At 46.0% G+C, this 288,358-nt stretch overlaps 1 protein-coding gene across 31 annotated transcripts; it reads right to left on the reverse strand.

Moving 5' to 3' along the window:
* Window positions 1-305: 305 nt before the first annotated feature.
* On the reverse strand, window positions 306-237,676 carry TCF4 (transcription factor 4). 31 transcript variants are annotated; one of them, XM_063320772.1, is made up of 21 exons: window positions 237,644-237,676; window positions 235,446-235,537; window positions 233,642-233,714; window positions 160,256-160,317; window positions 157,584-157,680; window positions 118,109-118,173; window positions 94,856-94,915; window positions 92,552-92,681; window positions 92,031-92,080; window positions 40,900-41,005; window positions 38,514-38,647; window positions 34,809-34,941; window positions 26,115-26,182; window positions 24,739-24,817; window positions 22,063-22,139; window positions 19,605-19,808; window positions 5,508-5,643; window positions 3,900-4,062; window positions 1,832-2,061; window positions 812-961; window positions 306-599 (listed from the first exon to the last, which is right to left on the reverse strand). In XM_063320772.1, exons 2-20 carry the CDS (start codon window positions 235,515-235,517, stop codon window positions 825-827), a joined length of 2,076 nt encoding a protein of 691 aa, XP_063176842.1. In that variant the 5' UTR covers window positions 235,518-235,537; window positions 237,644-237,676; the 3' UTR covers window positions 306-599; window positions 812-824. The 31 variants fall into 31 exon arrangements, with proteins under 31 accessions (XP_063176842.1, XP_063176839.1, XP_063176841.1 ...); XM_063320769.1 differs by lacking the exon at window positions 237,644-237,676 and adding an exon at window positions 237,069-237,320; XM_063320771.1 differs by lacking the exon at window positions 237,644-237,676 and adding an exon at window positions 236,299-236,380.
* Between the last annotated feature and the right edge of the window lie 50,682 nt (window positions 237,677-288,358).

The following is a 288,358-nucleotide window of genomic DNA, read 5'->3' on the forward strand; positions in this document are numbered from 1 at the left end:
CACCAACAAAAACGCTCGGGTTTTTTTTTTTTCCTTTTTTTTTTCTTCAGAAGTACACTTTTTCATTATTGCAAGTTTACAATTTTAAATTAAATATTTTTTTTTTTTAACTCTCAGACTTACAAATTAATTATATTTTTTCTTTTTTCCTTTTTTTTTTTTTTTTTTTTTGTTTTGTTTTTTTTTTTCCAAAAGAAAGTTTAGGCACAAATGCATTGTCCCACAGTGTGGAGAAGATTGCCATTCAGTCTCTGGGCTGTGCACTTACAGCTCGTAACATACTGCGTTAGACATTCTGCATGATATGTTAAAGAGAGTCGTCCCTCAAGTTGCACTTTTTTTCGTTTGTGGTTTTTTTTTCGTGTTTTTTTTTGTTGTTGTTGTTGTGGTGGTTTGTTTTTTTGTTTTTTTTTTTTTCCTTTTCTCAGTTTTAATAATCGGGAATGCTGAAATCTCTTGCGTCTGTGATTCTTAACTACTCAGACTTGTCTTATATTACAAAAAAAGGGGTTAAGGAGAAGTGTTTATGTGGGTTTAAGATAATACAGCTGTTAAGGAAGTGGTCTCTTGCTTAAATGAAGAAATGTGGCAACTTGGACCTGCGGAAGAAGTAAAAAATCTCATCAGTCCCGGGGAGGCGAGCGGGGGTCCCCACACCCTCCTCCAGCACCCCGCCGCCTCCCAAACCACCCGCGCTGGCCGGGCCACCCAAAAATCACTTTCCAAGGGATGGGCTGGCACGTCCCCCCCCTGTTTGCGGCCCCCCGGTGTGGGGCAGGGGGTCCCGAGGCACGGCTGCGAATGAACTTGCCTTTAATTTTTTTTTACATCTGTCCCATGTGATTGGAGGCGTCTCCCATCCCAGGGTGGGGTCCTGCCAGGGAAAGCGGAGGAGGATCTGAAGATACTTTCTCTTCTTCCCTTCTTTTCAGACACGCTGCTTTCGGGTTCAGGTTTCTTTCTGTTGAATTGAAGCAAAAAGGCCACGTCAAACATTCCCATTTTAATACCAGATTGGTCATAGAATCACAGAATTGCCTGGGTGGGAAGGGACCTTTCAGATCAGTGAATCCAACCATCAACCCAACACTGACAAAAACCATCGCTAAATCATAGAATCATAGAACTATTTAGGTTGGAAGGGACCTTTCCAATCATTGAGTCCAACCATCAACCCAACCCTGACAAAACCCACCCCTAACCCATGTCCCTCAGCACCACGTCTGCCCGGCTTTTAAATCCCTCCAGGAGTGGAGACTCCACCACTGCCCTGGGCAGCCTGGGCCAAGGCTTGACAACCCTTTCGGTGAAGAAATTTTTCCTAATATCCATCCTAAACCTCCCCTGGCGCAACTTGAGGCCATTTCCTCTTGTCCTATCGCCTGTTCCTTGGGAGAAGAGACCGACAATTCAAATAACGAATTGACAGTTATTGGCTCCAGGGAATTTAACGGGCTGAAGAGGAGGATGCAGCTTGGTCAGGCCAAGCGCTGAAATGCAGCGTGACTCCATACACAAGCCCTGCAAACACCTCCGCGTTTGAGCGTTGCGACGGAGCAGCCAAGCTTAATATTGCACTTGGATCTTGCTAAAGAAGGTAAAATGTGCCGAGGCTGCCAGGAGCTACACCAGCATCCCCAGTGCTAGAGCTGGAGGGGAACACAGGCACCCCGGGTGCTCGGAGATGCTTGTCTGCCTCTGGGTGCCAAGGTCTTGCCCCTCTTCTTGGTTCCTGGTGCCCTTTCCAGGATTTCCCCAAGCCAGGAAGGTGTGTTTGGCATGGCTGAAGCCCAGGAGGGCCGTCAGGAGACACAAGAGGTGGCACACTGACCTCTGACTTGCTGCTCTAAGCTGAGGATGACAGCCACGGCCTGGTGTAAGATCAGGAGCTTGGTCTGGGGCTTGTCGCTCTTCAGATGGAGCTGCACCATCCGGCCCAACTCCTTGAAAGCCTCATTGATGTCGCGGACGCGCAGGCGCTCCCGAGCGTTGTTGGCCATTCTCCTTTCCTTTTCCCTCTCGGCCTTCTGCTCCGGTGTCAGGTCTTCGTCATCGTTATTGCTGGGAGACAAAAGGAATACATCATTTTCTAATGGTGCAGAGAATAAACAGCGCAAAGATTTTCAACAGACTTTGTCCAAAGTCACGAGCAAGTCACGCCCAGACACCTTCTGAGCCACTCTGATTTGCCGCTCCTCTTCCACCAAACCTACGCAAAATCCGGCCTCCTAACATTTTACACTGGGCAAAGCCTTGGTTTGTAACGAAGCTTTACAATCTGCAAGGCAGGACTTCTGATATTTAAAAGACACAAATATAAAGCTTTTTTTTTTTCAGTAACATATTTTATCGCAGGCAATACTGCAACGCTTTTAAGCGGTGGCGCACCCCCACTCAGCAGTAGCTTCCAAGCCAGAAAGATGACCCTGCATTTACACATTTCCCTTTCAGCAGACCGTTATTCCGGTTTGGGAAGGACCTTTCCCTGCTACCGAAGGTGGGGAATAATCGTCCTGTCCTTTGGTGGCAGCGGGGGGCCACGGGAGTGGGCAGCACCCCAGCCCCCGCACGGGGCACCGGAACGCCCCTGGGCAAAGAGCCACCCAAGTAATGGATGGCCACGAAGGGCCCTACGGTCAACTTCTGCATGCTTTCTGCAACAAAACTGCTTTCTATCTGGATAAAATGATGATTTTAAATCGAAAACACATCCACTGGTGAGTCACTGGCACTATATAATTTGAATTGGTTATGCAAATGGAGTAATAAATTTTCAGCAGCCCTAACAACATGGATTTAGACACATAACTAAATACCAGGAGTAACCTTTTAAAGCTGCAAGCATGTTAAAAGCAAAAATGTTAGCCTACAAAAGCTTCAAAGCACATATAAATATGCATAAGCGACAGCATATTTGTTGAATTAACAAGAACTCCGATCACCTCACATCAGCATAAAGGTGCTTTCTTCTTACCATATCATAAACGCGCATGAAAGCCTCACTTCTACATATGGTGACTTCAACACATTTATTCAGAGAAAATCTCGAGTGTCACGTATTTTCTCCAGTCGTAAGAGACGTGAATGCAATTAACGTTTTAAACACGGGCGGGCGCCGGCCGGAGCGGTGGAAGGAGAAAAGGCAGAAGGACACTGCCATTCATCTCTAAAAAAAGAAAATCCCCCGCACAAAGCAGGCTCGTGCCCGGATTTCAGCCTGATTGGGATTTTTTGCTACGCTGACGAGTATCTGTCCTGGCGCGGCAGGGGAAAACCAAGGGACAGAAGGAAAGGCTGTCCCTCGCCCAGGTTCACCTTTGCAGCGCCCATAGATTCCCGTTCACCACGGGCAGGCGTTCCCAAATGATAAAATCCAGCCACGGCTTCACTAATACCTTCTGAAAATTTACAAAGAATACGCCAAACAAGTAAAGACCTCTAAACCTAAGGAGCCCTAGAGATTTACAGAAATGGAGGACTGGGAATGATAAATTTATTTCAGAGATAAAAGCAAAGCACGCGGTTTGTTAGCTCAGACGCAGGCGCGATCAGCTCTTCGGCACGTTTTTAAAGAGATGGAAATCCACACTGTATTCCAATTTGCAAGCGCCGGCAGAGAGGAATAACAGCCCAATTCATAGATTTTGAGCGTAACGCAATCTCTTTGCAGCTTGCGGAGAACTTGCTCAGTGTCCAAATTTGGGAATTGTTCGAATTTGAGGATGTCCTGGAGTACAGGTACCAGAAAGGCGCTCGGTACTGCCAGAACAGCCATGCCGTAACTCTTAGGCTGTGGTTTTACCTGCCAGGAAGAAACCTCATAGTTTCCTCCTGTTCTGTTCACTTCATCGAAATCCAGTAAAGGAATTAAATGAAGCGACACTATTATATACTGTTACCTAGATCTTGACCTAGTAATTGATTTGATATCCTTCTTGTCATCCTCTAGTTTCTTGTCCTCAGAAGACTTGGTGTCCTGGAGGTTTTCGTCTCCCTCGTCGTCAGATTTGATTTCGGAGCTACCCGAAGAGACGCTCTGCCCTTGCAGTCCGGTTGGCATGCCTGCGAGAGAACACAGGGACGAGCCGTCAAAGCAGCGCTAAAACCAACGCCTCAATGGTGCGGGTCTGTCCCCTCTGTCCCCGACGAAGGGGACAGCCCCAGCTGGCTGCTGCGGAGCCAGGCCTGGGGGTGGCACCTCCGGAAAAGGGGGTTTCAGCTGGGACTTTGAGGTCCAGCTCTGCTCCTCTGCCTTCAGGAACAGATGGGGGTCGGTGTCTGCAAAACATCAGCTACGTCTGAAGGAGTTCTGCGCGCTCACTACCTATTCGTAGACGACATGATCCGCATTTTACAAAGCGGCCAGGGAGCTTGTGACCTTGCCCAGACCGGCATTTCCAACTGCTAGGTAGCCGTGGGAGGGGACACAGGACACCTGGCTGCTACTCCTGTTCTTCAATCACAACATAACTTTTCCTTCACCTTGAAAAAAATATCATCTTTAATATGCCATTCTCAAAATAATCAAAATACCTCGGCTGCGATGAACGAGCAGGACCTCGTAAGGCACCCTGATAGTTTAGAGTTTAGGCTCTTTCTTCCACGCTTTAACGGGAAGATCCGCTGCCTCTAGGAATAACGACAACCCTTGGGGTCCTCTGGGTTTGGCTACCTCCAGCCCCGCTTTGCAACGACCCTGCAGAGGCATCTGCCAGGCTTTGGCCAGTGCAGCACGTCCCACGAGCCAAGGAGGGGCATGCTCTGCCCGCAGCCGGAACTGGAAAGGTGGTGGAAAATCCACCGGTCTGAGTCTCGCCTTAAGCTCACTGCTTTTTCATCTGTGTCCTGCAGTGTTTCCTTCAACTTCTCTTCTTAAACTTCTTATAGAATCATAGAATTGCCCAGGTTGGGAGGGACCTTTCACGTCATCGAGTCCAACCATCAACCTAACCCTGCCAAGGCCACCACTACCCCGTGTCCCTCAGCACCACGTCTGCCCAGCTTTTAAATCCCTCCAGGGATGGCGACTCCACCACTGCCCCGGGCAGCCTCTTCCAATGCTTGATAACCCTGTTGGTGTGAAATTTTTTCCTAATATCCACCCTAAACCTCCCCCGGTGCAACTCGAGGCTGCTTCCTAGGAGAGAGACCGACCCCCCCTTGCTACACCCTCCTTTCAGGCAGTCGTCGGGAGCGAGGAGATCTCCCCTCAGCCTCCTTTAAACTTCTTAAACTTCTTTTCCTTAAACGCTTAAACAGCTTTTTGACGTGTGTCCTGCAGTGTTTTCTACACTCTTTAATTTTGCTGCTTAAAGCAAAAATTAAAAAAAAAAAAGGGAGTGTTTCGGGGAGCAGAGCTGAATTAGCAAACGGGCTCTGCCCTGCTGTCCCCGCCATGCCCTGCGCTGCGTCACAGTCCCCAGCATCCCTGGGACCAGAAGCGCGGACACCTCCTCCCTCATCCCAGCTGCGTGTCCGGGGATGCTCCGTCCTGGGATGGTACTCACCCCTGTACGGGTCCTGGGGCGGGTTCAAATCCGGGGAGGTGGCGGACTGGACGGGCAGCTGGGGGACCGGGACCTGGTTTGGCACGAGCGAGTGGCTGCCGCGGAGGCTGACCCCGTCCTCGCGATGTGCTCCCACCTGCCGGGGAGAGGAGAGAGGCAGCGGTGAGACCACGGGGTGCCGGACAGACGGGGTGCCGGACAGACGGGGTGCCGGACAGACAGCTGAGCCCCGTGTCCCGGGGACCCCGGGAGAGGGACGGGGAGATATGGCACTGGGCTGCGTTTCACTAGAGGGCGCAGACAGCCCGTCCAGCCGCACCGCACGCACCGCACACACCGTACACGTTGCACGCGCCGTACACACCACGCACACCGCACACGCCGCCCGGGAGGACGCCGCGCCGCGCGCCCCGTGACAAACACGGCAGAGCAGCTCAGGCAGGTAAAACGTCAAATTGTCTCCCAGGGTGCCGCAGCCGAGCGCGCCGATTCCTCCCCATCTGTCTTCTATCATGTCCGCCAACAGATCTGACAATTATCTTAATGCCCATATGCTTAATTGTGGGCTTCGCAATTCCCCCATTGCTATCGGAAATCCTGCAGGAATTTCAATTTGGCATTCGACTTCCATCGCGGGGGATCAGATTCGCAGGCCTGCCATTTTTTCCCCCCGTAATGCCAGCTAAGCCTCTGACAGCGGGAGCTGCGGCAGCGAGCGGCGCGGCCCCCGCCACCCCCCCACCCCACCCCCAAACATAATAACGTGTCACCTGCCTTTCCAAAACGAGAAGCCCCCTCCAAATTAGCGCTCGCTGTATTTCATTAACTACCGAGTCCCAAACCCGAAGGGGCACCATCCCTGCCAGCGCCGTGACTCCGGGTAATACACCAATGAAGGTTTTATTAAACACTCCAGCAATGCCATCATCGGAGCTGACAGCGCGGGCGCGATGGAAAGGCAGCCATCCCTTCTGCGCGGCTCACCGCCACCGCGGAGCAGGGCTGCTCCTTCGTTAAATTAAGAAGACCGCCAAGAAGAGTTAAGCGTCTGAAGAGCAAAACTGTCAGGAGCTGCAGGAGATTTTGATATAAAAGCCCCCGGAGCGGTAACACCGGCGCTGCTCCTTCACGGCAGCTCCAAGCCGGAGAGGGATGGATGGACGGACAACTACAGGGATGGAAAAGCCACCGCTCCACCTCCTCAGGTGCCTGCATCCCCTCCCGCTCCGGCGCAAAGGGGTGATAAGCCCGGCGGAGAACTGTAAATCGCTCTTTATTCTCAAAAAAGTAAGTACTTGGATAAAAAAAGATGGAGGGATGTTTCTAATCAGACTTACAAGATAATATAGGATAATTGTTACCAGCAAGTCGAGACCGCAGTGAGAAAGATAAAAGGGAATCCTGCCAAGGGGAACTTGAGAAAATCTTTCACTACTAGACGAAATGCAAATAACCGAAAGCTAGTGTAAAATAGCAGAGACAAAAACTCTCTCCTTGTTGAGACATTCTAATTTTTAAAACACGAGGTACTAAGAAAAGACCGAAACGGGCGTTATTTGGCTTTAAGGGAGACTGAGTTGTTACAGCGCGCCTGGAGCTCGCAGTCCTTCCTGAAACCTCAACGGAGAAAAAGCAGTAAAATCCCTATGACATCCTTCTGAGGGGAAAAAGTGTTTTTTCCCCACACCTATGAAAGAAAACACCAAGTGAAGCAGGCTGTCCTTCTCCATCCCCAGAGACACCCTGGCTCAGCTGGACACGACCTTGGGCAACCCAGCCTAGCTTGGGCGCTGGACCTGACGCCAACGCTGGCCCCATCGTGAGCAGGGCTTTCATCCCTTCCTCCTTTATCCACTTCCACAAATCCCCTCCAACATACATTTTTCTACGAAAGACAAAAACCATTTCGTTTCGAGGTCGATAAAGACAAAGAAACATGTGACACCACTTCTGGTGGGTGAGTCACCACCACCCTTGGAGCAGAGCTCCGGAGAGCGGCTGGAAGCCATAAAGGGGCTGTGACAGAGGCCACGGCTCGCTCTGCGTCCCTTCCCTTTCCTGCCAGCTTCCCTGGGCTCCATCCCCGACCTGTGCAGACAGACAGACCCCGAGACAGCACGCACCTCGTCCCGCTCCTGCCCCGGAGCAGCCACCTCCTCCCCCGGACCACCTCTGTAATGGGGCTACGGGAGGTGCCTCCAGTTGGGTGGTCCACCTTGAAGAGGGACAACCCGGCTATCTTGATTATTTGGCCTAAATTCTTGACGATACCTCTTGTTTTATCGTGTCAAGAAGCAGACCTGCTAATAATTGAAAGCTCACGATTTGGAGGGTTTTGAAACTGAAGTGTTGAATTCAGATGCAAAAAAAAAAAAAAGATGCCACAAAGACACCACCACTTCACTGCTGACATACTGATGTAAAGTTTTATATACATTTTAAAAATTGGTTCCAATGAAAAAAAAGATTCCCTCACATTTCCTCTCCTTTAGGTTCTCAAGAGATCTGGAGAGTCACCACTTATGTTATGTCTCACAACTGAACAATCAATTCAATGCCCCATCCCTGGAGGGGTTCAAGGCCAGGTTGGATGGGGCTTGGAGCAACCTGGGCTGGTGGGAGGTGTCCCTGCCCATGGAAGAGTGTTGGGACCGGATGATCTTTAAGGTCCCTCCCAACCCAAATCATTCTGTGATTCTATAAAAACTCTCTCTTCTCTTTTACAACCCACTGGGTGATCAATCTCACTTGTTGAGATTTGCAGCATCTTCTCCTGCCAACTGGCAAATTCCAACCTATGGCCACCCCTACACGAAACAACCCCCATTTCTTATCCACTCTGCTTGACTCCAGGCCCATTTTCCCCTCTCTCCAGGGGGAGGCCGGCATCCTGAGATGGGATGGAGCTCAGGCTCCCAGCCCCGATCCTCCCCGGGCCACAGCGAGGGGGCTGCTCCGAAACACCGACGCTTTCCACCTCTACGGCCACACAAACCAGCACCTTGCAACGGCCTTGCCAGAGCGTGTTTTCCTGGATAATTTATTTCTCCAGTTTCAATCGCCTGCAAGAAGATTCGGGCGGCCCCATCGCTTCGTTACCCACACAGAGTGTGTTTTCTGAGACACAGGAAGACTCCAACCCTACCAGGCCACAAACACACACCTTTGTGTGTGTGCGTGTAGGTGCGCACACGTGTATCTATAGTGAAAGATCAACACCAGCCCACACCAAGCGGTCCCACAAGTAGAGGACTCCAGGGGCTGGCTGTCACCACGCCACCGCGTCTCCCCCACTGTGGGATGCCCTGTCCCACCTGGGCACCCAAACGCCCGCTTTTACAGCAAACCCCAGGCCTCAAGACTTCTAAATTACACCGACCATTTACTTTTCTCCTTTAACCACCATCAGCTGCTTTCAGCAGGAACCCCGGACCTTCAAGAGCACCAAACGCGGCTGACACCCGCCGTCTGCCAGGGGATGCAGGGATGCGACACTCTGGAATAAAGCCCACGCGTACAAGGCGGGAGGGACCGAAAGCAGCCACGCCGGCGAGCTCGGGGACCAGGGACACGGGGGACGCTGCGTTTTCTGTCCCCCCGCCCCTTCCCCTCCGCAGCCAGCAGTGCCACCGGTTTGTCTGTTATACAAACAACAGCTCTGCCCCGAGGTGGAGCGCAGATAGGAATCATTGCCCCCAGCCCGGGAGCGTAGATTATAAATAATACTTATCTTTAGAGAATCAAACTCGCTTTGAAGTTCTATTAATATTTTATTTATTTCCATCTCTTTAAACAGCCCCCTACCGCAGCGCTCGGCAGACTGGAGCGGGGAAAAAAAAACCCAACCAAAAAACCAACAAAGAACCAATCCTAAAATGTGGATGGGAGGTACAGGCAGGTTCTGCTGCTGATGTGCAAACCTCTGCCTTCACTGCCCCTTCGCAACCGCCACGGCGGGCACAGGCGGGCACCCAGGCAGACCTGGGCACCCTCACGTGGGAACTCCACTCCGCTTGAGACAGTGCAGCACAGGGAAAAACCACGAGAAGCCCCAGGCCTCCGGGCTTTTTTTTTTTTTTTTTGCTATTAAGGTTAAAAAGGTTTTTGAAAGAGAAATAAATACCGGAGCAGAAAAGGCTGATCAAGACCGTTCTGTGCAGGTCTCTTTGGAGGCACGCACCTCCCTGAGGGACGCAGCACAAAAACCTGGACAGACGATGCCTGAATTCACACTTGCATTAGCCTTTTGTAGCATTTTGAAAACTTCAACAGCTGGAAGAAGGCTAGACCTCATCTCCTCCTACCTTTGCGTTTTCATTTTTATATCCGATAACAGGTACTCAGCACAAACGTCAGGTTTTTCTGGTTACGCTCGTCTATCTGTCCCAGGTTCTCTGCACTATCTATACATCCATCATGAAGAGGAAGGTGCTTAAAAACAAATACGTGGAAATTAATTCTTGAATACTCAGCATTTCACGACGGAGATGTAAACCTGTAGTTAACCCAGATAAAGAAGGCGATGCTGGGATGCTGGAAAAGAACTCCCAGTTTCACCTTTGTCCCACAAAGTGAGTTTTTCTTCCTTTTTTAAAAAGTAACTACTCTGCTAAGATGCTTGTTTCATCGCCGTCAAGATGCACTGCACTGAATTTGGCAGTTTTTCAATCCTTATGAAGATTAGCCCCCCCGAAGGGGTGTCCCCAGAGCGGGCTGGTGGCCCCAGCCATCCCTTGCTGCTCCAGGCCGGGGGCACAGTGCAGCTGGGACATGGGGCAGCGGGAGGCTGGGGACAGGCTCGCGCCTGCCCTTCACACAGAGCAATCTAGGATGTTCCTCTGGGAGGAGAGGTTCCCCAGCTCCCTCTTGAAGACATGTAAATCACCCCCCCAGAAATGAAACCCTGATCTCCAAATGTGCCTTCCCAGCCACTGCCACGGGGCCACGAGGAATGGGGGCCAGGAGGAATGAGGGTCCAGGAGGAATGGGGGTCCAGGAGGAACTGGGGGGGCAGGAGGAACAGGGTCCAGGAGGAACAGGGCAGCAGGAGGAACAGAGGTCCAGGAGTCCAGGAGGAGCTGGGAGCAGGAGGAACAGGGTCCAGGAGAAACAGAGGTCCAGGAGGAATGGGGAGGTCAGGAGGAGCCGGGTCCAGGAGGAATGGGGTCCAGGAGGAAGAGGGGGACAGGAAGAATGGGCAGCCAGGAGGAATGGGGTTCCGGGAGGAACGGAACTCCAGGAAGAACAGGGGGGCAGGAGGAATGGGGGTCCAGGAAGAACAGAGGTCCAAGAGAAATGGGATCCAGGAGGAATGGGGGTCCAGGAGGAAGGGAGTCCAGGAGAAATGGGGGTCCAGGAGGAACGAGGGGCCAGGAGGAACGGGGGCCAGGGCCCCAGCTACGCCCCCCGCATCCCCCAGCTGTGTGTGCCCCAGCACACGTGGGGCCACCTGCCACTATGGAGAGAGCAGGAAGATGCTCAGTTCTCAGCAAACACAAAGAGAAAACGTGTCTGCGCCGTGATCAGCCCCCCGCTGACGCGGAAACCTCTTCTGCTGCCTCTGACCTGTCCCCTCCCCGTGAAATCCCAACGGCACCCGGCAGCCCCGAAGCACCGCGTTTTGTTTGGAATGACCTGGGATTCTCCCTCTCTCTCCATGGCACGTGTATGAGGACGGAAAGCTCAGGAGTGAATCCTGAGCCGGGGTAAGAAACGCTCCTACCAACATTCCTTTGATTGCTCACAGCTGGGCATTTGAAGCCGGGGCAAGGTACGGAGCAGACATAAGCTGTAAAACACGGGGAATAAGGTTTCCCATGAAGTTCTGAGCGTTGCACCCCTTTCCTTATGGTTAACCCCTCCCGTGCCAAGAAGCGACCTTCGCACGCACGGTTAATTTTCTAAATACAAAGGCAAAACTATCACCTAGAGCCTGGGTCACGGTTGGGAGGAGATTATTCCCGACTTGCCAATATCACGAACAAACGCAACAAGCAACATGCTTTGTCCTTTTAAAAATGATGACCTTGTGTTATCCAATTAGATAAATAAAAACACGCGGCAGGGAAGTTGTAAGGTGATGCATGTTAACATGTGTTCAATATTGTCAGAATTTATAAGTCTGACAGAAAGCAGATTTGTGCAAAGCCCTTATAAACCTCCAGCGCTATATTAAAAAGGGAACAGCGCAGGGCACTCCGGCACAAATGGTCTCTCACTGTATGTGTGTATTATTGGTCCAAATTATTCACTCTTATTTAACTGCACCGAAGCCTTTCATCTCCATGCTATACAATAATAGTTTCCATATGACCGGTGGCTCAGCTATAAATAAGATCAAAAGCAAAAGAAAGGATTTAATAAAAAAAAAAAAAGAAAAAAAAAAAGAAAAAAAAAAAGAAAAAAAAGAAGACATTAAGAGTGGCATTAAATCAGGAAAAAAAGCAAAGTTCACATATTTTTTCTGCAGAAAAGAAGTAGTGCTGAGTACTAAGCAGCTCGCCAAATATCTTATGAAAGGGCCGTTTGCAAGCCAGTTGTATGCAAAAGCCATTTGAACGGAGCTGGAAGTGGCAAAGCCGGACTTTGCCGTTCGAAGGAAGGGGAAAGAGGAAAACAAGCGGCAGTGCCACGTCTCCCTGCGAGGCCGGGCGAGCGGCTCCGCGCGGCATCCCCAGTGCCCGCCGGGTGGGAAGAGCCCGGTGCCGGCCCCGTCCCTCCCGCTCCGCTCCCCGCCGCCCTCCTTCAGCATCCCACCCTCCCCCAGGGAGCAGGGACCACCATGGCCCCCCGCCGGCCATAATTCCGCCCGAGCTCTCCCTACTTTGCTTTCCCAAGGACTTTAAGGGAAACCAAGCGGTTGCCGCCTATTCTGGAGAGAAGTGGGTTGCCACGGCCGTCGGAGGGAAGTCACCGAAATAATCCCCGCGTTTTCCTTCCAACAGAGATGATTATTCATTTAAGCATTGGCTAAATCTGGAGATATAAAGGCTCCTAAAGTACAGGATTAAGAATATTAACTCTTCTTCACCGAAAGGCTGGGGAGGGGGGGAACCACGCTGCAAGCACGCCGGGGTGCTTTATTTTGGTCCCCAAACTGGGTGACGGGGGTCCCGTCCTGAGCATCGGGAGGCTGAGCATCCTCGCCGCCGCCTTCCTCCCCGCACCGCCCTCGCCTCCGAAGCTCCCACCCTGCACCAAGTGGCTCCTGGGACATGATCCATCGCCGCCCGGGAGCGCAGCCGCGCCGCAATCAAAGCCGGGAACCCAAATGCGCCGGGGGTTTTAACCACGCGCCTAATTAGCCGGTTAGAAATGAATGGAGCCATTGTGCGAGGACAACGCTTTCCAGAAAAAGGTGTCGTTTAAAGATCGGTCAGCGGTTTCTCTCCCGGTCAAAATGAAGTTTATAGCTCCAAAATAATTTAAAAATATGATAAAGGCTGTAATTGCGCGGCATTAGGAATGTCAACCAATTAGGCAGAAAATGGTGCTATAGAAAAACCCGACGCTGGTGCCCGTTATGTCAGATTTCATTCCGGTAAGGTCATTCTGTCCAGTTTTTTTAAATTTATATTATACCTGCTAACTCAAAAACACAGTCAGGCAAAACAAACCACAGACCCAGCGGCTACAACTGCGCTAAAAATGAAGAAGAGAAAAAAGACGGTACGACAAAACGGCAAAAGCCAAGTTTTGCCTTTTAAACAACGCCAAGTCGCTCGACTCCTTTTGTTTATGTTCGAATGACATAACTGAATTACTTCATGAGCTGCTACTTTTAATTCCTAGGGGTGGAAAATTCCATAAGTTAATTTAATGTGGATGTGAAAAAAAAATACACGCGAACACGCTCTCTTCCTGTGGGCCCTGGTGCGAAGCATGCAGGCTGGCTGCTGGGCTTCGAAGCACAACCTTCAAAATAACGTATAATGTTTCTGGTTTATAATGATTTTCAGCCATACCTTGGCGCAACGCTACAGAAGGAACGTGCGTCTTCCGAGATTATGGTGCAAAAGTTAGCATTTTGCTGTTTTCTGCCCTTCCGTTTGAAACGTTAGGAGAAAAGCCCCGCGATCCGCGTAACCTCTGAAATAACAGGAACTGCGGAAAGCCAGGAAATTCACAGCTCGAGCTGAAAATATACACTTAGCTCATGCCCTTGAGAGACGGAGACGGGCAGATTAAATCAACTCAAACTCCCAGTTTTGACCCTGCCATGCAACTTCTAAAACTTCGGCCTTGAAGACCCTTACAGAGATAGAAACGTTACTAGCAGCCCACGATTTAAGAAATATCCCGACTTCGAGACTTCCCTCCTGCCCTTCTCCCAGCTGCAGGAGCCGCAACATCGCGGGCACAGGGGGACGGGCGCCTCCCCCGGCCTTTCCCCGCTAACCCAGTTCGCTGCTAAACTGGTATCAAACGCGCTGCGCTGGGAAACGGCGTGAATTAACGCGGGCCGGTTTGCTCACGCGCGGGGGAAATGAAAAACAGGGCCATCAGCGAATTCCAGGGGGCTGCTGAAAATCAGTAAATGCTTAAACGCTTTCCTTACTGGGCCACTAATAAAAAAAAAAAAAAAAAAAGCAAAAAGCGAGGGAAAGTAAAAATAAGAAATCCCTTTTAAGACAGCCTGCTCCAGCAGAGCGTTCGCGCAGGGAGCAGAGCCCAGCTGTAAAGCTGGCCTGGTTCCACGCAACCCCAGCGCTCCCTTCCCAGCCCAGCAGCAGCCGACCCATCTCCGCCGTATCTGTCTGGGGAGAAGAGGCGCACAGCTGCTGCGAGGGAGAGCAGGCAGGGAGCAGGCAGGGAGCAGGCAGGGAGAGCAGGCAATGGTCAGAGAGCAGGCAGGGAGAGCACGCAGGGAGAAGGCAGGGAGAGCAGGCAGGAAGAGCGGGCAGGGAGAGCAGGCAGAGAGCGGGCAGGGAGAGCAGGCAATGGCCAGAGAGCAGGCAGGGAGTGCAGGCAAGGATTGTGGGCAGCGGGCAGGGAGAGGGCAGGGAGCTGGCAAGGAGTGGGCAGGGAGAATGAGCAGGGAGGGAGAGCAGGCAGGGAGTGGGCAGGGAGCGGGCAGGGGGCGGGCAGCAGGGAGGGAGCACAGGCAAGGAGAGCAGGCAAGGAGCAGGCAGGGAGTGCAGGCAGCAGGCAGGAGGTGGGCAGGGAGCAGGCAAGGAGTGCAGGCAGCAGGCAGGGAGAGAGGGCAGGGAGAGCAGGCAGGAAGCATGGGCAGCAAGCAACGAGCAGGAGGGAGCAGGCAGAGAGAGCAGGCAATGGGCAGGGAGCAGGCAGGGAGAGCAGGCAGGGATCGCAGGCAGGGGTTGCGGGCAGGGAGAGCAGGCAGGACAGCAGGCAAGGAGTGCAGGCAGGGGTCGCAGGCAGGGAGAGCAGGCAGGGAGTGCAGGCAGGGGTCGCAGGCAGGGAGAGCAGGCAGGGAGTGCGGGCAGGGAGCGGGCAGGGAGAGCAGGCAGGGATCACGGGCAGCGCGCGGAGGTGCGCGGTGGGCACAGCCGCTTCCACCAGCGCTCCCTACAAGCTTCCGGTCCATACCTCCCACTGCTACTTTATTTACTGCAGCTGGCCAGCCTTTTATAGCCTGTTTCATGTATTAAAATTCAAATGTGGAAAACATTACCAGTATCCTCCTTGAGTTTTTTTTTTTTTCTAGTTTTTTTTTTTTTTTAAATTTTTTCCCCCTTCAACTTCCTTTTCAGCGTGGAATGTATCAAATGGTCAAAGGCTAACTTCAGACTGACTCCACTCAAAAGCTATTTCCTTTGTTCTTATGTTTTTCCTTCAAAATTCATACCAGTTTTCCAAAAAGAAATTATCGGGCCCGGCTCTTTCACCCCAGTTACGGTTTCAGACAGTGAGTAATGCTGCCGGGGAAGGCGGCAGGCGCTGGCTTTGCAGAGGAACGTCCCCGTCTCCCAAAGCATCCCAACTCTCCGGCTCCCTCACCTTGTTCTCACCGGACATTTAATTTAGCCCAGGTCCCAACAAAACCCCTCCGACCCCATCGCTCGGCGCTTCTCCTGAAAAAAACAAGTGCCTCCATATTCCTAAAAATACAAAGGCGTTTTTTTAAGACGCGCGACACCAGCGCTTCCATTTCTCATTGTTGCTGCTTTTTTTTTTTTTCTTTTTTTTTTCTGTTTCAAGCTAACTTCACCTACATCTGGTATTTAAGCGAGGAGCGCATATTTCTGGAACAAACCGTCTCTGAAGTGATGCCCTGGGTGCATGTTGCATCAGTTTCACATATGCAAAGCGAACAAAGCTACAAAAATTAAACTCTTTTCTCTTGATTGAGAGCAGATATGCAGAAACAGTTGTAAGTCACAGATCTGGCTTTTAATAAAGCCAGATTTCTTCATTAAAAGCAGTATTGTTTAAACACTGGAGGAAAAAATAGCTTTGTACAAACTCAAATCTTAGATTATATGTATCCCAAGTGTATTTAACATATTACCTGAGGCCAAGCTAAATTACAATCTAGAATTTCCTTTTGTGAATTCTCAGCAACTGCCACAGAGAGCAAAACAATGTCTGGTTCATGCTAATTTTATTGGGGAAGGGGAGAGGAGATGGATTTCACCGAGCTGCTGAAAAAGCATCTTTTTACCTCTCGGAGCCTTTCGCCAGACCATTTGCAGTTAACGCTTCGCTTTTCTTTTCTCGAAGCTGCGAACGGCGCAGGCTCGGTTGTGGCTTTTAATGATATTTTCCCCGCGACAGAGTCGCTTTTAGCCACGTTTCGTTTAACGAGGAGCAGCGCCTGTCACAAAGCTGCCCTAATAAAGAACCCTCCCCCTTATTTTCCTTTCTCAGGTGCTTCATTTCAGCAGTTGATGTTACATTTTACTAACCCGAAGCAAGAGAAACCATGGGGAAATAGTTTAGGGCACCATACGCAGGCAAGTTTAAAGGGGAAGACTGTTTGGTCAAGGACAGCTGGGGCAGGATACCTGGAAAAACCAGCTTTTTCTTGCAGGGGGCAAGCGGGAGATATTTTAAAATATCTGGGATATTCTAATTTCCGTAGGAGATGGCAGAGCTCAGCTCTGAAGGCTCTGGATGGTGCTCAGCACTCAAGCTGAGACACAAACCCCTGCCCTTGGCCGGAGCTGGAGCGTGCCGAGGGCTGCGGAGCCCTTCCCGAGGTGGGATGGAGAGTGGCCACCAGCCCCCGGCTTGGCTCGACCCCCCCCAGGCTGGACCAGCCGCCTGAGCATCACCCCAGCATCGCCCCAGCCTGGGGAACGGCCCTGCCGGATAAAGCCCCGCTCTCAGCACCGCCCCAGCCTCATTAGTTTATAATCACCTATCCCGCTATCCCGACAGCGCCGAGCATCCCCGGCGCTCAGGCAGGGAACGCGGTAATTATCAAATAATTGGCCACCAGAAGAAGCTCCTTCCTTCCCCATGCAGTTGCCTCACACTCGGGCATCAAAGTTTTTCTTTCTTTCTTTTTTTCTTCCCTTGCGGGAAAAAAAAAAAAAAAAAAAAGGAGGAATCCTGTCTGAATCCCGTCAAATAAAACTCTAAATGTTTGCATTTTCCATATGATGTCTAATCCTATTTGGAATGCTTCTGAACATTTGGCCTTGATTACATCTTGGAGCAATGAATTTCACAGGTCATTGTGCGTTGAATAAAAAGTATTTCTTTTTGTCAGGTTCACTGAATGTCCCCTTGTTCTTTAATTATAAGGCAGGATGAATAGGAGCGCGAGATTTACCTTCTCTATGCTGTCCATTATTCCACGTACCTCTATTATGGCTCCACTTATTCATCCCCTTTCTAAACAAAATCACCGCAATCTGTTCAACCTCCCTTCACACGAAAATCCTTCCGTGCTTGCAATCATTCCCGCTGTTTGTCCCCGAACTCCTCCTAATTCCACTACACGTTTTTGAGCTCGGCAAACCAAAACAGAACACAGCTCCAGGGAAGGCGTACACACACGTATGGATATTTAAATACAAACCCAGGGCGCATACGGCCACTCCACTGGTTCTGGTGTCCTTTCGCATGTCCCTTTTCAACTCAACGGGCTTTGAGTCTTTTTTTTTTGGGGGGGGGGGGGGGATTCTTGCACACTGAGGAGAAATTTCCACGCGACTCTAGCGGAGGCATACGCTCTCCTCCCTATATGTATATGGTTAATTGAAATTCTTTCTCCTAATCTGCCCTGCCTCGCCCTTAGCCTGTGGGCTGAGCCGGGGATCAAGCCTAGTCCCCCCCAGCGCCGCGCAGCAGCGCACTGGCCACCGATCTGTCGGGTCCCTTGCTCTTTCCACATATTTTCCCCTCGTCTTAATTAACCTAAATAGCTCCAACCATGCGAAAATACTGCCCCATAACTCCTTGTTCCCTCCCTCCATTCCACGTGTGAGTACGCAACTCTATTTCGGGCATGAAATTTGGAAGTATAAAGCCGAATGCCTTTTAATCCTGTTGAAAATCGCGCTGGTTTAGTTCAGCAACTTCGCCGCTTCCTAACTGAGAATTGCTGTTTCTCAGGTCCTCTATTTTTTCACTAACTTCTGCCGAGCGACTTCAAGATTTCTGTAGGCTGTAGAGGGTTTTCCTTATTATTTTTCTGACGTATTAAAAAAGGATGGAAGAGACGTGCTTTTCCTTTGCAAGGGAGAAAGCGACTGCAAAATATTGCCTTTGCGAAGCACAAGATGCCTGTCCTGCAGACCTGAGCGGTGCGTGTGATGACAGACCTGACCCCACGGGTGTTTGCGACACCCCGCTTACAGTGACAAACTCCCGAGGAGGTCAGGAGCCCGAGGAGGGTCCACGGGGCCAGGCTTCTGTGTGCCACCTACTTCCCATTGGAGAAGGGTCACGTAATCCGGAGGGAAACACAGGCCACGGTGAGCGCACGCAGCTCTAACTCCGAACCACTGCCTCCCCTCAAAATTAAGGATGTGTTTAAAAGGAGGGGATTACCACCTCCCGTTCCGTCACCCTTCTCCAGCCCTGCACGCCAAAACCGCGCCTTACACTAAAAAGCGAGCGGTAGGTCCTGATGACACGCGACGCTACCGAAATCTTTTTGAAAGCAAATAAAAAAAGTAAAAGCATTTCAAGACCTGGGTAAGGGCAGTGATTTCATGTTCACCTGGCCTGGAAATCAAAGAATAAATGAACCCCCGAAGATTTCACACCCCCTCGTGCCCTGTGCCATACACGTACACGCACACAGAGTCATAGAATGGTTTGGGTGGGAAGGGACCTCAAAGCCCACCCAGTGCCACCCCCTGCCCTGGGCAGGGACACCTCCCACCAGCCCAGGTTGCTCCAAGCCCCGGCCAACCTGGCCTTGAACCCCTCCAGGGATGGGGCAGCCACAGCTTCTCTGGGCAACCTGGCCCAGGGGCTCACCACCCTCACAGCAAACAATTCCTTCACAATATCTCATCTCAATCTCCCCTCTTCCAGTTTAAAACCGTTCCCCCTCGTCCTATGGCTCCCCTCCCTGCTCCAGAGTCCCTCCCCAGCTCTCCTGGAGCCCCTTGAGGGACTGGAAGGCAGCTTCTGTGCACATGGTGTGAGAAGGGTAAAATGGGGCTGTGCCGCTGGTCCCCAACGTGCAGCCACGCGAACGGCCCCTGGAAAGGCGCAGGAGAGCCCGACCCCACGGTGTGTGCCTGCCCCGCTGCCGTGGGGCTGCTGCTCCCCACCCCCCGGCGGTGCCTGCCAGTGACTTCTTGGTGTCCCCGTGCCCCCAGCCAAGCCAAGCTACGTCAGCCAGGATGGTTAACCAGGGCGGACGCAGAGCCGAGGGCTTGGTACCGGTGACAGGCGTGGTGCCAGCTGAGCTGAGGGGACAGGAGGGAACAAGCAGAGACGGGCGCACGTACCGCCATCGGAGCGAAACGCACGTACACACACCTGCAGTACAACGGCTGACACCTCCACCCTGCGCCAAGGCACGGCAGCGTCGCTCCCTCCATGGAAACGCACACGTGCATCCCATCTCTGAGCAGCTGCAAACCCCTGCCGACCCTCGCACCCATCCATCCCCCTCCCCGCCCCCATGGATTGGGTTGTTTTTTCACCCCGGCGAGTCCCGTGGCTTACCATGAGCGAGTGCCGGTTGGCAGAGAGCAGGCCGGTGCCGTAGCCGGAGCCCAGCCCAGCCATGGCTCCGTTGTGCGACGGCCCTATCAAGCCGTGCATGTCGGCGTGGCCCCCCGGCATGGCGGTGGCGGGCCCCACCGCGTGGTTGCGCAGGACGTGGATGGCGTCGTCCAGTCTCTCCAGGCGGTCCTCGATCCGGCTTTGCTGTTGGCGTGCGAGAAACAAAGCGGGAAGAGCATCAGCAGGCGCGCAGGGATGCCCAGCGCCGGGCACGGGGCGCTGCCGCCGGTGGGCATGGGGCGCGCGGGGGCACGGTCACTGACAGCCAGTCCTTCCTTCTCAACCCCTTGGTGTATTTTTTGTTGGTTTTGGTGCTTTTTTTTTGGTTGTTTTTTTTTTTTTTTTAATTTTTTTTTTTTTTTGGAAAGGAGCGGTTTTGTTTCCCTAGGGCAATGTTTAGAGTAGCGTTGCGGGGAAGGAGAGAGCATGGTTAACACGAGTACAGCTTTGATTTTCATGGGCAAAACAGGTTCAATGATTCCTCATGAACATAATCATTACAGTACATATGTTGCCCTCTATGTCTTTGAAAAGTTTTAGTGATTACTTAAAAAAAAAATAATAATAATAAAAAAATAATAAAAAAAAAAGAAGTAAAAGTAAAGAAACAAATACACCTCTAATAGTAATCAATCTCTGACCGGGATTTTCCTCCCCCCATCTAATCCCAGGATCACACACAAAGAGAGAAAGAGAAACTACCAGCTCCTGAGGTCCCTCGCTGCTGGGGGGGATTTTTTTCCCTACGGATATGCATCCTGGAATTGCTTTTTGTCACTGGCAAAACCAGCCATAAATCCTCTTCCCTAGCTGGAAGGCTCTTCCCTAGCTTACGGCTGGTGAGCAACGTGGCAGCGATGAGCAGCCGGGGACCGAGGGGTGCAGGGCCACTCCGACCCCCCCGCTTGCAATGCCATGGGGGTCCTGATGGCCACGTGCCCGGAAAGGATGGGCCCTTGCCTCCCACTTCTTCCATCATCCTAAACACCAGCCCACCCACCCACGACCCTGGGGAGAGCCTTCGGGGACCCCGAAGCTACTGCCCCCCAACACCGTGCTCCTGCTGAGCCAAAAACCAACCCCCCCCGAGGGGTGCCGCTGGCAGGCGAGGAGGAGGAAGGAGGAGAAGCCACGGGCTGAAGGGAATAACAACCTCGAGGCTTCAGCCTGCCTGCACCACGGGCTGCTCCACGAAAGGAGGGACCCGTGTCTGCGTGCCATGCTCCGGGGACAACCCACGGCGGGAGCCGCTGCTCACCAAACCCCCCCGCAGGCCCTGCTCTGCCTCCCCCAGGCCCCACCACTGGCCTCGGCCATCCCCAGCGAAGCTGAAGCCTTTGCTCGTGAATAAAACACGAAAGGGGGAAGCTCACAGGGCAGCCCCCAAGCACGGGGAACCTCGGCTGCAAAAATAATTAGGCAGAGCTTATGGATCTCTCCAGCAATTCTCTTCACCAAGCCAATGCTCTCCACAAACCAAGCTCACTAAAAAGCCTCCGGAAGACAGACAGCCTAGAAAATATCGCAATCATGAGAGGGATTGCTGTATCGGGGCGGATGAAACGGTCCGTGCTAATTCCTGGCTCTGGCAAACACCTAACGAAGCCAAGGGGACTGCTGCGTCGCCCCGTACTAGGGGGGCCGAACGCTGTGTCCTCGGGAATTACCCGATTGCTTCTTTTTTAAGGAAACTTTTAAGTTCTAGCCCTATTTATTTTACACCCAACAACACATCGGGTGTTTCACACCAATCAGTGAAACCCCCTCGACTTCCAACTGAGAGCAACAACCCACCGGGAAGAGGGAGACAGAGGACATTGGACTCTCTACAGTCCTTCCCTGTCCTGTCGTGCTCTTGGCCAGCTCCATCTCTTCCTCTTTCCATTGGGCAAGATAACAAATCTTACTGACATCCCTTTAACACAAGCGTTTAGGACCAGCTCGGCCTGGCGAGCTCATCCCACCGGCTTGTCCCGGAGGGAGGACTCCTGACCATCGCTGCCGCACGGGCCGCACTCCTCCCTCCCTCGCTCCGTGGGACTGATGGACGCGTCGTCCGGCGTGACGGCCACCGCACCTTCCTACTCCCGTTTCCTCCTCAATCTATTCCATCTGCCTGCTCATCCTCCCCTCCTTTCGTGGTCCTGGCTCCCCTTTCCAGTAGATTCCAGCACCGCATCCCCTGTCAAACAGGAGACCCTGGCCAGCAGCATCTCCAACCGCATCACGTATCTACAGCGCGGGGCCCCCCAGGAGACGAATTTAGAGGTGGCAAACTCAAGTCCGAGGGCATAGCGGTCACTAACGAAATGAAAACCTGTGTGAGAAGAATGGATGAGAAATGGAAAGAACAGCAAGTAAAATACTGAGGCAGAGGAGGTCACTAATCAAAACATACCAAAGAGTGTAAGGGACCTTCATAATTGGGAGATGATGACGCTTGACCTCCATTTCTAGACCAAACAGCTGTGCCTGCTAATAGTAAAATTGGAATTACCATTAGAACTATGCAAACAAAAATGTCTTTCAAACTTTTTGGACAGTTTTGTAGACATGTAAATGCCGTATTCCAGATAGACTATAGAGCAGACATATGGAGAACTTCCAAAATACACAGGGGTAGGGGGGGCGGGGGGGGAAAAAAAGAAAAAAAAAAGGTATTTTGTAGCAAAGCACGTAGATGCAGGCCACAAAGTTCCCCCAGGCTGCTCCTCGGCATAGAGGGCTGCATTCATTCCCTCGGCAGCTGGAGCTGCGAGAGGCTCCGGGAGATGGGGACGTCTCGGCGGTGGAAGGAGCAGCAGCGCTGCGGGGCGGCCGGAGCCCGGCACAGAGCAGCCCATTTCTCCCAGCCTTCCTTCCAGACACACTCAGTGCCACCGGTTACGTCAGCCCACCAGCAATTTGACAAAATCTTTAACAAAAAAAAAAAAAAAAAAAAAAAAAAAAAAAAGGTCAGTAAAAGCACTGCACACGACATTTCACGTATACGCTGATAAGGTTTGCGCTCTCTTTGGGTGGATTATTTGGTTTGGCCTGGTAAAACCGCCAAAGGTCCGACCAAAAACCTTCTGCTTTGTATCCACTGCTCTAAATCTGTTCCTGCTGCTGGGGGAAAAAAGACGCCGGTCTCCAGCAGCATTTTCTAAGGAAAAAATTGCCCCTGTGAAAGAGGCAAACATGGGGAAAAGAAGGGTTTTTTTCCAAGTATTTTCCCAACAGCTTTTTTTTATATATATATATATATAGCACAAGGCTTAGACAATTTATAATGTTCTTTTGAATGAATGATCTGCTCCATGATCTCATAAAACAGGGTTAAGAATTTGAGATGGAAATATTAGGATTTTAATCTCACTGTCTACACTGGCATTCGCTTGGGCTGAGACAGGCCAGGGTGGAACTCATGGCAATTTTTTTTTGGGCTCTCGCAGTTAAGATGTTTTTTTCCTCATAAAAGTCAAAAATTATGTCAGTTCTAATTAAAACTTACATCTTCCCTTTTCTGGTCCCCGTGGAGCTTTTGGTTGAGGTTTTGCTACGGCACTGACTGCAGCAATGAGCAGCGATCTTTTACTTTCGATATCATTTTTAACCAGCCCTCGATATCCTTGAGGGAAAGCGTTTTGCATGCTAAAGACCCTCAGCTCTTATTTAAGTGCACTAATATTCCTTATTTTTATTTATTTGGAGACTGGGTTCTCCCTGTTTACCCAGTAGAGCCTGCGGAAAGCAACGCAGCCCGGATTAGCACGGGATTTTCCCCTCGCTGGGAGAAGGGCAGCCCCAGTGCCACTGGGTGCTACATCTTGGGGTAAGTCCAGGCAAAATAAGGGCAGAAAGGCCTTTTCCGAGATAAACACCCCCCCCACCCAAGCTGTGACAGGCCAGCTGGTCTCTCTGTGCCCCATCCCCTGCTGGGGGTGGCTTTGTGGGGACATTTGTTGACTGGATGTCACCCCAATGTTACATGTTCCATCACAGCAGGTGAGCGTGATGGAGGTGGATGTGGTGACCTCCTGGACCTTGTCCTGCTGCCAGCTACCACCAGCTTCTCCCCAGCCCTCCTTCCAAAAGGGTCTCAGCACCCTAGAGCTGCCACTGGGTCTACGTCTCTGGGGCTGGGCCACCAGAAGCCCAGGAGCTCCCTCCATCTCCGTCGTGCAACTCGTGGAGAACCAGGGATGGATCCCACCTCGCCAGCACTGCCCTACGGAAACTCCTTGGCTGCCTTTTAGGATGCCCGGGGAGGTTAACGGGATCCAGGACTCATGCCCAAAGGAGAGGAGACCGAGGTGTTTGGTTACTTGCGATTTAGACCTCGGCTCAAAGAGGGGACGGGAAGCCAAGAGGCCTTCTCCAAGGCGTTAGTGGGTGCTGCGTGGGAGGAGAAGCCTAACGCTCTAGCTGGAACGTCTCAAGGTTTAAGAAATCTCAATTATATTCAGGTAAGCATTTAAAACACCTGATGCTCATGAGAACTACCCTGGGCCTCTGGATCTTTGCAGTTTAGGCTTTTATTAGTAAAGTGGGTCTAGTTAAAATTTGCGGTTATTGTAAACAAAGTTTAAAACGGATCAAGTGGATTCACAGGGGCTCAGTTTGTCCAGAGACACGCTTTATGGACCAAACAGGCTTTTGCTTCGGCCCCAGGAGGGGACGGGGCAACGTTCAAGGAGATGTACCTGGCACGGCCACCCCGGAGCAAGGCTGCTGCAAGGGCTTGGGTGTCCCTGCACGGGGACACGGCCACGGCGCGGGGACGCGCTCTGCACAGGGCAGAAATCATGCGCCGCAAGACCCCGTGGGCACCGCAGGAAGCCGCGATAAGGCTGCGTAAAAACCACCGCTTTTTCTGGAACTGCGTCTGCCTGAGAGCTGCAACGCCCTTCTCTCTGCCCTGGAAATGCAGCGTGGAGGACACCTCTCTGCTGGTCCCAGTGGGACCACGGGATCCACCTGGCGCTGCCCGCTGGATGCGCAGCTCACACCCAGTACCGCAGGAGCTCATTTAGGCATCTCCTACCAAAAATACGTTGAAACGTTCAGTAAAATAGAATTGTAACAACAATACCTGAGAGAGAAGGGGGAGAACCAACAGGAGTTGAAGGATTTGATGAAAAGCTGTTGTTGGTGTGATCTGGAGAATAGATCTTTAAAAGATGATACAGAATTAATCTAAAGCCATCACAAACTGATGCAGAAAGAAATATGGAATTCTTATGCATTCAGTTCATTTAAATGAAAGCAGGACAGGTTAAAAAGCCTCTTATTCAAATATTAATATTTTTATAAAGACAAAACTGTATTAGATGCAGGAAGCTAGACAACAGACCCCTTTTGATGGGAACAGACACTAGCCAATTAAGCGATGGTTTCTGATTGTCACACGGATCTGCTACGGTAGATATACACATTTTCATTGCATAGACTACTTTACAAATGAGTGTCGTTGCACACAGCCTTAAAGCACGCCTGAAAATTGCTTTTTTTTTTTGTTTTGTTTTGTTTTTTTATTACGCTGAAATCCCTTAACGGCCAAAATAAAGCAAAGGGAGCAGAGCACGTTAAACCCTGGCACAGCGGGTAATCCGCAGCAGCAAACTCCGACTACTCCTGCGCTGCTCCGGCCAGAAAGCCCCCGCGTGCCCCGTGCCCGGGCGAGGGTGTCACCGCCCGGCGGCGTCCCCGCTCACCACCCGTGCCATTTGTCAGGGCACCACTTCAAAGTGGATTCTGTACTGTATCAGTTATTTCAGGCAAACTAGAGTCTGACTTTTCGTCTTTTTTTTTTTTTTTTTTTTTCAATGAGGCATGGAAGAATATGCAAAAAAAAAATATTAACTCTCATGAGAACTCAATGGAACCCACTCTGCCCAGAAAATAACTATAGTGGTCCTTATTAAAAGTCAGCCCGTGCCAGCTGGTACCGCAGCGATCGCTGGGGCACGGCAGGGTTTCCTCCCGGAAAACTGCCGTACCCCAGCTACCCAGGTAAGAGCTGGTAACCGCTGACTTTAACAGCAACCACGGTAACTGAATAGGTGGAAACTGCCGTGAAAACTAGAAAATCTAAAGGCAAATTCAAAAGGAATCCTCTTTGCGGATGGCTCGGTAGCGCAGAAGTCATCCAGACCTCCCTCGCCCTCGGAAATGCAGTGTGTGATAGAGGAACAGACAGAGCTCCTTGGCACCCAGTCAACGCGACCAGGTCAAGGCTTCCCCTCTTTCCATTTCTAGTCTGCCATAAAATTAAATCTAAAACTTTTGAAACACCATTTTGCACTGATTGTTCAATATTTCAGGTGGCAGCAACTCCCCGCGGGTGACCTCTGAGACCAGATCTCTCCCGTTTGCTCTTCATCTTCGTAACCTCCAGGCGTCCAATTCTCATTAAAGCTCACACTTTCAAAACGGTAAATGTGTATTCCAAAGTAAATATTTCCTTACAGAGGCAAGTGCTTTCCCCAGCGCATCACCAGTCTGCGAGCTGCCTGCTGCCCCACTTCCTCTGTTTGCTGAAAAACAAAAGACTCGATGTAAAAACAGACAGTAAGACATCATAGACTTCTATTCCTGGTCCACTTACTCACAATTTAATTGCATTTTAATGCTAATTACACAAAATTAATCTTTAATTACCATTAATTTGTTTACTAAGGTAGATATCAAACACATTCATGCTCCATTTTTGCAGATAAAATATAAACTTGACATGCAGTTTTTTAAAAAATCATATAGTGTATTTGATAGTACTCGGCCATATGGCTTTACTTTCTCCAAGCACAAGGCTTCTAACAGCGGAAGATGCTCAAAGATCGGGAAAATAGGCAAGCGCACCGCTAGGCAAACCCGCCCGAGCCAAAGCGCGGGGCTGGGGAAGGGCTTTTGTTTTCTCCTCTTTCACGTTGCGACCCCGCTCCCTTGTAGGCTTTTCAACGCAGGTTTTAAAGGCGTTATGAAATCCCCTACGGACTTCTCCAAAGTGTTCCTTCCGAACCTCTCACGAGCATTGAATGAAATGGGTTTCCGCCATCTCTCAGGTGACGGGATCGCACGTTTTATATAAGAAATTTAGGGCAAGAAAAATCACCACGCTCAGATGGCAGGACTGAAACTTCTCCTTTAGAGGAAAAATTGAAGGAAAGAAAAACTTGGGTGAAACATCCCACCAGTTTCAGCATCTGCATGCCCGTTTATAAACTAAAAGTGCCGCCCGTGAGGACCTTCTGCTTTCGTCCCTGAGGATCCCACGTCAGGTGGCCAGAAAAGGAGAAACCAGCCGTCAGTACCCACCCCTGAAAGCCTGGACTACTGTCCGGAACACGAGGGCTGAGGCTGGAGAGGATCCCGTACACAGGGGGGGTTGAAGGGCTTCGGTCCCCCTGTTTCCCCCCCTCAAGTCCCTCATCAGGCTCTGCACCACGAGGCCACGGGACCCTGCGCCCAGAGGACTCCAGGAGCAAACCCAACCCTGCTCTGAGCCAGGGGCATCCCACAGGAAAAGGGCTCAGGGACCAAACTGCCCACAAAGTGCAAGCGCAGGCACCTTTTTGGTCATTAAAAAGTAATATTAAAAAGCCCCCTCCAAGTTTCACCCCAGCGCTATGCAGTTAAATATTCAGGGCATGGGAAGGAGTAGGGTTGGATCCAGGGTTGGATTCAACTCTGATTTTGCCATTGGTGTAACTACAGCCGCTAACCGCGGACTGCGTCTGGACCAGCACCCAAAGCAGACCAGCTGATCTGCCTGCGGATGTTGCAGCTCCACAGGACCAGCCGGGAAACCCGTGGTCCGAGGGATGTCCTGCCATCCCCTTCAGAGCAACCTCTCTGCTCCACCTCCTCCAGCCTTCCCACCCTGGAAGCATCTATCTCATCCACCGTCTCCAGTTACCTTTTCCTAGTCTCCATCCCTTGACCCTTCCATCCCAGCCTTCCTTGCTTAGCAGATACCGTATCTCTGCTGCCAGAGCTTATCAGTTATTGAAATATATATTTATTTTTTTTTTTCTATTATACCCATCCTGCCTAAGCCCAAAATTTCTAGCAGCAGCTTCAGCAGGGTCTAGTTAGGAAAACTTAAGGCATGGCACGGAACAGCAAATTTCCTTCTATTTCTCACGTAAACGTGTGCGTTGTCTAATTTAAGAAACGCAGCATCTTTACATTTAACCTGAAATACTGTTCAGCGTTCCTCCTACACCAGAATCCTCTGGAAAAGCCTCGAGGACCACGTGTGTCCCAGACGCTGTTAGACAAACTTGTACCGTGCGGTTCGCAAGTACGTCTTTTCTTACTCCTTTTTTTCCCCCCTTTTCTCAGTTAAACTTTTATTATTGTATACTTGGAAATATGCTCATCTGCCAATGGCAGCTTATTTGTGATCTCAGCTTTGGAATTAGGCATCAAGACACATAAAGAAAGATATATAAAGAAACGCGAAGACAGATAGAACAGGCAGTGTCAGCTAGAGATACAACTTATCAGGGTAATTTAATGTTCTTAAATCACAACCTAAAGGTTTGCGACTTAAATAATACCAGGCAGATGTCCAGAAATTCAGTTACTTCGCTCTAAAGTGAACTGTGAATCTAAATGTAAATCATGCCTTGTTTTTTCCTTTTTCTAAGTGACTCTAACTGCATTATCCTAAAATTAAGTCCTACATTTGTCTGTCTGAAGGCTGGTTTCTCCTAATGAGATGAGCTATACTGGTCCTGCGGGAGAAGCAAACGCAGGGACCACAGTCTTGCTCCACGTGCTCTTAGAAACCTGAACGCGCTGAGCTGGGCCACGTCTTAGATTAGTTACCGTCAAGAACAAAGGAATTCTTCGGATATACTGAATATTAAACTTTTCCTGGAAGACTTTGAAGAGAAATTAATGCGGTGGGCCTGGAAAACATACAGGGAGAGCCTCAAGGATGGGCAGCAGAGAGGGAATTTCACTGGGAAAGACGTGCTTGAAGAGCAATACAGTAGAGGTTTGTGACGTGGGGAAGGCAAGCTCTCCGTCATTATTTGTTGCTCTTCCCATACAAAAACTGAAAGCCACCCATTAAAACAAACAAACAAAGGTTGGTTTTTTTCAGTAGTGTCCAGTCAGATGGGGAAACTCGTTGTTTTAAGGCACGCAAAGACCAAACATATAAATAGATTTAAAAAGAACTGGACAAATTCACGAAAAAGAACATCCATCGGTGGCTACTGAACCCCGGCCGGGGATGGCCCCGAGCTGTTGGCTGCCAAACCCCAGGGAAAGCCAGAGCAGGGAGGAGCGGACGCACGGAGCTTTGGGCTGAGGCTCCTCCCCAGCACTCTTGGGTTTGGCTTCTCCGGGACAGAGGAGAAAACGGGCAAAGGAAGGTAACTACGGCACCTTCCGCGTGGAAGAGCAAGATAAACATCAGTAGACAGAGATCTTCTGAAAGCGTTCATGTCACAAAAATAGCTGGGATTGCTTAAATACAACTAACCCTTTAAATGTATGTTTTTCTTTCTTACATCACTAACCATTTTACACGTGAACTTTAGCTATCATTTTGGTAAGGTAAGGGACATGACTGAAATCTGTAGGTGACTAAGAAAACCCTGTTTTTGAAGGAAGAACAGAAAAATAGAGTCTTCAGAAGAAACACAGCAAGGAGCATCTGCTGCAAGAGCCCAAAGATTTTGGGAGCAATGGGACAAAACTAACATCATCCTGGGACCGGGCCCTACAGAAATAAGAGCCTGACCTCAAATGCAGGAAACGATAAGCCAGGGTGTCACTGTGGAGAACGGTAAGGTACAGTGCTGCTTCACAGAGGGAAGGGCTATGGAATATAAGCAACTGTTTCTATTAATATCGCACAGTTGTTGGTCCATCCCTTCACCGCTGGCTTCAATGAAACGCTATTTAAATGTAGCCGCTGACGCCCCAAAGGCTGAGCGGGGACAGGCTTAGCTGATGGCTTCGGTGTGTCCTACAGCTGCCAGGCTTAAACCATTGGGTTAGTTCCCCGAGCTCTGAAAGGCACCGCTGGGGTCCAGAACAGCACCCAGAATGGAATACAATTCCTATGAAAAGCAAGAACTATTTGGATTAGGCTGGGATGTGCATCATGAAGATGGATGGAAGTACTCAGAGCATGTCCGTGCAGAGCCCGCTCCTCCTCGCGAGCCGCCGGCAGGGAAGAAGGATTGCAGCCCAGCCCAGCTGGCATCAGATTTGTCATCCCGCACTGACGAGCAACCTGATGAAACCTGCCGCCGGTGCTCCCGCAGCAGCTCCATCCGTCTTCCCGGTGGGGGCATTCGCAAGGTAACCTGCGAGGTCACCAAACTCCGAAGTAAGGAACTCCAAAGTAATGTGAGGGTCACCACGGCAGGGGCTCAGACGGTCTAACGCCTCGCCCTGTCACCTCTGTAAAACCTATCCTTGGGTGTTTTTCCAAAAATATGTAAAATGTAGAAGAACAGGTATTGATCCTACCTAAATAAAAGGCTTTCATCACATCCAGCAAGCGCTCCTCTACTTCCCTTCAGCTTTTGGAAGAAAACCATAAGATGTACGGGTTGAGCAAGGTGGAGGATCTTAGGCAAATATTTAACACAATTTCCATGTAAGACCAAAAAAATACTTTGAAAGAACAATTTTTAATGGCTTAAAGTATAAATATTAAAAGCTTTTTCAACCCCATGAGAAATAAGGACAACGTTGGAGAGTTGGTGGGACCTGCAAACAACCAAGATACAACAGGAGAACTCAAGGAAAAAAAGGGTAACAGAAGAAACGCTAAACAGATTATTTTCATCTGCTTTGCCATGGGACAGATGATATTTTACAAGGGATTAGTCAGAAAAATTGGCTCCAACTGAAGCGTCAATGTAAAGGCTTTAAAATAAATCAATAAAAAGAAAAATAAGGAAGAGCCAAATGAAGTTTCTAAGAGCTCTCAAGAAATGCGAACACAGAATTGCCTAACTTCTAACCATAGAGTAAAACCGACTGCTTAGACCAAAAAAGAGGTAGAAAATATTAAAAACCAACACTGAAAACAAAGTTCTGTGAATTCAAAGAGCCACCAGATTTTAAATCTGACTTCTCCACTGGGAAAGATCAGAAAGAGCAATATCCAGACGGATAAATACACCATATTGCACAACCAACACCGCTTTTTTGGAGGAAAGCGTGTCTTGCAAATCTGAATTCTTTCAAAATCATGATGAGCACATCAACGCAGAAGATCCAGCAAATATGACAGATTTGTACCCTCAGCTTTCAACAAAGCCACCTCCCAAAGGCTCTTAAAGAAATGAAACTGTCTTCAGATAACAGGGAAGCGAAGGTATTCTTGCAGATCAAGAAATGATCAAGAGAGGGACTACAAGAGCCGGAATTAATAGTTAGCTTTACAAGAGGAGTATTACCAGCAAAATCCCAGTTGTGCAGCTCTGTACTGTTCAACATACTCATACATGGCCTGCAAAAAGACATGGTATACACCGAGGTTGTGACGTTTGGCAGGATCCTGATTCAGGATAATAAAATATAATGTTATGTGTAAAGAGCAGCTCTTGTAACACTAACTCGCTGGGCCATAAATGCCATACGTACATAAAAACCACCAGGCAACAAACACGGGGTGGGGAAAAAGCCGTAAATACACACAAGCTGGCTCTCAGTTACCTAACAAGCAGCCCAGAAAGAGGAGAAAACTTAGAGTAATTAGCTGACAACCTGAGCTGACAGTTAAGCAGCAGAACCAGCCCCTCACTGCCCCCAAGAAAACCCCAACCACGAGCAACAACCGGGCAAAGAGACAACCCAGAAGCCCGTTACATCCCTCTGAATCCACGCCACACCTGTAGTTTGGATACAGAGCAAAGATCTGATAAGTCCATCAAGAAAGAGCATCAAGGTCAATAGAAGTGAAGTCAGAAAAAGCAGAGGGTGACTCCCTTAGGGGACAAACTCAATAAACATGGATTCTCCAGCTTGGAAAAGGGACTGCCACAGCAGGGTATGATGCAGGCTACAAAAACCCAAACAACGGGGCAGAAAGGTTTTCATCTGGGGTTCACGGCCACAGGAGAAGGAGGGAGGACCACACCGCGTCTTGAGGGAGCGGAGTCAAAATGAAAGAGGAGGAGCACCGTGTCACAGGTGTTTAACATCACTGGGCCGGGCCTCCAGGAAAGGCTGGGTCACTTCACGGAGAAGAATGAACTCAAGTTTCCCAAGGACTCAGCGCTGCATCCAGCACTGGAACAGCTGGGAAAATATCGTGTATGTTTTTCTGTTCCTCCCAAGGAAATCCTTGGAGTCTTTGCTGGATGCTGGAGACAGGACTGTTGCATAGATGAGTGCTTGGTCTGAACAAGGACAGATGTTTTCAAGTTCTTATGCAAAATACTGAACAACTTAGTGCAAGGAATACTATGAAACTCCTCCAAATCTGGAAGGGCAGCGCTTATCCAAGACATTTCTGCACTGGGCTTTAACTGAATGAAGTATCCAAATCCAGACTTCAAGAAAGGTTTCAATTAACTAATCGATGATGGACAAGGGTTTGAGGCAAGAGCAAGGGAACAGTCAATGGAACTTCCAGGAGAAGAAATTAAAACAGGTAAGTGAAGTCCATCTGCACAGAGCAGGTAGGGATCTGGGAACAGGATGGTAAAACAGGACTTGGAAAATGCCATCGCTTTGACTCGTGAGCTGTTCCCCCACTCACAAGCCTATTAATGTTCTGAAGGCATCGTGAAAGACTGCAACTTTTTGATGGATTGATTCTAACTCTGTTGAAGAGCGTGTTTATTGTTAGAGTTAATCTCCTAAAACTTTCTCAGCATGTTTCTGCGAAGAGCAATTCCGCACTGGAAGGCAAAGGGACAGAATGATGAAGCACAGCCTTTTCACATCCTTCTGCTGGGATTCTGATTGTAAATCTTAGATTATTGAATAAACTTCCAGGAATCGGTATCTCAGCGAGTATCATTATATCTAGCAAAGCATCTAGTGTAACCAATAGGCTGGAGCCTTCGATGAGAGAATTCCAGCCAGACTTTTTATAGTTTAAATTCTAGTACAAACTCACGCTGTTCTGACGGAACAGTGCTCTCTGAAACAGCAGACTGGAAATTATGTTTCTATGTTAAGAAGAGTGGAAAAACTTGCACCATCTCGGTATTCACAGCTGATGATCTTCCCAAATTATGAGGAAGTGACACTGCTGGATAAAAGGCATATTCTTCTTACACTGCGCGACAGTTCACCGCCCTCCTGTAACTGGAAGCTTAACATTCTTGTAAAATATACAGTGCGGTATTATGTGACTGCTCCGGTAATAAAATTACTGTGAAACCAGTGCCTCAAGGGGAAATGCACATAATGTTTCTCCGGGAAAAGCTGCATGTCACAGTGCATAATGTCATACAAACAACATGTCATTAGAAGTGAAAGCAGCGAGCGGGATTAATACGGGCGTCAGATGGATACGATAGACGCGCAGAGCGTATGCTGAAGGCTTAAACATCGCACCGCTTCGGACCTCGGAAAATAAAAAGCCAACGCTTGGCATCAAATTAAGCGCTGCCGATGCCATCCTACAATTCCCTCGGAAGGATTTTGTCCCCGCTGCCTTTCGGCGATGCAGGACCACCGGGGAACGCAGGTCAGCTGCCCCCGCCCCGCTCATGGGGACCGGGATGGAGGCACGTTGGCTCCCGGCCACCCAGCTCCGACGGCTTCCTCGGGAAAATCAGGGAAAAGCGAGCGCGTGCTCAGACTTCAGGGGAGGTTCCCGGGTTTAGGACTTGCATCGAGATCCAAGAAATACTTTTGCAGCCCTCGGTGCAGACACAGCTCAACAGTACCACTTGTTGAATATTTACAGCTGCTAAAAAAATCTGCATCTTTGTATTCTGATTCACACACTGGGTTTTTCAGGAGATGAATCCAGATGACAATCCGGATGCCTTTTATACATGGGAAATTCGGGTACTTTTCTGGGTGGGCCCCAGAGGCACAGTGCATTCGCACCCCTACCTCTTTACAACCCCCTGCAAGATTTTGCGTCCCTAAATGTTATCTGTAAGGGCTTCTGCCTAAGCGGTGTAAAGACGGCTGAATTAAATTTGACTCTATTAGACTTCTTTTGGGGGAAGAAGAGAGAGTGATTTTCCTACGTCACATGCGCAGAAGCAGCAGTACATTGTAAAGGAAGAACTCTCAATGGAATGGCAAGATTGAGCACAGAAATGCTATCCTGAAATGGGATACGTTTTTCTCAGACAGTGACAAATTAAGAAGAGACCGTATTTAGTTTCTTCTTTGTTCAGAGATCTTGAAAAATATGATGCCCATGTGTTAATGTTTGAACCCACCCTCCATTCTTACTGCATTAGTCCTGCTCGCAGTCATTCAATACGGAATCATGTGTGTAATCCGAAACATGTGTCCAGCGATGTGTTCCCTATTTACCAATTATTTAATTAGCTTTATTTGCTCTTTGAGATACAGGCAAAGCAATATTTTTTTATTTCCTGTATTTAAGTATGAACCGGTATTCGCCAAATATTTAAGCATCCAGAGGTATGCTCTTAATTTACAGAGTCACTCTCAGCAACGTCAGAGGTGGCTCTCTCCCCTACAGGGACACGCTGCCATCGCCGCTTCCCCCCCACCACGTGGAAACCCAGCGAAGAACTGAAGGGGCTGAACGCCGTGACCCAGAAGTATCACCTCACACGGGCACTGCAGGCCATTAAATCACTAAAGACAATAAAATCAGACTTCGAAACTGGTGGGATCAGGCACTTTGCCGGTGCAACGTCTTCCATACAAAAAAGCAACGCGCTTTGCTGTAATTGTACTTAATTCACAAAAAGAAGTAGTAGTAGGAAAACGCATGAGCAAAGGAGGCAAAGGTCAACTCTGATGTGTTTATTCCCACTAAATTCTTGCTATCTCTCTGCACCTACTGAACTGAGACGCTAGTCCTTCCACACCTACCATCAAACAACCCCCCTGCCTTGATTTTGGCTCTTTGATTTCAGCTCTTTGGCGCTAGCAGAGTGCGCTGAAGCGGATGCGAGGGGAGCCAGGAGGGAAAGGGAGCACCTCGGGCGGCAGGCGCAGCGCCCGACCTCAACTCACCCATGATACTGTCCGTCCCGTTGGCAGGGGGTGTGCAAGAGGACGCGCTGTAATGATTTGTGCCACTGCGGTGGAAGGTGGACATCGGAGGAAGACTGGAATTGATGTCTGCTGAGGAGTGTGATGGGTAGCTCTGTGGCAAAAAGGATAAAAAAAGGAAATATTTTAACTACTGCAAACACAGAAGGCAACAGGCTGCTCATATTGCCCCAGTCCTAAGTGCTGTCGTAGTTCACCCAACCAAGAGAAGTAAAATATTGCCCAAAGACTAAGAGGGAAGCATATTTTTCTACCCAAATTTGACATCTTCTGGGGGAGACACGGCTTACACCTATCTGATGTGGATAAATATCCACAATGGAAGGTTCACTACTGATGGTGGTACCGTAGAGGTACCATCTCCTTCATGAGAAGAAATTAAGAAAGAAAAGTCAGGTGATGTATCAACCAAATCCTTTTGACAGGGACAGCTATTGGCGGGGGGCAAAGCCTTCCAAGGGAAGTGGTAGAAACCCCACACTGCTTTTGACATTAAAACCAACATCTGACTACAAGACATGCACAGCTGGTACTACAAAACGGCCCATAAGGAAACGCACCGGCATCCCAGGTAATCAACCGGATCAACTCTCCCTCCCACTGCAGCGCCCGTGCGAGATGCGATCGAAAACGCGATGGATCGAGTTCTCCAAACAAGCGTGGGACAAACATCTGGGCAGCACACACAAGGCTTTGGTAGCTATGTGGCCGGATCAACCCAAACCTTCCTTAGTGGGACACAGCATTGCTGTGGTCAAACGTTTTGCTGACTTCGCATTACTCTAAACCTGGCTTACATTAGAGCTATTTGTCACCGTTGAACAGCCTTTTCTTAATCGGAGTAAGACACTGTGTGCAGAGAGGTCCTAGACCATGCCCAGCTTTTATCTCTATCACAGCATTGCCCCCAGCAGAGAGAGGTCCTGCAGAAGACCTCTAGGTTATGGAGACTGATACAAAGCCTCCTCAGAAACACGGGCAGCTGGAGACACATGGCGGTACCTGGCCCAGGATCAGGGCATCGAAGTGTCAGAGCAAGATCATCTCTGTGCCCTCTGCCTCCGTGGGTGGCTCAGAGTAAGCTGCTTAAAAACATCCTTCTCTTCATTTGTATTATTTAATTACTTTTTCAGGATTTCTTGTAATTAAGTGCCAAGTAACGGAACACTTGAAAGTTATCTCCAAGAATGTAAACAACGTAGCCCAAACCTATTTTCCTTATCCATGGAAAAACGACCATCAACTCTGACTGAGGTCCAAATAACATTTTCAGGCTTTGACTCGTTACGATCCATTCCAGGAGCTCAGCCCCAAACCCAAGGGCTGAAGTGGCACAGCCGAACGGCATTTCTCATGTGGCGGAGAGAGGAGGAAAGCAGGAGTGCTCGGGCCACTGGTCTGAACACGAGCGACTCCGTCTCCTCTGCTCAGCGGCTGCTCTGTGACACGTATCGAAGTGCTGGTTTGGGATTTTCTCCCTCAAACCGCTACGGCCAAACAGTTTAGGAAAAACCATGGGATCTGAATAGAACTTAACAGAGAACTGTTCTCTGTATTCAATGCATCTGTTTGGAGAATCACCGATATGCCTGAGAAAGTAAAAATAACAAACAACAGCTTCTCTTTCTTCCTTGTGCTACGTTCATTTTCTCTACAGGTCACTGAGAAGCTGAGCACGTTGGCAGGGAACCGAACTGAAATCACTCAAACTCTCCTCAACAAGCTGACCACTCATGGATGTTCCAGCTGACCACAAGCTGCTGACCTCTCATCGATCCGTTCTATGACTCCATGATGCTCCACCAGAAATCATGCAAAGAGTATTTAAAGTATCATCACCTCCCTTCTTTCCCAGTGTTACCTAAAATACAGAAGGCTCTGCCCGTCCAGATACACATAATATGTGATCAATATGAGCATCGTCGGCACTGAGCACCTACAACTTGGGCTGGTATCGGTGGTCCTCACGGCCTCTGAAATTTAGGATAAGTATAGTAATACCTACATAGAAAAACATCTTTGGGAGGTTTAGGTGGAACATCCCTACCCATTTTACACCGCAGAAATATTTTAGCTCTTCATAAACCCCCCTACGTGTTACAAACCCAAGGAATTCAGAACCGAGGTAAACTTCAACGCACAAATGTTTGCAGACTTGCCCCGTGAAGACACGCTGCTGTTTTACCCCTCCCCTGAGCTGAGACCAGGAAAAGCCACCTAATTCTGACGAATGAGCACCAGTGGAGATAACAAATCAGATTAAATTGGGTTTTAAGAGTTATGCTCAGTTTCTATTATATATGCTTGTCACTTCAGAGCAACGTTAAGTTTGCTTAGTGCCTTAATTATGCCTTTTACACGGACATGATTAAGCAGTTTTTGAGGCAATTTCTTTTGCTTTTGACTTCCTATTAATTTTACATAGCAGTGTGCTAACCTCGTGAAACGTGCGACTTCAAAAGATTTGTTTTGCAAATTAATTTTCAGTTTGCAAGAGCAAGTTTAATTCTTCTTATTCCCCAAAAGATGGTTCTGCAAGACTTTACAGCAATGGACTCCTTCCCCCCTTACTCCTCATTACTCCTCCTTTTTAACGGTCTTCAAGAATGAGAAGTGGAGGTACAAACAGAAAAACGTTACTTGTAACACTTCACGCATTTTGAGAAAAATTACCTCACTTTAGCTGTCTGTTCATTTCTTTACCTCTTAGTTAAAAACAAAACAAATCCAAAACCATTGATGGAACCCAGTGTTATTTCTACATAACAAATTCAGCCGTGATATTAGGATAATATCCCCTAAGCTGCACTCAGATCAGATTTAATTCCAATTTTGTTCTATTCCAATACAATAGATGGAATCGGTCCCAGCAACTTCCTCCTGCTCGGGATCAGGGTGTACCAGAGAAAATAGGAAAAAATGCCTTTTTTTAAAGCAGAAAATTGATGCTAGATCGTTATCTATAAACTCAGACCAGCAAAGGACACTGACTGCCATAAATTATAAACACTAAAATGCAGGGGCGGGTGCAGCTCATCGGCTGGCTGGTGGCCAGAGGACAAGCAGAGGGTACAAACATGGGCTCAACCCCCTTCTCGCAACCTTGGCTGGAGGAGCAGTCTGCGGGACCATTTTTTCCTCCTCTTTTCCCTTCCCAGTTACACTAGGAGAGGCTGTGATCCACACAGAGGAGGTGATCTCCAGTGGGAACAGGTACTGCCCGTGGGTGAAGATCGGCAGGACCCCATCGCCACCCTTTTCCAAGGGCCACGGCAGCCATCTCCACTCCGGGTGCTTCACCGGGCCGTCCTTCAGCTCAAAACTTGCCTTCTCGCAGAGAACCCCAAATAAAATCTCAAAGGCAAAGTTTTTGGAGATTTCTCAAACTCCTTTTTGCAGAGTTGGGAGCACAAAAGGAAGAGTGGAGAACATTTTGGGCCCCATCCCTGGAGGGGTTCAAGGCCAGGCTGGACGGGGCTTGGAGCAGCCTGGGCTGGTGGGAGGTGTCCCTGCCCAGGGCAGGGGGTGGCACTGGGTGGGCTTTAAGGTCCCTCCCAACCCAAACCATTCTGTGATTCTACGACCTTGGTGGCCCAACTGGAAGCCGTGTCTGTGCCGTGTCTGTGCCGTGCGTGGGTGCGATGCGTGTCCCCCCCAGCGCCTTACCAAGCGGTCGTGCGGGTGCAGGCTGCAGTAGCTGCTGGACTGGGGGATGTGAGAAGAGTTGCCCAGCATGCCCCCGTAGCCGGGCTGGTTCATCCCGCTGGAGGAGCTCCACGGGTCGCTGCTGTGATGGCCATCTGCAACACAGGAGGGAAACACCGCTGGCTTTGGGCAAACTCCATCCTAACGACCCTAACGAGGGGGCAGGGCTACGCCGCTTCAGCGTAAGGCCATGAGCTTTAATAAAAATGAAGCCGAACTGAGCAACGGTGAATACTGGTGTCATCCTGCAAGGCTTCATTAGAGCCACAGCCCTTCGGCTTCAAAGCGTCCTGTTCCTTTGCTCCTGCTCTGCTATCGTCAACTCAAGTGCGTAAACTCCGTTATATCACATTTCATCAGAAACAAAAGTCTGAATATTGAAACAAAAATCCCTGAAGCCTACAGAATGAGGATGGGCTAACGAGCTTTGGAGAAGCCTCCGGCTTGGTGAACGATCGGATAATTCCTGAACTTTGAGCGTTTCCACAATCAGAAAGTTTTATGAGCTGTTTCCTTGTTGCTTTTTCTTTGTTTGTTTAAAAAGAGAGCAGCACCACTTGTACGGTTTCTCCTTTCAGGGATTTCACGGCCTGCGCCTCTGCACCCCCACAGCTTTCATCCCTCAGGCCCCTTCACCGCGAGGTACAACGGGCACCGAAGGGTATAAAAAGGGCTCCCCAAATTTTATCAAGTCGGTTGCATATTTTGCACTTGACTGGGCATGTTGAAATGGAATTATAACAATGCAGTGAAATGTATTTTCTACTGGAAGAATGCCAACGTGCTAACAAAAAAAAAAAGGTAAAAAAAAAAAAGGTAAAAAAAAAAAGGTAACTTTTCGATAATGACCAGCAGACCTGAAAGACGGGCACGTGGGCTGGAAAAGTTGTCAGTTTTTTTCAAACTACAGGAGTTGGTCTAATAAAAAATTATTATGTCTCACCTACAGCCCTGCCTTATTTATACACTTCAAACGCCCTGGCAGCCGCAGCGCTTCTAGCATCACCTTCCCAGGGCTGTTTGAACAGTCATTTAACTCAGATTTATGTCTTCAATACGAATCTGCGAGAAGATAACATTTAAAACCGCAGAATGGCTAAGCACTACAAAGGGTAAATATTTGATATCATTAGAACCCTATTAATCCCCAGCTTTACAACTCCACAGGAGTTTCATAGCAGGTTGCTCTTTGGGTGGAATTTATTCATGTTTTAAGCCAAGAGCACCGTTTTCCTTTCGGTCACAGTCCATGCTTCCCACCACCGCTCAGGAAACGGTCCAGATGCAGATCCCCCACCCAGGAGGTGACCAAAGGGGTCGGCACTTCGAATGAGGTCCTCTTCCCTCCCACGAGGGCGGGTGGAGGACCAGTAGAACCCTTCTAGCAGCGCTGGAGCCCCAGACCCAGGGCAGGAGGGTCCCAAAGGACGGCAGCCCTGCCGGTCCTGCCTCCTGCTGCTCCTTCCCGGCCAGCCAGCTCGTCCCCCCGCGGAAACAGAACCCCAGCCATGAGCATCCTCGAATGAGGAGCCGGAGACGTGGCAAAGCTCCGCAGGAGACGGTCGCCCTGAGACAGGGAACTGAGCCATCGGCAGCGCCCGTGACCTTCAAGTGGTGGGAACACAGAATGGGTTGTTGGGGTTTTTTTTTCTAAGTGTATATATATTAATATAGAATAAAATCCAATCCCTTGCCCTGCAAATCCTTTAGCCTAGCAGTCCTGCGGAATTAAAGAGATTTACTCACCCTTTACTAAAGCAGAGTATACACAGAAGTGTTTAAAAGCTGATTATTTCACCCTAGATGTAACAAAGGATGAGTACCCCAATTGCACGTGGATCTTTCCAAACTCTAGAAATTTTATTTACTAAGTTGTATCAAATATGTGTGGTAGCAGCGAATACATGAAAACTATTAACCCATCCTCACACGAGAGAAACGGCTTCATTATAAAAAGGTTGCTCTAATTCCATACACGGGCAAATAGAATACTTGTAGCGCCGTATACTTTGCGTAGGGCAAAATCTTTCTCATTAACATACAACAACAACGCACAAAGTACACGCACAAATTTGTGTGCGTTTAATACATGCATAATCTATGTGCGTGTGCTGGAAAAAAATGCTTCCAGAACCTCAGGTGATAAGAGGCTGGAAGTTATTCACGATGCTGCTTCGCTGCAGGATCAAAACAAGATGCTCATCGTGGTCAAACGAAGGTCTTCATTTTAATGGTAATGGCACAGACCCCGAGACGATATGCCAGCCTGTCTGGCCTGCACACAAACCAACATACAAACACGGAAAATGTATGCAAAATAGATTTCCTTTTGAAAGCCGCTTCTTACCTTGCATGAAGAAGGAGCTAGGAAAAGTGCTGGCTGCTGGTTTTGAGGATGGATAACCTGGTGAATCCCTATTGTAGTCGGCAGTGCTTGCTGACGGGGCATAAACCTAAGGAAAAAAGACTAATTTAGTACGCCTTTAGCAGGAAGCAGGAAAGAAATATTGAGTTTTTACCTTGCTCAGTATAAATCAGTTCACAACACCACATAATTCTTCTCTCAGAACACAAAAAACCTCAGTATATGTGTGACTGGAAAATAAATTTTAAGCTTCAAAAGAAACTCCAGCCTGACATTTTCCAGCTTTAAACAAGGGTATTTGCAAGGTATTTGTCAAACTATGTATTTCTGTAAATAAAACGAACAAACAGATGTACATATGTTCTTCCTAGAGCATTACGGAGCTTAAAATAAACAGGAACTCGAAACAATGCTGATTTTCTCGAATGACAGCGCACAGGCTTTAAGCACTTAAGAACAAAACTGAAAGCACTGCAAGGAAGTCAAGAACTTTATTTCCCAACCTAAAAAAAAAATAATAATAAAATAAAATTTAGAAAAAACAGCATTATCAAGAACCCTGAAAATTACAAACATATCTGGGGATATTAAATTCCCATGGATCAAGCTCTTTCCAGAGACGCTTGAAAGGACTATTAAAAACCTGGATCTCCACAAGACCACCAACACAGCCTGTGTACACACCAGGGGAAAAACTCCTCCTTTCTAAGGACTTATTATATTTGTCTGTGCAATAAACTTAGTACGTGTGCCAAAACACTAATTTACTTACATTTGTTTACTAATACACCAGAGCTTTCTGCAACTTGCCTTTTAGAAAATATCTCTTGCACTCCTTGCTTTAGTTTAGCTCGACCAGGACGGCATTTAAAACCAAAACAAAACCACACACACAAAAAAAAAAATCCTCCCCCCCCAAACCAGGCTGATAAGGTAATTTATTATTTCCAGCGCAGTTTATTCCCTCTGCCTCTACGCTCGCGCTATTCCTCGGCGCTTTGTTTCCGCGCTGGAGGTGCCTCTCTCCAGATGGTCAGGAAGACCGAAGCACTGTCATCTCCTTGATGAAAATGGATACCTTCCTGCCTCCATTTTGAAGCAGGCAGCGGATCACAAAATTGGCAGAGCGCCTGCTCCGACGTTCGCAGGTCACGGCGAAAAGGGAAGAGAAATTCCCCCGGCCGAGCGTGGCCGCCGGCGGGCTGGGGAGGGCCCGGGCCTCCTCCACCGGCAGCCCCCGGCCGGGGCAGGGGGAGCCAAGGGCTCAGGGAAAAGAGCAAAACCCACCCAAAACCAAACACCGGGGAGCAAAAGGCTGAGGAATGCTGGGTGACGTCCCCCCACACCTTGGGGCTCCATCCTCACAGGGCCGCAGGACATCGCATCCCCGGGCGGCACAGCAGCTCTCGGGCTTCCTGAGCTTGACCATCACTCGCCCAGGCAGGGCCAACAGCAGCTCCGTGGCCACGACCAGCCTAACGTTACAAGGAGGGTAACCCGGGGAGGGTTTGGGGTGCTCCGGAGAAACACCCCACCGCCTGGGGTACCCCAGGGAAGCCTGGAGACTATTTGGACGGGTAAAATGACGCAATGCAGCTCCGCACCCAACTGGCCAAAGCACCCCACCAAAAAGCCACCACCCTGCGCAGGAGGCAGCGGGTGTGATGCCATCGCTCTAGGGGGCAGGGGGGAACTTTCTACTCGTGTGTCAGCATTTAACTGGATTAAAGGTACAAGGGCAAGTGTAGGGTCCTGCACCTGGGGAGGAATAACCCCATGCGCCGGTACAGGTCAGGGCTGACCGGCTGGAGAGCAGCTCTGCAGAGAAGACCTGGGAGTCCTGGTGGGCAACAAGTTGCCCATGAGGCAGCAATGTGCCCTTGTGGCCAAGAAGGCCAGTGGTCTCCCGGGGGGCATTAAAAAGAGCGTGGCCAGCAGGTGGAGGGAGGTCATCCTCCCCCTCTACTCTGCCCTGGGGAGGCCACAGCTGGAGCACTGCGTCCAGTTCTGGGCTCCCCAGTTCAAGAAGGACAGGGAACCACTGGAGAGAGTCCAGCCGAGGGCTACAAAGATGATCAAGGGACTGGAGCAGCTCTCTGCTGAGGAAAGGCTGAGAGCCCTGGGGCTGGTCAGCCTGGAGCAGAGCAGACTGAGAGGGGATCCCATCAATGCTCAGCAATAGCTAAAGGGCGGGTGGCAAGAGGATGGGGCCAGACTCTTCTCAGTGGTGCCCGGGGACAGGACAAGGGGCAACGGGCACAATCTGGAACACGGGAAATTCCATCTGAACACGAGGAACAACTTCTTTCCTTTGAGGGTGGCAGAGCCCTGGAAGAGGCTGCCCAGAGAGGCTGTGGAGTCTCCTTCTCTGGAGAAATTTCAAACCAACCTGGATGCGTTCCTGTGCCACCTGGCTCTGGGTGACCCTGCTCTGGCAGGGAGCTGGACTAGATGATCTCCAGAGGTCGCTTCCAACCCCTGCCAGTCTGGGATTCTGGGAAGTACCTAACCAGGAAGAGCCAAACCCTGCTGCCTGCCTGCAAGGTGGCGGGCAGGGCTGGTCCTGGCCCCGCAGGGGTATCCAGCCCTTGGGTGTACCGTCCCAGCCTCCGCCGTGATGGTGAGGGACTGGGGGGGCCCACGACCCCAGAACAGTCCCTGCACACATCGGTCAGGGCAGGCACCAAACTGCAATGGCCCAAAGTGTCACCTGCTCTAATATTGCCACCTTCAGCATCACTGTTTTCTGATCACCTCTCCCTTCAGGATGCTGCGCCATGCAGAAAGCAAGCTGGCGTGGGACATTTGGGATGGTTTCCACCTGGGGCGAAAGTCCCTCTTGACCTCAGCCCCTCTGCCCTTGCAAGGAGAAGTGCTGTGACTCAGCTACGGGAAGGGAGGTCAGGATGATCCTGGGAGAACAGGGGAGATGGGATGAAGGAGAGCTGTGGGAGGCATTGGTCAGCCCAAACCCCTGCACTCCGGTCAGGGAGAAGGTAAGGAGACACCCTCTTCTCACACACCCCTTCCCAACCGACGGCAATTCCTCCATTCTGCTATATCGTGAGATGTTCAACAGCTCGGGGCCTTTCGTTCAGCGCACGCCGCTGCCTGGCAGGGGTTTTTCTCTTTGGGCTGCCCCCATGGAGCAGGGAGGGTCTCCTGGGAAGGATGGCGCCTGTGCGTGTGCCCGTGCCACCCACTGGTGACAGCCATTGCCCCTCTACCAAGGGGTGACCACGTCTTGCTCCCAGTAGACCCTAACTGTCCCCTTCTTGTTGTGCTTGAAGTTACCAGGCTCGCAGAGAAGTTTGACACACGTTTTGGTGAAAAACCAGCCCAAACCAGTTATTTTTAACTTGTGCGGTGCGAAGGTCAGGTCACTGGACAGGTACCCCACAAAGCACCCTGAAGGCCGGGGAGGTCTCCCAAGGGATAGGTGACCACCTAGTGACCTCATCAGTGAGGAAATAATTCCAGTGCATCCCAACCACCATGCGCAACCTGGGGAAAATGAGATGGGCCCTGGCCTGGGAAGAGATGAAGAAATCCCCTCCCGTGTCCCGTCATCACTCCTGCTATTCCAGAGGTGACCAGCACCTCTCCCCCGGCGCCCCAGGAGAGGGACGGTCCTCCCACCATGCAGTCCAGCCCTCCTGCTCACGATACATGTTCATCTCACCCTCGGTTTTTCCTCAATTCCTGCAGCCATCCGGCCTAACTGCCTTCAGACGGGACTCCCGCTCAACCAAAATTATGCCCGGAAAGGGCCCTCTCCCACCGACGGAAATTTGGCTTTACACCTCAGCTTTCTGCAGTACCTGGGTTATAAAGGTCTAACAGCTCCCCGTACGCGCTGTAAAGAAAATGAGTATGGATTTTACGCCTCTCGCTGAGTTTTTCCCTAATGTATGAGTTTGCTTCGCTTCGTTGCGTGTTGTCTAACACAACCCCAAAGCTGCGGGGTCGGGGTCTCCAAGGCGGGTGCCAGCGTTGCCCACCACGCTGACAGGGCTCCATTGGGCCATGGCAAGAGGTGATGCGCGAGGACAAGGTGGCAATTCCAACCGGGTCACACGCCTCCAGGGATTTTTCTTTAAATTTCTTCATGGTTGTGCAAAGATGCCGAAGGAAGGCTTTGGCACGATCCAGCTCAGCTCTCCTCGAGTGGGAGGTGGAGCAGGGAAGGAGAGCAAAGCATCGGGAGGAGCAGGGGAGGGCGGACGGAGGCTAGCGGGCATGAAGGGACGGGAAAAATAGCCAAAATAAATGCCAGCTTACCAAGTGTCATGTAACTGGGTGTAACTCTTCCTCGCTAAAGGCAGAGACTTGATTTATTCTTCTGGTGGTTTTACAGCCCAGTTTTCACACAGTGAAAGCCACTGGGCTGAAGCAAATTAACTCATTTTGCTGTGACAGGCTCAGTCGCAGGAAGAATTTGAGGAGATATAAGGTAGCTTTTTAAAAAATCCTGTATTTTCCTGAAGAAGTGTCACTCTTCCAACATAAATATTCATTATTTTCAGATTTTTGATCGCAGTGGGATTCTCATGTTATCACGACATTAGCTGAGAGCACGGGGGGAAATCCCTCTCCTGTTAAAATGTGCAAAAGTCTCCAGATTTGTTTCCCTCTGTGCTATCAGGACCGCAGCATTTTCGACAGGCAATAAAGAGAGCGTAGGAGACGATTAACTGGATGAGCAATATTCTGACTGGCCCCTGTCCTCTTGTCATTCTTCCACCAAAAAAACGTTTAAAAAAGCAATCACATCAATAATCTGTCCAGAAATGCTTGCCAGATAATTTTACACGGAAGGAATTGCCCCGATAACCCCATTTAAACAGAGACATAAATTATCAGGAGTAAGCGCTGATAAAGAAAACAACCCAATAACTTGATCCAGAATAGCGAAAGTAAAACGGGTTAAATTTACAGCACCGGTAAAACCGGTAATATGCTGTCTGCAACAAGGCAAAAGAGAGTAAACCGCAGATGTGTACAAGTGACTTTCTGATTTGACAGAAAATATATTATAGATTTAAGGATGTTAATATTCTTAAAAGAGAGCCTGAATTTAGAAAATCACTCTGACTCATGCTGGGAGGTTTGAAGAGATGATGAATAATGATCTGGGAAAAACACGCCATTCTGTAATATGACATGATGAAAAAATTATCACATTGTTGCCATTTTTGGGAGCTTGCCTGTAAGTTCCAAACACCTTTTCTTCTACAATTCTTCCGGAAAGCTCGCTGTCCTGGGAACACATTTCCAACATCTTTGGTTTTTCAGTGTTTAAGAGCCTCGGTTAGCAGAGCTGCCGAGATCCCTGGATGCTCGCGGGCTGGATGGACCACGGCACCATGCTCAGGGATCCAGAGTCCACCGAATAAAGGATAAACAGCCTTGAAAACACCTATTAATGAGTGATATTAGCTACTGAGTGAACCGGAGGTGTGCTGCTTGGTGGTGGCAGGGGCTGGGTGAGGGATGCGGCCACCCCTCGCCGGCCGGGAGGTCTGTGCTTGGCCGAGTACCGGGAGCTGCCTCCAGCACGGAGGCTCGGTGGGACAGGCCACCTCCCCGACCCACCGCGCTCCCTCCACGGGGCTGGCTGGGGCCACGGCTGCAGGTGCTCGGAAACCCAGCCCGAGCACGGAGACGTGAGATTGCCTTTCCCCCTTCCACCTTGGCTCTTCTCCTCGCCTCCCTCCGCCTCTCCTCCGCTCCCAGGCGCCGGCTATACCGTTGCCAGAAGTTTTCCATTTTTCCTCTCAAATTGAAACGTGTCTCTATTTTCCTGCTCGCGAGATGCTCTGCGCAAGGCAGGTGGGACGGGAGGGCATCCCTCCAGTGCGACGGCGTGCAACGGGGCTCGGCAACCCCAGCCTTCCCACGCAAAGTGAAATTAGGAAAAATCTATTACCTGGCACGCACGGCACGAGCGTAAAGCACAGGCTGTAAAACACAACCGTGATTGAGAGCAGCGTATTTCCATATCCAGAGCAACCCACTTAAATAGGTACCTGCTATAAGGAAACATTTGCGAAGAGAATAAACCCATCAATCAGCAGCCCAGAGACTTTAAAATACATGGCGAAACTCCTTTAAAATTAAGATCTCAAAGAGAACATTTATTAAATTATAAGTGCATTACCAAATGGCCAAGCGTAGCGGCTATCAGGGCTGTCAGGGGGAATAAACCTCCTCGCTGGAACAAGCTGCTCTGCATTAGCAGACGTCAGCTGCAAACAGAGGGGGAAAAACTCTTTTAAGCGGGTACCTGCCGGAGCGGCCGGCGCTGGCTGCAGGAGCTGCTGCCCCTTCCGCCCACCTCCGCCTCGCTGGGACGCGGGGGCTTGGGCTAACCGGACGGAACACAGGCGAGCCGCGGGCCAAACGCTGCTATTTGCACTCTCGGTATTCCAAATTCCTTGGTCCCAACCTGGTTTGCACAAGCCGGGCTGCTGGGTGCCTCGGCAGCCCGGGAATGCCCGGCTGCACCGGGATGGACACGAGACCCCTGGGAAGCAGCAGGGACCCCAGCCGGAGCACGCAGAGGGAAACGCTCTCACTAGTAACACTAAAAAAACCTATTTTTTCTTTTTAAAATTTAAATAAAATCATTATTTCTTCCTTTACAACCGCTTGAGGGACACACTCGGCTACTGTCCTCACTCCTCCCAGCTCTGCCATCAGACCAGCGACAGCTCTGCCAGGCTAGGGATGAATTTCCCCAGCTTTTAGTTAAAAAAAAAATTAATTAAAATAAAATAAAATTCTGTACTTTAATACATGCGAGGAGCAGCCCCCCCCACCCCCCCGCTTTCCGTGGGCTGACCTGCTCCAGGTTTCCAGCAGAAGGGCACTTTTCAAACCGCAGGTCCCTAATTTCGGCCACATGTTGCTGCGGGCGTGGGGGGGGGAGAGGAAGAGGAGCGGGCGCGGGGGCTGATGAAAAGCGCAGCCCCGCCAGTGAAGCACATTACCAGCCCGGCCTGGAAGGGGCCGGAAGGAAAACCCACCCACCTCACCCTGCGTTTATTCTATCAACCTGCAATCGCAGCAATCAAAACCAGATGTCGGCTCTTCCAGATCTTTCTCACAGGACAAACACGCGAAGGGCCTCGGGCCTGGCGTTGCCATCAAATGGTAATTGAGACCATATGAGCCCCGACACAGAAAAGCACATGCAAACCACCCCCCGGCCCCGTGAGAGGTATGAAATTGCAGGTCCCGCTGAGCCGTTAAGTGCACGGTGCACCGTGAAAAACAAGTGTACGTCGCCGGGGTAAGCACCTGCGCGGCAGGGCCCGCGGGGGTCAGGGCGAAGCGGGGGGTTAGTGCCGCGGAAAGGACGCCAGCGCAGGTGTGAGACCAGTCACACCCCCCCACACCCCCGCCCCCATCGCCTTGGCATCACTTCTCTGCCACGTCCTTTTATTGGAGCCGGTTTTCCCGCACGCACCGTGTCGTGCAGCGAGAACACAGTCACAGCATGGCAGGGGTGGGAAGGGACCTCTGGAGATCATCTAGTCCAACCCCCTGCCAGAGCAGGGTCACCCAGAGCAGGTGGCACAGGAACGCGTCCAGGCAGATGTTGAATGTCTCCAGAGAAGGAGACTCCACAGCCTCTCTGGGCAGCCTCTTCCAGGGCTCTGCCACCCTCAAAGGAAAGAAGTTGTTCCTCGTGTTCAGATGGAATTTCCCGTGTTCCAGATTGTGCCCGTCGCCCCTTGTCCTGTCACCGGGCACCACTGAGAAGAGTCTGGCCCCATCCTCTTGTCACCCACCCTTTAGATATTGATGGGCATTGATGAGGTCCCCTCTCAGTCTGCTCTTCTCCAGGCTGACCAGCCCCAGGGCTCTCAGCCTTTCCTCAGCAGAGAGCTGCTCCAGTCCCTTGATCGTCTTTGTAGCCTCCACTGGACTCTCTCCAGCAGTTCCCTGTCCTTCTGGAACTGGGGAGCCCAGAACTGGACCCAGTGCTCCAGCTGTGGCCTCCCCAGGGCAGAGCAGAGGGGGAGGATGACCTCCCTCCACCTGCTGGCCACGCTCTTTTTAATGCCCCCTGGGAGACCACTGGCCTTCTTGGCCACCAGGGCACATCGCCCGATGCGGGCTGCAGGCTTTGCAGGAGCTTTAGCCCCAGATCATCTCCTCTCCCGCTGCTCGTGTTTATTAAAAAAAAATCTGAGTGAGACTCCCTGACTGTGACCTCGCACCTTTCCGTGCAGGATGCACCCGGGATGTGGGTCTGGATGTGCTCCTGCACTGGGTCCTGCCAGCACGGGTCTGGGCAGAACATCCCAGTTGCCTCCCGCTGCGGCACGGGCACCGCTTTCCCTCTCCCTTTCACAGATGCCATCGAGTAGGAACTTGCAAAGCCTGACGTCGACTCAAAAGCCACTACAAAGTGCCAGCCTTACAAACCACAGCTCGTTTTGAGGCGAAACGCTGAAATCTGGACCAAACCACCTATTTGCCGCGCACTGGTTGTTCCGCTCCCACCAGGAACCACAGCTCGCACAAGGAGCTGCCCTGCGCTCAGCATGCCCTAAACATTAGCTGCCTGACTTTTTTTTTTTTTCTTTTCCCCTTATCCCACCCTATATGATCCTCTAAGTCCGCAGATCCTGTTCAGTTAAAATGTCTTCCAGATGGGCCTGCTGAATACTGCATCTCGTGAACGCCCAAAGTTAAAAAGGGGTCAACTAAACTAGAGAAAAAAAAAAAAATAAAAATTACAACATTATGTCATCCCTGCGCGGTAATACACACTCGGAAAAGGCAACAATAACATAAATAGACCCAGAGATTTTCTGTTGGGACCCTGATTTCTTTCTGCCATTTGTCTTTATCCCAGATGACTGGCAAAGCAGCGCGAGAGCAAACGCCACCGCCCCCAGCCGGGTCGGGACACGCAGGTGAATTCTGCTCTAACGTGACAGCGTTTTTCTGGGATCCTGAACAACCAGGAGGCAGAGCTCACCCAAAGGTCCCACCAAAACACAACTGTTTCCAGTAGGCATTAGGGAAAGAGAAGGAAGAGCGAGAGGAACAAGAAAAGGAGAACGCCAAAGAGTGGCTAAGGAGATATTGGGAGACGGACACCTACAGCAAGAGGAAGCCCAGGGGGAAAACAATCCCGAGAGAAGGAAATTTAATAACGAAGTAGCAATAGGCCATAGTGACGGGCACAGCAGAAAAACCTCAATGTTTTTAAGAGTATATTACAGAAGGGACAAAGCAAAAGGGGATGCCCAGGATCCCCAGCACCACCAGCCGCGAGACCAGCCGAGGCGGGCAGGATCAGAGAGCAGTGTCCGACACACAACCTTCGTCCCAGCCGAGTGACATCAGCTGGGCATGGCTTTGCCATCTGGGTTTTTTTCTTTCTTTCCTTTTTTTAGAGCCACCAGGTCACAGGGATGTGAGCACAGGCGGGATCAGCCTCCGCCAGGGGACGGGAGCAGGGGAGGCTTCGGGAACCGAGACGTGCCCTTCAGGCTTGAGCACAACTCTGGTCATGCCTCTCCAAGACACGAGCCTGCTGTCACCAGCCACCGTCACCAGCCCTGCTGGCATTTGGAGCATGCTCGGCTGAAGGGATGGAAAGACACGCCAGCACAGAAGATGCAACAGAGGATGTGGAAAAATGAGAAAATTACAGATTTTGGAGACGCTGACACCATGAAAGCCGATGAGGAGCTGGCGACTCAAGAGTCAGCTAACTTACCCAATTTGGGTGAGACCAACACCCAGCCCTGATGGTGACACTGGGTAGACTGGTCTCACTGTGGCGGGGCACAGGGAAGGACCCCAAGGACGTAGAGGGCAACGGAGAGGAGCAGGAGACACGTTCAGGAGAAGCAAGAGAGCAAAACCAAGAGGGAGCGGGCAGGAAGAAGGGACAAAGAGCCAGGGTTGTGACCAGAGAAATGGGACAAAAATAAAAAAATTAAGCCAACATCCTGCAGTTCCCAGGATTTCTGCGGTCACAAGACGCTGAGCAAGGCAGAACCAGACCTCCAAACAGCAATAAAGAGGCAGCAGAGGAAAAAGAGTGGGAAAGGAGGAATAAAAGTGATGATGAAAAGAACAAAGGTGCCACTTGGCCGAGTTCCAGGGGCAGTTCCCATACGTGAATTCTAATTCACATTTCATGTAAGATAGCATGTTTTTATGCATTTTTGGCTTTTTTTTAGTAAAGGAGTTCCCAGAAGCAGACAGAGAAAAGGAAAAGGACTATTTCATGCATTTTCCTTCTTTCGCGATCTGCTTTCTAACTTCCTTTTCTCCACTGCGTTTATCGAGAACCATTTTGTGTTGGTTTTCTTTTTTTTTTTAATTTTCTATGCTCTGTTTACAAATACACGCAGAGACAGTGAATGCATCAGACATCTGCCTGTATTTTCCTCTCAAATCTCTCCGCAAGAAAAGAGCCTTAATTTTGCAATCTTCCAGTGTTTCTGGTCATTATCTACCTAGCACAGTGGGATCAAATGATTTAAAGCATATACAATCATTAATTAGACCTTATCTGTTTGCCGAAAGTCCTGACGCGAGCTCCTGCTGGTGGTGGGTTGGAGACCCAGCGATGAGCCCTCGTGGTGGGTATCAATCGGCAGAGCTGATCGCGGGGAAAGAAGGGACCGAACTGGGCACACGGGGAGAGACTGGGACAATCCAAAGGAAACCGTGTTTCACCGGCGAGTACCAGGGATGGAAATACCCCCGTTGAGGACTGAGGCTGGTGGAGCATCCCCAGGAAATTGGCTACGAATTCTTCTACTCTGGCTAGGACACCAGGCCTGCCATCAAGGACCCTGCTCCCCGGCTCCAGCCCAGCCCTGGGCTAGCAAAGAACCACAGAATAGAACTGTTTAAGTTGGAAAAGACCTTTAAGAACATTGAGTCCAACCATAAACCCAGCACTGCCAAGTCCACCACTAAACCGCGTCCCTCAGCACCACGTCTGCACCCTCTCTACAGAGAGCTGGGTGCGTGCTCCCTCAGCAGCCAGGATTTTGGCTGTTGAACTGGGGAACTGCGGGATAACTGGGTGCTCAGCCAGCTCCAGTGGGAATGAAGGTTTCAGCGAGGAGCAGAAAGGAGCCCAGACCACGTTCCAGCTTCCAGCAGTTTGATTTTTTTTGGTGGGGCCCGATCGGAACCCAGCGCCTCAGCCCCATCTGAGTGACGAAGGAGGAGCTGTGCCCTCCGCGGAAACGGCTTCATCCCCAGGGATCGGCGGGAGGGGGGGACACACAGCGGTTTCAGGTGCCGAGACACAATAAAAACAATGAGGAAAGAAAATGTTTGCTTTTTATGTCAGCAGAGATGTCAGTACCCATTAATAAATCTATCTGCTAAATCTACTCTTATTCATGTGGGACATCACCAAGTTAAAGTAAAATAAATTATCTTTAATTAAATGGAATTGTCGTCTTCCTCCTGCTATCATCCCCAATTATTACATCCTAATCAGCCCTTTTGGGAGAAGGCATGAGGGAAGGCTGAAAGGCACATTTACTATAAACAATTTCTCTCTCTGTCAAGAGATGGAAATTTTATTTTAATTATTGTTTAGGACTATGATTTTCACCCAGTTTCTGATGAAAGGGATTAAAAGTTGAAAATGCCATCATTCAAAGAAAGAAAGAAATCTGTTCATGTCATCGCCGCAGAGCAATTTCCTCCTAGTCCCTCCTACAATTAAAGCCCAGAGCAAGGCAGAAGCAGTTAGGAAATATGCAAGTCATTTGTTGAAACTTCTTCATTATGATTTCCAGCGGGAGATTTACGTTATAGAATATTTTTGACCCAAAAGAGGAGGAGGAGACCCAAATGCATGAAGCTGGATGGGAAGGGGATGTTTGGAGGCCAGCTCCAAGCCAGGACCCGGCCGGGCTACAAAGATCTACGCTCTGCCCCTGTCCCCGCAGCAGTACGAGGCTTAAATAAACACATCAGAAGTCTGAACTCCTGAAATCTCATTTTTTTGGGGATGGATCGCGCTGGGAAAAGCAGCCTGCAAGCTTTCTGCTGCCCGGGCAGCGCTTGCCTACGCCGGGGCGAGGTTTTGAGCAAAGCTGATTAATATCGAGAGTATCAGGGCTGTGCGAACCTGCCCGATTTAAACGCGACCATGGGAAATTCAGATGGTCGAGACGCAGATTTGGGCTGGGGCGAGTCTGACTCAAACTCAAACTCTGTCATGTGAAGATGGGCGGGTTCAAATGGGAGGGGGGGGGGGGAGAAAAGAATAAATTAATACTGCCGTTAAAGCTCCACCGGTTCAGAGCCCGAGCTGCGCGCAGCTGTATTTGAGAAGTTTAGTTTGCTAGTGTTTAAAAAGCACTTTGAATGAAGGGTACTCTCGGGGTCTGATTTTCAAACACGCTCCGAGTTGTGTTTTCCCCATTACCATGACTGCATGTAAATGAAGCACTTGTGCCCGCGACTCCGCCGTAATCCTTTGTACACAGCCGGGCTATGCAATCACCGTAATTGTGCCCACAAATTAGGCACACAAAACAGCCCAGGCACAGCCTGCCGAATCGAGTCCCACGAGCGTGAATAGTGTCACATACTCAAACACGCCAAAATCCGGGGCTGCCACTCAAAGCTCCCTGGGCTCCAGGTGACTCGGCCAGCCCCGGGGGCAGGCGGGGGGAGCCGGCCAGGACATCGCTAGGAAACCCTCCCCAACAACCCCAAAACTTCCCAAAGAAAAGAAAAGAAAAAAATCAAACACACACCCCCCCCATATAGCTTTCTTTCAGAGTTTAGCTAAATCATATTCATAAGGTATTATAAAAAATATGAACGCTATCATTTAGATACCTGCATTTAAAGGAAAGCCAATGATAAACATATATATTTTGAAAATCTCAGCCTGCTTCATCTGTCTTATAAAGAGAGCCCTGCCGATCAAAATCTCGACGCTGTTTTAACACGGACTTTATTCCCTGTCAGCACTGATAGCCGTGTCCTGGCTCCATTTAGCTTTAAACAAAGCTGGGCATTTAACAATGACTTTTCACAAAGCTTTTAGCAATGACTGAGCATTTTCATCTTTGTCTTTGGTTCGAGCTCACTGCTGAAATGACTAACTATTAGGTAAACAATGAAAATATAACCAAAAAATGTTTTTAGAGGACACATTCTGCCCATCAGCTGAACTGTGCCCTTCCTGAGCGTAACTGTTCGCTTACCAGAAACCTTCTAAGATGTCATTCTTAAAATAACACCTCAAGCAAAATTTACATCAAGGCTTTTTCTGAAGTTACTGCTGCTCGACATCACCCCGAGTTAAAGCTGCACTTCCCTAATTAAGCCCAAGGCCCTGCACGGGTTTTAAAACCCGTTCCAATTCTGGTTTCGCTTGCTTGTCGACTGCAGAGTCCCCAAACACCCTCCCAACAACTGCTGCCCAATTAGGAAACAAGACAGATTTCAGATAACGACGAAATTATTCACCGGAGAGAAAATACAGATTACGACGAGAAATGGAACAAGGAGGAACCACCGAATCCTGATTAATTAATGCAACTTTAAGGAAAAAAAAAAAAAAAAAGCACTTTTCAGGGTGTAGCACTGTTTTCATTTAACGCCGCTTTGAATTGCCGCCTACAGAAGTTAAAAAAAAAAAAAAAGGAAAAGAAAGAAACCACAGCTATACAAGCCTGCTGACTTCTTATAAAAGAACCAGTTTTAAACTTGTTTACACTACTGATTCCAAATGAATTCAAGATGGTGGCTAGTTAAAGAAAGGGAGACCATGCCAAGGATTTTGATCAAAGAACTTCAATTCAACAATGTTCAGTTTTAATTGACCACTAATTAAGCTACATTAGTCAAAGAAAAGTCTATATCACTTCTGAGTAATGAAGAAAAGAATTCCTTTAACCCTGTCCTGGCCCTCCTGCAGCCAGCCTGCAGAAAAGCAGCTTCTCAAGTATCAGCCTTGGAAGAACTTCCAGTATTAATACGCCAAAAAAATGTTTTAAAGAGGAAAAAAAGTGTCGGAGGAGGGCGAGCTTTCCCAGCTCGCATTCCTTCTTCCGCGGGGTGATCTGGCTGCCAGGCAGAGGCAGTTCCGTCCAGCGGGGAACGAGCGACCTGGGGGGGGCAGAAAATCCCGAGAGCTCCCGGTGCTTGGCACGGGAGAGGGGAGAGACATACGTGTGTGTGTGTGGATGTTTCTATACAGAATAAATTCGGACTAACGACAGAAAACTCTACGGAAAGGTCCCCCAGGAGCAGAAGAGCCTCCCGAGCGTCTCCGGGGACCTGCAGGGATGCTGCAGTCCTTCCTCGCCGCGCCAACGCCGTCGACTCGCGCAGGACTCTGGTTCAAGGATGCCAAAGGAAACCTGCGCCTAATGAAAAGCGGGCTGCAAAATTAGGCTCTGAAACGCATTAGGGAATGAAATATTGTTTTTCAATTTAGTGTTTATGTCTTTTAAAAGTCTGCAGGAGCAGATAAATTAAAGGAACCCGAGAGAGGCCGAGATGAGCTTGCTCAGAGCAGGAAGGTTAGCCACGGAAACGCGGAGCGATGGCGCAGGGACGGGCGAGCAGGTTTTAAGAAAGGCTGAAAAGTTCCGAATAGTCCCGTTTCGCAGTTCAGGAGAGCAGTCTGCAGGACGCAGCGAGCAGCACCACGGCGTCGCAGCTCCAGAGCGCCGCAGCACTCTTTGATGAGGGCTACACTCGGGGCCTTAACTTGCATTATATTTTATCCTAATGATTTTTGGCAACAAACTACTGCATTTCATAGAATAGCATTTAATGAGCACCATATCTTTTTTTAACATTCTGCCAAACGCTCATTAAAATGCACTTGTTTTTGCAACGCAATAGCCAGCTATATGAAACCAAAATATTAATGCAAATTGGCATTTCTAAGTTTAAAGCGGTATTTGCATAACAGGAACCAAACGTGGTGCAAGCTGAAAGAGAGCACACAATACAAATGCCTCTTAACACCATAATTATTGCACGGAAAAAATGATGGTTTGTGCACACCATCACGAGCTCCGGGATAAAACATTTGCCGGTTTGCGACACCGTTATCTCCCGATGCCCAGTCTCACCGCGGAAAAGAGTGTCTGAAAAGACGCTGCGCTCGCTGGGGCTGATAAACGAGATAGGTACAAAACATGATTTTAAAACACACGAGTGCATTTACACAAATATGACCATCCTAACTCAAAATTACAAGAGGCGGTTGAACACACGGCTGCCAGGAGCACTGAAAGATTAGCTTGTTAGTCGAGAGCCACAGGCCAAGCCAAAGGTATTCCTATTCTAATAAAGCAGTCATTAGCCGCAGTAATCAGTATCTCAAAGTAAATACGGTTATGAACCAGACTTCGTACCCCGACACAGCAATATTTCAAAAAACGTGTCTCCGCCACAAAGTGGAAAGGAGCTGCTCAGAAAACCCATTACTCCCTATCTATTAGCAAACGGGCGTCATCAGACCACAGGACATCTCCGTGGTGGCATCAGCACCGGAATAAAGCTGTGGAGCTTCCCTTGGGGTGTCACCTGCTTTGCTCAAGCACGAAGAGGAGTGGGCAAGGCCTGGGACCCGCAGTCGTTGCGGGGGTACAACTCTTAGCTCTGCTTTAAAACAACGCCGGGCAATGCCATACGTGCTTCTCCAGAGCTCTCAGGAAGAATACAAGTAACTCAAGAACTTATCTCATGGATCAGCTGTAAAACTATGTCTTTACACTGCCACTGGAATACCTTGTGTGCCTCTCCAGGAAAAGGAGAGGTGCTCAGGAGTCCTCCCGCTCTTGTTCCCGGGACCTGCAGCCCCCAGCACACCGAGGCAGGGCTTTTCCAGGACGTGGGACCGAGTTTAAGGGTTAAACTCCCCCTGACCACGGTCGTAGAGGGCACACTCCAGCACAGCTAGCCCTGGAACACCTCCTGCCATTCGGCCCTCTCCGCCAACAGCTTCCATCGCCGCCCAGGGCAGCGCTGCAGCCCATCACCAGCATCTCCAGACCGCTCACGGTTACTTCTGCGGCCAAGGGAACCAAATCATTCCAACCGTTCTAAAGGAAGAGGTAAAGGCAGAGAGTCTCAAAACTTCTGACCCGGAAGCGCTCCCACCCGTGTGCTGGTAACTGCAAAGACAGCAACACGCCAAGCTCTGTGTTTACAGCCCCCCCTCGTCTTTTTCTGCAAGTGAGAGCCCTGGCATCTCCTCCAGCTGGGAGTTCTAGTATGCCCAGATTTAAGCACACGAATATTTCCAGCGAAGCCACTGCACGCGTGTACGTGCTTACGGGAATCTGGTGGACGGCTCACTGGAGACTAAAACAACAGCAACTTCAAGAAAATCCCTTTTTCTGCAAATGACAGCTTGACAGAGGCACCCAAAACCTTATAAAATTGCACTGGGTGAGCAGGACAGCAGGCTGGACATCACAGATAGACATCACGATGTTACAAACAGTGCGAGCCCATAGGCACACACATAATATTTAAGCAACAATTAAAAGCGATTCAGAAACGCAGCCGACTGAGTCAGCAGCCCAGTTGCCACCGTCTACTCTTTCTGCACGAAACTTTCTGAACTTCCCCAAAATGTTTTTCATCACACTTGTGCTTTGAAAGCATTTACGATCTGCTTTTAAATGAAAAACGTGAACGCTGCGGCGGTGCTGGACCCAGGCTAAGACTGGCAGGGACGGCATTCCCGCATCCCGGCCGGTTCCCTGGGGCACGCACCAGCTATTCCCCCCCAGACTGAGGAGTTTGTCCCATGAAACTAAAAATGCTGTGATTTCCTCTCAGATCAAAGACAGAGCTACGGGACACAAAAAGGATGGTTGAACATGGCGTGATTTTATTTATTGGAAATTCCCCCCCCCTCCCCAGCACAGTAAAAGTTGCTATGAAAAATAGTTAGGGCTATAAATAAGACACTAAGACACTGAAAGCAAATTACCATCCTATGAGTTAATAGCATACCAAATTGAAGACCTCAGTCGAGATCTTTTGAAGATCTACAACTGCGACCTCAAAATTGTGGCAGATCTCTGCGTGCAACCGGAGCGGCGCAGCTTATTCTGTATTCCGACTTCCACAGATCTGTGTGTGTGGCTCAGGCAGCGAGGGGGATTATCAGAAACAGGCTTCTGCCAGAAGTGATCAGTACAGAGCTGTCTATACATGTGTAATTTTATTTTCCCCTACAAGGTGCCCTCTCTTGGCTTTGGCAGAATCAACAGCCCTTCCTCACCAGCCAGATGTGCGCTGGCACGGCGCTCGAGCTTCGTTAACCAGGGGAGACGGTGCTCCCCGGGAATGGGGGGGGCGGGATATTTATTCCTTCTCGACGCTGGAGCAGACTATTATCCTACGCTTCCTGAAACCGTACTGAACACGAATTCTCCGTAGGCACTGAACACTGGCTCTTCTAATCAGAAGTGACCCCCCCCCCGCCCCTTCCCCATACATCTGCCAGTGGTGCGAGAAAGGGCAGGCTGGGGAGGAAAAAAAATATAATTTAAAATAAAAATAATTAAAAAAAAAATATCCTCCCAACGGATGGCGGCTATCGTCCACCAGGAGCTGGGGCTGAACAGGGACCGCTCACCTTGCAACCAATCTCTGCCTGAAGCAGATTAGCCCAAAAAGCATTGTATTCTAACGAAGCACCAAAACCAACACGCGTTTAACTTCTGGAATGGTGAACAGTATGTAAAATGCTAATTTAGGAAGTCAAAAAAAAACCCCTCAACAACTTCCACACCAGTTGTTGTTGTTGTTTTCCTGATAAAAATAGCGACTGGTAAGTTTTATCCTGGAGATGGCTTTTATTTACGAGTCAGAGGTCTCCAACAGTGGGAAAGAAAAAGTGACGTTCTATTTAGTGACTAAATTTGCCCGGGAGCACCCACCCGGGCAGCGGCTCCCACAGCCCCCAAACCACCCCGCACGCTCTGCGAGGGCTCCTGGGCTCCTCACCCAGGCTCCTCATCCATTAGGCGACTGCTGGGAAGCGGGATTACTCTCCGGAAGCGCTGCCTATCACCTTCTGTCACCGTCTGTAAGTTTTCAGTGCTACCCCATCTCTTTTTCAGGTGTTAATAGGAAAACCAGGTTCGCATCCTGGCAGTTGCCACCCCCAAGCCTGGCAGCTGTCCCCATTCCCAAACCACACTGGGGATGGCAGCGAAGATGCCTGATCCCTCCGCGTCCCTCCTTTTGCCGGCCCAACTTCCCGCAGGACCAGCACCAGGAGCACACGGACATCTAACGGGCTCCGGTGCCAATCGCAGACGCCAGGGATTTACCTTCTGCAATAGGCACGGAAAAGGTTTGTAACGGCAAGAAATACATTTGGGTTTCTGGTTAAACGCCCCTCCCTCCCCTGTGCCACAGCTGAAGAGCATTTTTTAATTCTGGAAATAGCGTTAATTTGGAAAAACCTCGAGTCCGACAGCCACAGCATGACTGGGGATGTATTTCTGCAAGCCTTTCGCCGCGAAGCCGGAGGGGATGTAAGAGAGACGCAATACGTATCAGGTGTTCGGAAATCGTAGGAATTCAAACGCTTCTCTAACTCCAAACGGGTCATTGTCTCCGCACCTCAACCGACGGCCACCGCAAAGCCACTGACAGCTTCCTCACTGCTGCGGCTGCTCTCCTCTTCCACCCGTCTCACGTGGGGGCAGAGCCACATCTAAAAGCAGCCGGACTATTCCTTTATTCCCATTCCCAACGATCGAATTCAAGACTGTAAGAAGCAGAGTGTGCAGTAACAAAGATTTAGCTAAAATGCAGGAAAGACGAGGAACATCGGGTCAGCCCCGGGAAGCGCGGCAGGAAGCCCACGGCAGGGACCAGCACCGAGCATCCCTCGGTGCGGCGCAGGGACCACGGGGGCGGGGGGGGCACAGCACTGTGCTGCCGGACTGTAGAGAAGTGGCACTTGGTGGAGATTGTATTGAAGCAGGTTTAGCCTTACCCAGCTGGGATTCTCGCCTAGATTAAGGCTTTTTGCCAATGGTAATACAAACCCATATAATATAAAGGGTTATAATACACAGGGATGCAGAGACCCTGCTGCCGGGGTCATACAGCAGGTATCAGCGCGTACTACCTCTCCCTCTGTGTGCATACTATTTTCTAAGCTGCGGAAGATTTCTGAAAGAAGGAGCATAAAAGCAAAGCGGCGCTTCAGAGACGCGCGCGGTCCCCGTCACCCCACAGAGAGGGGGCCCGAGGACGCGGCCCTGTCCCCACGCCGCTCCCCAGCCACCGCCACGGCAGGTGCGGCAATAATAACATGCCGGGAAATCAACTTTTTCCCTCCAATTCCCCAGTTTAGCTTCATAATGCCATTAGGAACGTAAACATTTCTGCAATTGATATTTAAAAGTCAATAAAATAATGGGGCGCAGAACTTATCCTTTTTAATTTTTTAAGTAATACATTTGATTATTTTAATCACGTCAGTACTTAACTGAATGGGTTTAAATATGCATGTTACATCAATTTGGTTTGTTTTATTCATTAGAAAGCCATTGAGTAATTCAGCATTATTCTTTTTTTTTTTTATTTTTCCTAAAAAAAAAAAAGGGGGGTCGCCAGATAGGCTGCACAAGACCTTTTCCATGAGGTTGTCCTTGAGGGATGAGTTATTTGTGCCCTGTGTCTTCCAGGAGGTACGACTGCTGCTATCGTGGATTTCAGGGGAAAAAAAAAGAAAAGAAAAAAAAAAAGAAATCCAACGTATAGGGCTAATAACAGAATTTAATAACGATGATTCAACCAGATGCTGGATAAACTCCTTTCCCTGCAATTACGAAAGGCCACGGGGTGAGCAAAGAGCTATTTTTACAGCGGCGAGGTTTGGTTTTCGCCGCGGCCGTCCCCTTTGTCAGGGCTGGGGCTGGCGCGCACCCACCGCTGCTCTGCAGCTCCAGAGGTGAAAAAGCCAAGTCGAACCTTGGCCGGGATTGTCTCCGGCCCCTATTTCATGCGCGGGTGGGTGACAATGGCAGCAGCTGCCCCACAACCTTCCCCGCGCGGCCCCTCCAATTACCGGGACGGCATCGCCGGGGAGCCACGGCCAGCGCTGCCGCGTCCCGGCGCCCTTGAACCCCGGCGGCACCCAGCTCCCTCCCTCCCTCCCTCCCTCGCCGGGGGCTGCAGACCCCTCTGCTGCTCTTCAGCTGCTTTTCATTACAAAAAAAGGGCTTAAAGAACAATTTGATCTTGTGCACATGAGTTCTCACACCAGCCCCACTCCTGTGCAGACACCTAATAAAGCTCTGCAGGTGGATGAAATTTCCTCTGCTCAAACTTTGGGGGGTGTTGCCTTTTTTTTTTCTTTTTTTTTTTCTCTTTTTTTTTTAAAGTATTATTAATTTTATAGGCAAAACCGACGTCCTTACAGGGGAAAGAATTCAAAGCTCAAGTGCCACATCGCCCGCAGCAAACTGCGGAGTGTGTTTGTCTGCAGGCGAGGTTAAAATGGAGCTGGGAGGTTTGTGCCGGATTTCACGCGGGCACCTCTGCCTGGGAAAAAGCTGGGAGCATCCCGAGGTGACGCTGTGCCGTAGGAAACCAGACACCCCACAGCACAAAGGGATGGGAGCCTCGAGAGCAAAGGTCTGATTCTGCTCCTCCTGCGGCCAACTTCCAACTTTAAAAGTCCCTTTGACGTACAGGAGGTAACCTTGTAATAATACTTTCTCAGGAAAAACAAAAACAACAACAAGAAAAAAAAACAAGAAGAAAAAACCCAACAACAAGAAAAAACCAACAAGAAAAAAACCAACAACAACAAGAAAAAACCAACAACAAGAAAAAAAAACAACATACCACCCCCTAAAAAAATATAAAAAAAAAAGAAGAAAAACCAAAAACCTCACAAACGAAGACACATAAATTCAGTAAGTTGAGAAAAGCAAGACCTGCCCTGAATTTGGGGGGGGGGGGGAGGGGGGGAGAAACATATTCCGGTGGAATCTATACTTTTGGATTTTTGGATTAATTTTTGGGGGATCAGTGACACTGACTGGCCAGGCCGGAACAAAGGTAGAGGCTAAACCCCGTGTGACACCTACAGGGAACCGGGCCACGACTGGGAAGGCCGTCGCCCCACCGCACCCGGAGAGACCCACGGAAAGTTTTTAATGAGCCTGAGAATTTCTCCCCCGTCCGGAGGAAGAGAAGGGAGGGAGAGCTCGTTGCTGACGTAACGATCGCAGCCCGCCGCCGGAGCAGACCTTTTGATTCACCAAACAATAATAAATACAAACACTTTTGATATGAAAACAGCGGGTACGCACTGGCCGGTGTTAGTTAAAACCAGCTTCTTCCTCTACATAACGTTATTTTCAGCAGAAAATAAGCCCATTTTTATTACCGAGCGTTGGCAATGACATATTGAAAGTTCTGCGTGGCCCTGGAATTTTGAAAAGATGATTTTAAGCTCCTTTCCGTTTGGAAAAACACCTGCAGAGTTAAAAGATGCCCTCGCAGGCTGCGGGAGGGAGGAGGGCGGCAGCGCCAGGAACCAGCAGCAGATAGGCACTGATCAGCTCCACAAAAAACTAACTTCCCTTTCTTTTTTAAAAAAAAAAAAAGAAAAAAAAAAAAGTGAAGGCAAAGCAATAGAAAGGAAGGGCGGGCAGTTCAGCGCAGGTAGGGTGTGCCTGGACCAGTTCCCCCCGTCCTTCACCGGCCCCGCGTGCCCTGCGGGCACCCCTCCCACCACCCCGCCAGGCTGCACAACTCCACAGGCCGCTCTAACGCAGCACCACCACCACCACCACCATACGATAACAATAATAATAAAAAAAAAAAAGCTCCACTAGCAACACAGTATCATAAACTCGGAAAAAGCAACTGGCCGAGGCAGGCTAAAAAATTCACTTTTCAAACTAAATTCCCGCTGCAAAAGAACCAAATCCCACGTCTCCAAAGTGCCACGGCAATTTTACAGTAAACCAAGTATAATGCAAACCAGATTTATACTGAAACAGGAAACAAACAATTCTTCTGCACAATTTCCTGTAGATCAATTGGAAAGGTATTTAAAGACTGCACCAGCCATTAGATCTTTTGTTAACCCCCCCCCCGGCCCTGCCCACAAAAAAGCAGCTCATAATATACGCCATTAGAAGATGTCAACACTCAAACATCATTTTCCACATCTACCGTCAAATCTTTAACCAAATAAAATAAATTTCTATTTATAATTTCTTTTTGAGGAAAAAAAAAAAAAAAGAAAAAAAAAAAGGCAAACCCAAAAAACCCCACCACTGCAATAATTTCCAAACCGGCCCAGCCGGAGAGGTGAACTTCCCTCTGATCAGCACATGCAAAGCATATTTACAACGAAGATTCAGCCTAACATCCTGCCGGGACGCTGAGCTTTAACAATTCCTACAGTATCTCAGCAAAACGCAGCTTTGCAAACGGGAGGCCGCTTCTCTTTCCCTCACGTCGAACGGGGAGAAAGCGACGGGACCTGCCAAGTGTAAATTTTAATGGGATGGGAAGTTCTCCTGCTCCTTAAAAACAAGCGCTACGGTTATTTCTGCTACCTCAAAGATGCAGAACAAACGCCTCCCGCCTCCCTTCCCTTTCCTCCAGAACGTGAAACACAAACCCACCGATTGTGTCAAAACGCGCGTGTATATATAACTATAGACATAGTTTCACGTGTTTGTATATATATATATGCATATAATTTACACAATTTGGGTCTGTTGTTGTCGGCAGGGAGCCTACCAGATTACATTCATTGATGACAGAAACAAACGTCCAGCCCTTCCATAAAGCCCCCAAATATTGGAAAAGTCTGGCGGGGCTTTTGGCTTCTGCCGGGCGCTGAGCAGAGCCCGGGTTTCTCCGGCCGTTCTATCTATGCCTCGCATCCGCGCACATATGGATTTCTAATCAGGAAGCCCCAGCGACCCCTCTGTGGATGCAATTTGATGAGGGAGCTGTAAATTCAGCGTTACTTTCTTACAAAATCCCACCCCCCCCGCGAACCCCTTCGGAAATAAAGTATCTTGTAACTTTGCCTAATAAATTTTTATTTTTTTTTCCTCCCAGTGCTCCCAGTATTCCCAGCGAAGCACCGCCTGACACTGCTTTAATGGAAGCGGATCCCCCCCCCACCCCCAGCAGCATGGAGCTGCCCGAGGCCGCTCCGGCCCCGGGGATGCGGGGACCGAGGCGAGGGGCGGGGGGGTGAGGGGGTGTTCCGGGGGGGTCCCGCGTCTCCTCGGTGGGGTTTCTCCCTCCTCCCGCTGCCGAAGACAACTTTCCCCGCGCGCCGCCAGCCCCGTGCCATTCACAACTCCGCACTTGTCATTATTACGCGTTGGTACATGGAATTATTGCACTCTTTGGCCTGGCCTATTAGCAGGAACGATACCAGGGAGCATTCATCTTCAGCTCGGAACTTTATGGAGTTGAAAAGCTTTATAATAAGAACAGCAGACAGCATGTAAACAGGGAAAACTCATTAGCATTTACTTTTTTGTGATTTGATGACTTGACAAATAACTATTTCAAAACAACTAGTTTGAGAGATGGGTTGAAGCTTGTTAGGATAAAGCAAAAAGAGCAATTACAATAATTATAGGTTTCCCTATATGATTTAACACATGCGCGTGGTGGGAGCTGATGATGTGATCTTAAGATACCATTAAAAGAAAATTTTGCCACTTTTGTTTTTCATTTCCATTTGCAATAATTCCCTCTTTATAGTTCCCTGCATTTAAATATATCGTCTATGACCAAATAATACTTTATTAAAATCTCAGTGAGATGCACTAGCAAATAAGCAATTCTGAAAATCGAATTTAGACAGCCATCCTGCATCCCTCCCCTCCCAGGTAACGTGCACATCCGAAAATATCGCACGCGTCGCGGGCAACGAGAAGCCAGGCGCAGGGAAAAAATGGCTCTGCTTGTTCCACTGCTTCTAACGTCATCAAAGTGTTAATTTAGTTAATCACGGATACGATATAATAGTGCACATTTCTAACTCCTTGGCTAAAACGCCTTTTCTATAATATTTTAGGAGAAAAAAAGTGCATCGGGAGCCCGACACGTATCTCATCCCATCAGTGTCATCACCAAACACCACCTTATCTTTCCAGTTTATTATTTGACGCCGGCAGGTTTGCTATTCTTTTAACATTTTCTAAAACAAATACCCTCTTATCGCGAGAGACGTGAAGGAAAAGGTTTCTTACCGAGGCCCATCAGTAAATAGTTAAAGGCAAAAAGTGCTCTCCCCCAGAGCGAGCTCTCCTAAAACAGCCCTGCGAGCCGGGGAGGGGGGGCGGAATACAGCAAGTCGCAGAAAACGTGTTCTGCAAATCTCGCCTTTCTGGCAGTTGAATTTTTTTCCAGCCATTTTTGTGACTTCTGTACCCAACCGCGCTCCTCTTCCCACAGCAACTGCGATTCAGAGGGCTTTGGAATCATTTTGCCTTCCCCCCCCCCCTTCTTCTTTTGTTTATTCCCAGGGAAGACCTGCTTCCGCTGCCTGCTCGCAGTTCAGAGAGTTCAAACTGAATTTAAACAAGTAATTGAGTTGTCACTGGGAAAAAAAAAAAAAAGGGGGGGGGGGGGAAGGGGGAAAAAAAAGTGGGGGGGGGAAAAATGGGGGGAAAAAAAAAGAGGAAGAAAAAAAGGGGGGGAAGAAGCAGGGTGGAAGGAGAGGAAGGGAGGGGGAAGGGGGGGGAAAGTGGGAGAAAAAAGGGGGGAAAGTGGGGGAAGAAAGAGGGGGGCGAAGAAAAAGGGGGGGAAGAAAAAGGGGGGGAAGAAAAAGGGGGGGAAGAAAAAGGGGGGGAAGAAAAAGGGGGGGGAAGAAAAAAAAGGAAGAAGGAAGAATTCAAAACTCTTGTCTTTCCTGCCCAAGGGAAGTTGGGGGAGAAGGAGGGCGCAGCCCTGCTCTGCCCCGACAACTGGGTGACCCCCCCCTGCGCGGCGGGTCCCCGCGCGGCGGCGTGGGGGACAATTACTGCCTGGCATCCCCGAGCTCCGCACGATGCCTGGCACCGCATCAAGAGCCGCACAATGCGGAACCGCAGCCAGAACAATGCCGGCTCTGGAAAACACAAAAAATCGCCTTGGCAAGTGGACGCAGGGATACTTTTATCCGCATCCCCCCCGCCCCCTTTCCCAAAGGTTGGGGGGCTGCATCACCCCCAGCCCCACGGGCAGGGGTCTGTCCCCCCCGGCGGCGCGGGCACCCTCGCCTCCCTCTTTGTGTCCCCGCCGAGGCCAGGCCGGCTTCGCACCGACACCTTCCACCGGCGCCTGGAAACGCATCTCCCGGGACAGAGCCAGCCCGGTTTCTACCTTCTGGAAAACACAAAGAATTGGGGAAAAAAGGGGCCCGGCAGGCGAGGGGGGTTTATGAGCGTTATGATGTCGCAGTCGGCAGTTTTCCGGGAGGACGACAGGACGGTCTCACTGTCCCCAGCCGCGGTGGCACAGAGCGTAGGGCCGCTCACCAGGCAGGCCGGGAATTTCACTTTACGTTTAATTATTTGAAAAAAAAAAAAAATATATATATATACACACACAAACAGAATAATTGGGAAAAAAAAAACCCAACAAATAGAACCCCCCTCACCTCCATGTGACTTATCAAACACTCCGTCTCGCCCCCCCACCCCCGCCAGAAAAATGCCAATAATGATGAAAGTTGGTGTAAGTGTTGGAAATTGTTTAGCGCGGGCCTGACGCTGTGCATCGCTGCCTCCCGCTCGCGGGCGGCTGTCGCCGGGATTTTATTACTTACTGAGGATGAATAGCAGCGCTTCGGAACTTTTGTCTTTTAAAAGCTACCGAGGCTGCCGGCCCTGCCATGCATGGGAATGTCAGGTAGACTTTAGGTGTAGCCTTAACAGCTCTGGAATAGGAATCATTTCTTTAAAATGAAGAAAAAAAAAAAAAAATAGAAGGGAAAAAAAGAAGCACCCCGCAATAAATTTATATATATTTTTTTTTCTTTTTAAAAATTTTAAATGTCAACTGTTTTTCCTGTGCAAATACCCTTAGTTTCTACCCGCGGGCTGTGTCCTGCCTTACCGCAACGCGTTCTTTGCAAAAATATTCAAAACAAAAGCCGAGGCCCACAAGTCTCGCCAATAAGCATATTTTTAAAAAAAAAAAAAAAAAAAAAAAAAGTCAGTTATTCAAACAGATGTTCATTCATGAGAGTGCCTTTCCCCCCCGACAGGCTGCGGGCTGGCTGGAGGATCGGCTCCCCGGCCCACATGCCTCCACAGCCCCCCGTGCGCCCCATCCCCGCACCCCCCCACCCCCCCCCCGGCTCCGCCGCCCCGACTGGGATGGGATGAAGGATGGAAAGTTGAAAGAAGGCAGAAGCCGAGCGGTTTGCGCTCCCCCCACGCGCTGCCCTCCCTTCCCACCACTGCCCAATTTTATTTTCCTCTCCCTTCAGCAACAGTTCCCTCCTTACCTCGCCCTTCCCCCTTCCCCCCCCCCAAATATTTTAAAATATACTGAAATACTTTTCTTTCTCAAGACCCAGCCAGAGAAAAAAAAAATAAACCTCCAGATGGCAAGTATAAACCTTCTGCTGGGGTTATGCACAAAATACCAGACACTTTTTTTTTTTACTTTTTTTTTTTTACTTTTTTTTTTTTACTTTTTTTTTTTTTCTTCTTAAATAAAGCGTTTCTGTTGGAAAGGGGAGGGGGGGGGAAGTAAAAAAATAAAAAGGCCCGAAGTGAGCCGGCACAGGCAAGTCCCCGCAATGCGGGTGCGAATGGGGCTTTTGGGGCATTTTCCCTTTTTTTTTTTTACGCCTACTTTTGGACCCGCACCCGCGCAGCTCCCCCCCACCCTTCCCCGCCCTTTATTCTTCTTATTTTTTTTGCTTTGCGCTATTTTGACTTCACCCCAAACTTTTAAACCCTCCTAGCGCGCCCCCCCCACAAAAAAAAAAAAAAAAAACCAAACTACACTAAAAGCCCCCCAAACGCGCCTTCGGCGGCCGAAGCGGCGGCCGCCCGCGGGCCCGCGCGGCGCGGAGGATGCTCGTCCCCGTCGCCACCACCGCCGCCCAACTCGCCCAAATTACACCTTTAATTGCCGCGCCCGCTTACCGCTTTCCCGTTATAGTAGTACATGAGGGAGTTGCCGCCCATGCCGGGGATGGTGTATGCGCAGTACATGGTCCCGCCGCCGTCCCCCTCCGCGCCCGCGCTCCCAACTTTTTTATTTCAAACTCGGCTTCTTCCCTTTTTTCACAACAATTCCTCCACTCGCATCTTCCCATATGGCCGGGCCAGGCGCGCTCGATATGCAAAGCAGGGCGAGACCATTCGCCGCGCGGGGGCGGAGGCTGCGCTCCCCCCCCGCGCCATCACCCACCCCCCCCCCACCACCCCCCACCCCCCCCCGCGCCCGCGCACCGCCCCGCGCGCCCGCGCACCGCCCCGCGCACCGCCCGCGGAGCCGGGCCCATTACCGAGCGGAATACAAATGCGCTTAATTGCCTCCCCCTCTCCCTCCTTTTTTTTTTTTTTAATTCTTTTTTGTCTTTTTTTTTTTCCCTTTTTTTCCCCCCTCTTTTTTTTTTTTTTTTTGTTTTAATTTGATTAAAAAGCGAGTGGCAGGAAGGGAATCGTCTGATGCACATCTAATAACTCCGCCATCTGTCCGTGCTGCTGGCGCGCTCCCAGCATTGTGCGCAGCTGCCGCGCCCGCGCAGCCCCGCGCAAACCACCCCTTCCCCCCCGCCTCACCACCTCCCCCGTTAATTTTAATTTTTTTTTTTTAAATTATTTCGTAAGTTTTAAATAATAAACAGCGCGGCCCCGTCCCGCTGCTGACAAGCATCGCCCCGCACACAACCGGGCGGGGGGGGGGGCGGGGAGGGAAGGGGGGGATACAGCCCCCCCCCCCGCCGGGACTGACTCCAGCCTGCCAAATTCAGAGCATCACAGGAAAGGAGGGCCCCTGGGAATTGATCCCAAATGAAACTAAATCATTTGCATATGCCGAAGCAAATGCCATCCGAGCATCCAGCCAGTCTGCGGGCTCAACTTTAATAATTCAAAGCCCCTATTTCCTCGCTCCCCGGCGCGGCCGGCATCCATCGCCCGCAAAAAGCGCGGGGAACGCCATCCCCAGCCCACCCCGCAAAGTTGCCTTTTCCCCCGCTTTCCGCCCGGATGGCCGTGGACGCAAGAGGAAGGGGAAAAACCGGGAAAGAAGGAGCAGAGGTTTATCTAACTCACTTGTTCTGCATTTATTCGGGAGGTCCCCGGAGGTTTGGGTAAACAGTACTTGAATTATAATCACACATTTCATTCAAATTTCATGCTTTGAGGATTTTTTCCTCATTAGAACAGTTAGTTGTCAATCTGACAAGATCACATTTGTAACCTTTAAACCACCCTCAGCGTAGAATACATAAGGCCAAAAATCCCGACGACGGCAGGTCAATGGGCGACAAAACGCTCCACCAGAAAGGCAGGAAAAAGGCTCCTCGGACCCAGGGCTCGGCACAGACCGGCAGAGCCTTCACTGCACCAGTAAATCCACTTTATAAACCCAGCTTCCTACCAACGTGGATATTGATGCTCCAGAGGTGAAAAACAACAAAGTGCTTTGATCATTTATTTAGAAAAAAAAACCCCAAACTGGTGTTTTCAATACACCCCTAGAAATACTAGAAATAAAGCCCCTTCTCCCCAACCCCCCCCCCCCGGCCTTTGCAAACTGCAAAGCAGCGTTTTTTCTCTCCTAATAAAAGCTGGAGTTTCACAGCTCCACACAAAGTTCTACAACGAGCATTGCATTTTAGTGCAAATTTTACCACAGAATTAGGTTGGATGGACCTTTAACTCGTCTAACTTCATCGCTTTCCTGCCACGGAAGCGACCCCCTAATTCCCGCAGAACAAGCTTTTTCTGACTGGCACCGGCTAATTCGAAAAATTTCCCGTGTCGATGTCTACGGATCATGGAAACGGCGAGAGCCCCGCGACTCTGCAAGGCAGCCCTTGAATCGTGACCAATGTGTCACGAAAATGACTGCAGATGATTTGGGTTTGTTTTTTTGCAACCTCGGCGCGGGGAACGGTCCAACTTAATTTGGATCCTGTCATATTAGTGCTTTCATTCGCCTGAATGGGAGAATTTCAGTATAAATATATTGTACACAACATGATAAGAAGTTAATGCGGTTTGCAGGGAGTAAGCCCATAACTATAACATAATTCTCAACACATGACAATAAAAATTAATTACTTTAACATATCATATTTGCGTTCGACACATACATTGAGATAACTTTAATATATTTTCCTGCCTCGCTCGGGAACTTGTGATTGTCCCGGATATTTGATGCTTTTTTCTTTTTTCAGAAATAGAAATGTGTATCTTACATAAATTCCATAATATTAATAAACAGCCAGGAATACTATCGGAGAGATGCTGACCACGTGTAGGGCTTGGAAATGACGGAAGACCAGGCTACGCTGTCCTCCGCCGCCCATCCACCCCTTCCTACACCCCTCTGCCCCACCAGCCCCCCAACACAGCCCTGCTCGGGACACCCCCACGGCGTCATCCAGCCACCCCACGGCATCATCTGGCCATCCCACAGCATCGTCCAGTTGCCCAATGGCACCGTCCAGCTGCCCCACGGCATCGTCCAGCCTCCCCATGGCATCGTCCAGCCCCCATGGCATCATCCAGTTGCCCAATGGCATCATCCACCTGCCCCACGGCACTGTCCAACCCCACCAAAGCATCATCCAGCCCCCAAAGCATCATCCAGCCCCACCCCCCCAGCACTGTCCAGTCACCCAATGGCATCATCCAACTGCCCCATGGCATCATCCAGCCACCCCACAGCATCGTCCAGCCCCCCCCATAGCATCATTCAGCCCCCAAGGCATTGTCCAGCCATCCCATGGCATTATCTAGCCACCCCATAGCATTGTCCAGCCATCCCACAGCATCATCCAGCCTTCCCATAGCATTGTCCAGCCCCCGAAGCATCATTCAGCTACCCCATTCCATTGTCCAGACCCACCATGGCATAATCCAGCCCGCAAGGCATCGTCCAGCCCCCCCACGGCATCATCCAGCCCCCAAGGCATTGTCCAGCTGCTACTTGGTATTGTCCATCCGCCCAACAGCATCATCCGGCCAGCCCATGGCATCATCCAGTTGCCCAATGGCATCATCCAGCTGCCCCATGGCACCGTCTAGCCTCCCCATAGCATTGTCCAGCCCCCCCCATGGCATTGTCCAGCCCCCGCATGGCATTGTCCAGCTTTCGGGAGTGCGGGTCTGCCATTGGCACAGACAGGGACGCACCTCCAGGGCCTGAGCTGGGCTAACGGGAGCCCATTGATTAAAAGAGCAAACCGCTAAAAATATAAGGGGAATTATCTGAGGAGAAGCAGCCTTTTTAAAAAATTAAATCTTTGTTGGTGTTTTAATCTCCAAATGCAGCGCTCGATGAATTTGCATCTGGCCGCGGCGTAGCCACGGTGGGGATTTTCGCTGAACCAGGCAAAAGCGGTTGTTGTGCGCTGGGTTTTGTGTTTGACGGGGGCTGCTGCAGAGCCAAGCTCCCCGGCAGGACTCGGCATCGGCAAAGGCGAGGATTTGCCACCAGGATTGTGCGCCGGCCAGGCCGGTGTGAGGGTGCACCTGTGCAGGACCCCCTGCAGCCCCCATGCCAGCATCCGTGCTGCCGAGCACCCACCCCCACATCTGGCGGGTGTCCGGCATCTTCCAGCCCTTAGTGATGCCGGCAACGCTGCAATTACGTCCTTCGTCTTAGCGAGAGGTTGGCGGTGTGGAGACGCCGAGGCACAGGTGGGAGGAGTGACGTGGGGACAACGTGTCCCACCGCCCCGTGCCACTACCAGCACCGCACCGATGAGGAGCAGCAGCTTCCCCGTGGGTCTGCCTGACACAAGGGTCCTCTCCATCGCCCAAGAGATACTTGGTTTCCATGTAAAGGGTCAAGGATGAGTATTTAAACCTTTGGTTTGGTAAAAACGGTGTTATGCCGAACCCAGAGGGAATGCCACCAAAGGGCAGGGGACTTCAAAATACATACAACCTAAGAGATGCACAAAATCCTCCAATATTGCATTATTTCAGCACTTTCTGGGCTAGGCATCATTCTTTCAGCATCTTCTAGGTCCCCGATAACAGAACAAGGCTGATCAGGTGTAACTCATCCGTGTGCTTACAGTATAAACAGATTCCCTGAACGCAACACAAGTAGGGACAAATTCAGGTGGATATGGCTCCTACTGTGTGGTAGTTAGATAACGCTAAAGCAACTGGATTCTGACAACATGGTCGCGTACCATGGCACCCCACGCGTGGTGGTGGTGGGGTGGGGTGCCATGGTACACGACCATGTTGTCAGAATCCAGTTGCTTTAGCGTTATCTAATTTAATAATTTCTTTTACAGCCCTCCTGTTCCGTTTTCCGCTTGCACTGCTGGTCACCCTGGACCAGCCACCCAGGCAAGGTATGGCCAACTGGTGAACGGGGTGAGAAACCAGGTGGGGCTGCCTAGAAATCATCACTGCTGTAACATCTGTGATAGAATTTCAATACTTTGGTATATATTTACTCGTTTCCATTCTCTCCTTGCTTCTTTTGTGTCAGATCCCAGCGGCAAATTCCAGAAGATGGTGAGGAAATATTGGAGAAATCTAAGAAGAAGAAGAAGGAGAAGAAGAAGGAGCAGAAAAGAGAAGGAGAAAGAAGGAGAAGGCGAAGGAGGAGAAGAAGGAGAAGAAAGGAGGAGGAGAAAGGAGGGTTCTGCCACCTCTCCTAGCCCAGGAGGGGCGGAAGGAGGGAATAGGTCCCTGCTTTTCCAGCAGGATTTTCAAGACAGAGAATTCGGAAAGGGCCTCATCCTGTGAGCTGCTGAGCACCCTCCTCGCTCAACTGCACTGGGTGGCGTCCTCTCACCCCAACGGAGCGGCTCCACCACCGGCACACTTCGTGCCTGGAATCAGCCCTTCCAGAAAGCCACAGAAAAAGGACGCTGGCAGGAAGAGAGAGCAGTCATTCCCAACGCTACTGTACCTGAGGTCCTCAGAAGAGGGGCTAAGAAAGGGAGGCTATGTGCTGGATGACAAGCTTGCAGTCACAAATTGAAACGGATTATGATAAAATATCAAGTGAGACGACTAAAATAGCCAGTATTCCTCTAAGTCTGGGTCACTTGGATAATCTCACCCTTCTTAGACAAATCCTTGAGTGTAGTTATTAAAACGTACCCGCTGTGGGTGGAGAAGTGGCTCTGAATGCCCAGATGTGAAGAATTTTACCCAGCTGTAGCTTTTTGCCCCAGCTGCGTGACCAGGACCTCCGCTCAGAGGTCCCATGAAGACAAGCCCCACCTCGCGCCCCCCCAGCCTCTTCCGACCAGCCTCTCTCCTACTTAAGCAAAACAAAACAGAGAGAAGCAAAGCCCAGCTCCGTGCCCCCAAAGCCAGGTCTGTGTTAGGAGACGCCAGAGCTGAGCTAAAGGTTTGTTAAAATCCCAAGGGATGTCCGGAGGGGACGCAAACCGACTTGTGGAAAGCTCATCCAGATGTTGGGCAAACCAAGAACAAGTTGCACCATCATCTTCCTTATACAGACGTACAGAGGGGGCACGATCTTGGCCAGTTTCTGGTTTTGGAGGATCCCAACCTGAGTTCGAGATTAACCTGCTGAACACTAGGCGACGCCATTTGTAATTATCTCTTTTTGTAACTCTTGCAACTAAAGGTAACACTTATTTTCCTGCAGTTTTGTACATTAATATTCTCCCTCCTCTCTCTCCAGGAAGAGGTTCGCATTCAGATACTTGTGCACCATAGACTGAATGCAGTATAAATATCTAATTATACAGATGCTATATGAATAAATCAGATCCTAAAAGCCACAGTCTCTAAAAAGCTACTTTAAAGCAGCCAAATGTGGATACATCTGCTTTAATATTACAGACTACCTATTGATGGCGATCCTCATCAACCCAATAATCCCACGCCTGCTTTCCAGGCTTCCCTGCCAGGAGGAAGCCAGCCTTTTCCCCGGCACTGAACTACCTCCTCTCGTTCTCGTTAAGGGGACAAACTCTCCAGCAGATGTTTTAAGCGGGCGCAGCTCGTGGAGTGGCCCTGAGGGGTGGTTATCCCAGCAGAAAGCCGGGATTGAAGAGCCGGGGGCGCCGGCGGCGCCGCCTCAGCCTGCGTCTGAACCCCGAGAGCACCCAGAGCCACGCCACGACCACAGTCCCTGTCCCCACGGTTTCTTTGTGCCTGAGTCTGGTCATCGTGACAGCGCCTAGACTAAATTTCAAAATAATTTCAATAAAAGTACTTTTGCAGGTTTTTTTCTGAATGGAAATGGTTGGCCAGCTACGACTCGGGGGTGTCATGCCCAGTGCCAATTCCACTGAATTCTGGTACATTTGTACGTATCGAACACGTTAGACAGGCGCATCCATAGGTGTAACAAACCAGGGGACAATCTTTGCAAGCATCCGCCAAGTTTAATCTGTAAAACATCAAACTTCTTTGACCTCAAATGCTACCCAGACTGTATTCACTAGCCAGCCCATGAAGTTAATAACGTATTAAACCCCTAGATCAAAACTAGCTCTTGAAAACCAAAGCTGCATCCTATGGTTGCTTTCCAGACAAGCCAACTTTAAGGCACGGTGGGGTCGAGCGCATCCCCTCAGCTCCACTAGGAGCTGGGCAGGGCACGGGGGGCTTATCCATCGCCTTCCATAAAACTTCTCTTATCGAAAAAAACCAAAAAAGAGCATAGAAACATACTTTACAGTTAATCTATTTTAAACAAAACTGTCTATCTAAAATATCCATTTGCCACTAGGTTTATTTTTGACTACGCTGCTTGTGAAAAGCCAAAAGAGAAAGTTAAACCACATGGGCCAGGATTTCTTCTTGCATGAAGGCACTACTGCCAATTTTTACCATTTTATCTTGAGTATCGGAGGGTTTGGTGGGCTTTCTTTTCTGGAAAGTCAGAGCTGCCGTAGTCATTGATTACAGGATGATCTCGGATTTCGCATTTTGAAGACCGAGCTTCTAACTCTGGTAAGCGTGGAGGAGAGCTGGGAAATGGGAACTCTGAGGCAGAAAACCTCAAAGGCTAATAAAGCCAACCCAATCTTGACTATTTTTAAAATCTCACGATTTCTTCTTTTGTAGATGGGAGGGCGGCTGACTCATGATATTTGAACCTTTGAGGTGAGCGATACTGCGACGGCTTCTCCACCTTGCCCTGGCATCATAAACAGGCCCTACAACGACTGCAAGGTGGCATCGGGCTTTCCAGCCCAAAGTCAGGAATTCTGCTGGCCCGGACTATGGGCCTGACCATCCCATGGGCTTCAGTTTGGGATTCACTACGGATAAGGACAGGAAATTGGGTTTAAGGTTCATTTCTGACATTTTCTCTCTGTTCCCAAGGCACAGAGGCTGAAGCGACGGGAGGTTCCTACCTGTGGAAATTACAGTGCCAGTACGAACCTACGGACATCGTACCATCGTTTGGAGTCCACTGGAGAAGTATTCGGTAAAATAAGTAACTAGAGAGAATTTTTAGTGTTTCACACAGTGCCAAGCAGTTCACCGACTGTCCACACCTCACAATAAACACGTAATTTCAGGTTATAAGGGATTATCTTTGCGTTTGCGGCTGAAGTACAGTCTAGAGCGACCAGTGCTCGTTTTGTGTCGCAGAGAGATTTCCACGCATTCCTGGTCAATCGTTCTCCATTAGCGATAGCTGCCATTACAAAATAAATAAATGGCTTTGGAAGTATAAGGCCATCAAGGACCTGATTTTACATTCAGTCTTTAGGAAAAAAAAATCACACTCTAATATAATGATTTTCATTAGTAATAATATATATTCTCCCAAGTGAGTTCAGTGTCTTATTAAATGATAAATACCTACTTGCACCAGAACTTCAAAAAAATATATATATTATTATGCTGTTGGACAATTATTTTTTAAAAGGAAAAAAATGTGGAAAAGGTAAGAAAAAGTTGTGGACACCATGCAAACGGACACATGGCTAATGTTAAGAACCAAAACGTGGCCTTTTTTCCAGTCACATGCAGCAATTTGTCTACATAGTAAACCGTTAGCAGCGCTGATCAAAGCACTCCAAAGCGTTTCTCACTACCCTCCTCTCTGCTAAATGATCTGCAGGACTGAACATAGATGTGGGATCCTGCAAACTCGGATTCCTTCCCACTCTGCCACAAGAATCCGGGGAGGGAGCGGGAGAGGAACGCTGCTCCTCATTTATTGCACATTGCCATATGGAAGATTTTCAGCTGTTACATAGTTAGGCCTCGCAGCCCCTCTATCTAGCAGTTAAATATTATTCTGTCACTGTTTCCCTTTGTGCAGACGGAGAAACCGAAGCTCGGAGAGGCCACGGGCACGGCGTCGGGGCTGCACTTCCATCGAGTCAATGGTGCCAAGGGGATCAGAGGCTGGGGCTCCCCAAATATGCTCCTCCGGCACGGGGTCTGCCAGGGCAACGCTCGGGGTCTCGGCCCCGACGCGAAGGGGAAATATGAAATACGGTCACCCTGGTCGCGGTGAGCCGTGACCTGGCCGTGTGGCGATGCACAAGGCGTTGGGGACGAGTAGGTGCCCGCGGCAGAGGAGGCTGGGCTGCCACAGCGGCTCTGAGCTCCCGGGATGCTCAGGATGAGGAGGGCACGTTTACACCTGCGTAACTTGCTCCCAAGATGAACTTCATACTTGGTCATTATTTGTATGTGAAAATAACCCCCAACCTCAGAGAGCAAGGCAAAAGTCGGGGCAGAGATAGTGTATTTTTGGAAAAACTGGAAAACAGGGTAAATTCCTTTTGCATTGCCCACCCGTGCGCATCAGCCTTGGGACCAAGCGTACGGTTTGGTTTTGCTGCTGGGTGCAAGGATGGGTAGCACACAGAAAGGTGGGGTGGCCGGTCCTGAAGACCTCAAAGAATTAGGGAGGACACAGGGAAATCTAAACCCCGTCACGCTGGGAGAGCAGCCCAGGGGACGGGCAGGGCAGAGGGACATGGCACGGTGCGAGGTCTGGTCAAGGCGGAGATGATAAAACTGGGATGCTGCCGGAAGAAAGAAGGGAGGGCCCTGCGCAAGGCTTTCTCTAAGGATACTGCTCAAACAAAGACAAAAGAATCTGGAATAATGGGTACTTAACAAACAGAAAATACCGCTTGGTGATTCCAGACCCTACAAGAGAGTGTCCCCAGATCACAGGGAAAATAAGCGCTTGGGCGTCCCACCAGGCGAAGCACGGTGTTCTCCCAGCCCCGGCTGCTGGGGTTGTGTTCCTGACTGGGGTAGCGCTCGCGTCACCTGAGAAGGAAGGATGGAATTAAAAGGGTTTCGCAAAAACTGAAAGGTTTCTGCTGTCCTGGCTCTGAGTGTGCGAGAGCAGCTCAGCTGAGCCGCAGCACAGGAGGCCTCTAGCACCTGTCTTGATATTTTATCAGGTTTACCTCTACATTAAGAAATATGGGAGATTATTCCCGAGTCAAAACTCTGTGTCCTGCCACAGAAAGCTTCACCTGATGTTCTGCCAGCGCCTTTTTGGTTTATTCATGTCTCCTTCCTCACAGTTGCCTCTCCCCCTCTACTAAACCACATCATTTCTCTTCCCTTTTGCTGCTTACACCCAGTTGCCCTTTAAACCTCCAGCACATTGCAAAAATTTCTGAAGTCCTGCTCACTTTTCAAGAAACCAGGATCTGAACTTATTGCTGAAATCTCATTCCGGCACACGGGGAGAGGACCTAAATCCAGGCTGGGACTGGGGCGCCTGAAAAGCATCAGATCTTACCGAAGTCCCAGCTCCCCGATGCCATGCCGGACTGGGCCGTACCAACGTTACCATTTTTGCTTCTTACAGTCTTTTTTCCCCCTCTCTTTGCATAAAATCTTTTTGTCTCTAGTTCTCCAGGAATATCGCCCGGAGGAGGGAAACTGTCGGGTATCTATCTTTCCTTGGAGATCTTCAAACAAAAGATGTTTTGTGCAACATTTGTCAATTTTCCCATTAAAGATGAAGAATTGAGCTTTTGGAGTGAATTTTAACCCTTTGGATAGTAAAACTGGGTAAGAACAGAAGAAGGGGTAGGAAGGCAGGAGGGATGAGAGGATGGCACGCAGCGAACGCAGAGACGTGCTCCTGCACCCATGGGTGCTGCGCACGGGCCCTCCCCGACGGCCAAAGTGGGGGTTTACAGCCAAACGGCACCAAGGTTTGGACGTTTCTCTAAATACGGGCACAAGTCACGTTAATTAAGCGCCTCCTGACGCGACGTGTCTGTGTGTGATGTGCAGTGCACGCGGCGGGACTGAAGCGGGGCCGGGGGTGTTCCTGCGCGCGGCGGAACACCCCCGGAATTTGGCCTTACAATTTTCTTGCTTTTGTAGGTTTGCCCCTTAATGGTGTTTGAACATGCTTTTGTGGTTTAATACCGAATTGCACAGTACAGGAGGATAATTAGTGGTAAGTATTAAGCAGTTTATGTTCTTCTGTGATTAGAGAATAAGTCTGTGAGGTCTTCGGGCACTAGTTCCACGATGTTTTATTTTTACTACGTAAAATCCTTCAGGAGAAAAGGGCGTTTGTACCTTTGATTTCATTGGGTTTTTCACGGTGAACAACGTGCTAAAACGTATCTCGCAACCTGGCCGGTTGGACTAAAGATGTCAGGCTGCTGCCTCCTCTGATACAAAGTATATGATTTTGTGAGTAATTAGGGCCACGCGGCGGTTTCACTGTGTATTTTATATTATATCAATTATGCATATTTTTTATTTAGATACAAAACGCACGCACTTAAAATACTCAGCAAACCACGTTTTTACAGAAGAGCCCTCTCACTGAAATGACACGCTTACACTTTCCCATGAACTTTTCCTTTCAGCAATCCTAATTAATATCCCAAAAGCACATTTTTCAATTATCCGAATCCAGATGCTGTATTAAAATACGTATTTTTATACCGCAGCCGTTCCTAGAAACCTCTGTCATCCCGCTGAGCCGGACCTGAAGGGGTTACAGCCTTCGGCAGCCAAAAAAAGGCACCCAGAGCCGAAAAAAAGGCACCCAGAGCCGAAAAAAGACTCCCAGAGGTGATGTCAGTCGCCAGAAAATTCCCTCCCAGGTAGGCAGCAAGCTCGGGAAACAAGGTCCAACTTCCCCGGTGCTGTTTCCTAACACTGTGCCATATTCCCCTCGACTGCTCAAATTCACACTTAAATGCCTAACACATGTCAGTGCCAACTTCTATAACAAAATATGGTTATTTTGGAAGTCCTCTAACACCGCTTTTGCTCGAAAAGGAGTTAAGGTATAACCAGATTAAGAAGGAAATCAACTGCTTGCTGATAAATTCAGTCAAGCCAACTCTTGGGATTTTATCAGGAGTCTGGCAGTATTTCCTGTTCTTTTCGGGTCGTATTTTGTTCTAAAAAAAATAATCAGTAATTACATACAAATCTAGATTTCATTAAAAATAGCAATTTCAAGCCCTCATAGCTGTGGCCAAAACCTGAAATTGTGATCAGAGCACAGCTAAAAGTTCCGAAAATATCAAAGACAACCATTTATACATTTCCCAAAGTCTGCTGAATTTTGGGAACTCGCCTCTCCGGAATCCGAGCCCAGATGTTTAACGTGTTCCTGGAGGCCGGGAATGGCCTCCAGGTGCCGTCCAAGCCAGGTGGAAACGGGAAGCGACAGTCCCCAGGCCATCCCTGGTGACAAGGAGCCGAGGCGAGGGACAATGCCGTCCCTCGGCTGCCACCCCCGCCTGGTTTTAGGTGCCGCCTCACCGGTAATTTTGGTAGATTTTATTTTTGCACTTGGAACGTCCTTGGTTATTTACTGCAGTAGCCACAGCAGAGCAGCCTTCAGCCATGAATTAAGCGCAGCTCGTTTCTTCAGCCTCCATAATAACCCAGAAAATGGCCCTCGCATTTGAAACTCTTCCTCCAAACATCACATGCCAGGAAAAGCCGAAGGGATGGCTATCGGCAGAGGCAAAACAAACCGGGAATAGCCTCGCAAATAATACAAGTTTGTGCTAAAAACTCAGGCGCCGCAGCCCCACGACTGGCAATGAAGTGGTTAACAGACATATGCTGTATAATTAGGAGATGCATTAATGATTATGAATAGTAAATGACTTGGTGCAAGGAAAAAAATCTAGTCAAAAGGGACATGCACCTATCTTACATGTTTATTAGAAACTGGATATAACTAGAGAATTCTGCTATTAAGAATCCTGCATTATTGGTGTAAATACTTCCAAGGGTACATCAAATTGTAATCTTTCATACGACATCCATCAAACCAGGCTGGAGATTTTGACAAACATTAAACACAGTAAGGAGGCAATTATGTATGCATGATTTAATCTGCAACTAATTAATATGCAAATTTATTCATATGTTAGTTACTAAATTAAAAATGCAAAGAAGCCCTTATGGTGATTCTCAAAATTTTGCACAAACAGAACATTTAAAATATAAGAAAAAATGAAGTTTTTTGGAAACCTGCGGCATACTTTTAATCTTTGGAAACCTGTTGCACGGAGATGGTTCAAAAATATTTACTTAAATACTGCAGAATGATAAAAGGCGCGTTAATTTTATGTCGGAACGCGGTGGCAGAAAGGTTAAACACGCATCTCTGAAAGTCTTAGGAGATGTGCACTAATTATCAAACAAACTGTATTCTAGACCCAACTCCCACAGCCTGCAAAAAAATTCCGGCTGGGCACAACCCGGGCGTCTTTCTGGCATTTTGCTGCATTTGTGGACGCGAATCCAAGTCCATTTTAACACCAGCCGATCCCCCCCCCTCCCCACGCTGCTCTTGGAAGCCCTTTGACGGTCAGTGACACAAAACCCACACTCCCTTTGCACCTGAGTAGGTTTTATGTTCCAGAAATCTCCTGGAAAGATGCAAAATAAGAGGTGCGAGGGAACTAATTGGGTGAAGGCGGACAGAAACTGCCTTTAATTTTTTTCCAGCTGCACCTTGAAAGAAATACAAGGATGCAAACAAGAAGCAGACATTTAGAACATTGCCCGGAGAATTGCTACAGCTATGATCCAGAGTACTTTCTACCCCCTGGTAGGTAAGTAAAGAACAACAATTAAGTATATATTATACCATTGTTTGTGTTTTGAAGAGAACTAGGAAGGCACAGGTTTAACGTGCCAGCATTTCCTTGCAGCGGTATTTCCAGGGAGAGTTCCGCCGTATTCTGAGCTCCGGCCGCGGCGCTGAGGCTGCGCCGGAGCAGCCAGCGACGCCAAAACACGAGGCGCGGGTGGAGCGCGGAGCAGCGCACAGTAAGTACTTCCAGGCTGTTTCCTGGGCCGGTGAGCTCTCACTATTTCCTTTTTTTCCCCCTCCTAAGGTACAAAAGCCACCATCCCTGCTGCAGGCCTCGCCAGAGGAGGAGGCTGGCATTGGACTGGTTTGGCCCCCGGTGCCGTGGCCGTGCTGGGACAGCGCGGTCCCTCGCCCCGACCCCCGTTCCCGGTGCGGCCCCGAGCCCCGGCTGTCCCAGGGATGTCCTGCCTGGCACCGGCCACCCACAGGGATGGGACACGGCGGGGGGGGGGACACCCCGGAGGCGGGTCCCCGCAAGAGCAGCTTCATCTGCTGGGTGGGACCACAGGTAGTGCTACCACCCCAGCGACATTCCTCCTTACAGCAACGATGAACTCTGCTTCGATTTTAATCACTACGGGCGTACGAGCCCTTCCTTCTCTCGCGGTTCGCTGCTGCAGAGCCCTCTCAGGGTCAGGAAAAAGCAGCCAAAGATCAAATTTACCCAATTTGAGGGGGAAAAGTCTAGACTGGAACGGAAAGCTGCAGCAAAATCGCTTTGAAAATACAAGCAGGCTCCGTTGTACATATTTAAATCTACTTTGTTGCGCCTCGATAGGTGATTCTTGATTTTTGTTTAGGCCAGAACCAAATGTAAGGCTTTTAAAAGCTTAAACGTACACATTTATGCATTCATTACACAGTGTTAAATCTAATTTGTTCTTTTTACTGTCACAGGAAGCACATGTTTAAAGCAATCTGTTTCCTCATATGAATGCTTTCCTGTCTGTTTGAAAAAAATTGCAACACACTTTACCCCAAGTAACCAAGAGGTGATCATAAATATCCCTAAATAGCATTAAACAGATATGAAAGACATTAACACTTCCAGAATGCCAAAGTAGTATTAAAAAAAATTCTAACAGATGCTCCTAGGTCAAAAAGTGAAATGTGTGTTTCCTGAAAAAACACTCTCATCAGAATCATAAATGAACTGTGAGCGGAGAAATGAGGTGTTGCAGAGCAAACGAGAGGATCTTTTTGGTTAAGGACTCTCGCACACTATTGCCAAAGTGTGGTTGCAATAAAAGAGCCAAAATTAAAGGCGAGTTTGCTGAAAACCAATATCCTTTGTACTCCACCAGGTGGCAATGACAACAAGGGAGGGCTGCGGTCCTGCCCGGTGCCGGTGCCGGTGCCAGCCCAGTGCCCGCCGCGCTGGGAAGGGCAAGCTCCGCCACGCTGGACTGGGACCAGGCGATTTAACTTTGCCTCTTCACTTTGTGGCTTGCATTTGGCAGGGAAAAGATGTTCTCATCTGGAAACCTAGTCAAATCGGCCGTAAGATGCAAATCCAGCTCCAAATACCCGGCTCGCCGAAGCCCCTCTCGCTCCGGAGCAGAGCCGGGCCCTTCCCTGCCTGGTGGTCTCACTGCAGCGCCCGCGATGCACGACGGCTACCGCGGCACGGGGCTTTGAGGCACCTAAAACATCCACGTCCTTATTATTTGCTAAAAAAGCAGCACATAAGGGAGCCTTTGAGCCTTTAAATTTACGGCGTAGCGAGGACGGCATGGGTAAAACGCCCATCCCTGAGCCATCCCGGCCCTTAAAGCCGGCGGGTGGGCTCTGGGTGCCGAGGGAGCCGTGCCCGTGGCCAGCTGCGGAGCCCCAGGAGCCACCCCGGGTACCTGCGCGCCCCGGGGCAGAGCCAGAGATTAAACCCGTATGTATTACATCCTCATGCCTTAAATATGCGGCGCCGACAAACGTGAGCATGGAACATCGCCGAGCAGCGGCACGGCTGGAAGGAGCTCTCCCAGGAGCCGAGACAAGGGTATTCCTCAGGAGTTTCTCAGGATTTCCATCAGAAGAGCGGGTGACCACGGCCCAGCAGAAGCCCGGGGAAGTGGGGGGGGGGCAGGACAACCCGTCCCCTTCTCCTGGAGGGGTCCGTGGGGCCGAAGCTTTGGGAAGCAAAACGCAAGACGTGTTTATGGGTGTAAAAGCGCGCCGGGGCCGCTGCGGTGTCCCCTCTGCCCGGGCGCTGGCTTTAACCGCTTGTTTGGCCTGTCGAAAGGCGCTGTATGCCATTGAAAATAAAATAACAATAAAAAAACAACCAGCCATTGTCGGCCTCCGAGGTTTTGTGCCAAGAAACTGTCAGGGGAGCTTTGCTATGCATTTAACAACGTTAATAGTTATTGGAGCTCTTTATGCAATTTTTTTTTTCCCCCTATATTTTCGCTATGCTGATTTTTTTTTGCTCATTTACCGCTTCAGTGTAAAGGCAAAAAAACCCCAATCCAACAACTTCAGAGCAAAAATTAATGTTCCTCTGATAAAAGGCAGAGACTCTGTTAACAAATGTGGTGCAGTCAGAGTGCAAGCGTATCAATCTTGCCAGAGTATCTTTAACTTCCACAGATAAACTTCTTCATTAATGTCCTCCACACACTGCAGCGCTCTCCCCACCCCGACCCCGCGTCCAATCCGTTCGGAAACGGAAGAAAAACTTCAAGCGAAGGAGAGGAAGTAAATAAATCCCCAGCCCCAGAAGCCACCCTTTCCTAAAACCACGTCGGAAAGGCCTGGTACAAGATAGGATTTAAATGCTTATATCTTAAACGCTGAACTGTGCTAATCAGAGATCTGAAGGCGCTGCACCGCTTGTACTGAATACAATCTACAGATAACATTTAAAGAAAAGCTACAAAATCGAATCACTGCACAGAATTTTTTTTTTTTTTTAATCTTTAAATGCCTTTTCCTAACAATCCTCCTCAAGTTCAAACAGAAAAATGTAAGTGCCGAGTTTTACACTTGTGAAACTCAGCCTTTAATTCCCAAATGAAAAAAAGAATTGGAAACGGTTGAAGGCTGGATGTGAAATCGCCGTGCATTTTTACACTTATTTCCTGAATAAACCCTATTTTGTGAGGGATCCTGGCGGAAGGGAGCAGAGGGGCAGCTCCCCCGCTCCCCAGGGCTCCGCCAGCCGCCGGGTCGCCCAGCACGGGATTTTCTTTTGTTCTACCGGGAACCGTACAACGCTGATGCTCGCTATGTCTCAATATACAGGTCGACGAAAAGTTTAGATCAAAAACGCGTGTCGGGTTTAGGGGGGATAAAAGGCGCCGGGCTTAGGCAGGCAGGGCAGGTTTCAGCCCAAAAACCAAACCAAACTCTCTCCGCTCCTCGGGCGCCATCCCAGCCGCGGCGGAGGGCTAAACACCGCTCTGCCTCAAAAGCCATTTGAAAAGAACTGCCTTAGAGAGGCCGGCGAGTATCTACCGCCTCTCCTTTTGCCCTTTTTTGCGGGCACTTGGAAATCCTGTGGCTTTGGTGGCCCAGGGCGGCAGGCCAGGGGCCGGCGGCGCGCTGTGCACTACCTGCGGCACTCTGAAGAGGGAGTCTCTGCCCAAGCTAAACAAAAAACCCCGCTGATCCCCCACCTCTCCCACCAGCTGCTAAGAATGGGCCACAACTCTTCAGCCCTGGATCTTTTTTTTCTTTTTTTTGAGTCCCAAATAGTTGAACATTCAGAAGGGCGTGAATTTTTGCGGTGAAAGTTTTACCTTTAAATATAAAGTAAGGCCAAAGAAGAATACACGTATCGGACCATCGCTTTCCAACCGATTTTTCAGGTTGAAAATATCCCGTAAAATTCACTAAAAACTAAAAATTAAGACATTTTAATCTCTGCCTTTTGATCTATTTGAAAACATTTTTTCTGCAAAACGACCTCTTAATTTCAGATCGGACTTTTAACCCATCAGCCTCACCGGTGTACAGTAGATTTTAGCATTTCCTTGGTTCGATTTCATTTCATATATGCTAAAGCTGCATTTCCAATTTTATTTATTTATTTTAAAGCAAAAAAGCAGAGCTTGGTTATAACTGGAAAAAAAAAAAAAAAGCTGTGTGGAGTTTAATAAGGTTCTAATTTTATTATGGAAAAACCCCCGAATGCTAATGCAGTAGGAGTTACATGGCTGGCCAGAAGGGCGAGGAGGGATGCGAGCCAGGCTGCTTGCCCTGGGGCCACCGGATGAAGAGGACCTTGTCAGCCCGATAACGCGGGGAGCCGAGAGCCCAGTCGCCGGCGGGGACCTGGGCAGTCCTGGATTGGACTGGGGAGAACGTACGGCTGCTGCGAGGCGGGGGAAAGCCAAGTAGCCTCGGGCAAGTGTGCTGCGGTGCATCACACAGGTCCAGCCTCACCTCCGTGGGCTCTCAGACCTCAGAAGTCAATGAATTCTATTAAAATATTATAATAAAATTATAATCCTGTTATCCCCTCCTTAATCCAGTTCCTACCTCGCTCCCTCTCACTTGATGCAATCGTTAGCCAGGTCCCAGTGAGATGCCTCCAAGCTTTTCCCCCCATCCTACCCCACTTGGGTGCCTCTCTCCAGGAAGGTCCCAAGGAGGCTCCAACCCACATCACTCGTCCTCAAAAGACACCCAGAGCAGGTTCCGCCCCCCAAGCAGGCACCATACCACTGCCCCAGTTTGGCAGCTGGAGTGCTCCTGCATGTCTCCACTGAGGGACAGCCCACAACCCACCGCTGAACCCCAGGAAGCTCCAAAGCACCCAACAGGTCCAGTGTGGAGAACCATCTCCAAAGATGCTGGCAACAGCGACAACATCATCATCATCCCAGGACCGGCCGATGTTCTGATCTGACGGGTGTCACAGGGAGAGACTGGGACACTGTATTTGTTTTGGAAAACTCCCACTGAAGTCGACTGTTTGAAGGGAAATACAAATGGTTGTGTTTTTTCACTTGAGGTAGGAAGTCTGCAAAGCCTGCACAAAAAGCACAAGCAGTGCTTCCTCACCTCCCAGCAAAACTATCAAGGCTTCTCCCGTGGAAATGAGAATAAAGCTGTGGAAAAACTCCAGGTGGCATCTCAGTAGTATTTCTCTTTTCTTGATTTTTGGAACCAAGCAGGTGTTTCCTTAGGATGTACAACTGAGTCATACACTTCCTTATCTGTCTGGCGAGCAAGGTCAGAGCTGGTGCACCGGTACGTACGCACAGCCGCGAGTGCGGATAGATGGCCCCAGCCTAAGAGGGGACACCTTAAATTAAGATGAAAAAAAGAGGCTCTTGCCATTAAAACTGAGGCTCGGGAGATTTTACCTGCTGATCCCTCAACAAAATCAATTAATGTTTCAGTTCCTCTCTTCTCTTTAACACAATTGGGCTGACATTTGACTTCTCCCACTTTTTATTCTGGCTGCAAAATCTTTCCCACAAGAACTCTCTCATTATCTAAATTCCAAATGATGTGTGACAACCGTCCAGGCCGTGGTTGCAATCCCGCTCCTCGGTGCAGTGCAGCTCCTACTGACAGACCCTCTTCCTCCGCCCCGAGCCCACTCGCATCTATTTGAGGAAGGAAGAGCGAAGTGCGTGCCGTGGGCAGAGACGAAGCCCCTGGCAGAGGCGGGAGCTGAGCCCCAAGCCCCCTTCCCAAGCAGGAGGTCGCCCAACTTCCCCAAGGGCTCCTACAGATGCAGCTTCCAAGGAGATGGTTCAAAGTGAGGAGCCAGCAGCTCCTCTTTCTTCTGCTTTTAAGCCTTTACTTATTTTAAAGCGGTTGGTTCTATTAAGAGTAAATTAACCTTGGAAACCAGAAAGAGGTGACCATGGTCGCTGGCTGAAGCCACGGTCTGTGTCACACCAGGGCTGGGCCACCACTGCTTTTATGGGCATGGCTTTTGCGCTTTCTACGTTTCGCTGTATCCAGTCCCGGGATGGGGGATGCTCAGGGACACTCCACCTCTTCTCAAGGAGACATGAGGAAACAAGCAGGGGGTGAAACACCTCCGTGGGGTCGCAGCAGTGAAACTCCAGGAAAGCCATCCTCTGGGGAAGCCTGGACCCGCTGGACATCACCCACCCTTGCTGCTGCCCTATGGTGGTCGGCAAGCAGGGGTCAGGAAACACAGCTCAAAACAGCTGGATGTACAGTTGTGGAACAAGAACCATGTCATCACCCTCTCAGGCTTTACTATCAGCAAGCTGGAATAACTCCACCACCGTCCTCCTGTTTCACTACATGCTGACAGGACCCCACACCCTAAAGCCCCCCAAACCCAGCCCTGCGTTAGCTCTGCTCTGTGGCGGCGATGGAGCTGTGACAGCAAAACCTGGCGTTTATGACTGCGACTCCCCTCCAGAGCGTGCAGTTCCATCACCGAGCTCCTTTAGATGCTCCAGTGGTAGACGAGGCAGAGGTGAGGGGGCTGTTCTCAGGCAGCTGCTGAGCCGTGGGTGCTGCCGACACCCTCCAGCACCAGGATGGGGGACAATCCAGGAGCTCAACTTCTCCAGGATGTGGGGTTTCGCTTTGGGTTACAGCTCCTGGCTTTTCCATAAACTGGGATCAAACAACTGCAACCATCTACTCTTCCTGTGGTGCTAAGGGAGCAGGAGGCCTCCGTGCAATCATAAAGGAAAGAGTGTCCACGGAGAAGGAAAATGGAACATACTGTGCCATAACAGCTGCACTTGATAGCATGTTTACTAGATGACAATCCTACTGAAAGAAAAAACACTGATGATGGAGGAAATGCAAGAGTTGAGCAATTTATGAGATCCAGGCACGCTCCTGGAAAGCTGGGCCGCAAAGAAGAGCAACTTGAGATGCAGAAAGCCTGCAGACAGCCCTGGCTGGGCTCACGCACCCATCTGCATCCTCAGAGGCAGAAAGCCTGCCGTGGGCACGCAGGGGGCTCAAAGGCAACGTCACCACTTGAGCTCCTTCTCGGTAACCCCTCCAGCTGCTGAAGGATGCAATCCTGCCCCAAGAAAGCCAAAGATGCACTCGGGCCACGGACCCAGCTGACTGGCATCCTAAGCTCTCCACGAAGGCTTAATTTCTGAGCTTTCTTTTTGTCCTCAATATATATTGCTTCATATTACAGGTCCTACCTGTTGGACATCTACACTTCCCCGCCGCAGTGCCACTGTAGTGGACTTGCTGAAGTCAAGATGACATAAGTTCCTGGCAAAACACCACTCAAACATGACCTCTACGACCTAAGCCCTTCCCTCTTTGCTCCCTTTTTCACCAAAGGCTTCCCATTCCAAACCCCATTCCTTCACAGCCGCTTCCAACCATACATACCAGCACCGCTTGCTCATTCCTGACTCTAACTGGTCAACGTAAGAAAGGCAGAAGATGTCGCATCACTTGGCAAACACTTTATGTAAAAGGCCAGACGTCATTAAACCGTCAGCAGCCAAAAGGGGTGAAGGCTTCAGGTTAAAGATTAAAAGAACAGCAAAGCCTTAGGATGAAGTTAAGGGTGAGGAGGTGATCGCACAGAGAAGCCACCGGGATTGCACGATGCACCAGCCTGGGGACGAAACGTCACCATGTCATAGCTCAGTATGAGGGTAGGTATTCCACAAGGAAAACAAGTTTTAACAGAAAAACCCCATTTTTCCCAATATAGTCATGCCCACGTCTCATCTTCGGCTGGCTCAGTCCAAAATACGCTGCCCCTCATTGCACCACTCCAGTGGGAGCAGAGCTCGACTGAAGGCAGAAAACTCCAGTATGGAATGGTCCCAGTAAAACCCGTTTCCCCAAAGAGATTATATATGGAGTCTGTAAGTCCAAGGAAGTACCTTAGGCTGCATCATACCACAGAGAGGAGCCCAGGACATGGTGAGGCCATGTGTGCCCAAGGAGCAGGTAGAGTTGGGGGGACCCGGCCCCCCACCCCGCTGCCCGCAAGGATGGATCTCACCTTTAGGTCACGACACCTGGAATTAGTGAATTCTCCTGAAACCTCAGATGGGAGAAGCTCCACAGAGGAGCTCCCCCTTCCCCACACCAAATTTAGTTCAAATCTTCATTATTTTTTAAACTCTGATTGTTTCCATACTTTAATTTACTTTGTTTTCCAAACTCTTAGCCATTTCTTATAATAAAGGGGAGCTGATACAACGTATTTATTACCATTTATCATTGCAATTTTTATAAGGCTACTTATGAATTAATCAACAATAACTGCTTTCACAAACACTGCTGCATTAATCTCCATATCCACTGCATAAATCACATCGAGAACAGGTTAATATACATATTTTAAGAGAAATACAGCAATATTTCCACCCTACCAACTAAGTATTTATAATGTAGTTAGTCAATTTATAAATGAACATACTTCATTCATCATCATAAATCCTGGCAGTTCAGTGCGACACAACCTACGTATCACCCGAGCTCTTAGAAGAGATGTGCTCCGTTCGAGACACGCAGGTGCCTTTCCTAAAGCGGCATCATTTCAAATGGAATCTATGATCCGTGACACAGGAAGACAACAGCAGGCAAAGACCTATCTGTGTAGTCACTTTAAAAAGGCTGTATTTCCTTCAGAACCGTATTCGTCTTCTATTCCCGTTACCGGACTTGTCTTTTAATTTACTTATTCTTGGAAGAAAGGGCTATGGGTGATTAAAATGTTCAGGAATACCTTTTTATATTTTATTTTCTAATAAGTTGTACAGCTCATTAAAATGATTTGACGCATTTAAAGCGCAGGTTCTACTTTGAGATAATTTGACTTGAAAATAAAAATACCGTTAAAATAGTTGAGAGTATTGAGCTGTAGAAGTATTTCCATTCTGTACAACAACCGCATTCAGGAAAAACTAAAGGAAGCACACATTTGAGACTAATCTGCGACAAACATAAATTGCCTTTCATTCTTTCGGAGCAAGAAGCAAGCCCCAAAAAAACTTTTGCGGCAGTTCTAAATCCCTGCCCGCCGCCCCTTCCAACCCAGCCGCTGCCCACGCAGACAGCAGGTACCGTTCTACCGAGGGGACCTGCTGTAACACGGAGGCAAAAATAGCCCCGCGAAGGCCCTGAGATGGTCACCTGCCCGCAGAGCAATAGTGTAAATCAGCAAAAACTGCGGGTTTGGGGTGGGTTATTTCCCGCCCCCCCCCGCCCCCGGAAAAAAGAGAGTCCCCTAAAGAGAGTCCCAGCACAATCCCTGTGGACAAACTGGCTGCCGGCTGGTGCCAGGAGCATCCCGCGCCTCCGGCTGGACAGAACTGGGAGGGAGACGTCATGGGAAGCTGTCAGAAAAACTATTAAAAGCTAAAGTTTCATGGCAATTAAATCCACCTCTAACTTCAAGCATAACAGCACTCATAAAAACCTTTGGGGAGGATATTAGCTATTGCTGTAAAGGAGTCCAATAAAAACCAACACCAAAAAACACATAGTGAAATAAATTTAAAATACACCTGTGGGAATTTACTTTTAATTAAAAAAAAAATAATAGTATTATTACTTTGCTGGAAACTTGCATTGGAGAATTTCCCTATTTCAACAACTTAGAAAAAAGATTTATGTTTGTATTTGTTTAATATTATAAAGACGACAATAATCCGTGCGATTAAATCAGGATGTTCATGTGGTTTTCTCTTTCAGATTAAAATTTTATTATTTATAAAGTGACCGGCAACAAAACTACTGCTTAGCACAGTCACTACAATAACTGAAGCTTTAAAAGTATGCAAGTTTGCAAATTTACGTAGATTTATGGTAAAAACATAAAGCCCATCTGAGATTAACATGCCAATTTGTTACATCTCGCGCCAGATTGATTGCCGCTCAGCTCCTCCTAATAACCAGATTTAGAGATAAACCACATCGAGTTACCAGGTATGAAAGGGAAGCTCTCCCCTCTTCAGCGGTTTATTTTCTCTTTGCAGATATTGATATGAAAATATGTATTTCTGAAGTCAGGGCGGAGAAAAAATTAGAATAAAAATACTAGAATAAAATGTACTCTTTAGCCATACTATTCTTTACGCTGTATTTACTGAAGTGTCGCGTAATTTCTTTTAAAACCGCTGTTTTCTATATATTTTAATGGATTTAAAAGCTGTAATGCACCTTGGTACAGCTTTTTCAGGAAAAAAACACGAAGATTTTTACCAAATGATGAGACAACGAAAACCAAGAGAATAATTATTTGGATGCGGAAACAAAGGACTTCACCGAACCAAAGGGAAACACCAACTTGTGACTGCGGGACGCGAAGATTTGATGATAAACACTGAAAAACGTGTAGCTGGATGGCATCCGTAACCCTCCTCACAAAGAGGCGTCAGGGATGCTTTCAGAGCCGCGGGGGAGGCGCTGGGTGACGCCCGGCCCCCGGTGCCCTGGCACCAGCTGGGTCCCAGCGGTTGGCACCCGGGCTCAGCCCAGCTTCTGCCGCAGGTACCGCAGCGCAGAGACCTCCCGGCGAAACGAAGATGTTTGCCCCGTATCCCGGGCTGAGACCTGGGAATATCCCTCAGAAATCCTCTCTCTCCGAACACGCAAGTCCATAAATCCCCATCAGCCCGACACAGAAGAGCGGCACGTGGAAGGGATGCTCGCCCCGCGCAGGTACCGCCGCCCGCTCTGCAGCATCCGCCGCCCAAAAGCCACATGAGCAACACACGCTCGTCCCCGGCGGGCAATTAATCACTAGAAGTGGGGACAAGGGACGAGGTTTTTTACCTCCCCTTACCTCGTCCTCAGCCCACAGCGAGCCCGGGCGCGGGCTCCTCTCTATCTGCCTGCAACCGAACAAAGCCGCCGCGATCGCAAGCAAGGAGCAGACGAGCGGTACTTACTGAAGATGGCAAACCTGGAGGAACTTTTCGAACTTTCTTTGTTTGTACTTCTGAAAAAAGACAAAACGGTGTCTTCATAAGACAGGCTTTCCACCCCCACCCCCCCACCCCCCCATTTTTTTTTTCTTTTTCCCTGAGATTTTCTACATCGCCCTGCCCGCTGCCTTGTGCCAGCCTTCCAGCACTTTTGGGAACACCAAGCACATGCCACCGCTCTTAAACCCGACAGTAAAACGCTGGAAAATTGTTCATATTTTCATCTGGAGTGTTAGGGCCTTTCTTTTCGCGTGACACGGATTTGCTTTGAAAAAGCGGTATTTTAAGGCTCCTCGCCTGCTCAACAAAGAGGAGCGAGAGGAGCAATCAGCTACCGTTCAATAAACCCCTCCGAGAGTCCTGGCGGCGTACGCTCGGCCACTTATTGTATTTATTTCAAAGTATTGCTAAACAGGCCCAAACTCCAATTATTTGGTGCAATGGGGGGAAAAAAAAAAAAAAAGGTTGAAGACAAAGTCACTCACCCATAGAGGTGCTGTGGAGAGGCCTCCGGCGGGGGTTATTGCTAGAATACTGATAGTACTGGGAGCCAGGCTTAGTGGGGGAGAGCGCTCCTGGGTTGCCAATATCCATCTCACCTCCGAGGAGACTTTGCTAAAAGATTAAAAATATAGACGTGTGTGCGCGTGCATGTTAAACCCGACTTTCCTCATCATTAGCTGTTTCTCATTCCTAAAAATAACGACAGGGTAAAGAAACCTTCGCCAGCCGCCGAAACGAGAACCTGCCAAAATTTTAAAGGAGACATTACAAAAATTTCCAGTTGAGCATTTTTACTGGGAAAACACAAACTAATTAATTTAAAATACAATTACATTTAAAAGAGACGTATTGCCTGCTCATTCAAACGCAATCAGTGTTTTTAAAACTTTTGGAGCTCTGTCAATATATTTGAAGGGAATTTACTTTCTTCACCGCAAACTAGTTAAGTGCACGGATTTAACAACAATAAAACTTTTTTTAAAAAAATATTCCAAATTGCTGCCGTCGATAGAGCGCTTGGTTCGGTGTGCATGAAACAGCTTCATTGTCTAGCCCCGTGCAAGGAAAAATTCATAGCTGTGAATCAAATATATCGGATCTCGCACTATAAAAATCCGTACAGCGGGCTGTACCTAATACGTGATTAAAACGTGAAAATAAAATTACACGTCATTAATATGTTTTGCAATGCCATCGGGGAAAAAAAAAAGCACCTCGGAAACCCAAAAACAATTAACGCTATTGTACAGCAGCAGCAGTAGCAGCAGCAAAGGACTTTCGATATATCCATTTTATGCCCGTACCATTAACTAACACGGTGCCTCCCAGTAAACCCAACATTTTCTCCGCTAGGAAAGGACTGTGCTTTCCGTGAAACAGCAGAAAACATGGTCTGACCCGTGCCGTAAGAAAAATTATCAATCTTTAAGAGACTATGACAGAAGAACAATTTCCTGAGTAATGTTCTATTTGCTATAAACTACGTTGAAACTTACCCATAATATATAAATCCCCTGATTATACTCTGCATTGAACACATTGTTCTTTTAATTATTCTGATATGCAATAAAACAGGTGTAGATACCACCATTTATATTAAGAACAAATTTACCATTTAATAAAGAAATTTTAAAATTAAGTACCAAAAATCTAACTTTATCGTTACTTGTAATCAACTTTTACTGACTGAACTAATTACTGTACTTGATAAAGTACAGAATGTGTTTTCCCTAATCTAAATTCTAATCACCATGTCACTCACAACAGACTTAGTAATGCTTCACTAACACACTATTCACATGCAAAATACTCTAAATAGGCCAATTATGACTCTGCCCCTGTTCCCTGGTTAACCCGCTGAGAACTGAAAAATTTCACAAGGCAGTCACCAACTAAAACAAAGGCTCCTTGTTTTAAATTAAGACAGTCTTTTTGATTCCTAAATAGCTCAACAAAGTGGCATGTCTTCTGCTGAAAGCAGTTGGTCAAATATGAGCCATGAGCTGGAAAATCAGAAATTAAAACATCCTTACTCCTTGACTATACCTTCTAAAAACATTTCAAGATAACTTTTGATTCTAGAAAACTATATTCCTCTTTTTTTTTTTTTTTTTTGTTCCCGGCGAGGCTAAATGAGAATGGCGGAGGAGGGACGGACAAACGGGCTGGGATGGATTGGGGCCGAACCCCCTTCTTGGTGCTCAGCCCAGCATCTGCCTCTCCCCACTGCTCCGAGACGGAAAGAGCTAAAAATGCCAGTCAGAAAGCGCTTTTTGCTAATATCTTTACGTTCAGCTAATGTCTAATATACACCTGCAATGACTATGCTCCTTTTAATAAACAACACCTGCACCGGCAAAAATGGTTGCAAGCCTATTGCATAATGGCAGAGAAATAGATGGAAAAAACTCGCGGAAAAAAAGGGTTATCGATTCATCGCGAATAACCCGCTGCAAATAAAATGGATTTTTCTTTTGAAGGTCTTGGAACATTTCAGAATGAAACAGCGCTAACCACAGAAATTCTCTTCAGTCATATATTTTTCTCACGTATACGTTTTAACATAAAGACAGACCTGCTAAATCTGTGCCTGGTTTATCCATATGTCGGGGAGTCTGAAAGACTTAGAGCCATCAGCTGTATAAATTCCTATACCCAGCCTACTACATTTCATTTGACTTCAAAAAAAAAAACCAACCAAACCCCACAAACGTATATAAGACAGCGTTTGCAAACTATTTTAGATTAAACAAGATTCACTTTAGGAGCAGAAAACATACACATACCCTATGTTGTTTTTGTTTTTTCATCCAAACATTTTTCTCTATAAAAAGATGCAGAGGTTTCTACAGAAAAAAAAAAAATAAAATAAATCCCAAACTTGTCTTGTTACATCAGAAGGAAACACACGCGCCCGTCTCCAAGGCTTTTGTTCCGCTCGCCACCGAGCGCTTCTCCTGGCCACCAGTTGCACGTTCTGACGCCCCTTCGTTCCCCCGGCCCCACCAGGTACCGCGGGGCTCTGGGAGGCGTTGGGCACCCCGTGCCCGAGGCTCGGTGCCCGGGGGGCCACTGGGTGCCCAGGCTTGGCACCCCTGGGCTCCCACCCCACGGCCGGGGCACCCGCCGACCCCAGCCTTGTCTGCGAAGTGCCCTCCTCGCTACTGCCACGCGGCTCCCATCAACAAATCCAACCCGAGTCCTATTTCACCAACAGCTTTTCCTCCAACAAAGATTAATTTTGGGGGGAAAAACTGAGCTCAAAGATTTTCACGCAACTGTCACAGACTCTTTTCTTCACTCTCTTCAAGGAAAAAAACCCCAAACAGATAACCCAAAGCGGAGAAAAGCCCCCTGCTTTGTCTGCTACGGGACAGAGGTGTTCTCCCAGGGTAAAAAAGAGGTGGGTTTGAGCGGTAAGGGGACCTCACCCAGCGCTCCGGGGAGGAAAACTAAGATAAAAATATATATGTAGTTATTCGGAGATGCTTGTAAAAGGAACAATGGGCATTTATTACTGTTCAGCCTACATGTCACACCGCTAATGGCCTGCAACAAAGAGAGAGATAAAACGTTTACAAACCACAACACCATCGATTACACAGCTCGCACGCGCTCCAAATCGGATCTTAGGAACCCAGTGAATTATTAGGCATCAGAGTTAATATTTACCACTAAGAAATGATGAGCTTAAGAGCCAAGTGTTAAGTTTGTCAAACCCCTCTCCAGCCGTGGGTGCGCCTGTCTGTGGTGTGCATCGGGCTCTTTGAGGTGCAGGCAGGGAGCAGGCAGGGAGCAGGCAGGGAGCAGGCAGGGTGCAGGCAGGGCAGGAGGCAGGGTGCAGGCAGGTGCAGGCAGGGAGCGGGGAGGGCAGCAGGCAGGGCAGGAGGCAGGGAGAGCAGACAGAGAGCAGGCAGGGAGCAGGCAGGGAGCAGGCAGAGCAGGCAGAGAGCAGGCAGGGAGAGCAGACGGAGCAGGCAGGGAGAGCAGGCAGAGAGCAGGCAGGGAGAGCAGACAGGGAGCAGGCAGGGAGAGCAGGCAGAGAGCAGGCAGGGAGAGCTGGCAGGGAGCAGGCAGAGCAGGCAGGGAGCAGGCAGGGAGCAGGCAGGGAGAGCAGGCAGAGAGCAGGCAGGGAGCAGGCAGGGCAGGACGCAATGCACGTCTCTGAACTCATCCCTATAAATCCCGCGGGCACGTTCTTGCACGGCAGCATATACTGTACTCACACAGCCATGCGCTGTATTTCACGACAAAGCTAATAATATATTGAATTTGCCAGTTGAACGTTTAGAGTTTGAGCTAAAAACAATCCCAGAAGGAAGAAAAAAAAAAAAAAGCAACGTAGCAGAACCCGTTTTCACACCGAGCCACGCGGCCGGATTTCTTAGCGATTGCAATGGTTTTGCTTTTCTCGTTGCTGCCCGCAATCCTGTCTGCTTTCGAGCGATTCGCAAAAGAAGCCACCGACTAGTGAATCCTGCCTCCAAAATCTGAATAAGCAGACAAAGAATTAAAGCTGGGGAGGGAGAAAATACGCACGTATGGCAAAGTAATGTCCATATGGAATTGATATTACCCCTCCCGGAAAAAACAAATGTTGTTTCTATTGCAATCCCGGAGTTTTGCCTTTCAAATGAAAATCATGTGAATTTCACTTAAATATTTGTTTCAGACCTAATAGGTAGGAAATATATTTATAAAAAGATATTTTTTCCTTTTTATTACTGGAACAGATGAGATCAGAGTATGACCAAGTGCTGCATTTTACTAATAGAACGTTAATTCAGATTAAAGGAAAACGGCCTTGAAGCCTGTAATCTGAAAGCCTCTGAAAACACTGATGCGGGAAAAAATACCTCAGAAAAGGCCTTTTTTTTATGCTGACAACCCGGATATTTTATTTTTATTTTTTTGACATCTTCACGCTACGCCGCAATCCGGTATCCAACGCGACATCACGGGGATGTTGCAGGCAAAGACAAAAAGGGGTTTAGATGAGCCCAGATTAAGCTCCTTTTCTGAACGATTGCCAAGCGTTTGTGGGTCGCGCTCGCGCCGCAGCGTTCCTGGGCGCACAGCTGCAGTCCCGCTCCCGACCTGCCTCATGTATAGTGACGGTGGGACATATGTTCCCTGCGCCCGAAGCCGCCGCGAAGCATGGCGGGGGCACGACGGGAGGAGAAGCGCCGCGCGGCACCCCGGCTTCTCCCAGCCCTCTCCCAGCCGGGGCAGCGGCACGGCCGGGGTCCGCGTGCCTGCGGAGAGGGGACATCCACACCGCGGATGGGACATCCGCCCTCCGGACAGTACCTCCATCCTCTGGACAGCACATCCACCCTCCGGATGGGCTATCCATCCTTTGGATGGGCCATCCACCCTCCGGATGGAAAGACGCAGCAGGGCTCTGGGCAACCCCCTCGGCATTCGCACACCCAGAGGCCGGTATGAACATGGGCACGTCTACATATTTTCTACAACTTCATCAGCTAGCTTGCCTGATAAGCAATGTAAAACAGATATAAAACAATGCAAAACGATACATTTATCATTTGAAAAGCAAGTCCTTCTTTGCACTAGATTTCCCATGTATGATGAGGATTCACACGCTTTCCCTAAAACCCAGAGTCCTGCTATTTTGCACCATGTTGCTGCATTTCTTAAATTAAAATGCTTTATACTTTTAAAGCTCAAAGCTCGTTTGCTGTCTTTATTTGTGTTTAGGCCTTCTTGGCTCGCTCCCTGCGAGCGCCACGTTGTTCCGTCTGCTCCGGCACCGATGTCTCCGTGGGCCGGCAAACTAGGCGAGGGAGGCGGTGGTCCCACAGCCCCCGACCTGCCCATCACGGGGCTGAACTATGGGGGTTTTCCCGAAAAAAAAAGAGCAGAAAGGAAGGTGTGCCGCGACCGGGAGTTTGGGCTGCCGGTCCCCAGACGCTGGCTCGCAGCAAGGCGGCTCCGGCAGCAGCCACCGACCTTCTCCTGCCAAATTCCTGCCCTTCTCCTCCTGCTCTCGCACCATCCCCCTTTGACCCTGCAACATCCATCCCATCGCAAATTTGCAAACGAAGCAACTTGAATTTGTTGAAATCGCATCTAATTTCTGCTGAAACAGATGAATAGGAGGTAATTTTCTTTAAAAAAAAAAACAAAAAAACCAACAACAAATTTCTAACCGCAACTGTCCTGTTTTCCTCTCCTTCAGTAAAATCGCAGGATACAGGATTATATCTCATCATCCAGATTTCAGCCGCTCTTACACGCTTTATCCTCAGTTTATGAATTTTCACTTAAGTCAAGTTAACTAAGTCATGCCGCGTACACATCTGAATCATTTCTTGGTTATTTCCTTCTGTGATTTCAATCCTCTGCTTTTAATCAAATTATGAAACTAAATTTCCACTTATCATGTGACTATCGGGGCATCTGTTCATAATCTGTCCAATTCCTACAAATACTCTTTTCTTTGGCTTTTGGAAATTTGGCAGCTCTCTGTAAAATCTTCTGTGTGTCATTTACGTCCAGTATTTCTCGCTAATGCCAAGTGTAAATTGCAACCCATTGACGGCAAACACGGGGAAACAATTTCCCTGGGTCTTGCCGAGTGTGTTTTCAAGCGAAGGTAGCGTTTTCCTTTTTTACTGAACCACCCAGAATTCTTACAAGTATTTGCAGAAAAATTGCGACTTTTGGAGAACAAAGGAACTTCTCTCCCAGAGATTTCATTTTTCACAGAGATTTTTTTTTTTTCCTCCCCAAGAACGCTCCCGTGTATGAAGCGAGGGAAATTTTAATATGTTTATTTTATTTTCTCCATCTGATGGCAAATAACCTTTTGTTTCAGTTCTTCTGCCTTCTAGGGCAGCCCCTTCAGATAGCTGCGCACAGCGCTCAGCAGCTTCCTTTTGACTTTGACCTTTCCCATTAAAAAATGCTTGCAGGTGTTAGCAAATAATTTTTCATCTTCAACCAACCCTTGTGCATTAATGTCATGAGTATTAGTTCTCTAGGTCGGGGGGTTTTTTATTTTTTTATTTTTTCACTCTCTCTTCCTCTGCATAATTTAAAATTGCTCTTCAAGTTTAAACCTTTCTGGAGTCATTTTTCCCCTGTCGTGCTTTTTGAGCGCCGCCTGGAATATCAGCAACTTCCAAAGTTCCTTTACTGCTTCCGAGGACGTCAAATTTGTTCCTCTGCTCATTTTCCTCACCTATTCCAGGTGAGCAGGAGCAAAAATCGCTTGTATTTCTTCCCTAATTTTCCCCCCTTTTACTCCTGGTGTTTGCTTGCTCCTTCCCATCCCTTCAGTCACCCTTAGGCATGATGACTCCGATTATTATACTGCTTGATTAACACTAAAGGTTAGTTACTTGTTTGCATTAACGATCCCCATCTTTCACATTTACAGTGAGCGATTTCACCAGCAATTGCAGGGGTTTTGCTTTTTTCTAGAGCTTTACTATAACGAAAATATTTCATTTCCTAGTGGATGGGAAAAATGGATAAAAAAGCGCCTCACCGAGTCCAAGACACAAAAATTTCCAAGAGAAGACGGGACTTTCTCCGCCACTAAGGAGTTTTGTAAAATACAGACTTTGCTCAATTTATGATTTTCTGCTGAACAGTTTACACTTGACTCCTTGGAGCTGGAAATTCCTCCTTTCCTACAGTTCCCGGGAAAATCCTGGTGCTGTCACCGCTGCAAAAATCAGCAAAATGTGCTGTCGTATATACTTATATTTGCTGTGTAATGCATACGTAGGGGTGCATACACACCCGAACGCGCACACACATATAAAACTGGCTGTCCCACACAGCTCCCGGACTTTTCGGGATGCTAATTCCCTACCGACCCCCCAGCCCAGAGCCGCTCCCCAGCAAAGCACCATCCGGCTCCTTTGTGCTCGCTCGCAGGCAGCGCTAAGGACGTTCTCCCTGCTTTGTTATTAATCTTTCAGAATATAGCTTTCATTTACAGGCTGAAACCGAGCCAGATGATTATAGTGTTTAAAAACACATGCTTAAATACAGGTAATACTCCTATAAATATGTCCCGGTGAGGAACAAACACAAAAAGGGGAAAGTCCTCGTGGTGACTGGGGAAGGGGGGGGACGTGCCATGGCTCTCACCCTCCAAGGGCCTCAAAACCCCCATAAAAACTAAGAAAGCCGCTGGTTTTCTCACTGCCCAGAAGGGCTGGCATTTGGGGAGGGTGGCCGGGGAAGAGGAGGCCGAGCTGCGGGAGGGATTTCTGTCAAAGCCCAGTTTTAGGGTTGGAAAGTTCTCCCGCGCCCACAAAAAGAGTTGGCTTTGGGGGTTTTAGGGGTTTTTGCAATGCCCCGATATTGCGGTACGAGCTCCAATACTGGCGGTGGCTGAAGCTGCTCTGTGTGGCTCCCAGCCAGGACTATCCCCGCGCCGGGCAGCCACACTCCAGCCACTGCTCCAGGGATGCTCTGGGGATGCTCCGAGGATACCGGGATCCACCCCAACTTCAGCACCGACAGCCCCCTGAGATTGCTGTGCACCCCCCGATTTTAACAGCACCGTGTTGGAAAGGAACCACAGGGAACCAAGAAGGTGAACCCCATACAAGCCCAACACTGGGAAAATTCACCCCAGAATGATCTGCAGGCATGTCAAACATCGGGAAAATCCAGAGCCTCGGAGCTTGACAGCGCTCCCATGTCTTTGCGTGCCGTAACGCGGTGCGGTAACATTTAAAAGACTTTGCAATCAAGAAAATGAAGCAAGCTTAGAGCAACTGTAGTTATTCAGCTTGTACGAAAACATGGAGCCAGTCTGGCTTAACGTGAATATTATCGGAAGCACACGGGGAGCGTCATTTTCCAGGACAGAAGATTTGGTACGGAATTAAACCAGCCCTCAGTTTAGCCCAGGATAAATCCTCTGAAGTCAGCGGGGGCCTCCTGGGTGTTAACGAGGGAAGAATTTGGCCCATGGACAGCAGCTGGATTTTCGGGGATTGCTGCATATAGCGAGGCACTCATTGTCTGCGGGATTTTTACAGCGCTGCTGAAAACAGGCTCGCCACATCATCAGAGAGTTCAGCTGATCTACAACATCTTTCCCATTTATCACAAAATCCCTCCCTCCCTCCCTCCCTATTCCACTCAAAAATGCAAGCTAAATACATACGCTCAGATGCTTCAGGTATGAAAAAGTGCACAATATCAGAATATTAATGTATGGTAAAAAAACGGGCACCATCAAAACTTACATAAGGTCGAATAATAATCAGATAAACCCCGTATTTGTCGGTGTGTGTATATACATATATATATATTGGAACTGCTCACTAAATTACAAAACACATGTCCTGGTGTGCCTGTTTTTCACAGCACCTCCCAGTACACAAATATCTGTATTTCTACGCAACACTGAAGTTCAGAACATCTATAAGTGCCCACTTTTTCAAACATCTCCAATGCTATACCATCTGGTAGGTATCACCATCGCGGTCACTTCTGGGGGGTGGGGGGGGAGAAGATGGATAGGAGACAGGGAGGATTAATGACGTGCAGAAAGGAACGCTGCACAGACAACGACATTTTTGCACTATTTTTCCCTGAGAAAAATACCAAAGCCTTGCTGGCAGGAGCTGCTTCGCCGGGCTCTGCTTTTTTTTAAGTTCAAGTAAGCACTTCAACATGATTCAGTGAGGATGTCCTGCCACTACTCGCTTCAAAATGTTCCTCTCTGGCAAATTATTACAAACCCTAAAAAAAGACCCGTTAACCTAACAAGTCAATTAGCATCACTCTTCCCTGTGTAAGCATTCGACTACAAACAGCTTACAACAAAAATCCTGGCTCAAGTTGGCTCAGACGGGGTAAAATATCCTGACGTGCCTCCGTCTTAAAAAGGTGTTTGGTGGCTGAATTCCCATTTTTAATGATATAATTATTGTTTTCCCTTTGAATAGGAGAACACAGGAAAGGCTTACAGAAGTTCAAACGCATGGGAAACGGCATTTTTCTCAAATTATGTTCCTAATATTTTTAACCAAAGAAAAGTTACCGTAAAAACTTCTGAGAGACCAAAGAAACTTCCTGTCCAAAAAAAATAATAATAATAACAAAACCCATGCTAAATACTTTAAGTGCCTCAGAGAATGGTTTTTTTTTTAGCTTCTTACTATTCATCGGCCTGCGAGATAAACAACGGCCTCCCCCTTTTTGATGGGGAAGGAAGATTTTGGCGGGGGGGAAATCATTATCATCAGACTAAAATAAAAGCATGTCCTCAAACGATCCAGCGTCATTCAAGGCCGATGGGCAGGGTGGCTCTGCGGCACCCAGGTTTGGAAAGGGTACTTAATTAGTGAAAGCTCGCTCATTAACGTGAAAGAGCGTGCGCCGGCTCTGGGGTAAGGAGCAGAGAAGTGAAACCTCGGTCACTGCTTGCAAAGGAAGCGGAGGGAAGAAGTGGGACTGGAAGCTAACGGTAGGCAAGAACTGGCACCCCCCGCGCCCCTGCCAGCTCCTCCCCAGAGCAACACAAACCCCGGAGAAAGGACGGACAAATTCCCACTCCGATGAGACAACCGAAAAAATCCGGTTCCTTCCAGAAGACGGGCAATGACCTTCCTGGGACCTAAGTAAAAGAATAGATAGGAACGATACACAGACACGACACTGGTGTACGTTGCCATCATTTGCTTGGGAAAGGACTAGTAAAAATTTAAACTGGAGCAGTTTGGGTATCAAAATCGTGTTTCATGTTGCAGGAGCCGTATGTTTTCAGTGTTATAAAGTCACATTTATTTTTTACAGAAGCATGTTATGCAAATAACGCCCCAAACCAAACTAATGACATTCATGGTATTTAAAATAGGAACATTCTTTTTTCTTCTATTTTATATTTCCCTCTGCTACTCGCAATCTTTTTCCACATAGCTAAAGTCCACGCTCTTCAATGGAAACCGGTATTCTCTAACACAGCATATCGCTGAGGCTGAAGAAAGTGCACAGGCACATTCATTTCAAGTCTGCAAAGCTTGGGTCATCTTGCACTTAAGACAGGACAAAAAATTAGAGCCACCCTACAACAATGACAAAATTGTCAAATTCAGCTGCTGTGAGAAATTGGAAGGGGAAAAAAAGCGCACTTTTTTACGCTGACACGGGTAAAAATATAACAAGCTGGTATTTCAGTGACTCGGAGCGGAGCGTGCTACCCCAGCCTGCTCCGGCTGCCGTGCTGCAAACTGCCTCCCCGCGAGGTCGGCACTGCAGGAGGAAAAAATCAACGCTTTTCAGTAAAAATGAAGGCTGTTCAATGAAAAGCCAAAGCAGAAGATGCTGTGGTCACATCCGTGCGGCTGCAGCGTGTGCCGGGAGCCGGCTGGCCGCGGGGCATCCCCAGCCACACCAGTTTGGTTGCCGGGCGCGTTAAGATCGTAGTGGTTGCTTCAGCCGTGCCAGGCACTGGCCACGCTCAGCACCTCCGTGTCTTGGGTGGGTGTCTCTCTTTAGGATCACCTCCTCGGCACGCAGCGCCCACCCGTGCCCGCACACCCTGGAGTACCGCAGCACCCTCCTGCGCTCACCGGGAGTACACCGGGGATTGCCGACTACGGGTAGGTGTAGCGCCAGTATAGCGACCCAGGTATTCTCACGCACAGAATCATAGAATTGTCTGGGTTGGAAGGGACCTTTCAGATCATCGAGTCCAAGCATCAGCCCAACACTGACAAAACCCACCACTAACCCATGTCCCTCAGCACCACGTCTGCCCGGCTTTTAAGTACCGCCAGGGATTCTCTCACGTTTCCTTTCCATAGTCCTTTACTCCAGCTTACACTCACGGCACCAACACAAGACACAGCAACGCTTTCATAGTCAAAAGCTGCAGAAAAGACGGGGAGCTGAGCTCCGCAGGGATGGTACCACCCCTTCAGACTAACACTAGGGACAAAAGTTGTCACAAATTGTGTTGTTAGTTTATCTGAAAGAAATAATTAAAAAAAACAATAAATCAAAGCCACTCCACTGAATTACTCTCCAGAAAAGAAATACCGGGGTGAAGAGAAGCACAGGGGAGAGCAAGGTTTCAGAGACACTGCTTTGTTCTTGATTTTACTTAACGTCCTATGGCAATACATACAGCATATCTTAGAGCAATCGCATCGATAAAGGAATGAAGCAGAAAAAAAAGCAAAGAGCCAGAAGTTACAAGGCAAAATTTGCAAAAGCAGAATAAGATTCTAGTAACTGGAAAACTAAGTGATACTGGCACAGCATCATTGGGCTCCTGTATCCAGACGCAGCAGCCAGAGCACACGGGAAGGAGCCTCATCCATCCTTCCTGGGCTACTGAAAAATATGCAGCAAAAGGTGTCTTCCTATTGTACATTCGCAATTCCAAACTGTCTGTGCTGCTCTACACGTGCACGATCACGTCAGATCTTTCGTTACGATATCGGGATGTGCCATGTGCCCGTAAAATATGACAAGCGGTAGAAATTTCCATATGTGACTCCAGTATCTCATGCCCGGGGCTGGAGGAGGATGCGGCTGCTCCAGAACTCTGCCGATGGTGCCAGGAGAGCCGAGTGGTGACTTGCACTAACTGCAAATGGAGTTTCTCACAAGTCTTCCAAAGCTGGGCTAGGAATCAATCATTTTGCAAAGCCTGTCCAAGACTGGTCATCATGGAAGAAAATTTCTAAAAATGATTGATTTAACCTGGAAATACGTATTAAAAAGAAAATAGCGAGGATTCATGGAAAATTATCACTCTTCCAGGCCCAAGGTTTAAAGAAAGGGGAGCAGTGAAGCAGGATGCAACTCCTGAGTAGTGTTTGGGACAAGAGTCCCTGACAGGGCATTAGAAGGTGGCAGAGGAGCTCCGTTCCCAACAAGACGTAGGCGGAGGGCAAGACATGGGCAACTCTTCTTGATGACGCCAGATGGCCTCACGAAACCTTTGTCTGAGGTTCTTAAAATCCTACTTTTCAGGACCAAGAAGGCAAGTAGGATTTTTGAACTGTTCAAACAACTTATTTTGTATCTTCTTTTTCACAGCAGATCCATTAAAGACGATGCTGGTAAGGTGCAGCAGCCCATCACTGCCTCCTTGGCGTGGGGAAGACATGAGAGTAAGCGCCACAAAGCAATGGGCAGCTTCTGGCTAATTTTCTCTGTGGATGACTATAATAAGCTCGTTCATTGCCATTTTTTTGCATTACGTAAAATAATAAAAATATAACTCTCTCCAAAAATTGGATTTGTCACAACACCTTGTTATCCAATGTAAAGGCACCACTGTATATTACAGGGTATGTAAAAAAAAGAGACAGAGAAATACCCAAGCGAGTTATATTTCAGTGATACAGTTGTTTTTTATTAGGCTTTATATGCATTTTCCCCCAGACACTTTTGAAAGACAAGGATGTGGGAAATATCCATAATTCTAACTGTACTATAGTCTATATCTTCTCTACTTAAAGAAAAATGTTTTCTCCTGACAGTCAACCAGGATCCATTTTCAAAGAAAGAAAATAGTTGGGTTTTTTTTAAAAAAAAAAAAAGACAGACCTATAAACATGCAGACAGATGGCTATATTCTGTCATTAACTTCAAAACGAAATAAAAATATTAACTTCTCCATTGTTGCTAAACATACTGCAGCAAGACTTGGATGCCTGGCAGACATGCACCTCATCTGCTGCAAAGGCATAAAGAAATACCTGGCTCCTGTGTTATTATTATTTATTATTCGTTAAACACCAACAATGTGTTCGGCACTCTTCAAAGCCGGAGGAGGGGGGGGGAATGCTTTAAAAATGCCGCTCCAGAGCTGAATAAGGCTGAGAACGCGCGAGAGCGCAGGATGGCTGCGCGGAGGAAGCACAGGCTGCAGCCAAATGAACTCCGTGATGTGAAAGGTCCCTTCCAACCTAGAAAGTTCCATGATTCAATTCTATGAAATACCCATTTTAGAGGCAGGAGAGGGCTCGAGCCCAGCTCTTCCACCTGCGAGGGACACGTCCAGCCCTGACCCAGAGCCCTCGCCCTCTACACCGGCCGCAGACTGCAGCAAAACACCAGTCGGTTTTGGGGAAAAAAAAAGCTATAAAAGGGGAACAATGAAAATCATGCAAAACAGGAAAGGGGAAGCGAGAGAGACCCACCGCAAGGCACCGCTAAGTCGTTGGTTGACGGCCCCCGGTCTACAGCTGGGGAACCCTAACCGGGGCACTGCAGCACTGCCCCTGTGGGTTCCTGTGCCCGAGGGGGGGATTACGGGGGCCTGACTCCGCCAGGCCAGCCCCGGCAGCCCCTCAGCGCACGAGAGCCGTGCGTGCCCCTGCCAGCCCCGCGGGGCTCCACCAGCCACCTCCACCTCCCGCCGGGCACCAGGGCTCCGGTCCTTCCTCTGCCTCTGGGAACGGCTACACAACACCCAGGGAGCCCTTCAGACAACTGGGGAGGCACCTGATAGCCACGGGCAACCTAGGGGGGACCTGGGGACCCAAATCCCGATGCCCCCAGAACGCACTGCGCTTTATTGTCCTACAGAAGTCTTTTAATGCTGAATTAAAACAAGCTGGAAAAGCGCCTTCAGATGGGCGCAGGCAAGGAATTCGAAAAGAAGTTGGGAATGCTCCATGCCAGCTCTACAGCCATTTGATGCTGCTTGTGTGTTTGAGGTATCAGAGGGTTTTCTTTTTTTAGGCAGGCTGATAGCAGAACTTAGTCATTGTTTTTAATTATTCCATACATAAATAGCTGGTAGGATTCATATCCTCATACATTCCCTGAAATCTCTACTTGTCAGAAGTAATTGCTCCTTTTTTAAGCCAAGAAGCAAAGGAATAAATCACACAATAGAGGCATGGCTAGAGTGTCTTCTTCCAAAGAAAAAACGTCACGGAGGTCAGCGGCGATGCCCGGCTGGAGCGGTGGCTGAGGCTGGCACCAGGCGCTGAGGAGGAACGCTGCGAAACTCAAACACGGGCTTTCAAGTGGGATGTAAACATATTTCTGGTTTTTCTCCAGCTATTAACAAGAAGGAAGTTAAAGAGCTTTCTGTGAAAATCAGGTGGCGAGAGTTTACTGGAATGTGAAAGCTCTTAAAAATATACAGCTCGTGGGCTTGTGTTTATCTGGACCTTCCCAGGGAGTGTGCAGCAAAACAGGTGAAGAAATTCCACAGGCGGCAGGAACGATTTGCTCTCTAAACGTACCGCACTTTTTTGTTAAAACACTGATTTCTCAGTGGACTGAACAAATTATTTCTGTATCTGAGAAATAATATAATATAATAATAATATAATTATTGGCAAACAAAAGAGATGCACTAGATTTTGAAACTCAGAGAGATGTGGCCAACTTACAGATTGCTTATATTGCAGCCAGAAATAGTGTTCAGAAGTTTGCAAAATGAGAGAAATTTTATGACTTGTAGAAACTAATTAAGAGCTGTCTTAGAAAGTCTAGATCCTGACTGAATTTTATGTGTGGCGTGTGTTTTGAAAATAGTGATTATTTTAATAATTAGCGTTCTGTATCTATCTGTGCTTGTGAAGGATCTTGTTTCTCCATCTTGAGCTGTTCTGTATGTGAAGTTCCTGTCTGCAGTCGCATGGTAATTAAGTGTGATTAAAGATGCTATTCATTCCCCTGCAAAGCAGCAGGTAACCACATGTCAGAAGGGGGTGGTGGGAGAACGGAGAAACTTCTGGGCAGTAAAAAGGCTATTGGAAATGGTCTGTTGGAAATGAGCAATGCGACAGCGTACGGCAAGCGCTACAGAAGCGGCCATGCAGGTTTGTGGCAACTGTGGGAGATCACCACGTTCAGAAACACGATGGTCACCCTGAAGAGAAGAATATCTAAAATAACCTCTTTATTTCTGTGCACACCAGACGACGCTCGGGCCCCCGTCACGGCCTGGACAGGACCGAGACAAGCTCTGCTCAGGAACACAGCGCGAAGCATCCCACCACCCACAGCCAAACCCACCGACAGCAAACCCACGGAGTCAGAACGGGCGAGAAGCTCTGGAAGGCAGATGCCTCCCGTGAAAGGGCATCTCTACCGCTGAAACGGTGGGAGAAAGAGAGGGAGGAACAGAAGACGACTCTCAAAAGACAACTGCTCACAGAAAACAACAAGACTATTTTATCTGAGAGGTGTTAGGAATGAGGTCAATACTTGCACGCTGAAGCTTCCCCCAGAAATCCATTTCTTATCTCTTACGTCTATCACAATCCTTTGTAATACCTAGCCATAGGAATATATGCTGGGTATGCGTGTTGTGTACGTGTGCGCACACGCTGCAGGCACATGGGCTCCTCCGCCTCCCTCCATGTTTGCACAAAATTGCCGGTCAAAGCCGGAGATCTCCTGAACCCTCTGGTTATCGGTGGCCCAAACAGCCTGCAATACGGTAATTCCACTTAAACACAAGAAAACTTTTTTTTACTGTGGGGATGGTTGAACACTGGAAGAGACTGCCTGGAGAGCCTGTGGAGTCTCCATCCCTGGAGATGCTCAAAACCCATCTGGACACGGTCCCGGGCAGGTGGCTTTAGCTGCTCCTGCTTGAGGAGGAGTTGGACAAGGTGACCTCCAGAGGTGCCAATCTCAACGGTTCTGTGAGTAAAGCTCTAAAGCTCTCGTGCCTTTAGAGAGACTATATCCTCATCCTCACGATCATCACACTTATAAGACTTTCTGATAGTCCAAAAAGTGCTGTTTTTCTTCAGAACTTGCTGGACCTGTCACTACCTTGCTGCTGAGCTGAGCTGGATTATCTAACGGGCCTCAAAGGCTCGTTACGTGAGTGATTGAGAAAGAACATGGCTTATTAATGGAGCCAGGGAAAGGAACAGGTAGGAACATCGCCACCAAGACGTGACCACGTCATCTTTGAAGGAAACAATGAATGGCTGATAAATGCCACGGTTAGCACCAAGTACGCAATGAAAATTATTTCAGCTATTATTCCACTGGGCCGGTTTTTTGCTTTTTAGGGTTTATGCATTTATATTAGCAAAACCTGCCAAACCATACCTTATATGCCAAGGAGAGCATCTCCAGCTATCACCCTTGTACGCCGCGGCACTCAATACTCAATTCTGAGTCCTGAAAATTGCCAGAATTAGTCAAAGCATCGCCCGCCTTTTTGCTGGAGGTGTTCCATCAAACACTGACCGGACCTGAACCAGTAACGTGGAGCGCAGCAAGCCCACAACCTGCTGCGGTACAACTGCGGGCAAGCGTCATTCCCCTTTTTATCGCATTCACGATAGCACCGAAAGTCAGAGTGCAGCGACTGCGAAGGCAAACGAAGCTCCTATTAGCACTCAACCACAACATAAACCTATTATTGCACATTACAAATCGTAGTGTTATTCTGTTGCCAGGTTATAAGCTCCAGAAAGGTGCCCTTGGAATGCTCACTTCCAACAAAATAGCCCTCAGCTTAACATTTGATCCAAAGGGCTAAGAGAAAAGCACTCCTTTTACCACTAAATTGCAGTGTTGGGTTTTAGCATTTCTTCAATTATGATATGGACAATGAAACCGTGTCTTTCTGGATGCATGAGGAATTCTGCTAAATGAGCCATTCAGACATCTGAACTTAAGTCTGTTCCTTTAATACGTTTGATTAACATGGAAATTTTATCTCTTATGTCATTATTTTAGTGCTGTAACACCAAAAACATTAGTCCACGATGTGCCCACGATCACAGGAGGATAGTTTATGGGCGCTAGAACTAATTTCTGGAGCAGGAGCAATGATTCCACCTCCCGCCGCGAGAGGCTCGAGCAGAAACAACGACAGAGGTGAATCTTCTCCAAGTATAAATGAGCACAGAAGGTACCAGGGGAAATTCTGCTCCCCGGCCCCGCTGAACTCAAGGGGACTTCTCCCACCGACCTCACGGCAGCCGGAATTTTATCCGTTCAACATTGATGGTTTGTCCCTGGGGCAGAAACGTGTACTGATGGTCAGGGAAAGCCAGATTCAGAGCTCACCCGCTCCATCTCCTTACCCCACACACCAGGTTATGCCTACACGAGAGGTTGGCACGGCTGTACCCGCTCAGGTGGAATTCTGCACTCTAGGGACAAGGAGCTCTTTCTTTTGCATTTACTTTAGCCAAAGGCTATAGGTACAAGACAGTGTAATTCTACTCTGTAGCGTGTTTCCTTCGGAACGCGCGGCTGTGGGTGGTAAGTACGTATTGCCCGGGCGAGAAGTCAGAGTGTTCAAATACTTACAAGCAAATAAACAAAGCGCCGGAGCTTTTGTTAAGGGCATTGACACTGCACATCTAATCACAAAAAATGGATTAGCAATAGACTTCGCAGGAACCTACATTCCGTGGTACATTAGGTATCTTTTATCGCTTTAGTACAGCTTGTGTGTTTTTTATAGGGAGGGAGAACGAAGGAGAAATTATTATAGGTAAAGGAATCTTGCCATCAAAACGTGAGGAAACCTAGTTATTTGACTAAGCAAAAAAAATACTAAGTAATTTGTAACAGAAGAATAAAATGAACTCGCCGTGTCTCCAGAGGTCTGCAATATGATCTTCACAAAAGGTAGCTTGCCAATTTAATTGAGGTAGGAGTTATTTAATTTTTTTATATACAGGTATAGTTTTCAATAAAACTACATATGCCTATAATACCGCAATGGCAGATGTGTCTCGATTATTAGAGGTGGGCTCTAGGGAATATATACAATGGATCTTGAAATCCGTAAGCAGCTGTTTGGAAGGGAGGGGTGGAACATTGCAGCGCACACACATGTTCCTTAAGTGCAGTAATGTTTTGTTATTTTACTGCAGGTGTATTACAGAGATGAAATTTAATAACTTATTGTATACAATACCAATAAAACGGAAAGATTCTTTGCCCTGACGTTCATGAACAAAGTACCAATTAGAAGCAGCTCAGAGCGCGGCAGCTCTGCGCAGACACCCCACCTCGGTTCACACCTTCCCCGTCTGCAGCCACGGCACCGACCTTTTTATTGTTTACTAGGAAAAGGTGGGCAGGCCATAAAAAAGGGAAAAAAAGGAAAGGAAACCCCCAAAGTGCTCCGCAAGATACTGGAGAACGTGTTGTTGATCGAATTCAAGAAAGCCAAGAGTGTTTAAATGCACGGGGCAGCGCTCGTGTGCTCACGGGTGAGGTCTCCGAGATGCGGGAAGCCCCTGCTCGACGCTACCGGAGTTATTTTTGTAATAGTTATTCTTTAGCGGCTTAAATCAGAAGCCTGATTTCAGAATGTGCATTAGGCTCAATCTCATGCTGAATGAAGCCCTGAAGAAGGACCTTTTAAAAGTACATATCAGATAAAAAGATAATCCCTCCTGCTTTTTTTTCCCCTTCTGTCTTTGCTGGACTCCACATAACTAGAGATGTTGCAACAATTCAATAATTCACAGCAGAAAAAGGAAGTCCCAGCACTTCTGGAAGAAAAAAGAAAATGGGCACTAGCTATTTCTGTCCGTTCCCTTCTCAGCATGAGAAGAGCAGCGTTATGCGAGGATTTACGGCCTTGCTGGACACACAGAGAGCAGGCAGGGGCAGCTGGGCTCAGTTAATCTCTACGCACTCGGTGCAGAAGCCGCCCAAGACTTTAATTTCCATTACACTCATTTTAAAGTTTTCCAGCATTATTTCTGTTACTTCTACACAAAATCTCTGTCTAAGGTATGTCACATCCCCCCTCTGCTACGCTGACCGAGCCACAAACGTTCAAAAATTAAAGTCCAAGGCTTTCCTTGGGAAACGTTCAGAGTGCCACCGGAGGTGGGGGACAGAAAGGGATGGGACAGGAGGGAAGCAGGGAGCGTGTCGGACACGTGGTCACCTGCTCAAGGAGAAAAATCCAATGACGTCTCCCCTCGGAGCAAGCTGTGACGCAGAGAGGACAAAATGCCCCAGGCGTCTAATAAGAAACCCTTCAGGGAAAGCACCTTGGCTGTCCCAGCTGAACAGAGAGGGGGCCACAAGCCCCGCCGTGTGCCAAAGGCTCCTCTCAGCCACCACAGAGGACAGGGGAGTAAGAAAAGAGCGAAGGTAAAGGAGAGAGGATCCACCACCACGCCAGAGGAGGGACATCAGGAAAGAGCGGGCCGAGGCTGTAAAGAGACTGCAGTGTCCAACAAATATTTGGAGTCAGATCTGACGGGAGAGGATACAGGAGAACATCAGCAGCTACGAGAAGGCTGAACTCCGGCTGGCTCCGCATGAACTTTTAATTGAGTTTCTAGAAACCCCAGCCAGAACTGGCGTTGCCACTCGCCATGGCAGCCTGCCCTGCCCTCCATCACGAGCCTCTTGGAAAGCCACAGCCCTGCTTCCAGAGGGACGGGGTGGAGGGCTTGGAGTGAGAGAAGGGAGCAGAGGAAAGCAAGGAGGAAGAGAGGAATCGGAGAAGAATACTGAAAGGAAGACAGAGGCAAGTTACATGACAGACATCGCGTTGTGGTGCAGAGATGCTCTCTGCAGAAACCCTGTCCTGCCAGTTGCATCCCTCTGACTTCTTAGGATCTCAAAAGCCTGCTCCTTTCTCATCTGGAATCCTGGAATAAATTGCTAGCGATACGGTCCCTCAGGAAACCCTGGAAGGCCCCAGAGCTGCCGCAGGTTTGGGCAGAACTGCCCTGGGATGCCTACGCTCCTGTAAACGCCCGAAGGAGCCATTTTAAGGCAGCCTCAACCGAAGCCGCAATAAACCCAAAGTTCAACGCCGTGCCCATGTCATTCTGGTGGCTGGCCTTTCTCTGTACCATGGTACCCTGAATCAAGCTGAAGGCTAGCAGGTATGATCTCAATTTGGATAAAATTTATTATATTTTGGTAGCAGTTGCGTTTTATTTTTAAAAAAGGCAAAAAAAAAAAAAAAAGCTGGCTGAGCTTGTACAACTCCACCAGCTTTTACCTTAACACTTCATTCCGGAGTCAGCTTTTAACAGCGGGATGGTTCCAACTGGCCTCTGAGAGTATTTCTTGAACATCAAGTAAATCAGTACATCCAAAACCAACATTTAGGCTCACTTTCTAAAAGCCTTAGTAGTAAAAACAAGTCATCTTAGGATTTGGGGATTTTGCTTTAAGTCAAAACACCTTAAAAGCTAAGTATCCGTTACTATGCATTTGCCAAAAAGGCATAATCCAATCCAAATTTTCAAAGGACTGCCTAATTTATTCCCACATACAATCTCGTGCGTTGCCTTGGAAATCTAGGGTGTATGTTTTGTGGCCATCAAGCTCATTTTACAGTTCTCTTTATTCATCGCTTTTTTGAATTAACTATTGCTCAGCAAAGCGCAATAGACTCTGGGTTACTCAAAGTCGGTCTCAGCGGCTGTTATCCAGTTCATGGAGCCACACTACTGTCAGCAGCACACGATACCGTTAGTCTAATAATGGTATGTCGTGTAGCCAGATCCTCTTGGACAGAGGAATATCAGTGTTTTATACACACTATAATATATATATATATAGTGATTTACACGAAGCTCTTTGAATAAAGAAACGGATGCATTGCTCTTCATCATCAGACCCTTACTTAAGATCTGAGTGCCTAACCAATAATAGAGACCAATATAGGAATCCGGAATAAAGTTAGAGAAATCAAGTAGGTAACGCTTTTTTTAATACTACTGCCTTGCTAATCCCCCCAAAACCAGCACAATATAAAAAAAAATTGATCTTTGGGGAACTGGTAAGTAGCACAGAATTAAGACAACATGCAAAATCCTGACTTCACTGAATGAAATGAGATTTTTGTCATTAACTTCAATGAAGCCAGTGCTTCAAAAGTGTCTTGACAACAACTTTGGTACATGTTTCTTAGATGACTTCTCTCTAATGGAATTAAATAGTTCCCAAGACAAGCTTTCTTCCATTCCCACTGTAATCAGTGTTGTATTTGCTACAGTTTTCAGCGAGAGCCCAATTGGGCCCTAGGCTCGGAAATAAAAATCATCTTGAAGTAAATGGGTTGCTGTGTATCTGACCTCTTCTCTCATTGGTGTGAACGCAGAGCGGGGATGAAACCTCCGATCACTGCTGCTATTTGCGTGAAGAGAGGTTGTTGGGTTTTTTCCTACCAGAAGATTAATAGGTAGCAAGTTCAATATCGTTAGGTATTTAGTTTTCCTTAATTGTTCCAGGAACTCATCTACAGAGAGCAATGCATCACATCTGGAGGTAGCAATTTACCTTTCAGAAATCAACAAAATCTGCACGCTCCTCCTGGGTTTAGGAAAAAGGAGCTCACACAGCTACTGCCGCTACTGCAAGTCCCTCGGATAACCCAGGGCTTCGGGGGATTCTCAACGAGCCGCAATATCCCCACCAATATTTCCTTTGGAATTCACCAAGTTTTCTTCAATATCTTCTGTCTAGATAAGCTAATCTTTCTCAATACGTGCGAAAGCACAGCCGAGAAATCTTGCAATAGGCTTGTAGCTTTTAATTTTCTTTTAAGCCTGAAGGTTCATACTTGTTAATAATTTGGTGGATCCTGATAGTTCTGCAGCCTGGAGAACAGACAACAGATGGTCCAGCCTCGGCATTAAGCATTATTCCTTCTGTACCTTTCAGGAATTTGAGAGATTCTTATTTTAGAAATATTTTTTTCTCCTTCCTGTCCAGGCATCGGTCATCTGCTTCCTCCATTTTTCCATTCTACTTCAAGAAAGTGGATGCACGCTGTAGAAAGACAGACCCTATTCCATGGAATGGAATTTTTATTATTTGCACTTTTATTGTAGTATCTTCCTAATATTCCCTTTTCACATAAAAGGGAGAGTGGGAAGGCAGGGTTTTCTCCGTCAATTCTTCATTGGCCCTACACAACCGCAGGGCACTGCCACCTAGATACAATCGAGGAGCCGACCGTGTCTGTACCAACTGAATTCTGAGGAAACTCCAGAACTGGTCCACCAAAGTATAAAAAAATAATTATTTAACGCTATTGTTCAGGGGAAAAAATGCATTAACTCTCATACTACAACCACAGCCATTAGCTTGTTTACTGGAATAAACATTGGGTTTTTCCTGGTATCAACAGACTGTATTCCCCGGCGCAGCGATGCTCAGCATGTCCCCATTTTGCACGGCCCCTCGGGGCTTATTTTCTTTTTCACACACTATGGAGGAGCTCGCCGAAAGGCTGGAGCTCGTTGGCCCTTTCAGGTTCGTCCCCTCCTGCGTTCTGGACCAGAAGAGAAGTTCTGGCGGGCGGGAGCGGCGCGTGGACTTCTACTGCAGGTGGTTGGTGCTGCATGAAAAGAGGAGGCGGAAACCGCGCTGCCTGTTTCTGCGGGCAACCGTCCTCGTTATGGCAATTACCCGGCAGTTCCCCGCAGGGGGGGTTCAGCTGTTTGCTGATCTGTCACTTGGCCGAGAGAGGCCAGGCCAGGCGATGGCACGGTGCTCCCGCCTGCCATCCCCACGGGACTGGCTGATCTGCCCCTCCAGCTCCCAGGGCCGCGAGTGCGGCGATGCTGCAGTACCATCAAAGCCAGTTATTTCCCTGTCTTTTGACACTGGGGTATCTGGAACGCTCTCCTCTACCACCGAGAGCTTCTGCAAAATGCCACCTCACTTTGGCTGGGACATAAACCAGGGGACGCTTAAGAAAAAATGATGTGTTTACGGCAAACTGTCCTCTGAAGCCTACAGCTGCACCTCTGCCCTTACTTTCTAAGATTAACTTTTTACTCCCAAATTAAAGACAACAGACGTCTGTGCCCTGCAGATATTGACAGACACGGGTGCACACAAAGAGGGCACATGAAGACTCCATGCACGAGGCATATATAGACCGTATCACTTCTTTAGGTGTGATGCTATTTTGAATTCGGAAACAATTTCTAACTTCCTTGCAGTATCACGAGATCATTCCAGCACAGTAAGACTGAAAGAAAAACTAAAAGCAAAAAGCAGCCAAGAAAAGGTACGTTTTCAGATGAAATGTGAAACCCAAGAGAGCAGTAGAGCGGGGTCTCTGGGAGGCTGGAGCTGCAGAGGAGACGGGTGTCACCCTTGGATGGGCGCTACTACATGCTGGGGACAATATCCCCAAGGCTGTGCAAGCACTGGGGACAGAAACACGTCCTGCTGCCTTCTGACAACAGAAAGCAAAAGCACACGAGGATATTAAAGCACTGCTAGAAATGGCTCCTAAAATTAACGAGGAGTTAGCCCGGTTGTTTTGGACTGGGTGAGGGTAGGGTTACACGTGTGATTTTCTGCCCTTGTCTGTGCTGGTTACTGCAAGTGAAACCCGTAAGTCACTTATTGACTCACTACAGAGTCAAGTACGCGAAGGTTCAGCGCATCCCTAGGTTCTCTTTCAAGGCTTGGCCTGTAAACCCTCCCCAGCGAGCAGCTCTGCATCCTTCCAGTTTGTTCCACAAAGAATGGAACACGTAGCTGTGCTTCAGGCAGGGCACGGTGACAGTCCCTTGTCACCTCTCCCAGTCCAAGCCCAGCACGCGAAACATCACGCGGGAAACGTCCCCAAAACTCAAACAATGCCGATGGCAACTGGCAAGGGCAGGGGCCTCTCAGGCAAACAGACAGAGGGGCAAAGTGGCCAGCCACGGGGCCTCATGGCCACCTGAGTGGGGAAGATGGCACCACCAGCCACCCCAATGATGCCTCCAGCGCCCAACCAGACCCGCAGGCAGGCCCGTCCATGGGAGCCTGTCCGTTCATGGAAGGCCATCTGTCTGTCTGTCCGTGGGAGACACCCCGGTGCAGGGGCCGGACACATCCCGGAGGGAAGGGGCACGTGGCGACGGCCGGCCAAGAGCAGAGCCCCGGCCTCCAGGCACTACCCACGGCACACACGTGTGCCCCGCAAACAGAAACTGCTCTTTAATTGCCCAAGTTGCTTCATTTTTCTACACTAAATGTTTAAAAACACAAACCAACACCCTAACAATAGCCTGCTTCCCCACATTATTAAAGAACACGGACATACGAAAGGAAAGAAGGGATCAAGTACTTCCCTTTCCTATAGGGAAATAATATGCATTTTGGCTAGTTTTTTGATGTGTTTTTTCTTTTTTTTTTTTTCCCTGGCAGATTTGAACAGTATAAAGCTTTGAATATTAAGAAGGCTATTAAATTCTTTCAATAGTTTTCCAAAGTGCGAAGCTACTGCACTTAGAAAAAGGAAAGGAAGCCTAGCACTCTTCAAGAACAAAACGAATTTAAACGCACGATTAATATTGCTACTGAAATTAAAAAGAAAGCGTCTTTTAAAAAAATCAATTGTCTTGAAACAAAGCACAGACTTTTGGCTATTGATAGTATTTTTAGACTCAGACTTTCTCTGGAGACTTAAAAGTATGCAAATGCAAAGTGCAGAGAGGCACACGCACACACATGCTATACCTTTGTATTACATTGGCATTTTATTATTTAATTAAACTACTCTTATTTTTCTAGCTCACGCGTGCTTCCCTTGAGACGGCTTTGCTGTTAGCCTGCTGGCCTTGACTTCCAGCCAAAAACAATTCAGAAACAAAAAGGGACAACAAATCATATTTTCACAGACATTTTTATCCCTCAATACAACCTTGTTTTCACACAACATCATACAGATTCTATGAAAACTATAATTTATGGCGGTAGCCATCCAAAGCTAGGGGCTGACACGAGCTCTGCGGTGTGTTTCCACTCGTGTAATTTCTGAAGTTGCGCCGTGGGGAAGGACTCGCCACGCCGAACACTGCGGCATTGTTGCAAGGGACAAGAATCAATAGTTCCCAGCGGCTCCGACTCGGGCGCTATTAGGTCAACCCAAGTGCTCCGAGTCTGCAGGAACTGTATCCCGGCCAGAAAAGCTCGGGCAGGAGCTTGAAAACCTGCATTTGCAAATAAAGCCCCTTTCTGAGAAAGGCACATCTGCAGCCATCGCCGTTTACGACGGAGCCTGCGCCTAAGATGTACAACTTTAAGCAGCAAACCTCATTTATCAGAGTATTTAGCACAACCCCTCTGCTGAGCAGAATTTCACTTACCTGGTGGCAACCCTGTAAATTTGAATCTCTTCCATACGATGAGTATGAACCCCTTTCTGTTTTACCTGTTAACAAAAAAAAAATAAAAAAAAAGAGATGTATAACAGATATAAACAGATAGATATATATAGCTTTTCCAAGCGCTTTATGTGATGTTCGCCACATTTCCTAATGCTGTTTACATATGTAAAATAGGCACTGCTGACTGCGCGATGCATGTAGGCAACAGAAAGGGATTAACACTTTTTCATGCTGAGGATGGCGACGTGAAATAAACTTCCTAATCTCGGCTGCGCTGCTCCACATGCTTCCTGGACCTGGGATTTAAGGGGCTTCCACCCGTGAGCAGATCTCCTCCGTGCCTGCCCTTGGGCTCAGGGGCTGAGCATCCGCCCCAGCACCCTGCCTTGTCCCTGTCCCCCACCCTACCTGACCCTCACCCCTCGCCAGCCAGCTTCGCCCCGGCGCTGCTGGGGACGCCTTTCCCCGCTCTCTTTCCCAGGAGCCAGTTCCCCCGCGGATCAAGGTGATGATGGAATTTACACCTGGGAAGGAGACCCCCGCTGGGAACTGGCCATTCGCTACCAAGGCTGGGGCTGCCCCAGCAGCGCTGGGACTTGAACGGGCGCCCAACGGCTGCCGAGACTCTGCCAGCCCTAAGTACCCTTTTTTTTTTTTCCTTCTTTTTTTTCCCCAGGAAGCCTTTAACACTCGGCTCCAACAGCCTGACTTGCAGTACCGGTTACGGTTATGCCATATTTACAAAGGAGAAGAAAGGTTCTTTCAGGTTTGAATGGCCAGACTCGGGCGAAATCAAGAAGGGAAGAGGTGGTTTCTGCAAAGCATTAAGTCATGGCTGAGCAGCACCGCACCACGTGCTCCGGAGACAAAGAACAGTCAAGAGGGCTGATACAAAACATATTGACACTAAAAGACCACCCTTATGGTGAGGATAATCACGGGAGTGGGGGGGGAGGTATTATCTAACAAAACATCCAAGAACACAGTAAAAATCACTCATAAAATTAAAGTTTTTATTATAGGCTGGGGCATAAAACCCACGGCACACAGTACCAGTTACCGGGGAGCAGATGCTCGGTTTATCTCCGCGTGCGGCTCCCAGCAGTGCCGGGGACACCTCTGCACCTACAAGCCAGGTCCGCGCGTACCCCCCCCGGGAGGGATGCGGTGGCAGCCCTACACCAAAAATAAAGCCACCGTGCCAGCACGCCCACCGAAGCCGTTAAAAACATCCTTTAACTGCGCTTGGAAATATTCGACTACAGTAAGGACAATATCCACCGACCCGACAAAGGCCAGGGTTGGGGGTCCCTGGCATCGCTGCTGCCCGAGCTCCGCCGGGCTCGGCGTTCCCAACGCCATCCAAATTTCATAAAGGGACCCATGGTGAGGCAGATCGTTAGACAAAGGATGACGGAGTTAATTTTAATCATTCCCAAAATAGCGTGGCCACATTCTGACTCCACAAGCCTTTCCTTTAATGCGCGGCTACTGGGTTTGATTGCCCTTTAGAGGTAAAGTTTGACTATTGCAAGCGATTTGGAATTAAAAAAAAAAATCGTCTTTCTCCTCATCATAATTTAAGACTCTAGAGCTTGCTTTTGTTTCTTGGTTTTGGTTTTTGTTGTTGTCCACATCAAATAGTTACTTATACACGGGAACCTCCAAAATTTATCTACAATTCATAGGACATTGGCACATACAATAACTTTTGAAAGCACTTGTATCTGGTTATACAAAAATGATGGATCACCCACTCCATAGCCCCCCTCAGGTTCGGAGCACTGGAAGCCTTTGCAGAAATAATTCAAGATGGAAATGACAATGAAATTTTAATCGTGAATCCCCGAGTCCAATGCCGAGATCGGAAAACAAAATGTCTTGCCGGCACGCCCGGAGTTCCGGGTGCTTCTTCCCACCTCCCCAAGAGGGCCGGAAAGTCGGTGCAAATAACAAGCGGTGAGGACGGGGGTGGGGGGGGAGGAAAATCCCAACCAGCAAAATCGGGTGGAGGGGAAGCGAGTACAAGCAGCCGCACAAGGTGCTTTGCACGCGCTCCTGGCTGCTGCCTGGGTATCGGTAATCTTCTTTTCTATCGTATCAGACACAGGCAGCCTCATCTTAATTTCAGTTGTTAAAAAATATTTATCCAGATACAAAAATAAACCCGCTGCAAATTACAAGTTGTCAGGGTTAAAATCTACTTCTATTTGTGTGGGGGAGGATAAGAGAACAGCATAGACATGAATCATTCTCAGTAATTTGAGTGTTTCCATGACATCAATGGGCACTCGTCCAGGACTCTGTCGAAGTCTGTGAGGTACCAAAGCGGCACAGCAGCCAGCAGGAGATTGACTTTTTTTTTTTTTTTTTTAGGATTATGCTCCTTGTAAAGATTTCATCTATAGCATCCACTTTTACCACCAAAGAGATAGCTTTGGAGATCATGAGGGAACAACATTTCATTCTCCTAGTGTAAGCCTTTAACTTTATTACGGTTGTTGTTGTTCCCACATACAGCTAGAAATCTGCTTCCTCGATTAAGGACAAATAACCAAAAATTTATGAAAAAGTCAAGAAACCGTTAAAAAGATATACATGCATAGACTCGCACTATCAACTGTAATCATGAAATTATCATACTTTTTGTAACGACACTTCATTTTTTTTGGGGGGGGGGAGAAATATCTTTTGTATAAACTGTCCATTTAAAATTAGCTACAGTCTTGATGTTGATTTTCTGCTTAAAATTCACTGGCACATTTGTTTCAGATAATAAAATTTGCAAGAGTGCTGATAATATGCAAGAGTAGGCTCTTTAAGCAACTATTTGTGCTCACAAATACAAAAGCTTCTCCTGAATTTCCACGTTTACTGTACATTATGCATCATTTTCAGTCACTTGAACACCCCAGCCTGTACTCTGCGTTTTCCCAGGTTTGCAAGAGCTAAAGATTCTCTCTCCTTTTTTTTTTTTTTTTTTTAAAAAATGTTTTAAAAAAGAGAGAGCGTCTACAGCGATGTAGACACCCGACGCATTCACTGCGGAATTTTCGAGACAACCCTCTAGTACTAGAATGCGGCAGCCGCTGCGGATATTTTTTGGCACAAAGACAATGGTGGCAGTGCCAAGCCCCATGGCTAAAACTACTCAAAAGAGGCATAAGGGTAGCATTAATCGTTCAAGTCTTTTACTGCATGGAGTACTGTTGTCCATATTTTAAAACCGAAAAGTACCCGTTAGTAATATTTGTTGGAAGCCAGGAAAGGAAAAAAAAAAAAAAAAAGGAAAAAAAAAAAAGGAGCCTGAAATAGAGACGAATAACAAATCTTGTCAGACATCTGATTAATTTTTTCTACCTAGAGGACCAAATGCTAAAATGTGCCATTTGTTACCAGCCCTCCGAACACGCAACACGATCTATACCCTTCCGTGGCTTTATGATCTGACAATTGAAACAAAGCTCCATGGAAGAAGTTGACCTACAAAGGCTGGTGAATAACTTTCAAGTACGCACTTGCTCTTTAGGTAAGGCAGAAAAAGCATCTCCATTATTATCGGAGGCGATAACTTAGCGTGCGTGTAAATATATCTATATATTTTCAATTAATTGACACAATGCATGCCAATCAAAGGAGAGACAAAGAAAGAACTACATGCAGCTCCTGTTTTCTGACAAACACTGAATCTCAAGTCTCTGCTCTCTAAATACCTCTAGAAAAAAAAAATCTTGCTTATTTTCACTAAACTAAAACCATTGCTCCATAAATATTTTGCTTGCATTTTGGTTTCACTGCGGAAAAGAAAAGCAGCACAGGATTGCCAATCAATTGATAAAGAAGCCACTTGCCTTTCCATGGCATACTTTGAAAAATTAATCAAATTAAGTAGAAAATTTAAGCAACTTCCAAAGCAGAAATGCAAGTCATCTGATTCCCCGCTCTCTTTGCCCCTGCCCCGGGAGAACGGGCACCTTGGCTTTTTTCTGGGATGCAAAACCAGAGGCACGAGGCAACTCTTTCCATCCGCAGAGCAAAGGAAGTGAAGCTATTTCTATAAATGACTTCAAGTCAATGTTTACACTGATTTCTTGTTTGACAGATTTTTTTGAGAGATGAATTCAACCAGAATATTCTAATTCAGGTTTCCGCTGCCCTACATTTGGGGGTCAGTCCTTGGTTAGACTCAAGAAGGGAAACCTGTCTCGGGGTGTGGGGGGACGGAAGTTATTGTATTAGGGATTGGAATTTTAATGGCTGCAAATTTCAGTCTGTTCAGGTCTGCAATTTTGCTTATGTCTAGTTCTTATTTTATTACTGCATTTCTAGCATTTTGGAAAATTAACGACCCTTCCCTCTGATGTCCGATGTCTCAAATGCATCCTGAAGGGAGCCCCATCGATTCCCCTCCAGAGAGTGACAAACTAAAGGAGAATTCAGTGTGGAAGGCAGACCAGGCACGAGGAACACACTGCGTATTTGGGAAAAAGTTCTGAGCCACTGAAGAACGGGCTGAACTTCCTAGTTCCACGTTTGTCTGGGTATTATAATGAACACATACGTGTTATCAGCCCCAGCAGGGTTTATTTGCATCGTTATGAGGATCATGAAACACTTCCCTTCTGCCTTCATCTCCAGTTCTCGCATTCAAAATTTTCTTACGCTTGTTTAGGTTTGGTTGCAGGAGAAAGGGAGGATCAGAGCGCTCCGGGGAGTGGGTGCTCACGGGCTCCGGCCACCGGCCCCGCACAGCAACATCTGACAGCCACAGCAGCACCGCTAGGGGATTTTTTTTTTTTGCCACAGAGCTTTGAAAACCTGACTCATTTCAGCAGAGAAATCAAGGCAAAATTTGTATCAAATTCTAAATTATCTGAGGAAAAACCTCATGGAAATAAATGAGCCGTTGTACACTATAGATCCTACACCTATAGGCACCTGACCCTCAGATAAATGGCTATGCCCTGTGCCCTCCATGGACAGCCTCCCAGGTCTTGCTGGCTTTTGCCCTTGGCAAAAAAATAGCCTGCTCTGTCATCAGAGGAGACAGCAGGTAGCTTTATTTTTTCAGAACTTTTCAATACTCTATTCTTTAAAAGAAAAAAAAGGGAGGGGGCGTGGGAGAAAGAAAAAATAAACGGAAAATGCTTTTAGTCTATTAAATGAATTTTTTTTGGCTTTTAATCGAAGGATGGAAATCCAAATGCTGTCCCTGGCATCAGGGCTAACAGCTGGCTGGAGGCTTGTCCCCCTTTTGTGTGACAGCAAGCGTTTCCCGGCGGCTGGGCGTCCCCTGGGCCGGTGGCCGGGCCGGAGCAGTGGTCGCCGTCGCAGCTCCGGGCAGGAGCTGGCAGGGGAACAAGTCGCCCCCGTGCCGGGGCTGAGGGGAACGGGGACAGGCGCTGGGAGGCTTCGCTGGGCATCGTCCCCGCCGACCCGAGTGGCTGCGGTGGCTCCTCTTCCCAGGTTTGAGCAGCAGAGAGAGTTGCTGAGCTCGGATGAGTTACCAAGTCGGGCTCGACCCAGGTTATATATATATATATATATATATATATATATATATACATACACACACTTCTCCAACAGTAGCGCACATTCCGCTATAGGATTTACAGTCAAAATACCCTATTTATTGCAGGGAGGTTTTTGAACAGCGTGTTTTACATCACAAAGAATGTCATCCGACGGTAATGAAAGTATCATGTTAATGAGCTACTTCTGCTTTGTGCTATACATGAAGTACAGACAATAAGAAAGAAATCAGATAGATTTTAAGCAAAGTTTGTGCAATAATGTCCACAAAATAGGACAAACGGGCACAGCATCTGATCCAGGGAAGGTCCACAAACTAGATACAAAGCTAAGGGAAGGTATTAATGCCAATAATTTGCATGGCATCGCAGCCCAAAATGCTACACAATGCTAGGGGTAAGATCTTTTTGACATGAGAGAGGATTTTTGCACTTACACTGATGTGCAGGAAACAGTAATGCTTCTGAAGGAGACGTTATGATGCCAGGGCAAGTAGTGTTATAAAAAGAGATTTCTTTTTTTTTTTTAAAACAGTACCATCAAAATGCAAAGGAAATTAAATCCTAAAACCTAGAGTAAAACACAGCTACGGAGCTGACTTGAAGAACCTAAAGCAAGGAAATCCCGAGGGAAAGCGGCCCTTCAGCCCTGACTCCCCTTGCTGCTCGGGGCTCGACGAGGCAAGGTTAATTCCCAAGCGCCCAACTGCTCCCTTACACCCGCCCGCTCGGTGTCTATACATACGGACATGTCTATGCGGACGGGAAGGGCCGTGCTGCCTGCTGAAGGCCATCCCAACACGGGGCTCAGGGCCAGCTTTGCCCACTGGCCCCCCTGGGGCCAACGGCTTCAAGCGCAGGGAAGGGACCGACTCCGGCACTGCCCACCCCAGGCTCCGCCATCCCCTCGACACAGGTTCGGTTACTCCATGAAAATACCAGACCCATTTATTTTTTTTTGTCACCGATCTCGCTTCGTGAAATGTTGGAGCCAAACCAAAAGACTGAGGCAATTTGCTCAATCTATTTCTGTAGTCTACCAAATAACAGCATCTATTGCAGGGCAGCATGCGATTTGTCTGTTTGCGCGCTTTTAAAACAAAATAGCTGGGGCAAAACTACACTCAAAACTATAAGAATAAGAATGTAAAGAGAGAATAGCGAAGAACCAGATTTATATTAAACGGCCCCTTAGTCCTTGACTAGTCCCACCAAAATCAATTAGATTGTAAAAATTATCACGCTATTCCATAAAAGAAAGGTTTGACGCTCATAGTTGGTTATTTGCCTGGATGATACAGCTGCATTAGAGGATCGATTGTGGCTAATCCAGTCAGAACGAGCTCGTTGCACCCTTTGCAACAGGTTTTCAGCACCCCGAAGTTAACCAGAGGATATGCAGGTATTGCATTTCGTAGCCATCGCTGCAGTTGCACAACCCATAAATAATATTGCGTTCTGCGGACAAGGAACATTAATGAGCTTAATATCAAGTACACACACTAACTGAGACCAGAATAATAAACTTTCATAATTAAATTAGGTATTTAAACAAAACAACTGTTTATTTCAACGCCGTCTGAAGAAATTACATTTAATGAGTTGAAGAAACCTTAAAGACACTGCCTGAGTGGCCACGTTCCGTGAGCCACGGAACCCACAGCACCTCCACTCAAACATCACGAGCCACAGAACCCACAGCACCTCCACTCAAACATCATGAGCCACAAAACCCACAGCACCTCCACTCAAACATCATGAGCCACGGAACCTCCGGCACCTCCACTCAAACATCATGAGCCACAGAACCTCCGGCACCTCCACTCAAACATCATGAGCCATGGAACCCACAGCACCTCCACTCAAACATCATCAGCCACGGAACCCACAGCACCTCCACTCAAACATCATGAGCCACAGAACCCACAGCACCTCCACTCAAACATCATGAGCCACGGAACCCACAGCACCTCCACTCAAACATCATGAGCCACGGAACCCACAGCACCTCCACTCAAACATCATGAGCCACGGAACCTCCGGCACCTCCACTCAAACATCATGAGCCATGGAACCCACAGCACCTCCACTCAAACATCATCAGCCACGGAACCCACAGCACCTCCACTCAAACATCATGAGCCACAGAACCCACAGCACCTCCACTCAAACATCATCAGCCACGGAACCTCCGGCACCTCCACTCAAACATCTTGAGCCACAGAACCTATGTCACCTCCACTCAAACATCATGAGCCACGGAACCCACAGCACCTCCACTCAAACATCATGAGCCACGGAACCCACAGCACCTCCACTCAAACATCATGAGCCACGGAACCCACAGCACCTCCACTCAAACATCATGAGCCATGGAACCCACAGCACCTCCACTCAAACATCATGAGCCACGGAACCTCCGGCACCTCCACTCAAATGCTGTGAGCCACGGAACCTCCGCTCAAACATCATGAGCCACGGAACCCACAGCACCTCCAGTCAAATGCCGTGAGCCACGGAACCCACAGCACCTCCGGTCAAACGCTGTGAGCCACGGAACCCACAGCACCTCCGGTCAAACGCCGTGAGCCATGGAACCCACAGCACCTCCGGTCAAACGCCGTGAGCCATGGAACCCACAGCACCTCCAGTCAAACGCCGTGAGCCATGGAACCCACAGCACCTCCACTCAAAGACCGCAAGCGGAAGAACATTTAGGGGAGACAATCCCTCGTTTAGAGTGAAGATGCGACTTTGTAAACATGTTTAGTCTCCTTTCCTTTTCGTATGTGCGCGGAATTTCAGTCTAGAGGAAATAATTACGATCATCTAAAGCCTGAACACCTGTATCACTCTGGAAATAGGCAAATTTATTATGGAGAGAAACAAAAACTCGAAGAAAACCCTTTCCCCGTGTTTTACGCTTCTCATTCACAGAACATGCAACAGTCCAAAGATGGGCAGAGGATGAAGACAGGCATCAGAGAACAAAAAATCAAAAGCAAAAGCATTATCTAATATTAGAGAATTAGAATAATAAAAAGGGGCAACATTTTCATAAAGATATGAGACAAAACCACGTTGTAATAATACTCCAGACCTGAAAGCCATATATAAGAATTGAACGTAAAGCACGGGATGCTGTTTTATCCTAAGTAAGCCCCACAGGGCTATTTTAAATTGAAATACACTGCAGGGTGATCCCTCCTCATTTGTTCAGGGACCAGCTCAGGAGATCTTTATCATGGATCTGGAAACCTGGGGTTTCACTCGAGCACGAAACCAGAATCACTTTAAAACAAGTCAGATAAGGATCTAAGGCCGTGAAAGACAGAGAATTGAAGGAGGACAATAAACCTTCCTACAGCCCAAGTCCGGGCTCTAAATCTTTGCTCTGTAAAACCGCCCCTATCGAGTAGCGTTTATTAAAAGGCTACTAAAACAAACCACACTGGACACGAGCAAGGATAAAGAGATCAAAAGCCTTATCGTTCAGCTGGGGGATCAAATCTACACCTCGGCACGATAAACAGCAGCCGTTCTCATTAGGTGGCTGTGGTTTGTCCCAAAGGGACAGAAAAGGCACAATCTTGGGACTTGGGGCGACTCCGTGCTGGGGCAGCAGGACCCCCGGAGCCCTCCTGCCCCAAGAAGCCTGAATTAAGTCCACAGCATCCTCCACGCACCAGAAAGAAGGAAATGAATGCTGACCGCAAGCACAGACGGACCCATTTTAAAAGCCCGATGGCAAAGATCAATTTCCAGGGTTTACTAGCGAAAGCATCAATGCCTTTGTAGCACTTTACCTCCTGGTTTTCGCCCGTCTTCGCTCTGCGTATATAGACGGGACTACCTGATCTCTAATACTGCCTGATGTTGAGATTAAATACTCAATTATACATTTCTACAGAAACGGTATTCATTTGTAATATTGTTCAGTGCAGAAAAATAACAATAACAAAAAGCTAGCATTTATTTTTGTTAGAATTTTCATGTTTTAACAACAATGGATTGGATAATTTGGATTAGCTAAGCAGACAATATAAACAACAAGCTTCTCAGTGTATGGCAAAACATTAGGAATGATGTGGTAAATATACTGTAACATCATGAAATACCCAATAGTCTCAAATCGGTAATATCCAGCAGAGGGCATGCATACCCTAATAAGATTTTTCCACTTGAGAATTGACATTTCCTAAACATTTCGGGAACAATTTGGGCTGAGAATACAGGCAAACTCATAGCATCAGTACGCACGCTCTCCAATGCTGTCAGATCGAGAACGATAAAGCTCTCCCGCGAAAAGACACCGAGGAATGTCGATTCCTACGGTGGAAAAAAAAAAAGTCCTGGAGAGAGGGATTTTCCCACCTCTACCAGCTGACAATTTTCCTTTTGCTGCCAGATGCAAAGACGAGAACCCTCATGCAAAAAAAATGACCATTCCTCAATATTCTCAATACAAACGTCACACCTGAAAGAAATGCTACATTGAAGAGCAAAATACAGCTCGATTTCCAAATATTTTGTTCTCTGAGTATCTCCAGCAGGGCCAGGTTTTTATCCTAGATTCTTACTAATTACTTCACAGAACAGGACAGCAATATTACCTATGGTTTCTAGTCAATATTTTCTTGTTTTATTATACTTAAGTGCCAGGAAATTTAAAAAAAAAAACTGATCCAGGAAAGAATTTGTCATCTGTCACGTTTGTTTCAGAAATCACTTGCTTAAAATTACATTATAGAAAACTTGATAATGTCTACGCGTGCTTTAGGGTTCTCCAGTGGAAGCTCTTTAACCAGAGCTGCCGAGCCAGGTCCCCTCTCCCACGCACGGCGGGAGGAACGAGAGGACCCAAGGCCCCCAGGAGAACCCTCCGTTGCTTCTCGCACCCACGGAACGTATGACGGTAATTAACTGCTACCGGCCCGTCCACGCTCCCTCCCAACCTCCACCTCTGCTTTCCAACACAGAGAGTAATGGCTATTTGGGTTCCTTATCAGGTAAGATATTTTTTTTTAAGTTTCAGTAGCCCTGGGAGATGAACTTAATTTACAAGGTCTACAAGGCAGGCAGCTTAGGTTACATGTAGGTCACAATAAATAATACTCATCCCTTGGCCGGCGCGAGCTGCGCCACCACTGCCTAAGTTGAAATGACAAGCCTTTATTATTCCTAAGCACTTGATTCTGAAACATTTGCACAATCTGTTAAGTCCAGACAAATTTAAATGGTTCTGACATGCAGCCTGCTAGGGTCAGTGACAGGGATAATGCCTCTTTACGTGGGTAAAATTTTGTGGCATATAGGTCACTCTCTTAAGGGGAATCAACTGCGTGTCTCTTCTTTGCATTTCCACCACAATCCTTCATCCTGCAGCCTGGAGCTGAGAGTGAAATGCAAGAAAGGAGCTGAACGCTCAAAGCAAAAATCTGCTTCCAGGACAATCCATTATATCTGACAAGTTAAATGTTCCATGGTAGACCATATGGCATCGGAGCAGGGCCGACGATGGAAGAGGGAAACTCAGCAAATGCATCACAATTAAGGAGTTTGACTATAGACTTTACTTTGATTTACTTTATTTTTTATTAAATTTTGGATATTGTAGTCTTTCAATTTTCATGTAGCCTTTCCAAAGCCTCTCCCCGATTTACCAAGCTATACAAGAGCAGGTGGTTCGCCAGAATTTTCTTCTCCAAAATCTTATGGTCTTACCTACTTCAAATAGTGCTCCTGAGCCAGCCATTTTTATACCTGGCTAATTTGCTAAGTATAGAGCATTTCTGCTATTTACTAGCATAAACGTTATTGGTAGATTGTTAAAGACCAAAGAAAAAGTGAAGCCGATAAAAGGGAGAAAACAGCATAAAATCCCCGTCCCCAAGGCCCCAGTGAAGGGCTCTCGGTAGAAATGTCCCCCCAGCGAAGGGCTGGGCCCACCGAGACCGAGGGCTGGCAGGAGGAGTCATCCCACCGGAGCCCACCACGATCTGCGGGGACGGATTTTTACCGGATTAGCAGTCGGGAGAACTCCTACACAGGCAGGGGAACAGCACTGATGGTCTGAAAGATCCTTCCATCTTCAAGGTCCATGACTTTACGATCTACGGTGCAAACGGTAGAGCTATGCGCATCCCCCTATGCCTCCTCACCGTTCGTTACGTTTGCCTTCGTTACAACCCGATCCAACTCTGAGTAATTACCAGGTATGAGTCCACAGCTGCCACGGCTCTTTTGTATTGCCAAATCGTACTATTGAATTAACCAAAGATGCCAATAGTTAATTAACCCCTTCTTTAAGGCACCCACCACCCAGAATCACTTTCTTTTGAAGAGCCAAAATCTTGGGCTCTAACGAAGGAATCCTTGTAAGCAGCTGCTGCAGCCGCGGATTGGGAAACCACCATGAACTGGGAATACTGGCTTTGCCACACCTATGGAGACCGATCACATAAATAACAAATGGACCAATTAGAAGAAAAACCATGCAAGTTATCTGCACATAATGAAATTCCTAACTAATTTGGCAATGCGGTGCTGAAAAGAGTAACTAGTATTTCCAGAACTCCTCGCAAAGACTCTCCCCTGTGTAAAAGGACAGAAGGACTTCTATAAACTTGGCGTTATTCTGGTCCAATATCACGCAGGTCTGCTATCGTTCAGAAATAAAATCTGCAGAAATAACTGCGTAACCATTTTTGGGCAATGCCCTGGGGTCACGATGCAAAAAATAAAGTAGGTAACCAAAGCTACAGCCTTATTTAGGCAGTTCAATAAAGTCTCATAAGGCAGGAGTAGACCCACGGCAGCGCCACTGGTGGCAGTGGAAGCTGCTGGTGCACAGCTCACCAATCCAAACCACTTACCGGGCTCTGGAATTGGGAACCCAATTTTCAGCACTCATTTTTGTAATCCCTTTTTTTTTTTTTTTTCCCCTTTCCAATTTTGACCTCGTAAAGGCTGAGCCAGCATTGCTACCAGTAAGGGCCCATCCTGCCCAGTGCTGGGATCAGCAGACGCTTCTCCGAGATTTCCAGAGGGATCACACGGGAACAGAGAAACTTCTTCACCAAAACCAGGGGGTGTTGAACTGAGTACGCCCATGGCCAAAACACGCCTCTCTAAGCCCAGAAGAGTACCTCGTCACTGCTTAATTATTCAGTAGGCTTGCAATATAGTATTAGTTTTTCTAGTATTAAATGTGTTCTTATCCAGAATGAGTATTTCTCATCATTTTTAAGGCTTAAACCCAATAGTTTTCCAAATTACTTTCATTCTACCTCTCATCACAGCTTGTGCCCTGACACCCACTGGCCATCCCAGTGGAAGGAGCTGTGGGACGACTGGGGCGGCACTGGCGTCTGCTGGGAACATTGGGAATCGTTTTATGGAGGCCCTTGGTGGTTTGATAAATGGAGTTACACAGCGCTGTGCCTCTCTCACCAGACCCTCTGAAAAACCCATCGTCTACACTGACAGAGACCAATACAAGTTTATATTTAAATACATCCCTGTTTTAAGATTTTGGGGAAATTAGTATTAAAAAAAAAATAAAAATCATTCATAGGAGTACTGGGGGTCACTTTACTGAAGCAGTCCTTAATAAACTTCAAAACCTCAATTTCAGTGGAAAAATAAATGTAATTTTTCAAAAGTATACTTATTCATGTTTTGTTATTCCTCATGAGAAAGTGGTTTTAGATTAACGTAAACATATTATTCTTATTTCTTTATTTTTGAGAAACGGCTGTTGTTTTGGCTACCGTGAACAAAGATTAAAGCACAGAAAAAGCGAAGAAATGCTTTAAAAATGTTGAAAACCTTTACCTAAATCAAGAAGTTGCTATCGTGAGGTTGAGAGCGCAGGACCCGCGCGGGCCGCAAGGCGAGGTGCGCGGCAGGCGGTACTCCTGGCGCTGCCAGAACAAAGACCATTACGAAACCAGGGCTGAAAAAGAGTCGGATCCATCACTCCAGCGCTGCAGTTCTTCACACGGATCTTAAATTTATTATTGATTTAGCATTTAGTACTGCAGGCGCTGGAACAAAGACCTCTATGATTATAAATGCATGCTTTTGTGGCACGTGCTTTAATTTTAAAAAGGGTACTTTTTTTTTTCTTCCCCCAAAGATCCTGCATATTAAAAGGACATCAACTTCTTAAAAAGTCACACATCTTTCAAAATGTGTTTTTACAATTTAAGGTTACTGTCAGAGATGACAGAGAAGGATTTCTCTGGGTTGGTTTGTTGGGGGCTGTCAGGGAGTGTATTAGAGCTGCCACCACCGCGGGTCTCATCCTGGCGCAGGGAGAGGAGGGCGCCCTGGTGGGGAACTTATCCCCAGCGGTCCTGGGGAAAAGTAGGAACCGTGGTCACCCTCGGCTCTGCCACGAGGGACACGCGTGGGAAAACCTTTGCACGTTTAAAGGCGGTTCGTTTGGCGTGGGATTTCCCTGTTTTCACAGAGAAATTGCCCAGCACCCTCGCACAGAAAGCGCGTGTGCCATTCTAAACTATTTATTGTTTAATTGGGCACATACCAAATAGATAATGGCTCTTTAAAACACTCCTGGCACCAGCGAGCCACTGGGCTAGCACCACCAAGAAGACAAATGGTTGAAAATTGATGTTTTCTGTAATACAGCTCTATAGGCTCACGGAATAAACTCGTCTTCACAGTATCGTAAGCGCCGTGACTACCTGCTCGGCGAGCACGATGCCTGCGCAGAAATGAAGCAAGAGAAGGGAGATGGAAAGAGAAAGACAGCTAAATTCATGCCGGTAAAACAAAGCAAAACGAGGCAGATATTTGTGCTTTGTAGATTCCACTACTAAATCCCGATCAACGTTTTATTACTAATTAAAATGCCCATATGGTAAAACAACACCTGATCCAAGGAGCTTTTAAGTACAGCAATTGTCAGTGTGGAACTTCTGCATTTCGTTAGCAAATCTCAAATTTTGGCCTGGATTTATTTTCAAATGCAGTGTTTTCCGAGCGATTAATGAAAGAGAATAAGAACTTGGCAGAGTATTTACTTTCCCTATATTATATTTCTAAACAAAATATGTTTAAAAAGAATGGAAAAGTGAAGCTAAAAAAAAAAACAAAACCAAAACAACTGGAACTATTCTTTGTTTTCTTCTCAAAAAGTTAAATAGACCAGATACAAAATTTAGCGCAGTTAAAAATTAGTCCAAGTACAAGCCTAGTATGTTGTTAATGTCCAAAACGTACCCAGTTTCATGAGGTGACTCCTGGAGACCTGACACAGAGCCTGCCCCGGGAAAGCGTCTCAGAAGCCATAGTGCCACCAGGCTGCACCGCAGCCACCTCGCTCGGACACCGGTCCACACTCGGGACTCGGGTGCAAGTTTTGCAGGGTTGGGATAGAGGAAAGAAAACCGGGCTGTATCTGATACTCCTGGCACGCACCATTGGCCATTCCCGGCTCCTCGGTCCTGCCGGCAGTGTCCAACGGGTGACACGGGATGAGGAGGTATGTGGCAGCAGCTGGAAAATTTGATTGCCTTAAACCTGCTGCGGAGCAAGCGCTCAGCCACGAGCATCCCTGCATCCCGCGGGCATCGGGCATCCCTCTGCCCCCCAGCCTGCTCCGGCCAGGGAACCCCGCGTGTCCGGCGCTCCGAAAACATGAGTCTATTTGCCATGTCACCTACACGAAATACACGTAGTCAGGTTTGGGCAGGGGAAGGCGTAATGACCCTCATTTCTGCTTGGAAAGTGATGCTCCCAACTCTCCCAAAGGGACATCAGAGCCATAAGAACCCATCAAACTCCAGCAAGAGTAATTTTTTCCCCCCCCCTTGGAAATACCAATTTATCAATTGCACTTTGTTAAGTATTTATGACAAATACGCTTTGATTTTCAGAAACTTCAAACTCTCATAGCTCCTTCTGTGAGCGATCAGTAATTCTGACTTATTACACAAATGAATTCTAACCAAAAAAAAAAATATTCTTACAGAAAACGTTCTCAGCAAGGTGCCGGTAGACTTAACCCCGAGAAGCTGGGTACCACCATCACCTGCAAAGCAGCCAGCCAGAACAAACTTCCACGAGTTTTAACTTTCAGGCATCTTCCAAACCCTTCCACATAGCGCTGTAATTTCACGTTACCAGGAACAACTCCTGGTAAGAGCAGGGTCCGTTCACCCCAGCCTGTCCCCTTTCTGCCTTAGCAACCGCAGCAAATATTTCTCCTTCCGACAACAAATTATGAGCTGGTTTGCTTTTCGTTCCCAGGTGAATTGCTACTGGAACGATAACATTCTGAAAAGGTAAAAATTCAAACCAAGGCAGAACTTGGAAAAAGCTTTGCGAGTGTTTGTGTGTCACACAGAAATTGCAAAGGCATTTTTTTTAAAGGTAAACCAGAAGTGCCAATCAAATCCCAACTTCTCCGGGGATTGGAGAAAGAAGGCCATCTTTCACAGGAAATGGGATTATTTCCCAGAAAAGAGAAAAAAAATGCTATATAGGTTTCTAGAATAGAAGCGTAAAATATCCTGGTTGATGATGAAATGTATTCTCTATAAAAATAAAGAAGATACCAAACGGGTCCTGAAACAAAGTACGTTTGGAAAAAAATCGCAAATTAGAAGGATAAGAAGACAATCTGATCTTCTCGGGTTTTATCCTTCACCAGGGTTTGGAAAAGCCTGGGATAATTTCTTCTCCCCTGCAAAAGCACTAGGAACCCAGGAATGCTTTTTATTGCTGGTGCTCCCGCTGCCCGTCAGGACGGCTCTGGGAATGGGGGAACGGGCTTCTCACTACTAAATATTGCAACGATTGAAAAATTATCCTGATTTTTTTTTCTTTTTTTTTTTTTTTTTTTTTTTTTTTAACACCGCTGAGCTGGTTATTTCTTCTAATCCACTAAATTCTTTCCCCTACCTCGGAAAGTGTCACTAATTTCAGATGCGTCACCTTAAGGCCTGATTTTCAGAAGAACAAAGTATTCATAACTTTAAATAAAGTTTATGAGAGACCTCTGGTTTCCTCCAAGGCCCGGGGTGTCACACAGCGCCCGCTGAAATCAGCGGTCAGCTCGGAATATTTCACCCCAAGTGCCCCGTGATTTTATATGCTCAAATAAACACATAGAAAACATACGGCGTGCTTATATCCAAAGGCTTCTCCACCTTCATGCTAAGAACAAAACCCACCTCTCTCGGGCCGTTCAAGATCCCATTGCTTCCCATTCACCATAAATTTAAAAAACAATAATCTTTTATTCAGCTCCTCGACGAGGAAAAGCATATAAATCAGGCCTCTGTGATTTTTTTTTTTTTTTTTTTTAAGGAGACTGTATGGTAGAGATGTATTTAAGCTTGATCATGGAGGTCCTTTGGAGCTTTCTAAATACAAATACTTCTCCCCATACTCCTGCCAGCAGCTCCGCTGAAGTCAAGGGGACCGGCCCCTCTGTGGCCCTTCGCAAGGCAATCTCCAGTGCCTTACTGGGAGAAAATAAACTAATGCGAAGGTTATGTGTAACAGCACCAGTTCAGATTGTTAAGAGCAGTATCAGGCCAGTACACCGAGGTCCCACCGAGGACCAGGGACACGTTGTATGAAGTGATGCCCAACGTAAAAACAACCCATCATTTTAGCAGCTAACTGGGGAAGAACTCTGCAGGTGAAAGCTTTTCTGCTATTTTTTTTTTTTTAAGTCATTGGGTATCTGCGCATTCTAAACCTGTCTCCAGATAGTTCTCGAAAAGAAGGATAAACTGGGATGCATCCCCGCGCCCCCGGCAAAGGCAGGATGCCCACCTTGCGCGGGGGAGCCCGGCCGGGAGCCCCTGGGTAGATGGAATGGCTGCGTCAGGGGGTGCCAACCACGCACCTTCAGAAAGAGCAGCATTTAAACCATTAATAGTCATTAAAAAAAACCCCACATTATTTTTAAAACTAGGGGAGGTTGGTTTGGTTTTTTTGTGCTTGCAATTGGGTTTTTTAAATTTTTTTTATTATTTTTTACAGCAAATATTGGACTTCTAAAATTAAATCATTATGTGTCCAAACAATCAAATGTGTTTTTAACTTATTCTATCACTTCCTCATTTACGTTTTTTTTTTTTTTAAAAAAAAAAAAAAAACAAAAAAAAAAACCAAAAAAAATGGCCAAGGATTTCATATGATGGTGCTTCAACAATAGCGGGAAAGTTTCTTAAGTCACAGATTTTTTTTCACTGAGCCCAAAAAGACAGACTTGAGGGGAAAAAAAGAGAACCAATCACAGCAGGAATCTCTTTAAAAGGAAACACAAAAAGAAACACCATCTTGAACAGTCGCTCAGCAATAGTTGTACCGTATAGAAAGGAAATAAAAAGCGCTCTCAAATGTAAGAATGAACCTATCTATTCAGATTGCTTACAGGTGACATTACACCATCTGCTTGGGCAGTCTGCCCATGCAAAAGGAAATTACACCAAAAAAAGTCAAACCTGATGCATTTTAAAGAAATAGTTATGCAAAAAATACAAATTATTTTATATAGAAGTACAAATTAAGTTAGGCAGTACCGAGCTACAAAAAGTTCTTAAAAAAAATCCCACAGCCTGTGCAGAACTGATGCAGAGGGAAGGCTCTTTTCCCCGACCTGGTATTGCCCTGGAGCAGAACGGCTCAGCATCCCCCCCGAGACGTCCCTACGAGCAGGGACACCTTCTCGGAGAGGGTGACGCTGGCGCCGGGCAGTGGGTTTGAGGGTGAAAGAAAGAAATAAACGCAAGCCCCAGAGCAGGGCACCGCAGCTCCTCGCTGCTGGAGTGCTCTGCGTTCGCCACCAGGCACTGGGCGGGCAGGGAACGCTCCCACTTTGCTGCTGGATGCTGAAAGAAGCAGCTTGAAGTTTGGGGTTTTTTGTTGTTGGGTTTTTTTGGGGGTTTTTTAGAAAAAAGCAAAGTCCTGGCAACAGCGATTTGGCTACCCCTACCCCAACCGCCAGTCGTGCTACACATTGCGACTGCCTCCATCTTCCTCCTGCCTGACCTGGGATGCTTTCCGCACCTCCTCCTCTGCGATTTTATTGTCACAAGCGAGTTTCCCCGTGATGGCAGGGCACGGGGTGCTGCGGCCGGGGCAGCCCAGCTGGGCTCCCCGCGGGGTGTCCCAGCGCAGTCCTGCCCCGAGCGAGACGCCCGGCCACGGGCAGCGAAGCCGCAGCTCACGGAGGCCCGATGAGCAACTCGGCAGCAGAATTACCCACGCGGATGCCGGTCCTCCAAGGAGCCGGGAACAGCCGGGGCCGTATCCTGCACTCCTGCTAAGCCACCATCCAGCTGATGCCAACGGAGCTGTTTAGGCATGAGGAAGCCTTGGGTGTATAAACAATTGTAGAATTAATTAGATAAGGCCGGGAGAGAACAGACCGCGTAAGATGCCTAATTTTCTCTGAGTTTATTAGGACGCAGGTATAATTAAAGAAAAAAATAGAGACCGTGGAAAAAAAAAAAGTTTTAGGGAAATTTCCATATTCTGAGAAGAAACTAAGAGTTATTTCTGAAAGAGCCCGTCGCTTGTGCATCAAACTATTTCTGCATCGGGGTTGTTTTTCTTTCATTCTTTTGGGGGGGGGGCTCGGGGGGGGGGCTCGGGGGATAGGATTTTAAAGAGTTAAAGGCTCCCTACCATTAATTTGCATCTGGTGCTTTTAGTGTGTGTGTGTGTTTTTTTTCTTCCCTGAAAAGTTGGCAGAGCCGCCGATTTTCCATAATGCAAGCATTTGGGAATTGTGAGCGGAATGAAACCGATCCAATCTCCTGACTGCGACATGAATTTTCATTAATTACAACCTTGTCAGCAAAAGCATTATCAAAGCTGAATATGAAAATGCTAATGAGTTCTCATTTGCATATTTTTCTTTGTTGGAATGTCATTAATTATTACATTTTATGATGATGAATGCAGCTGTCGAAGCTCTCCGATGCATAATTAGCCATCAGAATGCCAGGAGCCGATCAGCATTTTTGGGTAAAAAAAAAAAAAAAACCCCACACCAAAAAAATAGGGAAGAAAAAAAAAAAAAAACCACAAACCCAAAATTTCCCTTCAACCTCCCGCACTCCCCGCTCACGCTGAAACCCCCCAAAGTTTGTGCTGCCGACTCCACTTCTGCCACCGGCTCACTCCCGGCAAGCCCGAGCGCGGGGTCGGATTTCTCCTCCTTTAATAAAAAATTATTTTGTTTTTGCCGATCATGCGCTTATACAATTGGAGCAGCCCTTAATAAAAAAAAAAAAAAAAAAATCGTTATTCCAGCTTAATTAATGCCACGCTTAATTATAACACCATGATGTCAGCGGTTTTAATTAAGTATTGGCTCGGTTACAAAAAAACTCCTCGCTGCAGTAAGAGTCACTATCCGCAGATTTGTGCAAATCACTTCACTCTCGGGTTCGGGGGCTCTCCCGGTTCGTGAACCAGCCGGATCCCAGCCGGGAGCAGATCCCGCGCAGGAGGAGAAAGCGGCCGAGGCACAAAAATCGGAAGCACGGTGGTGCCGCGCTCCTCGGGCAGCCTTTCGAGCTCACCTCCTTGACCACTTTTTTTTTTTTTTGAGCTAAAGTGTAAGTGAAGATGACAAAACCGAGCTCATCCTCTCCCAGCCGCTGGGAACGGTGTTTATAAGTAAAAAAAGAAAAACAACACGGAGCAGATGGGACCATTACACATGACCAAACCAATCAATCACAGATGAAGGGCCCAGGTGCAGCGCAGCCGCGCAACAACGCACCATTTCACAGTCTGTCAGACACATACACATGGTCGTACATGAATGACCCTCCTCGGCTCCCCCAGGACCTCATCTGGAGCGCGTCTCCCCTCTCGCCTGCCTCCGCTCCGACTGACGTCTTCATAATCGCCCTGTCTCGGCTCTGCTGCCGCCGCCGCCGCGCGGGGAGGGGGGCAAGGAGGCACCTTGCCGGCGAGAGCCGGGGCTCCCCAGCACCCTGAGGGCAGGGCACGGGGCCCGAGGCGATGCTCGCACCCGGTGCCCTCCCTGCCCACGCGGGGTTTTCCTAAAGAGTTTGAAGTTTTTATGGGAGAGGCGGCGGGTTGGGGCGCCGCGGGGGAAGGAAGAGATCCCAGCCCTGCCTGGGTGGCGAGGACAACGGGAGCCATGAGAAGAGCAAGGACACGCTGCTGGACAGAGAGCCTGTGTGCCTGAGTCCCAGCACCCGAGATGCTCCCCGAGGGCTCTGGCCCCCCAGAGCCACCCAGCTGCCTGGGCAGCCAGAGGGACACCAAGGAAGGACCCCAGCCCCGTGCCGAGCTGGGGTGCCCTGTGGCGGGCTCAGCTGCAAGCCCTGCATCCCCCTCTCTGAGCCCTGGGATGCTGCGGCACCATGGCGGGAAGGAGATATTTAACCTGTGCTGCCTGAGAAGCAAGGGCAGGTGATGTTTACCGAAAAATCACCTTGTCCCCTTTCAAACCTTCCATGGCTGGAAGGAGAATGAATTCAAGTCATGGCACCCATCACACAGCACAGCCACCCCAGTGGGCTCCCACCTCGCACCAACGGTGGCTGCCTCCCGAGGAGAGCGCCAGAAACCCCAGCCAACCGCGGCCACATCATCTGGGCAGCCGGGGGTGGGGGGGGAAGAAAGATGACTTGTGTTCGTAAAGCGAACCGGGAGAAAGCCATTTCTAAGCACAGAGGGGGGGAAAATATGAAGTATCAAAACCCTCGTGCCAGGCAATGACTTGGGTGACTCCCCCAGATCCCAGTGCCAACCAGCGACCGCTCGCCCTGTGGGGACACCTGCTCCCCACCCAGAAACTCCTGTAAGCAAACTTAAAGCTACACCACTTGAAACAAAACCACCTTATTTTCCCATTGTTGGACAGAATTTGCCAGTCCATTGTACCTGGCCTGAACTGCAGCAGCCTGAACCCTGCTGCACTGATAATAGAAAGAAAAGCGCCATTTCTGAACGGCCGCAAGGAAGCACTAAAGGCGGCTGAGATAAAAACGTCCAGTTGTCGAAAGCAAGCGAGAGCTGGTCATCTTATTTGGCTGCGTAGGACTGAAAGATGTTCCCGTCACAGACACTCACCTGATGAAAGGTCTTGCCCAGGCAAACGCCTAATGAATTTCACTGAAAATCGGAAAACGCACTCCAGTCACAAGGCACGAAAACAGGTTCATTTAAAAATAAACAAACAAAACTTTTCAGGTTTATTTTAGCTCTCTGCTGTCACGCGGAACGACCAGGGCTTCTTTACATATGCTTTAAGATATACATTTTCATTTATAGGCTATTATTTCAGAGACTGACCAAGCTCATGTTTGGCAGGTTTTGACAGGGAATAGGAAAAAAAGGTGCACAGGGGAAATTCTGATGGAACATCTACTAGAGCCAAAGTCTATCTCCTGCACGCTTTTCTGTCCAACGTGTCTTTTCTCAGTTTTCATGCGAAGCCCCGAAAAACACAAGTCACAGCTCTTAAGTAATGTTTTGAAAGTATCTACCTTGAATTTTGGATCCCGTTCAATTTACGAGCCACAACTGATTTTCCAGCACGTTGGGCATCAGCGGAGCAACTGAAGTAAACCCTCCTCTTCCTCGCGGGCAGCGCAGGCTCCTTCCATCTCCCACCCCGGGCAAGCTCACAGAGCTGCTTTCTGACACGCTTGTTTTGTTGTTGTTTTTCAACCGCTTATTGAGAAAATTCCCCCCCCCGTTCTTTTCATTGGTACCTTGGAAATCCTCACGTATTATATTTCCCAGAAATTTTTACGCTCCCAGAAGTATCCTACCGTTTTATGCTCTCTGCTTGCTCGCACAAAACTTTGCCTATAAACTCCGTAACGCTAGCGCCCATCATACCTATTAAGATTTTCTAGTGCTATAAAGAGTCAACTTATGTTTTGAACGGGCTGCCTTCTCTTCCGACAAACAGAGTCCACACATTTGCATTAATAAATTTCTATTTTCTGGCTCAAAAGAAATTGCAGTACAAAAAGCAGATGTGTATGTTGGATTCTTTCAAATTAAATTTCCAAAAGCTGAGCCTATTCTAGCTCCAAGATCAAAGGCACTAAAACGCCATCTCCTCCCCCTTCCAGTATAATTACAGAGATTTCGTTTCTTTTGTTACGCTCAGCACAACAGGTAAATCTCAAAAACCTGAAAAATAACGATGAGTTGGTGCCGCAGAGCTGGTCGGTGCCGCAGTACAGCCCTGCTCCTTCGGCTGCCCGGGGATGGGAAAGGTCTGCTTTATTCCTGGAGATTGCTTTTTCCTTCCGAGCTTCACAGCAAAGCTGCCGAGGGGAGCGTACTGGGTTACACCTCGTACGCTGGCAGGACTGGAGGAGGCTGGGGGCAGGGGAGAAGCAAAGCTTTTAACACCGATAAGATGCAAACTGGCAAGGGAGGGCAAGGGAGTCTTGCAAGTGCAGAGCTTGTCAAAAAGTTATGAAAACGTAGCAGTTCTCCACGTGCCTCTGAAGAGAGAGGTGCGCAGGTACAAAAGCACAGAAGAGATAGCCAAAGATAACATTTTTAAAGAAAAATACACCACAGCAGAGGCCGCATGGACTGGTACAGCGAGCACGAGGCCAAGGCGGGTAAAAAAGGAGAAGTTTCAGGCCGTACACAAACCTACCCCGGTTGGTTCGTGTTTCTGACCAACCCCCTAAGCAGGACATTTATTCCAACTACTGACACGTTTCTATCTCTAGTTTCCGATGGTATCTAGTGCTGGCCGATAACGCGCCCCTATATTATTTTCTCTGTACGAGAACTTCTGCGTGTAATTCCTGTCACAGCTGGCCTTTGCTCAGCCTTTGCTCAGCTCCAGGCTCGCGACCAGTTTCACACTCATCACTAGATCAAACAGCCTTGCAACGTCCCCAGAACCTTCGGAAGGGACCCGCTGCAATCCCATCCTCCCTGCAGGATACAAGCCTGCCTTTCCCCCTCTCCAAGCGAGGGAGTTCTCAAAGTCGATGCTCACGTTAGCTGTACGTTCCTGTATTATTCCTCTGCCACATAGAAATCTGTAAGTGTTAATAATCAATGAATCATCACTGAAGAAGGTAACCAAATAATGCAATAAACCGTCTCCACCCATCCAATGCAACCCTATGAGATAGATCGTTATCTCTAATGACAACCAATACAGCCGGGGATCTTTGCACGCCCACACCTGCGGTGGGTGGCTCCAGCCGCGTCCCCCTCCATGGTGCCAGCGGCCGAGCGCTGGAGGATGAGGCACACGGCACGGACACCTCCCATTGGAGCTGCTGCAGGAAGGTGGGTAACCCATACAGAACGCTTGGCTGTGCCGGGGTCTCTGGGACGGATAACGACTGCCAGCGAGACAGAGGAGGAGCAGCGGGCTCAGCCTGTACTTAAAACCTGCAATTTCGGTGCCTCCAGTTCAACCTCTGGGCACCCAGTAACACAAATTCACAAACTGAAGCAGGACCAGTATTACCCACAACCAGAATCTGAGCTTCTTGCTCCTCATTCCTGGGTTTTATTCCAGTTCTGCCTTCGATTCTCCTGGTGACCTTGGAGAAGTCACAGCTTCTCTACCCTTAATTTAGCAAAACCCGCCCAGACCATTCCTCCTGGAGCAGCCTCCACGGCCAGCCCCTGGGGAAAGCAACTCTCCCGTGGGGCTTTCCACTGTCTGGGAGCGTATTCTCGGCCTATTCCACCGAACCTACGTTCGGGATGAGATAACATCAGCAAATAATATCTGTCTCACCAGGCTTATTTCATGAATGCAAGTTGCAATACTTCCCAGTCCGTAGAATTTTAATCTTGCTGGAATGCGCGTACATCAAAGCGCCCGTGCGCCAGGATGGGATATGCAGACCAGGAGAATGTTCACAGCCAGCACGTGCACCAAGGGACGCTGGGGGAGAGGAAAAGAAAGGAAGATGCAGGGGGGAGGGCGATTTACGAGAGACAGGTTAAGGGAGAAGTTTGCAAATGAAAAAACAAACGTGAGAGCACAAGCAGAGCAAAAGAGCGTGGCTGAATTTATTTAATTTTTCCTAAATTCAGAGAGCGCAACAATGCAGCATGAAAGGGAAAAGAGAGGATATGTTAAAGAAGGGCTATGGAGAAAGTAGAAAAGAAGGAACAAGCTCCGTATTCCTTTGTCCTTTTTTAATTCCCTTTTTCTAGTTCCTTCCTTAGTTTTCTGCTTTCCTGACTCCTCTGTCCTTCATTATCCCCTTTCCTGTTATTTTGCTTAAAACTGGCAAAAATTACAAACTGCACAGGCGTTAAAACTGGCCCGAATTCCAAATATAAGCCCAAATCTAGGCCAGAGGTATATTTGGCAAATACAAATCCTTGCCAGATTTACACAGCTCTAATAATAAGGTGACAAGAACCGTGCACAGGATTACGGATGTGGCCTCACTCATCCCTTATAAAGTGCCAAAATAGTTTCCTTTGACTTTTATTCAACCTTTGCTCATGAATCTCAGACCATTAGCTTGGGGAAAAAGAAAAAAAAAGAAAAAAACCCAAAAAAACCCACAGAGAAACCCCCAAAAGAAAACACAAAGCTGTTTTGTATTTGGGGGAAGGTTTAAACGCGCTGTTTTCCATCAACCCTCAGATCTGTCTCTCTCCATTAAGCAGCACGACGAGCCTACCCGGCAGAGGGAAGGGCCGCCCCGTTCAGCCCCAGCAGGACGCTGGGAGGAAAGCCCGCGCCTGCTCTCCGCTCTCCTGATGAATTCCCAGACCAACTCCGCGTCCCAGCCACAAAAGCCGAATCCAGGTTCCTGTGCGCTTTGGTGCTCAGCACAGTTTCTCTTCCGTTTAACGCATCAGAGAAGCGGCAGGTTCACATTACCCTCGCTCCCTCCTTATTCATCTCAGTAGTTGAATGCGAAAAGTCCTTTTTACATTTTTAAAAGCTCCTAAGATCCCCCATCACCCTTGTTGCTATCACAGGCCCGCGGCTGGCTGCTCTCCATCTCCGGTCAGGAGAAGAGGGACGTCCACTTGCCACTCCTTGCCATCTGGAATAATCCCACGGCATCTCTCTGAACCACCAGCTTTTCTCAAATACCTCCAACCAGCACATATTTTCTTTTCCTTTCCTTTTACTCTCTCTGTGTTTCAGTAACTATTTTACTCCGCGCTTGAAAATCTTGAAAGCGTTTAAAAAAAAAAAAAAAAAGCTATAGCGATAGAAACTCGCAAGCTGATTTTTATGACGACCCAGAGCCGTGTTCGAGTCAAGAGGGCTCTGCGCTGTGGCAGGACTCCTCCTGCCCGCATCCAAGCGCGGGCCTGGGGCCAAAGCTGTATTTTATATTGCCTCGCTTTTAAGTGCAGCTTGCTCCCCTCGGTTTTGTATCATCAGCAAATCTCATTACATGATGGAAGAAATATGTGGACTCTTATGAGAGAACAAGTCGAGCTTCAAAGCCAAGCCCGTTCCCAACACGTTACAGGTGTGCACCACATGAGCAGGCACAGAAATTGCAACTGTTCAGGGTGTGATGACAGCTCCATATAACGTGATCAAAACCATTTCACATGTAAAAAAAAAATATCAAAGTTCGACAAAGAATACTTCTGCCATACAAAGAGGTGAAACCTAGTCAAACAAAACACACTGAAAAGGACTGGCTATTTAAATGATCGAGTTAAACAAGACACGGCTCAGTCTGCCGTGCCTCGCTGGCGTTTATAAGCCCCCCAAACAGATCTTTCCTATCCCCTCCTAACCCGTCACCCCACCTGGCTCACCACCAGACAGGGGGGCAGCAGGGCAACTCCCCACGTGGACCTAAACCCAAGCACATTCTGCATGTGTAAGCCAAGAGCTCCGGAGGTGATAAGAGTCTCTTGCTCTCTTCTGCAGAAAAGCAGAAACGATTCAACAGTGCATTGCAGGCTGCCCAGGGCAGCGGTGGAATCACCATTCCTGGAGGTATTTAAAAGCCGGGCAGACGTGGTGCCGAGGGACATGGCTTAGTGGTGGTTTTGGCAGCGTTACGTTGATGGTTGGACTTGATGATCTGAAACATCCCTTCCAACCTAGATGATTCTATGAATTTTCAAAACATAGTGGAAGGAAGCTCAAAGATGCAGAGGCTGGAGCTCCATTGCCTTGAATCCAAAGGTACAGAATACATTTTAAGATGGCTGGAACTCTGGCTGCATTACATATATGGGAAGTTTTGCTTATAGGCATGGAGAGCTGATGTTAATATTAACAACAAAAGGCCAAAGTGCCTCTGCAACAAACTCATCTTCCATTGAACACCCATAAGTCTATCACACCAACGTAACCTGGGCACAATCTGTCGAAAAAAGGACAAATTTTACATGTGATTTCTTTCTGTTGCCATTCATGCTTTGAAAGCTCTTGGTGTTCTGCAATTTCCATCAATTGAAAACTAGAATTGTATTGCATGGATTTAGGACATGGACTAAACCGAGCAATAAGGACACTATTTGGTCACGACAAGGAGGGCGGCAGGAAGCTCTAGGAATTTAAACATGGGTGAGTAGAAGGCTACAAGCAATAAGCTCAGTCTCTGGTTACATTTGGGTGTTTCCATCTACAGAACAGGGATTATAAGAGAATTTATCATCTATTTGGAGATTCTTCTGCAATCCCTTGACATCCCAAGAGACATTATTTCAGAGGTTGGTGGTGTAATAGAAGGCTACTGAAGCCAAAGCATGTTCCCATCATAAGCAGGCATAGAAAGCATTATACAAGTTACAATGCATCTAAAAGATATTTTACTTTTCCAGCAGAAGTTCTGAGAAGATACTTAAAAAGATGGTCAGTTAAATTTAGTTGGAAGCTTAATGAGATCCATCAGCCTACTAAACGTACTTCCATTCCTTTGATACTAGCCTTCATCATCTCAGATGCCACCAAAGAGGACGAGTGGAGGTACCAGGAGGTGTGCCTTCTCAGGATGACTGGCAAAAACAAAGCACATTTCCTGTCTGTAGGTCAAGGGAGGAAGATGAGATGAAGGAAGAACTGCCCCTCTGTTGGACCCTTTGCCCTGCAGCTGCAGGGACGAGTAACCAGCAGAGAAAATCTGCCAGCAGCTGTGTTTAGGAAGAGGGCAAGACTCCACCCAGGGGACAGCAGAAAGGGTCTGGTCTTCTGCAAAAGCTATCCAAAGTATTGGAGAGAAACTTCTGCCTGGGGGATATGAAATTTTGTTTGATCTAGATTCTACTTCTAAAGCATTGCAAGGTTTTAAAAATAAAGTGCTTTGCTGAATCAGCTTGGTATACAAATGTTCTCCTCTCCCAGATGGACAACCTAAGTTCAGTTTCAGCGCGCATTGGTTTTTTCACAATCCACCAAATACTGGTAAGTTTTAATTGATGTTCTTCTAACATATGCAATAAGGAAGACCACAAGTCGTAAGTCCACAGCGCTGCGACAGCTTACCTCTGTGTTAAATATTATACCCATTACCTCCCTCAGTTTTCACGTGTTTGCTGTTCGATGGACATCAAGCATCTTGTTTTGCCTCCAGCTTCAGCATTACTGCCTGCCACTCACTTGGACATCACTCCTCTGAAGGCAGTCAAAACTAACGAGTACAAGAAACTAATGAATCTGGACCAGGAAGAGGCACGAGAACCTTTGATAGCAAATTTGTGAAAGCAAGAATGCCTCAGAAGAAACATGAGACTCAAGGATGAAGCTGGCAAGATAATTAAGATGAAACCCCATTGTTACACCGAACATTTAAGTTCAGTCATTCCTAAAAGTGTGAAGCCCGCTCGAGTTCATACACTGACAACTGTGCCAGTAAGAATACGATTCCTCTAGATCATTACGAGACTCTCAAAGAGGAGCATCAAAACTTTGGATATTAGTTCTTCACAGACCCAGGTCCAGGCTGACTGTCAACCCTGAGCCTGAGAATAAATACAACAGCAAAACAGAAGCGTATACGCCTTGTCTTATATACTCCTACAGACCACTAAGATGAAGACATTCCAGATGTGTGACCCGAAGTATCTCACCTTCAAACGCGATCATCAGACCACGCAATATCAACCTTCCTGACAGATGAAGATTATGTTTGTTCTGGCAGAACTAACAAATATCAATGACTCTCTTTGAGGAGGCAGAACACACTGTACAGCAGAAACCATTTGGAAACACTTCACCTTATGTTTGTTGATCTGCGATGGTTCCCTCAAAAAACATTTTCTCCGAGTGAGCTCTTGCTTATGGATGGCCCAAGTTCAGTCTCCATCTCATACAGGACTGTACATACTGTGGAGACTGGAATCCTCATTGTAAAATATACTTTAGGTATTTAAAATCATTTTAAAATAACTTAAGAAGAGAGTCATGCACAAAACTTGTCAATAAAGTCCTCCTAGGACAAAAGCATTGTGCCACTACGGGGAAACAGAGCTCCTCTGACGGTGATCTCAGCTGAGGACACTAAGGAATGGAGGGGAGTTGTTTGTTTGTTTGTTTTTTCCCCATAAACGTGAAATAGTCCTTTCTCTTTTCTTATTTAAGAATTCTGTGATAGCTCCTCTGTAGAGTTTAATCCATCTACTGATGTTCTCACCCACCGTGTGATCACCCATTCTGGAATAATCCCTATTTTCCTTCAATATTTCTTGCCTCTCTCCTGGGAAATTTATATCCGATTCTGGCATCTGTTCCCCATCCTCTTTTGTGAACACTGAGGCGAAAAATCCATTTATTTTTTAGCAGTGTCTACATCATCTGTCAATAAATTACCCTTTCCATCTCTAAGAGGTCCTAAAATCTACTTTACTGACCTCCTCTTCTTTATGCATTGCAATAATCTTTCATGATTATTTATCTTAACCTCATGTACAGTTGTTCCTTTCTCTCTCTTTGCTTTCAGATTATTATTTTTTAACATTGAACCTCGTTCCACACGTTCTCTGAACTTGATGTTTTACATCTCGTGTTCTTGCCTTCCTTTCTTGCAATTACTTCTTGCCATGCTGGCTTTTAAATATTAGGATGTTAGTGTGCTTTTCAGCATATTCTTTATTTTTAGCATAGCGGCATAGAATATACTTGCTACACTTGTTTTTCAGGAGGTACCAATTCCCCTTGATGGTGTGTATTTACACGGCATCACCTTTGCGTTCCCTGTGAAAACAGGTTCTAATATACAAAGCTAAATACGAGCCACACTCGGAATCCAACAGCTGCTCCGTTTGCACACCTCATCTTACTATCAGCAGGTAATTTACTGCTTTAAAAATTATTAGTAGTATTGTCCTGGCTTTGAGCCCACTTTAATGCTCAGTCAACAACGGTTACTCCAAAGTTTCACTAATTTTCTCACGTTTCTTCTTTCCACCTTTTTTGCTTTGTGAGTTGAAATACAGGCCCATTAAGCAGATTACAACCATTGGGCCAATGTCTGTAGACGCCTGCAAACCTCCCCATCTAACAGTTCCTAAAACAAGCTTGCTCTCCAGATTTCCAGTTACCTTCCGCGTGCTGCTCCGCATACCATGGGAGATCTGTAAGCTCAGCTAATTGCAAACCCAGGCCAAAACCGGCTTGGGAATCAATTTGCTGGCTATGAGATTTACGTGAAAGTTAAAGTTTAGGATGGAAAAAAATAATAATATTCTCCTAGAAGGCATATTTGGAAAAACGAAATTTGCTGGCAATGCGAACCAGAATCAGGCATCTTCAATTCTAGTGACATATATAAAAATGAAAATATAAATAGTAGAAAGGATATGAATGCGTCGATATAGATATCATAATTAAAAGGTATTTAAACAACAAATTAAAAACGCTTGTAACTAAATTCTTGCTGATCTGTTTACATAGCTTCCTCATCCCAGAATTAATCAAAACTGCTTTTTCCGGATAATTCACACACATATATATACACACACACACACAATGTCACTCTTTTTAATATTTGATCGTTGGCCTAATTTCTTCTTTATCACATTTAGTCAGCATGTTTGCTTCCCGGAATATCCTTCTCCATCACTTCTCATTCTGTACTCTTTTTAGAACTACTGAATATGCTTAAGACCACAATCACATAGTAAAAGTTTGCAGAATAAAGAAACGTATCGGAGCACTCTGATTTTAGTTAAAAAGAAATATAATCTAATTAAAGTACTGATGGTTCCTGTTAAATGCATGCTCCATATCTTTTTATCTCACGTGGTAGAAGGATCAAAGCACGGACCTAGTACACCATCAGCCTCGTACAGTGTGAGAACTGGTGCTGTCCTTAATTCAGACCATATGGTAAGATGTATCTATTGGCATGATGCTGTAGAGAATTGCTGTACCCTCCTGTCATACCCTTTTTATCATTTCCATTGGAACTGTTTTATATTTGATTTTGTATATTCCGTGCATCTGACCAAATGTGCTAAATCCAGAGCAGCGCTAGAGGCTGAAGGCTGGGGACAAGAATAGAGAAGTCGTTACAGAAACTGTCAGAAGTGGTCTCGAGAAAGACAATTAAAAATTTAACTACCAAAGCAAAAATGATTTTTTTTTTTTGCTCCAAGACTATCACGTCTTCCTATGGAAAGCAACGATGGTTTCCTCTCCTGGACAAGTCCTTAGGCGCAGAAAAAAGCCTTAGACGAAATATGCTGCAGAAACGCGGACGGCAGTTAAGTTCTGACCAACGAGGCGCTGCCAAAGCTCTGCCGGTGGCTCAGCTTGAACACAGTCCGGCACTAAGGCTCAGCCACCTCGGCGCCCCCACGGCTGCAGCTTTATCTGGGTTTTGCAGGAGAATACACCAAGACCTCACAAAACAAGTTGATCTTATTTAGCTAACGCCTTATTCGATTCACCGTCTCCCTCCGCTGTGAAGTTCAGACTTGCGTACGGGCTCAAAATGATTATTAATTATCCAGCTAACTCGGCATTGTTTTACACATTCTGTGCCTTAACTAGAGAGCAGAACAAACCCATTGTTTTTGCCTGTTTAACGGACCATGACTGGAGCAGCTATGTAAATGACCTAGTAATTCAACAAATTTGTTTTGTTTCACAGATTTTCCCACATGTATGCTTTCCAGCTGCAATGCAAATCTAGTCCACGGCCAGGCCAGCCGCGGCCCCCAGAAGCACGCCGCTACCTCTAGGTGTACGCTCACTCGTTACGTGACCGCAAACAACTCCAGAAAATCGGGAGATTGTAACTAATTCACAAACCCAGGTTTTTTGCTGTTTTGTTTTTTTTTTTTTTTTTTTTTTTTTTTTTAAAAAAAAAAAAAAGCCTATCAATGGTTTTCCTGGTGGGGTAAGGTTTTCCAGAAATTGAATTTTTTCCTCTCTATGAATATTTTAAGGAAGTCACTTATAGGTTTCTTTTAATGCTCAAACAGGTGTGAGCTCAAATTCCCTCCGCCACTAATATCAGCTCAGCTGGAGAACAGCAGCAAACGCTTATTCGAAAGCCAACCTGAGTTCATCCGTATAAAGGGCAGAAGCTCATTAACCATTAAAGCGCCTTCTGGATGTTACTTTAAAAGCCGTTTCTGTATGAATATGCTCGCCACGCAGAAAAACGCGGTATCTCAGGTAGATAAAAACAGAGCTTTGGAGTAATCTGTGCCCATCTTTCAGGCTCAAAAACCTCCCGGTCCACAGCAGGTCCCTGCAGAAGAGAGGGCCGGGTTATCAGCAGGAGGATGTTCCTTTTTGCTGCCAGGGAGGATAACTTCAGGCAATATTTTGCAAACTTACAATTTGTACTCCAAGTAGAGATCAAATACATTTGCAGCTCCATGCAAATTTTTTTCACACCGCTTTAGTCTATGCCACGCTACGCAGAATACAACTGTCACGCAAAATAACTTATTAAAAATGCTTGGACTTGTTTAAGAACAAAATACAATGGAATGTAAACTTCACTGAAAACTATGTAGTACAAAATAATATTTCAATTCTTTGCTCAGTATGCAGACATTAATTGCCACAGTCTACAGTTTCTATTTATACATCTGCTGCTCGTTCCCCAAATAAATGGAAATGTCCTTGTAATTTCTTTTCTCCAGGACTGTAGAGAGGCTGGGGTTGAATGGTGAAGCTCACAATCCTGACTGGCAGCGCCTGCAAGATTGACTTGCTGCAAAATAGATTAACTCTTGATTGGGAACGGTAACATATTTCTATCGACATCAACAAAACGCTTTTCAGCGCAGATTTTTTCCTGTTAATTTCGTTCATAGGCAAGTGAGACAGGAGAAGCAGCAGGCATATTCCACGACAAAAAAGGATACGCGAGCCAGTGTCTTCCACAAAGCATTTTTAGGCATCTCTCAAGGTCCCAGTTGACAGTTAATCATGTAATTTTCATTGTGGTTATCTTAGAAAGCTAAAGCGCTACGCTCAAGCTCCTCAGGTCTCAGCCTCGACACCCTGCATAGCTAAACTCAAACTGTTGCTCGGGGTTATCCAGAAGCACTTCCACTCTCTTGTGCAGAAACCATTAAAACCAATCCAGAAAAAAAGGCTGGAAGGAATCCTGTCCAGCTGTTCCTGGAAGGAACCTGGAGAACCTTAACTCGCATGTAAGCTTAGATACATGGCCATTAAAGAGCAGAATAGACCGTGTCTGAAATCCATTGCTGTTTTGTAATTCAGTTCTCAGAGATACATTGAGTGCCCTGTTCTCAGAATACGTAAGGGGGAACATTTATTTCCCAGATTAGTGCTGGTTTTAAAGTTTGGAGACATTGAAAACAAGACCTTTTGGTTGGTGAAACAATTCTAGATTTTGCAAAAGAACCACAACAGATTATTTTTCCTCCATTTAGGTTGAAAACCCATCTCAGATCTTCCCTTCTGTACTCACATGGGGATGAGAAGAACAAAACTTAGGTTGGTGGGCACCTCTATCCATAGAGCATTCGCCAGGGCGGTTGTAAGGGGCGTTAAGTGAGTTTAGAGGTGAATAAAAACATAGAACCAAAAAACCCGAGGGACCAGATGCACAACACACCAAAGAAGCCAAACTTGGCAGCTGTACCCAGGTTTCCAGACCTTTCTCTAAACACCCTGAAGCTCCCCCTTGCACCCCTGGCCAGCCGGAGAGCCCTGCGGTGGTGGGAAGCCGTCCTGCATGATGGGACCTGTCTCCTCCATGTTGTCACTGGTATCTAAGAAATAGCGATGGTGCTCATGGCCCCCAGCACTTTTTCCATCCAGGACCGCAAGACCAAGTCAAAGGCCACCTTGTAGTCCAGCCACACCACACTTCTGTCTCCTTTGGGGACGTGGCAGTCATCATGCTCGCCCAGGAACCCGTCCCCTCCCCAGCTGCATCCCTGCTGCATCCACCCCAAACTGCTTCAGTTCCAGGTGGAAACAAGTACTTTTAGATCTCTCCTAACACTCTCCACCTGGCTGGGGAATACCTGGGTGCTCAGCAGTGGGGAGAGCACCCCACGAGGTGACCTTCTCCCCATTTGGAAGCACTCACCTCTCATCCGGAATCCATGCAGTGACTTCTCCCAAATCTGCAGGGGCTGGCTTGCGTCAGTAAAATATTTTAAATGAAAACTAGGAGTCTCAGATTTCCAGTTTTCTGGTTTCTAAAGGCCTTTCGTGACCTTTTTAGTTGTTACATTCAGATTTTCTGCTGTTAAAACTCATCTCAGTTAATGCTATAGCTAGCCAGACAGTCACAGATTTTTTCTGGAAAACATAGCCCTGTTTGTGATTCCTGAAAATTCACCGTCAACTGCTTTTTTAAAAAGTTGTCTGTGATTCTTTCTGTACATTGCACAGAATTTATTTTTTCCAAATATAATAGTCATGCCTTTGTTTTCTATCCACCATAAGTTGCCAGGCTCCTTCAATAAACACCCTCTTACTAACACGAATAAACTGCATTGCCCTGAAAAGGCTTTAGGAAACAATAAGAAAGAGGCAAACACCAGTATGACGAGTAAGTGGCTGCTGTTCCCATAGTGCGGAGGACCCCTGTGAAGCATCACAACCACCATTTCCCCAAGCGGTGGCATCTTCGGATGCCACCGAACGCAGGAACTGAGAGACCATCAAACCCTTTTGCATTTCAAACTTACAACTGAACAAAAAAAAAAAAAATCACTGGCCCGGTTTTGACATTTCCCTCATGGTTCCTCACGGACCTTCGCTTCTCCAGCTGCAAAAGGGGAACCAAAGCCACCTGACATAACAGAGGTGGCGTGAAAAAGAATTAATGGTCCTGATGTGCCAGACGCTAACCGAGAAAATCAAAAATCTGCCAGGATGAAATGTAATCTCATTTTAGGAAATGTTGAAATCATTTCTGCAGAAGGTTAAAAAAATAATAATCAGGCTGAGTCAGATACACAGCATGGAAAATTTCATCCCAAATGTTTATAGTTTAGCAATTGAAAGCAAGGCCTTATAATGCTGTGTTGGGTAAACTTAACTAATCTGCAAAAATTCCAGTTCCACTTACAATAACAGTAACAGAATCAAAGCTGTACGGATTAAAAGCAAAAGCCACAGCAATATTCGTAGGGAGACAAGTGCTATCATAGCATTAAAAATAATATTAAAAACTGGCATGTACATGGAGTATCCAGGGAACTCGGGGTGTTTTCCAGACAGCAATTCATCACATCTCACTACATCCCTGCAAAATATATAGCGTGCGTTCTTCAGGCGGATAACTGGGAAGGCACATGGAGCACAAAGAGGTTGAAGGACTTGCCAAGAGTGCAATCGGTGGCCGAGCTGGGCTTCCAGGAGCCCCAGGCACGAGCCCTGCCTCTGGCACAGCCGGCGCTGCTCTGCGCTGGCACCCGCACTGCCCCTGCACTCCAACGGCGAGAGAATGCCACCGAAATAGCAATACTAAGAGGAAAAATCATGACTTGGACATTTTTAAAAGGAAAAGGGAAGAAACCAGAGGGCAAAAATATTTGTTTTGCGGTACAAGTGCCAGTCGCCGGCAAACGCAGGCGCCAGCCCTCCCGAAAGCAGGGCAGCACGGGATGGTGTAAGAGCATGGCCCGAAGCAGGGCAGGATCGGTCTGAAGCAGACAACCGGCAGAGAAATAAGAGCAAGTCATTGTATCTGCTCTTCATTATGCATTTAGCAATAGCAAGAGAAAATAAACACAAGCAAAGATCTTGTCTTCACACCCTAGATCACCGATCAGCTCCTACGACTACTAAGAGATCTGCATTCAGTGACCTTACACCCTTTTAGAGAGTCTCAGAGCAATATCAGAAATTAAACACTGTCTTCTAATTAGTAGTGTAGGAACTTTTTCAGCAAGATAGCGAAAATCACCACTGTGAACACCAGAAATATTACATGCGGAGGGGAAGAGCATACAAACCGTCCGCGCAACAAAATAAGAAAAGTGCTTTTCATTTTTTCTATTCTCATTTCTCCTACATTCAACAAACTAGTTTACATCAGCTTTGCAAACCTCAGGGAGAGTTTTCTCCCGCACCGAGTTTCTCCCTACCCTCAGCTGTGACTGTCACGGCGGCTGGTGACCAAAAGCGCTCAACACCACCTCATCTCGTGCAGCACGCTGGGGTAAAATTGGGGGTGGTTAGAGCACTGTGAAGCAACATAAACCTAAACATTCCTGGTAGGCAAAGCAAGGAGAGGAACTGAATTATAATGAACCAGCAGCTGTCACAATATGACCACAGTAACCAAATCAAAATATCAACCACTAACCCAGATGAGATTCAAAGGTCACCACATAAGCCAGCAGCTTTCTTCAGCAGCGCCTCAAACCTCAATCTAATCCTCGCAAGTGAAATGCTCCATTAAGCTACAGGGGGTTTAGAAGGAAGTTACTGTACGTTGGTAAATGATTTAATGTACTAGGAAGATATCCCGAGTAGTCGGATAAGAAGCATTCCCAAAGAGCACACCTGGAAATGGGAGAGGCGATGGGAAGCGACACCCGATGTGCCATGCCCTGCCCATCGCAGCTATCTGCCCATGCCCATTTCATCGCTGGGCCAAGTAGTTGCTCTTCAGATACTCTTAAAAAAAACCAAACACACAACAAAAAACCACAAAATACCTTGCAGGGTAGCGGGACCGCAGGCACACACAAACGATTTGTGTTGGAGGACCGCAGCAGCCCTTTGAGGAGCTGAGTAACACAAGCAGCTCTGCGACTCCTCTCTGCTCCTGCCCACCGGGCCCGCTCCGAAACCTAACACACAGGATCCCTGCTACACACTGCCCACATGAAAATGGATTTTAAAAACAAATATCTGAAAAATAAAATACAATAAAAGCCCTCATTTAAGCACAGCCTGTCTGCAAACATTTGTGGGTCAGAAATACCTATCCCCAGTAACAATAAAATCTTTCTTGCCTGGAAAACCACCTCAAATCAGAGCACCTCCATTCAAGGCAACAGTATACACCAGTATAAAACCAGTCCAGGCTGGATAATTGTCAAGCTCTTTATCAGTCGCCATGAGGTAGAGGAGCATGGAAAGAAAACTACAGTGTGGCTCTGCAGGTGCCACCAGAGTTTACGGGGGTCTGTCCTTGGGGGAGTTTGAAGACCCACCAGGAAAAGGGAAATGATAAAAGACACTTTGGAGCCGGGAACTGGCGGTCTGGGTGGCCTCCCTCCGAGTGAACAGCACTCTGCATTGTTCATCGCCACAATATTCAGATTTCTCCTAAAAATCACACAGGTGACCAGCACGGACTGACAGTGGTCTTCGTAGGGCAATGTCTCCACCGGGGCGGTGGTAGCAACCACAGCACCCGTCCCTGTGCCAGGTAAGGGCTTCCATTTGCCCAGAGAAGCTGTGGCTGCCCCATCCCTGGAGGGGTTCAAGGCCAGGTTGGACGGGGCTTGGAGCAACCTGGGCTGGTGGGAGGTGTCCCTGCCCAGGGCAGGGGGTGGCACTGGGTGGCCTTTAAGGTCCCTTCCAACCCAAACCATTCTGTGATTCTATGATTCCATTCCCACAGGGGACAGGAACAGACCCACTGGCCAAGGCCCTCAGAGGTGTCCGAGCAGGAGGGAGACTGTCCCAGCAGCCACCCCTCCTCCTCTGGCACTGATGTGCCATGTCCAGGAGTGGAGCAAAACAGGCGGGTGAAGGGCTGCCCCAACAGGACAAATTAAAGAGAGTCCACTCGTAATTATCAGAGAATTACACTAAAGCATAGCTGCAAAATGCTGTGGGTTGCGGGAAGCATTACTGCACAATAGCACACTTGCCAAAAGCTGTTCCTCACTTGCCATACACTTATACACGCATTCAATAGTGTGTGTAGGAACATCACCGGTCTTATTTCCAATTGAAATTACAAAGTCTCATCAAAACCTTAAAGATTTTGGGGCAGTTCAGGCCCAGGCAGTGTTAGGACGCTGCCCAGCTGATGGCTCCAGTTCGGGTCTGCAGAGCCCGGCTGGGCCAGCGGGCACCGCGCAAACCCCTCCGATGTGATGAGCAGGACCTTCTGGAGACATCAGGGTTTCCAAAGCTCCTAACCAGAGTATTCCATGGCTTAATTCTTTAACTGGGTGCCTCCAAATGTGTTTTTGGTAAAACAACTATTTCCTAAACCAAGTGGAACCAGTATTTTCACTAAGATTGGCAAAAACAGAGAGAGGAATGAGATTTTTTTCTCCAACCCAAGGGCAGGCAGAAGAGAGAAGGACTTTTAAGTTCTAAAGACTCCAACTGGAAGTTAAACTTGAAAGCGCCAGGCAGCCCAGTGGGTTTCACAGAAGTGTGTGGCTATTTGCAAAGTGTCTCTGTGCACTACCTAAGCCCCATGGCGTGAGTTAAGAAGGGAGTGTTGAAATTTCCATGCTTTTTTTGGCTTATATTAGACCCTTTAAAACTGTTGTAACCATGTTTTGTACGTGAATACATACAAATGACTACAAGCTCCAACATTGTCCCATATGTTAAACAACTCACAAATATTTCCCAATATTAAAAGACAAGGCATATTTTAGGGACGTATATTAGAGCTGAAGAATGATATATCACAGTTACAGCTCCATGTTTTTTTTGGCTCGCATTCAATCCTTTAAAGCAAAGCATTTGGTTAGTTCATTGACAACTGCAGAAGAAGGGTGTGATCTTGGCCAAGCATAAGCATTACTAATATTTTTACATCATATATTTACTTTAACCAAACTCATTTATCAACCGTAATTAAAGAAAGTAGCTATCATTCACTTACAAATAATTACAGCCTCTCTCCATACTGCTATGGTGTTTGCTGCTAAGCTAAATGATTATTCGGGGGTGTCAAAACTTTTATCACGGGGTGCGGGGTGGAAGGAGGGTCCTTGCCAAACGCCCCGGGCAAAAATCTCACTCCTCTAAAGCAGAATCGGCTGCAACTCCCCCCGCCTGAAATCCAGGAGTTTGCAGCTCGCAGGTCCCAGCAGGCAGCGATCCGTCATGCTCCAAAACAAACAATGGCTTCAGTGTCCCTCACCACTTATTTATCTGTTCCCCTTTGCAAACATATATTTATCATATTTTCAGAAATCCTTTTCTACTTTAAAAGTCCTGTTCAGAGCAAGTCCTGATTTTCTCTGCCAACTGGCCACTTCCTTGAAAAGGAAAGGCTGAGCCTTAGGAAACCACCATTTCCCTCTTTCAGCAAATACTGCAGTTACTGCATCAGAACTCACATCCCTCTCACAGCAGGAGAACACAGTCTGCGCAGTAAACATCATCGGGGTACATTTGTGAAATTGCATGATAGCTTAAAAAAAAAAAAATAAAACTCCCTCTTCCCGCCCTTACGCAGAGTACAATCAACCCCCAAAATGAAGATGAGGGTTTTAAACCCTCAGACTTTTATTTCTGGTTCGCTTATTCCACTTTCAACACCACGGTCAAGTTAAGAAATTTGATGTCTTACTTTGTATTCTGGAATTGACAAAGGGAGGAGAGAGATTGTCATGCGACCCAAGGTCTCTGCTCGCCATATGATCATAGTGAGTCCCATCTCCATAGTTCTGTTAACAAATTGGGAAAAAACACAATTTTACAAGTTTAAACAGCATTTTGCAAAACCTACAGGTCCCTATTTCCCTGCGAGGTTCTACACCAGCTATAAGAAATATTGTTCCCTTTATCATTTTCCCCTATTGATTCTGCTGGAAGTGATGTGTTCCAGAACATTTTTAAAGCTGTTTCAAATTTTTATTTCATTAGTAATTGACTTCGCTTTGCTGTGTGGATAATCCTGAACGGTGACTGAGATGAGGTTCCTGGAATTTCGTGCTGTGCAATTCAGCACAAAGCCCTCTCTTAGCATAAAAGCCTCCTTGCCCGTAACACGTGCAAGAACAGCAAAGGAATACTTCTTTTAAAAATAGATTTAAAAAGCAAAACGCTATGTAGAAATTTGCCATCTTAATCACCTCACTGCTATATACGTGCATTGGACTATAAAAAAAAAAATTCAATTTTGTCACAGTGGATGTGGAAAATTACTTCTCACTGAAAAAACTAACCCTGCATAGCACTGGTGCCCTGCAGTGCCTCATTACCCCTTAGCACCTCTCTGGGGACCAGCAGCATCAGGCGCTACCCACAGGGTCAAGGACATTTAAAAACCTTGCCAGGATTGGGCCCCTAATTTTTATTTTTTAAACGCTCTTGGTGTAACCTTCTGCTTTCGGTCACACGATTGGTAAAAAAATCTTAAATTTAACTACAAATATTGGCCAAGCGCAGCAGTTACGTGCTGTTTTGTTTCTTCCGTTCCAAACTCAGGAGAAACTCATTCTCCCAAGGTGGAAACACCATCGCCATTTCACAAAGAAGGAAAGGGAGAGGGGTCAGGCCGTTTGCAGAATAACACGGCAAGTTAATGCACAGCCTTGATTGAAACTCCAGAATTCTTCCTAGGCTCGTGCTCTTTCCTTTATATCTCAAAACTTAATTGTACGCTCACATTCAAGTTTTTGCATGCATAAATAATTGTGTGTGCAAATTTAGAATTTACTTTTCAAAACATTTTTCCCTCGGAAGCAATACAAGTGTCAAGGAAAAAAAAAGGGATAAAAATAAAACTGACAGATGTGAGCAGTAATGACGTAATGGATGCTAAGCAGGATGGAATAAGAAAAGGTGTCGGGCTTCCCTCCCTCGGCGGCAGGGCCGGGGTCCCCCCTCACGCCGTAAATGGGGGACCCCCCTGGGCTGCCCACAGTGCCAACAGCCACCGAAAACCTCCGCGGGCATACGGTCTGCTGAGGGCAGGACCTGCCCCGAGGGGAAAGGACGGAGCGAGGATGAAGAGGGCAACCGCGATTCTCCTCGCCAGACAGACACTGGAGGGCACGGAGCTCCCGGCAGCGCTGCTCACGAGCCCTGATCCTTCACGTTAATTAGAAAACAATTAAAAAGCAATTTAAACAAACTGTTTAAATAAGGGCGTAAGTAAGAGCGAAGCCACTTTTTGCCCAGCATAAGTATACTTCATGCGTTTGCAGGAAGTAAACAGGAATAATCAGCTCGGTGCCGAAGCACAAGCCGTGCCCAGCCCCGAGGACGGGCGAAGCGGGGATGCTCTGGCCAGGGAGCAGGGCTGCCAGGGGACTCTGGGGACATCGGCAGGGCTGCCCCAGGCACACCACACAGCTGCTCTGCTGGAAATAGCATTTCTTCCCCACCGAAGTAAGCAGCATCCCGATCCTGAGGTGTCTAAAGAATTGAGATAACTGTCCCCAGCCACAATCGACATGACTGCCTCCAGCTGTCTCACAAATCTCAGCCAGCACCGAGTCCTGCTGTGCCAGAGCGCGGCTCGGTGTCTGCGTTCCCCCAAAGGGAGGGTCCCACTTGTAGGTGGGGAGCACAGGAGATGGCCCTGTCCATCCACAGCAGCGTCTGGAGAGGTAGGCACGTGGCTGGCAGCTGGGCCACCTCCCCAGAGCTCGGATGGTGCCAGCAGTCAGGGGGACATGCCAAAATGCCCAGCTGCCAGCCCCTGCCTGAGGAGAAGGGTTTGAAAGGCCCTGCCTGGAGGCGCGGAGCGGCTGAGGTGTGCTGCGGGAGGGCAGGGTGGGCAGCCCTGGCACGGTGGGACAGACCCGGCGGCACCTCTCCAGCTTCGCTGCCCTGAGCTCGGGCCCTGGCGGGGCTGTGGGTGGCCATGGAGTGGCCAGGGGACAAGAGCTGCCCATGGCAGGGGACACCGGTCCTCTCCTCAGGACTGGGGACACCCACAATCCCCAAAAATCCAACAGCAGAAAGTGAAATGCTCGGCAACAACATCTCTGCTCCACCTGCACTCTCAGGGGTAGCAGTGGCTGATATGGCCTAGCAATAAAATATAGTTAATTAATATTCTCGCTACCTGTTAGAAGTAGCGGAGCAGGTGCCAAATTCAATCACAGGATCAGGTTTGAATGTTCAAAACGGGGGGGGGGGGAAGCCAACATAGATTTTAAAGAGAAGACAGGCTACAGCCAACTTTGCATTCCCATTTTTCCACGCAATCAGGTGTAAAACTCATATTTAAGATTGTAAATTTACATATGCAGTAAGTCTGGTTTGGGGAAAAAGATTAGATATACTTACCCTGGATGGACTAGGATGTCCTGTATTCCCCCAGGACCCTGAGCTAGTTCTGTCTTCTACATCTAGGGACAAAAAAGTTCTTTAGGCTTTATTGCAATAATTCTTTCCTTTTGTATAGGCACTTTTAAATTAATGTTTCAAATTAATCTCCTGTTGCCTTTAATTAAGAATCAGGCACAGGGCTACTACGATGGTAGTGGCTTCTGACCCACTGCTTAAATTAACTCATTTAAATTCACAGCAGAAATGAACCGGACCCTCAGGAACCTGAGGTTTGAACATAAAAATTACTTCAGCGGCTCAGTGTTTCCCGACACTTTAAAAAGTGACTGCACTATACCAGTTAAACGCCTATCAAAAAAAAAAAAAACCCCACCCAAAAAAAAGGCACCAAAATAGGTATTGTCAAACAGTGAAAATAAAACACGATAAAATAGACGAAACCTAGAAGTTAAAGTAAGGCATGTTTGGGGTAGATGCACCTCTCACCACCTGAGCTACATTCACGCATTCGTACCTCAACAAGAGAACAGGCCGTTCCTGAAGCCAAGCACAGAGCGGGTATTTCTGTCTTTTCCTCTACCATTTGATAGAAAATTCATTGCAGCCATGGGGTGGGAGACCACTAATTTCAGACAGTCCATCTCAGGGTGTTTTTAACCATTTTTTCCCCGTGTTTGAGACGGTATGGATATGCGCTAAGACAGGGTGAAACCTGCTGTTTAGGGTATGGACCAAAGAACCTGGACTTCTACAACTTCTTTTTAACTTTGCAACAAAACACAGAAAATTGCAGGCTGAGACGTTCCTTGTGTGCATTTTAGCTGTTGCAGATGACACGTGGGAGGGACGGGATGCCATCCAGAGGGACCTGGACAAGCTCAAGAATGGGTGCGCGTGAACCTCATGAGGTTCAACAAGGCCAAGTGCAAGGTCCTGCACGTGGATCGGGGCAACCCCCAGTATCAATAGTGGGGATGAAGGGATGGAGAGCAGCCCTGAGGAGAAGGACTTGGGGGTGTTGGTGGGTGAGAAGCTCAGCACAACCCATCAGTGTGTGCCAGCAGCCCAGAAACCCCCCCGCAGCCTGGGCTGCATCCCCAGCAGCGTGGGCAGCAGGGCGAGGGGAGGCATTCTGCCCCTCTAGCACATTTTCCTTGACAAAAGTCAGGCCATAGACACATTTTGCCTATGAACGCTCTCCACATTGCACAACTCCCAACATTTCTTCTCTGACACAACTATTTTTATTCCACTTTCCCCAAGTCTTTCCCCAGTATTGTCAATTAACCCAGTTTATTGTTATTAGAACTTCCTTGTAACACTGAATGGTCTTTCAAATATGGAGCCTAAAAATAAAATAATAAAAAAACCACCAAACAAAAAACAACCAAAACAAACACACAAAAAAAAAACCACCAAAAAAAGGACCCAAGTAGTAACTTCTTCCAAAGACAGCCCAACTGCAGGGGCTGTCCCTCTCGGGTACCCCAAGCAGTGGTGTGCACCTTCCAGCGTGGCCAGCCCGGAGAAGTTGAGAAGTCCCCAACACAACCCTGCAGGCTCCCGCGGACACGGAAAGCAGCAGATCCTCTGCAGCGCACTCCAGTACCCTGGGACAGGCTCGCGGAAGCGCTGCCATCACGAAACCTTTATTAAAATGAGCTGGGAGTCTCCCGAGACTTTCCACTTGGCTAAAAACTTAATGGATAAACATAACACCAGTTCAGTGAGGCACTTGCGCACAGGTTTAATGGAAGCCTGTGAATAATTCCGCTGAAATCATAGTTCACTCTCATGTTAATTCAAGTAAATGAGATCACTCATGCTTAACGTTAAGCACATCCTTTAGTACATTGATGGACCGGACCATACTGCTTAAATCCATTACTTTTTTTACTTACAGTATGTTAAATATCAGGAAATGTGATTGACATTGATCTATAACAGTATTATTGCACATTTCAGTGCTATTTTCCAACTTACTCCTGTGTACCCACCAGCATCCTAATGAAATAATAATATTGCTTGCCTTTTGCCATGCGCAAACACTAGCTTTAATCTAATTGGAGAAATACGTATTTGGTCTTGCTGGCTAGAGAAACTTTCTCCAGGTGCTGCCGAAGACTACGCAGACGAGCAGCTCCCGGTTCCACCCCTGCACTGGTTCATCCGGACTTCTAACGTGGGTGGGAACTTCACTTGTCCAAGAGACAGATATGGTTATTAGCACTTTCAAATACCGCTGCTGTGACCAAATCTGGTTGATTTCCAAGATTTAAAAAAAAAAAAAAAAAAAAAAAACCACCACCAAACCAAAAAAACCCCACATCGTTTGTATAGTTTAATACTTTCCCCCAATTACAATTCCTATTATCTCAATAACAGATGAACGTGTTAATAGCACAAGACACTCTTAGGTAAATATTTAATTAAGCTCCAGAAAAAGAAAGAGAATGTGTATCATTTACCTGACAGATCAGATCAACCATTCTATTAGGTTAATTAGGCATATTTTTAAAAATCATTTGTGTTATGTAACAGGCAATTAACTCTGTAGAGCCCTGATCCATTGCCTGCTAAAAATCAGTGGATTTTCTCCCATTGACTGGGATGGGCATCGTCCCACCCTCCAGCAGAGCTTCCGAAACCCACCGCTGAGCGGAACAGCTCAGCTCTCGGGAGCAGCATCTGGGGGACCAGGTGACAGCTCTGACCCACCTCCAGATGGGTGACAACGCCAGCACCTACGGCTGGGCTTCAGCCCCATCCTGCTGACCCATGTCCCCACTCGGGCATGTGGGAAACAGAGGGTGAAGGACAGAGCACCACCACCAAAGGGCTCTGCGCGGGGCTACCTGGGGAGCTCTGCTTTCGTTAAACAAGGCGGCATTATTCACATAGCTCCCTGTTAGAAACTTCATTTATTACCATACTTCCCCCCCGTAAAAGTCAGCTAATCTAAAATAATACACGTTGTCAAGACCCCTTGCACTGGCTCATGGCCAGCACTAGGAGCAAGATTTACATCCCAATAAAGGTTTTCAGACTGCTACACTGTACATTTTTATTTATATTTTAAGAACATAGATGCCATGGTCGTGGGGATTCTAATGCATCACCTAAAATAACACCCTTCAGGGCTGCGTTTGGAGCAGTAACCCTTCCCTTGCACTCCGTGCCCAGGGGAGGCCAGCACAGAGGGAAGGGGGCAGCCCCACACCAGCCCGGGCAAGCGGTGCACTCTCTTGCTGAGCTCTTCCCTTTGGGAGCCCACCACCGAGCTCCAGCTGAGTCTTCTGTCACCCTTCACAGATGCTGGGCTGATAGATGCCATTTTACCTGCTCACAGTACCTCTTTTTAGTCATGTTCTACCTACCTGAAAGGAGGTTGGAGAGAGGGGGGTGTTGGCCTCTTCTCCCAGGGGAATAATGACAGGACCAGAGGAAATGGTCTGAAGTTGCGGCGGGGGAGGTTTAGATGAGATATTAGCAAGAATTACTTTACTGAAAGAGTGGTCAGGCACTGGAACAGCCTGCCCAGGGAGGGGGTTGAGTCACCATGCCTAGAGGTGTTTAAGAAACATCTAGATTTGGCACTTCAGGGCATGCTCTAGTGGCAGAGATTGTAGGGGGTTTTTTTGTGTGCGTGTATGGTTGGACTCGATGATCTCAAAGGTCCTTTCCAACCATGAAGATTCTATGATTCTATGTTCTTCAAAAAAATAGTTGTTTTCCAGGCATGAGGAGGGGCACCACACTCCCAAAGATGCCCAGTACTTTCCAGCAGCACATGGCAATACTGGCTTCATGGCCAGCTGCTGGACGGTCCCAGTGACGTGAAAGGAACTAGTTATGTGCTTGCAGTTAAACACATGTTTTTGTGGTGAGCTGAATTCTTGCCCAGTTGCCCTTTCTGGTACTCTTTGCTGCATTATCCCTGCTTCTCCCTTGAGCCAAACATGCCAGTGACCAGAGGGCACTATCAGGTGCTTAAAATAACGCAGACCTCCAGGCTGGGGTATTCCTCGTCTCTGCAAACATTCCAGACCGAGTCCCTGCGCACACCCAAGACTAACCCAGAAAGTCCTGCCTAGGCAAGGGGATGCACCACCGAGCGGGAAGGACGCTCCTGGGCAGGGAGAGGGACAGCTTTGGGGATGCATCGGTGGAAGACAGACGTCATCCTACACACCCAAGCACGCTGCATCAGGTAGAGATTAGGAGACTAACCTCACAGAATAATTCTGTAAGATTTGCCGAGACTCCAAAATATTTAGCCATCTCCATTTTAGCTGAAAACTTCTTGCCCTTTCCCTTGCTTTCATCCGAGCCCATATAATGCTCAAGGTCTTCCACCAAAGTCAAAACTTCCGGACTCTGATCAGAAAATGACAAGCAATGGCTCTTGTACCTTATCTTCAGGGGTCGTGTCTTAGCTTTTGACCAATTTTCTTTGTATTTATACTTAAATGTGCAAACTACACTATATTACTCTGCAAAACATCAATGAGAAGGCTTAATTAAGTAACACTGACAGATAAATCCATTTCTTTCGCAGTAATCAAATCAAAGCAGGTTGACATAACACAGGAACTTAATACAGTTATTCCCTTGTAATTGGAAAAAGGCCCTTTACTTCTCATTAAAGCAATCTTCTGGGTATTGGCATAATAAGAAGGCTCAGGGCTTTAATACTGCCCTATAAAAGCCCCAAGATACAGACCCCTTAAGCAAACATGCCAGATTATCTAATTCCTTGATCATAGTGGAACATGTAGTTATTGTTTTAAACTACTAATTCTTTATCTCAGCTACAGACAAAAAGAAGGAACTCCGTCTAAAACACGTATCCCGAAGCTCTATAAAAATGCAAGTGCTAGCTGGGGAAAAAGATGCTTTTTCAAAAACACCCAAGATCTTCAGCTGGGAAATTGAGAGTTTAGCAAGATGAAAATTGTTCTTGGATGTAAACAGTTAGAAAGAGCAAATAATAAGATAGAGTTTTATTGCACTGGTGAATTTGACGGAAAATATTTTTTCAGTGGAAGGCAGAGCTGGCCAAAGCCTTCCCGCTGTTGGTACCACGCTATCACCAGTGACCGCCCACAAACCCTCACAGAAGCACCGTGTCCCCTGCGGCCCGTGAGCAGATTCAGAGTGTCACCGGCACGGGTTCAGCGACTGCCTGATGGGTTATGCCGGGCATGGAGCTCTCAACCCTTCTGTGTGCCTGTGGCCACGAAGAGGTTATGTGATGGGTACAAGACCGGAGTGCTGGATGAGCAGATGGGTCTCTGCACCTTGCACACGCGCTCCTTGTCTCTTCTCATCTTGTTTACAAGCCTTCTCTTAGTGCGATCCAGCGAGGTAGCGACAGGCAAGAGCCCGCCAAGTTCTGACCCCCTCCAACCAACCCTCAAGTCAACAGCACTTCTCCCTCGGCAGAAAAGAAAGAAAACCCTCACTAATTACTACCTAGTTAATCTAGCCTAGTTTACTAATAATTTAGTATGACAGATATTGCAAGAAGGTTTGTAAGCTCCTAAACCTAATTCCGGAAATTTATTATGTAGCCTGTAAGTACTGCCACTTAGGTAATTAGGACAGTGAAACCCTAATGACACCAAAGTCAATGCAAAATTCTCCAGTGACTTATTCTCAAAGCTTGGATTTATCCCAGAGAGCATAAACTTGAACACATATGTAATTTTCTCCAGAATCCAGCTCCTGTAAATTAACCTCGCTTAATCACAAGCATTAGGCAATGTGACATTACAGAAAGCAAATCATCACGGACAGACGTGGTCAGTTTTTCAGAACGCTATTCACACGCAATTAACAGTGTGATTTAAACAACGTAACTAAAGCTTCATTCGGCATCTCAGAAGTTCTAGTTAAAAGAAGAAAAACTGGCATTTAAAAGGAACCACAAACCATTCTGAGCATTTTAAGCAAAGAACCTGGGAAAAGCATAGTCAACTGAATCTAGAAAAGCTGTTCAGTGCTGTAGACCACCTTTGGCCGGATTCAAATCCTATTACCTCTATTAGTCATTTAGGGAAAAAGGAATTGCAATTCATATTGATCACACCCCTGTGTTGGAGGCACTGCAACTTCGGAGAGGCCAGTGATGCTTAAGGATGCGGGCAGAAGTCCAGAGCACTGATTCTGGGGCCAAAAGCTGCGCTTATGCAGCAAAATGAGGTCTGGAAAGCCACTAGTTGAGCAGCCACCTAACCCTAAAAGCACTTCTCAGCAGCCTGCAAAGTTCTGCTTCTCGCACCAAGCTTCCCTTGACATCTTAAAAGAGGGGGGCATACCCCCGAGCAGGACACGGGGCTCCGAGAGCCTCCAGCAGCGAGGCCGAGAGCTGCTCACCCTCTGCCCAGACCCCCTGACGTTCCCCGTCTGCTAAGTAGACTCCAAACACGCCCAAACACAGACAGGACCGAGCTCAGCAAAGTGCAGCAGATACTATCATGGTCCCCCACAAAGGTTGGTGTCTGAGCAGCCCAGCGCGCAGGCGATCGCGATTACACCTTCTCTCTTTAGAGAAGCATCAGCCTGATCATCAGATGTCATTAAATGGCTCAGGATCTCAAATGAATACAGGTGCTTAATACGCACCTCCCAGCTCCAGAAAAGGAAAGAAGTTCAGAATTAGGTGACCTAAAGGGCAACTTACTGCCTAATATATGAAATTTCAAGTTATTTTTGTGGTAGGCCACTAGCTCTGACACACTGTGTGACTCCCTCGGGCCAACAACTACTTTATTTTAAGGGGCTGTGACGCGTAAACTGGAGGGACCATGTAAGGCTACTTGACCTTGGTCATAACCCCCCCCAAGGCCTTTGAACTTTCTTTGGTAAAACTTTCGTTGAATCCCTTGAGGTGCTCCCAAACAGAGACTTTAGAATTACAAAGTTAGTATTTTTTCTGGAAAAACACCCAAACCCAGAAAAAAAAAGAAACAAAACAAACTCCTCTTTGCAGGAATAATCCAAACAAATATTTGGGAAATCATCCAAGACTGTAGCAATAACACAGGACAATAAACTAGATGATTCTGGAATATAATTTCGTTTGAACCTCCCACCATCTCCAATAACAAATTTGGGCACATACATAAAAAAAAAAAACCACCTTAAAATCACAGGCCAGGAAATTATATTCTCATGCTTTACTCTGGCAAACAGCAACACGGATATCACAGGCATTTTGCTCAGAGAGATGGAGGGGAAAGAACAAAAAAGGAAAAATAAGATAGGGAAGACTCAAACTAGCAAGAGTAATTAAGAACTTAACTGTTTCAAGAAAGAGGTGCCATTTGAAAGATGATACCTATGAAAAACCCATGTAAAAAGGAGTACGCACCTGATGTTAGACACAGTAACAATAGCCTAGCAACTAGGTGAGACAGAAGAAAACAGTATTTTCAACAATTTTTTTTTTGTGAGAATAGGCATTCAGGTGTTATTTGAGGGGGGACTGAGGGTGTTTATTAAAGCACAAATATCGCTACCCACGTAAAAGCAGGGCCCGCTCACCACTCCTTGCCATACGATATGATGCTTTCTAGAGCGTGACGGTGTTTTATGGTGCACCCCGAGAACCTCAGCTTCACCCCACCCTCCCAACGCCATCTTCCCAGTGCGTGGGCAAGTGCACAAATGAAATAACCTGACCTCTACACTCAGGAGAGTAAATAGAAGATGCATATATATAGATATGTGTGTGTGTGTGTGTGTGTGTGTGTGTGTGTGTGTGTGTGTGTGTGTGTGAATAAACAAAATTTCGCATTTAATACAGCGACAGAGAAGCAGAACAATCAAAAATCATGACATTTAACAAATGTCGTAATACAGGTGCCGAGCGAGCAGCCTGTACTCACAAATGCGCCTGTGAAAAATCTGGCCTTTATCAGCTTCAGAATTATGTTTCTTTAACTTTTCTTTAACTCAGTTCCAGGCCACGTTCTTTTACAGGATCTGAATAAACTACATATCAAACCAAAGATAATTCCCGAAGAATGGTCACTTCATGTGCCTAAGTGCAAAATAATATTTATTGATATAATTATTTGTCTTTGTGGCTCTGAAATAGAATTGCACTACTATAATTCCAAATACTGTAACAAACTTGGAAAATGTTTTAAGATACAAGAGCAGGAAGATGCTTAAATTGATGACTTTTTATCTTTCATGAATAACTAGAATATATATTTCAGAAAAGCCAAGCCTTGCATTCCTGAATTTACCTATACAGCAAAATGGGATCTGTTGTGGAAGACCAGAGTGAAAGGAAAATCTTCCAAATGCTCGTTGGTGAACTCAAAGTCAAAGTGTTTAAGATGACTTTCCAAAGAAGAAAGGTAATATACTGTAGTCAAAATTAATACATTTGCTTAACCTCCCTGAAAATGCTGTAATGTGTTTGCCTTGGGAAAAGATGCCAAGGAAAATGGTGGTTCCTTCCCAGCACTTGACTCCTGCACCGGAAGAGTGGGTGTCTTCTGGCCACCGCAATGGTGTCAGGCAAGCCCTTCTGCTTCAGCACAAAGCTAGCTGGTGACATGCACCAGCCAGCCGTCCATCGCAGGCCAAGGCAGGTGGCCTGGAGGTCCTTCCTGGCCTTGACCCCTAGACGTCTCCCAGCCTTCACACACATCTCCCCCATCCACACCTGCTTGCACAGGGGGCTGCGATTCAGAGACGGATACAAGAAGTCCAGCTTCTCTAGAAGTAAAGAGCTGAAGAGCAGATGAAGAGGTATGCGAGCGGGAGTGGAGCCATAGCATGAGGGGGAACAGTTTTAAACTGGAAGAGGGGAGATTTAGATGGGATATTGGGAAGAAATCCTTTGGTGTGAGGGTGGTGAGCCCCTGGCCCAGGTTGCCCAGAGAAGCTGCGGCTGCCCCATCCCTGGAGGGGTTCAAGGCCAGGTTGGCCGGGGCTTGGAGCAACCTGGGCTGGTGGGAGGTGTCTCTGCCCAGGGCGGGGGGGTTTGGAACAAGGTGGTCTTTCAGGTCCCTTCCAACACAAACGGTTCTGTGATTCTATGACAGGATAGGGTAAGCCCAGCTTGCAGGGGGGAAAGGGTCTTCAGAGCTATGAAAATCCCTCTCCAGACTGGCTTTTACAGTACTAGTTTGGGTGATAGAGGAGAACAAAAGGATGCAGCCAGCAGCAGATGATGAGAGCAGTTTGCATGAAAGGAAGAACCAGACCCTGTTTTTCTATCGCTTTAGCTCAGAAAAGCTGAGGGCTGTTCTGCTCCTGGGCAGCAGGTACTCCTCTCTGGACCCAGAGAGATGCTGGATTAACAGAGTGGGTCCATGATACAGGCGGATCCCTGAGGGACCTCAACACTGAGGTCTTTGAAGAAAGCTGTTTGGAGAAAGAGATAAAGGAAAGGGTGCGGATTACAAAACATCAGCTGCTTTTTTTATAATTTTAACACAGAGAATCAAAGATGTTCTTCAGTGCTAAAAATACAAAATATATAAAAAGAATACAAAAATACATAAAATATGCCACAATACTGGGCGTGCGTGGCAAGCAGTGGTCTGTTTGCAAAAGAGACATTTCATTTCCGCAGTAATTTCGCCAGTACATCTTCACCTGCATCAGCAAAGCCTTTTCTGCCAACCCCGAGTATTTCCCCAGAAAAGACCGCCAACTGCGTTGATTTGCTGACACGATCTAAAATACACGGAGAAAGACAAACATCTTCAGATTTGAATTTTATCTTCCAGGAAAAAAAAAAAGTATATTAAATAGTATAGTAACCAACGAATGTAATTTTATATGGGATTTAACAGTCAAAATATCCTCAAATGAGAAGGAAAAGGCCCAAGATCTCTACACAAAAGAGACTTTTTGTACACCCCCCCGTACTAACACATGATTGGCATTTCTCATTGTATGAATTACAGTTGTGTCAAAAATGAGAAGGGTGGGAAGAATCCTAGACTCTAATTATGATTATCATACTTAGACAAGTATGATAAACAGATACTTCGGGATTGCTATTTCCTCTGTGCTCTGAAGCACCTTACAGACAGTACGTCAGAAACTGCTAATACAAATTAAGTTAAACACATTTGGTTTGTGGATTGAGACCTTTTCCGCTGTTTTGTTTTTCAAAAGATTTTTTTTTTTTTTATTCTCAGAGTATTATGTTTTTAAAGAACTAAATAAACACGAGCTCAACCAAAATTGACAAAATACAGAAGAAGGATTAAAGAGAGAAGGATCAAGGGAAGAATAAGTTGGTAACCTGGACATTTGGTAAACTAAAGGAATGGCAAATTTAAAATGCGTATTCATTGATGCAATCTTTTTTGAAGATTTTGCTCTAAATATCATCTGGACAAGATAAAAAAAAAATAGAGAAGTGATCTGGAAGAAGGGCAGTACGAAGCTTGAAGGTGGCAGAAGTAGTTGGGGACTGACTTTGAGGGAGAGGAACCAGGAGATGGACTCGGGAACAAAAGCACAGACTGGGACAGGCCATGGAAATCGGCAAGGAAAACTTAAATATGACATGGGAAACAGCGGGGAGACAATAAGGGGACTTGTGAGGAATCAAAGATGATTTTAGTATCAGACAATAGAGGGGATGCTGAGAGACTGCGGGCACAGGATGGGGAGAAGTTGCACCAAGCTCAGGTGACAGGTCAGCCTTGAAGAAGGGAAGAGGAATAGACAAACCGTGAGGCCATCCACATCCAGCATGCGGGAAGTGGCATGGAATTATCCTTTCCATGACAGCAATGTAAAGAAAGCACGGATTCAAAATGGGAAATTTCTACTACTTATTTGATAAACAATGTACTATTGGTTTGCTCAAGGGATTAGATACAAAGCTTTAGGGTTTTTTTGTCCAAAGAAGTAGGACCAGCTGCCAGATATATACAATACACTTCAATCGCTTCTGTTAAAGCCACAAATAATTGGAAAATTCATTTGAATCGGGTGGGCATTTTATTTTCTGCCTGAATTTCCAAAGTCTATACAAATATCCACGACAGTCTGAGGCCCCACTTGACAGCCTTTGCTATAAAACGTCAACAGTGTAAACAAATCTAAACTGTTCCCCATCTTCATATTCATCACAAAGAATTGCATTGTCCCGCCATCGGGTGAGGTCATAAAACCTCACATTGTATTTCGGAGAGTTACAAAAGCTACTTTCTAACACACTTATGACATAGACTTTGTGCTTGTAAGGACAGATGACTTCCACGCATCCATTCCCTGTGCGTAACTTGAGCATTTAACCAGTTTTTAGCAGATCTGCTGGAACTATAAGCAGATAGGTAAGGAAAAGTTTAAGGTTCTATTTATATTGCCCTTTCCAGCTTATCAGGGTTGATTCTGTTCTGGTTTTGGATAGTTTGAGGATAGGGAGTGCTGTGGAAGAAGGGTTTCCTGAGCAAAATGGTTCTTTTTGTTTTAATTTATTTTAACCTGAGAGAAGATAGAGTTTAGTAGGAAAGCCTGTGCATCTCAGGACTCTTTCAGTTATAAAATGAATCTAGTTGATAAACTGTGGTTATCTAATTAGTTTACTGTCATATATAGTCTATATTAATGTTAAAGTACTTAATTTTTACTTGAACTCAATAACACAGAGCCCTCCGAAGTTAGGATAATTAATCACACTGCTCCAGGCAAAAAACTTATGTTCTACACCATGACTTAAAAATACATAACAGCAGATTTACTTGAACTCTCCTTGTAGAAATAGATTCTGACGGTCTTGGTACCATTTCAGTTCCAAAATAATAACCAAAGCCAAAAGGCAATCGACAGTGGAAACGTTGATTCAAACCCTGCCCGAGGCCAGGCTAGTTACGATATAATGGCTAACTAGGAGATAACTGTGGACTTCTAGGAGGGCTCATTATGTACCCTCCTTGTTCTCCATCAACTAACTTCTGCACCGCTTTGTCCCCCTTTTCCTGTCTCCCACTTCTCCCACAGCAGCACCCCGACAGCCCTTTGCAGCACACAGTCCCTCCAGCACTCCCCCAGTTCCAGCCCCAGCTCCTCTGGGCCCCACGGCACTCCATGCGCATCTCCAAGGACCTCAAGCAAGGAGGACAGAGGGCTTGTATCCGTATCTGTAAACGTCACTGTCACATAGACTGTTGTCTTCTCTTGCAAACAACAGTTACCTCAACAATTAAACTACACCTCAACCCACATGCCCTGCCCAGTCTGTCCACCAAGCTCCTCTGAAGACCTTCCCAAGGCTGCTGTGAAACACTCGGATGCTCATCTCAGCTACATAACACTGAGAAAGCCTAGTGACACCGAGAGCCAAAGGTTACCTTCTTATTTTAACATTCCCTTTGTTCCCTTTCTGGGAGCAATCTGCATTGAGCTTCTAAATAAATACATTTTCCAATTTTATTTTTTTTTTGCACATGTTTATGTAATCTAGGAAAACGTGAGCTTTGTAAGGAAAATCTGAACGCAGCTAGAACATTCTGATTTTCCGAGAGATGCAATCACGTGATAAGACATACTACAAACAAAACACGTTCACATGTGGAAGAGAAAAATCATTGCAGAAATCCAATTTAGGCACCCAACACCAAATGAATAATTTCATATTTAACCACCTTCAATGATTTTTTTTTTTTTAAACACCAAATCTCTACAAGTGCCACTAGTCAGGTGAGATTTTTTAAGAAGTTACGTATACTTGTATAATAAGACTCGACAAGTGTGTTGTATGAAGTAGGAATGTTACGTTTCAGAGGTGGCAATATTTAGAGAAAATACCGCCACACAAGAAAAGCCACTCGAAAGCTCCAGGTACCGGAGCAGAACACGCAGGAGATGGCCCAGCTCCCAAGCCACCCCTCTCCAACTCCCCCAAAGCCAGGCCTGACGCTACCGTTCGGTGAAGCAGCTTGTTGCGAAGTACGTGGTCCACTATCATTGTCAGTGATGCAACGTTTAAAATGTTGGATTTAATTTAACTCTTAATTAACAAAAATAATATACGAGGAGTTTGATTTACAAGGAGCACCCCTCGCAAATTGCTAAAATAAGCTGAATAATGGTATGGAATAGCATTTAATAATTTGCTACCCAGTTACACCGCATTAGTAATCTCATTAACAGTTGGCAGCAACGCTGCAATATATCACAACAATCTGGGGAGGGCACCAGGGCTCCCACAAGGCAAGGGAAAAGAACAACCAGGTTAATGCTCCGCTCAAATATATTAAGGAGATTATTTCATGGAATAAGTCAGTCCAATAATTTATAGCGTCACGTAGACAACAGCACATTTAGCACATGGTAGGTACTCTTCTCATGAAAAACTGTCTGCGCTGATTTGAAAAGAAAAAAAAATGCCCAAAACTATGTTTTTAAACTCGCTGTGGGCAATTCAATTCTGCATTTTTGTATTTAAATATAAATATAGGAGAGACCCGTTGCCTTCAGTGGAAACCAGGGGAAGCAGTGAAAAGATGGGCATTTTCAGAATTAGGTAATATGTTTAGGTGCTGAAATATCTCATTAAAAACTTAATCCAGGCACCCACAGTTTAATCCAGGAACTTCTATAAAAACCTGGCATCTAAGTAGGACTGGATGAAATCTGACACAGAAGAGCTCAGTCTGGGACAACGTTATGGAAACTGGTCTGGAGACCTGACTCTGCAAACCAGCCCCGCAGAAAGACCAATGGTAAAGACACTGCAAGAACAGGGCTTTTTCCTACAGGGTTTTGAGTGACGAATAATAAAAAAAAAAAAGTTGGTATTTGTTTTCACTCATGCAGTTTTGCTTTGACTTAATCTGTCCCTAACTACTACCTGTTAAAGTTGACTAGTGGCTTTGAGGTTGTAAAAGCCAATAAACACAGCTCGTAATTAATGGAAGCAAATCCAGGGGGCTTAATTCCTCTTTTCTGCCTGCAAAATCTCAAAGCAGAGTTTAGCTCTAAATAGTGTCAAAACCTTGGGGAAAGGAGTTATTTTTCCCCCCCTCTCTGTGCTGGCTGCGAAGCCACGGGAGCATCACTCTTTCGCTCGGGGCTGGGAGGCTCAAGGGGCCTGGGCCATGCCTGGCCACTGCCAGCTGCAGGGCCGTGGGGCAGGAGCTGCCACCCCGCCATCCCTGTGGGACCACAGCAGCTGGCACAAGGCAGAACGGCGGCAGAGCTGGGCAAACCCTCGGGACACAGCGGTGGCATCAAACCCACCAGCCAGAGCCCATGAACTTCCCCCTCCGCTCATCTGCTAACCCATTTCTGCAGCTTCCCCCCTCCACTCCTGCAGCTCCGCATGTGATTCGAGGGGTGAAGGCTGGCCTCTTCCTTCGTTAGAAAGACGGGGGAAAAAAATAAGGCAAAAAATGCTTGAAAAAAATATCAAGCATTAAAAAAAGGCAAACTTTTTTTCCCCCACTTACGGGTGGGGAATAAATGCAGCTCATTGCCTTTGAACGGGCAGCTCAGAACGGGGAGTGCATCCCTTAGAGCTGTTTTCTGCACATGCTTCAACGCGATGCTGTTGTTATCTAAACCAGATTTTTTTTTTTTTTTTTTTTTTTTTTAAAAAAAAAACCAGACCACACCAGCAGCTGGGTTTTGTACTTCTCTGGCCAGTACATGACTGGTTAATTCCCAATATTTATGTTTCTTGGAAACAGAAAGATTAGCCAGGAATGTGTAACTGGAAAAAGTTGAGGTAAAAAAAAAAAAAAAAGGGAAAGAAAAAAACAACCAAAACACAACCCCCACCAGTGCAGCTCATCTCCAACTGGCTGTTGCAAAAGTCACAAATTCTATTCCCGGTGGTTGGTATAAGATACCGGCCTGATTGCAAACCATGCAGATCTGATGAAAGGGAAATCAAATATCAACAGAAGAAAAATATCTAATGAAACTAAAGGACATTTTCTGCTAAACTTGTAGTCTTTCAACAACAGCGCTTTAATTTAAGCCTACTTTAGAATGACTTCATCTATATGAAAATTACATTAAAAGTGCCCTGGATGTATTTGCATTTAAAGTGTATTATGACAGCCCTTAGCAAACACTTTCTATTTACTGGACACTTGCTATCGTAAGACAATCCATATGTTTCCGGGCAAAGAATATCAACTGACAAGGGAAAAAAAAAAATCTACCAGAAATCAATTCTACAGAAATTTTAAGTGATCTATTACACCGTGGTGCAAGAGCATTTTTTTTAAAGCAAAGCGAGGGAATTTGTTATCTTTTCAAGGACAAGCTGGGACTTCACCTGGCTTCAACCACCCAGTTTAAGGCAGCCCTTGGTGATAAAGATAAACCGCTGGTAAACGGTTAGTGATGGCAAACTGCCGACACTTGTGCCACGTTTGGCCCTGGTACAGATTTGGGCTTCTAACAACCACCGCCAACGCCAAAGCCTCTTAAAATTCATTTGACATCAGTTGGGTAAAGCTGTAAATTTGAACGGGATGATAAGAGGTGGCCAAGAAGTGGCTCTAGGTAGGTAGTTATCTCAACAAGCTGCCTAAGCACGGGGATATTTTCTTTCTACTCTTTCACCCTCAGACTTGAGTTTATAAGGAGAGAGAAAGGGATTGAGACGCCTCAGCCCCACGCGCATCCTCCCTCCGATGGCCATCGGTGTGCAAGATTTCACACTGAATTTCCAAGTTTGCAGTTCTCCACAACTCTGACAGCTGGAAAACACAAACCCCCAAAAACTTATTGTCAGCATATGCCTCAATTATTTCAGCGTCCTGGATAAAAGAGTTCCTCGCTGCAGTAGATGCAGATACACCTTGTATGAAGAAAGAACTACTTACACTGTGGCATTTAGCAAAATTTCCTGGGGAGCAGCCCTAGATGGTGCCCTGCCCTGCTCTCCTGGGGACCGGGCCAGCTGCTGGAGTCCCCAGGGGACACCAGCGCTCCCCTCCAGGGGTACATCCCAACCTCCCGAGGTCCTGGGGCTCCATCCTGCTTTCTCCATTCTTCCCTGCGCGGTCTCTGTTCACACCCCGCACTCAACACGCCGTCCGTCCTGTGTCTTCCACCACCAAGAAAGCAGAGAGGACGCAATGAAGGCACATGGCAGCCCCATGCTGAGCTTTCCCACACGCGTAAGGGAGCTCAGGTTCCTCAAGAGCCAGCTCTGTTAGAAGCTACCAAATTAAGTATTTACATTTAAATATTGCATAAATGTGCTAAGCGTGCTAAAACCCAACATACTGATGCTCAACGTTGTTCTCAGATTTGGTATTATTTGTAACTTTACAACACTGTTACAGTACAATGCATAAATCTTATTTTTCTCCCCAAAATGAGTACTTCCAAAGTTTCCATGAAAGCTTCACGCACCTGTTTTAAAGCTGCATCCAGATCCCTTATGAAAAGTCAAAGAGATCCAGTAATATGCATTAATAAAATGGGTTACAAGCACCTGAATCGCAAAAGATTGAACAAAAGCATTCCATCATTGATCAAGAATTGTCTTTTCTGTTTTTAATTATCACTCTGATGCAGTGGGCTGGATTTTGCTTGGGCAAAAACTCTTCTAAAATATGTGCTCGGGTTCAACCAAAAGCTGATGCAGGAATTAGGTTGTATCACACATTGCTGAAGCCAAAGAACTGAACTCATGATGGCTTAAAGTGAAACTGGATTTCTTCGCTTTCTCCGATTTCTTTAGTTTTTATGGTGCATTAAGCTCAGATCATATTTGGGGTTTTTTTATTGTTGGTTTTTTTTTTTTTTTTTTTGCTTTTCACTGCAAGCACAAGTTAGAGATTTCCTTAAGGTTAAGAAGAAAAAAAAAAAAAAACAACCAAATGCCAAGATAATTGCATCGTTTTTCCCCTGGCCAAATTAAACACCAAATATTGAGTCTCATGGTACAAGGTCAAATTGGCAACACTGCGCAGGAGGATCGTAATGCTCTCTGTTGACTTAAAAAAAAAAACCACCCTGCTATTCCCTTTCCACTGTTTATACCGTCTCAGGTCCAGATCACACTACTAATTAGGCACTTCATGAACAAGAAATCCCGTGTAACTGCCCTGTGTCCATAAGGCATGGTAGAACGTAGAACGTCTCCAGCGAGAATTATGCACTTTGTCTAAAAATCTTAATATATGTTATAAATAGAAAGAAGAAAATATGAAGACACCCACAAATTAAAAAAAAAATAATCTGTTTAAAGGCTTTAAAAGTCACTCCCCTTGATGCGAGAGTCGCATTTTAAACATTTCCTGCAACATCACATCAGCTCAGTTTTAAAGCAACGTTTCCTGTTTCAGCTCACCAGCATGTCTCCCAGTTAAACTGCGACACTTTACCAAGGGAAGAGAGAATGCATGTGCAATCATATGCCCTCTTCAAAAGACGGGATAAGTGATATAAGTATATATATCTATCAACTGAGCAGATTTTGGGAGAAAGAAAAGAAGAGAAGGAGCAGAGAACTACATTTTATGGCTTTTTCACTATTTAATATTTACACAAGGAAAAGACTATTTGTCTTCAACGATGCCACGAATTACCGAGGATGCATTTAGATTTGGGCATTACGTAGCAAAAATAAATGCCTTTTTCTTATTCCAAGCTGCGTAGAATCAACCGCATGTTACACCCTTGGAGTTTGCTCGGGTACTTTAAGATAGCGAAGCAGAAGAGGAACAGCAACTTTTAAAGCTCGTATTGCCACTGTACGATCACTGTGACTGAAATGTCCCCGCTGCCACGCGGCAAGGCTTTCTCCAGGAAATGAGTACAATATCCAGACAAGGGAACAGCACAAACAGGTTATGATGACAACTGAATCGGATGTGTAACGCTTTAAGTGTCTACTAACTAATTCTGCATTGTAATAGGAAAGCTTAAAAAAAAAAAAGGCATGACATCCACATGAATGCCAAATTAATTCATTATGATCAGTGCTACCACAATGAACACCAAATTAATTCATCACTGTAGAATACACAAAGCACTACCCACTCCTCCTCCTTACTGACGACAAAGCAAAGGACGCCCATCCTCAGCAGATAGAACATCCGCGGCTGCAGGTACGGCTGCCGGTACGGCTGCCCATGGGTGCAGCGGCTTGCTCGCTTGCAAGGAATCCCTCCCTACGCCCAGCATCCATCCGTCCACCCACCCATCCACCCGGCACACAGGGCTGCGGTTAAACATAGACCGAGTGCTGCTCAGCCTTGACCAGCTGAGGAACGGGGCTGCCTTCAACACACAGCACACACTCCTTTCTCTGCAATAAAAAGAATCACTCGGGAAACCTCCTTTTTTCAAACTTGATGATTCCATTAATTTTCTCAAGGCTTTCTGTTCTTCTTACAGGATAATAATGAATACCGAATTTATCTGCAAAACCTCTTCAGTCTTCAGTATCTGCCCTGCGTAACGTCTTGTATCACACTTTTCAAGCTGTTAGGCCTTTTCACTGGACTCTTTCGAAGCACCATAACTCAACTGTATTTGATAAAAACGGAAGTCTGAGAACTTATTTGTCACTTTTGGAAAGCTTCCACTCTTCCAGGAACAGCTGAGGCATGACTGCAAACCTTGAAGTTTTTGCCAGGGATAACTTACCTAACAGCAGCATTTGATTTGGAACTGAAAGATCACTGAGCGAGGGTCTCTTGAAGCCTCCTTCCTCTCCCACCTTCTGAGCCTCTGCCCTTTGCTCACGCAGCATCTGCTAATTTTCAGCCTGACCATATGCTCATAAGAAACTTACAGGGCTCCGACTCTCCCGCTGTTCCCAAGAAGGCCGCAATCTCTTTGCGGAGGAACTCATTAAAAAAAATAAAATTAAAGAGCACCTGTAAGGGAAGGGTGGAAACTGTTTCAGTATCTTGTCCTCCTTGTTGGACTCAAGGCCCAGTTGCCCACACTAAAGGAAACCGCTCCCATGAACATTAGGGCAAGTAGAGGCTCCCGGGGGGAAAGATGCCAAAAGACGACGTTTCAGCGCGTTGTTGGAAATCCTCTGTCTTTAGATCATCGTTCAACTCATCTTTCTAAATTACAAGGACTTTGGAGAACGCTGCTGAGAATTAAAGCTGGAAAAGAGTCCATGGCTTTCTGAAAGGTGTTTTTAGCAGATTCTGTACGCTTTCATCAGATGGGTCATTAAGAAAGAAGTCTTCCTTCAAGGTATCTTTTGAAATAAAGTTACAGTATTTAAAACTGCAGAGATGTGAAACTGAATAAATTATGTCCCTCCACCAAGCAAGCATATATTGGACATCGTCTTACTGGAGCATGTTATACCACTCCAGTCAAATATTTTTTTTTCCTGTTACATACCCTAACACTGTTGAGTGAAAAACCACCACAAGCTCAAGAAATGGAAATTTTACACCCACCACGTCTAGATACGAGTTCCTCTCAGGACATCCTGCCTCCCCTCTTAGCTATCAAATTTGTTAATAGAAGAGTTTTTCCAGCAGAATTTGGGGGAAAATTTTCATCTGTCCTTTCCCTCTCCCTTCTTCCCTTTATAGCATTTTGCGAAGCTAGACAGCAAGAATCCAGCCATCGCTCCCAAACCAAACCTGGATATCTTTAATGGTAGCAATGCCAGCTAAGCTGCTCGTCTTAGAGGAACTGATTTAAAAACCAGAGCATTATGTCCTTTAGAGGATCCAAAGATTATTTTCAGAAGTGCTGATAACAAGCAGACGCTCGTTGAAAAGACCATTGCGGCGGAACTGTGTGCTAGTTCATTTCAGCACATCCTGTTTACAGCCTGTGCTACTTTCTAAGTCATTCAACCATGACAATTGTTGTCCTTCTGAATATGTTAATTGTGATATTTTTATACAGCTCCAGAACATATTTACAGACCACAGCAGACTTTCAACAACAATGAAACTTGTAAGCAGTAAATATAGGACAATCATCCAAAAACAACCAGCTATCCTTCAACACATCTTGGCATTTGGGACACCATCTCCATTCAAAACATATGTCAGAGAAAGCTTTACAGCTCCAACCAGCCGAGGTGGTTCTCTCCCTAATGCTTTCGGTTTCGTTGCACTTTAAGGACTTGCCATATACCTCCAGCAACGTCGTACAACCGCTCCTGCATGGGGTAGTTGATCTCCCCTCACTCCTCATCCACCTCGCAAACGGAACAGGCAGGAACCCACTGGAGGGTTTCCGTCAGCACAATGGCTGGGGTGGCCAAGAGCGTGAAGACGTGGCTCTGGTGGTGGACACCTCCGTGACACCCCAGCTGCTGGACGCAACCTGGGCAAGAGCCAAAAACCACTGTCTAGTTCCCCCCTAAACATTTTACCTAAATAAAATGCTGGGCCCCCCTTCCACTGAGGCATTGGCAGCATTTTAAGGTATTTCCAAGTGCGACAAACCCACACACAGAATTAGAGCCGTAGAGAGAAGCACAATATATTTTAATTATACATGTTTACTTTAGAAGAAAGTAAACAAGGAGAGATCAGTTTAATGAAAAGAGACTAACATAATGGAAGCAGCTGGAAGATTTTTTTTTTGTATCCCAATTGCTATTTCTTCCCTTCTTTAAAGTTACTTGTGTCCCCAAATAAAGCGTTTTTCACATATGACATAAATCTAAACCTATTTTTTTTTTGTACACTAAGCACAGGTACAAATGCAAGAATCTCAGTATTAAAAACTCTGAAGTGTTTTGAAGTCAGTATATTTCCCCCCCCTGCTTAATTTATTCAAGGTTTCTCTTTTTAAAAAAAATCACTATAAATTTTCAGCTGTAGTGGCAAAAGATTTATTGGTCTTTGTACTTCATTAAAGGTTTTTTATAAAGTCATGTTTGTTCTTTTGAGTAGCAAATAAAACTACTGAAAAGGGCAGGTTGGTTTTTAAAAGAGACAGATATGACCTAAAGGGAACACATTTTACTGTAGTGAAATAAACTGAGGAAACAGTTTGCAGATTAAAAACCCCTTAAAAGGAAGCATCATCTTTGGAAAAAAAAAAAAAGAAAAAAAAAAAGAAAAAATCTTTGCTGAGGAAAACAGCTGGAAACAGGAAGCTTTTGTGCTTTCATCCTGCCTGCTTTGATACCACCGCATCCCCATATCATAAAACGGCAAAGAGCCTGATGTCAGCTGCATCTTATTTCAGCTGCGCAGGACGGGGCAGGGGGGAAGATGCTTTGTGGATTGGAAGCAAGACCATCCACAGCCCAATATACGAGTCCACACACATATATACACCCACAAATGCATATTTATAGTCTTTGAAAAATTGATTAAACAGGGAAAATGAACGCAGCCTCATGATCTCTTCCAAGCCACAGGGAACGGCACCTTGCGCTCTGCAGTCTCAGCGCTGCTATGATTTTTTTGGAGAGAGAGGAGTCACCCGGTGTCACTTCTTAGTCTGATGGCACATACGTGCCTCTTAGCACCTCACAACTCAGACTAAACGCCACTGGGTGTTTTTCCAACAGGATGGTTAGAACTCCAAATTGCAAGCTGTCCTTTTGCTGAGTGATGCTACCGGCTTCTCCACTTCAGAATTTCTTGCTTGCGCTGCTTGGAGTGATCTTCTCCCCAGCAGCCACGGAGAAGCTGCCTCCCTGGTGTTCCATGCTTGCCTTCTTCCCAGACAAGCTTTGCAAACGAACTCTTATTCGTACAGGACAAGTAAGACACGGCAGGAAAATATGACACAAACCCTTCCAAATCGACTATAATCTCGGGCAAGGCAGCAGCATTTTCTTACTCTTTCCAGGCAACTAACCAAGCATATTCTTCTCTCGCCTTTTTTTTTTTTTGTAATGCTTTTCCTTATGACAGTGTTTCAATACTCTGCGTGACATTTCACAAGAAAACAAGAGGTATATACACAAGGACTGACAACCTTCAATTTTAAAGTTTCCATTAATGGAATTAATCATGTTTACACAACTTCCTGCTGTTAAACTTATTTCATATCCTCATATCTTTCATCCAAGCTATTTCCCCTACCAAGAAAAGAACAAAAACTTCCCCAAGGGCATGGGATGTAGTCAATTGTTAGCAGTAAATGCTCTCTCCTGCTGTCTCTCTCTGTCAGCCCACTGCAGATTCTCCTAGCCGCAGTCGGCAAAGGTTGCTGCTGCTCCGCTGCCTACCTGTCATCTTCCAGTTCCGAGACCCTGTTTTTCTGTTCCCAGTCAGACCATCACTGGTCAGAGGTGGCTTTCCCCCCCCAGGCAGCAGCAGTACTGTCAATTGATATACACCGTACCTGTTTCCAAGGGTTCAGATGGAAAACAATTCACTGACCATAGTCTTGGTGCTGTCACTCTGGGTCTGGGAAACAAGCAGCCAGAGAAGAAATACAATTTTTCCTGAGCCTATAGAGAAAATAGCCCTAAGCCACACGAGGAACAACGTCTTCTCCACTCGCACATACAGAAGTTATCCCTTTCTTATACCTCCACAGCTTCTAGAGCAGGCCACGTCATCGCGATGCCAGCAATGGGCAGGGCACCAGCATTCATACCTGAACGGTACCACAAGGTGACTGCCCAACTTTTTGGAGCTCAAAAGCACTAGGGTCTTCAGTTCTGGTTTTGGTCCACTGTCTGTGTGCCATATATACGCTTAAACAATCAAAGAACCTACAAATTTCTATATAGGCCATAAAAAAAACACACACATAGAGATTAAAGTAAATCCAACTGATAACAAAATATAGCTTTGCATACGTTGCATAACAAGTCTACTTTATGAGCACTGAGTTTTCAGTATTCTCCCCTAAGAACAAGCAATTATGAAGGTGAAGAAAGGTAATGGCTTTAAAACAACACACTAATCCCAATATTAGTGCCTTGGAAAGGGAAAACTGCCAGGAATTTGGAGTAATGCCCAGTTATCTGTCTTACCTTCAGTAATAAAACTGTACTATAAACATGAGCAAGAGAGTTAGGATACTCTTTAACCTTGCCTTTTTTTTTTTTTTAACACTATCCTTTGTAACACAAGTGATAATCTACTGGTTTTGAAAAAAGCCTGTAGATATTCATCAACATGCCAACATGAAGCCTTTTATTTAGTATATATATTTTAAAAGTCTAGTTTATTTCACTTCCATGAATGACGGTTTAATTCTTGAATCACTTTAGCTACCGAACTAAAAAAAAATACTGCAAGAAAGCCCCAAACAATGTTGGAAACGGCAACAGCTGACTCACTGTTCTGAGACCAAGTGATTTCTAGCTGCAAACCTTATCTGAGGAGATTTAATCCCAATCTCTATAACCTAGGGACACCTCTGGCCCTGGCTCCAAGGTACCTGGCCACAGAGGGTGGTCGTTCCCTTACCCTGACACCTCCCTGGGAGGGAGGAGATGCTCTTACCCCAGCTGGCAGCTCCAAGGCCGGGTTTGGGGGCAGCTCCATAGTGGTTGTCCGGTGGGACTAGCCACCGTGACACAGAAGTGTCACAAGTAGGGAGAGAGAAAACAAAAAAGGAGACACTAAGATTAAAATTCCACGTAAGGAAACATTTTAAAAAAGAAAAGCCTGACTAAAGGGAAAGTTTTATTCACAGAGTCAAAGGGAAAGTCTCAAACCGAGTCCTTGCTCTGTGCGGCGTTCCTGCTCTCCCCCGGCTGGCTGCCCGCTGTGGCTACCTGAAGCCGAGGTGATGGCAGCCACCATCCTGTTGGCTTCGCCAGAGCCTGGAAAGGAAGAGCTGTGGCACTGTCTGTCGGAAGAGGCTCTGGAGATGTCTCGTGCAGCCTCCCACCAGAAGTGGGACCGCATCCAAGGCTGGATCAGGTCAACCAGGGCACTCTCCATCGCAGCTTCAGAAGCCTCTGCAGATTGGGATCCCACCATATTCCCGCACAGCCAACACTGCGGAAATCTCTTTGGGGAAGTGGTTCCCACACCCAATTCAGACCGCCCCTGCCACAGGTTGTTGCTGTCACCCCTGTTACGATACCATAGTCTCCCAGTAATGCCAGGTATCACCACCACTGTGACCGCTCGCTAAACGGCTGCGGCTGTTGCCTCTTAAACAAGTTTTATTAAGTTTTGTGTATCTTCCTTCCAAACTGTGAGTGACCTGGCACACCACGAGCGCTGCAGAAAGGAGTTGAGATCAGCTCCTGTCAGCTAACACTTCAGCTGATCAAAGGTAAGTTAGAAAGGAGAAATTATAGCACAAATTCAGTTCGAGGACTGCCATTCCTTTTGAACGCAGGAAGTAGTTTTGGCAAACACCTACAGATAGCCATGAAAAAGTCAGTAACACAGTTTGCACTGCAGTCGTGGAGTGGAAGTGTGTGCATATGTTAAGGCTGTCTCTAAGGATGCACTGGCATGTTCTGCACACGGGATATCCAGTTAGAGGTTTACTGCTTCAGCTTTAGAAACACCGTTGCCAGCGCTCCTCCCATTCAGCACTAACAGTGGATTTAGACTTTCAGCCCTGATGATTCTGTGTCACTTAAGCACTTTTATTTTACAGAAAATTTGTCACTAGCTTCCTGTTTTTCATTTCACTAAGTGTCCTCTGTTACAATTAATCCAACTGAGCAATAGAGTCAGTCCCCAAATGCAGGGGACAAGCTTGTCCCTTACTGGTGACCCCAGCTGGCAGACGAGGGGCTCCTGGTCAGGAGCTCCCAGGGTGCCACGTTCCAACTGAGCTTCTTGTTCAGCATATGCAGAGCTCTCTGCGCACAGATCAGCCCCACTGATTAATCAGACCCACTTATTAATCCGGGAGAGACCATAGCTGATGCATCGCAACATCAAAAGTGTATGGGGGGGGAAAAAAAGTGACTAGCTTTAGATGCCTGTTTTCCTGTATGCGCCTAAGCCATCATTCAATAGCTGCAAATAAAATTATAGCAGCAGTTTGTTTACAAGCAACATCACAATTGGAACAATAACAGACTAGTAACAAAACCAACAAAAATAAAATATGAGTCAACTCGTTCTTTGCCAGACTGAGGTCTCAAGATGGGCTTGTTCTGCCCCTTGGGAATCCCAGTGCTATAAGCACAATAACAGCAGGACATGCCTCATTTCCTTCAACCGCTCAACATGGCTCTCTCCGAGATGTTTGTAAACTTCCTTCCTCTACGCATCAGGCTGTCAAACTGTCGTCAGTTCTTGGGACTAATAATATCCTGTTGATGTCTGCACAGATCAACTTCTTCAAAACAAAAAGAATGTATGTGCCTTTGTGCAGGCGCGTATCGGTTAAAAAGGACAATCCGGCAACAGAGCCACGTAACTCGCTTCAGCTGATGGGCTTCGAGGCGCGAGCCCACAGAGAGCCACAGAGCCAAAACCAAGGGTGGACTTAGAATTTCACGATGGAGAGTAAGTAAAGCTCCTAAATAAGTTGGTTCAGTCCTAATAGTTCAGTTCTAATACAAACTTGGTCTGCAAAAGGCAAGAATATTCACCAGCTTTATCGCCCAGTCTGATGCTCAGAAGACGAGCTGGTTTCTTACATCCGCAGCTTCAGCAGCTCAGGATACGCAGAGCCAGAGGAATACCTCTGGGATGGGAAAAGGGGCTCCAGCTCCCCAAAGGCGATGCTGGGTTTTACAGCCTCAGATGAATCTAGGCTTGGAATATGAGCTTGGAAGGAAGTTTGCACACACCATAACTTGAAGCCAAACAAAAGCCATTGTGTGGAGAGAAGCATTAACGAGAATTAATATGTTTTAGATTAATTGTTAAAACACTCTGAGACAGAACTTTAAGGATATGGATATTAAGGGGGGGAAAAACACCCCAAACAAACATTTACTGGAAAATTGGATAGGATCAGTTTACCCCTCAATTTGGGGTAATTATGACCTCTTCACCCCAACCCCCGCAGCAAACAACAGAAATTTTTTTCATTCTCTTCTCCTTGGGAAATTGAGTCTGATTCTGATTTTATTTATACAGGAATTAATCAAGAGTGACTTCACAAAGAACAATGTGGGCCCGCTTGCTCAATCTCTCTGAAAACTACATATTTCAGTGTTTACTTGTGGAATTAGGCATCCACATAAATGTCAGCATCTTTATGCTAAATGACTTGTCTACAACCGCATAATAAATAGATGTACATGCTAGGATCAGACCTGAGGCATTCCAGCGCTCCCATGCCCGGTTTCAACAGAGCATTTAAGATCCTAAATCATAAGGCTCCTTGCACCTCAATTTCTTCAACGGATGCAAGCGCAAATTGTTAGGCATCGAGGGATCCTGTTGGACCTGGGTGAAGCTCAGCACATGAGAGCCCACAAAGCCAACGCTCCCAGCAATGCCTGGAGAGCACCACCATAGGTGCCGAGACCCCAAAGTAACAGCAGTCTGCCCAAAAACCGCGAGGTGGACTAGCTCAGCAACTGGGGTGGATGCCCCAGAGTAAGGGATGCCCGGGGACCAGCCCCCGTAGGATGAGGGTCTCTGCTCCCAGCAAAGGCACAGGGGAGCAAGAGCCCCATCACCTTCTCCACTGAAAGCCCGCTCCAGCGCAGCGCTGCTCTCCCTCATTAAACTTTCACATCCAGATGCCACCTACTCACTCACTCATCAACACAAACAAAAGCCTTAAGAACAAACCCAGCTATTTACCTATTAATCCTGCAGGCATGAAAGAAAAAAAAAAATGACAGGAAAATTCTTTTGCTGTTTGAATACATTCAAATACAATGGGGAGAGAGGAGAAATAACCAGACATTTAGATAGTTTCCAGAGAGCAATGAAAGAGGCTGGGGTGTGAAGTTCTGCATGTTTATATGCATATTCCTCCTGTTTTATATCCCCCCTTCCTCCTCCTGTGTATTATTCATAATTCTGGGATGAATAAATTTTAATCAGAAGGGTAAGCGTGAGACAAGGAGAGCTGACTTACCGAGGGGAACAGGGGAAACTGGTAAGAGAAGGACCTCGCTAATGGACAGGGGTGTCCTGAGCACCCCAGTGCCCCTGGGGGCGACTGGAGCCCCAGCACACCCACCACTCTTCACCTACATCAGTTGTAAGAGCACCCAAGCCTTTCCACTTCCACCCAGGTTACCCTCCTGGATGACAAAACAAGAGGGTTTATGTGAAAGAGAGAAACGAGAGACATGAAAGCAGTATGGACTCCAAGTCTTAAAATGCAGGTGTTCTGGGTTTGTGATGGTTTGGGTTTTTTTCCTCATTTAATGAGTCATGATATTTCTTTTTCTTAAATTCCATTAATTTTTCGTTAGCATAGGTCTTTCATATTTTGTGTTGTAAAAAAAATTTGCAATCATGCAAAGTTAAATCACCAATTCAGTAAAAAGTTAGGCCCAGTACAATCTAACATGAGCAAGTTTTGCAGCAGAGAGTAGAAAACGCAGCCATTAGTTTGCTGTGGCAAGATTTATTTATTTTTTATAGGAAATCTGTATAATGGAAAACACACACAACCTCTTGGAATTTTCCTATAAATATCTAAGTACTCCCAAATCACTGAGCAGAATGCAAATACACTCCTCTTTTACTTCTTTCAGGAAATTCTCAATGACTTCCTGTCATAAAGTCCAATAATCACTGTCTCTTCTCTAACATTTTATAATTGCTTTGCCGCTAATGTGTGTCTCAACTTTCTTTCCAGGATTAAGTAAAGAGTCTTTTCTTTCCATCCATAACTAGTCTACGCCTTTTAGCATAACGCTTCTTCAGGAGCCAGAGCCGCAACTGCAGTTCTCCCAGGGGATTTCACGTTATTTTATTTTACCATCATTAAAGTAAACTTGAGTTTAGTCTCATCTACGGAGATTTATACAGGTATCGTATTTTCATTATTCATGAAAGTAAATCCATAGATGTGTGCGTAAAAAACCCACAGTCCTCTCTCAGCCTTCATGACTTACTGCTGCGAGCAAAGCATTCCTCTGCTCGGAAGCAGGAGCTAGCCAGGAGCGTAGGACACGGGGCATGGTTATAGCAGTACTTCCCTTTCTGTAGGTCCACATTGGTAACACCTACCATTCCCAGAAGTCCTTCCCATACTTCCCTCCTTTTATACCCACGTCAGCAACACCTGCAATTCCCAGAAATCCCTCCCATAAACCTCTGTCTTTACCCTTTCTCTATCTCTTGGCCGTGTACAATATTCTATTTATTCATATCTGCTTATTACATCTCTTGAATTGTACAGCCTATTTTGAAAGATAGCAGGAATGCCCCATTCTATATGGGGCTATTGTTCATTTCTGTTTCGTGTTCTCGGATGGCAGCAGATACTGTGCAAAGCATTGTTTCTATTATTTTAAATGAAGCAATCACACACCACTCCCTAATAACTCCTTCCCCAGTTCTCAGCACTGTGCCTCAAAGCTGGACCTTGTTCTTTCCCAGTCCTCACTGCACTTTGTAAAATACACTACAACATTTGCTTCTGTCGCCATAAATAAGCTATTAACTCTCAGGTATTTTTTGTGGATGGTGAATTCCAAAGGTCAGTTTTACTGAGCTGTAATAAATACGTGCCTGCGTGTAAGATTGATCTATTTGCCCCCACTTTTCTACCAATGCCACTTTCTGCAACTTACAGGATCCAGAAAATCTTGGGGAAGGGGGATCAGAAATAGGGAATCCCAGTGCTAGACGCACTTCAGGAATTCAAGGTAAAGCCTTTGCTCACAAGAGTCAGCCCATCGCAGCCTCCAAAACCGAGAGCCCTTACCGAGCATAATTTGCAAGCCAAATTCAATCTCACACAGATGCTGGGAATTTGTAAACCTTACTCCATGTAGGTTTGATTAAAAAAAAAAAAAAATTAACTGCTGCCTTCTTTACGCTTATGATATTCCAGACCAACCTACCCCTTAATTTCCCTTGCCAGTTCAATTTACAGATGTTGCATAGACCAGTAGAGAAGGTGATGGATGTTGCATACTTATAAAGTATTTTAAATCAATTTTTAAAGGTTCAGGTTCCCTCCTGTTGCCTTAGCTGAAGGTGCTGCCACAATATCCTGAAGTTGCAAAAATGGGTCTGTCCAACAGATAAACTCCAGGGCTGGGATAAACACCTGCAACGCGTGTGGGAAGGGTCTGCCCACACCTTACCCCTGCACCGCTGACCCTGAGCATCACGGCTGAGAAAGCGATGTGCACTCACTACATTTCTTGTCCAAGTGATTTCTTCTGCATGTTGGCTTGGAGATTAGGACTAAAGAAACAGCATTTATACCCTTGGGTCAGGCTTACTGAGATGGGTGTAAATTTCTACTTGTTAAAAACCACAAATATTTATTATGTGTAAAATGCAGTTTACAGTGACCTTAACTCTTCCCTCAATTGCCTTCACAAGTATGGGGCTTGTAAGCGGGACTGGGAAGTACCATGGTTGTCGCTAGACACCAGGTTGGAAATTCCCTGAATAAGATAGAAAAGATCTAATCCATGCACGTACTAATGAACTTCCTGTATGTATCTTCCCAATTAATATATTTATACATTTTCCAGATACATTTGCACAGGCATGCAAGTGGCAATGCAAATACAGTGCCAAACTTTGCTGTTCTGCCAGACGTTTCCAGCCACAGTCTGTGGGGAAAGAGGAAAACCTCATCCCAAGCCCAGCTGAAGTCTACATGCTCTCCTTTCTTCACCTGTGAGCTTCGCACATTCTCCTGCTGAGAAACAGGAATTCCCTCCTGCCCTGCTGTGGCTGGAGCGTCCTCTCCTGATGCCCATGGGTGAGCCCCTCCATCCCGTCTCCCTCCTCTGCCAGCCCACCTTACCTCCTCCAGACATCCTTGCTACCACCCTGCTCGTGGCTGGGACACCACCTGGACTAAACCTGGTCAAGCAGCCCTGACACTGTCCTTGAGCATACCAGTACCACGAGACGTGACTACAGAAAGTCCAAGCAACCCACCTGACCCGTGGCAAAGGTGTCCCCCCCACCCCTCCCGGGCTGAGAGCCCCCAGACGTGCAGAGCACAGCACCTGGCACTGCCTCCAAGAGGCCACCAGGCCCAGGAGGTCCTGCTCCTCATCCCCAGGAGATGTGACAAGTTCTGTCTATTAGGCTAACATCTTCCACAGCCAATTAGGAAAAAAAAAAAAACCAAACCAAACCAACTCATGCAAAATACTTTTGGCCACTCTTGAGAACAAATCCAGGGAAAAAACACGTTGTTTTGGTCATCAGAAACTGGATGGCAACCACTACTGGATTAGGCAAAACCACAAAATCTGACCATAGCGGGGTCTCTGAGTCAGGGGTTTACATAAAGTATTACACCCAGGGTTTGCTGTGTGCACATGTAAACAAGTATATGAGTTACATATTCCCATATACAAAGACAAAATGAAATTAAATTAGGGGTGCCTCACACCGCGGTGCAAGCACACAGGCAAGGATTCACCTGTAACAGACAGCCCGCTTCCAGGGAGCTCCTCTGCGCTGTTAATTGCCCATGTAAAATAATTGGATAACAAGTCTGGGCACACTACTTACATTGGCAGATCATTACAGATTTCTGCAGATAGTCTAATAAAGTACTTTTCAAATGGAGACAGTTTTTGCAAATTGATCAGAGTACAAATATAGCTCCTCTTGTGCTTCCATAGATTTCCTTACAGTTAACTAATTAGGCAGCCTACCCCTTCTATAAAGGAAAACTCTTCCCAGTCATCCTCTGATCCCGCGCTAAAAACATATTTGCAATAATAGCTCCTTTAATTCAGAATTAACTGAGTTACTGTCGGACTGACAGGAACTACATCAGAGCGGTTTCCTTGGTAGAGAGATGATGTCATTCACCAGCACGTGACTGCAGCACAGGAAAAGACTCAAAGAGAAATTGGGCTGGGAAAGGAGTGCTATTAAAAAAAATAAATCTGCAATAAAATTAAATAAAACGTACATATTTAATTTTGTCCATTTTTTTCCATAAAAATGAAGAGAAAGAAAAGAAAAAGCGAAGGCGGCTGCAAGGCTCCTGCATTTCCCAAGCAGAAACTGGGTGCAAGGTGGAGTACAACACAGCAGAGATATCTAACACTGCCAGAGTCAAACCAGTAATAAATATTTATATTAGTTATCAAATTCAGAGCTCTGCTGCTGACTTATTGTACCACTTTAGGCAAGTGACCAAATCTACCCTTATCTGCCTGCCGAGCCACGCGCCGGGAGCCCAGCCCTGGCAGCACAGGGCTCACCCAGCGCAGCACGCGGCGACGCAGGACACGGCGAGGCCGTCCGTGCCACGGCCAGGGGCTCTGCGGAAACACCACAGTGGGCACACTGCGCGATGGAACCGGGTCACGGAGAAGCCACTTTGAGCAGCACCGTGAAGAGGCACCTCTCCTAAGTGTAAAAGGATTAGGGCATTTCTCTCTCTTTGGTTGCCCGCCCAACCAAAGCTGAATTAAGGAGTCACCCCTTCTGCTGGTGTCAGCATCGCCTTTTGGCTGAAGCACTCGTCCCTCACCGCGCCAGGGAGAGGAGTTTGCCCCGCGGAATGAACCAGAGAGATTTCTGAAGCTCAACTCCTCTGCAGAGAAATTTGTTTTCAATTTTCTCAAATCCAGGTATTCTAAAGCTTGACCTCAATGGAGTCCTTTAAGCTTGCTCCAGAGATTTAGATATGGTTTATGGGCTGCAACATGACTAGTTAAATCAACCCTTTCATAATCTCCTCTTCGCAGTTCTAACGCATTCTGTTCTTTCCCATTTAGAATTTATACTGACTACAGATTTCGATGCTTGAAACGTGTTTTATAGAGAATAAACACACAAGTGCTTTTTATTCCCTTCTAATGCAATCCTGATATCGTGGCCCCTTCCCAGCACGTTGGGGACAGGGAGGACAAGGAAAACAAACCAACCTGTTTTTTAATTTTCCAGCAGCGGACCTGCAATTTCTATTCTCTGGCCGATATTTCCTTCAACCAGAGCCTTTCACTCCACCCGTGGTATTTTCACACAGTGATCCTGTTACCCCTCCTGACTTCACAAGGATGAGAACAGAGAGAGGAAAATTACGCTTGGTTCCAAAAAAACTGAATGATACATCAGACTCGTCATTCCAAAGCAAAGGCCAGTCCAAACTCCCAGAGTTGCAGGGAAGCCGGCGGGGCCGTGCTGATTTAGGGTGGCTGCAGAGCCGGTCCCTTCCCTCCCCTGCGCACCCACCCACGGCCATCGCTCGCTGCACCGCATCGACAACTTGCTCTCTGTTCTACAAAACGAGCAAATAATAAGGGAAGACATAAAAAAAAGTTAGCCTTATGCACCTGGTGGAAAGCAAAACTTTGCTAGGTGGATACTGCCCTTGTGCTAGAGTGTTTACCTCGAAAGAAAGACAGAAATACCAGTTTAAGGACAGCCCACACAGCATCGTCCCGGTGCCAGCCAGCACCAGCGCTCGCACAGCATCCCGCCTGTGCCGCAGCCTAGAAGCACTTTGCAACCGTTTGGCTGAATCTGTAAGAGCTCCATAAACTATAAAAATTTTAGGACCTCGGAAGAGAAAAAAAATAAAATTTGTAATTGATTACTTTTAATGACATTAGGAGTAATTGTCAACACCCCGCGATGCAAAGGACCCCGAGCTGCAGCCTCCCTGCCTCCCCTGCCAGAACGAGCTACATCATAATTGCCATATGCTGAACGAGCCATTCCGTCTCATGCGAAATACCGCCTTGCAGTCCAAAATTGTTCTTTTGAGCTGAAACGTCTTCTGCAGACTTTCAGCACAAACATGACTCTTGGACAAGCTTTAAAATTACCGGCTGAGCCAGATGATTTATGAGCGCGTAGAAAAAATGATGATACATTTCTACGCTATGATAACACAAATGTTCTTCTTAAACAGCCAAATTAATTTCAGAAAGCAAACTCAGCGGAGTGAGTGAGAGGTAAAACACCTGATCGTGGACCGGCTGGCAACCGCTTTCTTTTTCAGATTAAGTTTTCCCATTTTCAATAGTTTTTGTCTCTTCTGGCTGCTCTGTAAAAGCAAGGGTTGCAGGGAAGCCAGGGAAACTGCGAAAATAAATACAGAAAACAATCTCGAATGTACAAAATAAACCCATTGGATATGTACAACTCATTTTTTCCCTGACCTTTGTCCCTTATGATTTTATAGGAAACTAATAATAAGAGTTGGCAAAAATGTCTTGCAGCAGCCCCAGGTTTCATGCTCGCAGTGTGAAGTTTATAGCCTGCGTTCTGTTCCAATGGATGTGCGCAACATTACCATAGCTAAATAGGCTCTTTCACAAATAAAAGTGAAAGTCGCTGTAAAATGATGTCGGCTGTGCTTAGTACCTCCTTTTCACGACTGGTTCAGCAAAAGCAGTTAGCGCTCATCGCTAGTCTGCCTTGCATCAAAATGCACCGCTCCCCAAGATGCTTTTTCCCTTCAGGAATTCCAATGCAGGGAGCATTTTGCAGAAGAAATAAGCAAGAAAAAAAAAGGGGAGCATGAAATAAGCAGCCCTTACAACCCAGACACTTCTGACTGCATTTACTGGGATCACTGGGAAAAAAAACTCCCCAGGTCAGAATTTTTAAGATACCAGAAAAAAAAAATTATTTTTTTTAATAATGATTTTGTTTACAAGATCAGCAGTCTCTCATCTGTGCATACTTCACTTAACTTCCACAAGTTCTACGGCTACCTGAAATATATGCAATTAACTCTGCTGGATGCAGAATCAAGGCACATATATAGAAAAATAGCCTGGACCTAATTTTGCAAACACACACGTGTGCACACGTATGTATTTTTATATGTACTATGTATATTTACATACACACAAGATTTCTAGGACACAATTAACCGAAAGCTCCAAGCTGAGCTTTAACAGGACAGAATTTGGTGACATTCACTTTTTTCCGATTTGCAGTATATCTCTGTGTGCTCCGAAGGAAACCGTTATCAGTCAATTTGGTGCTTTGTTTGTTTTTTTTATTATTTATTTAATCTTTCAACATTTAATATCTTAAATTGCCATTGCCTCCCCTAACTTCCTTGGCTGTGCTACAAAACTGAAAACTAAGGACTCTTGGGGAAAACTAATACCAGAATAAGGAAAACAATTACTTGTATCAGTCAGAAATCAAACTTGAAACATTCTGAATTAAATATAATTTTCTTTTCAAAAGAATTCAATGTAAATTTAAAACTTTGGCTTCTTTTAAGATCTAACTTGCAGTAATCAAACAATGTAAATGAATTAAAAGTTAGTATTCAAGCATTATAAATTTGGTGTTGATATTTCAAAGAAATATAAGCCGCTAATTTAATGGAAATAGCTAGCCAAGCTCATAAAATGGCAGAAAAAGTGTGGGGTTTTTTTTGACATCACAAGCCTTTTCTCTGGACACATACGGAACATTTCCTTCATTTCCATGTGTTCTACCAGTACAGGCCAATGGTGAATGTGTTCAAGGCTGGAGTTGAAAAGATGTACGATAGCTTATCTTTTTCTTCCACTCTATCAGTGAAACCAGAAAGCATGAGATTCACTAGTTCTAACACGCTGAAGGGCACTAACCAGAACCAATCAGTGCAATACATTAGCTAATACAAATCACAGCTCATATTTGTAGTGCCACTATTCATTCCAACGCAGAAAAGTTTTGTAAGCTTGTAGTCAAACTACTAAAAATTATTTAAACTGCTGGGGTTTGCCTATTATAATTCTATTCTGAATTTCATCCAAATGCAAAACTTGCCGGAAACCACAATATAAAAATCACAACCAAATAACTAATGAGAGTTTCATTCACACTTTTTAATGTAACACAAAGATAACTTATCTCAATTAGCAACATACTTGCTAAAATGCAAGTGAGACATACACAATCACTCTACTTTCTAGAAAATAAGCAGTACCAACGCAAAAGAGAGCTAAAGGTTGTTGTTTAAATGAGGATCTCGTAAGCAAGATTACAACCAGTGATTTAACTCCCTCTCCATTAAATCCCTCTACCTGGAGGAAAACTTTGTCTTTTTTGGGCTCTGCAGAGACAAGGCTCCAACAGCCCAGGGGAAGCGGTAGCCACGTGGGGCCAGGCAAAAGCAGGGCTAGTGATCTTCAGGCCTGGCAGGACGAGACAGAGAGGGATAACAGCCAGCAGACAAACACAATTAGCCGCTAAACTCTGCGGAATGCAGTTCCTTTGGATACACCCGTGTAACTGCACAGGAGATGGAGACATCTGCGCTCTCAAGGAGGACCAACAGCCCCTCGGTAGAAGGGCACCACTGAGCAAAGCCAGAGGGAGAAGTACAGAGGTTCGGTTCCAATCAGTATCCAGAAATTTCAGCTGTTTATCACGAGTGCCTAGGCTGCTCGGGTCTGGAAAAGTGAGTGGGAAACCTCAGATGAACAGTCTGTCTCATGGTATTTCAGCACTTCCACTTCTGGTCCTGGCCAAGCCCAGGAAGTGCAGAGGCGTGCTCAAGAGCAAAATGCTGGAAAAAAAAAATCCGCTATCAGAACGTTTTTCCACCAACTCGCAAAAAACCCACATTTGGTTACGCGTGAATTTTGGGCACAGATTTGCATTATCTGGGGATCTTTTATTCACCCCTATGGAAAATGTCACAAGTTCACTATTCTTCAAAAGCCTGAGAAAAGGAGAAGGGAGATGTTTGGTTGTGGTTTGGGTGTTTTCTTCAGAGAAGGGCGCTGCTGGGGAAGGGAGGGACCGAGCCCAACTGAAGGCTATAAATAAGCTACCACCAACCTTGACTACAGAAGTGTTCCGTTTCTCTAATAAATTTGGTCCTTTTGCAGACCAGAGAGAAGCAGAGAGATGCACGGTATTTGAATAAGCTAAATTTGAGCGCTGCGGTGTGCGAGAGGCTGCGATGGGTTGTGGATTGATGGTGGAAGCGAGGGGCATGGACGGCCAACCGCAGGAAGATGCGCTCACCCGGGCAGATACCAGGGCTGGAAGGAAATAACATTATGCAGCGATAAACATGGATCATGAAGCCAGGAAGAGGAGGGTGGAGAACACAAGAGAGGAAAATCAAGAGAAATTACCAGATTAGGAAGTTACTTGGAGGAAGTTGGTTATTTAACTCGAGGACACTAGACCTCAGGTGAAGGGACTCACTGACAATTATTTTTCACAAAAGCCAAGATTAACAAAAATCATGAAGGTTGAAACGTCTATTTAAAATTGAATGAAAATTTAGAATAGCTATTAAAAAAGAAAAAAACAAAAAAGTTAAGAGATTGAGCTTCCAAGAGACAAAATTAGAGATTCATCCCCAAAATGTAACCCTTGCTAAGGCAGGTGTAAGAGTCCACAAGGACCCACAGGTGACAGAGCAATAAAAAGGCACGAAACAAAGAAAATCTGCCCTTTTGTAGATCAAATGCAACCACTGAAGAGGTTTGAAAAATAGCAAAGAAGTCATTTGGAAACTATCTTAGAACAAACTATTTTAATTCTTTTAGATAACTGTGGCTTAGGAAAATAAGGTACATAAGAACAAAATGTAACATGTTTGCAGTTGAAGAGTACTTTTTAGGACCATTTTCACCTAAGACATTAAACTTTGAAATGGCAACGCGCGACAGCACTCCAGGAGCAGAACTAATTGAAGTTACAGACCCCGGAGGCCAAGGAGCTGGACAAAGAGCACTGTCCAACCAGCAAACCCCCCGCACGCCAGCCAGCCAGCAGGAATATTTCTTCCTATGTCTACAGGCCACGCACCTAGACCCAATACACAGAAAATGAAGTTTAATGCAGTGCTTTTAATTACAAGTCTTCTGGTTTTTAAAAAGCGCTATCAGTAAAGACTGCCCATGTCCACTGAGCTGTTTTACACAAGCTCTGAAATAAAGTTGAAGTTTCGAACTTCTAAGGTTTCTATTTTGCTTGTTAATATTTTTAAGGCAAGAGACAAACAAATTATTTCTTAAAAAGAATTTTAAGTAAGTTTGGTGCGTGGTCAACAGAGCATTAAATTAAATAAATAATGAGTAACAACCAGTTAACTGTGGCTGACAACTAGAATCTACATTTTCTAGCATCTGGGAAGCTGTGCAGGAAGTTGTCAGGACACATTCGATGTCCACAAGAAATACACAACCGCCCGCCCCCTGCGCTGGTGACAGAAGAGCACGAGTCTCTGGCTGGGACCGCTGTATGCTGTATTCCCTGTTGGGGTTTTGTTGTCTCTGGCATATTTGGTTAAAGACAGCGAGTGAAGATTTTCTGTTTAGCAAAGTTTGAAATATTTTGGTCAAACCTCAAGTGTTTGCCACCCCTTTTTGTATCACCTTGAGCACAGCTGAGTCCTGGACTACCCTGCCAGTGGCTCCTAAGCACTTCTGCAACTCAGCCAATAACTAAAACTACTGGTCCTAACCCACGGACTTCACCACAAAAGACCGTACCGAGGATGAGAGAGCTGCGAATCAGGCTCGATAACCCGGATGCCATAAAACATTCCGTGCCACCATCTCATGATTCACAACAGAGATGTGGGACCAGGCGGGTGCTGTCGTTTCACCCCCCTGGTTCACAGGAATAGGTGTTGCTGCTCTCAGAGCTTTCTGCAGGACATCAGCATCTCTGACAAAGTCAAGTTTCCATGCTTATTCTTTTCAATTTTAAAGTCTGACACAAGACAGAGGTTAAAGCAGGTTTTTGGTAAACTGGAAGTGTCACCACAGGTAACACTCCTCCTCCCCAGCGCCAGTAAGAGGGAAGCAGCCCTGCCCAGGGAGGCCAAACCTAAGGCAAACGAGCTCGTTGGCCCTGTCATTGATTGTAAAGGGGAGAACGCTATTTGAGCATTTGAGAAGACAGGCAATAAAATGCATTTCTCTCGCAGGCAAATCTTATAACAGATAGAAAAACAATCTTAGTTTGTTGCTAAAGGCACACTCACTAATTGAAACAGAAATAAAATGAGGAATAGGAAAGAGATAAAGCTACAAAGTTATGTCTTGGTCCAATTAGTAGGTACAGACTTAAATTATCAACTAAAGACATTCTACAAGTTTCAACGTTGAAAATTGCAAGGGGAAATGCATGCGCTAAAACTGCTGCCACCTGGTCTTGATAGCACAATCCAGAACATTTTCTAGTAAAATAATATTTTAAAGCCTCTAGACATAGTCCAGTGACAAATGCAATTAAACACAGAGAGATGTAAAAAGCCCTGGCAGGTCATCTAGCCCATCTATTCGCCAACGCAGCCTTGTTCCAAGCCACCTATAAGTACTTAAACTCTTTGATGGCGCCCCATTCTTCTTTCCTGTAAGAAGTAGAGTTCCCTGGGCTCTCTCTTGCCTACAATTGCCTAGAACATATCTGCACAACGTGCCACCACCATCCTCACTGGCTATGCTCCACCACCCACGTTTTGGCAGTCCCGGCTGGGGACGGGCTCCCACCCCCAGGAAGGAGACGCCGAGCTGGACTCCCCTGGGGCTTTGCTCCCCGTCCCCTTCCAAAACTCCCTCCTTTCTCTCCTCTGCCTCCTGGCTTTTGCTCTGGGCCTTCAAATGAAGTGAATTACAAGGGCAGATCAGCGCATCTTCACCAGGGGCCAAGACACAGCTAATCTGAGGAAATGGCGTTGAAAGAAGCTTAAAGACACTTCTTCTGCTCTTTGAGCGCACAGCCAGTTCAGGCAAAGAGTTCAGGCTCCAGCTTATCCTACAGGGTCATGAAGAGCAAAGCAGAGAGCCATGCACGGCCCGAGCCCCACCTCCCAAGGCGAGCGCCAGCAGTGCTGTCACACTCCGGCACTGTCACTGTCCCACCAGCTCCCAGCCACTGGGTGCCTGCAGCCTGCTCAGCTGCCTGGCACACCATGCTATCCCCTCAGCTGAGTTCTCTCCAGAGACAGCCCTCCCACCTCTTCGCTCTGCCTCCTCCACACATTTCCACGTGCACCATTGTACCCTTACATTGAATATGCTTCTTCTCATGTCACCCCATACGACTGCTCATCAGCCTGGGGACCAACACTCCCCTTGGCCAAGGGCCAACAACAGCCCTGCTCGCTTCCCCATTCCTGATCAGCGATATTAAAAACATCAACTTTTTTCCAACTTTTAGTTAAAACTTAAAAATCTACATCTTTGGCCCTCCATAATCCTCATCCATTCCTTGCCTTGTCCTCTGCTCTTTCAGCAGCACGACCAAAGGCATGGGGCCACAGGCAGGTCTCCATCTCATAGGGGCCGCGCAGGCAGGAGCCCTCGCTCTCTGCTGCCTCCTCTTTTTCAACTACTATTGTTCAATTATTTTATTTTTTTAAAATTTAAATACAGTACAATAAACTAATCAAAATTGCTAGGCATATATTTTAAGTAATTGGGTTCTGATGTTCTCTAAATGAGAGGGCATACCTATACCTATCTCTCAGAAGTCAAATAATAACAATTAATTTGCATAGTATGTTGCAATGCGTACACTTAAATATTAATTTTAAAAGCCCCACAATAAGCCTGTGAAGTAAATAGAAACTATTATATTCTGGCAAGGTCCAACCCAGAAATTAAGTTCCTTCAGTTTTGTGGATAATGATGGGCCTAGCCTTTTTATTCCAAGTAGCCATCCAAGTTCTCCATTAGGATCACAGCGCCGTTGTGTAAAGTAAATAAAAATAGGAAGAAGGCAGCCCAAACCCAGCAGATGGGTACCAGAGAGAGCTGAACCAGCCCAGAGCCGCACAGCAGGGGCTGCACAGCATCCCTGCCCGCACCCCTCGGGAAACAAGCCCCTTCTCGCCTGCTGGCACCGAGGTTTCTCCTAGGTAGGCCTTTGGAAACTCTGCCCAGAAAGAGAATCTTAGAGGACATTAACATCCTCTTCCCACTCTGGGGTGCGCCTGCTCGGAGCCCTCGCGCAGCGCCACAGCACGGCTTGCTGCGGGGAGGCAGAGAGAGCACGTCACGCCTGGGTACCGCAGGCACAGCGCTCACCAGCCCGATCTGTGCGAAAGGTCGCCCGAGGAACGTCACTGAATATTCATAGCAGCAGGGTATGCCGCTTGCTTCCTACTGGCAAGCAAAAATTATTTTTTCATTGTCACAAATGCCTGATGACAGAGGCTCTTGTGTGAACACAGCACGTCCTGAACTCACCGGTCTGTTAGGAAAGCTTTACTCCTGCCAGCCAAAAGCCGCCAAGTGCCTTGATCAGCAGCAAATTAGTATCGAGTATGGCAAGAACCACAGAGCACACAATAACAACTCTCAGCTGTGTTATTTGAAAATGGAAACTTCTCCTGAAGTACCATGGTACAAGCACTGGTGAAGGACATCAGCTCCATCATTTGCTGCCTGCACCCAGAGAGCCAGATGCACCATAGAATCGCCTGGGTTGGAAGGGACCTTTCAGATCATCAACTCCAACCACCAACCTGACACTGACAAAAACCACCACTAAACCACCATATCTCTAAGCACCACGTCTGCCCAGCTTTTAAATACCTCCAGGGATGGCAACTCCACCACTGCCCCGGGCAGCCTCTTCCAATGCTTGACAACCCTTTCAGGGAAGAAGTTTTTCCTAATATCCATCCTAGACCTCCCCCGGCACAACTTGATGCCATTTCCTCTTGTCCTATCGCCTGATCCTTGGGAGAAGAGACCGACACCCCCCGGCTACAGCCTTTTTTCAAGGGAGTTGTAGAGAGGGAGAAGGTCTTCCCTCAGCCCCCTTTTCTCCAGGCTGAACACTCCCAGCTCCCTCAGCCGCTCCTCACCAGACTTGTTCTCCAGATCCCTCACCAGCTCCGTTGCCCTTCTCTGGACACGCTCCAGCACCTCAAGGTTTTTCGTGTGGTGAGGGGCCCAAAACTGGACACAGCGCTCGAGGTGGGGCCTCACCAGCACCCAGTACAGGATGATGGCATCTCAACAGGGACTGCCAGTGTTTCTCCCAAGCCCCTCTAAGCTGGCACATCTACCAGTGCCCTCCACAAAGCAAAGATATTTTCAGATCTGCAACACCACCCCTGCCGTGCTGGCTTGAGGTGATGGAACTGGCACTCCATAAACTCATAATCCACCCTGGACATCAATCCCATTTCACTACTGTCTCAAGAGTGCCCCAAACCTGGCAACTTGTACTGTTTGAATGCAAGGGGCTTGAACCGACAAAAATACATGATACTTTAACATCCTTTATTGCCAGCCTCAGTTATCCGCCATCCAGCCTGTATCAGCCTTGGAGACAATGAGTGGCCTTATGGCCATGGAGCAATCCCACCAGGCAGGCTCAGCCCAGGTGCGACTGCTCCAGAAAACAGCCCTGAGCCGCAGCGTGATACAAACCAGAAGGGAACTGCTTTTATTTTCATGCTGAATAGCTGCACGAAAGCAAAAGGAAATACATTCTCTTAGTACAGCAGAAATATTCAAGTGTGTGAGTCAGTAGTTCCAAAAATACATTTCATAAGCTGCAAAACAGATATGTATGTTGCCATGGCACTTAAGCAAAATTAACAAGTCTCAAGCTTGTTTCATATATGAATAAAAATCCAAGCGATCGTAGTTTCCCCTATCCTCAGCTGCTTTATTGCTTGCACACTAAGGTCAGTTTTGCCACTGATTTCATTTGTTTTTTTCCAGATTTGACTTTCAAAGCAAGACTTCTAAAGGGCATTTAAAGGTGCAGGTATGTGCTTAAGCAGGATTTCCACAAGTGCCCGGGTACCTGATTCTCCATGATGGTTAGATGGCTCCATGCTTCTCAAAATCCTATGAGATACCTGCCTGCAAGTCTAGGCACCTACCACCTGTACACATCTGGCTGTTAGAGCATCATCCTGCACCGTTACAGTTAATGGGGGCTTTTCCACAACTTGAGCAGGATGGAGCCTGCCCTAAATGAACGCTTTGATTAAATTATCTCTTGTACACAAAGAGCAAGGTGCACTTAGGTGGGTGTTAACAAAAGTGAAAAAAAATAAAAAGAGAAAGAAAAGAAGGGGAAAAAAAAAGAAAATCACGTTACTAATCTGTTTAAGTTTGGAGCATCTCCAACAAGGCTTACATTCCCGCAGTTGATGCCACTAAGAGTAAGAGCGGAGTCTGGACAGAAAGGAAGCAGGGTACAATATAGGCATGGCTGTGGATCCCCTCTGCAGCATACTGTCTTGGTTCCACCAAGGAGCTCCCAAGCGAGTCCCTGGGCACAGGGAACTCAGTCCAGACCTGCCCTGCCCAGCAGGATGGGGACAATGATATCACCTCACCCAACCTCATCATGCTGCTCTCCTCCTCTCTCCAGCACAGGCATCCACACAAAGCAATGCCTTCAGCCTTGACTGCATGTCACCCTCAAACTCGGAGGTGCTTTGCTTCCTTTCCCTCCCCCTTTTCCACCTGCACCAGTGAACCCTAATCTGGTCCTTGCAGGAGCAGCCAGCATGGAGTGCTCTGGCCAAGAGTGTTTGGGGATTCATAGAATGGTTTGGGTTGGAAGAGGCCTTAAAGCCCACCCAGTGCCACCCCCTGCCCTGGGCAGGGACACCTCCCATCAGCCCAGGTTGCTCCAAGCCCCGTCCAACCTGGCCTTGAACCCCTCCAGGGATGGGGCAGCCACAGCTTCTCTGGGCCACCTGGGCCAGGGGCTCACAGCCAAGAATTTCTTCCCAATATCTAATCTAAATCTCCCCTCTTTGTAGTCTAATTCTTTACTACACTGACTGCACGTCTCCTCCTGTCTCTAACTTCAGTTAATTCAACACACCAATGGCCAACTGCAAAGGGCAGACAGCTCTTTGTCCCCATACACTGTCCAGAGGCATGTCCAACCAAGGCAAATATATCTTCATCGTATACGGGATTATTTATATATGTATATATACGCAGTATGTACACATTGTGCTCGCAAACAGCCAGGCACCTGCCTGTCCTCACAGTCCTCAGCCACACAGTGCTGTACCAGGACTGTTCCCACAACCACATCTTGAAAACTGGTCAAAAAACACTCTTCCCCAAGCTACACACATCTATTTTCCACTGCTCCAGCCAGAGCCTAAGCACAAACACCAGCAGGAGATCCGGGTCTTCAGGACTTAGTCTCACCACCGCTCTCAAAGACAGAGTCATCCCTAGCTGTCGGAAGGATCAGACACTGTAAACTCTTTCTTACCAGGGCTTGTGCCTGGGAGCAATCCCATACCAAGAAAATAAAAACAAACCCTGCAAATAAGGCTTACAGGATCCAGACCCAAGTTTCTTCAGAGCTGGCAGAATCAGCCTTTCTTACAACAAAACGTGGCAAGATCCTGTGCTCAGTCATCTTTCAAATGCATGTTTGTGACAGTTCATTTTTAGGAAAATCATTCCATAACGCAGTGTTTTCAGTGTACAGCACGCAGTAACATGAACCCAAATATGCCTCCCATGGGATTAAATTAACAGCCAAAGCCAGCACAAACCCTTACTACGCGGAAGGCCACCTTTTACTTGCATGGGGAAGCTATGAAAGTTAAACCCCTTACAATCTCCTCTTAGCTCAGAAGGTTTCAAATGAAAGCAGAGAACAAGAGGCATGGATTATTATTTTTTTTTTTTTGGCAAATGTTAAATGTAAAGTCTCATAAAAATTTTTGCAGTATGCAAATAATTTCTCAGCCATTCACTCGTGTTTTTAAGATGTGTGTCACTATAATCATGCACCATAAATCAAATTAGGTGAGAAAAATAATAAATTAGCAATTTTCAGGGATTTGATAATCTTGCCTTTATAATTCACTCCAGCATATCAGCACCATTTTTACATTAACAGCCTTACTTTCAAAAATAGACATAACACTATCATAACATTTCAGGCTTCCAGGTTTTCTTTTTTTTAAAAGGATGTCAAGAAACAACTCCCAGTGAGTGTTTCCATCAATCAAAGTTGAGAAGTGGGGGGAGAACGTAAAGAGAGAGGGAAGGCAAGCCCCTGCCCAGCGGGAGGGATGGGGAGGACCTGCCTCCCAGCTGCCGGAGGGACACCCGCATCCCAGCAGACCCCCAGCAGCTCCCCGTCCGGCTGCACTCGCATGGCTTCAGGACAGTCTGGCTCAGCTTGCCACCAACCACTTACTTCTAAAAACACGTATAACAGTCACCCGTGTTGGCCAAAGTCAGCAGCCAAAGACTCAGACTATAAATGGCTCTAAAACCCCCACCAAATCATTTCTAAGAGCTATTAAACTACCAATCACTCTTCTATTTATGGTTTAAACACGCACCGATTCGTTTCTACTGATTTGGATTACATTTTCATTTACGGTTCACTGCAATGAGATGAAGGTGTCTCAAGTTGTCATGTCGCTGTTTAAGCCCTCCTGAAAACTCTTGGAATAAAGAAAATGTAGAGTTTGAAGAGATGGGTTATTTCTGTGCAGATCATCACGCTGAAGTCACAGGTTTAAGGAAATTTGGCTGAATGTTTCATAAGCAGCATAAAACCAAGAAAATGTATTTTTAAAGTATGTACTTTATGCGTTACAAAGCAAGAGGTGGGACAGCTACTGCATTTTCACTGGGGGCTCCGCATCTTCTCTGTGATGCTAACCTCCTTCGGACCCCACCGACCCCAGCCCCTGCAGGTGGCCAGCGGAGAACCGGCCAGCAGCATTGCAGGTTGAGACATTTTGCCCGTCTTCTCGGCATGGGCCTCCTCCCTCACCCACCAGAACACAAGCACAAGGGCGTTTGCTTGTTGGTGGCTCTTGGTATTTGAGTATTTCTGATTATAATGTATGGCATTGCCATGGATCCTTTACCTTTGTTTTCCTCTGTTTAATGACACAGGCTTTAGTGGGTGTGTGCATTTCTGGAAGGCAAAAAAACCAACCCTGAGAGTCAGTTGAACAGCAAAGGGGAGCGGGGAAAGTGAAATTACCTGTGGCTAAGGATGTGACTGCTATTGACTAAAATATACTTCACAGTAGGGTTTCAACTATATTCAAAACTCAGCTTCTACATAATAGCACTCTTAATAATAAACCTATTTTTTCCCAGCAACACTTCTCCAACTCCCCCTGTGTTATCACATCGCTACCCTCCAACCCCCACGGCTTGATTTCTTTCCTCAATGTGACATCTGTCCACACTAGATTGCAATATCCTTGGGCGACTGAACATGTCTCCTTATGAGTCTATAAAATTCCTAACACAAATATGGTGCTATCCAAATAAATAAACAAATACTAATAAAGAGCTGTCAGGGCACTCGAGACGTCCAGAGCTCGCCATCTGAGCCGGCGGGGGCACGTTCCCGTTTCCCCGGCGAGGACAGGTCTGCTCCAGCAGGACCGTCAGCAAACGGCACGGGCACGTGAGATCCTTTTCAATGCATAAAGACTTCCTTGTTGAATTAAGTTTGTTCATGCTACAATCCGAACACCACATCTGGTGCTCACAGTGACCAAAACATTCCTTGTTAGCTTCCCAGTAAATAAATTATTTTCTACAGAAACACTCCAGTGACTAAGATGAAAATAGTGTGGAAAAGGAAATGTGCCGGACCATTTATACTGTTTTTATACGTCGTTTAATGGGCAGAGTGCTGCTGAATACCAGGCTGCAGTTCAATTGAAGTGTTCCACTGTCATCACCAGCAGCTGCAGAACCCCCGAGACTGAAACACAGCCCTCCCATTCAAGCTCATTTCATCCATTGTTACTTATAATACGATCTAAAGGAACACTTGCAGGATTTCATAGAAAGTTTAAATGTTGTTTGATGAGAGCCATTAGATATTTAAATCTGAAATGAATGACATACAGTAGCGAGAGAGGCAATCACAGCACACCTAACACAGAGCACTAAACTTCACGGCTATCATCTTCACTTGTTCCTGGCTAAGAGTTGTGACGGCACATACAGCACCGTAACGGCAACAGGATCCCCGCCGGCTGAGCCCCGGGCTGCCAGCAGCCCTTGCTGCAGGTATGCTTTCTCCAGAGAACAGCCCCTTTTATACCAGCTCAGCAGAACATCAAAACCCCAGTGGAGAGGCATCTCTCATTCTTTTTCAAACCCATCCCACTGAAATCCAGAGGAAGATCTATGTTCAAAGATCAAGGTATCGACCGGCACAATTTTGCTGCCTGAATGACCTGCACGCTAAACTCTCAGTGCTGTTTTTCCCACCATTCCCGACATGAGTGTCACTGGAAAAGGCCCTCTCCCAACGTGCCACACAGCGCTTCCAGCAGCACCGCTATCCAGGGAAAGGGTGGCCTTCATACAAGTATAAAAAGATCTCAATCATTCACAACCTGTCCATACCACGCTCCTCCCAGCTACCGCAAAGACACATCTTTCACTAAGCTGCTTTTGTGGAGGCCTTTCCTTATCTGACACTTTGCAACCCAGACGCTAAATTTTTCCTCTCCCATTTTCGCCCCCTCCAAGGCCTACAATTCACCCCTCCCTACTCTTCTAATTTGAAAAGTATTGCATAAACACTCTTCCTGGGTATTTCTGAGTCCTGTCTTCTCACCTCTTCAACTGACTTATTCTTCCTTAATTTTTCTTTTATTTTTCTCTGCATCTCTGCTCTCTCTTTTGGGAACTTCAGGGTTGTTTTCTTATCAATATATTCCATGAAGTCAGACCCTTGCACTTTGTCTCCATTGGACAGAGTAACATTTATTTATTAGAAGAACCACTTGAATTAAGTCATTCACATTGGATGCCATACCTACTCACTCCCGTGCACCAAAGAGTTATTAATGTGATGGTCATCAGTTTCCCTATTAAGCCCCTTACCACCTATAACCAAGGTGCCGTCTTTCCCAACTCAGTCTCCAAACTGGTCAGACCAAACTTCGGAGCAGGCGTGTTACCCCTCCTACCTCCCAACTCTCTACCCATCCTCTGGTTTCCTTCCATGCACTTTTCCATCATTTTCAACCCAATAGCAGATGACTGACCTCTTCTCAGGTCTCTTCTTTCTGTCTGTTCTTTCCTTTTTCCCCATAGATAGAGTTGATGGTTCTCGCCCTAACTTTCCTCCACCTTTCAGCCTTTTGTCCCTCTCTCCTATTACAAAGGGGTTCCTGCTGATTCTCAGTCCTGGCTGGCAGTACCAACAACCTTGCTTCACTTCTCCCGCAACAGGAGCTGTACGGGTAGAAATCCCACGGCCAGCTAGATGTACTCCACCACAGACAACTCCTCTGCTTCTTAAATTCTGTGCCCTTCCTACTAAACTGCTCTGCTACTCCAACTTCATTGAGTCACACACCCACAGCGCCAGCTGCCTTTTCTCTGCCTTTTCCTCAGTCTCAGTCTTCGTTCCCTTTCATTCCCCTGGCTCTAGCTCTCCTTCAGCACAGTGCTTTGCCAATTCCTTCCAAAGAATAACTTACCAAATAAAACATGACTTCCTCCCTGTTCTTCCCCTCTCCCTCCTACAGCCTTCTCCTTCATCCTCTCTCAAGAACAGAAGGTTCTTCTCAGTTCTCTTTCCTAAGCCCATTATTTTTTTCCAGCGATCTTGTCTGCACTGTCTCCTCATTGCTTCTCTCACCATCTCCTCTGCTCTGCCCCCAAACCTCCGTTTTCTCTTCGCCCCACCTCCAGCTTTATCCTCTCGTAACTCAAAATACATCTGAAAACCCTCTTGACTGCACTGCCTCCTTGCATCCTTCTCATGGTCTTCCAGTCCCCATCGCATCAGCCATCCATTATTCACCAGCACTCGGTTTGGTTCAGCTGCCGGGAAGAGCGGACCACAGCTATTTATGCCGAACAATACCGTCTCTTTGTTTTCTTGTGCTCCCCAATCTGTCTATCCATCTGTTCTCCCTTGTTTTATACTCCAGTTTTAAGCTCCTGGGGAAGGATCCTCCTCTTTGTTTAGGGCTTGCTCAGTCACAATAAGGTTACAGTTCAGGGCTAGACCACCTCAGTGTAAGGATTTTTCAAATAAATACAACCTAGATTTTTCTTGGATTCAACTTGTTAAAATCTTTCTTTTAACAATAACAGCTCTTTTTAGTCAAAGCACCGATTTTCTCAGGAACGTTTTTCTCAACGTACTTTAAAAACAAACCAACTTTGATTCCTGGGAAATACTGTCTAAAAAAAAGGGTTGGAGGGAAGCAAACAAATACAAGAAGTAACAGACAAGACTTGTCTTGGACAAAGATGGAAAAACAAGGATATTTTGCTTCCTGGTTTTCATTTTTTTTCTTCCAAGAGTTTTGAAGAAAATGAAACAAAGATAAAATTATGTTTGTCAACATTTTCTGTTGAGGAAGAAAAGGATTTCCTATTTGCTTCTTGCCCCACTTCTGATCCCTGCCGCTCTCCAGATGACACTGGCTGGCCCCGCGCGACTGGAGCAGAGTTCGGTGCGAGAGGCGGCGCGCGCAGAGGGACGAGCACTTGTCAAAGTACTTAAACTGCAGTGGCTTCAGATTTGCTCTCTCCCTATTAATTGCTAGGAAATTTCCCTCCATTCATGTAGATTATTGGGTAAAAGGTACAGGAATAGCTAAAGCAGCTGTGCTCCAGGGAAAGGGACGTGCTGACCCGCAAGGTAAAAGGACTTAAAAATAAACTGCTTTCTTGGTTTCCGCTCAGAACTATTGCTTGGAAAAAAATTATCTCTTTAAAAGTACCTTGTGTGTTCCTGTAGCGTATGACTAGTCATGAGAAATAATACGCTCTAGAGGAGCGGTAACCCATTTGTTATACTGGATGTACACAAGCTGACAACCGGGCTATCTGGCTACGAACAATACCGCACTTGTGCCACCGCTGCAAATCGGGGCTGGATTTTCGGGAAACAGGTGCACATAAGCTGCCGTCTACTTCTAGGTCTCGAAGCAAGCAGGAAACCTCATTTAAGCGTGACTACCAAAGTGTATCCAATGACAGCACCGGGAACTCGTGAGGCACTCTGGATGCAGAAACACAGTCCCCTAATTCACAGTCCCAATGTGAGACTTCGCAATTCCCAACTTTAAATAGCTTCATTTTTCACTCTTGTTTTCCAAACTTGTATATGTCCGACTGACATGGCCAGGAAACCATAATCAGGGATTTCTAACCCAATACCTACGCCCTGGTTTTTGCCCCCCCGTCCAAGCCATGATGGAGACTGTACAACAACGCCAAAGAGTTATACAGACAAGGAGTGAAAATCTTGTGCTCAAAACCAAACTGCTCTATAGAACTGTAACCTTTTTAGAGGCCTATTAGTTTTGCAGGTTTTGTGGTGTCTGGGGTTTGTTGAGGTTTTTCCATTTTACAGACAGGCCAGTTTCCTTTCATAATTAAGCCAAACTTAAATAACAAAAATAGCAGAGCATGAGTATGGTAAAGCCATCAAATATTACAAGAACTAATGCATGAGGAAGAATTAAGCACACATAGTTAATTAGTTTTCAAAACGTGTTTCACATAGTCTTGTGTTTCAACAAAAGAGCTTTACATCGAAAGGAACGAGGTAATCTCCAGCATCTTCCTGAACGGAGCCAGAGGGTAAGCAAATTAAGAGTGTCTTCTCTTAATCGCATTCTTGGGGTGACCAGACAGGTTTTCTGGCTCCAGGTCCATGCAAGGTGACGCTGCATTAACCGAGAGACACCAAAGGCTAGGCACTGCTGTACAAGTTGGGTTTTTTCTTGTTATCCAAACTAGAAACACTTTTTAAGCCTCCTGCATGGGGATTTTTTCCCCTGGAAACACACTTATCCTGCTACTTGGTTTAAAGGCCGCAGGGAAGCGGGAGAACGAGGCGGCCCTGCTCGTACAGGGTGTTATCTCACCATGGTCTTGGGCTCCTCACAAAAGTCTATTGAAAACTGTTCTCTCTCCTTCAAAAAAAGGGTGCACTGAGCCAAAGTTACATTCTATAACCTGAGCCCAAATTAAACTAGCCAAAGGATAAAGGATCAGGAATTAAAAAACATGGAATGTATTTTTAAGGAAATACCCGTTTCATTAAGACAAAGATGTTTCAGTCATTTCATTTGTAAGAAATGTAAACTATTTCCTTGCACGTGCAAGATGCATTCAAAAGGTATCTAATCAAGGCACTTCTCCGTGGTTCAAATCTGTGATTTAGCTCACAGAGCAACAGACTGACAACTCAATTACGTTTCTTATTATAGGCATCCCCTAACCCGCTAAAAATGTACTCTCCGTTCAGTGTGTCACCACGTACTTATTGCTGCTATTAGCCAATGCGGGCGGGGTCAAAGGCTGTCCTCATCACAATTACACCCTACATCACGATTTTGGGGGGGGGGGGGGGGTGCTGAGAAAAGCAGATAAAAGTAAAATCTTCCTTTTCGCAAAATCATCTTGTGATTTGTAATTGATTTAACTCTCATATAAAGTTTTTCACTGTGAATCATTCTGCAGCAATTTGGTTATTTATTTTTATCCCATAAGATTCAGAACAGGAAAATTGGGAATAATTCATCCCGATTCATTATCTAAGTTACATGAATTGCATGAAAAAGGAAAAAACAAGCAGTACAATGCTCTAGAGATTTTTTTGTGACTTCTAGTATAATACTGTAATAGATGAGAACAGCATTTTCCTTTATTTTAAGTCTTCTATTTGATATTATCTCATTAAATATTGCTGAAGAAGAAAAACATCCCATTTACAGGATAACATCTACTTATGATTAAGGCCCTTCCAGGCTTTAAACAAAAGACACTATCCAAGAAAATACTGATATTTATCTTTTTCTTTCTGACATAAGAGAAAGTCTTGCAAGATCTCTGAACACTGAATTGGCCAGCCATAGACCGAAACCCTGCTCTGAATCAAACCAGAGCAGCTGTAGAAATTACCCCCTGTGTTCTGTTCCGGAGAGCCCTTCATCTGTGGATTACCACTGCCCAGAAAGACACCAGATCACGGGGGCAGGGCAACTTAAAACTGCAAAGGTGATCTGTCAGCTCTAATAAACAAACAAGCAAGTAAATAAATGAAATAATCAGCCAGAAAGTTGAAGCCCCACAGCTGAACCGTCTCACAGCCCCAGCTGACTGACCCCAACACCCCAAGGGCAGCCCATTCCCCCACCCCCAGCTGAGAGCAATCACTTTTTAAACCACCTCCCTGGGACTGTCCTGGCTCTGGAGGCTTCAGTGTGAGTGCGGTGATTTACACCGGCTAGCGATGTAACCCCCATGGACCTCACAGAAACTTTAATAGAACAGGCTTTGCAGCATGAGCACTAGTGGCCCACGAATAATTTGCAGAGGTCAGCGATCCTGGTCTGCAGGAGGACCTCAATCCCAAGAGCTGCATCAACATACATTTGCAGATAAATATTATGAAAACTTAAAAATATTTTTAATTTTAACCAAAATAAAGCCTTGGTGACCATAACACACCTGTAACCCAGACTTCGTTCCTTCAACTCTGGCTCCTATTTCACAGCTGAGGATGGACCAGCTCCAAAAAGAGCCCCCACAGGGGCTGGCACAAGCTTGGGAAGATGCTCCCGACTGTTTCTGCAGACCCAGCACGTAGCACCATCATAGCTCATCAACCTTTGGGCTACCATCCTAACCATGGTGACAACACAGATGATATTGGAAGGGGTTTTTTTGCCTTTTGTGGGGTTAAGATCTCATCTCTAATGCTCCTGGGTGCAAGGGACTAGCCTTCTGCTCAGCACTACGCCTGTCCTCTCTAAGCAGGGGCAGAGGCGATCCGTCTCTTGCACCTTCACAAAGGACTTGGCACGAGCACCCACACCACCGAGCCCAACCTGGGGGCACAGCCCACATCCTGCCCGCTCACCTACAGCCACGGAAACTCCCAGAGTTTAGTAGATCCCACAGTGTTAAATGAAAATGGAATTTAATCTCGTACATTTATATGAAAAAGGGCAAGTGGAAAAAAAAATCCTGGTGCTTTTAGTCCCTTTTCAATAAGTTATATCAAATAATGTCTTTTGCTAACTACATTAGAGAGCAATTATGACTTAATGGCTGTCTAAATCCATTATCAGTGTACATTTAACCTTTCAATATTTAAAGATAATATTTAATTTGAGCAAATTAATGGACTGCCTGTGAGACCAAATATATCTATTTAGTCTCTCTGGTTTTCCATCAGTGATATTTCCCTTTAGATATCGAATTGTGTGACAAGCAAACTGGTAAAGTTGTTCCCTACGTTCATACTTCAAATAAACATTAATAATACAGTGCTGCAGCAACCGAAGTAAAAGTAAAATCTTGAATAACTGATAGATCTATCTGTATTACCCTTCACATTACTTTCATATCCCTCAACAGTTATTTTGGATCCAGGACAGAGAATATGTTTATAGAGTTGTCTACCTTCTTTTCACAGTTACTGTTACATTGAAAATGTCACTATTATGCCCTCCCTTTAATCTCTGAGTTACAAAAGCATTCCCAGCACAACACACATTCCATATTTTCATGAAAGAGTGCAAAAGTGGTTATGAATTTCCAAGACTGCCTCAGAACAAAATTTGTATTTCAAAATACTTTACAGGCTGAAGACAGACCACTGTACAGAAGTTGTACAGTCCAATGGCCCCCCTAAAACAAAAACAAAACACCAACAAACAAATAAGCAAGCAAACACAGCCTGATTACCCAGAGACCAAGGGATTCATGAAAGAGCCTACTCTTTTCATATTACACTTGCCATGGAGTCTTCCCCAAATTTCAAATTAAAATGTACATTACTCAATACCAATTTTTATGCTTCTTCCAGTGACCAAAACCCCTCATTACTCAACATGGTAAGTTTAAAGTGAGTTCTCCACATCTTCATTTTGAAGAACTAAATCAACGGCCAGGTTTCCAGAACCTAATGTCTCCTTCCAACTCACTGGTAACAGAATGTAAAACTCGGATCACTCCGATGACTAATTATACAGCAAGGAAAGCTAGGACTGCTTTTGTCAATACTGACACAGAGATAGAAATTTCAGTTTAAGGAAGAAAGTTGGGTCTCTGTTCCAGAGATCTTGCAATTCAATTCCAGAAAGGAGAGGCGAAGAAGCAGGGAGCACCTTAAAATACACGCCTCTTCAAAGTTTAACTGCCTGTGCGTGATGCTCCCGTGATGTCATCTTTGTAGTCTCTTTTCTTTTAAATAAAAAGGTGATAACGTTCAAAGTTTGCACTATTTAAATAAACATAGGCAAATGATTGCACTTCACCAATGCAAGCATATAAGTGACTGCAAATGCATTATCATGTCAAAACCTGGTGGAGTTACAGAACTAGGTTGACATCTTATTCACATATTGAAAGGTTAGAGGTGTTCCTCTGTGAATACGGCGCTTTAAATATAGTCTGACTTTGCACATTATGCGCACTTTTGATTCCATGGTACTACTTATCAGGTTCTGTGACAAAAATGCAAAAAAGTCTTTTACTTGCACGAGCGCGAGTCTGGCATGAGTCCCCTGAATTCAGGGAAGTTACATCCAATTCATACCATTGCACACAAACGGAGTTTAGCGCATTGGCTAACGGGTGGGATCCCGCCCTCCAGCAAAGTCTGCGGGACTCTTCCTTGAGTGGAAGTCCTTAGCATGTGGACTGGAGTTTAGGAAAAGTTACACGTAGGTTACATTTTAACCCTTGCACAATAGAGAAGGTTTAACAGTAGAATTGCTGCTTGTGCTATCGTTCACACAGAACTTCAGAAATACAAACTATGCTTAATTCGATATTTAAGAGCACATTCAAAGCAGATGGAAGTCAAAATGCAAGCCAAAAGGCAAGCATTTGCCTGCAAGCAAAAGGATTACACTGGTCTGCTGAACTCTGAGAGCACGGAAAAATTTCAGGAAAATATTGGGAGAAGAAAAAACAACCGACACACACTTAAGGTAGGTATCTCATCGCTGGTATCCAGGCAAGTTTCCGTATCAATTTAACCTCTACACATCACCCCCACCATGGTGGGTGACATAGTGACGTACTGCGAGGATCTAGCTCCTCATTTTTGTTTCTGCTGCTGTTGCCTGCCTCTAAGTGCACAACAGGACATCGGGACCCTCTTGACTCAAATACAAAGGACTCCATGCTACCGTGCCCAGCCATGCGGTGAGTCTGTATTTTGGGTCAGTATTTTTATTTCAGACCCGGAGACCTGATTTAACTATTTCAGGCCTAACAGAAGCACAGAATAGAATAATGAAACAGATTCTCTCTCCTACAAATAAAGTTCCCCCAAAGCCCCGTAGATCTATAGCGAAGGCAAACAAGTTCACTTAAGCAAGGACATTTTGAAAAGGACTGCCAAAAACCTGCCACACAGGCACACACATACATACACACACTATGAATTTCCACGAAGGCACCCCACCTCACTTTCTACAACCTAAAGTAAAGCAGAAATATTCAATTCATAAGTTCCAAGGGAAGATTTTCCAAGGAAAAAAAGGCAAAACACAGACTTCACAAGTCCACAAGGTAAGAGCAGGAAAGACAACGTACAGCAGCCCCCACGTATTTCCTTTCAAAACATTCAAGCAGAAATTTCCAGTTCACCACTCCTTACCTTAGAGAAGGAGCAGCAGTCCCACCGCCAGTACCCACACATGTCCAACCCCAGCCAGCATGGAGCCCCACAGACACGGCCAGCCATCTCTACCTCCATTCCGCACCCCAGCCCTAACGGCCTCTTGCAGCTCTCTGGTAGCTCAGCTTAAATGACTCCAATTAGGCAGCCCACCAGCACCTGCAGGGGCTCCACGCCCACAGGGAGCTCTGTAGCTCAGAAGGCACCATGGAGAAGCTTCAGCTGCAGCAAGGGTGGGATGGGACTCCCTTAGATCTATGGAGATGGCACCTGCCATTGTGGCATGGCTCCACAACACTGCGCTCCCTCCTTGGGAAAAGTACAGAGCAAACTCCACTGGGGCAAGTGCATGCATGCATCTGGGAGACGCAAATGTCTGGTTGACTTTTCCTATCAAAAAAGACATGTTCCTGTAGAGACATGCCACACGTTGGGGGAGGGGGACAGATGGAGAAGGGAAACATGCTATTTAAGTGCTGGAACAAGAACAAGTGAATATAAACTGGCCATATTTAAATTTTGTCAAAACATTACAATAAGATTTCTGGCCATCAGGACTGAGATGCTGGAACATTATTCCAAGACAATTTTTGGATCAAAAACCTTAACAATTTTAAGACAGAGCATGACAATCTAAGCAATGCCAGGCACCTGGACCTGCTAATCCAAAACCTCCCTTCCAGTCCTAACTTCCTTTCAAATACTCTAATAAATGGCATTGATACACATCCCCAAGTCTATAAACACCAAGGAAATACTTTGCAGTACAAGTCTTTCATTATGAAGTCCAACGGCTGGCAACTGAAGACACAAACGTGGGAATGATTAACTGCGAGTGGCCAGCCAGCTATCTATGGAGAGAAACTGCTCAGGAATGTGGGATTACCTGTTTTTAACAAATCCATTAGGTAAAACATTGTATTCTTTTCTGCGGTTACTTGTGAGATGCAATAGGAATCCCAGCTGTTCATGGGATCTTACCCTACAGTGTCTCATAATTCATGTGATTTACTCCGGAATACAAGGCGATACAACAGCCATTATGGTACTCACCAGCATGGCATCAGGCAGGAAAAAAAGGGTAATTCCTTTTGTCTTTCTACCAGAGCTTAGTTTGAACCAAGCACCAACTGAACACTGTAAGTATGACCACTGATGGCTCTTTTTGGTTATACATGTATATGTTTATTTACTTATTTATTAGAACAGTTGTTTTTTATCCAGTAAGGCTATTGTAAACATTTTTCTTAAATACCCACAAGAGCCTAAAAGAAAGAGTGGGAAACTAATGACCCATAGACAGGAATGGTTTCCAGCTTATTTTGTTGCAAACTGTTATCTCTGAGCTAAGAAAGCTTTCTAGTTTAAAATTTGCCTTTCTTCCAAAAAAGCCACAACCTTCTATGGCTACAGCAGGACAACCTGCAGTGCTCCAGAAAGGTCTTTGCCCACAGCCTAATAAACTTGAAGGCAAGAAGGGATCACTGCCTGAAATCATCCATGAGCCTTCGCAGAGCCCCCTTCACCCTACCAGGCCCATCATCACTGACCTTCAAGGAGCACTGTCTGGTTTGAGTCATTTCCTCCAGATTTTTCTGAATTCTTGAGTGCAATGGGAATATTTATTCCACTTGATGGGGAAAGTAATTCTGTTGATAATATGACACTTGCTAACAACTACAAAGTAGACATAGAGGCTTTATTTTTTTTTGCAAATGCGTTTGGACAGCAAAAACAATGATACAATTAACTTTAAATGTTAGAAACCAGTGGAAGATTTTATTTGCTAGGCAGCGTATACCAAAGACATGACACCCAGGTCTCTCCCTGCAGAAACTTTGTCTGAAGCTCAGCTCTTTCCAGAGGAAAATACCACTGAGGCTCACTCAAAAGGGAATTACTGGTAAGCTTCCTAGGTGCAAACTCTGAGCCAAAATTAATCTTGAGAAAATTAGATCCAACTCTATTCAGCAGAAGACAGTTAAGCCCAAAACTGCAGGACCCAACACCACTGAAAATGAGCTTTAATGGTTGGTACAACTAAAGGAAGTGGATGAATGGATGCTTACACACAGCAGATACTCCACAAGAGCTCAACATTGGTTTGTCTACCTAGACTTTAGTAAAGCCTTTGAGACAAGTTTTCCACAGCATTCTCCTGAAGAAACTGACTGCTCATAGTTGGATAGGCATACTCTTCACTGGGTAAAAAACTGGCTGGATGGCCAGGCCCAAAGAGTTATGGTGAACGGAGTTAACACCAGTTGGTAGATGGTTACAAGTGGTGTTCCCCAGGGCTCGGTATTGGGGCCAGCTCTGTTTAATATCTTTATCAATGATCTGGACAAGGGGATTGAGTGCACTCTCAGTAAATTTGCAGAGCACACCATGTTGGGCAGGAGTGTTGATCTTCTGGAGGGTAGGACGGCTCTGCAGAGGGATCTGTACAGGCTGGATCGATGGGATGAGGCCAATGGTGTGAGGTTCAACAAGGCTCAGTGCAGGGTCCTGCACTTGGGTCACACCAACCCCATGAATGCTACAGGCTTGGGGCAGAGTGGCTGGAGAGCTGCCCGGCAGAAAAGGACTTGGGGGTGTTGGTCGACAACCAGTGAATACGAGCCAGCAGTGTGCCCAGGTGGCCAAGAAGGCCAACAGCATCCTGGCCTGTACCAGCAATAGTGTGACCAGCAGGACTGGGGCACTGGCGAGGCCCCACCTCGAATATTGTGTCCAGTTTTGGGCCCCCCACTGCAAGAAAGACCTTGAGGGGCTGGAGCGTGTCCAGACAAAGGCAACGGAGCTGGTGAGCGGTCTGGAGAACAAGTCTGGTGAGGGAGCTGGGGGTGTTCAGCCTGGAGAAAAGAAGGCTGAGGAGAGACCTTCTCCCTCTCTACAACTCCCCTGAAAAAAGGTTGTAGCCGGGGGGGGGGGGGGGGTCGCTCTCTTCTCCCAAGGATCAGGCGATAGGACAAGAGGAAATGGCATCAAGTTGCGCCAGGGGAGGTCTAGGATGGATATTAGGAAAAATTTCTTCCCTGAAAGGGTTGTCAAGCATTGGAACAGGCTGCCCGGGGCAGTGGTGGAGTTGCCATCCCTGGAGGTATCTAAAAGCTGGGCAGACGTGGTGCTGAGGGACGTGGGTTAGTGGTGGACTTGGCAGTGCCAGGTTAACAGTTGGACTTGATGATCTTAAAGGTCTTTTCCAACCTAGACGAGTCTATGATTCTAAGATTAAGTTTACATTGGGGGCCTCTGGCAAACACCAGAATCAGAGAGCGAAAAACAAACAAATATTGTTATGCCTTAGCAAACCGTATTAATTTCAGAAATTACAACGTCTGAAACCAATGCCAACAATTAGGAATCAGAGATTGTCCTTTGGTTGTCATCTTAAAAGCTCAAAGAGGACTGTATCTACAGACCTGAAAGAAGATAATTATTGGTTAGACTTCTGTTTGTGACCATCAGAAATGTTACCTTAATTTGGCCTTAATGACCTATAATCTCTTTTAGCATATGGCTTTTAGAATGGTTATTATTCAGCTTGATCTATGGCTATAATGGAGCAGAACAGAACTGTGGGTATAATTAAAATAAGTTCCTGTAAAAGTGGAATATGTAGTACATTGCTAATGTGTAAATGACTAAATAACTTAATTAGGTGAAATGAAGTGCACTTACAACCACAGATGCTTAAGCCGAATCATGATAATGTTGTGTGTGTGAATATATTTTTTTAAATATGTTTATAACCCAAACAGTAGGACAAGGAAATACAAAGTGTACACTAGCTTAAAAAATTCGCTGCCATCTTTATAAGGGAAGTTTTCGTTACAAATTAATGTGAAGCTGGTAGAGAAAAATAATTTTTAAATCATTTCAAAACGCTGAAAGGAAACAACTTTTCAATAGGCTGTTCCAATCCCTGTAAGCATCTTCTCCTAGAAAAATCTCAAGCAGAGTATTTGAGAAAATTATTCTTCTGGGCAAGCCTAAAAGAATAAATAAATAAGTGGAGCCCTCCTTTCCCAAGCCCACCTATTCGTATCATGCCTTTCCATGCCTGTACCTATCTCCTTCATTAGCATGAGTATGTAGGGCAATGAAATGGATAAATCTGCAGAATATAGGCAGACAAAGAGCCCAGTCCTTCTCACAGGGAAAGCGGCAGGAAAATTCCCATTGCTTTCAATATCCAAAAGACCGGGTTCCAACTCGGGGGGAAAAGCACATAAAGTGCACTTGACGATTCAAAATATGGGACTGATCTTGACAGTCTTCCATCTGAGACTGTCAAACTGAATACGAGAAGCTCTAAAAATCACTTACAGCACTTGTATTCGTCGATTCATCCATATTCATTCTTCCTCTATCACTGAATCCTTACTGTAGGTGAATGTAACATAACCACGAGCATGATGAGGAGATGAATAAGACAAATTATTGGATGTGTGCTTGAAGGAGGCTTCAGCCAAATAAGCAACCAGGAAATGTGTACTTTAATTTTACAATGAAAGATAAAAAGGAAGGGTACAAAGCGGTACCTTCATAAGTACCTATGGAGCTGTGGCACATCTTCTTCCCGGAAAGCAACCATTCTCCTTCCTGCCCTCACTAAAATAAAGATATTTTAGATTTTATCCTATTAGTTTCCTAGCAGAACGTGAGATCCTCAGATAGCATAAAATGGCACAACTTGGTGGGCGTTTGTAGAGTTATGCTGATTTATTCCAGTTGTGGATCTGATAGATTATCTACATCCACCAGCCCTTCCTTCCGCATGTTACCTATTATTTTTTATTACTCAAAAGAAAGTCAAGGTTACCAAGTCGGAGTGCCCAGATAACATTTTCCCATCAGTTAACTTTCTCATATTTATTAATTAGCTGCCTCTAATGAGAAAGAGAAGTGCGATATTTGCAGTATTTCTGAGTGAGGCAGACACGAGGAAGTGTGAAAACCCACCAGAAAAACTGTTTGAGCACGGTTCATAAATCCAGTACTAGACAGTAAGCAGCCAGAATTTTTGATGATTCTCTGTAAGGAACTTTTCCAGTTTCCCCAATCAGTAAATGAGGTGTTCTTCCTTGAAGTCCTCTCAGGAAACTCTGATTAAATTAGAAAAGATCAAACCCCTTTTCAAGTTGAAAATCATTTGAAAATGCTACAACGAATGCAGAAGAGCAAAATAGCTCTTGTATGTAAGCAAACCCATTTTAAGGCAAAATTTGGACTGAGTCAAAAGTCTCAGAATAACTATTTGGAATCTGTTGCTATTAGTCACTGAGTTGGAATAAAATCAAAAGATGCTAATAATGGAGACGTGCATTCATGACTGCATAGACACCCTGCCATTCGGAAGGAGGCATTTTACAGGACGCGCTGTTAAGAAGGAGATGAAATGGCAACGCGGAGAAAATTTCCTCTCTTAGGGTATAAAGGAGAATTGTACCTCGCAGGAAGGGGAGAGGAGGTGTTTCCCTCTCCTGGGAAGTGTCACCCTCAGAAGAGACTCCATTTCGCATCTCCTCCTTGGGAGCCAACTGAAATCAATTAACTCTGCAACTGGAACCAATTAACCCTCTAAAATGCACAACACCAAACACAGTGGCAGTCTTTAATAAATATAATAAATGTAATAAATACATAAATAATAACATAAAGCACTGCAGTGAGAGACCACTTTTCCAGTCTATATGATGTGGGCTCTTGATTCTTCAGAGACACAAGAATGAAGGATTTTGTGTTCTAAAAAAATAAAAATTACAAAAAAAAAAATAAGGATTCAAGTAGAGCCGGGGGACCTTTAAGATGGGATTCATCTCATTTAGCTTTAGCCATCTCAAAAGCAGCCATCTAGTCACCGAGCTGCCTTTACAATCAGTATGAAGAGACGGGTGCCTTGAAAGAGCCATCTTAAACCCTTATCTTAAAAAGGGATAAGCCTCCCTATCTCTTTACAGACACCGTCTCTCCCCACCGACACGGGAGGCACCTAGATGATTACGTTCGATTAAGATGCCAGTCTTTGACGAAAGTCACAGTAGGCAAGATGGGTGCCATCTGTGAACGCAGGAGCAAGCGAGCAGCCCCGTCCTTCCCTTGCTTGCGTCCGGGAATTCTCCCATCGGCACAAATGAGAGACCAGGAAGAATGCTATTGCTCACATATATTTTAGTGTTATGTCTTATTTTTTTAAATTCACTTCTGTTTTTAGTTCAACATTGCTATTTTTCACATTGACTTCTGATAAATACAACAGGCAAATCTGAAAACATTCTACAGATTATCCATTCTCATTTTTGCTCTTGATTTCCTGCTGAACTAGGTCTTTTAGACAGCAATGGACAAGGAGGCGGCTTAGGCTGAAAAAATATGATTGTACCAATGTTACGAAAATGGCAAAGCGACTCCAGAGAGGGCACAGTGCTTGTGACCCCTCGCAAGTGCCCTGCGAAGGGACGGTCAGCGCAAGGGGTTTCATCCCACCCCTAAGGAGACCACTAGAAGTTTATTTTTTTCCAGCAGTGGGGATGGGACTGAGCTGAATGAGAGGAAACAACTTTATATTAAAAAGAATAAAGCGGCTTCTTTCATAATCCTGCACTTTCTATTTAAGCTCTTTCTATTTTGGATTAAGAAAATAACAATTCTCCATTAGGCGTGGCATTAGGCATTGCCCTGTTTACAAACACATCACAATTTTGCCCAATGGCAGAGCCAGAGCATTTATTTATATTTTTTTTCACTTAAGAATATGTTAAAAAACAGTTAGATATACATTTTTTTAAGCTTTAAATATCATAATTACAGTATAATAAATCTCATCATCTCTTTGTGGTCAGATACTATGGGTTCGATGGCCACATAAAACGTTCGGGCATTTACAGGCAGTGGGACTTCAGAAGCAGAAACATGCAAATAATCATCACCTTATCTGTTTTCTGGTTAAGTTTGGATTACAGTGTTTTCAGTTCCTTCCTCCATTCCTATTCCTTCGCTCCTAAATTTTAAATAGATAACCTCTTCTGCACCCTAAGCAAGGAAACACTGGAATTAAGGGGGTGAATTTTGACCCAAAGGCTCAAGTTACTGTACTGGTCAGATCCAAACGGCCATGAAATCCAGCAGTGGGGTTTTTCTAGGTGCAGGACAATCCTAAATGTTGGAAGGTGTTTTGCCTCTGCCCCACAGCACGCTCACCGGGCAACACCAGAGCTCTCTACCCTGGATTTGCACTGCAAAAAGACTAAATCTTACCCCACAGTCCTCAGATAATGAAGGTTTAATGAACTGCAATGTTTTTCCTGTCCTACAGAGCTTGCATTCACAAGTCCGAGGGAAAAAATAAAACCAAGTGAGTAACGGGGAAGAAACAGAGAAAATGAGATGACAAACATCTGGACAAGCTGGGACCCACATAAAGGTAAGATGTGATCCAATACTGCAGAAATAACCTGGACTCAACTGAATTCCCAAAAGACTTAAAAAGAAGTAAAACATGGGTTGTTAAATTATTTTTTTTTTAATATGACAGCGTTCTTTTACTTAAACTAAACTGGGTTTGTGGTTAAAAAGACATTGATAATTTACTGCCAATAATTTTGCTGTTAAGGATTTACGCCACAGCCAGGGAAGCAGCACTCGGCTGGAAAGGGGCATCTCCTGAACAACGCAGACGACGGAGAGCCCGTGTACTGACGAAAGCTGTCCTGAGCTGTATGTTTACTTTCTGATAATTGGTAATTTTGCCATGTTAACTTCCTAATTGGATATCAACACATTTTCAATATCTGTTGCACACTTCAGTCAGAGGCAGGGAGAAGTGAAGAAGCATCAGTATTTCACACTGACCAAACCGCTTAATCAAATCTTGACATGAGCATGAACCTGAAGCACTCTCACCACTATGTTGCCACTAGTGCCAATTAACCGCTTCAGTTTTAAAAGACAGAGAGAAGAGGGGGAAAAAAAAAGAAAAAAAAAGAAAGAAAGGATTATAAATGAGAAAAGGGGAAAGGAAAAAAGACAATGTCCATTAGTTAATAAGCTAGTTCATAAATTAAATGCTCTAATTTGTGGTGTTTACAAAATATCTAATTTTAGAAACGTGAATTTTCCTCTGTTTATACAACAAGACACAGTATTTCCTAAGTAAGTAAATCTTTCCAAAGAGTATAAAATCAACAAAGTGATTAGACACAGAAAACAGAAGTTAAGCAATGCATTTGCTAACAACTCTGATCCTGCAGAATAAAGCATTATCTAGTCTCTAATCAGGACTTAACACATAATTTTTCCCAAAGGACTGCAATGGACAAAATACTATTACAGAAAGTTGGCTTCGGAGAGCCCAGATTAGCACAAAGCACACAGGTGGTCCCGAACAATATGAGTTTAAGGCAAACCGAAACCAACTGCATTGGCAACAGCCAGTAACTAGTAGCTGATTAACTAGCTAGTTAGCCATGGCATGGGAAGATCAATCTGCAAGGTCTGACTAGAAAAACTGCATCAGTGGAACGTTAGCAAAATGAAAGCGTGCCTGACAGGTTCCACTCACATCAGGAATCACAGAACATGTAATTTATTTCTATTTATAAGAGCAGGAAAAAGCATTTTCCAAATATTTGCTTCCATTTCTCCTTCAGCCCTCTGCCGCAAACATTCAGATACAACTGAAAAAGTACCCTAGGTCTGAAATATAAATAATGTTTCAGAGTCAGGTGGAACCATACCACAGAATTGGTACTATTTCTCATGGAGGGGACATTCACAACCACAGGTTGACCACGCGATATTCATTGCAAAGGAGCAGATTTCAGAGAGGCTATGTCAGAACACTTGTCTAAATTTCGGGTAGATGGGATTTCTGTTGTATAAAATGTGGTGTGAATGAGGTTTTGCAGCACTGTTAAATCTTGAGAGTCCAAATCATCTCCCCTGTGCAGAGCCCAAGCTAAACCGTGAATCCTGGAGAAGCAGGAGGGGCAAAGAGCTGGGATCCTCCCGCAAAGGCGGCGGGGTGGGCTTCGGGGCGAACCCAGGACTCACTACGATGCTCTCACGGCCGCAGAACTTAATCAAGCCATTAGGCCACTTTCTGCCCTTCCAGGAGGTCTGGTGGTGAATCTGCCTTATCACGAATGCAGCAGTCTCATCCCTGCCCTTCTCTCAAAATCTCTGCAGCGTTTACCCAGTTATAAGGCTTAATGGACAGCAGTCATCTAAGGATAAGGAGCATCTCCTCCTGAGGCAACGCACCTTGAGCAGCACCGTGCTAAATATTTACTCGGCATTTCAGGATCAGCTGCTATGTGTCGTCCCCATAATTAAGCATGCAGATCTATAAGGAGCTAAAAATTATTTAATAATTATTTCTGTATTATAATTAACTGTACACTCAAGCTTCACGGCTGTCACTTCTCCCTTTAACGAGAATCCTCTCAAAACCAAAGAAACCTACGCTATAGGCTGCAGAACTGCCAGCAGAGATGGCCCATGCTCACGGGTACTCCCAAATCACGTTATCGCACGCATGTCTTTGTTTCTAAAATACTAAAAAAACCCCTCTTCCGTGAGGTTTCATTAGACAGCAGTATTTCAGCCTCTGCTCTGTCAGATCGCAGAGTCATTTCAAAGAGGGACCGTGCCCACAGAACAGCATCAGATCTGCACGGAGGCAAGAGGAGAGTCACGGGGAGGAGCGCTGCACATCCTATTCGTTTGGGGAATTTATTCGGGTTTCTTGTATTTGCAGAACAACTCGCTCCCAGGCTGGAAGTTTATATGCCAGCCTCCAGCCCAGTTCAAACGCTCGGAGCCAAGTCACAAACTTATCAGGAAGGTTTGTAATGGAAATGCTGACAGACCCTTAAGTCTAGTGGCACTGGCAGGTGCTCCCACAATACAAGAACATAATTCAATCAAGCTTTTGGCTGACGTCACGAAGCACAAAACAACTCAAATGCTTTATGAACAGTACCAGAACCCCTGAGATTCAATTACAGTCTTGATATTCGATCAGGAGTCATACTTAGCTGTTTTTAATATAACAAAACCTTTGTACCAGTTATTTATCAAATAGGTCGATCGTATTTATATGTACAGTCAGAGGAAAAAGCGCATCGTGCCGTGTTAACCTGACAATCCCAAATCTTCAGGAACAAGACAGGCTTTTATTCAAGAAAAACAGCACCAGGAGAGACTCTAATTTTCATATGCTACAGAACAGAAAGAACTGAATCCCTATTTTCTTAGGGATTACACATATGCCTAAGAATTCAGTGATTTCAATTTTTTTTTCCATTTTTGGACCCCTACAATTATCCTGGTGGAGGTACTGATCACTGCATAGTGAATGTAATATGCAATAGGGATTTTGTTTTGTGTGGGTTTTTTTTTTTTTTAAATAAACTTTGCTGGAAACCCACAGAAATAGCCAATGGGCCTGAAAGGATCTGCTGTGAGGGTAAGAATCCAAAGGTAAAAATCTCCAGTTTGAAGCCTCCCTGGTTCTGTGCTCTGCTGAACGAAGAGCCCCTTCTGCATCAGGCCCGAGAGGATCACCTTCTGCGGCTGGCCGCGCACGCACGACAATGCAGGGTGCCGTACACGCACACATGCACGATGAAGGAGAGTGCCAAGGGTGGCACTGGCAATAGGGAAGGGGCTGCCGGCAGCGTGGCGGCTCGCAGGCAGCGGGTGACAGCTTGCCATTGCTCACAGAGCCCCAGGCAAGGGCGACTTCGCTTCTCCCAGCAGCCAGAGAGCGCGGGAGCCTCGGCTCCCCTGCCCTGCCTCGGCACAACGCGGGCACCCACGCCAGGGCTGCCAGTGTCCCTTTGCGGCGGTGACTTATGTGCCGACGCAAATTTCAAGTCAAACCCTGAATGAAGGAAATGAAGCCCAGCTGCCAGGCCCACTGAAAACACAAGCAGGCTTTCGGCGAGGCCACCGAACACACAAGTGCAGCGCCCGGCATCATTCCCCAGAACCCCGCTGAGAGAGCGGAGCAGAAGGCACCGCCAAGTGCCAGATACAGCGTCTTAACCCCGGAAGCCTTTTCACCAGGTGAAAAGAAAATCATTATATTCAACAAATCAAGTCTTAGGGGATTAGACAAATTCCACCAGAGTACTCTGCAAATACAGCAGCGCGCGTGAAGCGTTGTTTCCAAAATAGATCAATACCCAGCGCAGACAACAATAGATTGCAGCTACGTATTGTCATTACTACCAATAGTCGTCTTGAAAGACATCCTTAAACGGCGACTGTCACAATAGCTCTCACTTGAACAATGCTGTTACTGCACCTTCACATGAAATACTTTCTCACCACTCTAAAATCCACCACGATAAACCCATTTTTAAATACACCTGGTTGTTTGATATGCAGATCAACTGCACTAGTGTTTACCTTGGCAGATAGAGCAAATATGCCAACCTTTCTCAACACTTTTCCTATCTCTGTAAGTTTGCTAAGAAAAGAAATTACACAACAGCCTTTGAAAACATTAGAAAAATTATCTAAGAATTTGGTCATTGCCACCCCTCTGCTCTGCCAAGAAGCAGTAGGCAGAAAGCTTTCACAGCAAACAGCTTAAAGAAGAAAATTTAGCAGGCTAGTGTTACGAGACCGCAGACTTGTGCCCCACCTCAAACCCCGAAGTCAGAGGTCTGAAAACCTTTGAGCGGCACAAATGGTTAAGAGGCAGATTTCGGCATTTGGGCTCGATCCCATGAGGCACACGATATCTCCCAGATGACAAAAAAAAAGTGGCAGCCCCTCAGCATCTCAGGGCCTCAGACTGATGGGCAGCATCAGCTGCGAAAAGGCAGATGAGGAAATTTGGTAGTGACTTTTACTTAGCAGTTAATAGTACAGCATAAATAACACCAAATTAAATTATTCAAGGGACTCGTTTGAACTGTTGTTATTCCTCCTGTCTTCCAAGGTGCAAGAGGAACTCTGCGGACTATCTGCAGGCACTGGCAGATGGTACATACTATTACATGTATATTAATTTTATATGCCTCCATCTTCAGCAGGACATGTCAAACATTCCCACTCTTCTCTCTGATGACCGCACAGCGAGCTTACTTCAACTAGACGTTTGTCCGAGCAACGCCAGTACAATTTGGCTGGGGGGATGCGTCTCGCCTCGCCTTTGCCAGCCAGAACACGGCGAGCTACGCCTCGGCAAATCGCTGGCTCCTTTGGCAGGGACCAGAAAATGATTCACAGCGCTGATCTGAACCGCCCCGGGGCCAGCTCTCCTCTGCCGGCTACCCGGAGCCCTAGGAGATGTAGGCACCTGACTTTCGTAAGGCTGCAATTTCATCAGCTTCAGAACAATAGGCTGCCTCCCATTCGGGACATAAAAAAATAATTTGCACTTCTTGAAATGTAATTTTTCTCCCTTCTTATTCTACTTTGATGATGTCCACCTCCCTGGTATCATTTATCTGGGAGAATTTTGGTAAGAGATCTTTAAACCATTACAAACACATACCCTGTTCCTTATTAAACAATTGCAGATCTGTTATCTTGGCTTATGGGAACTGATCTAAATAACATCATGATATCAAACACTGAAAACCACAGGCCTGGGGCCACCGGGGCTCTACTCTCTTTCTGGGCCTTGCAAAGACACAAATTTCCAGATACAAAATGTAGTTTACCATTAGAAGTAAATGTTTGATCTGTAAAGATTACAAAATGACTTTGTTTATCATAGCAGATGAAAAAAAAAAAACGGAATAATTTTAAACTCAAAACAAAACTGTTTATATGACAGCTTTTACTGCTCCATGATTCTGTGCATTTAAGAGAGATTCAAGCAATTAACAGCATAAACTTTCATTACATAGTTCTATTATATATGTTTATGTGACTTAGTTGTTCATCTGTTATTTAAGTGATTTCCTCATTACTATAGTATGGTAAAGATATTTGCTGATCTTGTCAAAAAACGTCAAGCAGTTTGTTCGCAACATTCCTGGGATCCCAAAGTGTGTGCTTAAATCCTTTTACTTACTAGGCAAGTAAAATATCAAAGCAACTCCAAATTCAGTTTAAATCGCGGGGGGGGGGGGGGGGGGGGGGGGGAGGGGGGATAAAAATAATAAGCTAAATCACATGTTCAATTTGCAGAAGCCAAAAAATAAGTGTAAGTGGTGAAGTATTAAAATTTGTGTGAGCTGGTGTTCAGGAGATGCACAGGCTGACAATTGTTTGTGCCTATTTCATGTTTCTTGGGAATTCAGTCAATGGGAGCTGCGTGTGCCTATGACAAGAATCAATATGAATTTGGGAGTGGCAGGAGCACAAGTCTAATGGGAAGACGCCAAATTGTACCTCACATGCTCCCAGATGCCTTTTGTTCCCACATCCCTTACTGAACACGTTACACAAGCTTTGTACTCCTACTTAATTCCAAGTCAGACCTAAGTTCACTGGTTTAACAGATACACTTTGTTCACAGATACCTCGTATCCACGGAATAATCAAAACCATTATTTCTGTTCCTGCTAAATTTGGCAATGGCATGCACCAGCGTCTCTTCCAAGTGACATTTGGCTGGATCTGGCCCCCAAGCATTTCGGTCTCTCAGACAGTTAATGTGTATGTTTTTGAATTATTAAATATATTCAGGAGCCTTGACAAGGTAGACATGCAATGATTATGACACAAAGTATTTTAAAAAACGCTACAGTATCCAACAGGCATGATTGAAGTGTTTCAGATACAATTCTCTTAGATCAGATGCAATGGAACCTTTTTGCTGAGAATTTGTTTAGACCCTCTTCCATTTAATAAGGCTAGTTGTCTTCCAAAGACAGAAGTCAAGGGGATTCATGTCTTTTTCTTTTTTTAATTACCAAGACAGGACTTAGCTCCAGATTTAAATCTACGTGAGGGATTGTAGGTGGCTGTGCCTCTGTAACGTCCTCTGCAGGATGCACTCCGTTTGCCCCTGCGAGCAAGATACAAACTCCAAAGTAACCTCTCTTCTTCGTAACTAAATATTTAGCTCCTCCAAGTATGCACTACGGCGTCTCAGGCCAACTCAAATACCATAGCGTGGGTCTTTCTCTGCCCCCACAGTACTCTCTTTAATAGGAGTCGGAGGGGAGGAGGATCGAACGCTTCGCAAGTAAACATAGCTGGAAGGATGGGAGGTAACTAGCATTCTTCTTCTTCTTAATCATAATTACGAAACATTAGGGATGAAAAATATGGAAGCAGTTGCCTTTGCATATCTACATAGCTAAAGCCTGGAGGATTTTTCAGCAGGCAGACCAAGAGAGGGGCACGAGGAAGCAGAGCGGCGGGCTGGCAGCAGCAGAGCCGGACGGGGCGAGGGGCCGGAGCTCGGAGGGGCCGTGCCCTGCGCACCGGAGACCTGGAATGCCACCTGGCAAACGGAGGAACGTGGTGCAACACACAAGCAAAGCCAACACCCAAATTCGATCATAATTTACAGTGTTTTCTGACATAGACCATTACAAAGGCGGACTACCCTTCAGAGTCACCTGTGTAATTGCAATAGCTACGTACCTACCACACTGTTCTTCCTTCATTATTAAAAGTACTTCTCTGATGCAGATGCTCAAAATTTCTCATGTATTAATTTTTTCTTTTGAATGTCAATTCTGCATTATAACCCCCAAAATAAATCACATTCTTCCCAAATCCTCCCCAGTAAAGGGTGTATTCTTCCCTAGCACACACAGGCGTTGTTATTCCTACTGTCGCTAACGGGACCTGCGCACGCATCCTGAGCTGTGCCCAACCTGAGCCGCCACCAAAACCTCTTCAAGACAGAGATTGTATCTAACTTCAGTTTTTCTGATGATCACCAAGAAGAGCAAAATTGTGCACCTTTCCCAGAAGGCCACACTCCAAAAATTGAACTGTACTTTAAAAACTGGATTTCGTTATAATTTACTCAGACATATCCATAGTAAAAAAAAAAAAAAAAAGAAACTTCAAATGAAGCTGAATTTGTGATTCCCTAGTTCAAGATGTATTAATTTGTAATCGCTGTTATTTTAATGCAGGACAAGCCCTAATCAAACTAATGCAAAATTAAAAGCAAGTCTTTAAATCCTTTAAACTGACAGCTTTATTCAATGATGTCTGTGCAAGCAAAGATTTTAGATATTAATTTTTTTTGTGCAATAGGAATGGCCAATCACGAGAATTCAGTTATTCTACTGCTACTCACACCCACACAATATTCAAACATATACATAGTGGGCAATCTATAACAGATGCTTGAAAACTTAGGTAAAATTAAAGACTTAAAATAGAAGCAGCAGAAATTGAACATAATCAGGAAGATGTGGGCTTTGATTATCAGTTCGGCACCTGAAATATGCCAAATGTGACAGACCTAGCGAATTCTTTAGTACCACAATTGTCGAAAAACTGCTTCAGAATCCATTCCCAAAATCAAGCACCGGAGATCATCATCTTCCCCTTATTTTACAATAGCTCGCACTTAGATTATGACAAATGCTTTTCCTGTGGAAGCTAAGGTAAACTATTCAGAAAAATTTTAGAAGATCTGGGAAAATTTATTTTATTTTGGCAACTGTCCTAAAAAAAGGAGAAAAAAAAAAAAAGAAACAAAAGGAGGGGGAAAAAAACACCAAACCAAAACCAGAAACCCCCCGCTTCATTCTAATGGACGTGTATTGTTCAATTTAAGTAACAGGTATTAAATCACTTTACAAATACAATATAAATTTGAGGTAACTCCAGGAGAGTTTTTTTAAAAATAATTCCAGTCTTCACCAATTCCCCCTGTTAAGGTCAGAGTCTCTAAACCAGCATGGCTGAATTGTTTTAGTGCTCTCTGCTGAACACCTGCAAACATCAAACAAAAACTCCTGGTCCTTTACTGGGTTGACAAAAGCCTTTCATGTGAAAAATGCTCCATGGGAATGTCACGGCTGTGGCTCAGGTTACATTCCTTTCTCCCTTGCAGCCCTCACCATTTCTTAACATGGTAAGAAGCCATGTTTGTGAAATTAAAGATTAAAAGGAAATGTGGCTTTACTTTATTTTCATTCACACATTACAAATCACAATAGAGCATCATATATTAGATGAGTAAAAAGTTATTAAGATGACTTTAAGCATGAAATATTACCACACTTCCTAAAGTACAGTTAGTTTCACTTCACTGCTTGGGATTACTTTGGGGTCGGGTTTTTTTTTTCCCTCCCCTCTTATAAGACAAGTTTCAGTTTAATGCAGAGGAATGACATCTGTGGTTCCACATCTCAGTAAATATCATTTTTAAAAGAGGACCGTTAAGAGAAGGTCAGCTCAAACTTCAGAAGGGCATCTGGCCAGAAGGAGGAACGGGCTGCATTCGGATGGCTAAAATTTCATATTATCAATACACGTAATTAGAATAATAAACCGTGTTCATGTATTATTAACGGAGCTATCTTTAATCCTTCCATACAGTAACAGAAAACATCTCTTGAAGCAGTTGTCTGGGCGCTATCATATCAAATGCGAATTTCTCGAGTCCTGGCTCATTAGAAGCCCGCACAGCACATATTCTGAAGGAGCCAGCCCCTGGCACACAGCTGGCTGGCCAGCAAGAGCAGGGGAACAATAGCCACGCTTCTCCTGCACGCAACTCTCCCTCCAGGCCACACACCCACCCTCTCCCTGAGTACCAGCGAGGGGCAATTCACCGGTGCCTACACTCAGACAACTTTTTCAGAATCCCTGGTCGCTCCCGACAAAACTCCCCCTCTAATAACCAAGCAACAGCCATTTAGGTAGCAAATTCAGAATGATTTTCCCTTGGAAGAGCGTACCCTGTGCTGCATGCCATTGTGCAAACAATCTACCAACACGCAGGATACGCTCCTTTATCAGGCAGGGTACTTCATCCTCCACCACCACAGACCCATGGATTCAAGCATTTACATGTTGTTACAGTGTGGGAGGATTCAGGTGCTATTTTAAACGGCCTGTATCTTAATATTCCTAACTTACTTCAGCTCATTAAATTATTTGTATGTCTAAAACGATGCGTCAAAGTTACTTCAATGCTTTCAGATTTAGAGACAATAAAAAACAACATAACCCCTCGATTTCACTCACTCTTCAGATTTGCTATCCTGTGGTATTTCTGAGCAAAATGACTTCGTAGATGAGGTTTACGATGCATTTATTAAATATAACTATCTAGTCAATTGCTGTTAGACCGAGTGTTAGTTGCTGCATTGACTGGTATATAAGCATGACAAATTGATTTGTCTGGCACAAACACTCCTTGCTTATCTCCAGTGAAAACAAGTATAGTGAATATTATGTATTCGGTTAAATCAGTTATTAAGATTACGTAATTAAGAAAATGACAAAAAACAGGACTAAAATCTTCAGCTTGTGCGATATAAGGCAAACTACGTTTGGAAAGTTAGTCAAACCTAACAGTAAAATTCTCCAAGTCACTATATTCATAATATAGCCAAATTTGCAAAGATAAAACAAAACCACATTATTATTTTGAAAGTCTGAATAGAATAAAATTCACAAAATGAGTGCTTAATAATTGTAGGCGGCATCTAGTATCTTAACAATGTATATTACAGACTACCCTCAAATTAGGAAGTCCTTCTTTGGAAATAAAAAGTTAATCGACGTACTAGTGTATTGAATAAAAATGGCTATACCGAATAGACAGAAGAGGTTCCTTTAATTGAGTACAAACTGCAAATACCAGGCATGAAACTATATGCAATGACGTGTTTATATCTAGATATCCACTGGCAGTTTGCAGTGAAGACTTGTCCAAATTTACCATCTGATTTAGAACAGTACTCTGCGTATAACAATACTACGTACAGTGTGTTGGTATGTGTAATCGCCTGTGCTTTTAAAACACTGCAACTCTCTACCCGGAGATGGTTTTGTGTCCTGTCCAAAACACCACATCCGCAAGGCAGGGAACCCTCTTAAATGAACTTAATAGAAGAGCAAGGAAATCTCAAACGCGTAAGTATCTTTGCTAGTTTTACTTCTAATTTGTCAGGCATATAAAAGCCTCTATATAAAACTTTAGTTGCCAGACAATTATTGTACACATATGTTCTACCGCAAAGAGCCCTGAGATTTCTTTTGTCATCAAACAGGACTCCTGTTTTTATGGAATGCAGAAGTTGCCCATCTAGTACTACTACAGCCAAATAAACAAACACACAAACAAACAAATCCTCCAGTTAAATTTCAGGGACTCTTCAAAAGCAGTCAAATATTTAGAAAGAAAATGCCCTGCCTTCCACCAGGAAAAGAAACGAGCCTGAAGATTTTAATTCACCGAAAAATATTCCATCAGCAAACGGTGATCTCTAATACTAAAGAGTTCTTTTCCCGGAAGAGGTTGGTGTTTATACTCGGATACTTGCTTATTTATTTATTTAATTCAAGCAGACTTCCATTCTTATTCGCAAAATTAATTCTCACACAAGACGTTTTGCTTATAATTCCTGACATACAAAAGATAGCATCTGAAACTGTAAATAAAAATCTCCAATGCTCAATTGAAAAAAGAAAAAGATTTAAACTATCTCACCTTGAACAATTATACAGAGGAGAAGTTCAGGGTTTTTTTTTTTAAATCATAAATGTATGGAAATTACTGTGAAAATGTCACAGTCTTGTGGAAATAATAATAATAATAATAGCCAGTGCTTAGGAATAATTCTGCTCCAATCCAAATGAATCTGCTCCCCAGAAGAGATCACCGCAACCACAACAAAGGTAATGCCTATGGATAAATAACTAACAACAATTTAACTACATACAAAACAAAAATTTTACATACTTGAGCCAGTAAAATGTCCACTTGCCAAGGAAGTTGGTCCATTTTTCCCACTGCTCACAGGAGGTGAAAACATCTAAAAAAAACAAAGAGGCATTACTACTGGAAAACAAGAGATTCCCGAGTCCACTGTTAGTCAAAAGTTCCTTCCACATTCGCTGTGAGCTACGTTAATAGTTCGTCTACCACGAAACATCGTCCCCCACAGACCTGAAAACGAGTCAATATTTCTTACAGCCCCCACCAGCCCTTCACCACCACCAGCACGTTTTTATTAGGCTCATTAGCTCCCCAAACAATATTCGCTTCCCGAAGAGTTTGAGCAAGCCCGGTCCCCAGCAGCGTTATCCAGGCTGGGAAGCGGGGCTCGCTCCCCTCTCCAACTCTCACGCTGACAAAGGCGAAAAAAGTTTGGTTTTTTTTGTTGAAACCTTGGCCATAAACGTAGCAATGTCCATTTCCATCCCGCTTTAGGATTTGCCTGTCATATGTGAACCCGAATAATAATAATGCAAAGTGCCACCTGCCCTAAATTCTCATTTCGTCTCTAACACGAGAGCAATTTGAAGCAAGGCTCTCTCCCTCTCCCCCTCTCTCTCCCTCTCTCTCGCTCCCTCTCTCTCTCCCTAGCATTTATTTCGACCCTAATTGGTTTCTCTCTTCTTCGACGTGTCTAGTGGATAATACGCACCTTCCCTGAGTCAGAGCCTGCAAAAAGCGAAGGAACAAATGGAAAAAGTGCAACAAGCAAAGAGGGGGCTGCGAAGCTGCCTCAGGCTACGTTTCCTGGCCAAACTTCCCCAAGCCATCCCTCCCAAGCCAAGGCTGGAGCAGCAGCAGCACCACCAGCCTGAAGCAGCCCCATTTCCACGGGGGGGGTGGGGGGGGTGGGGAGTAGGGGGGGTGTCGGGGCTTTGCAGGGTGTTGCTGGGCTTTAGGAACGTACATGCATCTCCCAGCAAACGGAGTCTCCCCCGAAAGAAATAAATAACGGGACAGATCGAGCCTCCTGACATATTGGGGGGGGGGGGGGGGGAGGAAGGGGATGGGGAGAGGAAGGAAGGGGCTGGGAGGGGGGGGGAGCCTGACAAAACTAGACAAGTGCACACGTCCGGATTAACGTTTGGCCTCCAAACCAGCCCGGCCAGCAGCAGCCCAAAGAGACAAAAAGTACTTTTTTTTTTTTTTCTTTTAAATAAACAAAAAAGCACCATCTAGCTGGGGGGCTTCGGAAAAGATTGGAGCAGTTTTAATGACAGCAGAAGCCATATGAGATTTCAGTGAAAACTTTAAACTGAGACAGTCATGGATTTCTTTGCACTTTCCATGTGCCAAAAAATGAAACAAGGGAAGAACTGAAAATAGAATATAAGCAACTAATTAGCAATTAATTAGTTCATGTGCCAACAATGCTATAAAACATAAAGCACAATAAAAGTGCTAGATATTGTTATTAACTAATGATGAGAAATGTTCGGTTTTAGGGGCGTCTCTTTTCGTATGAATTATTTTAGACATCCAAGACATTAAAATAAGCTCTGAACGCAATTGCATCTCCCATCACATACAATAAGGAATAATAAAAAGACTCTAATTTTTGGTTTTCTTTTTTCTTTTTCTCATTTTTATAAGCAAAAAGATATTTAGCATGGTTCTAGCTGCTGATTAAAAATTGCCCAATGTACTTAGATCACAGTTTTGTTTTGGTTTTGTTGGTTTAGTTTTTGGGTTTTTTTTTTTAGTTTAACAGATCAGCTAGAAGATATTTTTTTTACAGCTGTTGTTAATTTCCACCGTTGTTTCTTACCGCACTGAAATCCAGTAAATCACTCAGTTCTTTGTCCGTCCCTAAGGCAGCCATTCGCTGTTGGTGATGCATTTTAGCAAAATCACACAAACCTAGAAACATGGAAATAACCGCAATCAGAAACCCAGTCCCGAGCCTTGCAGGAAACACAATCGGATTTTTCAGGGGGGTGGGGGTCGGGGGTGGGTAGTTGAGAAGAAGGGAGGGAAAAAAGATGGAGGGGCAGCAAAAACAACAACAACAACAAGAAAAAAAAAAAAGCGATATTGTATTTCCAAAGAGGCGATCGAAACCCGGTAACATCCACTCTAAACCCAAATCCGGAGGAGGAAAAAAAAGAAAAAGCCTCGCTCCCGGAGCATCATTTGTGCAACAGGAGGTTCAGCGAGGAATGAATGAGGATCCCAGAGAAGAAACTACAGCCATCCGCTCCCAACTTTTTCCCTTCTCCTTCTTCCACGCAAAGTAGCGTTTAGAGGCAGAAACGGCAAACAGCGATAACAGCAATGAGAAGAAGGAAAGAAAAAAAAAAAAAAAAATGCAAAGTCGCAGGCTACGGAGGCGCCGGTGCGGAGGGACGCGGGGCGGGGGTGGCGGGGCCGGGAGGGAAGCAGAGAGCAGCCTTTGACAATTAGCCCCAATTTCTAATTTGCGGAGAGGAGGGGGGTTAATAGCAACAACCCGGGAGCGGCTTCGGGCCTGTGCGGAGTCATCGGTTCCCTGCGAGCGCCGGGGGAGGGGAGGGAGGGCGGGCAGGGAAGGAGGGAAGGGGCGCGGAGCCGAGCGCGGAGCCGAGCCCGGGGCGCGGAGGGGCGCGGAAGGGAGCGGGGCCGGCGGCGCGCCGCCTCCCTACCCGCCGATCATGGAGCTGCAGATCCCGGCCAGCCGCCGATCCCGCCCGCGCCGCACTTTTCCGGGGATTATACTTTAAATTTCCCCAGCTCCCGCACATACACATGGCAAAGCCAGTTTATACGAGGCTGCAAATACACGTGATGCGGGGACTTTGCCAAGAGGAACAATATTTTTTCCCCTTGTATTATCCAGTCCATTTTTTTTTTTTTAATTCTGCTTTGTTTTGGTTTGTTTGCGATTCCCCCCCTCCCCCCCCGTCGCCTCCTCCCCGTGCCTACAGCTAAATTTCAAACGCGAGGTTGTCGATTTCCAGAGAGCATTGCTGCAAACTTTGCAAAATCAGCCCTTTGATTCGCTTTACGCTCAAGTTTCTGGGGACGATGCCAGCGGCCCCCTCCCCCCCGCCCCCCCCAGCATGTTATACTTTTTATTTTACATTTTGCTATTGCAGGCCCGACACACTCCACAAAAACTAGTTCGACTTCATTTTCCGGTAGGAAAGAAAGCACCGACTTATCGCGTTTAGCGTTTGCACCTTAGTGTATATCTCACACGTGTAATTACACCGTGTATATACAATGTATATTTATCCACACGAGCAAGTCTGTGTGCACACACACGCGGTGTGCTTCCTATTTGCATTTACACATCGAATAACTTGCACCTCTTTTTAAATAACACACTGGGATCGACAATTGTTAAAAAAAAAAAAAAGAAGAAAAACAAAAAACACAGACAAGTTACTCTAACAGTAAATTGTAACTTTACCTTAAATGGCCACAAATATGTTCACAATATTCCAAGGGGGGAAAAAAAAGGAACAAAAATAAAAAAAAAAATAAAAAAAAGAAGAGAGGAATCTTCTGCCAAAGTGCTTTATTATCTCACACGTGTGTGACCCTCCAAAACCACGAAAAAGTACTGTAAGTGTCAGTCCTGCTCCGGGGTACTCCACAGCTTTACAGGCACCCTACACCTGGCTTTGTTGGGATTTGGGGTTCCCGACCACCAAACGCCCGCCACCAGTTCCCCCACCCAGACAGCCGAGCCGCCAGCCAGCCAAAAATATATTAAAAAAAAAAAAAAAAAGGAAAAAAAAAAGAAAGAAAAAAAAAAAAGAAGGTCCGACAACTTTTCCCTCTATTGTTTTTACAAACACATGGTGACTGACAAACTGCGAGCGCCGTGGCGGCTCGGGGACTTTCCCCTCCGTCCTTCCTTAAGAAAAAAAAAAAAAAAAAAAAAAAAAAAAAAAAAAAAGCGAAAACCCCCCGAGCGAGCGCGGAGCCGCCCGTCCCAAACTTGTTCCAAGTTTACAGCGCTCTCCTCCTCCTCCTCCTCACCACCACGGCCTCCCCCGCGGAGACGCGGATAATAGCATCTTTCCCTGGAAGACACATCGCCAGCCGCTCACATCCGGGCAATGCCCGCCGCCTTATAAGCGCCGCCGCCGCCGCCGCCGCTCGCAGACAATGACGAGGAGGGAGGGAGGCGGGCGGGACGGCGCGGCGCGGCGCGGGGCCACCAAGATGGAGGGGCCCGCCGCCCCCCGGCCGCGCCGCGCCGCCGAGCCACGCGGGGTGGGGTGGGTTAGGGGGGGTGCGAGGTGCTGCTGCCCCGGGCTGGGGGGGGGATGTGTGTGTTTTGATTAATTTTTTAAAAAATATATAATGTGAGCAGAGCGCGTGATTCTGTTGGTGCGCAAACAGTTCCTGAAAATTGAAATGGGAAAGGGCAAAGGGAGCAAACGAGCCGGGGGGGGGGGGAAGACCAAAGGAAGGGGGATGTGCAGGCTGGGGACAGGCTGCAGGGCCCAGGCCTGCAAGGGATTAGGAGAACCACAAAACGGTTTGGGTTGGAAGGGACCTTAAAGTGCACCCAGTGCCACCCCCTGCCCTGGGCAGGGACACCTCCCACCAGCCCAGGTTGCTCCAAGCCCCGGCCAACCTGGCCTTGAACCCTCCAGGGATGGGGCAGCCACAGCTTCTCTGGGCAACCTGGGCCAGGGGCTCACCACCCTCACACCAAAGAATTTCTTCCTCATATCTCATCTAAATCCCACCTCTTCCAGTTTAAAACCGTTCCCCCTCGCCCCATGGCTCCCCTCCCTGCTCCAGAGTCCCTCCCCAGCTTTCCTGGAGCCCCTTGAGGGACTGGAAGGGGCTGGAAGGTCTCCCCGGAGCCTTCTCTTCTCCAGGCTGAACCCCCCCAGCTCTCTCAGCCTGTCCCCACAGCAGAGGGGCTCCAGCCCTCCCAGCATCTCCGGGGCCTCCTCTGGCCCCGCTCCAACAGGCCCATGGCCGCCTTGTGCTGAGGGCTCCAGAAACAAGTGGGGTGCTGCTCTGGATGGCTGGCACAGGAGAACTGTGAACTGTTGTTTCATCCCCTCCACAGCTTGCTCAAGGGTGGTGAAAGGCCCTCTGTGGTGAACCAGAAGCTTTCCTGCACCCACATTACTCTGCTGGGCCTGGAGAGGAAAGTGTAAACCTAAAAGCAGTAACGGGAACATAAAAGTCCCATAAATTCAAACCTTTTACAAGGAATCACATGAAAAAGATGAGGGGCAATGGGTAAAAGTTACTCCAGGGGAGATTCGGATTTTGTGAACAAGGCCATCTTCCAGCGTGGCCTTAAAGTCTAGTGAGAAATGGGTGCTAAGGTGGCGGCCTGGAAAGGGGGTGCCCCTGCCAACCTGGATGTTCTCCTGTGGCCATGTTACGCAGCTGTGAGGATACCTTGTCTAGATGAGGGGTGGACTCCCTCTGCAGCTGGAGACTGGGTTTCTTTCTGGAGTCAAAACTGCCCGTAACCCACTCCAATAGACTTCTCCTTCAGGAGCCCCCAAAGGCACCAGCATCCCCATTTCTCATGCCAAGTAGTGGTGCAGAGAGTACTCACCTGCTCATCACACGTCTAGCTGAGCTGCTGGCCCTCATGGAAGTCAAGCTGGAGCTTTCTCCTGTCCCCAGTGGGTACTGAACACAGCATCACCCTTGGTGCCTCCAACAACAGCTCCATCACATGTTGCATATGGGTCAAGGAGGCCCTTCTCTGTACTTCTTCCTTGAGCACAAGTTGCCGTAATCTTGCCTGTGCTGCAGTCTACCGAGCACCCAGAATATTTCAGAGCAGCTTTGCAAAGGAGGAAGAGCACAGGCGTCCTCCCAGGAGGAGATGGCACCCACTGCCACGAGAACTCTTTGTCTTCTTCCCCAGCCATGACGTTTGGAAGAAGGGGCCTGTTCACAGGCCCTGGCACGTGCTGTGAGGATATGTAAGATGGGTGACACTGCATGGGACGTGTGTTCACAGAGCCGCAGTGGTCTCTGCAGGTGTAAGTCATCCAGACGACACAGGCACACTGGGATGCCCTAGGTGCCAGAAGTCCAAGGCACAGATGATGTGGGCAGTCAGGACTTTGGCCTCAGGAGACTTATGGGGACATTTGAGGGACAGTGTACACAATCAATATGACTTACTGCTTTTAGCATATCAGTTTCAACGTGTCTTCAACAACTGCCTCGATGGCCAGGGTACGGAGTTCAGCAAGGCTCTGAGTCTGGAACTGTTCCCGAACAAAATGGTGACAGCCACTGGGACCTGGCTGTGTGTTTCATCACTCTCCCTGCCATAGATGTTTCTTTGAACGCCTTGTAGATGAAGAGTAGGTGTGGGAAAGCGGCAAGAGTAGTGTGCTCCATGAGGGACAGCTAGCTGGGAGCTGTGGGCAGCTGTGGGGTTCAGCCCCATGGCCCTGAAGCAGATGATGGGGTTCAGTCCCATGGCCCTGAAGCAGACGATGGGGTTCAGTCCCATGGCCCTGAAACAGACAATGGGCTGCAGGCCCACAGCCCCAGTGCGGACCATGGGGTTCAGTCCCATGGCCCTGAAGCAATGATGCAGCACACTCCCATGGCCCCCATGGTGGACAGAGCAGGGTGGTGACCGCCACAGCTCCACCGCCAGTGCAGCTCTCCTCAGACAAAGGTCAGTACCTCACAGTCAGGCCTGAGGCCGCCCGGGAGGTCCCGTGAGGGCCTGGGAGCTGTGGGGCACGAGGCACCCCCTGCCTCTGCTGTACCCCTGGAAGGCCTGGGCCAAAATGGCGCTGCCGTGCCACAGGCAGGGTCCGGGGGCAGGCTTGGGGGTGGCTTGGGCTGACTGGAGCCGGCAGGGCCCAGCAGCAGCCTGCCCTCCCTTCAGGCGGCAGCCCCACAGGGTCATGGCTCCCGCCGTGCCTCCCCGCTGGCTCTCTTGGGTGCACAGAGCCTGCGCACCCCGGCCCACCACCTGCCCGATGGGGATGTGGCCAGGCCCCGTCTGGCCGCTCGGTCGGTGTAAGTCCCCAGGCGCTGTCCCTCAGGGGGACGTGGGTGGCTTTCAGGGGCTGCAAAGGCCCCCCGGGAGCGAAACGGCCTTGCCACAGTGGCCCTGTCCGCAGCTGGCGGGGTCTGGGCCATGACCGGGGGCGAGGGGAGGTTGTGGTGGTGAGGGCTCCTCGATGGCTGTGCCCCAGCGCTGCGTGTTGGGGGACTCAGCAGGCTGGTAGGGCTCAAAGCACAGCCATTTCCGTCTATTATTAAAGTTTTTTTATCTGTGAGTTATTATTCCCTTGGCACCAACTGTGGTCTTAGCGCTATACGTGGTACAAAGAAAAGACAGGGCTGGTGCCAAACTGCTTATTGTTTAAAATGCAGATTTATTTTTTTTCCCTCAAAGTGAATCAATACAGAGAAAACCAAAGGGAAAAAAATAGTATGAGCCCACAGAGGAGAGACAAGGCATTATTTCATTATTTAACCCAGCAATGCGTCCAGAATCTCCAGATACCACTGAAAAAATGAAGCATCAGTAGAGATTAGACTGGGGAAAGCAGGGCCTGGTGTGTCCCGGTGTTATGGTTTGAGGAACCCGCAACAATTTGTTGTTGTTTAGACAATTATTCTATCACCCAATGGCCCCTCCCTACCCGGGAAGGGGAATTGGGGAAAATAAGTAAACCCAAGGGTTGAAATATAAACAGATTTACTAGAATAAGACTAAATATTTAACATTAATAATACTGAAGAACCAATATTGATCCTGATACCAATGTAAAATATACAAGGATCATACTCAGCCCATTCCACCAGCAGGAAACCGTGCACGCCCAGCAGTGGACAGCAAACGTGGGACGCTGTGAGCGCTGTGGCTTCGTGAGGAAGGGAAGGGCTCAGGGCTCCGGCACCATGGCAAGGAGTGCTCAGGGCAGCAGACATCAAGGAAGATAAAGAAAACTCCTCAGCAAACTTCCTAATTTATACTGAATGTGATGCTCATGGTATGAAATAATCCTGTTGGCAGCCTGGGTCAAGTACCCAGGTCTCGCTCCTCCCCATCCCTGTACCTGGCGAGCTCGAAAACACTGAGACCTTGAAACCCACATACCGTAGCTGGCTATAAAGTAAATATTTTCACTAATTCAGACACTAGAGTCTTCTAAAAGTGTGGTTCTCCCAAGCATCCCATCAACTGATAGAATTGGCTGAGTATAATCCTTGTATATTTTATAGTGGTTCAGGGATCAATACTGCTTCTTTAGTATTATTAATGTTAATTATCAAGTCTTATTCTAATAAATCTGTTTATATCTCAACCCTTGGGTTTTCTTGTTTTTCCCCGATTCCCCTTCCCAGGTCGGGAGGGGTCATCGGGTGATAGAATGATTGCCTAAACGACAATAAATTGTTGTGGGTTTCTCAAACCATAACAAGAAGAAAGAAATTGTTAATGTAATAATTAGGGATGTAAATTGCACCTGATTTGTGCCTGGCCTGTCTGGATATCAACCATGTTTTAGTTCTGGATTAATCACGTCATAATTAAATCCATTTTTAGTATTAGCAATAACCGAAGCATTGGTGTTATTAAAGTAATATAAAAATGCACTACTTCCAGGGAAAATAGAGGTAAATACAATTATTCACCTCACAACAGTGAAATATTCATAAAACACAAAATGTAGATTTATGGTGACACGTAAGACTTCACACACAGTAACAGAAGTGAAGCTAGTTCCTGTAGCAAGACCCTGTCTTTCTGGAGTACACTAGGTTGGCAGACTGAAAATTAATGCAGAAACTACAGTTAATAATGGGCTTTGGGGTTTTGTTTTTAAATTAAATAGGAAAAGGAATAACACAACTGCTGTACTGGCCCCAGTATTATTTATTTTGTGATTTTAATCCACCGTATTTTATATTGTCGCCATATGTTCACTTTTCAGTGTGACACAGAATTTTGTATGGACAATTCGCAAGTGCAGATGTTGCTGTGGAGTGAGAGGGGCTGCTGGCAGTTGGGTGTTTTACCACCTCAGAAGACATGTGAAGCAATTTGGAACCACGCTGAAGAGCTCTGTTATCATGGTAAGTGGTGTTAAAAGTACGAGCATTGGACAAAAATTCCCATCTTTAGATTCTTGAATGTGTCTGCTAACTGTATGTCTCCAAAGAAATATTTTCACCCTGTCTGTAGACTTTAACAGCAGGATAGCAAAGTACTAGACTGCATTTTGTTCCAGCTTGGGGCTATGATTGTACCCTTTTTCATTCCTATGCCATGAAAAAGTTGAACGTGCACATATTCAGTGGATACTCTTTATGAATTTGCAGTTAAACTCTTTGGAAACTTTATCGGAGTGTTTTGAAAATAAATTGATTAATGTAATGAAGCGCTATGTTGCTACAATAACTGATGCCATGGAAGAACCCATGTGGAAACTGCTAATTTTGGCGGCACGGCATGCACAGCCTGCATACGGTTGCCGTTAATGAGTCCTAGAGCCATGCACCAAGTGATGGTGACAGAACACGTGGCTGCATGGCAGTTTGCTCAGTGAGCGCAATCCGCTCAGTGCACGGGACGAGGCAGGGGCCCTCTGGAAAAAATGGCATGTGATGAGGTAATTAATGCCTGTGTCAAAAATGTGTGCTGAAGAAGCTGGCTGCAGCTCCAGCGTTGATGCCCTCCTGTCCAACACCACAAGCGGTGCTGGTGGAATGGCTGGATCTCCGTGTTGGGTATGTCTACGAGCGGCTGCTTCTCCCAGGGCTCAGCCTCGGGGCTCAGTGAACCCTCCGCTGGGGTGCAGGATGTGCAGCCCTGTCCTGCATCTTGCCCTGCAGCAGTATTTTTTCCTTCCCTGCAGGGCAGGAGTGACTGCCCAGAAGCAGGGGAGAAGGGTGCAGGCTCTGCTGCTCAGCAAGTTCCTTGCTCTGCACAAGCAGATAAAAAGAGCCATGTTGGGGCCAGGACAATAATTAAGACAGAGGTCTTTTCTGAGCTTTTTTTCTGGTGAGTCATTTTTAAAGGAACGAGGCTGAAACCACAACATTATTGCTAATGACTCCTTCTATGGGTGTTGCCTTTCTTTGCTTGGATATGCTTTAAGTAATGTGTAGTGAGAGGTAATTTTCAAAAACTGGGTATTTTTGGCACTGAATTGAGAACATATCTGTGTTTTGCCTAGGGAAAACACCTTGCAGTTGTTTCCCTTCCCTTCACTTGCCCACTTACTTGCTGTTTAAGACTGAAAATGGGCAGAGGACTGTAGGCCACACACATCTATAAAATATTACACTTCACTTTATTCATAGTGGTGTTTCAGATATTGAGTGCCAAACCACCAGAACAGAAAAGCAAGTCGATAGTTTTCACGAGGTGAGAAATAAGGAGATAAGACCTGATGAGTTTCTTTAAAATGGTCTAATGCCAGGAATTCCACCCTGAGCTCTCTGAAGCTGCACCATAGACAAACTCACCACTTGTGTGTAACTATGCTGATGGTCCATGGAAGTGTCAGTGAGCTAGCAGTAGTAAATTTAGAGACCCTTCACCGAAATGAAGTCCAGGTGTTGCAGAGCAGTTCTAAGAAAAAACCTTATAATTGTCTGTTCCAGACAGAGATGGTAGTGGCATGTATTTTTAGGCTACATAACACACACCTGTGAAAAAGCTACTACTGGTCTTTTTTTGTGAGAAAGTCTAACACGTGTTTGAGATGTGCCAGGATTCAGGTTGGGTGAATTAAAAACTGGTAAAAATTGTTATTTCTCTCTTTCACTTGCAGCTGCTTAAATACGCAAGAATATTCTCTGTGCGTAGGGCCACGCTGCCCTCGGAGCCTGGGAGTGGAGCCTCAGCTCGGAGGCCATGGAGAGCTGATGGAGCATAATGGGGGACCAAGCTTGTCTCCTCAGCCATGCCTCAGCGCCACACCATCCAAACCCTGCTGGCATCCCATGAGGTAGGAACTTGCTCAACACCAATCCGGGGGTGGGAATGAAAAAAAAAAGTCTTATGAAGGGCTTCCAGACCTACTCAATGGTACCATTATGCATCCTCACATCTGTGACGGCACACCCCTGAGAAGAGGTGGAGACAACTGAGATGACTAGGTTGGGCCAAGGTGATCTAATTATTTTCCCTCCTGCTAATCTTGTAGATTGAAGAGATGTGATCCAGAGCTGCCATGTTTTTGTGATGAAGCAGGGGTGGAACAAAGTTGAACTTAATAAAATAAACCCCCAAACCACTAAACTTTTTGCTTCTCTCCCCCCCCCAGAAGTGGAAAAATGAAGCACAAAAAAGCTTATGGTTTCCATGCAACTTCTAAAACATCCCTTTGTGCTTCCTTGTTATATTCTGCTTCAAGGGGATAGAACTATGGTTGAAGTACTTGACTTTGTAACATCAGTAACTACTTTTATGGCTGAATGATACAGTTAAATATATATATTTTCTATAGTTTGTAGTTTATTTTATAATTGTAGACATTTTTAAGTCTCTTCTGCTTCACAAGTATGTATGGGCTGTCATATTTGTAAGGAACCTTCAATGTGCAGTACATTGTGTAAATGGTAAATACTTTTAGTAGTTAAATCCCATAGTCACTGGGTCAAAATTCTCATTAGAACTAAATTCCCATTAGAACAAATGGGAGGTTTAAGTAAGGAATGAAAACTTCCACAATGGTAGAACTTCTGGGGACAAAGAAAGAGGAACCAATAAATTTCCTCAGAACAACCTCAAAATCCTTGCTGCAAACTTTAGTGGCAGAAGTCTGAGGGCATGAACTGGAGGAAGAAATTTGGCCTCTGCAGATCAAAATGCTTTCACTGATGTCTTCAGGAGTATGTGGAGTGTCCGGTCCCCTGTCCTTTTGTCACAACAGCTTCAGAAATGCCCATTTCAACAGAAGATGCTGTCAGCAGCAAGGCTTTTCTAGAAGTGAGGGATCCTGAGGGATGTGTCCAAGTCCTATCAGACATCTGGTTAAATCATTGTAAATTTTTACTGCTGACTTTGATGGGCTTAAATAGGTCTGAAAACAACTAAAATCTTACCTGGATCTCAGCTGGAAAGTCTGTGAGCCAGGGAGAAAGCACATGGTTCTCAGGAGAGTGAGGACACGCCACTTCCATCACCGGTACCTCTGGCACTTCGTTTTAAGCTTTGTGACACTTCAGCTCTCTACCGTTGGCATTTCTTTTTCGACTTTTTCCCGTAACATTATTCTGCTCTCTCTTTGCAGTTGAAAGGTATTATTTTTCCTTGTATATTTATCAATTTGTTTCTTTAATAACAAAGAATAAAACATTTTTCAAGGTCTGGCCCTTACATCTTTTAAGCTGAGGATTTTATACCTCCTCCTCAAGTCCGATGGAGTGTCTTAGAGTCCAGCAACTCTAGTCAGAGGAGGTTGTACAAGTCAGGGCTGCATTGTCAGTAGTTTCAGAAAATATTGTCGCTGTAGAAATTCGTAATGACTATCTAATTCGGTGCTCACGTTTTCTGTCACAAGAGAGCTGCACTGCAATATGAGGTCTGAGGGCTGAAGAATGAGCTTGACAGGAACATAGTGTAAAATGTGGATGCCATGGACTGGTAGGATTTTGTGTTTTCCTATGAAAGGTACAAAGAGGGGAAAAAACCTCCAAACCTCAATTTTAGTAAACCTTGCTAACTGAGGTTCTGAGTGTATGTTCGGAATTACCGTTGTGAGCTTTGGAATCTATTTTCTAACATCTAACAAGTAGCGATTGAGCTCTTGATTGGCTCAGAACCATTTCTTTCCACAAAGCAGTTTCATCTTAGTGAGAAGTAGCTGAAGGTCCGGTCTCTCGATGTAGCCAGCCTAGGGAGCAGTCAGTGTGTGTTGCCTTGTCTGGTTTAGGAAGGTGTTTTCGAGATGGGCAATTTCCTTGTTTGCAGGACTGTAAGTTGTTTGAGCGATGGGATCTCTGTTGCTGTCACATCCAGCTATTACTGGCACACAACAGCGTCCTCAGCTTTTCTTTGAAGCCCAGAAAATCGTGAGATGATGATTGCTACGACACCAACACCTAACCAGCTACAGCCTCTCTGTTGGCAGCACAAATTTAGAAAATAACGCTCTTCTTCCATAATAACAATAATCACAATATTCACACAGTTACTCTAGAGTAGACTGAGAGTAGACTCCCTTTATCAATAAATTTTATTTTAGAGGCTAAATCTATAGGTACGTATTGTGAAGTTTATGATAAGTAGTGTAGTTTAGTAAACATATATCCAGTACAGTCTAATTTCCACAGAAACAAAGGAACCAAATTAACACTTAGTATAACTTCACTAATTTCAGAACAGTTTAACTAAGAATAAGTTCCATCTATTGCCTCAAAAATATTTGATCTTGGACTTCCATGGAAAGATAATATAGGAGGGAGAAAAATATTCTTCTGTACTTCTGTGAATTCCTATTAAAATTCGGTTTACTTTCTTATTCCCTGGTGGAAGAGTATGTTTGATTTCAATTAAAAGGAAATGTCATCATTTTAGGACATACTGCATAGTTTTAACGGGTATGCAGTACCTTAGTCCGTTAGGGAGAAGACATTGGATTTGGAAAAAGGCCAATAGGTACAGGGGATGTTTCGCATTCACGGTGAAAATATGTGCGTGCATGTATTCTACCGGCACACTGCAGGGGCAGTGGGTTTCCCTTGCCTGCTATCCACTGTAATTAGACCCTTCTGGTGATGGGTTTCCTAAATCCTTCAGCCTCATCATCAGCTTCATGGATCTGAGCAGTCATGGCCCAGTCAGAAATGCTGGGTGCTGTAACCGTCCCCTGTGTTCATTGGCAGCAGGGTACTTGGTGATATTTTGTTCTTAATAATACTGTACGGTATGTTCTATAATTGACGAAAGTCCACACGAGTGAATTTTAACATACAAAAATCTAAAAAAAAAGTATTCCGTTCAAAGCATCATCCTACACGCTATTTTTTAATTTGAAAGTGGTTTTCCATATTTTTCTTTTTTTGCCATTTAGATTTGTCATGTAAAAATTTCTTTTTACGTCAAACTACAATGAAGTTAGTTCTGTCCATTTATTTCAGTCAAGTAAATGGGCATATGTAGGTAGTTATGAAAATACATAGGTGGTGATGACAGCTTGGCTAAGAATACAAAATGTGCAATAAAGCAATTTCTTATAAAGATTTCAGCGGGTATCTTTAATATTTCCTAAAGAACCAGCATCTGGAAAAAATGTTTTTCCCTTGGAAACATTTTTAAAAATTTTTTTGTCATGAAATGATAGAGAAATATTATTTGGAGGTGTATAATAGCTGATTAACTTAGTGAAAAGCCAGTAAAACAAACATTATTATTGTTATTGTTTGTTTACTGTTTGTCATCTAGCTTTTAGGACTGAAGTACAGCAAAATATTCTGTTTACAATAATATAACTTACGGATAAAGTCCATTTCACACCAGAACAAATGTATGTGAAGTGTCTGGGCTTCTGGATGACTTCAGTGTGCTGGTGCGTGTCATCAGTGACGATTTGCGTGTGCTGTCATTTTGCAGGACTAACCCCTTCATTAGGATAAGAGAGGTTATTTCTCTTTAGATTTTGAATTGAATCAACATAGTATATGTACGAAACAAACTGTTCTTTTCTTCCTTGGGGTTTTATTTCTTTTCTGTTCTTTTTTCTAATTTGGAATTTGGGAGCAGTCATAAGTATAACTGTATGGATATCAGAATTACCTGTTCAAATACAACTCCATCATAATGTTTAACGAGAAATGCTATTTTCTAAGTAGAGGAAGAAGTTTTGAGTTTGATGAGATAGCATCATAACATAACTTTTCATAAAAAGATGTATTTGAAAAGTTTAACTCTGAATGCGTTTTGGAAACTGTTTAATGACCTTATTTTTCTTATGTCAGAATTTCAACTAATGTTTTAATTCTTTTTTGAATTCTTATTTCAAATATGGAAGATAAAAGTTCTTGATCATCCCCTACTATGTCAGAAAGCACACCATGTAATTTCTCCCATAAAGTGTGAGAATCATCTTAAAACTACCCGGGAGTTTTACTGTATTGCTCTCTTTGGAAATCTCCTTCAGAAACTCAGTCCTTTGACTGATTGATTAAAAAAAAGTCTTTTAATTCCTCTTGTAAACTTAAACATGACAATATTTTTGTTATTAGCATCATCCTGTAACTTAAGTACTGCGTTCTCTCTTGTGTTTGATTCTTGCGTTTGTTTATGAATAGTAATAGTATTGGCTCCAGGATAAACGTTAAGTTCCTTACATGATAGATTCCTTTCCCTCCCTGTTTGTCATCTTGAACCCATCTTTTCTGAACAGGTTGACTAGAATCACATTCAGCCTTCCACATACAGCCCTTGTAGCATCTTGTACAGTGCAATGAATGGTTGTGTATGCCCGCTAGAAATAACCTGGATCACATCTGAGATCACTTTGATTTCTTTACAACCGTATCAGATTTATAACTGATATTTATCTTGCAACTGAGTAGTGTGTCCAGATCATTCTACTGTATTATTCCTAACTGATGCCTGCCAGGTTATGGCTTTTTTGTTATGATTATCAAACTGGTAGACTCATCTTGCTTGATGTTAGCAGGGCAGGTGGATCCTCAACACTAAAAGAGGCGTCAGCAAAAGCTGTGAAGAATGGCTCTCTGGAGGGTTCCCTCTCTAGCTGCATTTGACTAGAGACCTGTCTTCTCAATGGCTCTGTTAGATGAGGTGAATCACTCACTAAGTGTATTTTTCATTATATATTATTAAACCTAATCTTCTTTCTATTGCTTTGGTCTTCATTGTGCAGATCTTCCAGTACGATGCTCCTGTCATTGCCATTACCTCCCTTAATTTGTCACTGGAACATTTCATTAGCGTACTCCTCCCCTTACGACAGAGATCGTTGTTGAAATAAGCAGTCAGATCAGTTCCAGCAACGATCCTTGATGAATATTGTGGGTTTTATGCAGCCAGTATGTTCAGAAAACTTAGTCAGCTCCTCTTTTGTTAGTTAAATATCGTATTTTTTTCAAGCTAACTAACACTTTTTTCTGTGTTAGATTATCAAATACTTCCAAAGTCCAATCACACTAGATCCAGATTGCTTAAATCATAAGGTTTCCTATTAGAGGAAAACATTAGATTTGTCTAACGTGATCTGTGTTTCACAAGTTATTCTCCCACTTATGTCCATGTGCTCAATCATTTTTTTCTTCAAAACTCGTTCTTAAACTTTGTGTATTAAAGTCTAGCTAATGATTCAGTGGCTGCTAAGCTTTTCTTAGAAGGTGTCCACGTTTGCCATCGAGTGCCATCACGGTTCAATAATATGTTTGTGCTACTCGTTTGATAGACTGATGATTCACTGTGCCGGCTCTTTAAGTCATCTGGGCTGGAGATCATCCCCAGATTGAGCACATTGAAGTTTTTGAGTGCTGCTTCTGTCTCAGATACGATCATTTTAATTTCTCTGACTTTCTTCTCGTTAGCAGTTTTGTCTGTATTTTTGGCATTGAACTAGTATTTTTATCTGTGCAAAGGTAGGACAAAGCTTGCAAAGTCTACAAGTCGTATGGCTGTTGTTTCAAATATCTTTTTCATGTAAGTGATGACATTTGAATAGAGACTTAAGATTTGAAAGTTTTTTAGTTAATTCTAGCAAGTAGTGCATTAGATAAAATGGACCTCTTTCTAGGAGGCACAAGGAACTTGAATCTTACTGACCTCTAAGGCAGGAAAGAGTGCCATGGAAGGTTTTAGCATCTTGTGCCAAGAGTCAACGGGAGTATCTACAGTCGTTTCCCAAATGCCATGGGAAATAAAATATGAATTTATTTCAATATTTCAAAAAGTTACCATTTTCCTCAATACCTAGAGAACGGGTATCTGTCTCTGTCTTCTGAACAACTTCAATCAAGCAAAATTATTCTAAAGAAGTACTGGAAGAGAGTTATTGTATGGAGCTGTGCTCAGGCCACCAGTGGCTCTAAACCCAGGGTTACTGGGTGGTGCTGGTGTGCTGCAGCCACTAATGTCTTCAGAGAGAGGGGACAAGTGTCACAATTCATACAGGAGCAAAGCTGCTGAATCAATAATGACAGAATGCTAAAAAAATGTATCCACTTGGAGATTTTATATTCTTTCTTCCTAGAATTTTATGGAACAAGAATGACTTAGTTACTTGGTTTTGTTGAAATCAAACATGCTTGTTCTTCACTTGCAAAAATAGGAGACTTCTTTCAAAGTGATACTCTTCACGAAAGAATACAAGCGTGCAGCTGCTGAATGACTAAGTGATTAAAAACCTTAGCGATGGCTAATTCATTGGAGGTGAGATGTTTACACTCAAGGCCAAGTGTCATAAAATAGCTGCTTAGCTTTTTTTCCTTGATGTGAAGTAAACCACCAGATGATTTTGAGTAGGTCTGTAAGAGTTTTTATACCCAGTTTTGCCCAGCTGAAGTCAGACTATGACAACTTCTTCTGTCTAATATTCCTCTTTTATATATGAGTCTCCACCCTCATTGTTTTTACATGAAAAATTATTTTAAACTAGCTAAGGCCAAGGGGAAAGTTCACAACATTTTATACAGCCTGCTCTAAAAATGCCAAGATAGATGGCATTTTCTTGGCTCATATATCATGGGGAGGGACCCATTTAGAGAGTTTATGAGATTTAATAGTCTATTCACCCAAATGGTATTATTTAACATACTGAGTGTCCTTTGAAATCTCTACATTGATGGCGGAAAATTGTTGTTATTATTATAATATATAGGATATATTTTTTATATATATATATATAGAACGTATTGTGGTCATTATTATTATATAGTATTTTTATTATTGAACCCAGACGCATAGAAGATCAGCACAGATCCTTGGGTTTGGGTACTGAGCACTGACATACATTGCTTGTCCTTATAATCTAATTAAGAGACGATGTAAAAAATACATGGGAATAAGAATAGAAAAGGGATGAAGAAGAAAATAATTGGAGGAATACATGGTGGTTGGATTAGTTATTTTCACAATTAGCTACTTGAATTAGCTACTTGACAAGCAATATAGAAGAAAGAATAAAGGGCTATCTCTGACAAGGACAGTTTTTAGTGAAGCTGCTACTGTAAGTGTATTATGATTTAAATATAAAGAGCTTCAGGTTTCAGTTAAATGGATTTTGATTCTGCTTATTTTTCTAATGCTAGATTTGTTTCATTTCCATATTAAGCCCCTTTTATTAAACCACGCAGTGTATGATAGAAATTTCAACCTTTGTTTCAAGTGCAACAGAGTTTTCTGGGAACAGCCTAGGACATAATCTAACTTTGAATGTGTATTTCTGCTTAATAAAGAGACTGAACATAAAATCTTACTTTTGACTTAAATACTGTGAACTGGAGACACGGGTATGTTATTTCTAGATCTAGGAGAAGGTCTGCTTTGCCATCCATCGGTTCATAATTTCACTAGTGTTTTCTCTGGCATGGTCATCAGAGGTTTGATTATATCATAGAATCACAGAATCTTCATGGTTGGAAAGGACCTTTGAGATCATCGAGTCCAACCAAACCCCTACAATCTTTGCCACTAGAGCATGCCCTGAAGCGCCACATCTAGACGTTTCTTAAACACCTCTAGGCATGGTGACTCAACCCCCTCCCTGGGCAGGCTGTTCCAGTGCCTGACCACTCTTTCAGTAAAGTAATTCTTCCTAATATCTCATCTAAACCTCCCCTGCCGCAGCTTCAGACCATTTCCTCTGGTCCTGTCATTATTCACCTGGGAGAAGAGGCCAACACCCACCTCTCTCCAACCTCCTTTCAGGTAGTTGTAGAGGGCAATGACGTCTCCCCTCAGCCTCCTCTTCTCCAAGCTAAACATGCCCAGCTCCCTCAGCCTCTCCTCATATGACCTGGTCTCCAGACCCCTCACCAGCCTGGTAGCTCTCCTCTGGACACGCTCCAGCACTTCAATGTCCCTCCTGTACAGAGGGGCCCAGAACTATCAATCTATCTCTGTTTGCTAGGTGGAGTGCCGTATCAGCAGTGGAAAACAACGGGAATAGCTGTGTGAAAACTGCCAAAAAAATCTATTAGCATTTGGTCAAAATGAAGTTGATTATTTGGGATGAAAATGAGGAAGGAAATTCTGCTAGAATTCATTTTCATGGCAAATTAGTTTCAATATTTTGGTGGGATTCAAATTCCGTATTAAACTAAAGTTGGAAGTAGGTCTTTGTTCATCTACTCAGGAAGGGGAAAGATGACATTGGGTACATGTATCCATATATTTATGGATATATATATATATGTATATATGATATATATATTGAGATATATATGTATATGTTATATATATTGATATCTATAATGAGTCAAAATTAGTAACGCATCTGAAATTGCAAATGCGGTATGTGAGATACTTGTTCAAAAACTGTAAGAGTTGTTAGAAGAACGATCGTTATAATGTTCTGTTGATGGAGGGAGCAGGGAACCCACTGCATAGAATTTATCTGGAACATGCTTCATCATAAATGGATTTTCCCTAGGAATTTTAGAACATAGTTGAAAGCAATGGAAGACTTCTGGGAGTTCATTACAGTGATAGATGAGTAGTTTGTCATGAGACTACCATTGGAAACTAAAGATGGTTATAGAAAAAATATCAGCAACTTCTCTAAGAGAAAGCCTGTTAAAAGGAAATTTATTTCAGAGATTAAAAAATAGAAAAATAGAAGCACTATTCAAACAGGTTGTTGTAAAGATTCCGCAACCATGCAAAAAGTTTGCATTGAGCTTGTTGGTATTAGTAGAATAGTTTCTCATTGTCACGGGGGCTGGTCTCATCTTGGAAATTTCAGTAAATTTGATCTGATTTTCTGGGGGGAAGGTGTGAAAAACCATTGCAGCGAACCACCACATTCACTTTAACTTTGACCAGAGTGGGATTTAGCTGGGTTTGTGTCTTATTTCCTGTAAATGATCCCTGATAATTTCTGCTCTTTCGGGCCCTGTAGTGCACATGGCAACCCGCAGCTGTCGAATGTGGGTGTCCGCTGGCTTGCAAACACCGCCAATTTAGAATTTCAGCACTTTGCGTGTACTTTCCATGCACTTATTTGTGCAGTGTTTGAATATTCATAGAGTAAATACAGCAGATGAAATATTTATGTTGAAAGAGTAAATATATGTACACCTTTCACATCATATTTTGAATGTTATCAAAAACAACGAAATATCTTTCAGGAGCCAGCATGAAGCTGGAGCGCTTCATGGAGCGCTGTGGACATTAGTGTGTTTCCTAATACGAAGCTGGCCAGAAAATGTTAGTGAATTCTACATTTCAGAGAGTTTGGTCAGCAAAAGCAGGTAGTGGAGACTAAATTGGTGAGCTTAGAACAGAAAAAGACTCTTGTCGGACAGCTTTGTAAATGTTTTTTGAAAGTGTGGACAGGCCATCACAGAGTTAAGTATTAAACATGTATGTAAACCAGAGATATATAAAAGTAGGATTTTTCATTCTGGTACAGTTAATTAAAAAACTTAATGTAATAAAATCCTCAAGGAGTCTTTTCATGGATGCCAAAATGTTTGGGGAAGAGTCACCCAGAGTCTGCACCCCAGCTTTCAGGAAATACATTTCAGGCTATTTTCTGGATTCTTAATTTAAACTAACTGTTCTTGCTAATGAGATAAAGGAAGATGCTATATCAAATTTGGCAGTAGATATTCAAATGACCAATGAGACAGTTCAAAGAACTGCAAGGCAATCTGTTCATCTGTCTTTGGCTACTGCTGCTTCGGCTTCTGGTAAGTCCACCATTTCACCCAAGGCATCTGGATTTAGTAAAGCAAGAGCAGCATGAACGTGCAACCATAGCTGACCAAACAACAGCAGCAAAGCCTATTGTAGCTGCATATCTTACCGAACCCACAATAAATCACAGGTCTGATCCTCTTGACTATTCCGAATCCAAAGAAACCATCTGGCCAACATTCACACTTTTGGCTAATAAGTACCTTGGAAGCTCTCCCACTATTGTGTCATGTGGACGAATATGCAAGGCAGGAGGATTATATTCTCACTCTACAGGGTGAGAATACGCTCTGCAGCCTCACTCTGCAAACTCTTTTCTGTTTAAATTTCACATCCACGCAGGAGCTTATCACTGTCAAATTCGACGTGCTCATCCTCGGTTACCAGTATCACCATCCCTTCCGATAAAACAGTGACTCTCTGGGTCTTTGCTGAGTTTTCTATCACACTTTGCATAGTGTCCACCGTCACTGCAAAAAGTCACCCCAAAACTTCAGAGATCTCATTGAACAAGGTGTTATTTTTACAGCCACAAGTTCTGGGTGGGCGTCCTACCTTGTTCCCCTTTCCTAACAAAATATCTTCTCCGTTCTTTTGAACCCTTTGCTCTCACAGTTGCCTTTTGCATTGAGTTTCTTTCTTTCATATGCCTTCTTTTCAGGATTTGAAGTTGGGAAAAAAAATCTCTCTTCTTGTAAGAACACATTCAGTATGAAACCAGATGCTTACTTCCTTCCATCTATTTTCCCCACCCCAGGCTTTACTCAGAGGATTGCAATGAAACAAGCACTCTCAGCAGATGTCTTTGGGCCACTGCAGTGCTTTCCATGGCAGTAGAGCAGCCTTTACTCTATCAAAAGCACTCCATTTTTGAATGCACAATGACAAGAAGACACTTAAATATATGCTCAGAAGTAGGGACACGAGCGGTTTTATCTCTGTGGTTTTAAGCACACACGTTACGTGCTTAACTCTGAGGGTATATTTTTAAATGCCAGTTAAGCATGTGCTTCATGGTTAAACATTGTGTTGAATCAAGATGGGAACACACATGTGGTTAAAATTAAACATGTATTTAGTGCTGTTTTGGAGGCAAAACCTAAATTGCTATTTTTAGGCTCTGCCTCAGGAACTATGCCCTCTTTCCTTCCTATGACTTCGGTAGTAAAAGAACCTCCCCTGACAAAATGTATTTTTCTTTATCTTCGTGTGGATTGCAGACATACTCTTTTTGGTAGCAGTAACTTCAGCTGTGATCTAAAGGAAGGTGCTCTGAGTCTCCAGAAGGTTCAAGCTCGCACACCTTGATAGATGCATAGCAAGAAACTTGCTGCATCCTACTGTTCCTGGCTCTGGGCTCTGGACAGCCTACAACAGCGAGCATCCTGTAAAGCTTACCCTAGCTATGACTCAGTGTAGAAAATCCTCTTTTCCACTGCCCTACCCATCACGATTTTTTCCTACTGGTATAAAAAGACAGGTATAAAAAGTGAGATGCTAAGATATCACAAACCGGAAGAGTAATGCCATTTCACAACAGCGCTGAAGCCCTGCCTTCGTCAGGGAAGAGGAGAAGCAGGACTGCGGGCGCTGTAGACCACAGTGTTGTCTATAAGGCCAGCAGATAACTGGGAAAAGTTGTCAGGCTTTCAGTAACATCGTCCTTTCACCAGATCTGGCATTTCACTTTCTTCCCTGCTTTAGTAAGAAGTATGTATCTGTAAGGAAGGGATGCGATAAAGAGATTTTGTTCAAAATTATGTTGTTTTTTTGTCAGCTCTATGCGTTGTCTGAATTAAAAACGCATCCTACCTTTCCTCGCTACCTTGCCTTTCCCAGACCTGCGAGGGCGAAGTAAGAGATTTTGGCAGCACTCAGTACAAATTAAATGTCTGGAATGTTTAAGACGACGAAGACAGAATGATGTCTGTTAGGGAACAACAAGGTTCTGGGCATGTCAGCCACATGCCAAGGGCTCCTGGCAATGGTGGTGTGTATCATAATATATTCAGCATATAAAACATGAGATCATTCTCGATCATTTTCTCTGTGAGATGCAGTGAAACATGCAATTATATTTCATCGACATGTCATTGCATTACCTTTAGAAGTTCAGTGACATCCTTTGTTTGAAGCTTCCAAAAACTCAGATTATTTTTATCTGTGTAAAGGGACGTAAAGGAAAGGAAGATTCTGTGCTTTATTTAGTGATTTTCTAAACAAGGGGGTTTTTTGTTTGTTTGTTTCTCAGTCTTTAAATTGATAACAATACAATGTTGTTTCTGTGGCTTTCTCTGGTGAATGATTTAATACATGAAAAACAGGTTAATTGCTTCTTAACTGTCAGTCTTCAAGTTTTCCCTTATATTTGGGTTGCATAGAAAATCCCTGCTCCTAACTTGTGCCACGCCGGTAAGCAATGACAGGATTGCTCAGACTGGGCTACCTGTGAAGATTAACTACAAAACCCGAGAGCACAACCCTTGAGCTGGGAGACCTGCCTTTGAAGGCTGCATTGCTTTTATCGGCCTCTAGCCCTGCTGCGGCCAACTGAGGAGATGATTAGAAATTAAACTTCAAATTTTCAATTTCTAAAATTAAATTGATTTTAGAACTCTTACTTTACCTTTAGAACTTACGTTTCAAATTCTTCTTGAAGTGTGACAATGACCAGTCTAACTAATGGCCTTTTGCCCCTAGGTCATGTATTATAAGATTAGGCGTAATTTATTTTACTGTTCTGAGCATTTGTATTTTTTGATAAACCACAGATTCCAATACTGAAAATACAAAACTGTATCACATCCCATAGGGTCTTACCATCTCTTTCGTTGCTAACAACCCTTTTTGTTCAGCAGATGCTAATTACATTTTTGTCTCCAACTGGCTAATTGAAGAAGGCGTTAAGCTGAACTCTGCACAAGTGATCCACCTGTCCTTATCAGGAAATTTCCTACGTCTCTTTCAGAATGGTACGAATCCTTGTGCCCCAAAGTTTGTTTTTATTGGCTGTATCAAATGCTTTAGCAACAGGCAGTACTGGTCAGGTGTACTCTCTTTTTATTCACATGAGAATGTTCTAAAGCCTCGTTTCGTTCAGATACCCCCAGTTCTTTGGCTCAAGAGCAGGTCTGTGCTTTAACACTTGTCTTTCACACCGGATCACACTTTGCTGCATCCCAAAGCTTCCTTCTCTCGCACGTGCAACATAAGGAAGCCCTTGTGTTTGCAGTCAGGCTGACCTCTGCGGAAGCCGTATTGCTTCTTCCACGGAGCCCAAAGAGCATTTGGCACAGATGCCATTTCTGGGGTCTATGGTTGTCCTAGATCAAACACATGGTGGTACCCCATAGCAACTTCCAAGGCATCCAGGTCTGGAAGGATCCTGAGCACCTGATCCTGTGGCTGTGAGCACAAGGAGTGATGTTTGAGCATGATAAACCTGAGTGTCCAGGCCGCGTGGAAAAACCTTGCTTGCCTGGGGTAAAGAAGTACAAAAGATGCAAGAGACGTACATGAAAACAGTCAGATTTTCCAGACCATGGGGAAGTTAAAGGCTGTAAAATTTACTTATAGTTTCCTGAAAAGAGACTCAGCTTTCAAAAGCTGACATATCTTCATGCTGTAATGAAAAGCTTTCTGGTCTATTTAAGGCACGAGATGACTAGCTGAAGTTAAGTATTGTGGATAGAAATTTGAAGTTACTCATCAATGCTACCTACACATGGGAGTCAGGCCACCAGACTTCTGTTCTTTCAGATTATTTGCTTCGCCGTAGAATAAACCCCAGCCAGAGTGATAGTTGTGCCAATATTTCTTTTTCTTGCAGATAATCCATTGTGTGGGATGAAATCTCTATTTCTGTAAATGTTTTAAGGATTAGAAATTCAGTCAGCACGAGGTTTTAAAAGTAGCTCTTCTGAAAAAAAGAGATAGGACACAAACAGAGCTCTAAGTCTGACTATTGCTGAGCAGGAACCGTACGAGCAGAGGGGAATACAGTCCGAGCAGATCTGAGTGCCAGATCACTCGGTAAAACCTAACAATTACTGAAATAATAGACCAAAACATATTGAGTGAAATTAGTCTCCATTGTAACGTCCCTGATGTGCAGAGAGGTGGGCTGGAGATGGAGTTGGCTCTCTGTTCCCGGGTTAGCTGGTGCAGGCAGAGGCGAGTGGGATGGATCTGCTTCCCGAGTGTTTCACCACGGCTCACCCAGCTGTATTTGGCACCAGTAAAGTATTTTTATATATGGAGCCTCGACCTTAATGAGTCAATAAAATGACTGTAAAGCAACTTCTTCAAAACAAAACTGCCCTTGTTCACTACATTGCCTGGAGAAAGGGTAAGAAAGTTCAGGTGACTGGCTCTCACCTCTTTTTGGCAAGTTTTGATCAATTCCACTCAGCCCAAATACCTTCTGTGTGCACAGAAAAACAACATACAGCTCCGTAGGATGCTCCTCTGCCTGTCCCTGGCAGTGGCCCTGCTGCTACTGCTTTCTCCTCAACGCAGTGATGCAGACTATGGTATTCCCTTCATCCTAGGTTTAGACCTTGCAAGTGCTTAGCGGAGGCCATAAAGCAAGTTTCCCTGCAAGTAATATCTTCTTTTCTATTTCCTCGGTGAGCCTTCATTTGGCTCCTTCTGTATCTTGTTTTGCTTCGTGTCTTTTCTTAAGATCCTCTTTGAATTATGCACAAGAAGTTAGGCATAATCAAAACTGTAATACACATGACATTTTAAAAAAATTCAGATATGTATATGAGGCATATGTATATATGTATATATATTCATTCACTTTTCTCATAAAATAGCTTGTAATTAATGGACAAATTGTTTACTTTCTAGGCAAATCTGCCTTCCTCTCAATCTTTGCTTGTTCAACATTCTTTAAAATACATTGTACAAGGATACTTAGGTATCTTAACAGCTCTGCTTTCTTTGGCTTGTTCTTGGATTTAAGCTCCCAAATCACTTGGGCACTTTTACAGAACTCATTCACCCGAAATAAATAATCTTGAACAAATCCCACATTTTTTAAGAAGCGCTTTTTTGTAGCTGTTTCCAAGTGACTTTGATGTTCCACGTTATATAAAACATAATAATTGAATGTCTTATTTAAAAGAGAATATTCTTGTGTGCTATCGTCTATTCATTCAATTATTCAGTGGAGTTTTGAACAATCAAGCCTAAAAAATCAAGGTATGAATAGAATGATGTTGCAAATGCACCAACTTCTCTATGTGGCCTTCATTATAATTGTCAAGAATAAAATTTACATAAATGGAGAATGATGTTTTTTGTTTTGTTCTTTAATGTTCCAAGATGACTATTTTATCTGTGCAATGTAATCTTGAAAACAAGAGTAATTGAAAACACCAGAGTACTATCAGAGTGAATATAGTATATCATACAAAAATGTTCCTTTCGAACCTTTTATATTGCTGTAAAAGGAAACATTGAAATAATTGTCCACATAATTGTTTCTTTGTCACCGAATTCCAAGAATATTAACAATGGAAAGGAAGGGCTGGTACTTTGTCTTCTCCTGACCTCTTCCTCTGTATGTGTTCACAGATGATGAATATTGACAAAACTGATATTAATCAAAAGATCTAATGTCCCAACAAGGTATAGGGACTGCAGGGCATTATTGCCTGAGACTATTGCATGGAAGGAAAGTAGAGTTCTTGCCTTCATGGCTGTGGAAAAGAGCTTGTACACTTGCACCTTCAGCACTCTGACTTGAGAGAAAGGAGAAGATCCACAACATTTGACTCTTTTTGACATCGTGTTGTTTAACTGTGTGTCATTTGGCAGAAGAAGGAGGAAGTAATTCAAGGCTTAAAATGTTTATAGCTGCATGATTCCCAACTAAAATTATTTTTAGTGTTTTGCATAGCAAAAATATAGATAATAGTGCTGAATTTATTAAATGATAGCTTATGAAAGGCTCATCTCATTTTGCTTTAAACTGCAAGAAAAGTTATTCATGAAGGACTGTGTTTGACATCACCCAGCTTACATTTACCATCCACATTTTTGCCGGGGGTCTCAGTTCCAGCTTTGGTGCTCACTGGGGCGTGCATCCACGTGAGCAGGGAAGGGAAGAGCGCTGCTCTGCCCTCGCCGGAGCCCGGCCCCGAGGACCTGGTGGTACCTACCCTCAGCGTGAACCTTCTTGTGGCAAAGTCTTACAGCAGCACTGTGCATCGCCGGGGAACTCTCCTGGGTGCAGGGTCAGCGACTCCCACTGATAACGGTGAAGAAAGATCCAAACCAAAGTCATGTTCCCATGGAGATTTCTGGATTTTTAACAGTACCAGCGTAGAAAGATGAGAGAAGGAAGCAGCAGCCTTTGCTCCCCTACAGATTTTCCGTAATAAATGGAGTTATAAAGCAATGCAGGATGCTTATGGCAGCTAGGAAGGGGCAGTAAGGGAATGATCGATGCACGAACCCTTAACACAAAGAGCCTGGAAATTGTTGAGCAGGGAACAGGCAGATCTGAGAATTATGTTATGCTTCTGGCAAAGGAGCTGGCATAATCTTTTTGGTTGATATCATCCCAGAAATTATTGTTTATCTTATCTAAAATAACCTGCTCTAATCCCAGTCCAGATCATCGCACCAGTTTAGTGGTCCCTGACCAGTGAAAATATAAGCTTCTCTCACCAAGTGAGAACATGAATTGCTCTCATTTGAAGCCAGCCCTGGTACTGGTTTCCAGCCTCTTCTGTGGGCACAGGCAGTCAGTCTGCATCTCCTTTGCCAAGAAACAGTCAGTCTAGTACCTTCTGCTTTATATTTACAAAAATATTTTTTCATCCACTCTCCAACCTACTGCTGAAGTTTTGAGGTGTAGCCATCTAACAGTCAGAATTGATGGTGTGGCTTATCTGAAAACGTAACCTGCCCAAGAAGAGCCGGTCAGTTATAGATTATGTTTCGAATGTAATTTATCAACCTGGCGTCGTTCAACAAGTGATCAGGAGCGATGAATAAGAATGAGATCTTCATGCAAGTCAACTAATACACCGTGATATTTCTGTTGAGTCATAGCAGGATTAGTGGATAGACCCCCGCTGAACTGAGAGATCTGAATTCCCCAGCTCTGTTGTTATTTTTATTCACAAGTTATAAGGGCAGCTGGTTTATATTCCACTGTGCAATTACTGCACAGACCTAGGAACAGCTGAACTTTCATCTTCCTGAATTTGGAAAGGAAACAGTAATACAAAGAACATAAAACCCATAGCGGTATGAGTTTTTTAGCATCAAACCTCTGTTGGTCTTGGATACCGATGAAGTGCTTCTTATCGCTGCAGGAAAGATTTACTCTTGACTCAGATATCTAAATTTAGGCTGTCTGCACTTTAGATGTTTACATGTGAGGTACGCGTCTCTGCGCACCCTAGCGTAGACACCTATGTTTGGCCATCTTACACCCACATATCTCCACGGACTATAAAGGCGTTCTTAAACTTGTATCTCACAGCCCAGTGATGGTGTTTGACAGGTTTGACAGTCTCAGAAAAGGTGAATGAGAAGGTGGCTGAGACGGGACTTTGTTGCTGCACAATTTTAAGATGAGCTCAGGCAAGTTTTCTCAGGTTGAAAATAAGACAGTGAAAGAAAATACTTGTCCTTATTTCTGTTCCTAATAATTTCCCAGCTGTGACTCCAAATGAAACAGTCCTGAAATTCCATGATCTAATTTAGTTTTCTTCACTTAGAACATCTGTTTACTTTTTGCACCTCACTCCTGACCAAATCCTAAGTGCCGTGCCTTTCAACCCGAATGTCCAGCCTGAGGAAGCGCGAGAGAGAAGCTTCCTCCGGCTATGAGAAATCCTGAACGACATCAAAGACGTCTCAGCAAAAAATACCAAGTGGACCCAGTACCTCACCCTGGGATGAAGGGAAGAGGCAGGATAGCGTGATGCAGTAATAAGCCAGCAGATGAGGAAGAAATATTTCTTACAAATGGCATGAAATCAAGCTCAAGCATGTTACCACTGTATTTGCTGCATTTTCTTATCTGGAAAAAGTCTAATCATGCTACTGTGATTCAGCCACCAACAGGATCACAGCTGGCTTCCAGGGAGGGGGAAAGGATGGACAGTGGTTAAGCTCTGGCATGCCTTGGGTCCAACCCGCACTTTGCTAACGTCTGCTGTGGTCAGGCAAGTAACTAAGCTTCAGCACACCCTGCCAGTCGCATGGGGATGGAGTTACTTGACTGCGGTAACAGGGAGCATTAGGATTTGAACCGAAATACCCAACTGCTAAGATAACAGGCTGCCTGTAAGCACCCAGGAGAGGGAGAATAACCTGATTAGAGCACATGGCGCAGGAGCTGCAGGTGCACAGCACCTCTCTGGACTTGCCTCTCTGCTTGGAGGCTGGAAATAAGACCTTCATATGCTTAAAGTTAGCATCTTGTAATGCAATTAGCAGCTGGCAAGAAAGAGATGAAACACCCTTCGACTTGTCATTTCTGCACAAACCAGTAGCAAGCCCTCTGTGGGCTAATATTGCATTGCAGAGCCGTGGTTAAATCCAGTATAAATGTTATTCTAAGCAACGTTTCCTACAAAGCATGAAGACATTTGTGTTAAAAATGAGAACAAATTCCAAAGTCATTTCTTGTCCTTAAGTGGGCAACTCTTCTGATGAGGCAAGGTTCCGGGGGAAGATATCAAGAAAAGACAAATGGAGAGTGAATGAGGGTTTGGCTTTTGTAGAATGTCTTGATTTTGATAAGAAGTTAAATTTTAAACTAAACTACCTGACATCATCCCTTTAACATGACGGAGTTGCGGTAATATTGCAGGTTTAGGATTTTTTAAATAAAGATTCTCCCATTCTTTTTAAAAAATAAGCTAGACACATTTTTGGATGTCCTTTAAGAGTTCTGCGTTGATACCTAATGTGGTATGGCTAATAGGGCTCTCTGAATCTTAAAAAAGAGCAGTTGTATTTAAGGGTGAAACCTATTCTAAATTTTTGCAAGAAATAGGGTTCTTCTAGGCCATTTTTTACAGATATAATCAGCACCACACAATGAGCTGAACTTTCTCATGCTCAGAAACAATAATTTTGAGAGGAAGAATAAAGCCCAGGAAAGCTGCATTGTGTGAGCTGGGGGCAGTGGAACAGCCTGTCCACACCAGTTGGTATGATTTCCATAGCTGCGGGCCAGGCGTAGTTTAAATGTGCTGCAGGTGAGGTCCTTTAGAAAAGACAGCGCTGCTGATCCATTAGAGAGAAATCAGTTCATGAAGATGAGTGAAGCAGCAAGCACAGCACTTCTGAATGCTGGCTTTTGAAAACGCAAGGTGGAGGATGAGATCTCTGAACTCAAGTAATGCAACTTGTAAGGTGGCACTGAGCGTACACGACTCAGGAGAATATGAACTGCCTAGGTTGTTAACCTCAGAAAATCTTCCACTCTTCTGCTTTCCTTCTTTCTCTGGTGTACAGTATGGTGCCGTTTGCCATGGCCGGTGATGGTTCTGCGCTCTCTTATTCTATTGCCTGCTGGTTTTTCAAGTGGGTTCTTGCAACGTGTGTCTCCAGTGGGTACCCAGTTTCTCACGGCTGGGATCCATAACAGATAACCTTACTGCTATCAACAAAATCCCCATGCTGATTGTAACACTTATCTTCCTAGGCTTTCTTGTCTATCACCACGTGCAGTGTCTGAGTGCCATTCCACACCTTCGCTGTACTCAGTGTAACAGCATAGAAATCCTGAGACACAATTCTTCGGCATCTGTTGCTTTTCTGCAAGGTCTTTGCTTGCACTGCTTCTTACATATCGTGACCCTGGAAGTTTGTTTTCCCATAACCTTCATTGCTGTACCCACGTGGTGTTTTGCAAAGCAGGCAAACCTGCAGCATCAGATGAACCTGAATCACAAAACCCCAACGTGAAGAAGGTGTGCATCATGCTCCAGTTCTGCGCATTGTGATCTGAGACATGTTTTACATTGGTTAAAAGCTCCTGGTTGGTACCAGAACCAGTAGGATCAGAATGTTGGTGGTTATGGTGTAAGCTGTCCTTCCTGAAAAATGAAATGTTCTTCATAAATATACTTTGACCTGTTCCCCCATGCCTCCCAGTCCTCCCAGAGCTGGAGTCTGGAGGCAAGTGCATTTTATGGGTAGTACATTTTACGTTGAATGTTGGGCCCTGCAGCATAAACCAATTATAAAGTCCAAAGCATACGTATCCATGTAGTTTACCTGAAGTTGTCATCTTCATTAGGAACCTGTACCATTAATATAATTGGGCCTGGGAAAATGTAGGAAACTCGTCCCTTGCCAGAGCGTGTCGCACAGCAGCGTGATCAGTGAGGTGGCAGGAGAGGTCCTTCTGCTGGGTGAAGTCCTGTGGTCGATCTTTAGGATGTGGAAAGCTCTATGCAGCAGACCGGGAGGAGAGACCAGAAGAGGGAATAGGCGGAGCGGGATGTAGTCTGGGTACGTTGTCCCAGACCTGCTGTTCCCTGGTATGATAACCCTCCAGCAGAGCTGTGGTGGGTGCTTCCAGACACCCCAGCTAGAGTATCAGAGCTCCAGACCTGTCTCTGGGCCACCGCCTACACATGAGACAGTGAAACGGGCACTGGCACAACATCTCCCTCCTCCTTGTGCTTGTTCAGAAGGTCTGAAAATTGCCAACTTAGAACCTACTGATTGCGGTGTGTGTATCATCTCCAGTGCAGCTTTCTTTTGCTGCTTAATATGCACTAAATGTAAATAAATATCTTAAAATTGGTTTAGAAGGAGTAATGGAAATGCATGAAGTTATCCCTAAAATATAATAACCTCCTGTTCCCCAGCAGGAACTCTAGGGCCTTGTTCAGATACATTGATTGTGTTGTCTGTAAAACTAGAGAGAGAGCTTAAAAGGTTGAAAAGAAATGAGGGATTAGGAAAAAAAAGCACTAGAGGGAGGAAACACAAAGCAAAACTGCATCTGGCTAGCGTAAATGAATAGGTTCTTGCATATTAAATGTTCTCATTGTTATTGTTAATATTGAGTCACGAGTGAAATATTTTAAATAAAAGCAATGATGCCCTACTGGATCGTTTCAACAACTGTTTAACCTCATGGCAAATATTTAATAGCTCGTCCTCACCCCTGACTTTACTAGTGAGCCTTCGGGTTCGGTGGGGAATCACGAAGGCACAGCTGGCGTGCACATTTCCTACACATCCTCTCTGCAGTCTGCGGGCTCCTCCATGACCCTTTTTGCACGTCCTTGAGATCGGCCTTACCCAAGGGATGAGAATACAACGTGCTACTTTTTTGAGTCAGGGAGAGCTGCAGGGATTTACACCAGCTGAACGTCCAGTTTTCCTCAAGCCTTCCTCTTGTTCTGTCGCGCTGGGAAGGGGCATGGCCACACGCCGCGAGTGAGCTCATGGGGCAGCTCTCCTCTTCTGCAACAGCAAAGAGATTCAAGGCTTGTGACTTTACGGGTCTAGTCTGAAGCTATAGATGAAACAGATATTCCTAGGCTTAACATGAGTCAACAGCAAAAGCTAAGATGCCTCCAGCTGGCAATTCGAAGCACCCAAGGCTGGTTCTTGCTTGCAGTCACCCCCCACGAGAAAGCATCTCCCTGCTGAGTACACAAAGATCCTGCAAATCGGTGGAGATGCCTGCCATCAGACGAGGTCCTTAGCAGAATGTTACAGCTTTTGCATCCAAAAATGGAGACAGCCTGAAATGTCAGATGCCTTTAACTTTGTAATTGGTGGTTAAAGTCTGTTTGTCTCAGGGTAACGGGAGCGTTGGGGCTGAGAAGTGGCAGCACCCACCTCTCCCGCTGACTTCAGGGAAAGCTGCTGGGCTTCGCTGCTCCCCAGGATCAGGGGCAGAGAGTTCTGACATAAATATCCCTAGCGCTTTGAGATTTCACTTTGAATTGTGCTTTAGAAATTAAACGATCATAATTGCCATTATTGTTCTGGTTTTTTAGTAGATTAACAAAATTACTGGCCCGATTATTCCTACCCATTCTACCCATTCAAGTCGTGCCAGATCTTCGCCTGGTCTGTAAGCTGGTCCAGCTCCACTCCCACGACAGAGCCACGCCAGTTTACACCAGCATGCAGCCCAGCACGCTGGCTTCGCCGCGAGTGCTTTTGATTTACAGCAGGATAACAGAGCAGAGTCGAGCCGTGCTTTCCACCCCGAGCTTATTATTGTCGAACGAGTTATTCTCTAAGTAGAAACAAGAAGCAATCTTGCTTTTTATTTCGTCGCCAGGAAGCATCAGAAATGCGGAGGGTCAGTGAAGGAAGAGGAGGATAAGGAGAAAAGCAGGCTGTCTAAAGTAAAGATGTGTTTCTTGCATGAATAACTCCCTAACAATCTGCTGAAGGAGTGATTTTGTATCAGCCTGAAACCCCAAACCAGCATCATTTTAATTTGCCAAGCACCTGTGAAAGAATGCAGCTGCAAGACCATGGGAAAACAATGGGAACTGTGACAGTTCATTAATATAAACCAGCAACTAGATTTATTTGGAAAAGTCATTGATACAGAATTACACTGGAGGACACAGTGGCATTCCTGAAGAATGCCAGCCAGCAGCTAACTAAGATTATAGATGTGTGTACATCATTTGAACTTGAATGGTTATTTGGTAACTGTTACAATTTATTGTGTATGTCAGCAAAACAAATGTGTAAGGAGGAGTGATTGCTTCAGCATTTCCTTCTTTCTTTGTTTTTTTTTTATTTGTTACTCATTTTCATTTGGTTTTTTTTTTTGGGTGGTTTGTTTTTTTTCTTGTAGTTTGCTCTGGCTATTTTTTCCGGTGAAGCGAGAGTTTGGAAAGTGCAAGCGGTATTTAAAACTGTGATACGCACAGATGGGAATGAAGGAACATCTTCATGCAAAAATTGTTCTGGGATACATTTTGATCTAAACGGCTGTGTCTCTGTACTAGGTGGAGCATCCTGATTTCCATCACGAAGGTGCTGAGGCAGCACAGCGGTGGCAATGGCAGACCCGAAGACAGATCCATGGCGGGAAGAGCTGTCCTCCCAGGGGCTCGGTGAGTTGCTGTGGGATGGGAGGTGGGAGATCGGTGCTGGGGAGCGCTGCCCCACGGCGCGGCCCCTCTCTGCCCCACTCCAGCGGTGAGGTGGGATGCTGCAGTGGTGGGAGCAGTGGGCATGAAGAGCTGGTGGGTCCGAGCCAACGAACAGCTGTTCTCCCAGGCAAGAAGTGCGGTGGTACAAGGGACCATCATCCATGGAAAGAATTGTCCCACGGACACATTCTGTTCAGAATTGAGCTGCCAAGGTGGTTAGTTGAATGGTGTTTTGCCCTTAAAAAGTTTGCTGCTTTTAATGAGTTTAAGGTATATCTCTAGCCTGTAGTGTGATTAAGAGTTTCTGTCACTGCAAACAGCAGTTACAAATTACAGGGTGGGCAATGATGTTCTAGGTAAATCCAAAACAATTTGCTTTGCATAGATTAGCAGCTACTAAAGAGATACGAGACTACAGACATTAATCTGTTAAAGATTTTCATGGGGTCAAGGGTGCAATGTCAGGAAGATGCTTTGCTGCCCATCTCTTTGGAAACATTAAAAAATAATGAGAGAATATGGAGTAAAATTGTATTCAGCTTTCAGATATTAATAGTTTCGGGGAAATCTCTGTGATTAGGTCAAGCCAAATAAACAACTGATCACGTTCAGTCTAACTTGCTCAGTTTCTTCTCTTTTTTCATGCTTTCCTCCTCCCTCCTCTGCTCCCCTCTCTCCCTCTCTCTCTTATTTTTAAAACTGAATTTTCTGATTTCCAGATGCAACCGCAATATAAAGTAGAAATAAAACAAGGCAGTGAAATTGTTGAAGCCCATAATCTCTTCACATAACCCCTAAGAAAAAGGGTGTATCATCCAACTCTATTTACTGGTTATGGGTCCCTGTTGCTGTACTATCTGTAAATACAAGAGTAGCTCGGCTTATAAAATTTTTAAGCATAGGTTACACAAAGGAAGCACAATAGTATCTGTAGAGTCACTGGAAGAGCTTGTACATTGGTCAAAGCCAGCTTATTTCTTAAAGATGTGCAGCACATTGAGACTGCAAACATCTCCTCTCACAGCCTGTGAGCCTACAGCTCTCACAGAGAGGACCACTTTTATCTACATCATTCTCTTCTGTCTACTTCACCTCAAGGGCATATTTCCCCGTAAAGATGCCCTCTCAATGACCATTCACATACTGTGCTTACAACCGCTGACCTTTTTTAGACCTCCCTCTGCCAGCAGTGGGTTTTCTGGACCCTCCACATCATCTATGCGTGGAGAGCAGCACATCTCTGGAAGCAGACACTGTTGCTCCCCTCCCTGAATCTTCACCTACACCAAAACTGCCGCTCCTCCTCCAGTCCATAGGTAACTCCCTCCCGAGCCCCGTTGTTCATCCTTGTGCCGCAGAAAACTCTCATATAATATACCTGGGGAATTTGTGTTTAGTTGGAGGGTGAGTGATGTTGCAATCACAAATGTCTCTTCAGTGCATAGGGTGGAAATATGAAATAATTCTGTTATTTATTTGATGGCAGTAAAATGAGTAGTGGGTCCGTATGTAGAGTGGAACAATGTGGCAGTGATGTCAGATGTTGAGAAAGGGAGGAAATATTTGAACGAGATCTATTACACGCTGGTTGTACATGGTCAGTTTTGGACAGACGTAGCTAGCACCTTCATTTAAAGATTTTCCCCTATTTCTTTTCCATCCAGAATCTCCCTGGATTCACAACAGCTGTTGGGTCCGAGGTGTAGACAACTCACCTTTCATCATGTATTTCACTTGGATATCTGCTTTACTTTTGTTTCGCTAAACCTTAATTTCAGTGTTTTTGTTTTCCTCTTCTCATGGAATGGCTTTGCAATGCTTATCCTTAAGTAATAGTCAGTAAAGGCAAATTATCTTAAATCAAGGAAGGTTTATTTAATTTAGAAAATAGGAAATAGAGAGAAAATCAAACTAAATGAAATGAAAATGGAATAATTCATATCTCATCTAAGGTCTTGCTCAACAGAGTGATTCTTTTAGTTATGCTCTTAGAGTTGAGCAGCAGTACTTATTGCAAGTTAGGGGTCATTTGTCCCAAACCGACACGCTTTTTGAGCTCTGCACTAACAAAGTCTTAAGAAAATGGGACGTCCATTTCTGCAGGATGTTTGCTTTTATCGTAACGCCTCCAACTGAGCCACTCTTTCCTCACTTACCCTTACATCTTTGCATCTCTTGTTGGCGCTTATCTGTATTTTTTTATAAGCACATGGATATCAGAGAGTACCTGGTTAGACTTTTCTACCACATATAGACAATATATTTCTCAATTTATTCACCCTTTAATTATCATAGGCTGCCTTTTTATTAATATGCAATACACCACTGTACCCCATATTAATGAAGCTTATTATAGGATCCTGATAGAAAGCTTTCCAACTTCCTTCCAATTAACATGCGGTGCTTCAGAGGAATCCTCTGAATATGGGTAGGTGTTTGGCAATTGCACGTAACCTTTTTTGCAGGCAACTTCACTTAAGATGTCCTTGTTAGATTAAAGACTCCTCACATGCTGATTACCCCCTCCGGTTGGTTTCTTCATTGTTTTCCAGACAGAGTAGTTGCTTTCATATATTTTGTTTAGGTTACAGCTTAAAAGTATCATCTTGGTTTAACACTTTCAACTGATGTTAGACAAGCTAGTTTTAGATTGTCGCATGTAAACCAGTGATTCTTAATTAGATGCATAACTAGGCTGCAGGCGAAAAAACGTAGGTAGTCATGCAGTAGGTGAGAATTATGTCCTGGTGGAGGCTGTCCTGTGCCTCTCAGGGAAGGAGAATTTGGCAGCGGGCAGGACATGGTATTTACACAGAGGGCAAATCAGAATGGATAATTATTTCTTCTTCTCAAACGTCATGCCCTTAATTTAAACTGGTAGAACAGATCTGATTTTTAATGGTCAGACATTATTAGTAACCCAGGTAAGACTTTTGGGAGCTGTAATCATCTCCAAGGAACTCATAATAAACCCAGAGGCTTAGGGGACATACCATTTAAGCTTCACCGTGCACGCAAGGATTCTCGTCTTCCAGGAGGGCGGGAAGAAACCCGCCTCCAAAACTAGAAATAAAAAACATTGAGAAAACTTTGGTGATTCCCGCCCTTCTTGAAAAGGCCACGTCCAAGCTCCACACTGAATGCAACAGTGAAAGATTGCTGGAGAAAATGGACTGGAAGCTCAGGCATAAAATGAGTGTCAGAAAAGCTGGTTTCCAGCGAGAGGAAACCTGCCGTCCTGCGCGATGAATCCTGGCACGTTTTGGTTCCACAACAAAGGAGAACATTTACATCAGTGCAGCTGCAGCGTTTCACCTGCTGCTGAGCTGCTTTCTGTGCGCACTTCAGAAAGCCTTGCCTGATAGTTAGAGCAGTAAATGGAGGAAAGTCATCACCGTGACGGGGCTGGGTTCTAATGCTCGTGCGCTGCACAGCTTGTGAGAGCCCAGAGGTGTCGAGCCTACCCCCAGGCCTGGAAGTGCTTCTGCATTTACCACAACCACATAACAAAATTTTAGAATGCAATATTCCATGTAAACATTTGCTTTTTTAGTAGCAATTCCCTCTGCAAATTACACATATTGTCTGTTTATGACCTACCCGGCAATAGTGTCCTTAGTGCCAAACTGGTCCGTTGTCCACACTGTCTAACCCCAAGAGTGCCCTGAGGTCCCCCTGGGTACCCCAGCTGGCACGATGAGAAGGAAATCTGTCCTCTGTCCTGTCATCATGGGCATTCTCCTGGGCACGGTGGATGCCCTGGCCTTGAAACCTCTCCCGTGGGAGAGGCAGCGAGTACCAGTCCCTGCCTTGAGGCAGTAAATACCAGTCCCAGCAAATTTTATGGCATAGCCTGTATCACCTTCCACTTCAGCAACACCCATTTGCTGCTGTGTCCCCATTCACAGAAAGCCTCTCCACAAGCTTCACAGATGAGGCACAATAGGAAAATGGATTGGCTGCTCTGCCTGTGCTACCACTGCATCACGTACCTGTCTGTCTGTCCACCAGGGACGGCCAAGATGTTCGTCAGCCTCTGGTCATTGTGACAACAGAGCAGGACTACACCATACCGAGAACATTAGGACTAGGCAATTATGCACTAGGATAAATCCAGTTCTAGAACATCCTCCACAAAGGGATCATAATGAAGTCCTTAACGGTATGTGGAGCCCCAGTAAGGAGCCAGCTTGCTCACCACGAAGGTGTAGACCTGCCCCCCAAGACCTCCAAGTCAGCTGCGCCTTTGGGCCACCCCCTTGTACAAGGACTGCGTTGCAAACACCTCATGGATGGGACTTGTGGGTGTACTGGCCTAAGGGTGGCCAGGAGTCTGGGGAGCTTCCTTTGCTCACAAGGTTTCCCTAACTCAGGTTTACCTTCTAGGCAGCGACACAGTTGTGCTGTAGCCATAGAGTTATTTATGCCACTGCATTCTTGGCTGCGGCTTCTGTCAGAGCTTCACTTGCAACCGTGCTGACTTCTCATGCCGATATCTGTCAAAACGCTTCCCTCCTTTATGGTAAGAAAGCTGACCAGTTTGAAATGAACGGATTTTGTTGCTGCTCAGAGCTACCTGCATAATAATTTAGACGTTTGTTTGCAATGCGGTGGTCTTGAAGGACTGTGTGGTCTCTGCAGTGGCAAGACTTGCTAGGAGTGTCTGCAGAACTGAGGGTGAGATCCTTCGGTGATGTAAATCACTTGATTTCCTTTGAATTCAGTATAGATATTGTCAGTTGAGAATCTGACTTAAGATGCACAACTCATATGCCTCCCTCAGTGAACAAAGTATTAGAAAAATAAATTATAACGATATATTCCTGTAGGATTATTCTGCATCCAGTTCTAGGATTATTACCAAGAAGTAATAATTAGTGCAATGGCATCATTTTACGAATTTGTTTTGTTCTGTCTTTTCTACATAAATAAACTCAGCCTTGGTCCTAGAGAGCTTACCACAGGAGGCTTTGCTTCTGCAAAGACCAGTGTACGCTGGTTAGAAGCGTGTAAACGCCCCTGTTGACCCGGAGAAGGTGGTTTTAGTGAGCTTTCTCACAAGCTCAAGAGTGATTACAGGCAACGTTGGGTGGATCTAGAAGATACACGCTGATAAAAGATGACACTGGGAAACTCAAGAGATAGTGCCGACTTGCTCTTTTGTTGGCTTTACAAATGACAGTCTGAGGGAGCAGATATAGGAGGGTGTTGCTTGGTAGGGTGCGGAATGAAGAACCAAACTGAGCAACAGCATGAATCGAGGAGCAGCCGAAGGAAGCTAAAAGCCGGAGCAGAGTAACCAGGAGGAGCTGGCTGTAGGGTAGGGATGCGCTGACATGACCACGCTGCTCTGATTTCAGAGACACCTCCTGCCCAGCCAGCTTGGGACGTGAGCAGAGCAGGATGTCTCAAAAGCCTGGAGACGTGCTCCTGGGGAAAAATGAAATGCTAGAATTGGGGTAGTTAATGATAAGCTGTAGAGGAAAAAGCACCACATCTTGATAGCAGCTCTCAGGTAGTAAAGCAGAATAACAGCACAATAGAGATCTTATGCAGATATGTTGTACAACAATATGAAGAATTTAACATCTATTGGAAGCATTGTGTAAAAATAAGAAACAAATTAATACCTGACCAGAAAGGATATTTCTGAAAGTTTGAGGCCGGATGGATGTAGTAAGCCTCCAAGCCTATTGTCAGTGACAAAAGTAAATGATTAACAATAAGAAGGTTCTTAGCAGATGCCTGAACACATTTAGGCACTTCATTAAAAATATTTAATGATGTTATTTACTTAAGACTGTGCTGTGACCAAATTCTATGGGTGGGCAAAAGGTGGGTGGGGAGAACTGAAGGAGCCATTCTCCACCTTTGGGCTCCCACTCCAAGCGGTTCTTCTCCTGAACTGCAGGGATGTGAGGAGGACCCCAGTCTCGCCTCTTTTCCCACTAGCCAGGTGGGCAGGTGAGATGAATCACCTGAACCCCTTGGAGATGTGACTTAGGCACATGGTTGGGTGCAGAATTTTACCAATCCCGCCAGCTTTTGGCTAGGAGATGGGGGGAAAACACTTCCAGCCTGATGCCATGTTGATAGACCCAACCTTGTCTGCACCAAACCCCGCAGCCAAGATTTTTGGTATTTCACACAGACCTGAGACCCAAAACTTTTGATCCCATTTCCAGCCCAGTGATTCCCAAGTGGCGCTTTGTATCTGCCACTAAGATGAGGACATTACTGGCATATCCTTTGTGTGCATGGAGGTATCTGACCTAAGTTGATAAATGCCCTGAGTGCGACATGGGGGCTGGTGTAAGCTTTGGAGGTGGTCGGCGGAGCTCAGGTGGGCTCCCGTGCTGTCTGCCTGCACCTGGCTGCAGGAGCACAGCCCCTCGTTGTCTGCTCAGCCCGTGAGGGACAAGGCTCTGTCCCTCGCACTCCGTGCCACCGCTCCCAGTATCTCCCAAGAGGCAGGTTTTTTTCACGCAGACGCCTTTAAGAATTCAGTTAAACGCTAACAGTAAGAGCCTTTCAAGGTTAGCAACACAATTTGTGAAAATGAGCAAACTATCGGGAAGGCTTCACTCCACTGTCTAAATTAATAAGACTCAGTATCAGCAGGTCACATCTTGCTTTCAGTGAATCAGTAGTTATTTTGCCATTGCCTTTGCAAGAAGTAGGATTGGGTCTGTACTTGCTATTTAAAATAAACAAAACTATATATTAAATTAGACTTCCACTGCTGCAGAATGTTGCAGGAAAGTAAAACCGATACCGTTAAATTACAGATAAAGGGGGAGAGTCCAAAATTTCCAAAATGTTCTCTTTTTCTTTTTTAACGACTGTCATTATATTTTGATGTGTTTAATAATACAGCAGAGGTTAAATGAAACATGAAAAAGGGATGTACATTAAAATTGAGATAACTCTTCCTTCAGTGAAGTGGAACCCAGCAGATGTAGCTGCACACTGTAATTGCTGCCTGTTTCCTGTCAGTCTGATTAAGTTGCATTGTCCCTGCTCCAAGTGTAAGAATCAGTGGCTTCCCATAGGGCACAGCATGGGACAACTGGCTTATGCAGTCAAATGACTATGTGCACCTCCTGCTTGTCCTGGTAATAGTATAGACAGACAATATACATTGATGACTTATAAAATCAATAGGCTGTGTAGTGTGGGAGAGGCACAGCGTCTTTCATCTTCGCGGCACTCCAGTCAAGGGACAAGGTTTTTTGGTAGAGTTAAATTCCACGGTTCAGGAGGCCAAATAACCCCGGTGCCTGGTGCTCAGGCTTCGCTGTGTTCATTTTGTTTGTCGAGAGTTATTACGCACCTTCTAGTGTTGTTCTTTTACTCGTTTCAAAATATAACATTGTTCATTCTGTTCACAGTTATTCATGTTTTCCTTTCTGTAATAAATCCCTACTTACAGGATTAAACTGCTAATGGTAAAATCCAGTACCTATCTGGGGAACGCGAGGCCAGATTCCCAGCTGCTATAAATTGCAGTAGATCCACTGAAGCCAGTGGGGTTACTCTGATTTACAACAGCTGTTGGACTTGCCTGAGACGTCCATAAAGTGATATTTTGCTTTTATTCCATTCAGAAAGAATGTGATGTGCCTCATTCAGCAGAGCGTTGCCCTACTTTTGTCCCGGAGTAATTCTGCTGCTGTCTGTGGCGTTACATCAGTGCGAAGCTTCGGTAGCATGGAGGTGAGGAAGGACTGTTGCTTGTAATTATTAACTGGTTTTTACAAGTGGCCTCCAATGATTTACTGCTAAATTGCATATGTGGTGGCATATTTGTACGTCTGCATTTAACTGGACGAGCAAAACTGTGCTTCAGCCCGGGAGGAAAGTCAGGTTGTGCTTACAGAGCCCCCAGCAAAGTCAAGGAGGTGACACCCAGCAGGGCAGAGCAGTCCCCTCTCCTTAGGCACCCCTCCCCGCTGGAAGCCTGAACCTCAATTTAGGTGTTCTGGTTAATAGAGAGAAGAACTGGACCTTCAGAGAGAAGGGGTTCAACCCAAGCAAGGTACCGAATAGGGAATTGCCAAGTATGGCCAGCGGGGAAATGCCGGCAGCGGCGTATCTGAAGTGCCAGCCTGGCAGACACCTCTGGAGCACCCTGGCCTGACCCCGCTGGGTGAAGGCGAGCACCCAGGGGGATACCGCACTCACGGAGAATTTTTGGTGGCCGAGCAACTTGAGCACTTTGCAAACTGAGTCACCAAATGAGCTTAGTCACCTCCACGGTCAGCAACAACTGGGCGGGAGGGCTGTGGATTATGATTTGGGATTTAAGCATCTATCACATTCAAAGTCCCAGTTTGGCTCTTTAATCCGTAGTTGGAACTGGGACCTTGCTTTCTAAAAATGGAAATTAATATTAGAAGTCATTCCTTAACACATGTTTATTTTCCAATTTATAGAATGTACCTATTACACTCTCCAGACACATGTGCTTGATTATAATGATTATCATATGTATTTCTAAGGCACTCATCACCATAATATCAAATGTCATTATAGAAATTATGAAAGAGCATCAGCATTTCTTCCAAGGAAGAAGCCAGTTTCCTCTTTTCCCACCACATTAGTGAAATCACAGAAATTAAGCTGACTTTATGCCACTTTTGTTTCAGCTCAAGACAAAACAACCAAATCCCCAGTGAAATGTGCAATGTGCACCTGAAGCCAAGCCCGCTGCAAAACTCTGTGTAAAAGGGCCCGGAGCTGTGCAGAGAAGCACGCTCCAAAATCAAGGCTGTCCATCGAGCCCCGCTTTCTCCCCCGCTGGTCGTATTTTTCGGCAGGAGGGTGCAAGAGCTGGATGATCAGGAAAGCACAAAGACAAGGAAGTTCTGGGCTCAGCTGTTAGCGTGACAGACCCTGACTTGAATCCTGGTTGCTGCTTCCAGGGGCGTTCCTTTTTCTAATACAAAGAATTCTCAATGAAAATTCTAAAGAACTTTATAAATAGGACTTTGGAGCAAACCCCAACTTAAAGTCATGTCTAAACCAAGGGCTTGGTCAAGAGTCACAAGTACTCTTCTCTACCGCTCCAAAAACACTTGCATATTTGGCACAGGTCAGGAAGAAAATAAGATGCCAGTGTAGCTTCTTACTTGATTCTGCCCGCATCTTCCTAGAGGAGGAAGATACAGATCTGGATTGTTTTAGAAGAGCCAAGATGTTTTCATTTCATTATTTATTTTATTTAAGCTACAACAGAAGAGGGAAACATCTGTAAATGACATGGACATCTCACTGTTCCAGGAGACCTTTCTGGTCTGTCTGGAAGACTCGTGGAGCCTTTCAAGCCTGCATGTGTCCGGGAGAGGCGGAGGCTGAGCAGGAGCCCTGGGGGACGCAGCAGCCCCAGCCCCAGGTGGGACTGTGGTGGGGACATCCACGGCAGCAGCCCCAGGTGGGACTGTGGTGGGGACATCCACGGCAGCAGCCCCAGGTGGGACTGTGGTGGGGACATCCATGGCAGCAGCCCCAGGCACGGTGGGGCAGCCATTGTCCCTGCAGGGAGCCAGGCCAGGAACAGCAGGGGATGGGGCTGGGGACGGGGTGACCCACGGCAGCAGGAGCACGGGCAGGTGCAGTGTGGCCCGGTGGTGCCCTCAGTGCCCTGGCAGGCTGCTGCCATATGTATTCTCCAATATTACCTGGTTTTGTTCTTTTGTTCTTTCTGAGTGGCATCACCTGCCCACATCTCAAGGTTTGCGGCCCAGCTTCCTGCAGTTCGTAGGGACTGAAGGTCTTGGCTTCGGCCACCACTAAGCAGAAGAGCCCCTTGAAATCCAGCCTGTGACGTGGGGGCGAAGCAGCAGGGAGCGCGGAGGCTGCATTTGGATTGCTGACTTAGACTAAAACCTTTTTTTTTTTTCTTTGCGCCATTTATGTGATTATTTTTGTGCTTCATATGCTCAAAAATCCCTGGGAAAAAAAAAATAATCTTTTTTCATTTTTGCTTTGCAAGTCACTTTGTAAAGAACCACTTTGGTGTCTTTAGAGGGCTTTAAACCCACCTGTTTCCTCTGCAAAGCGCAGATGAGGAAACAGGCGTGATCGGCCAGCCCTGCATAGACCGTCGGATTCAGGAACTTTAAGTGAAACTAAATATATTGGTCCCACATCTGGGAAGAGTTTTTTAAGAAGGATTTTCACTCTTAAAGCACAAGATTTATTTCGCTCATAGGAAGGACCCGGGGAACCGAGCGTTCCTCTTGCTCTGGCAGTGGCTGCAGCCAGGCGCTGCGGAGCTCTGCCTCCGTGCATCCAGATCCTCCGTGCCAGCAGTGCTCGGGGGAAGGACTTACCTTGAAAAAGAAGGGACCAAAACCAGGAGGCAAATGAACTAACAGAGCTCCACATCGCCGCGTGCTCCCTCCTATCTCGGCGTGCTGATGTGGACACTTGAACACTTCTAAGGTCACTTGGATAATCTAATACTACTCAGGATGATATCTAGCTCGGGCAGGAACTCTTATAAGGATTTAAACAACATCTATCTTCATTATTTTACACCCTCATGTCTGTATGATTGATTCATGCTAAATTTTGTTTAATTGCTCAGAAGGTCTGAAGGACTGACATTTGGAGAGAGCCAAATGGGATGTCTGAGCTCCCCCTGCTGCTCTGCGCATGCAGCCAGCTCCGCGGTTGGCCTCGCCACCGGCTCTCCTGGGCAGGAAAAAACCCAGAATCAAAATAACGAGCTGTTTGCTAGGTGGAGAAGAACCAGGGTGGGTTTAGCAAAGGCTGTCTGCTTTCTAGTAGGGCACCACGGAGGCTGGGGAGTCACGGCTCGGGCAGGGGAGAAATGCCGAAGCTCCACTTTTACGGGTGCAACCTTTTAGTTCACGTGTGTATGCGAGGCTGTTTGGAAAGCGGTTACTCCAGCAGCGAAGGAACTGGTTCCCCAGTGGGTACATCACTCATCTCGGCGCTGCAGAGCTCCTGTGGATGCAGCTGGGGCAGCCTCACGCCACCCAGATAATTTAAGACAAAGAGCTCGTGCAGATGGGCTTCAGTCAGGTTACTCACGGTGCCGTTCTGGTAGCAGGAAAACCTGGGCTTAAGCTGCGTTTCGGTGCTTAAAGGCAAGACAGCAATCTGCGAGACTGTCTTTCCTGCTTAAACCCAAAAGAGGTGGTCGCCTCCTCGCCAAGGTGGGGCTTTGGGTCCTTAAAACCCAAAGTGAGGAGGCGACCACCTCTCCTTTGTCCTGTACATGTGCAGCAGTGGTGTTGGGGCTTGCCTGGATGGGCAAGGTCATCCAAGGTCATTTCTGTGATGAAGGCAGCACCCTGACGAAGCTCCTGGCCGGGTTGAACCGGGTGGTGACCCACCTAATGCACCCAGCGCAGCGGCCACCCCCAGTTGTATTTTATATACTTGTCTTTCCCTAGTTCAAAGTGGGGTCAAATGATATTATATTTCCAGGGCAGAATCTCAGCTTCCCAGTTCTTCATCCTCTGCACAAAACCGTGTTTGTTTTTGTTTTAATCCCGTGCCTGCTTGGAAATGATAGTTGCCGTTATTATTTTGAACTAGTATTATATTTTTTCTGAACAGATGTGCTTGAGCTGTCTGGCAAGTGTTTCATGGATTTTTATTTTTGTTCTGTTTCATAGTTTAACTTTAGTTAAAACATCTGGATGCTTTAACTGTGGATGGGCGCTGCTTATAAGGCAAGAAATACTAGTAAGAAAAATATTAAAATAATTTAAACTATTTTTAAAATTTAAATAACTTCTAGAAGGTTTCATTTGAAACGTGAGTCCTATAAACCAATTACTAAATGTAGCCTCGAGAAATTCACACGTGTTTGATTTGACAGGTAGTTTATTTTTCTTTTTATTGTTTACTCAGGCCTTGGTCCAGGAAAAGGTATACGAGCACTTGACTTACTGCAACCGGTGAAAGGTTTCATTAATTTTTGGGGAACGAATTTCATGTTTAGAATAAGCCCATCCTTGAGAAGGTTTGAGAAATGAGAGCTCTTTGTGCCGAGCAGTGTCCAGAGCACAGCGCGCTGGGATATGCGAGGATGCACCACCTCACTGTGACCTCCATCCCTGCTCTTACCCCTGAACTCACCTCCCTTGGAAGGAAAATGTGTTGTGAGCAGTGTTGCCTTTCCAGGATGGTTAGAAATTGTCTGTTCTGCCATACATAGAAGATGATGTTAACTTTCCGTTGACGAGCAAGGTCCCTCGTCTTCTGCACCACACAGCGGGCTCGGTGCTGGGCGACTGTCACCAACCACACCAGCCCTGCTAGAGATGTCGTGTCCGGTGCCGTTGGTGTCAAAGAGGGCAGGACCAGCACAGATCATGGTGAGACTCTGGGTGCGGGGGCTCTGGCATTTGAGCTCTCACCAGGACCGTGCTTTTGAAGTCAATCTGCTGGCTGTTCTGTGTGTGTCACGCACTGCGATTAGCGCTGCTCGGTGACCTTGGAGTGTGGAAACCCTATTGTTAGCATTCAAATAAAGATGTGATCCAGGAGCGCTGCTAACGCGCTCCAGTCACTTATGGGCATTTGCTCCATAGCCTTATATTTGAGATAACAGGGATAGGTATAGTATATACATATACACATACATATACGCATATAGATATATGCATGTAGGATGTATAGATATTGGATCCCCAGCACCATTTGTTTTGATCTATGGATCTTACCCTGCGTTACATTCCTATTATTGCACACACTGTAGCTGTAGTCTCTAAACACTAAAGCAGAGTCGTGGCACCCTTAACCTGCCATGAATCTTTGCAACCCATCCACATGTCCCCCATTGAAGGGACCGACGTGGCATGTCACAGCAGCATAACACCTCGGAGGTGTGCAGAATGGTCTCCATCGATAGCACCAGCAAGATGGCAAGTTCTGCTGTTTTTTTATTTTATTTTTACATGGTTGGTGCCAATGGGCAAAGCTCTGCCCAGCCCTATCCCCACCTCCATTGCGTCCCCTCATCAGGAATGCCATCAGGTATCCTTCTTGATTAAATTCAGCAAATCAGGGCAGTTCCTTAGGAATGAGGTACCACAAAACACCCATGCAACAATAACCAACTCCTCCATCATTTGGAAACAACAGCCGAGGCGTTTCTCAATCTGTGCAATTCTCAACCCATTTCTTTGCCGATGAGTCTCACACCTCCGACAGCGCCGTACGTGCGCTTGGGTAGCACTAGCCCTAGTTTTTGTAGGTGTAAGTAGGGCAACTGAGAGGGGCCTGGCCTGGCACTGCTAACAGCCCCAGAGGACATAAAAATGATTGGAAAACATTGGGCTATGACAAGAAGGAGAAAGAGAGAGGGGTCTGGGAGGAGGAGAGGAGGTTGTGAAGGCGGGGAAAAATTATTTTCTTTCTTTTGCTTCGGGGTCTGGAACAACACTCGGTTGCCCTGGGTGGAGGTGAGGGGAAAGGGAAGCGAAAGGTGGAAATAAGTACATATTTGTGCCAAAGGATGAATAGACAGAGAGAAAGACGCAGCAGAAAGCGGTATCGCAAGGCAAATATGCTACAGGCTCTCGACATTAACTAGTCATTATTTACACACTCAAATATCTATGATCCGGTGCATGGACACAAAAGCTGTGGAAAATATCTCCATTTTCAAACAGAGTTTTAATTATTTGTAAAGACTTCAATTGTTCAACAGATAATGTCATGGATTGGTCCTCACAGTGTGAAGTGCAACCGTCCAGAACCCCCACAGTATTATAAATAGGCTTCGGAGCTGGGATTGATTGATGTTTGGCATAAAATCTATTCCTCTGAGCATGTATATTCCTTCTGTTCACCAGTTTCATACAAATATACTTGGGCTGATTTTTTATTCAAATCTCCAATTTATGTAGGGTTTAAACTGTTAAATATTTAAAGCCTTTTTCATCTTTTTTATTTTTTTTCCCCTCTTTTCTGTTAGAGGTAACTAAATCTTTTGCCTAACACAAACAAGACTTGGAGATTTAGCACATTCCTGTGGGGGAGAGAAAAGGTTTATTAATTATATTGAGACTCAAATAATATGCTTCCTTGACACTAATGTTCCATCAGTTCCAACCGCAAGTATCCTATGGGATAACTTTAAAGCCTTTATCAGGATCTAGATTACTGCATTTATGGCTCCATAGAAGAAAGAATTTAATGAACGGCACTCCGAGTTTGAAAAGAGAACCTGAGATAGGGCGATATCAAGGTATAAAAACTATAACGATGAGGAGTTATTTCAGGAGAGTCTCTGGGACTCCGTAATGAAACATCAAATAAAAGTAAGTCTAATGTACCTTTTCAAGAATCTACATAAATATCCAAGACTCCTTGGATGGAGAATTCGTCCTTGTTGCACCTTGGCTGCCTCTGACAGCGAAGATCTCAGAGGAGTTGTGTCTTTCGGAAAATTTCTCTTCCGAAGTCTTATTTAAGTCTTCACTTATCAAATCAATACCCTCAAAAAATTTTATTTTTGAATTTTTATGACATCAGTACTTTCGTTTCATCCGCCCTTTTTTTCCTATCCTAAGCTAATATATTTACATACCATCACCCTTGTGGCTATTATTAATTCATTTATGCGTGCCTTTGTATCGCAGCAGCACCTAAGAATTGTAGTCATGAGGCAAGACCCCATTATGTCTTACTTATTATTTTTTGCATTACAGTAAAATCTGGAGAGATAGCTGAAATAATGGCCATATTGTAGAAATAGTTTATCTATGCATACAGAAACTAACACCCTTAACTCATCAGTATGAATCGCAAGAGAAAAATAAAATAACTTGACGACTGCGCTGTAACTTCTGGGGTGTTCAGAGGCGTTGGAGAAGTTTCCCCTGTCCGGAGGAGCTGTGTGACGCAGGATGCTCTTCTTTCGCTGCTCTTCCTTTGCCTCCAAGCTGCCCACCAAGAGTTTGCCATGGAAATACCCCCAGGACCGAAACCAGAGCTGACGAGTGGTACAAGTCATGTCAGGTTTTCTTTAGAAGCATTCCTTCTAAAGAAAGGGCTGGACCCCCGACCTCTCACTGTACCCCACCATCACTGCCAGTGCCGGCGGCGTGGAGCAGTGTGGCCACATGCAGGGTCCACAACTCCTCAGAGAAGCAAAAAGCCACACAAAACATAAGAATAACAATATCAGAAATTTAAAACCAAACAGTATTAGGGTTTACAAGCAATCGAGCTTTAAAAATTGCATTGCTTAAAGCCCATTAAACAAAGCAAAACTCCTCTCTAAACCAGTAAATGTAAGTTGTTTACAGCAAAGAGGGTATCACTGGAAATTCTAATTTCTGAACTTTTCACTGATAAAAAAAACACAGCTTATCGGTGATTCAAGCATCCACGTTACCCTAAATTGATTCTGGGGTGCCTCTTGGAGAGGTGTGTAACGTAAGGAAAGCTAAATAGATTAGACCTGAAGAAAAGGTGGAGGAATGTTAGGGAGGAAATCAGGCTGCACGTTTTGAAATTCTTGCCTAAAACCAGGCTTCTGGGCTCTCACTTTGGCATTCAGATAATTAGCCTGAATTTTAAAAGTGCCGAGAATGCAAGGGAACTGAAAAATGCATCTCTTTGATGGATACCAGCCCATCATCAGGTGTCTAGTTCTGGCTTCAGACTTCTTACTTTCCATCAATAAATCGCTGCATTATTTAGTGCCCAAAGCATATATATAATTTCAATTGTACAAGTATAGATTTCTCAAGCTCAGTTTTTCTTCGCGTGTGAAACCTGTGCAAGGTCAGCTAACCACTCGGTAGCCAACAACAGGGAAAAAGAGATGTTCCAATGCTCAGTGGAGGCTTAAACTAGGAATTAATTTATATATTGTAGCATTTGACAAACCTCAGCTCCTGATGTCTCACGCTCAGCCTTACTTTATAGTCACATCTGTTAGTTTAAAGCATTTTTAGTTTATTGAAGAAGGCTTTACAAAGAAAAAACAGATGATGAAAATCTCATCTGTCAAAACTGTTATTAAAACCGGTAACAGTGTGAGGTTTTGTTTAAATTGAAAGCATCATTTATTTTTTATCAAACATTTTATAAACAATAACATTTGAGAAGGATTTGGGGGACCTGGAGAGCCCTCAACAAAATGCAGCTCATTATGTTGCTTTGTTTAATGTGCTGCTCAGAGATAAGCAGTGGATGCTCTCCATTACCTCAATGGGAGGTATAGTAGCTGGTGTGACTAGAGAGGTGGAAAAATCACCTGTGCACAAACGCACATTTATCAATCACAAAGAGAGCGGGGAATATCAACTGGCTGCGAAGCGTTCACATCGAGCGAAAAGGAAAATGGGTAGAGGCAGATTCTCAGGCCTCTGCTTTTAAAGCTTTTTTGGCCCAGCTGAGAGCCGCGTTTACGATTTAATTATCCCGGTGGAAGGTGATGATGAAGAAGGAGAGATCTGACACCCCTCTCCAGCACAGGGGGTTGTGGTTGTGGCCAGGGAATGGTGGGAGAAATACAAGCCAAGGTTTCAGGGTGCAGTTGTCCATCCTAAGACTGCTGTAAAGCCAACAAGTAGATTGTCCAGCTCATCCCTCCTTCAGAGAGAAGGAGGAGGGGAAAGACAAAACCCTCTGCTCCGTAATTTGCTGTCCAGAGGTGCTTTGCAGGACCAGAAGCACCGTCAGTGAGCGCGGCAGGACTGTGGGGTGGCTGAAGACCACGACGGCAGCACCACGCTAACGGGAATGGCGTGCGGGGGGAGGGCAGTATCTTCCATAGAATTCACCCACCGATGAAGATGGAGCAGTTTGTAACAGGGCAGAGCTGATCCAAACCAAGAATAATCTCACCTGGACAGATCTCTGCAGGTTTCTGAATAGCAGTTAAAATTAGTCTTTTTTCATTTCAGATAATTTTTGGCATTTCCACCTGCTCATTATTTCTCTCTGAGCCTCAGAGTATGAAAATACATGTGAGGTTTCGAGACTAAGTCAATTCTGAAATTCAAAAGCAGGCTAATGTACCTTTCCAAAAATGCTATGCCAAGCGTTTTGAAAAGCTTCAATGTCTTCATCTTCAAAAACTCTGGAAAAAGAACAAAATTCTGGCATTTTTTTTGTTAAACTCTTTATTGAAATATGAGCACTTCACACGTCTGTAAAACAAAAGTGCCTTTACCAGCCCAATCTGGGACAAGCTACTAGAAGTTCATAAGGGCAGGGGATGTTTTTAGGAGGAAGATATCACACTAACATCACAAATACTGTCTTTCCTGCAGGATTACTAAATGGGGTTTAAATGAGTCAAAACAAGGTTCATAGAACAACTTTTACATTGCAGAAAACTAAGCAAAAGAACATTTACAAACAAAGCAATTGACTTTGTTGATCATTTTAATCCCTTGGCTGCTGTTCCAAACATTTATGGTTGAATTAAACTAATGATGGGAAGATCTCAGAGGATTCAGGCTGGCAAGTGGGAATGGTGTTTTCCAAAACATTCAGCATTAACCTAACTCTGCTCCATTGAAGTAAAACTCCCAGTGACTTCAATGGGAGCAGAGTTGCACCATCGCTGAAGGGCCCTGCAGGAACAGCAGAGATTCCCTTTTAACAGCCTGCGAGCCCTCCCACGGTGCTCACTCGGCTCCGTGCTTGAAAAGCCACCAGCAGCCCCCAGAGCAGCACTGTGTGCATATCTCGGTGCATATATTCTGAAAACAGGGATGTTTGGGATCCAGCTGTTCCTGTGTGGTTTCCTTGTATTGTGCTGCTGTAGAAAGAATGAAAGAAAAAAAAAAAAAAAACACAACCAAAAACCTGCCCTGAAAGTTTAGATATTTATTGCAAACTATCTGTTCTTTTTCAACCCACCCTTAATTTGAGATCAGCCCGTCCCTCCCTCTGCGGGACGTGGACTTTTCGTATTTTATCTCCATTTATGGTTATTGCATTGTAAACATGCAGCAAGCAGAAGTTATCATTTGCATATCTCTGAGAATTAGCCAGAAAGCTTCTCTCTCCATAAATGATTTATACGGCAACCGTAACAATTGAGTGTCTGCTCTAGTCTGAAATACCCTTTTAAAATATATGCCCTGATCTTTGACCTGGAAGGCAGAGCTGATTAAGATATGCACAGAAAACATTCAGTTATGAAGTAGAGATTAGCTGGGGATCAAGTAGCGATAAAGAAAGAGCAGCAGAAAGATAAATACTGAAGGAGAACTCTATCCATTAACTAGACGTGGGCTTACATTAGAATATTTTATCTAATCCTACTCCAAACTTTGGAATTTATATTCAAAATACTTCTGGTTTTAGGTACGGCTTTACAAACCCAAAATCTGATTCATGGGCTTTTGCGAGATCCAAGGTACTTAGTTTGCCTCTCAGTGCAACTGGAAATTTGATTTTTCCAAAATTAAATCATGGTCTTATGACTGTCTTTGTTCCTGCCCGTTCCAATACCTTTGAGTTGTTGTAATCGTAATTCAAATCTGCTGAGGCATGTAGGATTTTGGATAGCTGACTTTTCCCAAGCATACATGCATACTTACGTATACATAAACATATACATATATATATCTATTTCACACACATAATTAGCTAAAACTATGCATGTTAGAGATACCCCAGGTGACACACAAGAGTCGTTTCCTTTTGCCAAGGACTCTGCCCCACGCAGGTATATTGTTCAGAGCTCAGAGCTGTGCAGTGAAGGAAACTGCTGCCTGGGGACATTGTCCCTTTTGGTGCAAAAGTTGGAAAGTAATGACAGGGGCAGAGAGTAGGAAGCTGGTAATTCACTTAAACCGACATTGCCAAAGCAGGTCATTAATTTCTTGAAAAGCTGGTCTTCAATCTCTTTCTTTCTCTGTGCTTTTTGAAAAAGCACGTGTGATACTAATTCATGCGAGATGCCACGTCCGAAGTACCGAGAGTTCACGTGTGACTCAAGTTAATGGGGTCTTGGTTTGGCACGTGCGAAGTGCTGCAGAAACAAAACATGGCCTTGGCGCTCCACTGGGGCATCTGCACATGGGGATGACCCTTGCGGTGACGTTCAAACATCCAGATTGCATGGGGAAGGTCCCGGTGTAGCCCCAGCCCCTTGCTGCAGAAGATGGCAGGTGTGATGTGTACCCCAAGACGGGGTTCAGGCGCTCACCACTGCACTAAGGCTAGCCAAGGGTAACGCTCTTCAGCAGAAAGTGCTCCTTCCACAGAGTTTCTGCCTCATTAACTCATGAATTAGCTCAGCAGCTAAGTAGAGGTATCCTATTTGGTTACTCTGGAAAACACCCAAACACCATTTGGGGTGTGAGCTATTACAGGAATGAGCCGAATTTTTTAAGGAACTGCTCTGCTTTGGTGTTTACCAGTTATTTCAACAAGCTAGAAAAGGTTAACTAAAATGATGTATTTTCAAAACCCCAACAACACAGCTATGCTTGCTATAAAAGCATCCGAGGAGAAACAGAATAGATCCCAGTTCTGTCTCCTTATCCGGTGACCCAGCTAGCAGCCCGTTAGGCAGTTTCCTAATGATGTGCTTGGGATCCCACCTCTTACATCCTCCAGTTGCACTCAGAAAAAAGAAGCTGGGCTGAGGCCACCTGTGGGCTTTTACACCCAGGTTCTTTTCTTGGGGTCCCTCCAGCCCCACCCAGGTACCAATTTTCGCCACGTGTCCTTTACCCGAGGTGATCTTCTTTCTCGGTGTAATTAGAAGGGAGACTGAAAGCTCTCCCCGTTGCACCATTCGCCATTTTGGTACTTGCTGTTTCCAGACCGTTAATCTATTATAAAATTTGGGAGCGTTATGCTCAAGTTCTGGGTCAAGCTTCTTCATACACAGAACCTTATATTTCTATAAAGTACGTAACTTGGCAGTCGCATGTCATGCACTGACATAAATGATGCTGATGCAAGAAGATCATTAGTGGCTTCGATGGAAGCCAGCTGTGATGGCAATCGCTTTGCAGTGATAATGGATTGGGCTGATCGGCTCCCAGACTACTCTTTGGGACACCATGTGGTATGTCCTGCCTAAGAAAGGTAGCCTCAAAGATGGGCTGATGTCCTCTTTTGGAGGAAAAAGCACAGGACTGGCACAATATGCAATGAATCTTCTGCTCTGTACTCCTTGCCTGTGACGTATCCCGGTCACCCCGAGAAGCCAGCCGAGAGAGGCAAGAGCTTTCAGGACTAATATTTCACCTACTGTTCACACAATGGTATGACTCATTTGAATGCGTTTGTTCACATGAAGTTCAGATTTTTCATTTGAAAAAAGCAAAGGCAGTTTTCCCTTGCTTTCTCCCACCTGCCAAAGCACGCTTCCTAATCCGCTATCTGGAGCCTCAGTCAACAATTTAAACATCTTGTTAAAATTGCAGCTAGCAAGGACAGAACTTGCCAACAAGGCTTCTCCTACCAGCTCCAGGCTGATTCACAAGCCTTTAACAGAATTACTGGGTGGGTTTACACCTTTAATGGAGCCCAATAAAAGGAGGAGCAACGCACTGGAATTTTCTGTATAACTCACGTAATAATTTGCAAATCTTTTCATAGCCAAGCCTGTCTTATGAGCTGTGAAAAGACCACTGGGCAAGGAAGGGTCTTTATCTTTAAAGATCTGCAGAGCATTCTCCTTTTCCTTTTCCTACTACCACTCACTCCTCCAGTCTCATAGTCTCTGTAATTAATCCTGATTGCTCTACTTCTACATTTTTGCACTTTAATGGTTAA

Source organism: Chroicocephalus ridibundus, chromosome Z (genome assembly GCF_963924245.1).
Source record: "Chroicocephalus ridibundus chromosome Z, bChrRid1.1, whole genome shotgun sequence".
NCBI lineage: Eukaryota > Metazoa > Chordata > Aves > Charadriiformes > Laridae > Chroicocephalus > Chroicocephalus ridibundus.

Excerpts from the sequence above, each read along its gene's own strand:
- TCF4 (XM_063320758.1), bottom strand. The coding sequence starts at position 235,748 with ATGTTACCGGGTTTCGATCGCCTCTTTGGAAATACAATATCGCTTTTT. Across the intron at positions 41,006-92,030 it reads CTCCAGGTTTGCCATCTTCA|GTTTATGCCCCGTCAGCAAG; the intron begins GTAAGTACCGCT and ends TTTTTTCCTTAG. Across the intron at positions 24,818-26,114 it reads TGGGGAAAGCACTTGCCTCT|ATCTATTCTCCAGATCACAC; the intron begins GTAAGGAAATAT and ends CATCTTTTAAAG.